Raw genomic sequence first — 288,358 nt, 5'->3', positions numbered from 1 at the left:
TAATTTTTAATCAGCCCTTAATATAAAAGTCACAGAGACCAGGTTTTTAAACAACCTAATCTCCATTTTCATATCTCATATGTCAAACACTTGACTTGCAACCCAATGTATTTGGCTCCAGATCTTTCAGGGGGGTTTTTTTTGTTTGTTTGTTTGTTTGTTTGGAGCAAGGTAGTATTTAAATGAATATCTGGGTGAAAAGTCACATGAACAACATGAAAACTACAAACAGGTCACATCTTAGATATTTTAGTTCTGGAAGTGAGGTCTGCAGAGCTACGCAGAGACTAGATGCTCCTTATAATTTTGATCAAAAGCGGTGTCATGGCTGCAGCACCAAGGGCCTGCATTCTAAATTCCCTCTCAAGCAGCGGTCAGGGTCAGGGTTCGTCTGCAGAAAACACAGTGGGTCATGCACTGCTGTTAGCACCTGATAATTGAAGGGCAATTGAAGAGTCTATCTCCATTGTCTTTTTAATAAGGAAATATTGTTATTATAAAGATTTAAATGGTGTTAAACCAATAGATATTTTTCTAATAGCATTTCCAATAGGCCTCAAATAAATCCAATGTATAAATTCATCAGTGAATTATTTTAATTTATATTTATTAAGAGCTGTATTTGATTCCCAGTCAGGGCACATGCCTGGATTGCAGGCCACGGCCCCCAGCAACCACACACTGATGTTTCTCTCTTTCTCTCTCTTTCTCCCTCCTTCCCTCTCTAAAAATAAATAAATAAAATGTTTTTAAAAAAGAGCTGTAAAGAAATTTAATCAAAGTGCAAAATTTTTAAAGGTGACTATTAAACACATTTTTGTGCCTTAAGGTAGCCTTTCTGTGCATAAGCACATACGTGCAGATTGGCAGAGGTGGTTTGACAGGGATTCTCTATGTGTTTTGCATTTTTGCCTATGACACACATGCATGTTTACTTTCAATAGAAGTTAATGATCAGTTTCACATATCTAATTAATACTTGGGTATTTGTCATTACATAAATCATAACTGTATCCTTCCTCTATACTTATTCAGTTTTAGGCACCTCACTTAAATGATGATCAATTAATATAAATCAATGAATAAAAATTGCTTGTTCCTTGATTTACATACTTCTGGCTTGTAGCTTCTATTCTTAAGGTTTTCTGCTTTTCTATTTCCTTAATATAGTTTCTCCTGAACAAAGAATAAAAATTTCCTCTGAGAAAAAAAATACAACATTAACCTTCACATTATTAGTAAGATGTCCCTAATTTCAGAAAGACTAGCATGTGAGAAAATGCACATCGCAGAATTGAGAAGAAAAGCAATACTGGCAACTCATTGGTTCACTTTCTTCTAAAGTTCAATGTCCTTATCTCCAGCACTCAGTGAAAGAGTTCTTCACCAGGTGATTTCTTCGCTACTGATAAATGCCCAAATTCAAACATGTAAATGAATCATATAAAAGAATCAAAACTGATTAAACACCTCACAAAATGTTTTACTTATTTTCTGGCATAGGATTGAGAGAAACTGGGAATGATTTTGAAATATATTGATTTTGAAATATATTGCATTTCTGTAACAACAAGGCCACAAGTACTTGCTATCTTAACAACAGAAAAACTTAATGTTACATCCTGAAAATAAAGCTTTCAATTTCCTGAGACTGAAAAGCTATCTTGGGATTCATCGCACCATTTTGGGGACTATAATCCTGGGATGCTGCTTCAAAGGCACTCTCTTCTATAAGAAATCTATTTAAAAGTATAAAGTCACTCCCTAATCAAAAGGGAGAAACATTTCTAAAATACTGCACAACTGTCATTGGGAATACAGTTTCTATAGTACATAAAAAGAAAATGTGTTGTTCTTAAATTTACAGAGCTGAATAAATTTGGTATATCTCTGAAAAATTCAAAACAAATATCTTTTGCTAGTAGAATAATTAATATGAGGCACTTTTTAATAACAGCTATTTAAAATATCATATGTAGATTTGGCCCCAAACAATTGAGAAAATTATTTGCATGAATGAGAAATAAGGAATGAGGTTCCTGTCTTCAGTTTTAAATATTGTGTAGAACGCTCTGGAATTCCTGGTGTGTCAGTAAACTTGGATTAATTTCCAGCCTCGTCAATACCAAGTGTAAAAGATCTTGGTAAAACTATCAATCAAACTACTTAATTGTATGGATTAGGAAATTGGAACCCGAAGATGGTAAATGAAGTCAAATCACTGTTTATTGTCAGAACGAGGGCAGTATTTTGCAGCTCCTGACTCAAATCTTCCCTGTTTCTACTGTATCACTTTCTCTCCAATAGGCTGCACTCAGAGAGTAGGAGACTGAGGCTAGTATGCCGAGAAGTTGGCTTATAAATGCAATAAGAGGCTTACATGTGTAAATGCAATGAGATGCCTTGAATCTTTCTGAGGAGAGCAGTATCACAGTCAGATCTTTGCTATTGAAAACAACTGTCACTGAAGAATATGATAGGATGAATGGGAAGGGCCCAAGACAGGAAAAGCAGACAAGAAGTTATCACAAAAGTGCAGATGGAAGGCAAGAATGGTTCCAACTAGAAAAATGACATTTAAGTTGTACACATTTAACTACCATTTTTGAGTCCATAACATGTGCCAGATGTTAAGTACAATCTCATGCAATCCTCACACCAACTCTCAGAGCTACATAGTATTATTATGGTCAACATTTTACAGGAGTCAAGTAACCTGCCTAAGATTACATGGCAAATAAATGGAAGACTCAGGATTCGAACCCCGGCCTGATGCTCTTATCCACTGTGCCAATGCTTCTCAGACTTTATAATGCATGCATATCACTTGGGGATATTGTTAAAATACAGATTTTTTCTAGTTTTGAAAGAGAATAATTTTATTCAGTTGTATTGACATATAAATGAAAAGCAGGAGTTATATATATTTAAGGTGTACAACTTGATGTTTTGATATATGTATGCATTGTGAAGTGATCACCATAATCAAGCTAATTAACACATTCATCCCTATAGTTACCATTTTATTTATTTATTTTACTTACTTTTTATGGCGAGAACACCAAAGATCTATCCTCTTAGCAAACCTCAAATATACAATACAGCACTGTAAACTGTAATTGCCATGTTGTGCATCAGATCTCCAGAACATTAGACCATGCATAACTGAAACTTTGTACCCTTTGACCCTCATCTCCCTATTGGTCCCTCCTTCTAGCCCCTGGCAACCACCATTGTACTCGCTGTTTCTATGCATTTGAGTATTTTAGATTCCACATCAATGAGATCATGCAGTATTTGTACTTTTGTTTCTCACTTGTTTCACTTGGCGTGATATCCTCCAGGTTTACCCATGCTGTCACAAATGGCAGGACTGACTTCCTTTTAAAGGCTGAATGACGTTTCTCTCCCCACCACCCAGCACTGTGTGTATGTCTCACATTTTCTTTATCCATTCATTTTTTGGACATTTAGAATTTTTCCAAATCTTGGCCATTGTGAATAATGCTGCAGTGAACACGAAAGTGTGTGCAAATATCTCTTCAAGATAGTAATTTCATTTCTTTTAGGTATATACTAAGAAATAAGATTGCTAGATGATATAGTAGTTCTATTTTTAATTGTTTGGTGAACCACCATTTTCCATAATGGCTGTACCAATTTACAGTTTCACCAACAATGTGCAAGGGGTCCCTTTTCTCACATCCTCACCAACATCTTTCTTTTGTTTGTTGATGATAGCCATTCTAACAGGTGTGAGTTGCTATCTCATTGTGGTTTGATTTGCATTTCTCTAATGATGAGTGATGTTGAGCAGAATTTCTTCTACTTGTTGGTCATTGGTACATTTTCTTTGGAGAAATGCCTATTCAGGTCCTTTGCCCATTTTTGTGTTTGTTTGTTTTTTATTTTAATTGTTGTTCAGGTATAGTTTTCTGCCTTTTCCCCAGACTCCAGCTCACCCCCCCCCAAGTCCTCCCACCTCCCTCCCATTTCCACACTCCCCCATTATTGTCCATGTGTCCTTTATACTTGTTCCTGCAAACCCTTTGCCCATTTTTAATTAGGGTTATTTGTTTTCTTGCTATTGAGTTGTTTGTGTTCTTTATATATTTTAGACGTTAACACCTTGTGAGGTACAAGGTTTGAAAACATTTTCTTCCATTCTACATGTTATTTCTTTACTCCATTGTTTGTTTCCTTTGCTGTTTAGAAGCATGTTAATTTGATGCAATCCTGCTTGTCTTGTCTGCTTTTGCTTTGGTTTCCTGTGCTTTTGGTATCAAATCCATGAAATAAGTGTCAAAACCAATGTCAACATCTTTCCCCATGTTTCCTTCTTGTAGTTGTATAGTTTCAGCTCTTACATTTAAATCTTTAATTTATTTTGAATTGATTTTTATATATGCTGTGAGATGAGTCCAATTTCATTTTCTTTTTTTTTTTTTAAGTAATTGTTTCACTGTGATGGGAGTTTTCCCTTCTGAGGATATACCTTGTGTTTTTTGTTTAAGTTTGTTTTTTTTAAAGATTTTACTTATTCATTTTTAGAGAGGGAAGGGAGGGAGAAGGAGAGAGAGAGAGAAACACCAATGTGCTGTTGCTGGGGGCCATGGCCTACAACCCAGGCATATGCCCTGCCTGGGAATCGAACCTGCAACATTTTGGTTCGCAGCCCACGCTCAATCCACTGAGCTATGCCAGCTAGGGCCAATTTCATTTTCTACATGTGGATATCCAGTTTTCCCAACACTATTTATTGAAGGGATTATCTTTTCCCCATAATGTGTTCTTCACACCCAAAGGTCATGTGACATGCATGGGTGTGAATGCATAGATTTGCTCCTGGGTTCTCTATTCTATTTCATTGGTCTATATGTCTGTCTTTGTGTAAGTATTGTATCATTTTGGTTGCTGTAGCTTTTTAATAGAGCTTTAAATCAGGAAATACAATGACTCTGGTTTTGTTCTTGTTCAAGATCACCTTGCTTTGGGGGGTCCTTTGTATTTCTATATATATTTTAGGATTTATTTCTATTCCTGTAAATAATGCCATGGGGATTTTGATAAGGATTACATTAAATATATAAATCCATTTGGGCAGTATGGACATTGTAACAATATTAATATTTCTAATCCATTTACACAGAATGTGTTTCTTTTTATCTGTTCTTCGGTATCCTTCATCCACTTTATGATTTACAGTGTACAAGCTTTTCACTTCTTTGCTTAAATTTATATCTATTTTATTCTTTCAATTGGTATTATTACTGGAATTATTTTCTTAATTTTTTCATAGTCTGTTTTTAGTATATAGAAATGCCACTGATTTTTGTATGTTGATTTTGTATCCTGCAACTTAACTGAATTCATTTAATTCTAATAGCTTTTTATTGTGTCCTTAAGGTTTTCTACATATATCATCTTGTCATCTGGAAACAGTGATAATTTTACTGCCTTTCTAATTTGGTTATTTTTTATTTCTTTTTCTTCCCTAATTGCTCAGGCTAGGACTTTCCATACTATGTTGAGTAGAAATAGAATGATAGGGTATTCTTGCTTTGTACTGAATCTTAGAGGAAAAACTTTCAATTTTTGTCATTCAAAATGATGTTAACTATGGGATTTTTATACATGACCTTTATTGTGTTGAGGTAAATTTATTCTATACCTCTTTTGTTGGGACTTTTTATTTTAAGTTTATATTGAATTTTTGTCAAATCCCTTTTCTGATGTTTATGTCTGTTTTTAATCTTTTATTCTGTTAACATAGTATATGTTATCAGTTGATTTGTGTATGTTCGACTACCCTTTCAACCCAGGGATAAATTCCACTTGTTCATGGTGTATGATCTATTTAATGTGCTGTTGAATTTAGCTTGTTAGTACTTTATTGAGGATTTTTACATCTAAGTTGACTAGAAATATTGGCCTGTGGTTTTCTTGTGGTGTCTTTGTTTGGTATCTGAGTGATGCTGGACTTACGAAATAAATTTGAAAGTGTTCCTTCCTTTTCTGTGTTTTGTAAGAGGTCAAAGGGGATTAATATTAACTCTTTGAATGTTTGGTGGAATTCATCCATGAACCCTTAAGCTATTTTTTGTTGGGAGGGTTTTTTTTTAATTATTACAAATTTAGGTTCCTCTTCATCATTGGTCTGCTAAGGTTCCTATTTCTTCTTGCTTAAGTTTAATAGATTATATATTTCTAAAAACTTATTCACTTCTTCTGTTCAATTTATTGGCACATGATTGTCCATAATTGTATTTCATGATCCTTTGTAGTTCTGTAGTATTAGTTGTAATGTTTATTTCTGAGTTATCTATCTTCTATTTTTTTAAGTGCAGATTCCGATTTAGTAGGTTTAGGTATAGTTTGAGATTCTGCATTTTTAACAAGCTCCTGGCTGATAGCAATGCTGCTGGTCCATAGACCGCACTTTGAACTGCAAGAAGGTATGTCCAAGGAAATGTGAAGGAGGAACAAAACCGGAGGAACACTCCAAAAACAAAGTTGCTTCTGCAGATTGAGGAAGAAGGAAGGAGAGGAAATGATTTTGAGATTTCTAGCCTATAGGAAAATTACTGATCGACATAGGAACCAAGGAGGAGAACCAGCTGCAGTCTGTATTCATTAAATCAAGTTTCTACCTGTTCTTAAATCAACTTTAAAAAGTGAAATAGCTGAACCCACTTTCCTAACAACGATCAAAATCAGGCTAACAGTAGTAGTTAACAGTGCATACACATCTACTTACTTATTTACCTCTATTGCTTATTAGCCACCCAGCCACAACAATAATCTCTGTTTTCATAAAATCATCAGTGTAGTAGTTTTGTGTCATTACTTACATCAGAATTGATACTGAGATGGAAAAGCATAATACAGACAGCAGGGATGAATTACTGCATAAAGAGTGTGGAGAAGGGAGGGAGAGGAAAACTACAGGCTATAAAATTAGTCAACCTGTGTTTGCATCACAAAACTGCTACTTACTGCAATTAGCTGCAAGACTTTGAGCAAGTTTTTTAACCATTTTAGCCCTTAGTTCCCATCTATAAGTTGAAGGTGATGATATTACCCACTTCATACTTTTTGTGTGCGATGTAAACACTTAAGGCCCTTAGAATACTGCTTTGCTGGTGTCATACTTAGTACTTTTAGTATCATCCCTAACATCTTCATTATTGTCACTTAAAAATATTTAATAGATTGAAAATCAGAGGGACAATATTTTGCAGTCCTTCCTGCTGAGAAGTAGAATTCATCTCCCTATCCCTGAATCTCAGCTGCCTTTGTGACTTCCTTTGACCATTATATTCTGGCAGAAGTGATATTGTATACATTCCACAAAGTCTAGACCTAAGAATCTCACAGCTTCTACCTTTACCCTCTTGGGATCCTGCACTGCGACACTATGTGAGGAAGCCAGTATAGCCTACTGGAGATTGACAGGCCACATGGAGAACTGAGGCATTCCAGCGAGCAGCCGACACCAACTGCCAAACATGTGCGTAAGACCATGTTGGATCTTTCAGTCCAGCTGACTGTCCAGCATCCACAGTCATGTGAGTGACCCAGATAAAAGCAACAGAGGAACCATCCAACCAATCCACAGACTTGTGAGCAATAATAAATTGTTGTTCTAGGCCGTAAGATTTGAGGCAATTCATTCCACATAAAAGAGCATCTATGAAAACAAAAATTAATAAAATGGTCCTCAGTGATAAAAATAAAAGGTTGTAAGCATCTAAAATATTATGGTTATTATAAATCTTGATTCCTTTCTTCCTTCATTCTATAAATATTTATTGAGCACCTAGCATACTCCAGATATAAATTGATGAAAACCTTTTTCTGCCCTTACAGAGTTTACAGTCCAGTTTGCATAAAAATGTGAACATATCAACAAATACATAATTATAAGTTATGATAGGTGACTAGAGAAGAGAATAACAGAGACATACCTTACTATACTGGACAGTTTTTTGTCAGTGATTAGACACAAAGCAGCTGTGTAATAAATTCTCTCCCATTGATTTCATTCTAAAAGAAATGGCAATTGCATCGAACTCAAAATATTTAAAGTATGAGGAAACTGTTGTTCCATCTCTATTTAAGAGAGTAGATATAAATAAACTATCTACAGATATGGAAAAACAGATGGATTTGAAATTCAAGTTCACACTGAATATAATTAACTTGGAAAGGGAGAGAAGCCAATGATGCCTGAGATCATAGCTGCCCAGGAGACAGGCAAAGGGCTAACTCAGTTTTAACACCACAGGAGTCTCAGCAGTAAGGAAAATTCAAACTCCATTAAAGTCTCTCAAGAGGTGAAAGAGCAAATGAAGAGAAAGAAAAAATGTGGCTATTGGAGAGCAATTAACATTTTGACCCTGTTGCCAGCTGAGTAGGTGTTCACTGCTTATTAACAGAGCTTGGGTTTGCCGGGTCATTGCCAATGAGGAGGTCTTGTGAAAGCACTCAGAGTGTTGTTGACTATTTAATCCTGAAAGAATCAAACACCTGAAGAGATAAGTGGGCTTCCAGGGGTGTCAGACTCATTTTCACCAGGGGCCACCTCAGACTTGCAGTTGCTTTCAAAGGGCCAAATGTAATTTTAGGACCGTATAAATGTAACTACTTCTTAACAGTTAACTCGGCACTGCTGCTGGGTAGAAACAAGGTGCTAGGGTGGAATAAAACAAGGTGAAGGGCCTTATTCAGCCCTCGGGCCTTGTGTTTGTCACCTGTGGCTTAGGCAAAGTGCTTCTTCAGAAGGAATGGAGGATTGCCTTCAGAGTTAGCCTTACTTGCATACCAAAACGGAAAGTCCTAGGATCACTGATCTGACAGGTAACCAAAGGACTCTTGGCCTTGAAGGGCTTGATAATAGCTATGCCTCAGACCCCTGTGACTGAGACTTAAATATAGCCTGGTGTACAAAGCCCTTCACAACTGAAACCCAGTGGCCATTCTCCTCTACCTACCCTACAATTTAGTCAGTCCTGCACTCAGGATATGCATTTACAAATCCATGCTTTTTTATTGTCATTCCTGCTACCTAGAAAACCCTTTTCCCCGCCACCTAACCCCTACTCTTTAGACCCAATTTGAATGTTATTTCTTCACACTTCTACCCCCAAGCAAATAAAAATTAATCATCCCCTTGTTGGTACTTATGTATGATTTTGTAGCTCTACCCATCATAGCATAACCAGTAATGGCATTTGTACACTGGTCTCACCCCTTACATTGTAAGCTCCTCAAACCAAGAGTGTATCTGGCTTGCCTTGGTACTGGTGGTGCTTAAGTATCTGTCACATAACCAGTATTCAGGGAGCATTAAATTGATGGAATCAATGAATTAATTGATGAGAAAGGGAAGGAGAGAGAGAATATTTGAAGGAATATTGGAGAGTGCATCTGTGTGCATGTGTCATGTATATATGTTCATATTTATAATCATACTCATAGTGGTACATGGGTGTAGAAAGATACATATCTAGATATTAACATATAGGAAGACTTTGTATATAATCTATGAAAAGACTTTTGTGATTGAGATGATTTATAGATCTCTTTAAGCCTCTTCACATATTTATTCTAAATGTAATAAAGCACTGGCATATCACTAGTGTATTAAAATACTTACAGACATTTCGCCCTTAGTTAAATTGTAGCTAGGGTTTTCTAAAAGGCAACTGACTGGCACTCCTGAACATTTAATGTGAAAAAACATAAACAAAGGAATCAAAAGATTTAATGTGGTTTCAAATGCCTTAATGCAAACCTATGAGAACAATATTTAATAAATAATACAAGTACTTAACCTAAAGCTTGCACCCTGTAAACCAGTTGCTAAACTTCAAAAATGCCTAGTGCATTTTAAGAACATTTGAAAGTCCAAAGAATAACCTTCTCAGAATTATATAATTACATTAAATAATGAGTGGAAAATACTCAGTTCAGTCTTTTTTTTTTTTGATGAATCAAAATCCCATGGATGTTATCAAGAGATAATGACAGGTTATAAAGACAACTCATTCCACCAGACGTCTTCTCTACATGGAAAAGTTTTCTTCTGCATCCATAGAATTGTTATAATTTGATGGGCATTTAAAAAATGATTTCAATATATTCTTGCAGTCAATATGTGTCTCTAAATACTGTTTTTTATCCTGTGCGTGTATAAAATATATAAAAATGCTCACTATGTAGAACTTGGAAACCAAATAAGTATTTTTTAGAAAAGAGTAAAAATCATCCCAAATTCAGCAGCCTGAGATAATTATTGCTAATACTGTATCATAACAGTTCATTAGAAAATATTAACAGAAAATTTAGAAATAAAGTGCAAAAAAATAAATAATCATAATGCTTTATTAGTTTTTTCAAGATACATATGCTATTTTAACACAATTTGGACCCTGATACATATTTTTTAATAGAATTTAGGTTATTCCCAGTTTTTTGAGGTTATAATTAACACTGCAATGGAGTTTGTATGTAACTGTTTGAATTTTTAGCTTCTTTTTGGAACAGATTCTTAGAAGAGAAACAGATCGAAGAGTACCCACTTTTGAAAACTCTTAATACATGTTGCAAAAATACTTTCTAAAAAGTTGCTACTGTGGAACCTTCTATCTGCAATAGATAAGAGCATCTGTTTCTTATCTCCTCCATAATGTTCAATATCACTTTTCATCTCTAGTAAAAAGATTGGTAAAAAGAATGACCAATGTTGTTTCTCAATGATTTTGTGTAATTCTTTGATTGTGGAGTGAAGTTAGGCAGTTTTCACATGTTAATTGGACATTTGCATTTCACTGATTGTCAGTTAAGCCCCTTGAAGACAGGGATGCTTGTGCCAAGACCACCCATGTCTGCCACATTGTAATCATTCAGTAACTGTTGTGGAAAGAACTGTATGTTCATATACTTTGGCCATCTGTTATGTTGGCTTGAGGTAGGATAGTAAGATGCTAGATAAACTCCTTGACAATCTGAGACAGATAGCTGATTCACACTGGCCTCATCCAGCACCCTGACTCACCTGCCTCCTCTCCCTTGCTCTACCACTCCCTTAAGCAAACTAGAGATAATATCTAGGCCTCCGCCATATTTCAGCTCCAGGCCCAGAAAGCAGCAAAACCACATGAAGCGACACCATGCCTGGCATCAGGACCAGATGCAATGACCCAAGTCCCCCTTACCCCAGAGCCAGCCAGTCAGTAAGGACCACAAGCCTACCCATTATGCTCATTTTGATTAATCAGCATATTAAAGGACACACCTGGGAAGCTAATGAATATTCTATTGAGATCCTCCTCAGAACCTTCCTTCCTTTAGAAAACAAATAAACTCCTAAAAGCAAAGGACCCAACACACACACTTTCTCTCTCTAGAGCATGCCTACACTTCCTTTCTTCAGACTTGCATCTTTGCTTTTTCTGTTAAGCTCTAACTGTCCCCACAAGACTTGCAGGAGGGTCAGCAGCAGGCAGGGCCAGCAGCAGGTAGCAGCAGCCCACCCCAGGTTAACCCCCTGAACCTCTCTCAAAGGCCTTCCTTTTGCCTTTGTAACTTGTTTCCTGAGTCCACGCAGCCCAGCTGGCTCACTTCTTATACCTCTGTGAAACTTTCTTTCTAAAAGGCCAAGGCAACTCTCTGAGCAGCCCACTGGAAACTTTTCTTCAAGTGTACTTTCACTTTGCATACTAAATAGACTTTCTTTTGTGCTAAAGTCCTTGGTTCTGAATTCTTCCTTTGCCAAATTCAAGAACCAAGAGCCAACATCACTAATAACAAGTTTTTAAGGTGTTTCTTGTTGGTTTCTAAAAGTTGTTTAAATACTAAAGGTTTGTTGCAATTATGCCCTGCCCTACTCTACCCAAGTTCTCATTTTCATTTGGTGTTCTTTGATGAACAGCCTTTCATTTTTATGTAGTCACCCACTGGCTTTTCTACTTTGTGATTTCTTCTGTTGCCTTTATGCTTTATAAACCTCATTTCAATTCTGAGCTGATTTTCAGTGGGAATACGATACACAAATATTTTGGGTGGGGAAGAGTATTACTTCTGTTAATATGCTTAACTTGTGCAAAGAGATTCAGTGTCTCATTAGACTAACTGGAGGATTAATTGGTATGACCTGGCAGTCCCTAAGATGTGAAAATGTTAGACTTTGGAGAGGAGATAGTTTTCCTTACAATAATTCTTAATCTGAGGTGAATCCTCTGAGCCTATAAAATTCAACCTGCACTTTTCTGGGTGGGGTCTGAAAAAATCTGTGATTTCAAAATGATGAAGAATTGCTACAAGTTCTTTGAAGAATTTTATGTCCAACACTATCTGGATTTCTCAAGCTTTAAATTTTAACAAACAAATTTCAAATCCAGAGTTTGATATCCCATAAAAAGCAAGAATAAGCTGAAGAATAGTGACTCAAGTTTTTAAGCTGAATAAAAAATTCAGTACAAGTTTTTTGAAGTTGCTGTTATGCTGACCCCAAACCATAATAGTGATAATGTTAAACACTGGATGTTAGTCTTCCATGGTGCCAACCCCAGTGTCATTAAAAATTGAGTAGATCCTAAGGCCTAATATGTCCATCTTTTTACATAATCTAACTCATAGAATCTCCCAAATGGATAAAACTGTATAAGCCTATAAGCCTTACAATCTTACATCACCAGCCCCTCCAAATGTCTCCAACGGCCATCACCGAGTCTATAATAAACACTTCAAGGGATGGGGAACTCTGCTTCTTAAGACAATTCATTGCAGAATTTCTCCCACCATCCCTTATTCAATGAAGACCTAAGTTTTCCATTTATCTTACTAAAACAATGAAGGCCAAGTAACTAGACACACCTGCAGGGTATCTGCTGAAAAAACTTTTCTGCTTCCTAAATGAATGAGCTGAGATATAATCAAAACAGCATGTCACTGCTCTGTACAGATTGTTGCTGAAAGGTTTATGAAACAGTGTGAGATTTTGAATACAGTGTGATTCTTAGAAATAAAGGCAGAATTTAAGTTATACAAAATACATAGTTAAGTATGAGCTATACTTACTATGGACCCAACACACAACTTGGGGAAATGAGGATAGCAATTAAATTCTGAATGGTGATCAGTAAGGTACAATGTCAGGCTATTTCCACATAACTGGCCAGTCATTTTGACTAAGCTAAGCAAATAGGCAGAGAGATGATCTGTTCTAACTTGGGAAACTGCCTCAATGCCTACACAGGCAAATATGTGAGGGCTCTCTGGGGTTTCCCAATACCAGATTATAACTGAGGAAAAAAGACCGTTGTCTCGATTCCTACAGAACAATGGAGGGGATGGAGAGCTGAGCACAGAGCTGCCCATGATCTTCTAGTACAAATGTGCATATGGATGCACAAACACATAGAAACGACTTCAATCTCTTTAAACGTGTACTTTTTAAATAATCTTACTGTTTGTCAAAAATAGCATATAGACTAACTATGGGAATTAGCCTGTCAATTTCTACATCAGTCACAGCAATAAAGAGAAGGAAGTTCAAAGAGAAAGCCCACGGGGGAGCCAGTGTTCAGTCAGGCTGAACTCAGAGGCAACCTGTTACAGACGCTAGGACCCTACAGAAAAGAACCCTGCTCTAATGAAACACTTCTGAGTCATGAGATCTGCTTTAAATTATTTTTATGAAGGGTTTCGGCATATACATTTCTTTATTGCTTATCTATTTGTTTAGGGTATGTTAGTAAAGTGTTTTTTCAAGCTACCAGTCACAACCAAAGAGGCAGACAGTCAGACTAGTGGCTCTCAACCATCTGTCTTGCCTCTTTTTTTTTTCCTTAATAGAACATAGAGGAGTTGTGGATACAGGTGTGTGCACATGCATGCACTAAAGTGTGATATGAAATGTGTCTCTCATTCTAGGCTGAAATCAAACATACTTGAAAGATATTCTTTTATAGATTACATATAGAAGACTGATAATGAGACTCTCATTTATTTAAGGAAAGATTATGACCCTGTTACTAAAATCCAGATATAATAATATTTTTCTTAAAAATATTTTCTACCATACACTAAAAAGGAAAATTTTTAAATGCCCTCATTGATCTTCACAACCCTCTCATGTGGAAGAACTGGAATGATGCTGTCAACTTCACCTGAAGAGAATGGATTTATATAGGTAGTAGTTGCCAATTTTTATTTGCCCAACCAAAGATTTTTCCAAGAACACAGAATAACATTTCAGAGTTGTGACTAAGAATGAAATGTCAGTGGGAATTTATTTCTGTAACAATTCAGATTAGGTTAAAGCACAGACTCAGAAAGCATAAAAATGTACATACCATGCCTTCTTAACTTTCTTCTCTCAACAGCTAAGTCTCAGTTATCTAGAAATGGACTACCTGTTGTATGAATTATTCATGTTAGCTCTCATAGATAACACCAGAGAATGCACATATAGTCTCCATTGCCATGCTTCTCTCACCTCTTTGGCTTGGACATAAGGTAACAGATAAACGTTTGCCTGAACCATAAGTGGGAATCCCAGCTCCTGGACAACCATAAGTGGGAATCCCAGCTTCGTTAAGCAGTTGCCTAACGAAGCCACCGATATTAGCTCACCTACTTCCTACCCTACCCGGTGCCTGTCCATCCCTACAAATTTCAAGGCCTGTACTACCGCCTTCCTGATTATCTTTTTTTATATTACACTGTGTCTCAATGCATCACCAACATGTATTTGATGGTGGAGTCCCATGACAAGTTACAAACGTCACAGAATAAACTGTGAAACGCATCACGTACAGTAAACTTCATCTTGTATACTGGTCCAAAAGCAGCTGAAATTTTTCCTCAGATTATGTAGACACTCTAACAATTTCTAAGATACTTAGGTGGGAAAAACAGTGCTATGTTCATTTGACTATATGGTGGCATGCTAAGAACAGAATGAAACACACCCAGAATTTTCTATTATTCCCCTAATAGCAAAGGACCCTCAAGGCCACAACCAACCTTGCTAACTGCACAAAAGAAAGAGCCTCTTAATTGGGAGTCACGACGAAAGTGATAGCTATTTTCCATAATGCTAGATCAAAGTGCTCCTCCCCTTCACCACAGTGACACAGAAGAGACCTAGGTGTCCCCGGACAGGCACCGCAAACACCCAGTGGAACTGGAGAGCCAGGCAGAAGTAGGGGAAAGACAAACACTGTGACTCCCTTCACCTGGCTCCGTTGTTCCATTGGGTGACTGCAGGGCCTGTCCGGGAACTCGGAGAATTCAGTAAGAATGAGAGACAAGTGAAGGGTGTAAAAAAAATACGTAGGTGCTAATGACTTACATTTCAAGTGAGCCCCAATGGCTTTGAGGAATCTTTGGAAAAATATTAAGCTCTGATAGTTATCCTGTCACACAAAACAAATTATTTACAAATCTGTTTTTGGCTATTTTCTCATTGCAATAAAAAAACTTTTCAAGTAACAAATAAGGGTAGAATAAAGGCATGTGCTGCTAAAGTGGGAATTTTTAATTTCATTAATTACTCAGTTCTGTTGAATATCTGATTAGTAAAGGGGGAAATAAGACAAGTATTTATTTGGCTTAACTAGTGCCATGAGTGTAGGTTCAATCTTTCCTATAAGTCAGCTGGGCAACTGCTTGGCTAGCTGCCTGCTGAGCAGCCTGGCACCGAGGAGAAGACAAGTCACACACAGTAACTATGCTATTCACTCAGCTTTTATTGGATGGAGGTTCACTCAAAGTAGAACATTGACATATATTAATATCCTACTCACACTCTAACAATCTAATAGAAATATAACACACACACAGCAATCAATGAGGGATAATGAATCCAAGTTCCAGAGTCCTGGTCTGCAGGTCTGGGAGACAGCACAGTTGGCAGGGGAGTCTTTGGCATCTTGCAAGGAAGGATTACCAGGGCCAGGTGGACAGCAGGGCAGACAAAGTCCTCAGTCCAGCAGGGCACAGCCTCCAGCAGCCGGTGCCAAGGGAGATCAGCATGATGTGGAGCAGCACTCTGGTGTGTGGAGCTCAGCTGTCTCAGCAGTGGTCTGCCCCTGCCTCAGTTACACCCTTAAGGGTGTTGTATTCCACCCTTTTGGGTCTTTTTGATAAATGTTTTGGCAGCCCAGATGCCAAGTGAGGAATTTGCCCAGGAGCCTACGGGCGGTACATGGCTGTTCTGCTTCACATCCCTATTGGCAAGTGGGGAGTTTCCCCAGGAACTTATCAGTGGGTGGTACTGCTCTGCAGATGTGGCTGCTCTGGCCATGTGTGGAGATATCTTAAGTGTGTCTCCTTGCCAGATGTGTCTGCTCTGACTCAGATAGTTTTCCTTTTGAACCAAATGGCTGACTGACAGCCATTTTGGTTGACATGAGTGACTCCACTTTGTTTTATATACTTTATGCTATCTTGATTGCACCAATGCCATTTTATTGGTCCTGCTCTCCACAGCTAGTCATGCTAGTTTCAATGGTTGATTCTTTTGTTCTACATAGAGCTACCTCTTAGCCACCTCCAAAAAAAATAAGAAAGCAGGAAATCAATTTCATAGCATTTGTTTCTGATGCCAATATATTAGGTACAGTGTAAGTAGGGATGTGTGGTGTACACCCCAGTTTTTCAGGACCAATATACGAGCTAAAACAGAAAAATCCAAGAAGGAGAGAGTTTCATAGAGGGGTTAATGGGGGCATAAGGGAGCAGCAGAGAGGAGTGCCCGGTCAGTTATATGGACTTCAGAGATGTTTTGGTCTCCAAAGATGTACTGAAGTTCCTTGTCTCCTGAACAGTTGCAATGGATAAATAACAAGGACCAATTCATAAAGCAATGAGTTATCCTTTGAATTATATAAAGACAGAAACCCCAAGAAAATATTAGACATCAGGCATTTGATAGGGCTTGCCTTTTGTAATCAAAGTTAAGTGCAAGTGAAGTGGAGTGTCCTGATTATAGTATCAAAGTCAATCAACTCCCGGAGTTATTAAGATGGGCTACACCATCCTTAATTCAACAATTTTCTGTAAAAGTGTGTTATGTCCCAGTCATCACTGAGTCTATACTTCTCATCTGCAAGAAATACAGAACGCTCACTTCCAAGTTAATCATCAGAGTACTCTTCTAAGTCCCTCTGCCCATATCTTACCTATGATCTTTGGCTACTCAACTAGAACGTCTCCTCCTCTCACCTCCTGGTAGTAGGTACTTCTGGAAGTGACAGCAGCAGTTCAGCAGCAGGATTCCAATAGCAGCAGCTGCAGTGACAGTAACAGGGGTGGCAGCTGATCTCTGGGTAACATGCCCTTTTCTAATTTGCTCCTCCATCCTTCTAAGCTATTCACCAACTCCTTTCATTAATTCCTCTCTGCTTGAAAGTGATTCCCATTTCCTGATCAGACCCTGACATACAGGCAGTATTTGCCCTCATTGTTCAGCTTCCCTCATTTATTTCTTACATTTCCTTAATTTGCAAATTAGATGTTTAGTTCAAATTTATAGGACTCCTACAAATTGAGAAAATCAGAAATGGGGACATTTCCTTTAGCCTGCTTTCATTATATCATTTCCCAATCTTTTCCCCAAAGAAGATTTGGAATCCAAGTGTTTATATTTCCCATTACATATGTAATAGTATGACTAGAAGAACTTGTTGGAGACAAATTAATGAGTTATTCTCTTTTTTAATTTTTTTTATTGTTTAAGCCATTACAGCTGTTCCAGAGGGGTGGGAGAAGTTAGGACTGGTGGAAATGAGTTATTCTTGATGCTGACTTCTTTTCACTAGAAGAAAAATATCCCAAGTCATTTCCAAGGGGCCAGTTGAACACAATTAAGATCTTGAACATCTTTTCAACAAGACATAGCATGGCAGTTCTGACTAAAGAAAGAAAAAAACAAAAGAATACCCATGCAGAATGCAGAATGCTCAGCATCCTACTTGTGAAGATTTGAAAGTATTCTTGCTCCAGCAGGCAAAACTTCATCTTTACAACCACATCTCATATCTACAAACATTATCATGATTACATAGCCTAACTCTTAAATACCATAATAAGAAACTATCATTTTTACAAACAAAGCAACTGCAACCAAACAAATTATTCCTTAGTTTTATAACTCTCAAGTAGCTATCATATTGCCCATTTATACCCAAAGAGATTCAACTGATGGGTCTGAAAATTGACTAGAGTCTGTTTTGATCTTCTGATGATAGGATAACCACTTAACAAAGTGAAACTTTTATTTTTACCAGCCCAATATCTTCTAAGGAAACTACAAAGAGGCCTGCTGGCAGAGGAGGCAAGAGTGTTGGAAGGTTATTTCTCCTGAATCACCTTGGAATGCTTGCTATCTTGGAAGTGTGGCAAAAGCAGACTGTGGAAGTGAACATTAAATGAAATATGGTATTAAATTATCTCTGAGACACAAGTGGACCCTGAAATTATTGAAACCAAGTATAAATGTGTTTGGACTTGAGCATGAAACACTCAGTTTGGTAAATATAATACCCCCCAAAATTGTTTTAATTTTGACAAAATAACAATACTACATTTTCCAAAGGCATCATTTTGCTTACCCTGATTTAAAATAACTAGCAACTAACAGTGTTGCTGCCTCAGGAGTCAGAAATCATGCTAAGAGTTTCAAGAACCCACTCTACTTCCTTTCTTTGAACTGCCATCAGCTCAGATCTACTTGGATGCCATCAGTCAGAGTTCTCATGGAGCTACAGTCTCATTTCTGTAAGCGCCAGTTAGTTCCACTCAGTTTCGTGGCACTGAGCTGCTCTCAAACCCCAGCCTACCGCCCTGCAAATACATTCTACTACCAGGCCCAAGAAAATGAAAGAATCAAAGAATTGTGGCATCTTAGGACTTCTTCAGATCTTAGAAATCTTTTCAAAATATTAAAAGATCTATCCAAAATTTTCCCCAACTAATCCAAATTTTTATCCACATTGGGCAGTTAGGCAGACAGGACAAGAATCCAAAAGTCCTGATTCAGTTTATTCTACCTCAGGTGTGTGGATGGAGATCTTGGGAACGGGTTCCCACCTGCAGGAACCTCTCTCCTGCTCCAGAGTCTGTCCTGCTCAGTCAGTCAATCACACACCCTACTCCTTCCCGCTTCCTAAATCTTTGTAACCCATTCCACCCTGACGACCAGTTCTGAGTTGTGGCTGAAAGTCAGTCTGGAAGATCCTGTATTTTACTTTTAAATTCACTTTCAAGGATGAAATAAACTTCCAGCCATCTGTCTATTTTTAAGAAAATTTGCACAGAGCTTTTATCCAGATTGTTTATCAGAGGTATTCATACCACAGTACACTAATATCAGAGTTAATGGGTAAAACAAAATATAGGTTACAACCTTAGGTGAACACAATTTTATATAACATTGTTGAAGCAAATTTAGTTGCTTAGACTAATTCTAGTCTAAATGTTATATATCAGCAGTTAAAAAAATCTTCTGTTGTTGTTGTTATAGGAAAGCTCTTTCTTCTAATTAGCAGAGAGACTTAGAGAAAAACAAAACTTTCTACTTATGGGATACAAATACATATTGATTAAACATTTTAGTGACGGGTATGTACATACTCACTGATATTGTTTTTACCAGCAATAAGTAATGGTTAGCAGAAGCTTGCCCTCCACAGCACCTGTGTCCACAGCCTCCACTTTCACAAGGTCCTTCTCTTATAGCCGCTAGGTAAGGACAGCAGTTCCTGCTTGGACATATTTCCTGGACAAAGCTGAGGTAAAGCATGCAAGGCTCATAAGTTTATGTTTCTTTTTTTGTTTCTGTTTTTTTAAGATTTTATTTATTTACTTTTTTAGAGAAGAAAGGGAGGGAGAAAGAGAGAGAAAGAGAAACATCAATGTGTGGTTACTGGGGGCCATGGCCTGCAACCCAGGCATGTGCCCTGACTGGGAATCAAACCTGCGATGCTTTGGTTAGCAGCCCAAGCTCAGTCCACTGAGCAACACCAGCCAGGGCTGTAAGTTTATGTTTCTACCACCTTTCTTCTATTTTCACTCCTTCAGGTCATCATCAGCCCATGAGGCAGACACAGGAAGAAGGCTCTAGGAAGGATCTGTCTCAGGCATCTCCTCACTCACCTGCTCCAAAAGGAGAAATCCATTCTCCTACTGAAGTCACGTGCATTCCCAAAAACAGCATCACAGCTCCACTCACACCTCTTGTCTCACTTGTTAAAATCTTGCCTTTTCCTACTGACTGGGTCAATGAAGTCTGTCACTTATTGTTTTTCCTGCTGTCACAGCATTTTTTATGTCACTTTGGGTTGTTATTTGTCACCACTCATACTCATATTCTCAGGATCTTTTTTTTCTCAGTCTTCACCCAAAGATATTTTTTTCATTGCTTTTGGAGAAAGATGAAGGGAGAGTGGGAGAGAGAGAGAGAGAGAGAGAAACATCAATGTAATAAAGAAACATTGATTGGTTGCCTTCTCATATGTGCCCCCAGCTGGGGACCAAGCCCACTCCCTGGGCATGTGCCCTGACCAGGAATCAAACCTGCAACCTTTTGGTCTGTGGGATGATGCTCCAACCAACTGAGCCACACCAGTCAGAACCCAGGATTTTATTTTTACTTTGACACCTGACATTGTACACTGCTCATAGTAAGCAATTAATAAATTTCTCTCTGATTTTGGCAGTCACTTGACAAAATATATGAGCTTCGGGGTCAGGCTGATGACTACACATCCTAGCTTTACTCTTCTGGGTCTTCGCTCTCCCCTATAAAATGGAAGGAATAATACCCATACTGACAGCTGCTGGGAAAAAAAAATACCTAAGTGACTGGGAAAATAACTGATATATACTTCATGCTCAATACTAGTAGCTCTTATCATTAATAAAATCATGAAAATATTATTAATGACCATATTGTTGTGAACAACATAATCTTTGTCTTTAATAATAATAAACCAAAGCTTGAATCTAAGTCTCTTTATTTCCACTATCCAATATTTATATTGTTTTTAAGACAAAATGTTGAGATTTTCAAATTTGAAGAGCCAATATCTGTATGTATGTACTGTATCTATGAAATTTAGAAAAAGAGGATTTTCTTCAATGTTTTTATTTACCAACTACATTTCTCTGATCCTTCCACTTACCACGAGCTTACTTTATTTTTCTGCAGCGAAGTGATATGTGACTATAGCTGACAATTGTCCTGCCTTCAATACACCAAGTTGTAGTGGGATATTTTTCACCTCCATCTTGGCACCTACATGACATTTCAGTGAGCCACAGAGAAAACCATTGATTTTTAATGCTTTCATTTCATTTTGCCTTCAAAAGTTGCTATAACAAGTAATCTATTGCCAATGACCTTTATAAATGAAAAATAAAAATTACCCAACTTCTGGAATGTTTTGATCCAGAAAAATGGCAAACAGACCTCATGACAGCTGAGGCATTCTAAAAAGCAGTTGGTCTATCAGCAGAAGCCTCCTTTTGTCTGTCCCAACCACAAGTTTCCTGTAGGGACAAAATGCATTTCAAGGCATTTCCATGCATCTTGTTCCAAACACTTCAAATCAGTCCCTGTGACTGTGGAAATGTTAGTACGCCCAATGGCTCACATGCAATATCTAACCACAGCGCTAATCACTCCCCATGACTGCCTTTCAAACCATTCACAGCAACCATATACCTCTACTCAGGATGTCCTTCCTGACCTTGCTGCCTTCTCTTAACACTCATCCCAAGTGAATCCATCCTTCAGTCTCCACTCTTCCGTAATCTGGTAGGCCTGCATTTGGTTACAGAACACTAAGCTCTACATTGTATTTCAGAGTGTCCCAGGATTTCCAATCATCAGTATCATCTGGGTAGCAGATAAAGAGTAGATAGGTAGATAGATAGATGATAGATAGAAAGATAGATAGATGATAGATAGATAGATAGATAGATAGATAGATAGACAGATAGACAAATTCCAAGGACCTTTTCCTGAAGATTCTTGAGATAGCCTGTTATTTTTGTTTTTCACCAGACCCAGGTAATATTTATGATCGTATGCCTGATTTGAAAGCATCATCTTAGTTCAGAAATGCCATCCCCCAGACTGTGGGCTAGAGCCCACAAGACATTTTTCAAAAGTTTGAGTTGTTTCAGTTGAACATAAACTCGCCAGTTCCCTCTAAGCCCATCTTTTGCTAGTAGTATTCCTTGGGGTCTCACACCTTTAAGTCACATATCTGTCACCTGAAAGTATCTGAGTTTGTGATTTCTGCTTTAGTTACTGGCTATATTCATGTTTCCTCTTTTGCATAAAACTTTAATCCTTTAAGAATAAGCAGAAATATAAAACAGAATCTTTTCTTCTTACAATACACTCAGCATTCAAGGAGAGGTTTGTGGGCATTTGGGGTTTTTTTGCTTTGTTTTGTTTTATTTGGGGGTTCTTGTTTGTTTATAAACAGTGGTCCTCTCTAAAGTATTCTCTGACAGAATGAGCCTTGGGAAAACTTGAAAGACAAGCCTGGCAGTCGCGAGACTCTGATTTCTCCATGACTCGGGTCTAGCACAGTTTGGGCTCTCCAAGCCCTCCTGGCTGGAACTCTCAGGCACTGTTCTCTGAAAGCAAAGATGACATCAGTCATACTGAAGCCATTAGCATCCTGCTGAGACAATGTCCCCTTGTACTCATAAAAGGTGTTATTCTCTATATAAGTGGAGATACTCTGTAATCCCTTTACTGCATAAAGCTCAGAGGAGTGGCCTGTGTTGCACAGCCATTTTTCCAACCAAAGAGCTAGATCTAGCTTATGCTTTTTATTTCTCACTTTAACAATGCTATTTCATAGGTTCAGGAAAGAAAAACAGCCCAGACCAGTGTGGTTCAGTTGGTTGAGTGTCGTCCCGCAAAGCAAAACATCTCTAGTTTGATTCCCAGTCAGGACACATGGCTAGGTTATGGTTTGGTCCCCAGACTAGACGGGGTGTCTATGAGAGGCAACTGATTAGTGTTTCTCTCTCTCTCTTCCTCTCTCTCTAAAATAAATAAATAAAATATTTTAAATAAAAAAAGAATAACAAAAGATAGAGGACTAGGAGGAGGAAGAGGAGAAAAAAGGGAGTCTAGCAGAAGGAGAAGAAAAGAAAATGTGCTCCCAGAGGAACATATTGGGTTATAATACACATCTATCCTTCTTTTAGAGGAAAGCAGCTTAAAGTGCTGCTTGAATTTTAGTTGATTAGGGAAAAGTCAGTTGCAAGAAATTATGACAGTCATAATTTGTTCTGTCCCATAACTTCTCAAAAGAAGTGCAAAGAGCCTGGGTTTTTGGATGTTTCACACTCTCCTCTACCCAAAAGTAGCAAAAGAGTGGAGAAAATACAGCCTGAGTACTTTCAGCAAATTATGTCTCAACTGCTAACTCGGTGGTGAGGGCAGTTCTAAGCACTAAGATCCAAAGATAAATAAGTCACTACCCTAAAAGTCAAAACAGACGAGTAAAAATTAATCAGTTAATCAACTGTTCAATCAATGCTATAAGTTGAAGATAAATGCAAGGTAGTTTGGGGCACAGAAAATACATTCTGCCTCTACCTAAGAATGAGAGCAAACAAGGCATCAGCAAAGACCGAAGAGAAGTGTAACCACTTGGTCTTGATACCAGAGTACACACTCCCCAGGTAAACTGAGTGGGGCAGACATGTAGACAGAGTCTCATGCACACAGAAGTTTTGGAAAAGTATCAGGTGCTTAGGTTTGCTAGGATGTGGGCCAGCAGGAGTGGGAGGGGTGGAGGGAACTCAGACAGGTGCCACACCAATAGGCAGATGTTGAATGATTCCAGGCCATTAGCTTCAGCAGGGTGGCCTTCCACACGGCCACGTCTGATTGTTAAGAGGAATGTACCTTCTGGCATCAGGATTTGTTCAATACCCAAGATTTATTGTGAGGATCAATAATAGGTGTGTCCTTAAGAAGCCACAAAGAAGATTGCCAGAAATGACATCTGGAACAAGAAATCCCACCTGAAAGCAAAAATGGTAACCTAAGTATTGTAAATAAAAGCAAACTTTGAGATAAATATAATTGATTAAACTCCTATTTTTATGATCTCTCTCTTCTGTGTGCTCACTAATCAATAAAGGAGGAAAAAGCATAAATTCACAAGGGCAAAGAGAACCAAAGGGAAGACAACAGCCAGCAAGCAATATGGGGGGAAAATGAAAATGGAAAACATAGAGGAATAGAAGAGGTTGCAACTTAAGTGCTTACAAATATATAGGAGAAAGGGAAACAAACCCACAGGACACAAGGAAGGACAGGTATTGGGGGTGATGGGGTGAGCATGAGACTGAGTAAGAGGGATGATGCAAGTCTTTATACTGAGTGATTACACAACCCTAAAATCCTTGGTCACCTTTGCAGCCAAGAGAACACACTTCACCCACTCCTCCCTACTCTTACTATCAAATGCTGAAAACCAGGTATATCCTCAGGCATGGAATTAGATGATTATTTTCTGGGAAAACTGAGCCTATATTAATCAGAAAAAGGTCAGGCCTTGCTGCAATAACTAAAAAATCCTCTAGAAAGTGTATTTCTTATTATCATCCCAGTTTGAAGCAGGTCAGGTTGTTTTCTCCATACTGGGTCTAAACATATAAAACAGGCGGTACCTGAGAACACTGCAGAAGAGAAAGAGAGAGCTCAAGGGTCATGTGAGGTGTGTACAAGCTAGCCTGCATCCCACTGTTTAGAATCAAGTCAAACAGCCTCAACCTAATCAAAAAGGGAGATGTGGAACGTAAATGAACTCATGGGTATCAGGTGGACATTAACGATCCTTGCCAAAGACAAAAACACTAATATTTTCAGTTTCCCCCCAAAAGCAATCACCCCATAATCACCCTTTATTTTTTTTCTTTTCATAATCATCCTTTAAATGAACTTCACTTAATAAATTCAATCCTTGCACACAGAGATCCAATTTAGATGTTTAGTGCCAAGGAGTATTAGATTATTATTACTACATTCTTAGATTAATATTACTGTATTTATCATGTTTTCTGCTCTATATTTTATGATGCTTTGACAGCTAAGTTACCTATTTTTTATTATGAATGTTTAACCTAGAAATAATCTTTCCTGAGCAACGTATGTAGTATGACCATAACACTGCACAAAAAAGACCCATTCAGAGGATGGGTGCTTTGCTGCACACCTGTTACAATCACCCTGCCATGTCCCAGACCTGGCAAATGGAATCAGGCAAATCCTGACTTCTGGGACAAGGTGACATTCAGCACATATCATTAGAATATTATAATATCGGGTACATTACACTTGTTCCCAATACATAAAAATATTAAATTATGATGAATTCCATCAAGAGTAAAAAAAAATTATCAGCACTTCTTCTGAATGGCCTGACTTGTCCATGTGAATGTTTCCTGATGTATAAACTTGGAAATAATAACCACAAGTTGTTTTAGTATGACCTTGGGGAAAAAATGAAGACTCTAAACAATTAAGAAGAGTTTCTGTTGCTTTCTGGCTTTATAGAATTTCTTGGTAATTGCCTGGTGAGAAATAATAGAATAATAATTATTGAATTACTTTGACCCACAGATCTTTGAAATTACAGGTTATAAATCGGTGTCAAGCTGTGAAGACTTTGCCATCTGTTCTAGTCATGGTAAAACAAAAAATGCAATTATAGAATTGTTACCTCAATGAATAGTTCAATCAGAAAGAAAAACAGGATTTTGGCTTAGGAAAGTCTCTTCTAACAAAACATGATTTGACATGTGATATCAACATCATAATTTTTCAAAATTTCTTTAAATACGCTTGAGGCTTTATTTGTAAATTAGGTTTTTATTTAGTAAGCAACAGAAAAAGAAACTTTCAGAAAAAAATTAAAATTAAAAAGTTAAAAAAGAGCTACAACTTTAACACAAAGTTCTGACAACATACTATAAGCTCTTCTTAAGCTGCTCCAATTATTGATCCGATCAAGGGTGAAACATAGTGACCCAACCCTGAAGAAGGCCCCTCCATGGAAGCTGACTCCAATCTGAAGAGGACTCCTTTGGGTAGAAAAGGAAGTCTTTCTTTCCCCAAGGAAATCTTTCCTTCTTAAGTCTTTCCCTGGAGAACAGAGTGACGAGCACGACCCTGAAGCTTCTTCTCAGCTGGGAGGGGAAGGATGCTATGACTAATTGTCACAGTCTTCCTAGGTCATGAAATGCCAAGAATGCCAAATATGAGCTCTGCCCTTATGTCATTTCTGGTCTTTTTGCAGAGTGGCTCTTCTGTCCTTCGGTGATTTAACCCTCAAATGCAGCACATTCTTATCTTAGCTGCTACTAATCACTTGTGAAAGAAGCTTTTCATTCCTTTGATCCTTATTCTTGAAATTTACTTCAGCATTCATAGAGAAACAACAAACTTTAAAAAACTTTTAATTGCTATAAACTTAAAAAGTGAGATAAAATCTACTAATATGTCTTAATTAGGAAAAACGTCACAAAAGCTAACAAACTCCATCAACTATTTGAAGAAAGAAGAGATTCATTATACATGAGATAATACTTATCTCAATTAATTTTCATAATATTCTTCAAAGAATTTATTATCCTTATTTTATACCTGTTTCAGGCTCAGAGATACTGAATAAATTCTCTCATGTCTCAAAGTATGAGCCTGTCCCCGAAGTACAGAAAGTTGAGTGAGTTACACACAAGATTTGGGGGATATTTTTGGCAAAACTATATAGCCCATGGAAGTGGTTTACACAGCAGTAGTGCAGTGTACAAGTTTTAGCAGTACTCCTTTTACTTCTCCAGGTAAATGAAATGTTTTCTCCTTTTGTCTTGTCAAATTCTTCTTTTCTCTCTTCACCTGGCTAATTTCTACTGGCTCTTTATGACTCAGCTTAAATAGCCCTTCCTCCAAAAGCCATTCCCAAGTTTCAAAAAATGCACCTTCTGGAATACAATAGTTACCTCTGTCACCATTGTGATAATTGCCCTTTTAAATCTTCTTAATGAGGCTGTAAACTTGAGGGCAGGTGTGCATCTTCTTCACCCCTGTGTTTCTAGTGCCTACACAATGCCTAGCCCAGAGGCACTCAGTATTTGTTTAAGGTAATTAAGAAAGCAGGTAAAGTGTTTTAATCTCAGTATTTGTATAAAATTGGCTCAACTTTTGCCAACTTAAGTAATAAAGTGACTAATGATTCCTGAAGACTAAAATGAAGGCTGCTGTCTGGTTAATAATGGAATGAGTCCCTCAAGCCTTTTTTTCATTGTATAGGGCCTTTGGGAGTCCTGTAGTTACTTAAAAGAAGGCCAATGATTGGTCAAGCTCACAGAACTCTAGGAGATTTAATTGGTACCATGAGCCCCACAACACAATGGGAGTTGGTATGAATATTATCTGCCTAACTCTAAAATGTTCTCTTTTTTCTTCTGCATTTTTTATTTTTTATTTTAATCATTGTTCAAGTACAGTTTTCTCCCTTTCACTCCTATTACAGCCCACCCACCCAACCCTCCCCACTTCCCTCCCATTACCACCCTCCCCCTAGTTTTTGTCCATGTGTCCTTTAAATTTGTTCCTGCAAACCCTTCCCATTCCCCCCTGAAATTCCCTCTTTTCTCCCCTCTGGTCACTGTCAGCCTGTCTAAAATATTCTTTTATGAGGAGAGAAAAGAAGAAAGACTTCTTTTTCTAGTTTCATATTTTAGCTTCCGTAAGCTCTTTCCCAAATAATTCAAGCTCTTTCCTAAAACAATACCCCAAATGCCTTCATACTGAGGGGCTGGGAGAAAGATACAATCACTGTGGTGGGACTGCAGATTCAGCCACAACAACCTGCTGGTCAGCAAAAACAGGGAATATATGGGTTCTGACTGATATGATCTCTCTCATTAGCTCCCATGTATGGGTAATAGCCTAATTTCATTAAACATATCAGCCAATCTAATAAATAAAGCAATCCTTTATTAGGTATCATTCATTTTTGGGTAAAAAAAATGCTCAATCTATCTTAATCTTGCCTTTCCTCTTACTTACATTACTCACTCCGAGTTGACTTCTGGATTCACAAGTAGATGTTGAATGAGTGGGTGAATGAACGACTTCATACAGACAGAGTGAAGAGGCTCTCATGTCCCTGACCACCCAACCCTTGCATGTCCCACAGTAGAATGGCTGGTCCAGCATACTTACGTGATGTGGCTGACCTATACCAAGTGTGAGCGGTCTGCTGGTATCCACTAGTGGTATTTGCAGTGGTAAACTTATGGGCCCCGTTCCTTGATTTGGCCATAGTACAGGGGAATACTACTGCTGACCCAGTGCATTAAACACATTTCTAACTTCTGTAAACTTTTGTTTTAATATCTGCCCTATATGCACATACCAAAACACCTTGCTCTGGACAATTCTATAACATATCTAAGTCACCTTGCCTTGTCTTCATGCCTCCTTTGTCACCTGTCTCCTCCTCAGTAGGAATTCTTCTAGGGGTAGAAATGGGAGGTGTTAAAATACAGATGAGCGAATCCAAAATCTTCACTCCCAACCACCTCCTTTACTGGGCTTTTTACACTTGGGCCACTATACACCTGCCCTATTCACCCCAGGGCCAGGACTGGACAACAAAGAATACCCCCTAACCCCCAGGGCCTGCTGAAAGTATCCAAACTAGCAAATCCTAAACCTATTTACCCCATTCTTTCCCATAGAAACCACAGTAAACATTCTTGCCCACAGTTCTCACCCGCTCTTCCTGCCAACCAGCCCTGCCGCTTTCCCATGTGGTCCCCCATGGTGTGGCACCCCCCCCATGGGAGTTGTGATTAACAAACAATCTTTTCAATGTCTATCCTCTCCTGACCTTTTAGCCTTACTATACCTCAAATTGTCTACCACTATGCTACAATTTAAAACACTCAGCTTCCTTGCTCTTGGCTTTCCTTAGCTATAGCTCATTCTAAGTCTGTAGTACATCCCCACATGGTCACCCATGCTCAGGTCTTCCACCCTCGGCTCTGACCTTAAGGTAACCTTGACCCTGCAATGGTGTGAGTTTGCTCAGGGCAGGCTTTCTCTGACTCTAACTCAATGCCTGTGCCACATGGGAACTGAGGGAGACTTGAGAGCCAAACTAGGCTGGCTATCTGGCCGCACTGTTGTGTCGGGCTGCCACAAATAGAGAATGGGTGCCCTTCATGGGGTCCCAAATAGGAAGGTGAGCATATTACCTCTAAATTTGGTATTCCCTCAGATTTCATAAACATCATCTGTGCTTTGGCTGAAAGCCTGGAGCAGACAGCCGTCTCCTTTTATTTACTTCTATTGTCTTTCTCACCACCCCTGGGTCCTAGGCTTTCCCACCCTCTCTCCCTGTTTACTCTTACACCACTGTTCTAAAACTCCGTGTTCAAGTTCACAAAGCCTGGCTCTTGGTATGTCAAAGAGGAGAGTCAAAATAAAGAAATTAAATATATCTTTTCCCCATTTCTTCTCTTTCCTCTCTCTCTCTCTCTCTTTCCCTCTCCCTCTCTCATTTTCCCCATCTCACTCTCAGTCAACCAGTATCTTGCTTTTATGTGTATTGTACCATCTTCTCCTGCCACAGAAGGGTAAGCTTTATAGCTTAGACTAAAAATGGCACAGAGCAAGAAGAGGAAAATTTAAGTAAAACTTTTAATCATTTTATATTTTCAAAATTATTATCTCATCATGTTAACTTGTGACTATAATCTTCCATCTTAACTTATAGGTATGTGTCTTAAAATTGAGATCCCCTTTGAATTTTTTCCTCAAGATCTTCAAGTACTAAGCATCACTCCCCAGAAATAAAATCCCTGTTCTATATCTATAAAAGATCATAAGACAAATGTCCCAACTAAAGTAAAAATGAAAAATATTTTATAAAACAAGAGTATATGTCACTAGCAAGTGGTTCTATTCATTTAAAAAAGTGCCAGACACATGGCTGTAATATTACATAATCCTAGAGAAACTCCAACTCAGGTCTCCATTTTTAAATTAAGTCTACAAATCTCATCTAATTCTCACTTATCCTCAGAAATAACATTAAAATTTTCTTCCACTTTACAGTTGAACCATTGCAATAGTTGTGGAAGATACTCTCAAATGCTGGTGTGTGACAGTTATTATTTAAGACACATCTTTAATTTTCTGGCAATCGAGGATCTCTAACCCCTCCCCAGAATATTCAGATCTGTGCTCAGAGCTTTTTCACACATTACCATCCAGCTATCACTTTCACATTTTTGCTGCTGAGAATTGCCTAGAAAATAGATTAGCCAGACTATAGGTGTGAAAACATAAGAGATGTGAGAAAAATGAGATTTAATATTAAAGTCAAGCAGTGAAATGTTTCTCCTCCATTCTGTGTGTGTGGAGGGTGTTCTTATTCTTGCTTGTGATGTGAGAAAAATAACAGGTTTTTTTGAAAAGGCCCACAATAAGAAGTTACTTTTGACATGCATGCCAATAAAGGCTGCAGTGAAACACCACAAAATGTCAACAAAGCACATGATGGGAGTCACAGATTGCACTTCTGTTGCCTCTATTTTTCTAATTTTTTGCCATGTTATACTAAAACATGTATGTCTTAAAATACTACCTTGAGAAATTCCAGAACAAAAGCACCCACTGAAGTTTTCAAATGCTGATTTAGGTTATGATTCAGGAGGACAATACAGGTAGAGTGACTTAAGTTTAGGACTGTTCCAGCTTTTTAGGATTAGTTTTTAAAAGGAGGATGTGGAATTTTATTCATGCCAAGTTAAAGCATGGGAGCTGATAATGTGCAATGTAGTTGTTGTGAAAATTCTTGAAAACAGAAATCTAGATCTTAGAATATTTTGAACTTCAGATAATGACTCATGAGGAGTTATAAAATCAAGTTCAAGGGTTAGAATTAGTATTTTTTAAATAAATAAAATAAAGGACTTCTGTAAAACTGGAGGTATAAAAACACTTTGCTTCCTCACACAACCAAAAGGACAACAACCAATTTAAAAACAAAAAAAAAACAGAAATTCCAGAAAATCAAATTGTATGGAAGTCTGACAACCAAGGAGTTAAAGAAGAAACATTCATCCAGATGGACAGGAGGGGCAGAGAGGGCAGCTGGGGCAGAGAAGACACATGGCAAGGTGGCAGCTGGCAGACCAGGTGGTCCCATATTTGCATGCAGATAAACCGGGAGGAACAACTGAGGAGCAAGGCAAACCACAAAACCCAGGGTTCCAGTGCAGAAAAAGAAAGCCTCAAAACCTCTGTCTGTGAAAAACTGTGAGGGTTGCAGCAGCGGGAAAAAATCCCAGTGTCATAGTAAAGTCCATTGGGGAAACCCATGGGGTCCTAGAATGTGCACAAACCCACCCACCCAGGAATCAGCACCAGAATGGCCCAATTTCACTTGTGGGAAGTAAGGGATGTGACTGAAAGTGGGACAAGAGCTGAGAAACCAGTTTGTTCCCTCTCTGACCCCTCCTCCACACACAGGGCCTCAATGCAGCAAAGTGGGTTGCCCCGCCCTGGCGAATATCTAAGCCACCCCTTACAATGTAACAGGTGTGCCCAGACAAAGATATATGGCCCAAATGAAAGAACAGATCAAAGCTCCAGAAAAAGAACTAAGCAATGAGGAGATAGCCAACCTATCAGATGCAGAGTTCAAAACACTGGTAATCAGGATTCTCACAGAAATGATTCAGTATGGTCACAAAATAAAGGAAGAAGTGAAGGCTATACAAAGTGAAATAAGAAAAATATACAGGGAACCATGAGTGAAGGGAAGGAAACAGGGACTCAAACCAACAATTTGGAACAAAAGGAAGGAATAAGCATTCAATTGGAACAGAATGAAGAAACAAGATTTCAAAAAAAAAAATGAGGAGAGGCTTAGGAACCTTGGGGACAACTTTAAACATTCCAATATCCAAATCATAGGGGTACCAGAAGAAGAAGAGAAAGAGAATTGAAAACTTATTTGGAAACATAATGAAGGAGAACGTCCCTAATCTGGCAAAGGAAATAGGCTCCCAGAAAGTCCAGGAAGCTCAGAGAGTCCCAAAGAAGTTGGAGCCAAGGAAGCACCCACCAAGGCACATCATAATTACATTAGCCAAGATTAAAGATAAGATGAGAATCTTAAAAGCAGCAAGAAAAAAGGAGACAGTTATCTAAAAAGGAGTTCCCATAAGACTATCAGGGGATTTCTCAAAAGAAATCTTACAAGAAAGAAGGGGCTAGAAATAAGTATTCAACGTCATGAAAGGCAAGGACCTACATCCAAATGATAGTTTTAGCCAGCAAAACTATCATTTAGAATGGAAGGACAGATAAAGTGCTTCCCAGATAAAGTCAAGTTAAAGGAGTTCATCATCACCAAGCCTTTATTATATGAAATGTTAAATGGACTTATTTAACAAAAAGATGATCAAAACTATGAACAGTAAAATGACAACAAACTCACAACTATCCACAACTGAACCTAAAAAAAAAAAAAAAACTAACAGAAACTAAGCAAACAACTAGAAAAGGAATAGAACCAGAGAAATGGAGATCACATGGAGGTTTAGCAGCAGGGAAAGTGTGGGATCTGGAAAACTGGAGAAAAGGTACCAAAAATTAGGAGCATACGTGGTAGGTTCAAAATAGACAGGGGGAGGTTAAGAATAATACAGGAAATGAAGAAGTGAAAGAACTTATATGTACAACCCATGGACATGAACTAAGGTGGGGGGGATGCTAGAAGGAGGGAAATTGCAGGGCAAAGGTGGATAAAGGGGAGAAAAAATGGGACAACTGTAATAACATTATCAATAAAATATACTTTAAAAATAAATAAAATAGAATATGAAATGCTTGAACGTGGTTATTTAAAGTGTTTATACTATATTAAGTATGTGTGTGTTTATAAATGTAGAATATATTCCTTACTATAGTTTTTACATATCTTTCCAAAAAGTTTAGAAAATTATTCCCTAAAATGCCTATCACAAGGCTTTGTCCATAGCAGGTGTAGCAGAGTGAAAACACAGATGCGCATGCACTCAACTAACTGCAACAACTTTTACCTCTCTACATTTTCTCTGTAGGGGAAATGGGTTTTTGTTTAACAAGGCACTTCACTGCACCATTTTCTCCAAGAAAGCCGACCTCCTGGAAAGGGCCATCTGGGAAAATGAAACTGCTCTGCATAATAGAAAGCATTTTGGAGTTCTAGGTCACAACTCAGAAATGGAAGGAGGGGCTCCAAAGAAAAGAGGAGAGAGTTGAGGGAAGAACGATAAATACAGTAGCAGGTGAGGGGCCTGTGGAGAAAGGCTACCAGGGGAAAACAAGTGAGCAGAAGACAGTGTAGTTAGTGTTCAATTTCAGAATTAACTTCTTTGTGGCTGCGTGCTCTGACACACTGTTCTGCAGCTCCAAAACCATCAGTAAAGTCGGCTCCAGACACAGCCTTGAGCAGGCTGTGTTTCCAAGTTTAAGGAACTGACGCAGAATGGGTATGAAACAGCCTATTCTCAATGTGACAGAAGGAGCTGGTTCTTGGATTTCATAATTATGCAAATATCTGTTGAATGGAAAAGAAACAGGACAGGCACTCATTGCCCAACATTCTGTGTCCTGGCTCCCCAATTACAATGGCCTGTGTCCAAGACTTCACCAGTGGTAAATCCACGAGGTGCCTTTCTGGACCTCTGACTGATACTTAACAGGAACCTTTACAACATAACTTGCTACACAGATTCAAAACACAGCAGCCATAATCTAATACCACACAGATGGCTTATGGCCTACTGATCCACTCTGAACAGCACAGATCACCCTGCCCACCCACTAAGAAGCAGGGTGCTCAGTGAGGCAAGTGTACATTCTAGGATATGGCCCAGAGTTTGGTCTCTTCTTTCAATGAAGAATGACAACAAAAGTGGGACACCTTTTGCATTTACATGGATAGGCCCTGATGTACCATGCAAAACAAGAGAATCATAAAATGCTAGCTCTATTTTTTAAAAATCCTTACTTATTCATCCAGCATAGAAAAGAACATGAATAACAAACCCAATTTTTTCAGGAACTTATTTTCACCAGCTGCTATCTCTACCTCCAACCTTCCCCTCTACATCAACCCTACAAGCTCCACCAGTTATAAGCAGCAAAATAAAAAGTGAATTGGCTTCATCCCCTTTATTTTCCAATTTATTCACGTGAAGAAAATTAGGGAAAGCTGAAAAATGTTTAAAAGGCAAAAAGTAAAAATTATGGAGAGAAAGAGTCAAGGAATTGAATATTCAAACTGAGATCAGTCTTAAAGTAATGGGGAATTTAAAGTGACTCTCACAGGTGGAAAACCATGCTAAAATAAACTGAGAGGCAAATAAATCCAAGTATGCTTGTTTTTTGAAACAAGCTGGAAATGAAATGCATTGCAGTGTGCAAAAACTGTACAGAATGGCACAGTAGACATAAACAAGATAGAGTTTCCATACCCAGGTGCACACCAAGTAGCTGGTGACATGAAACATGAAAAGACAATAAACAGTATTGTAAAAATTCTTAGTAATAATTTTTCAGATAAACATTACAGAAATTCAGAAAGTGAAATTTAGTCTGACCAGTGAAACATGTAGACAAGTTTTCAGATTTTTCAGGATGCTACCTAGCTTGCTCTGCGACACCGGTTACACCCCACATGGGCCCATGGTCCCCATGACACTACCAACATCCCACAGGAATCCTTCCGCCTCGTTTTAAACCTGCCATCTCTTAACTGGTGCTCCGTAATTTAACTTGTTAAGGCATTCCATATCAACAATGGTACAAATGAGAGAAGAAGAAAAGATCAAAGGGAGGAGCAATATTCAACAGAGGTAGCTGAACATTAAACCTGAGCTGTTCTATGACTGAGAGGGGCCTAGATGCTGGATGAGGGTTGACAGTAGACGATGGACCGGAGGAGGCGGTGGGAACTGAACTGCTGGGGTTCCAGGGGGAGTAGAGCTATTGACAGCTGGAAGCAGCACCTGTTGCCCCACTGTCCCCACTGCTCCTTAGTTCTCTTTACAAACCCGCATGACCTGGGGGTGGGGCCTTTCTGCTATAGTGGAAAGCCATGGGGGTTAGAGGCAGAAATGGTCTTGAATCTCTTTTCTACCACTCACTAAATAAACAAAGACATACCTACCTCTGCATCGGCCTAAAATTCAAGAGCCATCGCTGAGGCTTCTACTGCCTTCTCCTTTTCATTGGCTGCTTCCCCTTCCTCTCTCTCAATTGTTGCCTCTCTCTGTCATCAGGTCATCTGGCTCACTATCTTCTCTCTAACTCAGCTTTATTAAAGACACTTCTGTGGTGGCTTTTATGTCACCTCACCAGAAGAAAGATGAAAATTGGAAACAGAACCATAGGCTCACAGAATGTGCGCAAAGGAATGGATCTTGGTGATCATCTAGTCCAACAACCTTAGTCTACAGACCAGGAACCCGAGGCTGTAAGAGCTGAAACAACTTGCCACAGTCACCCAAGCACAGAACACTGCACTGGATCACACTCATGCCCAATTCCAGGTGATGCCTATTACAGAATTAGACCCCAAGATCCCACCCACAGTTGGAGAAGACAAAGACTAAATCCAAAATCCATTAGCGTCTGCGTTTCTAAAGGCAGGGGCTAATTATAAAAACGTGAAATGTTGACTTTGACACTGTGGAAAGCTCAAGAAGCAGAAAGCCTCATGCGTGGTGCTTCTCTACATAAAATGGGCGCAGAGCGCCATCTGCTGGTCACCTGGATGTCAAGCCACCTGCCACAATTCAGAAAGAGGGATAAACTTGAAGCAGATTATTTCTTGTTCGCCATATCCTAACCACAAACAAAAACTAGTTCCATATTTATCCCTTTTTTTATTTGCACCTCTTTATTTTTCACCCTTAATTTGTCATGGTAATTTTTCCTTATTAACATGAATTGAACTCATTTTATAAATCTAAGCTTCAAAAAATAGTATGAAAATTTATAATAATGCACCAAAAAGGGTATGATAAACCCCTATCCCCCTTTCCCTCATATTTATAAATTGTAAAAATTTTGTCATACTTGATTTTCTCTCTCTCTCTCTCCCCTGTTTTCTTTGCTGAAGAAATTAAGGCAAACCACAGTATAAATCTCCTTTTTAAATTAGACATTTTCATATGACATTATTATCATAGCTGAAAAAACTATTAATAATTATTTGTTATTATTTAACACTAAGTCTACAGTCAGGTTTCCCTGGTGGTTTAAAATAATTTTGTACCATTGGTTTGTTCAAATTAGAATCACGGCAAGTGTTCTATCTACCCTATCAATACATTTAAAATCCATGAGTTCATATGCATCTAAAAAAAAAAATCAAGTCTGTCACCAGAAAGAAGGACAAAAGAAAGGAAGGGAGGCAGGAAAGGAAACAGCCATTTCTAATCGGACAGCATTAAAGTAACTAGGCCACGTGGTCCCAGCACAAGAACAGACAGAGACCAGTGGAGCAGAACAGAGAGCCCAGAAATGAACCCACACCTTTGTGGTCAATTAATATTTGACAAAGGAGGCAAGAACATACAATGGAATAAAAGCAATCTCTTCAATAAATGATATTGGGAGAACAGGACTGGTACATGCAAAAAAATTAAAGTAGACCACAGCTTACACCATACACCAGAATAAATTCAAAATGGATAAAAGACTTAAATATAAGTCATAATACCATAAAATTTTAGAGGAGAACACAGGCCGTAAAATTTCAGATGTCTTATGGAGCAATATTTTTGCCAATATATCCCCTAGGACAAGGGAGACAAAAAGCAAAAATAAACAAATTAGACTACGTACATCAAATTAAGAAGTTTATGCACACCTAAAGAAACCATCATCAAAGTGAAAAGGGAACCCACTGTATGGGAGAACATACATTTGCCAACGATACATTTGTAAGAATTTAATTTCCAAAATATTAAGAACTCATACGACTCAACACCAGTAAAACAAACAATCCAATTAAAAAAATGTGCAAAGGACCTGAACTGACACTTTTCTAAGGAGGACATATAGAGGGCCCATCGACATATGAAAAAATGCTCAATATCACTAGCCATCAGAGAATGCAAATTAAAACCACAATGAGATGTCACCTCACACCTGTCAGAATGGCTATCATCAATAAATCAACAAACAAGTGTTGGTGTTGGTGGGAATGCAGACTGGTGCAGACATTGTGGAAAACAATATGGAGTTTCCTCAAAAAATTAAAAATGGAACTGCCTTTTGATCCAGTGATTCCACTTCTGGCAATACATCCTAAGAATCCTGAAACACCAATTCAGAAGAATATATGCACCCCTGTGTTCATAGCAGCATTATTCACAGTAGCCAAGATCTGAAAACAGCCTAAGTGCCCATCTGTAGATGAGTGGACAAAAAAGCTGTGGTTCATTTACACAGTGGAATGTTCCATGGCCATAATAAATAAGGAACTCTTAACTTTTGAGACAACATGGATGGACCTGGAAAGTATTATGCTAAATGAAATAAGCCAGTCAGTGATAGACAAATATTATATGATTTCACTCATATGTGGAATCTAGTGAACAAATTGAACTAATGAGCGAAATATAATCAGAGGCATAGAAACATGGAAGGGGAGAGGTGGGGACTGGTTGAAGGAAGGGGAAGGGACCAGTCAAAGAACATATGTGCCTGGCCCATAGACATGGACAACAGTATGGGGATGGACTTTGGGAACAGGGGCTGGACTGGGTGGAGGGGACAAAGGGGAAAAAATTGGGACAACTGTAATAGCATAAACAATAAAATATTTTTTAAACATTTGAGTTTCAAAATAAACAATATTTCTTACTACATAATGAAAATAAATAAATAAAGTAAGTCAGTAGCTCGGCCACAAACTCCTCATTCTGAAAATTGGCAACTAAAGGAAAGAATTAAATATATATACTGCCCTCATGAATGAACCGCATTTCAGTGTAAAAGTAGCTCTGTTTCATGAAGGGCATTTTTCTTTACGGAAGAATTCCATGTACTAAAAGAAAATCTCTATGCTGTATCTCCTACTGAGCTGACCGAGGCAATGACCTCGAATGGGCCCATGAGATAAAAGATGGCAGGTGGGGACCAGGAAGGGAGGGGCCAGGCTGCCAACCCTGCTCCTGCTCAGCAAAATTGGCATCACTCATTTGCCCGCCGGGTTTCCTTCTTAAGTTTATAATCTGTTTTTAACTTTGGGGGGGTTATTTCTTTATTTTCTATATTCAGACCTCCATTTCTTATTTTATAACATTGTACGGTATCCATCAACTTCTCATTGTAAATTATTTCTCTTCCAACCTTCTCTCCCCACTTCTATCTCCTGATTTGACTGTCATTTTCTTTCTTATAATGAATACCTTGGAAATTTTCAGTAAAAATGCTAAACTTTTTTTGTAGACATTACCAACTGAATTCGTCTAAGGCCAGGAAATTGGCCTACTTATACTTCCCCCACCTCTCTCCCAATGGATGCATTATTTTGCTGACTAATGTTTATACTACTGATAAACCATTACTTTTGTCATCATATCTCTCACAGTTGTTTGGTTCCTTCTAAACTTAAATGATTTCAACACATATGAACAATCCTTTTAACACACTCTCTTAATCTCTTGATTAGTAGGATTCTGTTGTTGAAATTTGTTTTTCTCCTTGGGCTCATACATCCTATAAACCCTGATCTTTTTTTCAATTTGGGGATTTCTATCCACTTATACTTATGTTAGTAAAATTTTTGGGAATTTTTTGGATATGATATTCTCAGTAATACCTTCTCTCCCTCAGAACTTTGTAGACATAGTTCCTTTTTTGATGGACATTTAAAATGTCTATGGACAACTCAGATCGACTGATTTTCACCTTGGTAAGTTAATTGCTTTATCCATTCTGGATGCCTAAATAATGCTTTCTTTATCCTCAAAATCCAATACCATAACAAGGATGTGTCTCCTTATTGATTCCTCTCAATGCCTTTTTCCCAGAACCGATTTACATTTTCCAGACTCAATTCTTCCTTTGTTCAGAAAAAGTACCCTTGAAAATACTGTCTTTGAGGATATTGTCTGTTGAATTTGTTAGGGTTTTTAATTCAGTATTGGCTTGGCTATTGTTATTATTAAATATAATTATTATTTTCACAATCAGTGTCTTAATCTCCTTGTCTTTTTATTTCTCTGCATTCACTGAGTCTCACACCTTTTCTCCTGGTCTCCTACTCAGTTCCTAGGTATGTGTGTTCTATTTCTTACTCTATTTCATTTTATGTATTAATTCTGCAATGGTATTGAATTTTTAGTACTTAGTTTATTTCCTTAGCTCAGCATTTTTTTCTCACAACTGCTGTTATTATCTCATTTTTAAGTCTTTAATTACATTTGTATTTAGTAAGTTCCTACATAAAATAAAACAACCTTAGGAATATTTCTTCTTCAGTTTTTACTTCTTCTGGAGAGATTTCTCATTTGTGTTTTGAATTTTATATTTCAATGCTTACATGGCGAGGTAGAGATATTGCTGCCATTGATGCATGATATTTTTATCATCTTGCATTTAAATGAGAAAAGCAGCCTAGACTTAGTGTGGGTAATTAATTCCTTTTCATTCTCCTCCACTTTTCTGCCATCTGTGTGTTTGCCTTATAAATATTCTAAGTTGGATTTTCGTGGACCAAGGGCAGAGATAAGCAGAATGAACCATGGCTGTGGGTAGCTTTATCACCACACTGGCTTTTGCCCCTTCCTCTGCACCCTTACCATTCATCCATCCCACCATACTACATCTTAGCATGAACCTGGACTTCAGATAGTTACCACAACCCAGGGTGAGGCCTGAAGCAGAGAGTATTTCATCCCTCCCACTCTGGGAGTTGCTTTGACTCCCCAAAGCAGGCAATGGATAAAGAACATAAAATGTAAGAGTTCCCAAAGTTGGAAGAAAGAAAAGCTTTGCCCAGGATTCTCAGTGGGGCTTTTCCCCACCTCCCACTTCCTCATAAACCTCATTATATCTTTAACTTCAGTCCTCTAGTTGGTTAAACTTTTATAAGGGAAATTTTAAAACACGTCCAAAAATAGAGAGGCCCATATAATGAACCCCACATACCCATCATCCATCTAACTGATGTTAACAAACACAGGGCTGCTCTTGTTTCATCCATGTTTCCACCTCCAACCCACTCACTCTCACCCTCCCTCCCCCTCCCCCTCCCCTCATACCAAGACTCTGGCTTTATCCCAAGTCTCAGACCATTTCATTTTTCTGAATTTTTACTTATTGATGTGCTAAAGAGAAAACCACAGGCATCACTTATGCTAAAGCTCATGACCTACTAATTGCATTTTCCACCTAATCAATGTTGCTACCTTCACCAGAAATCTAATCTTAATAAAATAGTCTGAAATTTTCTGGTCAACACCAATAAGGTCATCTATCACCTGAGCCCTCTCCCCAAAGAAAGAAGAGGCAATCTGCATGATTAAACCCTTGTGATTTCCTTCTCCAGACATCTTGGTTTAAAAATAATCCCTTCTTTTATTTTATTAATAGCTCTCTTGCCCCACTAACCCTTCTTCCTATAGACAACTTCCATCTGTACAATACCTGAGAGTTCCCTTCTAGTTGTTAGATGGGATCCTGCCCAATTCATGAATCACTTAATAAAGCCAATTAGATCTTCAAATTTTCTCAGTTGAGTTGTTCTTTAACAGATAGAGGGCCCACCTGCCCCGTGTTGGTGATCCAGGCATTCCTCTCCTCTCCTCTCCAGCCAGCGGGGGCTTCAACATGGTGAAGCCCAGTAATTATCCTTTCTGGTGGGTCCTGGAGACGGAACATGTGACTTTTTTTGCTTCATCTCCAAGGATGATGGTCTACACCCTCCCTTCTGCCTTTTCCCAAGCTGGAAATAATCATCTCTAGTGATTCTCTAGAATTTTGTTCATTATTAGGAGCTACATGGAAATTTGATAATTCTCAGAAACTTTGGTCTTAATTTTTCACAACCACATACCTGTTCCTCCCATTTAGTGCTATTGGTAAGGTTGCCAAACAAAATATAGGACACTCATGCAATATTTGGGATAAAATCACACTAAAAATTACTTGTCATTTATCTGAAATTCAAATTTAACTGGGTATCCTGTGTTTTTGTTTGCTAAATTTAGAAACCTTAGCTATTGAAGGATTTGCTGGCTTCATTTTCAATGTGCCTGCTTGGTTGGTGGGTTGATTTACCTACATAAGTAGGTAGCTCAACAGGCATGAACAGAGCAAGGACCATAGGCTGAGAGCCCCAGGTGCTTAGCAACTGGGAAAAAAAGGTATGGAGGATACTGGCCAGCAGTATCCATTCCTGCTGCAGATGCTCATCGAAACACGAGAGAAAAACACACACATGGACAATCAAGTCCTGTGGGGAAATAGGTACGAAATGGCCACTCCCTCTAGTGGAGAGCACCTCAAGTAGCTGCCTAAGTAGGCTTTTATTAAGAATGCAGATAGAGTTTGTGGATTACAGTCTGGCAGGGAAGATCAAAAGGAAAAAGTAGCTTTCAAAGGTGCTGGTAGATCTCCCACTGGGATTCTGGGCTGAGAGTTTGTGTTTTATCACTTAAAAAGACTACAGGACCTAAAAGGCTAGTTTCGTTTCCTGCCCGTGCCTTCATATTCTAATTCAAGAGCATCCTCCAGCAAACAGATCTCACAGGATCTTGCATATTCTATGTCCCAGGCCTGATTACCCCGGGGGTCCACCGACTCTGGTCTGGACTGCACCATCCCTGTTATTTCCACAGGCCTGAGTTGGGCAGAGGAGACAAAGGCAGCCAGGAGACTTGGATTTCTCACAACTAAGAACAAGGACTCAAGCCTTGACAAAGCCAACAGGGCAGGGGTCGATGTTGATCACCCCTCCATTTCCACAGCCCCCCAAGTCCTCCCCTGAGGCCCCCACATGATCATGCCTGTCTTAGATTATTTCCCCCATGGGAAATCTTACCTGTCACTGGCTAACTGATCAAGCTTAGGAGGTCAGGCACAGAACAGGCAGCATCCATGCCAGGGAAATAAGTTTGGTCTCCTTAGTGGTCCCTAGTTTGGAGGTCTTTCACTCAGCCTAAGTCTCGGGGAGAGACCAGGCAAGGCAGACCCCAACAGAAAGGAACTCATCCCCAGGGTGACCTTTCCTCTCCTAACATATTGTTGGTCACGAGGCTTAGACCCCCTGCCCTTTCATATTGCTGTTCAAGTGGTTCAGACCATCCCCTGACCTTCCCTCCCCTAAATGTCACCAGTTGTTTGGTAGATACCCTTAGTGGAGGAACAAGGGAGCCAGTGAATAGCCTCATATGACTCTTATATAAACCCTTGTAGGATCACTCCTTCCACTGTTAAGCCCTCAAGGCAATTTGATGATTCTCATCAAATTACCTTAGAAACAAAGACTCAGATCTGTTGACCACATCAGCAGATTTCTGTCTCTGACCACATAGACAGAGTTTCTGTCAAACTAGAGATAACATCTAGGCCTCAGTTGTGTTTCAGCTCCAGGTCCAGAAAAGCAGCAAAATCAGATGAAGCAAGATTATAGCTGACATCAGGACCAGATCCAATGACCAATAACCTCCTACCTAGTGCCAACCAATCAATGGAGACCATGACCGTGAAAGGACACACCTGGAGAAGCTGTTGGATATTCTGTTGAGATCCTTGCCTGGGATCTCCTCTTAGATTCCTTCCTTTAGAGAGGGGATAAAACCCTCAAGAAAAAAGACCCAGTGTCCTCTCTCTCTCTCTTTCTCTCTCTCTTTCTCACCCACCCATGCCTTTCCCCACCACCCTTCTCAGACATGCTCTTTCTGGAACTTGCAGGCACCTTTTCCTTTACTTCCTCCCCAGGTGCATTACCTTTGTCCTTCTTTCTCCTAAGTTCCAAGAGCCCTTCTTTTGTCTCTATAAATTGTTTTCAGAGCCCACACAGTCCAGCTGGCTCACTTCTTCCATGGCTCAATTCTTCTACCTCTGTCACTTTCCAAATAAACTTTTGCTTCTATTTGAGTCTTGGTTCTGAATTCTTCCTTAGCCAGAACTCAAGAACTGAGGTTGTTGAATCAAGGTCTAATCACCAATAACATTTTGGTGTCATTTGCCATTAACAATTATTTCAATTGCTGGGTTTGCTGGCAGGAAGATTTTCAGATCAAGCTTTACTTTCCATCTTAAACTAAAAAGTCTAACATTTTACTAAACATTAAAATGATTTATTCAATTTATACCTATGTTTAACTTCATTTCTTTTTTAATATGTCAGTATACTTTTGAGTTTGTTTTCCCCTTTGCTAGAAATTAAGTCAACATTTTAGTATATTTTGTAAAAAATCTAAATAGGCCCTGGCTGGCGTAGCTCAGTGGATTGAGGATGGCGTGCAAACCAAAGTGTTGCAGGTTCAATTCCCAGTCAGGGTACATGCCTGGGTTGCAGGCCATGACCCCCAGCAACCGCACATTGATGTTTCTCTTTCTCCCTCCCTTCCCTCTCTAAAAAATAAATAAATAAAATCTTTTTTTTTAATTCTTTTTTTAAAGATTTTATTTATTTATTTTTAGAGAGGGAAGGGAGGGAGAGAGAGAAAGAGAGAGAGAGAGAGAGAGAAACATCAATGTGCGGTTGCTGGGGGTTCTGGCCTGCAACCCAGGCATGTACCCTGGCTGGGAATCAAACCTGGGACACTTTGGTTCCCAGCCCGCACTCAATCCACATAAATAAAATCTTTTTAAAAAATCTAAATAAATATGTCCCGTCATGTTGTCAGTGCACCAGACACATTAGTGGATGGTATTTTTTAGGGACCTTGTTTCTATTTTTATTCATTTTGAACAAAGTATTCCTGAAGTCTTTTACTAACTTAAAGTCTCATATGGTCAAAAACTCCTTCTTGTAGGAAACTCCTACCTGAGTTCTGAAAATTTTTCCTGTCACAGAGAGTGAGATCATGGAAATAGTATTGACAAAACTCTCCTTTTGAGTTGTTTGTCTAACTGTGCAAGGACCACTAAAAAACAAACAACTCTCTTTCTGATGTAGTAAACACTCCCTGTTGCTCTAGGGTTGCACCTCAGATACACATGATAGAATCTGCTTTGTTTGCCCACCACGAGATTCATTACAATGATTAGTTGGTGACAGAATTTCAAAGAGGCTCAGGGAATTACATTTGAAGAAGAAATGCAGTCAGTCCCACATATGAGATGACTACAGCAGAAATCCCACTGCTCCCAGTACCTGCCTTGAGTCCCCCATGAAGTGCAGCACAGATACCTCCACTAGAGCATCTACAAAACACCAAAAGCTCCACGACTTTCTACTGGAGGAGGTCACCAAGAGCACATGACTGCTGGTTGTCTCTCAAGCTGGACCCGGGCAATCAAAGGCTCCAATTTCCTTCCCACTCCTTAGAATGTATGTTCCACCCACCATTCCCACATGAGAGAGCAAAGTGTTGTTGAAACCATCTGGCCAGTATATGTGATTGAACCCAGTCAAAGCCTCTGCATAAACTTAAAATTCTGGCGGGTGGGTACAGAAACCTGCTCATCTTGTAGCATCCAAGACAAGACTGATAAATTCCTTTGCTTATTAAAACTACCACCTACCAGTCTGGAGTGGTCTGACTCTTTCTTCAGTGTCTCTTTTCCCTCTGTGTATGGTGTCAATTTCAAATTTCAGCCAGGGAACTCCCAAGGTTTCAAACCAACACTATCTTTGCCAGGAAAGCTGCTATATGACCTCGGTCCTGCTTTTCAAAGTTTGCACAGGCACTTTAGCTTAGCAGAAGTTATATATGTAGATGCTAGGAAATATAGCTTTTCTACTTTGGCAAGCAGAAATTACACACAATGGAGAATCACCCAAATGGATAACACAGTCAAACTATTTGGGACAGCCACAAATGGCAAATGTTTACTACAGATGCTCATGCAGCTGTCATTTCCCTCTTCCTTTTCCCTCACAGAACCATGTGCTGTTCTAGTATACATTCTTCCCATGCAAACCTGCAATTCAGGAGGAGCAGAACACACCTTAGCTCCAAGAATGGATCAAGACACACCTGCCAATCATGGTGATACTAACCCTTTTGATAATTATTGATTCACAAACCCAAATTTAGTCCAAAAAGTCTGTGGTATTCTTTTGGAATTTGTTAGTAGTTCTGGGTACATTTTAATCTGAATTGGCCCAATTAGACCCATAAAAAGAACACCTTTAGACTGCATGTTAATTGTCTTCCTCTTTCCTTCTGTGCAAACTGGAAAGCCTCACTACTCATGAACTTCTCATAATCAAAGGAAAGCCATGCTGAGGACAAAGCCAGAGGACAAAGAGCAGAGCTGCCATGAGATATAGTCAGAGGTCTGGTGAGTCAGCATGTAGAGTCTGCCTCTGAATTTTCTGTCATGTACAATAAGAAGCATCCTTAGTATTTAATCTTGGTTTGCTTTAGGGTTTTTATTACCTTTAGGCAGACCATCCTACCTGATACAATTCTTTCTGAATTTTTCCTCGGAGTGTAACTCTGGGTGACCTCTACTTACTCAAGGGCCACCACCAAGAATTGTACTGGGGGTGGGTGCAGCCTAGGAAAGCTTGTCTGCACACTGCTCACAGTCTTAGGAAGCTTGTGTATCTCCCACCTTATACCTCACCACTTCGAACCTTCTGGACAAGAGACTAGCTAAGTCTACAGATGGCCATAAGCTGCCTCAGGCCCTTTGTTCTCTGTGTGAGCAAAACTTCCCTCACCATCTGGAAGAATGACAACTATACCTTGGAACATAATTTACCCATAACTCCTGAACTGAAGAGGCCTAAAAAGAGTCAGCCTGATAAAATTTAGCCTATATTTACATTAGTGCACTTAATATTTTGTAGCCATACTACCACTACTATTAGCAGTACTACTACCATTAGTAATCCCTGTAACATACACAGTTTATGATTACCTATGCAGTTATAAATAAGAGCTGAACAATACAGAACCACACAAATGGTTTTAAAAGGGAATCCCTCAGCCATGCCAAAGCAAAAGGTGAACAGTTTTATAACTAGTAGAGAGCATGGAGATGACTGACTGTCCCTCCCCTGGAGTGGTGATCTAACTACCCACCTGACTTGTCAAGCCCTAGGTCCATGTCTGATGCCAGTAAACAAGCTATCAGAGTAACTTCTTGTCTAACTAGAGGGTAAAAGTCCTTTTCTACAACTTTATAGAACCTGAAGGAACTTTCCAGTGTAACCCTTTTATTCATCCCAGGGTTAGAGCTGCCCAAAGCTTTACCCAGATCTCCTTGGACTGGCTAACTCTTTAGCTGTCCTCCAGTCTTCTCATCAGGTCCTCTGGAGCACTGGCATGTGCTCTGGAGCCAGTCCTGAGCTACTCCGAGAATCACATTCATCAGCCTCACTCACTGTCCTTGACTACAGAACCTTGTTTCAGTTCACCCTCTAAGAAGATCTTTCTAATAATTCAATCATTCAGCAAAAAATATTTTTTTGCCTTTCAAGTAATGTTTTTTTTATTTATTTAAGTCAACCACAGTTTACATTCAATACCATTCCATACAAGTTTCAGATATACACCAAAATGGCCAGAAAACCATGCACTCTGCAAAGGTGGTCTGCCAGCTGCCCCAAGCACCCACCTGGCCCCATAGCAAGTTATCTCAATATCACTGACTACATTCCTTGCGCCTCAATCTGCATCTCTGTGACTATTCTGCAACTAACAATATGCACTGCTTAATCCCTTCACCTTTTTCTCCCAGTGCCCCAAACCCCTTCCCTTCTGACAGCTAACAATCTATTCTCTGTTTGTAAAAGTCTGTATCTATCTTGTTTGTTTATTTTGTTCATTAGATTCCCCATATAAGTGAAATTATATGATATTTGTCTTTCTCTGACTGGCTTATTTCATTTAGCATAATACCCTCTAGGTCCTCTGATGCAGACACTGGCCCGCAGTGTCGTTATGGATGAGACACAAGACAAATTCACATGGATTACCGAGTCCTGTGGAGGAAAAGGGATGGCACAGCTACTCTCTCAAGGGGAGAGTGTCCCGACCCTTGTCTTGACAGGCTTTTATTGGGTTCATTTTGCACAAGAATACAGGTAAAGCTTATTAATCATTATTAGGCAGTAAGAATCAAACATACAAAAAACTCTGAGGGCCTATCTTGAGTCAGGGTCAGATAGCTAAAGAGCCATAAAACTCTGAGGAACAAACTGACTTCTTGCTTGGACCCTTATTTAATTGAGAGCATTCTAGACAAAGCAGGTTTCACAGGATTTTACATATTCTTTCTTAAGTCTGATAGCCCTAGGGAACCCACCCTTTCCAGCACAGGGCTACACTCACCACCAGCATTGTTTCAGGCTTAAGTCAGGCAGGGGAAGTAAGGCAGCCAAGAGATTAGAAGACTTCTCATAGAGAGAATGAGGACTCAGGCCAAGTCAAAGCTTCTCACCTCCTTTTTCTGTAGCCCCCCAAGTTCTTCCCTGGGGGCCCTTTGATCGTGCCTATCTTAGATCAACCCTCCCTTGAGGAATCTTACCCATCATTGGCTAACTAATCAAGCAATGGGGACCAGACAGGGTGAAGTAAAAGGAGCAGAATCGGAGCCCCTGCCATGGAGATAAGCTTTGTCTCCTCAGTGGCTTATGGTCCGATGGTTGCTCACTAAGCCTTAGCCATGGGGAGTTACAGCTCCTGAAACCAGGCAGGGCAGTTCATAACAGTCTTCTTGTTGCAAAAGATAAGATTTCCTCTTTTTTATGCTTGAGTTGTATTCCATTGGGTAAATGTACCACAGTTGATTTATCCACTCATCTACTGATGGGCCCTTGGGTTACTTCTAAATCATGACTCTTGTAAATAATGCTATATTGAGCATAGGAGTGAACATATATTTTTTTCAAATTAGTGTTTTGGGATTCTTCAGATATATTCCCAGAAGTGAGTTTGCTAGGTCAAAAGGCAATTCCATTTTTTATTTTTTTAGGGACCTCCACACTGTTTTCCATAGCAGTTGCACCAGTCTGCATTCCCACCACCAGTGCACTAGGCTTCCCTTTTCTCCACATCCTCACCAGCATTTGTTTGTTGATTTATTGATGACAGCCATTCTGAAAAGTATGAGGTGATATCTCTTTGTGGTTTCAATTTGCATTTTTCTTATCAGATGTATCACTGGCAAATATGTTCTCCATTCAGTAGGTTGTTTTTTTTTTTCATTTTGTTTGTGGTTTTCCCATTTAGCAAAATTTTTGAACAATTACTTTGTGCCTAGCAGTGTACCAGGTGCCTGAGTTACAATGTGAAACAAGGCTTAGAACCTGCCCTGATAGAGCATACACTCTAGAGAAGGCAGAGAGGTCATTGAAAGACAATCTCAATGCAAGCTACAAAGGACCTAACCTTGCCTAAAAATGCCTTTCTTTTATTTTTAGAATAAAGATACTATTGCTTAACCTAACCCATAAGACCTTACTTACTCAGGCCTCACTGCCTCTCCAGCTTCATTTCATACCTAGGCTACCCCACCTTGATATCTCCATTTAGGTCCCACATTGGTATTGCCCTCCCTCAACCACAGGAACTCTGCACATAGGCCTATAACCCTCCTGGTTCTTCTCTTTGCCCAGTAAACTCTCAGGCTTCCTTTAGAACTAAACAGAGAGAGGATTTCTTCCTTATAGAAGATCTTTGGCATCCACTTTATAACTTTATTTCAGCAAAACTTCTTTGAGTGGCTATGTGCCTCTTCCACTAAACTACAAGATCTAGGGGTTAAATTTGGTTATGTTGACATCATATTTCCTCTATTTAACACCATTGCCTTAGACAATTGATAAATATAGACAATTGATAAATATATCTTGAGTAGGTAAGTTAATGTCCAGGTTGAAATCTGAAAGACAATAAGATCTAGATTAGCAATGAAAGTTTGGGCAATTCTTCACTATTGCATTGACTTTTCTTTTCTTCTTTCTTTCTTTTCCTTCTTACTTTAACTGAGCAGAACTTAAAGAAGCAGCTTTCTTCAATTCAAACTTACAGAAGCCACCTGGAGAAAAATGTTGAAGTTTTATTGTCACAGGACCAACTGAGATATGATGACCAACAGCTACAAAGGTCAAGGGGAAGGGAAGATGAACCTTGGCCAATGGCTACGGCATTCCTTCCTGTGTTGGTAGCACGCCACAACACATCAAATCATTCTGACAGCGCCCAGTTTGCATTTTGCAAAGTAAAACCCTTAGCCACTTCTTAGGGTTTTTATCTCCAGTCTCTTTGGGATCAAAATTTGGTTTATAGACTGCATCAGCGATGATTTTTGTGTGGCACATCCTGGCTTGGGAGTTTATGAAAAGAGAAAGCATACTACTAAATGCTCCCCCCAAACTATACAACGTATTTAATCCCTCATGCAGCTGACCACTCCTCCCTAGTACAAGAAGGTGGATGGTCTCTCCCAGTGAAAAGCACTCAACATGCACAGAGACATCCTGCCTTGTCCTGCCCTGTCCTACCCGTAACTTTGCACATACAGTCACTTCTCTACAATCACATTTTCTTCCCGGACCAATACAAATACTATTCATCCAACGGACACAATTGTGAGAATGGATGAACTGCTACTTTAGGCCACTAAATTTGGGGGTGTTTGATTATGCAGCAATAAATGCCTGACACAAATATTTTTTGTAATTTCTCAAATCCCGTTGCATTGATTAGGACCTCCAGAGCACTGTGAGGGTGAGAGCAGACTAGTGCCCATATCTACCAAATTCTGAAGTCTACATACTCTCAGGCCTAGAAGTTTATGGTCTGTTTTATAAAAATGCTTACCCATAGGTATAAAGATATGAGCACAAACATTTATTCTTTATTATATGTGTTCATTAATAATCAGAAGCAACTTAAATGTTGAGGGAAATGGTTAAATTACACACATTAATACCATACTTTGTACTTAATGGTGAAATGTTAGGAGTATTATCATAAAGTCAAAGGAAGAAAAGGTGGCTGCTATCACCATTCAACATTGTTTTGAAGATTCTAACCAATGTAATAAGACTCTTAAAATAATATTTATAAACACTTAAAAGATGGGGCAAAACTCTCATCATTTGTAAATGACATGATTCAATACTTATAAAAGTCAACACAGTCAACTGAAAACTTATGGTTTTCCTTATAACAGTTTTCCCATACAACAAGAACAAATTAGAACATATTTTAAAGATCCTATTTACAATAGCAACAAGGAAGTCTGAGAAGATTTTTCTCAGACCAACACAATAGTTGCCCCTGAGGAGAGGGCACTTACAGGTAGAAGGATAAAGACGGAATGTCCCTTTAAAGTGTGGCAACCAGAAAGGTGCACAATAAGCTGATAACAGCCGAGCAGAAATGACTAAGACATTCAAACATAGCTTCAGAGTTCAATGATTTTTAGACAATTAGATCATAAACTGTTGGTGCACATTGAAGAATTAACAGATGTTTCTTTTTCAAAAATGCCACTGTTTGAGCTACCCTGCCCCTGTGCAGCTAGCTACTTAGACTAAGCCTAAGACCTTACAAATGTCATGTTAAATTTCTTTTTATTTGGATCAGCCTACTCTGCAAACTTGTTGAAATCCATTTTACTTCTATCCCTCAATATCCCACCCATTATTCCTTCACAACATCTAACTAAATCATCATAATGATACTGTTCTTTTAAAGAATGATATCTTTTAAAGTTCTTTAAAGTTCTTTTAAAATGCTGAATTACAATGGATAATATGAGGACAAATTTAAAAATTGGACGTTACACTCTTATTTTTTACCACTCTTAATATTATATTTTCCACCTCAAATAATGTAACTATCTCTTCTCTTTTGCTCAATTCTTCTTGTACATTTGGGTTCTCTCCTCCATACTCCCCCTTCCTTAGCTGTATACATATTCTCTAGTTTTCCTAATTAAAGTATTTTTTTTATTTTATAACCCAGTTTTCAGTTTTTGCATTGCCTTCCCTCCTAAGCTACATTCCTAATTTAGTCATTTATTTATTCATTTAAAATATATTCATTAATTACTATATGGTAAGCAATTTGGTAATTAAAGAGACCTCAAAGATTAAATGATACAATCTTTAAAATGTATTGTCTAATGCAAAAATAGACACATAAACAACTAAAACAAACTTAACTGTGTTTGATAAAGAGGAATATGCACAGTGCTGTGGAAGCAGAAGCAAACAAAGGCATGATTATGCTGATGGGCCTCCAAATTTAACCTAGGTAAGAGAGGCAGCATGGTCAAGGGGTCCCACAGAGGAGACAGACACTGAAAAGGTAATTGAGACATTTGCAGTAAAGTGCTGGGACACAGTCACACTAGCTCATGAAGGCCACATCTCTTCCCAGCTCTGTCTTTAGTGACTTCAGGTTGGGAGCTGAAATTGGCCTTGGTGAGAGTATTTACATGACAGAAGTGGGCACAAGCTACAAATCTGGACACTTCTATTTTAATCAAAAAGCTAGTTATTAAACAGTTACCAAGCATACCACAGAATCAACGGATTGGATGAGCCATTATAATGGAAAAAATGTTAGAGCTATAGAGGGAATGAGGCAGGAAGACAGAAAAGGGAGTCAGGACTGGAATGCTGAGGCTGAGCTTTAGCAACCTGTCCGGGGCCCCTGGACTTTCCTCCCCATGGCCTTCCCACAGCCACACCCACCCTGTCACGCTGTGAGGGGCCTGGCTGGCTCCTCTCCACCTGCTCCAAATCTTATATATCCCAGTTCTTCCAAGGAGTATTTTTTCTAATCTGCCCAAGAAACCAACTCAAATCAGAGCTAATAACCCCTATCATTTTTAATATATTGAAATTAATTTCTTCAGTTGGACAGAATTTCCCTGGCCACTTTTGCACAGATATCTGAGAAAACTCATTTGTAAAAAGGACTTTCTTCAGAACACCTTATTTGACAACTAATGGCTTCATTAATCCCAATACTACAGAGAGAGAGATGAAAGGAAAAGTGGATAGAGTAGCTTCCGAGTGATTACACCATGACCAGTCTGAAGAGTATATACACAATCAAAACTGGCATCTTGCCTCTGCTCATAATCTAAGTGAAAGTACTACCTTTGGAGCATGTTGTTGTTTTAAAATTACTGCATAACTGCAAACTATACTGTGTGTATATGAATAAGAATGCCAAATATAATGCCTTGCTTTACTCTTGCCCTGGTATCTAATATCACACCGATTTTCAGTTGCTCATTTGTGCCCCTGGGCATTCAGAAATATTTTCTTTCTGTTTATAAATGTATCAAAAATCCCCCTCTGTTGCTTTGATCATGTGCAGCTGCTGCGTTAGAGCTGGTTTCCGAAAAGGGCACTGCAGGGTGAAGAGGGCCGCAGTCAGACTTTATCAGCCATCTGGAGTGGGGAGCTGCACTGCTGCCCTCTCGTGTCTCTGATTGGATGTCTACAAAGTAGAGACATTTCTAGGAAAAAGTATGTTAGCAGAGATGTAATCGAGAGATGCTCACACCTTCAGAAACTTTTGTGCTTGCTAAAGAAAGCTCAGTCCTTGCTGCAGTTTATTTATAGGATGATCAAGTGAACCTCCTTCAGCCAGTTCAACAAGGATGTGCAGAAGTTGTTTTAGAGACACGATGTGAGGTCTCAGCTCCAGTTGATAGATTCTTGTTCACTCCACTCCAGTCTTTATTTCCTATCAGCTGGGAAACTCTATTGGAGATGTCCTAGTTTTCCACAACAAGACTGATACTACCTTTTGCCCAAGAGACCCTCATTGTATCTAACAGGAATGAAACCTGTGGTATAGTACTTTTAACTCAAGTAATGATAATGCCCCACTCCCCCAGACCACTTCCAGAGAGTATCAGAGGAACAAAGCAAGAATCGTGATACATAAGTGAATAGTTTCATTCCTTTTCCTTAACAATGCAAATGTATCTACAGAATTGCAATTTATTTCATATAAGTGGATGACATCATTAAAGTAAAATGCAATTAAAATAACTTGTTACATGTGATTTTAGAGAAGTAAAGATGCCAAATGCTATGCCTTCATTTATTCCTGGTTCTGATGTTCCAGTTTATCATCCTTACAAGGTGTTTACATACATTCCAAGCACTGTGATATAGATATTACAAGCATAAAAATATATAATTACCTGGAATAATATATTGTTTGGAATGTTTTCAGCTCATATAATAAGAATTCTGACTCAACTGGCTTATAAACTGACATATCTACGATCTCACGTGACAGGCAATGAAGCTGAACAGCTCCAGAACTGGCTGACCCAAGCGATGTCATAAAACACCCAAGTTCTTCCCCTCCTTCTGCTCTGCACCCTTTATATGACAGCTGTGTCTCTGCTACATTTACCCAGATCACACAATGGCTGTCAGTGTTCTGCTCCTTTCATCCACAAAGATCAAGGTCTAACAAAGACCTATTCTTTCCTTACATTTCTTTATAAGAATGAAAAAATTGTTTCCAGAAGATTCCATCCAACTACTCTTCATGTCTCATTGGTTCTACTCTAAAGCAGTCACTGCTACAGGGAATGGAACTACCAAGATATGTTTCAATTGTTCCAGATTTACCCTGGGTTCACAGGGGAAGGTTGCTCTGGGACACAAAATCGGAATCTCCCAGCAAGTAAAAAGCTTACACCGCATCAGGAAGGCTCTTCAATGATGGAGCCACCCAATATTCCAACCTGTTGCTTTCTGTCTTTGACTATATTCAGATCACAAGATTTTACATATTTTCCTACTACCTATTAAGCAATGCCTATCAAATTTATATCTGCAACCCATAATTTCAGCCCTAGCTTTAGACTCAAAATTCAAGCTGCCATGGCAGATCCTACAAAATTACCTTGTCTCCTATGTGTGGTGTATATCCAATACCCTTTATCACAACTAATAAATTAACTATTAATTTACCAAGCTAGGTAACTCAGTGTTATTCTTAATTTATCCCTCTATTTTTCTTTTACAATATATTCATTTATTTCCAAATTGTGCTGATTCAATTTCTAAATGCTTCCAAATAAGGTCTGTCCTACATAGCTTCCAATTTGCTGTGAATGACTCAAGTTGGTTCTTATCCATTTTTACTTCTCTTGTCACTAGAATGATCTCCTCGAACCCAAGGGAAATGTCAGGGCCCTTAAGTATTCTGTAAAACTCTCCATGGTTTACAGAGGGGAAAAAAAACAGCATCAACTAGAGGCCCTTTACAATCCATTCCTATCCCATCTGCTGTGACCTCCTCTTCCAGCTCTCCCAAGAACTTGGTTATATCAAGCCTTTTGTGAGGCCTGCTTTTATATACTATAGTTTCCACCACCTTGAATTCTCTCTCCTAATTTTCAGTTACAAAATTCTTGGTCTTTCTTTTATACTCAGTTCAAACTATTCTCTCCTCCAAACAACCAATTTTAAAGTACAAAAAGTAGTATTTTACTCCAAAAATATTTAAAGAAATAATCAATAACACAATATTGGCTCAAAAACATTATGTTAACAAAACAAGCATATTAAGCTGCATACGATATGACCCATGTATGTGAAAGGTTAAAATGGCAAAAATTACTGGGACAGAAAAGGACCAAGGGTTGCTGGGGACCAGGAGTAGAGAGAGGTCAGGTCGTCTGAAGGACAAAGAAATATGCAGCTGGGGTGGCAGGGGCGTAGCAGGACAAAAGGATAACAAAAATGTTTTGAGTCTGTATTTCATGTATTGTGGTAGTTACTTGACTGTATACAACTTCCTAAACTCACCAAACTGTGCATTCAAAATGAAAGGGTTTTATATGAAAATTAGACTTTAAAAAAAATATTAAAAAGATTCCTGCACCCAAACTTTAAAGAAATACTTTAAAAACAATATTTAACTAAAAGTTTTACTGAGGAGTAAACTAGAAAAGCTTAAAATTTTTACTACCCCATGTTGACAAGAATTTATTAAAATGTGTGTTCTCCTACATGGCTAGGTAGAAGTGGTAATCGATAGTAATTGCCTCTTGAAAAATAATTTGATACTGTGTATCAAGAGGCTTGATTTTTTTTCTTAAAGTGGTGATTTTACCTCTGAGGATATTTTTTAACAAAATACTTTGACGTATATAAAAAATGTTTATGCATAAGTGCTTATTGAAATATTTGTTATGTGAAACCTCAAAAGAAAACCCAAATGTGGCAACAGAAGAAAATAGTTAAGTCATTAGAACTTCATCTGTTTAGTATCATTTCCTCATGGACTTCACAGATGTCCCAGGCAGGCTCTCGGCCGCCACAGTTCCACAGCCCTGGGTCCCTGTCCCTGTGACCAGAATGCTCACAGCAACCAGAATGCTCATATTCAGCCAGCTTCCAGCTGTTGTTTGGCAGCTGAACATCAGCTCTGAATGTTAAAAGGAGAGAAAGTGCTCCCAGAACTCCATCGAGTTCATTGTAAATGACTTACCTGGTGACTATAAGTCAGGAATTAAATTATCCCAGGTCTCACCAGACACAGAGTAAAATATCTGAGGTCTAGGGCTATGTCTGCTCCTCGGAACCCCAACCACCTAATAACATGTTTTGCACTTTGACAGAGGTTAGTAAAATGCTGTTATTACCTGATTGACTCATAATTGTTAAATCTGGATAACATTTAAGGTAATTACAGATCATATTTGCATAGTACTTTATAGTTTACTAAGCACTTTCACATAAGTACAAAGAAATCAGAATAAATATTCCAACATTTCAGGTAAAATCTGGTAGATGTAAATGAAATGTTATATCCAATTTGGGTTAACTCCTTATTAAGATTTATAGCCTATTACATAAGGAAAAAGAAAGTGGAAATAAAAATGTTAAATCCCAAGAGTTCCAAAAAGAGAAGAAATGTCATTCCTTTCTCCTTTGTACAAAAGGCATCAAATTACAAAGGAAGCTGAAAATTATACCTTTGTGTTTCCATAGCACAAATAATGTTAAATGGCCCTACACAGCACAACAACAGACTTCATTCTGCCCAAACCCAAACTGATTACACCATGAACCAAGTTCTGTAATCTTCCCCACCAACCTCTGCTCAGCATCTCTGATGCATTTATGACAACCTCCACCTGGTCACCAAGCCAGGACCTGTTGATCCCCAGGGAATGGCACTGAGGTAAATGACTGACATTTCAGACAGCACGCACTTTCAAAATTCTGAAACAAATGCAAAACAGTCATTTGATTAAGACAGTTGACAAATCTGTGAGGTAAGAGACGTATTAACAATGTTACAGAACAAACAAGGGGGGGTCTGGTATGATATACTATTACTGAAAGTCCCCAGGTCCATTATGTCCACCGCCAGAAGAAAGACATCTCTCAATGCCAGAGATTTGTGAAAAAGAAAGGAAATGTTTATTTAATGCTACACAAACTTAAAGTAGTGACCTAATGTCTTCATCAAAAAAATCCTAAAGTCCCTTAAACACCCACAAACAGACACAGTCCTTCCTTCCTTCCCCCTTTGCCCAGTCCAGAGTACCGTATCTCAGGAAAGGAAATAGAAGTCCATGGATCAGGCAGTCCTCTGGTTATTCCCAGTTAGTACTCCATCTCGAGTAGGAGACCTCCCTGGGTTCCCAGCACCCTCAGCTGAGTCACCGGGATCTCTGCTAAAGCCAGTGGTGGTTCCCCCTTCTAAAGCTGCAGGGGTCCCCACTCTGCCAAAGCCGCATGGTTCTCCCTCCCTACAAAGCTGTGGGAAGGGGGAGTCCCCACTCTGCCAAAGCCGCGTGGTTCTCTCCTCAATGGCTGCCGTGTCTGGGTTTAAATCCCTGCACCAATCTTCCTCTGCAGCCCCATTTCCAACTCCTCCTACACTCAGGCACACTTGCCCTCAATCTGCTGTCTTCTCCAGCTTTTCTGGTCGCCATCATGGGTCTGGGCAGGTGTGACCCCATGTCATGGAGCCAATCTTCTCTGAGCTCCCACACAGGCGCTGTAACTCGGGGGACCTGCCCCCGAGTCCCATCTTAGGGGGGTGGTCCCTTTCCACCCTCCTGGCCTTGAGCATGGCCATAGCTATTTAGCATATCTAAGTGACCAGCCAAAGGCTATAGGTATGTTAAATGACCATGCCATGGATTAGCTGCAAAACTGTCCTGCATGTTCTTGCTCTGTGTGCGCCTTCCCCCAACTCACACTTGTGGGGGAAGGGATGGAGACAACTTAAAATCTCCTGGACACCTTGAGTTCTGGACCCCATTTCAAATGCCTATTTGGGGTCCCCCCTCTTGGCTTCACCCTGTAACAACAACAATGGACTGGATTAAAAATAAATTGAAATAAAATGATCCTTAGGTTTATGCAATCTTTGACATTCTTCCCCTGCCAATTAATCATATGGAGAAATGTCTTTTGATAGTCTAATTTTTAACATATTAATTTCAGTGGACTTGCTTTCAGCCAATTAACCTAGAGATGTAGGACTATTTCTACTCTGAACACCTGAATCTGAAAATTCACTTAATTCAGATTCCCTAACAACCTAAAAAATGATGCTTTAACTTGATACTATGTAAGGACAACAGGGGGTGCTCTAAAAATATGCATACTATGGAAGAGGTCAACACTGCAGTGTGCTAAAGAGTTGACTGCAACACAGTTATGCATGCAATAAGCCACACAACAGGAATTAGAAAAATTCTTAGCCAGATACCTGAGGATAATGTCTCTGCTCTGGTCTTAAGCAGATTTTCACTTCCTCTGTCTTTCTAATTCTGCGTTTTCCAATTATATTCCTCTGTGTTTGAAGGTGGTCCTCAGTACTCTAGTTTGCAATGCAATGAGGACTTCCTTATATGTGAGTATTTCTGCAATTATTTTGAATGAGAATTTGTATAATGTAATAATTCTCATCTCGTGTAAGAATTCATGTATAAGATACATGAGTTTCTACCTGCATTTGTTCGGAGTTTATACTTTAAGATCAGAATGATTCTGTAGCCCCGTAGTTTCTATTGCAGGGGTGTGTAGATGCCGGCTGCCCCTTCTGGTGCTCTAAGATCTGTCTCTGGGTGTGTTGTGCTGGATTTTGTAGCCCTGCTTTGTGAGTTTTGGTCTTAATTGTGTTTCAGTGGAAGTTCCACAAAACTCTGGATTTTGGAAGGAAAGGATAGCTTCTTGGCTGGCTTCTCTGCAGAAGATGAAACTTCTTTGTTGCTCTAGTGAACTTCAGGCCTGGTGAGAACACCCCCAGGTGTCCTAAGACCCTATGTCCAGGCTGCTTTGCATAACAATGTGAAGCTTTGCAGGTTTTCTTGAAATGGAATTTAGCTCTTCCCACCAAGAGTTATAAAGCATGTGGTGTCAGGTAGTAGCACCAAAGAGTTTGATTGCATATGTGGAAGAAAACAAACAAACAAACAAAAAAAATGCATAAGTATTCCGCCTAATATCAGCCTTGCTCAAAAAGCAGAATATTTGCAATTGTTATCCCCTGTGGCAGCATCTGGAATGTTGTAAGTCCAAATAGCATTATATTGAGAATGTTCTGGGGACTTCTTAGCTGGGAAGGCACTGCATAAAAAGCAGAGCTCATCTAAAGTGATTTCTCATCATAAGTTGGCCATTTTATTACAAGAATGCTTGAAATAAAAATGCTTGAGAAAATATTATAGATAACAGTAAATACTTCTTAACGTAGCCCACGGACAGCACCAAAACCTCAGCCAAAAAGAAGACTCCCAACAGCCAGGCATTTGGAAGGTCCATAACATTCCCACAGACATCCCTGGGTAAATTGATACTTGTGCTCTGAACATTTGCATGTAAAGCTTTTCCCAGCACGGCCCCTTACTGTGTCATTCCTGGCACTGGGTACGTTGTTATCAGTCCTTCCCTCTAACAAGGACCTTCTTGTTTATAACAGAGCATTGTGGAAGACCCTACCTGTTACAAGGCACTGTCTAGTGATGATAGCACAAAAATCACAAGTTTTAAAAGTGCCAATAAAAAAAAGCAAATCAAATTATTCAGAGGTGTGAGTGCATAATACCATGAACCATACAGACTTTCAGTAGAAACTAATCTCAAACGCCCTGGAAGATTAATCCATTTTTAATGAACTCAAAGCAATGGTGCTGATACAAGTCTATGAGCTCCACATGTGCACATTAATCCTAAATATCCTTTCCGTTTTGTTTGGGAAGCAATTTCCACCTTGCAACTTTGGAAAATGTATCAGGACCCAAGGAGATATTTGCATTTAAATTATAGTGCATGCTTTTCATATCAACTACTCTGGGGTGGGGGCATAAAGAAAAGACAATCCTGATGAGATGACCAAAATAACATTGACGCAGTATTATTTACTACAGTTTGCTTTCAACACTCATGGAGCAACAGACAAAAAGGCTGCCCAGACAGAAATTCACTTTGATCACACAGAGACTGTGCTATGGAAACAGGATGTTCTTTCAACCCATTTCCAGAACTTTATCTCTTGTTAACAAAAGATTCCCATGGGATGAGTAAGCAGTGTTGGCTACATCTTGTTAAAAAGTACAGCCTTCCCTCCTCACTTCACTTCATTCCAAAAAGAATAGCTCCACAACACAACCTAGATCCCTCACCTCAGGTGCGCCCCGCATAAGCAGCCCCCTCCGCCACCACTGCTTCCTGACAAGCTTGTTTTCGCATCAGGATCTTTATACCTGCTTAACTCTGCCTGGAACCTTTTCCATCAGATTTTGCATATCATGTCATTCAGGCCTCTGCTCAAATAGCAGAGAAAGGCCTCAGGAAGGCCTTTCTCAACTGCCCTACCTAAAATACCCCACAATAGCTTCCCTATCATTAACTGACCCTTCAGTCTGCTTTATTGTGTCTTCACAACCCTGGCACTATCGGCACTTACATTGTTTGTTTGGTAACTTGTTTATTTTCTGTCTGACCCCCAACTAGAATGGAGCTATGCAAGAGTGGAGACTTAGGGTTTTCATCACTGTTATCACCTACACCTTTTCCATCCTCCTTAAATATCATGGGGGAAGGATGGATGATACAGTGGAGAGAAGGATGAAAGGTGGGTGAAGGACAGGGAGAGAACAGAAGGAAGAATGGATTTCCTGTCCAAGCGACTACTCCCCCATAAACACATGTTGAAAAGTATAAAATTACCAACTTCCCTCAACTCTACCTTATTTCTTTCCTTCCCTTCATAACTAAGCTCTTATCAATAGCCTCCACTCACTTAAAGCCTATTAACTCTTTTTTCCTAATACTTTCATTTAGCAATGTGACTGTAAGAGTAACGAATGCTAACTGTAACAATACAGTGTGTATCTTCCCAAAGTCTTTGTTTATACAAATAAAAATACACAGAGTTGTTCTTTTAAAGGACCAGGCTATGCTTCTAATACTATAACTTTTATTTCTTTACTTAATAATGTGTTAAGAATATCCTCTGAGCCCAAATATATAAATTTACTCCTTTCTTTTTATTAGCTGCATAATATTCCATGGCATGGATGTACTATATTTTATTCAACCCTCTTGGTGGACATTCAGGTTGCTTCCAGATTTCCACTATTATGACCATGTTGCAATAAACTCACTGATACATATGTCTTCACATATGCACACTTTTATTTATGGCACATAAATTCCCTGTTCAGCCTTAAACTTGTTACAATTAATCTTCAGCATACTCTCCCAGCTCCAATCATACCACTGTGGCAGATGCCACTACTTAAAACCCTATCACTAACCCTTCATTCCCTGGAGTTCTACAGGAAAAGCACAGAAGTAGGAATGGTAGCAAATGAGAACTAAATTTGATTATTTCAATAGTTAGATAAACACTCAGGTCCTGGCCCTCTGATAGCAGTGAAGTTAATGAATTCGGCTTAAGCCAGGAGGCCTCAAGGAAGCTATTAAGAACTGTGACGGCTCTGAGTTTTTACCTGACCTGCAAGCTAATAAGTTGCCCTGCTATAGGGTCACAGATGCTGGCAGAATATACAAGACTCGTCAGAGACAAAAGACTTCACTGTATAACAAAGAGCACGAGTTACCTTTGCCCCCATGTCTCATGGGATAACATGAAAGCAAACTAGGCGGACACTGCTCACAGCAGCAGAAGCTCAATCTTACAGGACACCAATCTTTTATAATGGGCTGCAGATAAAATGCCTGAGCTTCACCTAAAGGGGGACTACCTTTATTATACTGGATAATAAATAAGCCTTCCCTCTGCTCCAGAGGAAGATATTATCTCTTTCTTTCAAGGCTTTTCACTATACAAATATACCTGAATGTACGGCCAATACCTCTTCTTGCAGAGATGCAGACACACAAGAGACTCAGGTAGAACTGTCTCCTAGCAGAGGTTAACTACTCTCTTCCTCCAGCTTTAAGATTGACAGTTCAGTGTTACTAAAGCTGACCTGGCTTCTCTCTGAAGAGTTAAGAATAAAGAAATAAAAACAAAGAAACTGAATTTACCACAAGAATGCAGACCCTGACCAGATGTGCTTACTACTCTAGGGAAAGGAACAACAAGAAGAAAAAGCCTACCCTTTAGACTGAGGAAGCACAAGCTCCCCCTCAGGCCCATTGCCATTTAAGTGGTGGCCCCCCAAAAGGACATGTCTACTTCCTAATCCCTGGGACCTGTGAATGTTAACTTATTTGGAAAGGGGGTCTTTGCAGATGTAATTAAGCTAAGGTCTGGCCTCCACAACCATGAGAATAAATTTCCGTTGTGCTAAGGCACCCAGCTTGCAGTCATTTGCATGGCAGCTACAGGAAACAACTATGGCACCAACATATCTCTGACCAACAACGTAACTATCATTGTTCCCATAGCCAGGGTTTCTAGGGCTCAGTAATGTCCAGGAGGACTTCCTATCATTTTCCAATATTCAAAGCCCAGAATCCCTCACTCTCTTTCACTGGCTACATTCGAATTGCCTTCCCCTGCTTCTTCCCTCTAGTGTCCCTCTTTCTTGTCAGAGTCTTTTCGGGCACACAGAGATGAATTTAAAAATTGTTTAAATTAGCTGTTGGCATTTTTCCTTGATTTATGTAGATCTGTCATTGTTTGTTGGATCAGAAAGCCTTTCTTTCCTCCTTTTCTGTAATCTTTGCTTTCTGACCCAGAAATCTTTTCTGTCCTAGCATCTATCTTCAGATTCTGCCTTTTCAATCCTTATAGAAAGTGATACGAGACAAATGGGTCCCGCATCTGCCAAACAAATCCTGTCCACCTCCCCTTGCCGTAGAATTGAACCATCCATCAGTTTCATCCCTAATCCATGTCTGAACTTGAAGTACTGGAACGCTGCGTGAATCCCATGAGATGTGTTATCCTGTTGCCTCTTCTTCCACGACTTCTATCACCATAAATTTCCCAAACATGTTCCTTCATGGCATGAGCCAAACTTGACTAACCACAGCAGCTTAAAAACCTTATTAATGACTGAAATATTCTTTGCTGGCTTTTCCAGCCTCAATATCAAATTTTCCAAATCATATACAACCTCTAGCAGCTGTCTCAGTCACCAAGGGCAGAGTCTCCCATTTTTCTTATTATTGATTCCCTGCCTGCAGCTTCCAAGGGCACTATTCAATAGTTTCCTGTGTTCTTGGCTCCCTCTAGGTAGCTGAGGGGGCCAGGGAGAAGTCCTCCTAATTAATTCTCTAAAATCTTGACTCTTCTGTCCTAGTTCTATCTTTAAGAGCACTTGCAGATGCATATGTTTTTCCCTTTCATCTGTGATTACTGTAGGCTCTAAAATTAAAATTTTTCCATGAGAAAGTGCTTCTCTTTTCATTGATTTTCAATCAATTCACCTTTCTCTGACATCTTCCACTTTTTTGGTCAGATCTAAGGCTATTGTTTCCTTACAAGTGTGCCATTTTCCACTGACTCTGAAAAAACTGACTCTTGCATACAATGTTTCAAGCATAGGCCTTTTAATTTTCCTCTTAACCCTTGGATTTGTAAAATTCTTTGACATTTTTGTCTATCACAGCCTAAGAAAATATCACCTTTGATCTATTATAAGGCTCTCCTTTCCTATTTATCTCTTCATTAGTAAGACCCCACCACCCCTCAATGATTAAATTTTTAATCTGAGTTCCTATAATCCACAACCCAATTCAGAGCCAATATGAGAAAATATGGAATCAGAGGGCAGGGAAGCTCCAGAAGCCTTTGCACAAATCAGAACCCAAGCCCCTTTTTGGCCTAGAATTTGCTTACACTAAGGTAAAGAGGTACAAATTGGGAAGTCTGTCTACCACTGCCTACCCACACCTCACTTTGCCTACCTACTATGCCAATGTCTAAAGGTGAACTATTAATATTTCACATAGTGGTACTCGTTCATGCACAAGATATTAGCTGTTTTACAGTATAAAGTCTTGATTTTTCATCCTAACTGAGAAAAAGGAAAACAGAGAAAATTTTGGTATCAAAATTTGTTCGATCCCCAAATGCCTTAAAAAAGAGAGAGAGAAAGGGCTTATCCACTGTTTGCATGATGCCTCTTCCCAATAATCTACACATCAGCAGCACTTACAACGCCCAGTGCCCCAGCTGTGACAAAAGCCCTGATCTTTCTGACTCTTTGATTCCAAATGCTCTTTCTAATGTCTAAGACCATTCGGTCTCACCCACGCTGGGCACCAATATAATTTGGATCCATTGACAAATCTTTGCCTATTTTACCTCTAAAACCCAATGGTGAGAGTTTACCTAATAAAGAAACAGATTAAAAACTATACAATTGCAAACTGAAAAAAAAATGTTATGAAAGCAATGAATAGAGAATTGTGGTGCAGAATACAGAAACAGACCTACTTCAGAGTCCCAGGCAAAGTCTTAGGAGGAAATAGTTAAGCTGAAAACTGAAGGTCAGGATGAATCTATAAACTGAGCCCATGTTTATCTCCTTTCCACTTTCATTAATATTTGCACAATATTTAAAAATATATTATAATAGAATATTGTGCCAGTTGTCTTGATCTTTTCCTCTTGGCAACTCAAATTATGCAGAATCGCAAATTTAATTTATGAATAAACTCACTTTGTATGTAAATTTTGTGGACTTTTTAACTATTAATTAATTTAATTACATGTCACTTACACTTAAATATTATCTTAAAATCCCCAAATGCAATTCCCTTTAGTTAAGAGGCATGTGCTTCACTATGTTAGCAACCTTGTTAAGTAGGCAGAATACATCAAAGTATCATTCTCTCTTGAATTATAGGCAAAGCCTGCGCTCTAACATTACTTAAGAGATTGAAGATATTTACTAAATATGCATTAGCCAAATCAATGTTAGAAATTCTGTACATCTTTGCTATGAAAAAGAACAGAACAGATTCACAAATATGTAAAAAATAATATGTCTAACATTTGGCTGGAAAGATTATGGTATTTAAAAGCCCAAACAACATATTTTTTTAAATTAGTAAAATAGCATGTGAAAGGTTTTCCTGATAAGTGGTAATTGGAATACTAATTATGTAAAAGATTCAAAAAGAAGAAAGATGTAGGAAAATTCCATGTAAGTAAGTAGAAAATGAATTTTTTTCTGTCAGGAGCTGCTGCATTCAGATCTCAAAAGGTTGGTAGCTGGAACTTGGCAGTTTACTCTTTTATCCCCATCAATCTAGTTGGTACTAACTAACAATACATTTCCATCAGTTAGCTAATTCCAACAACAGGATAAACTGCTATTCAAAGTGATTCTTTTAAATGTATTCCTCTTTGTTTAGAAATGCAGTGGAGCACAATAAAATAAAGAAAGAGAGCATATGTCCATCAAGGATTTATACACAGATACTGATAGCCACTTTATTTATAATAGTCAAAAAGTAAAAACAACCCAAATGATCAGCAACAAATAAGAGGATACACAAACAGTGATATATTCATGCAATGGAACACTATTAGAGCCATAAAAAGGAATCATCTACTAATACAGGCAACAGCTTGAATGAATCTCAAAATAAATATTCTGCATGAAAGAATATAGACCAAAAAAATAGTACATACCATATGATTCCATTTTTATAAAATCTAAAAAACACACACTAATCCCTACTGGCAGAACAGAAAGCAAATCAGTGATTGCCTGAGAGGTGGGGGCCCATGTGGGGGTGTGAGGACTGGGGAAGGCAGGAAGGAGGGATCAATTGCACGGCTGTGAGAAATCTTTGGGAAGGATGGATACATTGATTATCTTGATTGTAGTGATGGTTTTACTGATGTATGTCAAAACTCATCAAATCACACACCTCAAATATGTGTAGTTTGCCTCAGCCATAAAAAAAGATGAAATACTGTCCTTTTGCCACAATAGGGATGAATTCTGAGAAAACATGCTAAACTGAATAAGCCAGACAAAAAACGTAAGAACCATATGATTTCACTCATGTGTGGGATGTAAAACTGAAACTCATAGACACAGAAAATAGTATGGCGTTACCAGAGGGGAAGGGGTAGGGAGGTAGTAAAAGGGAAAGGGGGCAAAATATATGGTGATGGAAGAAGATTCAACTTTCGGTAGAGGGCACACAGTGCAATACATAGATGATATAACCTAAAAATGCAGACTTGAAACCTATATAATTTTATTAACCAATGTCATTCCAATAAATTTAATTAAAAATAAAAGTTAAAAATATGTGTAGTTATTGTACTTCAGTCACTTTCAATAAAACTATAAAACAAGAAAAATTATGTGAGTAATATTACAATGGATTGAACTGGGATGGGTAGAGTCAGATATGTTAGGAGAATATTCTAAGATTTTAGACAATACATTTTCTAGGATAGGATTTAAGTACTACAAGGGGTAATTGTAATTAACTAAAAAAGGTGCATGAAAAATTAAAACTCTGAGTTGTATTTTTTAAAATATCATTTGTGTACTTCAAATTATTACAGGTGTTCATCAGTTTAAAAAAAAATACTTTAATCCACCCTGACTGGTGTAGCTTAGTGGATTGAGCACAGGCTTGCAAGCCAAAGCATTGCTGATTTGATTCCCAGATAGGGCACATGCCTGGGTTGCAGGCCATATCCCCAGTATAGGGTGTGCTAGAGGCAACCATACATTGATGTTTCACTCCCACTCTTTCTCCCTCCCTTTCCCATCTCTCTAAAAATAAATAAATAAATAAAATCTTAAAAAAAAAAAAACTTTAATCCAAGGTGTTCCCTGATAGATGTCTGTTGAGACCTGTTTTATAGAAAGATATGCAATTTACCTATTAATCATTTATTTCTGATTTGCACATAGTTTACTTTCAATAATGACTTAAGAAGAAATACATCAATTATTAAAATGAAATACAGGTATGTACACCTTGAAGGTAATCAAGAACTTATTCTTTTAGTTTCAAAAAATCACCTACCACTTTTTTTTAACCTGAGCATAAACACTTTTATTAGCTGAGGTTTTTGTTTTGTTTCATTTTAAAATGAGCTTTCAAGAAAAGAAGAGGATTTGCTTGCCTTTCGGACCTTAATCTCCCTCAGCTGGAACTCCCTCCCCTTGCCTTCTAGCACACAGCCCCGTGCTCCGCCACCCCGGCCTGGCCTTGAAGCGATGCACTCAAGAAGCTTGCCTAGCTAGAACTGCTCCTCTAGAGGACTGCTGATTTGGGCATTTTTTTCCTCTCATCATTTCTTCTGAATTTTCTTTTATCATTTTTTGTTTAAAATCTCTTCCTCTCCAGGAGTCAACTTGGCCCCCCTCTTGCAGCCCTGAGGCAGTGCATACTGGGACTTGTTCCACTGCCAATGAGCACAACACAGCTCTTTCCTAGGGTCTTGAGGTGGACCAGGTCGTCACTGGATGCATTGTACACACCATCAATAACCCTTGTTTGGCCCGTACAACACTCTGAGCCCCAGGAGAGGTTGCCCACATCCAGCCTCAACGCTCAGTCCTTCTTGTTGGCTCCCCACACAAGAACTGTGTGTATGCAGCAGGGGTCAATCTTAGTCTTGGCAGCAGGATCTCCCAGCTCATATGTGGGATGCTTCTTGTGGTCGTGTTTCCTCTTGCCCTTGGGTCATGTGCACTTGTGCCACTTGCCCCAAGAGATGCCCATGGGTTGGCACCAGCTGGAAAGAGAGCTACCATTTTTAAAACTATGAGATTATATAGTATTTTACATGGCGATTTGCCCTGTCCTTGTCCAAGTCATCCCAAATTCCATATTAATAATCTCTTAAATATGAATATGTCATGGATAAGTTTGGCATGTACTGGGTGCAAGAATATTTTCTAAAATTTAATAACTTATCACTTTACAGCCTAAAATAGTATGGCTATATTCATCAGCACGATATTCTGGGACAAATCAAGTTTTCCTCCAAATAGATTCAAAGCTATTTCTTGAGAAGGAAATTAATCATGCTCACCAACTACCCTGTGGACCTTGTTTTGCAGAGATGGATTCATCCAGGTAAGAATGATGATCACTCAGTGGAATATGTTCTAATTATTTGGTCTACAAATATATGGGTCTTCTTCAATAGGCACCTCAGAACACCAGTGCTCCCAAATCAACCCAGGAAATGAGACTTTATTGGTTAATACCAGCTCCTGTCTAAAGTCAGCAATATTAAGGAAAAGAATAATAAAGGACTATACATCTATTTCTCTAGAACAATTTTCATACCAGGTAGATTACTATTAAATTCTACACATGAGAATCTCTAAGATTACCCCCCACAAGAAACATCTTCAATAAATTACATTTTAATGTTATGATTTCAGTTTTTGTCTGAGTACTACAAGAAATGCCCATGTGAAATAAGACTGAATTTTCTCTAATGCTATTTTTAAAAGATTTATATGGTTCACTGTATTTTAAAAATATTAATTTTACTGTCCCTGTGAAAGCATCCACTTCTTTCAAAGTATACTATAAGGGGAAAAAGCTTGTGTCTAGAAGAAATATGCAAGCTTTCATGGTGTTCTTTCTTCCTTGGCTGATAATTCTCCCCCACTTCCTGGCACTTCCTCATACCTCCAGGTCCACCCTGCTAGGACCCACCTGGCTGGGCACCTAGAACAGGTCTTAGATCTTTCACTCCTTGAAATACAACCAGTTCTAAAGTTCCTTTTTCCTTTGCCTCACATTTTTCTTCTTCTGATGCTCTACATTAATTACCTCAGAAAGTAGGCAGCACCAACAAATGAGGGAAAATAATTTAAGTGTATATTTAAAATTAAAAAGAAAAGCAGACCAGAATGAATCAGACTATTTCTATTGGGGACTTGTGTGCTATACTCAAAGAGTCATGATTCATTAAAAGTCAATATTCAGGTTAAAATTCCAAAACAAATACTGCATATTGTACCACTACTCACCAAAAACAGGAAACATTTTTTTATCTAAATTTGTATCTCTTTAATTTCATAAATCTAAATTTGCTTCCCCAAAAGTTTTCCTATTCACAAAGCTGCAGCAGAAAACTGGAAAGAGAAAAAAGAATAAAACATTTGACTGAATATTTTAACAATATTGACTCTGCTTTGGTCAGTGGAAGTAAATTAGTGACTGAGTCTGCTACTGACACATTTTTAAATAGAAAGTCTGCTTTTTTAAAATTCCCACTAAATGAATATGGGATGACATTTTAATTTATTTTTTATTGCTGTTCTATTACAGTTGTCTCAATTTTTCCTTCTTTGCCCTCCTCTGCACAGCCCACTCCCCACTCCCACAGTCCATCACCACACCATTGCCCATGTCCATGGGTCTGAATGACATTTTTAGATCTCAGTTTAAAAAACATCAAATTACTACCCTGCCCAGAAAGCTCAAATATCTCTGTCTAGCATTGATGGACCCATATTCTAACACCCAACCTTCAGATGTGGAATGAGACTGGGGAATCCTTCAGCAACCCTGAAGGTCAGAGTGTATCACTAGGAATCTTGTCATACTTAATGCAAGCCCTCATTCAAAGGGATGGTCCTGGTGAGAGGTGTGAACTTAGCTCTGTATTGGGCCTTATGACCTCATGGTGCTTCAAAAAGTATGAAGGGATGCCTAGACCTCCATTTGCTCCAAGCACACGGAAAAAATGAGCAGCACCAGCCCTTCCAATCTGTAGCTCCAGGAGAACAGTTGAAGGGGCACCTTCTGTAGACATGGGAAACTGGGCCTCAGCAGCCTAGGAAGAGCCTAAGGCCCTCCTCTGTCTCCCACCACATAAACATTTAGCCCCAAACATTTTAAAAGTGTATTACATTATCTGTTCAAGCTTCTGCCCAGAAAGACTCATCACTACACACACATATACATGCGCACACACACACCCATCGTTTCTTTTTTGAATGAAAGATGGTGAAGAAGAATGGATTCTGAAATAGGAGAAAACTGGTTCTTGTCTTGGTTCTGCCACTAATGAAGCCATTGAAATTTTATGAGTCTCAATATCCCCTCCTACATAAAAAAAATGACTTAGATTAAATAACCTCTAAGATCTCTTGAGAGCTAATAATCTAGAATCAGTATATAATGGCACTGCCTTTGAAAAGAACAGATGGAAAAGACAAAAAAGGGTAAAGAGCAGGACAGCACACCTAGCCTCCAGAACCTGAGCTCTTGACTGACTTCTGACCTTCAGCCACCCCCTACGGCTAAACCCAAAGGAAGGCCCATTCAGGACCTGCATGGGCCCTTAGAGCAACCACCAACGTCAGCAGTCATTTACATGTTCAGGTTCAAGCTTTCACTCTAAGGATTTCTTTTGATTTTTTGCTATCTCCGTCATGCATTCAAATTATATTTTTTATATTTTATCCACTGTTTACAATTTCTATAGTTAGAGTCTTCAGGTTATTTCATTATACTGCCAAAATTAGAAGTCTTGTTCACTTTTTAAAAACATTTTTCCACTAATTACAGGTAACAAAGCCATAGGAAACAATAGTATGGACAGCATCCAAGTCAATGCATCCCTGTAACGCAGCATCCCAGACATTTGCACCATCAAGGTTGGAGAAAATCATTGTCTAATGTCGAGGTATGAATCTGAGCATGCCTACCCTAGAACTTAAGCTCATATAGATTTGGTACTCAGTACTATTTAATATCTTTCTGAGATATTTAAGTTGCAACAATAATCAGAAGAAAAGAGCCAATCAGATTTTCCACCAAAAATGACACATAAAATTTAAATTTAACCAAATAACACTAATTTGCCCATCTGAAAGCACAAGTAAGGCTTCAACAGTGTTATCTACGAAGGGTGGTGGCCAAATCCTGCCTTGGCCAGGTCAACCCTTCTCGCTCTAGGTTCCTGAAAGAGCTACCACATAAGGTCATGACTCATGGAAAATGTAATTCCCACTGTCTTGTTAGCTGGGCACACAGAGCTTCCAGCACAGGATCTGCGATAAATCTCAACTGCAGCATCTGGCTTAGACCTTGAACCAAAGTAGGGCCTCTGTGTTCCTATTAAATCTCAATATTATCATCAACTACAGCCTGAAACAATAAGAATTTCCAGGCACCTAAGTGCTTTTGTGAGAGGGAAAAAACCCACAACAACTAGGCCCAAAGGAGTCCAAGGCTCATCTTTCATATCCTCAGAACCAATGGATGCAGCAGAAAGGGAAGGGAGGGCTGAATAGGAGGACATTCCTTTTCAATACTGCAGGTCTGGCTCAGCCCTGACTGAGAGAGGCCAACCAGAGTCCAGAAATCTGCACCTCTTTGGAGACATCAGAGGTATGGAGAAATTGAAAACAAGTCGTAGTAGAGGGAGAAAGGACTTCCTACCATTCACATATCCAAATAAACAGAAACTTATCGTTCTAACATCAGATAAAACATGCCATAGTGTTAACTACATACATACATTGTTTTAAATACATATAAACACTGCATGTAGAGAGATTATGAGTGTATATATGAAAAGATTTCTGACAAGGACAACATTTTGCTAAATGGATTGATTCCTAAAATAATAAGAATTTGTATGTACATCTCTCAAACAAGTTTTGGACTGGAAGCATTGTAGTCCTATGTCCACATAAACAAACCCTCATTGTAGCTAGAAATACAGAAATAGCCTCATTATACAGACTGGATAGTACATGAGACTCGCTGAGATACTACTTGTAAGCCACTTTGATTTTCTGTAAAAAGAAATATAACATTGAAATAAATAATATCAAAAATAACAAGATGAAAAATAATTAGAAAGTTGAGATGAGATTGTCAGATGAAAAAAGTGAATTTTCAAATAATCATGTTTAGTTGTTAAAATGAGTGTATTATATAGTAATTTGGAAAGTGTTTGTAACCAAATTAAATTCTATTTATAGGTAGTCAAGTTCATGTTCATGCATGTATTTCAATATTTTACAATAATATCAGAAATAAAAATCCCAAAATTAATCCATGAAACAGATGTTAGAACTTAACTTTGTAACAAACCACTAATTCATGAACTGGCACATTCAATTTATTTAGAAGAAGGATAACAATAATATCTACTACTTATTAATACCTAATCTGTCCCAAGCACTTGACATATATTTTTGAAAGAGCTCTATTTAGTGGCAGTCTCGTCCACATTTTGCAGATGAGGAAACAGAGGCTCAGAGAAGGAACTAATGCAGCACCTCTGGTTGGAGCTGAGATTTGAGCCAGTCTTTGTCATCACACTCACATGACAAATGTGTCCTCTCCACCAGTCATTTGTTATACTGTCTCATGGAGATACAGCATTTCTCCTGAGGCGCCTTAGTGGAAAAGATGATACAATAGTTGAGTAGGCCATTGTTGAGTCGGGTGCCCCACCTAACACCAACCCAAACAGCCTTCAGGAAACATTGAGCCCCACTGCTCTGCACACCCTACTCTGACCTGGAGCATTCCCAAACCCCAGGCCTGGCCTCACAGTCAGATGTGGCTGTGGCTCTTCCACCCATACTGCACGTCATCCATTTGTTCATTGAACACACATTTGTGAACGCCTGTGTGTGCCAGGGACTGCTAAGCAAGGGAATTTTTAAATAAATAAGACAGACAGCCCTTCAAACATTGCTATGCTCAGACCAGGAATCCCAAACTCGAGTGCCTTTGAAGTCCAGGTAGGTAATACAAATGATTGAAGCAAGCCAGATGTAAGTAACACAGAGTGCTGAAACATGGGATGGTGAGGCAAACCAGAAATTTAAAATCTTGTGCAAAGGTGCTACCCCTCCTCAGGCTGAGAGCAAAGGGAAAAAGTGTTACTGGAGCCCCAGAGCCTGGGCTCGGGGTGGGAGCTGGACTGCAGCCCAGGAACACCCGCAGAAGCTGGAATTACAAAGGAGACACACACTGGCTTTCCTGCTCCCCACTTCCTCCCCCCTCCCTCAGCTTCCTCCCATTGACCTAAATGCAAGCCAATGAATAAGGAAGACTGAGAAATGCGGTGCTGAGACGATTGTACACAGATAAGTCACTGTCACTGTACAGTCCAGTTTCCTTGCTATGGGATTCTTGATGCCCAGACCCCTTCTCCTGCCAGGGGATCAATCTCCCCACCTACAGCCCCAGCCCTGTTTTTACTGCCTTTGTTTGCTGCACACATTAGTGCTTAAGGACTGCCTGTCCCACTTTAAACCCTGCCCTTAACTCTGCTTAACTCCAAGGAACTCACAGGGCTCCAAACCTTGGTTCTACCTTGTCATCTACTCCCAGGAGGCTCTCCTACTCTGTAGGCCATGCTTATGAGTTTTTAATCAAGATTTAAATTGTTGCCCTGGCTGGTGTAGCTCAGTGGATTGAGCATGGGCTTGTGAACCAAAGGGTTGCCAGTTCGATCCCCAGTCAGGTCACATGCCTGGGTTGCAAGGCAGGCCCCCAGAAGGGGATGTGCGAGAGGCAACCATACATTGATGTTTCTCTTCCTCTCTTTCTCCTTCCCTTCCCCTCTCTCTAAAAATAAATAAATAAAATCTTTTTAAAAAAGATTTAAATTGTTAGGCATGGAGATTGTCACAGCTCCATGTAGCTGTCAGCATGCTGCCAATAGAATTTGCTCAGAGGCTGACATTTGGGTAATATTCATAAGTAACTAAAATAAAAACTAATGCTTCCTCTCCCTCACTAGGGCAAAGTAGGAAAAAAATGGCAAAATACAACCATTCACATTTAATGAATAATTTATTTACTTTTGAAACTGTATTAGAATCTGGACTGTGATAAATCCATTAATTACACATTAAAACAAGGCTCATTCACTCCTTCAAAATTGCTCCAAACTGCTTAGCACAACTTCCAGCTGAACTTTTTTTTACCTTTGGTCTTAATAGCACTGATGGGTTCTCCAAGCAAAAAATGTCACCTTAATTATTTTACCTTAGTGAAATACAGAACCAAGAGGAAGACTGGAATTATTTGTTCCAGTCTATTGAATCAGAAATCAAAAGCCTACTAGCAAGTAATTTTAAATTTCACACACGAGACTTAAATTGTCCAATATCTATTTTAATGATTTTAATTGTATATTTTCCATTATCATTTAGTTCCCTTATACCTAACTCTCCCCTGCAATTGCCACAGTTGTCCATGCCCATGAGTCCTTTTTCCCTTTTGTTTAATCCCTCAACACCCTACCCTCCCTGTCTTAGCTGTCAGCCTGCTCTCTATCTATGAGTCTGTCTCTATTTTGCTTGTTAGTTCAGTTTGTTCATTAGATTCCACATATGAGTGAAATCATATGGTATTTGTCTTTCTCTGACTAGCTTATTTCACTTAGCATAATATTCTCCAGGTCCATCTATACTGTTGCAAATGATAAATCTTTCTTCTTTTTTTACAGCCAAGTGGGAATGTGTCTGAAGGACCCAAAATACTAATTTGAAAGAACATGAGCACTCCAATGTTCACTGCAGCATTATTTACAATTGCCAAGATATGGAAGCAGCCCAAGTGCCCATGAGTAGATGAGTGGATAGAACAACTGTGGCATATTTACACAGTAGAATACTGTTCAGCCATAAAAATATACATTCACATTCCAGTCCACTCTTCTTGGCTGACAGGTTACACCAATGCCACACAAACTCATTATATTAACAATGGCTATTCTGTTTGTACTATGATTAATTCACTTAATTTTAAATACTTTCATTTACTAGTCATCAAATATTTCCTCACTATAAAAAATGTTTAAAAGGGCTCTTTGTAACCTTACATCTATCAGAATGGCTACCATGAATAAATCAATAAATGACAAGTGCTGATGAGGATGTGGAGAAAAGGGAACCCTAGTACACTGTTGGTGGGAATGCAATCTGGTGCAGCCACTGTGGAAAACAATACAGAATATCCTTTAAAAATTAAAAATGGAACTCCCTTTTGACCCAGTGATTCTACTTCTGAAATATACCCCAGGGATTCCTAAACACCAATGTAAAAAATATGTATGCACCCCTATGTTTATAGCAGCACTATTTATAGCAGCTATAAACAAGTAGCCAAGATTTGGAAACAGCCTAAGTGCCCATCAGTACATGAGTGGATCAAAAAGTGTGATACAGTTACACGACAAAATCCTACATAGCAGTAAAAAAGAAGAAACTCATATTTTGCAACAGCATGAATGGACCTGAAGAAAATTATGCTAAGTAAATTAAGCCAAGTCAGTGAAATGAAAATACCACACAATCCCACCCATCTGTGGAATCAAAGGAACATAAAAATTAACAAACAAAATAGTAACAGAAGCTTAGATACATAAAACAGACTGACAGTTGCTGGAAAGGGGTGGGGAATGGGATGAAAGATGGTGAAGGGATTAACCAAAGAACATTTATGCACAGCCCGTGGACACAGGCAACAATATGAGGATTGGCTTGGGGAGGAGAGAGGATGAGGCTGGGTAGAGGTGGGGAAAGGGAGAAAAAGTGGGAACAACTGTAACAGCATAAACAATAAAACTAAAATTTTAAAAAGAGGGTTTTTAATGAATTATGGAAGATTAAAATAAAATGGCACCTCTGAATAAAATGCACTTCACCTTCCTGTCTAAATTTAGGTTCCCAGGGCAAGACACCCTCAGACCTGAGCCATGTCTCTCCTCAGCTGGAAAAAAGCTGAGAGGTTGCCTTCAACCCCAAGACATCACCTGGCCATCAGTCTCCTTTAGTTTGAGAACTCAGTCCTTTTCCAGGGTTCCTTGCCCTCCCCCCGCAGGTGCAACTCTTCAAGCTCCACGTCGCAATGGAAGCTGACTTCGTATTGGTAGATTAATTTCTAAGAACCTCTCAGAAAAATAGGAGCTTGATTAATATTATTAGCTCAACTACTTCATTTTATTTAGGGAGACAATGTAAAATATTTTATGTGGCCAGGTTATGGTGACCTGTACAAAATTATCTCTGATTCATTTTTTCAGAAACCGCACCAAGCGGTTTCTAAACCAAGCAAATTCAGTGTGACTTTTAATTTTTATCCTAAAAAATAGAAGATAACCCTTTTAAGCAAATCTCTCCTCTATTATAATCAGACAGTTTTCCAGGAGTTGCTTTCTTTGCTTGCCTTGTATCATGAGCGCCTCCATTCTGAATGGATTGCCTTATATGTTCCAAAAATTCCCTCAACATGTCTTCTCTTCTGACATTACTTCTCTTCCTGTGGTCATTGCAGTAATGAGTTTGTTTTAGTTGTATATTTCTTAGTCATTTCAAAGGTAAATGGGGGAGAAAAGAGGCGAGTGCAGACACCATCTATTGACTGGAGAGTGCACACTGGGTTCTCATTTAGATAGAGAAGCCCAGCAGCAGTGAGGAGAATGAATGGCTAGAATATGAGATAGGAGGCTGGGAAATAGTGGCTTCTATGATAATTCAGATGAGAATAAAGAAAGCCAGAGTTAGAGACACATCCGAGGGATGGAAAGGAAAAAATTTAACGGCCCCCGTTTTCAGCAAAAATTTACTATGTTGGTGAGAAGACAAAACAACACGAAACTCAATCTGAGTTCTCAGGCTTTCGTCCTATGGGCCATATAAAGATCATGCAAAAGGTAATATCTCGAATTTCAACAGTTGTCCCACCTGCTCAAGCAAGACCTCTTGCCTGAGAAGAGTCTCCCTTTGTTACTTGAGGAGTTGCCAAGGAGTGGCTCACAAGTGCTCACAATCCCTGCTGGAATCCACTGCTCCAGTGAACACCAGAGATAACTGAAGTCCCCGTATAACCACAGGGTGGTCTAAAACAGCTGTAATCAAGCTGAAGCCATGGAGCTAGAGCTTCCTGCTGAGCTAAGGTCAATATGTCCTTTTTCTTAGAATGAGTTCTTGCCCAAGAAGAACTTCAGTCCTCATGTAAGTAGTCCTCTGGTGTGAACATACCCATCCCACAGTCCCCACTGGATATATATGGATATAACTGAATTCCATTTGAATGCAAACTGTGACTTCCCTCCTAACCACCCCCAATAAAACCAAAATAAACATTTAAAATAATACAAAGTAGCAATTTATTAAATTCTAAAACAATAATATAGACAACAATTAATATGCATACTCACAGATAAGATTACTGTAGTTAAAAAGTTGTCTGAAACAAAGGAGAATTGTACTTGAAGGTCTTTGAGATGCAGGTAGTTTTTGCCTCTTTTTCCCAAGCATTCTCTCTCAGTCTCTGAGTCCTTCCCTCTCTCTCTCCCCTCACTGCTTGCTTCTACAGCAAACATTTAAAAAGTCTGTTACCAGACCAAAGGGGTCCATTTCTCACCATGCATCAAAGCCCTATAAGATGTAAACAGGAGTTCACAGGTGAGAAAGTAAAGGTTTGTTTTAAGGAAATGGTGTCAAGCCCAGATTCACAGGTGAATCCCTGCTCAAAGACCTGGTTCCCATGGTTTGTGGGGAGGGAGGGTTATATAGGGGGGAAGTCATTAATCACTGGTTGCTAAAGGAGTTGAGGTCATCGGCTGTACTGATTGGTGGGGGCTGGGGTACAATATTTGACCAGTGTGTTAGGCCCTGAAGTCAGCCAAGGTTTCATTCTGTCTGGTCTCATGAGGGTGTGGTCAGAACAGTAGTTCAGCTTTCCTGGGCCTGAGGCTGAAACACAACTAAAGTCAAGATGTTATCTGTAGCTTAATCAAAACTCTGATTCTCTGGTAACAGACCTGAGGCTTTGCTCTTTAAGACAGTTTGATGCTGATTAGAATCTGATGTCATGAGGGCTTAATGATTAAGGAAGGGAGTGGACAGAGAGAAAGCAAGGGTCATGTTAAAGAAATGGAGTTTCTGCCAGGTCGCAAATCTATAGACTAAAAACGAAACAAGTTTGCCTTTCATTTAATACCAATTCTATTGGTAAATGTAGGTTCTGGCTGCAGCAGCTTGAAATGACTTCTGTGTCTCTGACCTTCTCTGGGAATTTCTGAAGTGTGCTCTGCTTCAGGTTCTGCATAAACTGGGTCTGTTGTTTCATGACAGCTGGATTGAAACTAGAGCTATTATGGATTGCCAGAGAGCGTGAACAATGGTGCTGATGAACACTGAGAAGAGAGAAACGAAGACTTAAGTGGATAAGAAGATAAGGCAGAGAGGGGAGGGGCAAAAGCCAGCATTTCCAACTTATCTCTTGGTGATTTTGAGCCATCCCCTCTTGCTGCTAATACTGACAGGGCAGATAGAGTTTCATCTTTAGCATCTGCCCTAGACTCTCCAGTTTAACTCTGCATCTAAGGTTTGTGAGAACCTACTATATTAGATTTTCATTAGCATATGGTTGTTTAGGAAATTGGCTTTTAAGGCACCAAAAAAAATTGGGGATTCTCAAGAATCACTGTCTCCACATATTTTTTGTAACTGTCTATTGATGGAAAGAAATAGATGCCATTGACTGGGCTGCAGTGGCAGTCCCTGCCAAGGATGCCTACGGGTACAACTTCTGTCACCCAAGAGGATGGAAATTCGAAATCCCTGACATGTTATCCCAAATTCATCTCAGAAAAACTTATAAATAAAACCTTTAAAAGAGCTTCCACTAATACCTAATGCTACCAGAAGATATTGCCAATATTTTGTTGAGTGAGAAGACAAAAATAACAGGTATAACACAATCTCAATTTTGTGTGTGTGTGAAAATATATATAGAAAAAAAAGCCCACAAGAAATTATATCAATGTTTTGGGGTTGTGTTAATTTATACTTTCATCTTTTATTTATATATTTAAAATAGCTATGTAATAATGTAGCTATTTTTTGTGGAAAGCATCCTATGTACCAGAACTAGTGCCAATACTGACACCTCTGAGGTCTCAGTAGTACCACTTAAACTTGAAAAACAACAAAAAGTTGGACCAGTAATTTGCCTTGATTCTGTCAGCTCGTGGGGACAGACAGGGATCCCAAAACCAGTCTCTCAGCCTCACGTGTCCTCGTACTTAATTACACATGTTACTTTGGAAAGGTAAAAGAAAGAGCTTTCTTTTTCAATGGACTGTGGTGAACAAATACAAAACTTCAGTTAAATGTAATAACTTATTACCTTTATTAACTTTGTTTAGTGAATATCCATTGATCTGGAATTATTACATGTCCTACTGATTTATCACGTATGGCTCCTGTGATCACCTTTATCCTAAAAGTTAAACGATGTTACATATATTTACTCTATGTTAAACTTATGATTGGAAGCTAATTTCAAAGCCAGCTAGTGCTACTAAGTAAGCTAATAGCTGTGGAGACCTTTGTTCTAACGGGAACGTCCTTGCTCCTACTGGTATGGTGAGCACAGCTGAAGGAACTGCTGGAGACAGCTAAGGATCAAAAGATCAACTTTTACAAACTAATCAATGGTAATTGACTTGTTCAGAAATTAGCTCCCAACCCAGGATATTTCATTGATTACAATAAATATCTACAATTTTCCCACCGCTTCTCCTCTCAATTCATCCATTTGTCTAAATTCTGTTGGGTTCATTAATTTTCATTTTACTCATACATGTACTAAGGACTTTAACTTAATCGTTAGCACATAAATTAGAATAAATCTGTTTTAAAAATACTGTCTTTTTTTTCCAGCTATCTTCATTAATTCCTGACCAATTCAACTTAGTAACATTAATGCAAAATACATCTTTAGTTCTTTGCAGACATCAAGTAGGTTGGAGAAAATAGCATTAAATTAGCATGCCTAAAGTAGCTCATACCAAACCATACAAAAATGAAGAGAAGCAGTTTGAAACTGAGAAGAAAGCAATAACTGGAAAATGCAACTGTGAACACTTCCTGTGTTCTCTCTCAATCAGAGTCAGTGGAAATGAATATTGTACTATATGTTAGTCCCAGCTAGCAGATGAACCTGTTTTTATCTCACTGTTGGAGGGACAGTGGCTTCTGTTTCTCATTCACTAGTGGTATGAAAATGTCTAATTGCATTTTACCCCTGTATCTTCTCAAGAGGTGACATAAAGTGTTCCATCCACTGGGGTCTCATTGCAACATAAGGTATATATTCTTTAAGGAACTATTTAACAAACTCTTCGAAAATCTTGGTTTACATTTGAACACAGAAGCTAAGCCATAGTAAGTCTTTTTACAGTAATCACTGGCCAGCTATTTGTGAGTGAGATATGGCCTAAGTCTTGTCAGTGATTCATTCCATCTCTGAGGCTGCACTGCTGCTGTCTTCTAGCTCACAGGCTGAGCTCTTACCCTTTTTGTAGATAGAAATGTGCTGAATCTCTATTATGCTGGTTCAGAAGGTTGATTAAATTAATTCTAAGCTTGACTCATATCATGGACTACACAATAAATGTACAACTTTTATTCTGCCACTGAGAATAAGTGGAAATTTTAATTCAACAAATATCACCAAATATCTATTTTGTGTAGAGACTTAGAAGGATTCCATGCGGTACTGTAAAGAGACATAAATCTTGCTCCCTGCCCTAAAGTTTTAGTTAGTAATTAATAATTCATAGCAAAATATGATGTATGAATGACTAACAGAAGGAAACATAAAGCCAGCTGAAGATATTCCTGCAGAGGAGGCATTTAAACTTTAGTAGAGAAGTCATAAAGTAGGGAAATTGAGTTTCGAAAAAGGAATTCAAAGCAGAAGGATCCAGAGCAAGGACAATGTAGCAAGAACATACTGGCAAGTTCAAGGACACGTGGGTAGTTCAGTTGAGTGTAGGAGGCTTCAAGAGATAGAAATGAAGGTAAAGACAGAACTTCAGCATGCAAGACATCTATTGAAGGCCTAAGAGCACAAGTTTCTGAGCCTTGGTTCCCTTGTTTTTTAAGTGAAGATAGTAATATTTACCAGATTGGCTTCTATTAAGGGTTAAAATAAGCAGTGTATGTGAAAGCACTTTACAGCACGGGTGATTACAATTACTCTACAGAAGACTTAAAAGTTATGCAAAGAGAGTTGCAAACTGATGGCCCATTGACTGTATTGTTGGTTGGGTTTTTTGTGGGGTTTTTTTTTTTTTGCTTTTTTTGTTTTTTGAGAGGATGACATGCAGATCGTTTTTAAAATAAGAACATTTCAAATAAAAAACCATATTTTCAGCTTCTCTTGAACAATACCAAGATCTCATTGCTGGCCCCACAAACTCACTTGGCAATGATGGGGTAAACTAATGTAGCAGCGGGCCTTTATAGAGATCATGCACTCTCTAGCTTGCAACACAACATCCATTGCCTGTTGTCTTAATCTACACCACTTCATTTACTTCACTGCCCCATCATGGGGTTTGGCCATCTCTGTGCTATAAGGGTTACCCCTTCAGCGATGGTCCTCTCTGCCTAGCCATCATCAGACACCATGGCCACTCCAGGCAGATCTTAAACCAGTGATAACCCAGCCTAACAGTTATTTCTCTCCACTAGTGGTTGAAGTATGATGAGTCTGTTTTCTGCCCAAACCTGAGTGGACAAATATTGTTGGAGATTCACATAATCATGCTGATTGGAGTCACCTCGGATTTCTCACCACAAATCTCAAAACAGTCTTGAAACTACTAGAATATTCCACTGTATTTTCCTGGTATTCACTCCTTTGCTTTCTAAGATTTTTCTATCTAGGCTTGTCTTTCTTTAAACTGCCAGCACTCCTCTAATCTCACCTCATCATCATCGTCACCAATTCCATTAGTCTTTCTGTAGATGAACCCACATGCTTTACTCCCCTCTGTTACAGTAGAAGTGTCCGTGATCCTAACCCAGCCACCCTTCCCCTGGAAGTACACAATCCCATCCCCTCCAGCATTTGCGAAGACAGTGCTTCTTCAGTGATTCCCTTGTTCCTGTATCATCAATGTTTCACTTTTGGATCATTCACATTCATGTAACGTCACTCTCTATTTTTTTAACTGATTATTTTTCCATGTCCTTGAATTCTTTTTTTCTCAATCTCTCCACCCACTAACCTCTTAAAAACTGTCTCACTGAATCCCATATACTCTTCAGCTACTGTCCAATTTCTCTAGTTTATTTAAAACAAAATTCCCACAAAGAAGTTCTTCTATTTTCTAAACCTCCTATTTTTTCCTCAGTCTACTTCATTCAGAAAATACAGCTGTTGTCTCCATCGCCGCAGTGAAATGGCTTTAGTTAACAACTACCCTGATAATCTCATCTTGTCAACATCAACGTTGAATTTCTAGTATTCAACTGACCTAACTTCTCAGTAAGTTAACGGACTGGACCACTCTCTCTCTCTAGATTTCTCTGCTACTTCACTGATTTGATATTCCTCTCATGGCTTCTATTTCTCATCTCTTTTGCTGGAGTACTCAACCTCTAAATGGTGGAGGGCATCAGGACTAGGTTGTCAGCCCACTTCTCTAAATATGCTTTTTCATTTAGTTTCATGGATTTAGATATCATTACATACTAATGACCCTCAAATTTATATCACCCTCCCCAGATATCTCTCCTGAACTCCAGACTAATATTCAACTGCTTACTCAACATATCCCTTTGGATATCTAACTGGTACTGAAAACTTAAAATTGATAAAATAGAAACATTGACTTTCCAACATCAAAATATAGATATAGGCCTAGATCAAGGTTCAAATCCAAACACAGATGTAATTAAAGAAGTAGACATAGATACAGGTATATCTACATACATCTTCCCATTATTGAGCCTTCCCCATTCATTTAGTAAACAAGTATTTATTGAGCACCAACCATTTTCTCTATGTGTTCTAGGTACTTGAGGTACAAAACAAGGAGAGTTTACACTACAGTAAATGGCACTAACATTCACCCAGTTGATTAGGCCAAAAACCAGGATGCCTCCTTGATTCTTCTCTCATACTCCATGCCCTTGTCAGCTCTAACCCCAAAACATCCCAAATCCAACCAAACCCGACCAGCTTGCTTCTGCAACCTAAAGCCAAGCCACTGGACTCTGCCATCTGGATTTCTGTCCTAACTGGTCTTCCTGAGTTCACTCTTCCCCTTACTCTTCACCATCTACACAAAAGCCCCAGTAACCTTTCTAAAGCATAAGTCAGATCACATTGCTTCCCTTTCTAAGCCTCCATAGGTCTTGCATTATTTCTATGGTAAAATACAAACTCCTGGTGATGCCTACAAAGTTCTGTATAACCTTGCCCCTCCTTCCTTAGATAAGGAAACGTAGAGAGAAATTGAACAAACTAAGATTACACTGTTGGTAAGTTGTAGAGCCAGGTAGTTTAACTCTAAATTTTATGCTCTTTCTTGATATAGTATCCTGTCTCCCCGAGTATCTTTTGTTTATTGCATGGCATCCAACCAATGTACAAACTCCATTGTGTGTGACCACTTGTCTTGGATAAATTTCTGTTGTGGTGCCTGGTTCTCCCTAGCCTGAACCACATCCTTTTAGAGTTCAACACTCACCCCTATCTCCAGTTTCAGCAGCTCTCTTTCCAAGGTTACATCTGGCTCTGGTAACTTTCATAGCTAACACAGAAAGACCCCAATCTTAGATTCCAAAGAGTAAGAATCCGATAGACCTGGTTCACATTTTCAGCAGGTCAAAACAGAGGTTGCTGACCAGCTGTGGGTTGGCTCTTGGATCACATGGAAATATATGGATGCAAGAGAGCCTGGAAAGTGTAATTCTAGAAAGGACAACTGTTTCCCAGAGAGCTGGCCATATCGGCCATGCCCTGCTGTTGGACATTTAGATTTCTTCCAGTTTCTACATTTATAGATTAAAAATGAACTAGAGTTATATATAATACTCTTTCCTTATTTTTATTCAAGGCAGTTTATTTATGACAAAATGATTTGAGGAATAAGATCACAGTTATTGAGTGCATTTATGATCTCACCATGGTAATTGTTAAAAATTTGAACAATTTGTCATGACTTTATAACTTTAATCACAATTTGTTTTCTATGGGGTCAATTTTCATTTAATAATCCAGACATTGCTCTTAAATAAAACATTTTTATTATCAACTAGTAAATGATAAATAGGAATTGCCATTCTATGGAACTTTAGATAATGAAACAGTAGTTCAAGGATCATTTGGCCCACTATTCCTAGTCAGATTTATCAATTTGCCGTTTTTAAAAACTGACCAAAAACTTGTCACATGATGTTTGTTTTTAACTTATTTTTATTATATAACACATAATCCCTGTAGCACTATCTAAATACTGTACTTACAAGGCAAAAAATCAGTTTACTTTCGTTATTGTTCTTGTCATTTATATCCGCATGTTGATTATAATGGTAGTAGAAGAAACTTAATTATATTACATTTCAATAAATAATTTTAAGACTTTGTAATTGCAATACTTTTTACTTAGGTAAATATTTACATCCTTGGAGACAATTTTCTGAAGAACAAGGAGACCATTTATCTAGGTGTGGTAACTCTGATCTTAAAGTTGCATTGGGTGTCCTGGCTAAAAAAAATTTTAAGTTTTATGTCCTGGAAGATATATTAGTTCTTAAACATCACTTTGCATTTAATTATGTCTACTTGTCAAAGAACATAAGAAAAGCACTTGATCTTTAAACTTCACAATTACATTTAAATTTATGCAATGCCTAACCCAGAAACTATGGTTAGAGTTTCCTTTAGAAAATAGATTGCTTTATCTCTTTATTCCAAAAAAAGTGAAAATTGTTTCTGGCTGATTTAAAAAATGCAATCAGAGTATTTCATGCTGAACTACCTGATTCAAATGCATGACTTGTAATCTGTATAAAGATGCACTAATTATTCTTGATATTTGGCCAAAAATCCTGCTTTTTGGCTTCAGCTTTGGCTTCTCTCTTTGGAAGTTTGAAGAACCAAATGCCTACTTGAGCACCATTTCAGTTATCCCTGAATTTGTGCCTGGTCAAGGATCACAAAATGACATATGTTAATACAGGTAGTCATCATGATAACAGTCATGGCTACAAGGTGTGTCATTCTGATTTATCATTATTATCTGTGCATTTGCTTTCAAATATAGATAAGACTTTTAGATATAAATTAAACTGAAAATATCTTTACATGCTTTATATTTGAAATTCTATCAGTTTGATTCAAAAATGGATTTAATTGCAAAAATAGAATTCTGCAATAATTAATAATTATTTAGGAGGCTATCAAGTTTATGTTTAAAAATAATTAAGAATGTTCAGAACAGAATAGAGATCCCAGAAATAAACCCAAGTCACCATGGTCAATTAATATTTGACAAAGGGGGCAGCAGCATAAAATGGACTAAAAATAGCCTCTTCAACAAATGGTATTGGGAAAGCTGGACAGCTACATGAAAAAAAATGAAACTTTATCAGCAACTTACACCATACACAAAAATAAATTCAAGGTGGAAAAAAGTCTTAAATATAAGCCATGACACCATGAAAATCCTGCAGGAAAACATAGGCAGGAAAATCTCAGCAATTCCATGTAACAATATTTTCACTGATATGTCCCCTGGAGCAACAGACATAAAGAATAAACAAATGGGATCTCATCAAAATACAAAGGTTCTGCACAGCTAACGAAAACAGCATTAAAATGAAAAGAGAACCAACATATGGGAAAACATATTTCCCAATGATACCGCAGAAAAGGGTTTGATCTCCAAAATATACAAAGAGCTCAAACGACTCCACTCTATTAAGACCAAAAAAAAAAAAAATTAAAAAATGGGCAAAGGACTTGAACAGACACTTCTCCAAGGAGGACACACAAAAGGTCCAGAGACATATGAAAAGATGCTCAGCATCGCTAGCCATCAGTGAGATGCAAATTAAAACCACTCTGAGATACCACTTCACACCAGTGAGAATGGTCATCATAAACAAATCAACAAACAAGTGTTGGAGAGGATGTGGAGAAAAGGGAACCCTAGTGCACTATTGGTGGGAATGCAGACTGGTGCAGCCACTATGGAAAACAGTATGGAATTTCCTCAGAAAACTAAAAATGGATCTGCCTTTTGATCCCACTGCTGGGACTATATCCTAAGAACTCTGAAACACCAATTCAAAAGAACCTATGCACCCCAATGTTCATAGCAGCACAATTTACAATAGCTAAGTGCTGGAAGCAACCTAAGTGACAATCAGCAAATGAGTGGATAAAAAAACTATGGTGCATTTACACAATGGAATTCTATGCAGCAGAGAGAAAGAAGGAGCTCCTACCCTTTGCAACAGCATGGATGCTAAGTGAAATAAGCCAGGCGGTGAAAGACAAATACCACATAATCTCACCTTTAAGTGGAACTTAATCAACAAAACAAACAAGCAGGCAAAATATAACCAAAGACACTGAAATTGAGAACAAATGGACAGTAACCAGAGGGGAGGTGAGAGGGGATAATGGGGGAAAGGGGGAAGGGTTTACAGGAACGACTATAAAGGACACATGGACAAAACCAAGGTGGGGTGGAGTCAGGGGAGGGAGATAGGGATGGCTAGGATGGGGAGGAGTGGCTGGGGGAAAAGGCAGGTAACTGTATTTCAACAACAATAAAATAAAAATAAAAATAAAAAACAATCAACTCTCATGCAAAAAAAAATAAAAATAAAAAATAAAAATGATTAAGATAAAAAAGAATGTTCAAATATCAAAATTGATAAATAAATTAATTTTTAATATTAATGTAAGTATTTTTAAAGCATGTTAACTAAATAATTTAGTAAAAATATTACATCTTTTTTGAGTCAACAAATATTCATTAAACTTAATAATAATGAATGACTGAAGAGTAGGTATAAAATGTAATATAATGGGTATATAAGCATCAATAACATGGGACATAAACTTTAAGAAAAATATTTGATTTATACTTCTTGAAGTACCATTTGGGTCATGAGTCTTTTAACAAAAAGTATGTTTTAGAATTGTGAATTCTTCACATCTTGTAAGAATAATAGAGGAAAGTTAGGTTATAAAATTATTTATTCTCTTCTACCAGCCTCATTTGAATAAGGAAGTCTATTTAATATTACAAAAACATATGCAAGAGTAATCTAGCAGTAGAGAAATTACTATTCTGCATATTAATATCAAAGATTTTCATTTTAATTACTAAAGTTTTACTAATAAAACTTTAATAGTGAGTACATTCATTATAAAATTCTAGAATTACTTTTGTATCCCACAAGTTCATTCTATTTGTCTTCAACCAAATATTAATTTTCACACTCAGCTATTGAACATTGTGAATCTTAGCAACTACTTGTGCCAATATTCTGTCATTTCCTTGAATAAGCTCTATTTCTGATTATGAAATCATGGTTACTGAGACCAGAGAGGGGAAAAGCTAAAGCTGAATTGGAAATTTTTAAGGTTCACATTCACTATCTGGAAGAAACAAAGTACAACTATTTCTATACTCTGAAGTGTCATCAGATGCAGAAATATAACAGATACTTTCAGAAATCTGTTGGTAATTAAGCATGCTTTGAAGAGACAAAATACAATAAATATTTCTTAAACTCTCATGTCCTAACCATCTGAAGACACAAACAATACAAAGCAATGGTTTTCATACATCGGGCAACAGCCAGCAAGAACAGCGATGCCAGGAAGAAGTGAGACAGGAGGTAACCAACACAATCGCCACAGCTCACAGCCTGGGGAGAGTGTTCAGATGGCAGCTCAGACACAGGCCTCCCAGACAGCCCAAAAATTTCCCTGAGTGGAGGAGACAGAGTTCAGAGTTCAGAGATGCTGAAGTAGCTCGAATTCCTAGAGTAATGTACCAGTGAGGGGAGAACTCCAGAGCTCTGCAGAGGCTCCTGGTGTCCAAGGCTGGGTACTGATCAGGAGTGCCTGTGTGAGGAAACTCCCAGAAGCCAGGAAACAACCGCTAGAGAGGAGGCAGAACAATTCCCTGAGCTTACAGGAGCCTGAAGTATATCATGTGCCCCCAGCCAGCATGAAAAAACCTCACTACCCATAGTATTGAGTGGAGTCCACCAACAGCTATTACCTCTCTAGTGGGGCCAAATTGGCACTTGATTAAAAGCTGCTCTACACCAGCCTAATGAACCTGGAATGTTCTAAAGGATGCAGCTATTTCTGAGTAAGTTAATTGAATCTCAGAACAAAGTCCAAAAACATTTAAAGTGATGCAAAAAACATCAGCATCCAAAAAAAATAATATTCACGATGGCCAATATGCCATCAAAATTGGCAATTTATTCTGTACACAAAATCACTTAGCTCTCATAAAATTGCAATGATATCAGTAGGTCCTACAGAAAAGCTGCCCAGAAAGTACTAAGAAAATTAGCCAAGAAAAAAAAGTGAAATCAAAATTACACTGCAGGAAAAGGCAAGTCATCAGGTGTAAACTATTCGTTCTTGGAACTTGTGGCTTGAGCATCTGACAGGAGAGAAGGGAGTAGGAGAGAAGATGCAGCTGTACCTTAGAAGAAGGGACAAAGACCAGCCTTCTCTGAATGAACCACGAAATTCCTAGATGGCATTAACCAAGAAATGATAATGGTAGTTTCATAGTTAACTCGCTGACAATCAACAGAAAGAGAGGGAAGAGAAACAGAAGTATTTCAGGGACAGGAAGTTAAATTTGAAAGGACTGTCTCTCCAAGTTCTCTCAGTCCCCTCAGAACGCACATCTGTTTTGAGGTTCTGCTCCTGATTTTTCTTGGTTTTACTGGAAAATGTCAGGGGGAGGTAGCTCAGGATTGCTGTTCCAGGAAGAGAATTTCAGCAGCTAATTTACAAGAAGAACCCTCAGAAGAGGAGTTAATGGGAAAGGGCTGGAGCGATCAGGACATAGCAGATACTTTATTCTCATGACAATTTTCCTCTTCCAGATATAGAAACTTCCAGACTCCAGAAGAGAGGATTCTTGCAGTACAGCAACAATTCAACAATGGATTCCTTGAATAGAATAATTTTATGTGTTGATAGAAGTTATCAGTGACTCATAGTGTCTCTGAGACTGACTGCCAAGAACATAAAATATTTAGCTTTCCTCCCTGTCTTTTTCATTTCATTTTTTTTTAAAAAAGTCTTCTAAAGGAAATAGCTTAAACTCTCTGTAAGACTTTGATTAAGAGGACTTTCCACTCACATTCAGCCTACCTCTACTTTCATGTACTACCAGTGTGACATGGGAGGGAAACTCATTATTAAATTCAAAAGGATATTGGATCTGTGAAATATTTTTAATAAGGATGCTGCTCAATCCAGAACATTTAGTATAGATAGTCATAACAAGTGAGCTGGATTCGTGAAACAAAATAGATTTGATTGAGACAATACTATTTAATAGTTTCAAAGTGTTTTTTAAAAGCCTCTTCAAAAATGGGCTAGTGAGGATAGATTAAAAGATGGATAAACTACAGCAGTGTGCTCTGCTGGGGGATTTTGTTAAGCAGATATGCCAACAGCCATTGGCCAAAGAATTGTATCACCCCAAAGAGTTTTTGAGGACAGAAAATTGTCCATCTGTCTTTATCTAACCCTGCTTTCTGTTTATGTTATATTAGCATCTAAAACTTCAATTTATGTTCCTTTTATGTCATCTGCAATTTTAAAATGAAAATAATTATCACTCCCTGAGGCCCAGGTATTTACTAACATTTCATAGTAGTTTTATATAGTTCAAGTAATAAATCCTACACTGAAATTATCAAGGCTTATCTCTCCAGCTATATGCAGTGATATCCCCCAAAATACATAATATTTAGCTATGACAACACCCATAAAATGGAACAAGAAAGGGCATGTTGTTGTGTCAGCAGCAGTATGATTGATTGAAGTGTATGAATTAGTCTATTATCCTGCTCCTTGTTCTTATATGAACAGTGACAGGGCAACTGAGAAACTGGCTTTGCACTTATGGGGGTTTACTGAGGACCTAAGCAGTACTCCGACACTATACAAGGAACAGCCCATGGATGTTTTATCTTATAAGGCTGGTGGTTCAGCTCAATTTTATATCTACTGAATGCCTGCACTGTGCCTGGTCCTGGGGAATCGAAAATGTGGGTGGACACAGTTCATGCCCTCAGGAGGTTGTCAGTCTCATGGGGTGGACACTCAGTAAGAAAATAATTATAATGCAATACACATAAAGTTATAATTTAATATTATAAATTTAAAAATTGAAACCAGCATAGATGAGAAGTATAGGACTCCACCTGAGAGAGGGAAAGCATCTCAGAGGAAGTTAAATTGAACTTTGAAAATTAAAAGAGAAGTTGCAAAATGAGTAAGCATGGAGGGGGCTAGAATTCTTGGCAAAGAGAACAGGGTACATAAAAGCCCCCAAAATGTGAAGAAGTTCAGCCTGTTCAGGGATCACAACTACACATTGAGGAGACTAAGAAAGGGGGGTGCCCAGAAGAGGGGAGAGTGAGGAGAGAAGGAGAGGACATTGGGGGCTTTGATGGAGGAGCTAATTACAAAGGCCTTGCCTACCCAGATGAAAAACTTGCCTTCATCAGAAAAGTTATGGGTCACCACTAAAGATTTTGTGCAAGGAAATAACGTAATTGGATTTGCATTTTACAGATTATTCCAACAACAGTGTGGAGGGAGAACTGGAGGGAGGGCCAGACCAGAGGCAGTTGGGGACTGAATGCAATAATTCACAAAAGAAGCTGATCCAAGGCAATGGCAGCTAGAAGAGAAGAGAAGGAGTGGATGGAGAGAACTCCAGGGATCAGAATCCAAAATATTTGGTGATTGGTTGTACTTTGGGGGTCAGAGAAGAGAATCAATGATGATGTCCAGGTTTCCAGCTCAGGTTGCTACAGTGGGATGATGGTGCCACCCAACAAGTGGAGAACAAACAGCACATACTGCATTCAGCTGCACACTGGGATAGCCAAAGGGGAATGCTCTTTTGGTGGTGGGAATAGGACTCTAAAGCTTAGAGAAGATATCAGGACAAGAAATGTAAATCTGGAAATCTATATTATAAGAGAGATTTAAAAGCATTGAGAGTAGATAAACGCATGTAGGGAGAGGGTTAGAATAAAACCAAAAGACAGTCAATGACAACTGCCTGAAAATCTCAACATTAGAAGATGTAAACAAATTAGCTAAGGCAGAGGTTCATACCCTTAGCTCCTAAGGATGGATTTCATTAGGCAGCATATAATAAAATTTAATGCAAAAGTATGTAGATTTATATGTATCTATGTATATTTGTAAAATCATACATGTAACCAAATTTTCAAAATAGGGTATTTGACTCCTCTACAAAAATTAAATGCTGCCCATCTAAGAAGATTAAGTCATAAGAGAAGAGCAGAAAGTGTCATGGTAGTCAATGAAATTCAACCTTTTTTCCTCTCAAAAAATAATTTTCTGGACATAATTAAACTATGATTCATCTGATGGAAAAACTTTAGGGCAAGATGATAACAAAGGAAGAGAGGAGGGGCACAGAAGCTTCCTACCATTGCAACCACTTTGTCTACCCTACTTCAAGTTCAGCTGTAATTAGAAATGGGAAATGTGATTGCCCAGTACACACTTAAACTTAGGGTTGTTTGTTTGTTTGTTTGTTTGTTTGTTTGTTTTGCCTTTGAACTGATTACATTTACTTGTGTGTTAGTAAGAAAGCCCCACCACTATCAATAGTACAATATTTAATAATTTTAAAAGTGTTTGTATCTCTAGACAGTGTATTTGTATCATTAGACTCTTTAGGTGGTTTAGGTTTTTCCTTCTTTTAAGTTAAAAAACATGCCTGTATGCTTTATAAAGTTCCCCTCAATCTCAAAAGCCAATTTAAATGAATGAATTTGTCATAAAATTTGCATAATTTCATTTGGGACTGTCAGTGCCTTAAAGTCTCCAATCGAGTCTTCAGCATAAACTGGGTCTTAACAAAATGGAAAATTCATGAATGCAGGTTGCGTTGCCTTTAAAAATGAAAAGTATGACAGCATGTGTTTTTAACTATAAAAATTTGCATCTGCTACAAAAGTGAATGAATTACACTTGCCAACCCCCCAATTCCATCCAATCCCTAAACTTCCTGAATAGTTAACTCCGGCCTACCTGGAGGTCCCTTATGTAGCATGAGTCATTTTACCTCCTGGTTTTCAGTCCTGCCAGCTTCTTCTTTATAACAGAGATCAAAAGACAAAGCACATTTTCTCCTTCAATTTCATTTCATCTTTATTTTATTTGTGTAAGAGAGTTTGATAAGAGAGAAAAATGATTGGTGTTGAGGATTTCAGGTGGAGAAGCAGCTGGAGTAGGACAGGATTCAGGAGTGCAAGGGCTCATGAATCTCCGCCATCAGTTCATCTCTCTCTAAGTACCTACCTTCCTATCCAGATTACTCTTGAAATGATTCTTTCCTCATAGCACTCCCCCTAGAATATAAACTCTATGAAGAGAGATTTGTGAGTGCTCTAGTAGTGTTCCCAGCTACTAAAAGAGTACCAGGCACATAGCAAATGCTCAATAATATACCCTGAATAAGTAAATGAATGATTTTAGGATGTTATCTGAAGGATTTTTATCCCCCTCCCAAAATTACTGCCATGGTAATGTCTCATAATCATGGATTTCTTTGTGTGTTTTGTGCTTTTGTCTTGTATAAGAATTTTTACCCCATTTAGGTCTTTTTCATAGACCTGAGGTTGCCTCAGCTTGGTCCATGGGGCTGCCCAGGCGCAGACCAAGTTAAAGCATTGGGCCAGTTGCCCATTATGAACAAAGTGATCTCAAAGGTTCTGCCCACAAGCAGTGCAGGCATCCTCCCCACTTTGACTCAGATGCCTCTCTTTCCTACTGGAGCTACAAGTCAGGGCCCATTTCTAGCTGCAACCAGGTGTTGTGGCGTAACTATTTCAGGTCCAGGTTTCCTGCTGGGATGAGGTCCAATTCACTGCCCTAATAGCCTGAGAATGCTTAGATTGTGTTCTTCTCTTGACCTCTTGTTCTTAAGTTTGTGTTTGTACTTTATAATCTTTAAAAGTAGGTACTTGAATTATTCCTATGTCTCTAGAATAGAATGGAGAAGATTGTGCAATATATCATCTTGACTGGAAGTGTGAATCTTTTTTCTCTTTGAAATTCCATAGTAAAAAATATCTATCAATATTAGTCTATATTAGTCCCCTTGCTAAGAAGTACATTTTTGTTCCACAAAATTATAATCAGTGGATTGTTCTCATAGTGAACTTTCTTTGCCTTCCTGGAATCAACTGTACTGATTACTTATTTATGTGTCAAGCATATATAACACTATATGCCAGCATTTTACAACAATGAACTCATATAATGATTCTGGTAGATTGTTTTCAAAGATGGCTACAACAATTCTTCCCATCATATATTTTAGATACCTTTGCAATATGATATTGTCATCCTCCCTCTCAAAAGGTAGTTTCTTCCTCCATCCCTTGAAACTGAGCTACCTTTGTGACTTTCTTTGACCAACAAAATGCAGCCAAACATTGTGTGACTTCCAAATTCAGGCCTCCAAAGGTCTTGAAGTTTCTGATCTCACCCTTTTTCTGCCCTCTTAAAGATTAGTAACCACATGAATTGAAAGACCAAGCAAACAGCCAGCACCAATGAAGACATGTGAAGAAGAAATTCTTGGGCAACCACAGTCAGGTGAGCCATCAGAAGCCTGCAGCCACACAAATGACCACAATCCAATTAGGAATAAAACTGCCTGACTGAGCCCACCACAAATGGCCAACCCACAAAATTATCAGCATATTAGTGATTGTTGATTTAAAACTCTAAAGTTTGGGGTGCTCACGGCTGACCTTCCATGGAGGATGGAGGTTGGTGATCAGTGGTCACAGCCAGTCCTTGCAGCTGACTGGCCTGGGTAAATCCCTCCCATTGACCTGCCAACAGCTATTAAGGCTCAACTACAAGAGGAGGTTGTACTCAGCTCACATAAAGGGCACACCTCGATCACGCAGCTTGGATGATAGGGGAGGCTGTGCCACTGGAACATACACAACACCTACTACATTAGGCCACACTACCACAACACTGAATCAAACCAGCTCTACCTAATGCATAGAAACAAACACAGGGAGGCTGCCAAAATGAGAAGACAAAGGAACATGGCCCAAATGAAAGAAAAGAACAAAAATCCTGAAAAAGAACTAAATAAAATGGAGATAAGTAATCTATTAGATGCAGAGTTCAAAACATTGTTTATAAGGATGTTCAAGGAACTTAGTGAGGACCTCAGCAACATAAAAAAGACAGAAACAAAGGAGACACTAATTGAAATAAAGAAGAAGTTATAGGGAAACAACAGTAGAATGGATGAAGCCAAGAATCAAATCAATGATTTGGAACATAAGGAAACAAAAAAACAGCCACACAGAAGAAGAAAAAAAAGTCCAAAACAATGAGGATAGTATAAATGCTTCTGGGACAACTTTAAGAGGTCCAACATTTGCCTCATAGGGGTGCCAGAAGGAGAAAACAAAGAGCAAGAAATTGGAAATTTATCTGAAAAAAAAATAGTGAAAGAAAACTTCCCTAATTGGTGAAGAAAATACACATGCAAGTCCAGGAAGTACAGAAAGTCCCAATTATGATGGATGCAAAGAGACCCACTCCAACACATATTAAAAGGCCAAAAGTTAAGATAAAGAGAGACTTTTAAAAGCAAGAGAAAAGAAGTTTGTTACTAGAAAGTTGCTAGATGCAAGGGGAAGGGAGAGAAGGGGTATCAGATGAGGGGATTAAGAAGTTCCAATAACTACAGACTAGCCATGAGGATGTAAAATACAGTATAGGAAATAGAGTAGTCAAAGAATTTATACACATGACCCATGGACATGAACAATGGTGGGAAGATTGCCTGAGAGAGTGAGTGCTGCTGGGGAGAAGGGGACATAGGGGGAAAAGTCAGGACAGCTGTAATAGCATAAGTGATAAGATATAATTTTTAAAAAAGAAAAATATAAAATAAAATTTGGGGTGGTATGTTATGAAATATTAGACAACTGATATAATTATTTATTATTATTTAAATACTACTGCATTTCAAATGCTAATACTTTATTTAAAATAGGACTATATTCCTAAATAAAGCTGGCTCAGAATTTTCTTTGTTGAGGTATGTCCTTGTTTAGTTTGATATTACAGTTTATTGGGTTCATAACACCAACAAGACATTATCCAACTTCTGTGCTATAAAATAGTTTAAATAACATAAAATGATCTATTTCTTCAAGGTTTGTTATAGCTCACCCATACAGTTATCTGATCCTGTGGATTCATTTACTTATACATTTTACTAGTTTTTTAATTTATTTTCAATGCATTCTTTGTTAGTCTATTTATTTTATATATTATATTAAATTAGGTTTTCTATTTTTTGCATCTTTAAATACCTAAAATATTGATATCTGCATTTAAAAAGAAGCTATAACATTTATCTTGTTATCAACTAACTGCTTTAACAGTGACTAAAAGAATTTAAGCAATAAGAACTATTCAAGAGGTCTGTGGTACTCGATTTTAAAATCCACCAGTAGATGGAGCTCTAATATTAAATCATATAATCTTAATAGTAGTGCCTCTTTTTGTTCCTTGCAATAATCTTAATTTGTATTTTACAAAGAACAAACTACATGTATTGTTAAATTGAAGTTGAAATCAAGGTGTAATTTTGTAATAATTTACTAAAGTATGCTATCCAGACAGACATTAAAATGTAGTATTTAGAAAAATAAATACATACCAAAGAGTCACCTACACGAATAAAAAGAAATCACCAAAAACCATTCACATATTTATGTACTTTAAAGGAAACAATTTAAGTGTCTAAGACTAGAAAAGTATTTAAATAAATTACAATATATCTATACAGCAGAATAATATGAAGCCATTAAAAATTATATATTTAAAGATTTTTTCATGATATGGGGAAATGCTCAAAGAAAAAAAAATATATAAAATTATTTTTACCTAGTGTTTATAAAAATTATACACACACACAATAAAAACCTGCAAAATTATCAACATGTTGACATTGTCTCTGACTGAAGAGGTTACAGTGGTTTATTCATCTTTTTCCACCTTTTTTATATATATACTTTCTACAAGGAAACAGATTTACTTTCACATTAAGAGGAAAAATTTTTTTTAGAATGTGCTTGACACCCTTGTTACAGAGTCATATCTCATTAATAATAAATAAATATCAAATCAATGATATAGGCAATGGCCTTCTTACTTAAAATCCTGCCTTGGGATCTGTTTTTCATGGCACTATAAAATTTCAACCTTCATCATCTCCCCATTTCACCTCAATTTCAGTTATCCAAGATGAATAAGTTTTGACAATCTAATGCACAGAAATTTGATTATAGTTAATGATGCTGGATTATATACTTAAAATTTGCTAAAAAGGTAGATCTCAAATATTATCAAAACACACACACAAAATGGTAATTCTCAGTTGATGGGTATGGTAATTAGTTTGATTGTGATTATTTTATAATGTATGCATTCATCAAAACATCAAGTGGCACATCTTAAATATATACAATTTTTATCTGTCATTAATACCTCACTAAAACTAGAAAAAAATCATACTTCAAAAGGGGGAGATAAAGACCCAAAAAGAAGGAAAAGAGGTTTTAAAAAGAGACAGACAGGGAAAATAATCTATTTGTCAGTGGATGAATGGATAAAAATGTGAGATACACCCACACACAGGAATATCATTCAGCCTTAAGAGAAAAGGGAAATCCTGGCATTTGCAACCACTTAGAGGAAACTCGAGGGCATGACACTAGGTGAAGTAAGTCAGAGAAAGACAAGTGCCATATGATCTCATTTTTATGTGGAATCCAAAAAACAAAACTGAACTCATAGAAAAAAAGGAATGGATCGGTGGTTGCCAGCGGGGGAAAGGGGTAAAGGTGTTTAAAGGGTACAAACTTCCAGTTATAAGATGAATAAATTCTTGGGATATAATGTCCAGTATGTTGATTATAGTTAACGATACTATATTATATACCTGTAAGTTGCTGAGAGAGATCTTAAAATTTCTCAACACACACACACACACACACGATGGTAACTATATAAGATGATGAACATGTTAACTAAACTTATTGAGTTAATCATTTAGTAATATATACCTATATTGAATCACCATGTTGTATGTGTTAAACTTACACAATGGTATGTGTCAGTTATATCTCAATAAAGCTGAAAAAACTAGATTTTAAAAAAGACACAAACATTCTTCGCTGTGGCCTAAGGTTCACTAATGGAAATCTGCTAAGTAATCTCTCCTTTCCTGTTTTAGTGTGGTTCACTTGTCCCTCAGAATGCATGAGTGAGTTTGTATGTACACACAACCTTTATGATAAGAGATGCTTCTCCAGGCTCCTCTCTGTGGGTGGGAAGAGACTTGAGTTGCCAGAGCTGTGATTGGCACCATGAGGGACCGAGCACCCCCAGATTGCAGAATCTGTCATTCCAACAGCTGGTCAAGATGGATTGAAATGACCAAGATTATTGAGGACACTTTTATCACTTTGTTGCTTCCGTTAAAGGATGTGTTATTAGTTATATCATGTCTTGGTCAGAAATCACTGCATTTATATTTTATCCTTTACCACGTTGATGCATATACTTTGGTTACATCCTACTCTTCTTTCGAGAGCAGGATGCACAGATGTTCTGGAGCCTGCTTTCAGGAATGATGGGAAAAAAGGAGGACAACACAGGTCCCACACCAGTTCTCTGAATGATGAAAAGCCTAGTGTGAAGGTGGCCATGACCAACAACATGATGTTTTTAGCTTTATATTTTTAGTCCCTTTTTTTGAAGTATTGTTGGCATAAAATAAAATTCATCAATTTTAAGGGTACATTTGATGAGTTTTGACAGATGTGTAGTTGTATGACCACTACCATAATCAGGTTTTGGAACATTTCCATCTTTTCTGAAGCTTCCTTATGATGCTTTATAGTCAATCCCCTTCTCCTGTGTTTTTACATTTCAGATGCATACAGTGACAATGTACCCAAACAAGAATTTGACTTCTGGTTGACTGGTACAAATGTGCTCAAGGGAATAATATGGTATTTGATCTCGAGATTGTCCCCAAAATCTGGGCCACCAGGTTATCATACATGTGGGGACTAGGTGATTTCAGTTTTTGAAACGTAGAGAAAAAGGGGACATCAGAATAGAGTGAAACGTGGGACAGCATAGAGGAGAAGGGAGCAGAGAAGGAGAGTGAATAGAAAAGAAACTGGAGAGTGATGTCAGCATCATGGCAACATGAGATGCTCCTTTGTCTCTCCCCTTCAGTCTACTACACCTAGTGGGACATCTGTAGCTCAACACACCAGGACACTGGAGAGATCCACACATCAGACCACCTGAAGGTAGATGGATTGGAACACAAAGAGCAGCAGAGCCAAGGAAACCCATGCCCCAGCAGCCGAGCCCGCAGCCCCAGCAAACCCAGTAACTGTGGCATAGGCACACATGACTCCAGCCTCCCCCAACACAGTGGTACCAACACCCTGAATGACCCTGGTATTCACATAGAAGCCAGCCTACCAGACACTGCCTCCCACCCCCTGCAGTGTTGCCCCCGACCCCAGCACCCCCACCCATAGAGTCAGTACAGCTGCTACGGGGACGAGGCAACTGAAACCCAGGCTCCTGCCCTACCCTCTCCCTGAGTTGGCAGCACCCACAACCCAGGACCCCCTTTGGAGCCCTTATCCCAGTGACTCTCATTCTCTGTTGTGTTTCTGGGTGTCCTTGGCAAACTTTCAAATACCAGGGTTGTAATCAACACACTTAAAAGGATGAATCTGCCTCAGCGTGTTCACTGCTGACTCAGTCCACCCACAGCAGGCAGAGGGAATTGTTGGAGTATGAAAGTCTGCTGCCTGACCTCACCTGGATCCTCAACTCCAACATCCTCCAGAGGCAAAGGAGCACTTGTCGACACACACACATTCTTTCTTTGGCACCTGTCTGACTCAAACTGTGTCTTCTGCCTCTTACTCAGAGCAAACTGCAGCCTTCTCCACCTACTCTGCTCTCTCTGCCTTCACCTGACAGACATCATCACAAACACATGTCTGCCTGTTTACAGCAAAATTAATTCACAGCTGACCGCCACCTGTTCTCTTCCCCTGGCATGCTGAACATCTATCTCCTCACTTCTGTTCATGCCACTCCCCACACTTTTGTCATCTCACTCCTGTCACTTTGGTACCACATAGAAGGTCTAAGCTGCACAGGATCCCTGACACTGTATTCCACCACTTTCCCCACCCTGGACATTTCTCCATGTCCTAAACTACTAGCTGATCAGCTTGGCTAACATCCCATTCCCAGCCCCACACTTGTGATAGAAAATCAGGCCGCTAATGGGTACAAAGGTGTCCTTCATTTGGAGTAGTGTTTTTTCCTACCAAGTAACATGTTTGCATTTTAACAGGAACTTTTTTTTGACTGCCTGAGATTCTCTTCAAGCAGTGGTTCTCAAACAGGGTGACTCTGCTGCCAGAGGACATTTACCAATGTCTGAAATGTGGTTGATCACACCACAGGATGGGGAGATGCTACTGGCATCTAGCAGGAAGAGGCCAAGGATCCTACTACACACCCTACAGTGCACAGAACCATCCCCACAGCAAAGAATTATCCAGCCCAGATAGTCCATAGTGCTGACACTAAGGACACCTGCCTTAAAGAAATGACTGAAACAGTGGAGATATAAGACCCTGCATCAGGCAGGCAAAAGGAAACATTTTGAGACAGTTGAGGTTTATGGCATTCTTTATTTCACACTAACATAGGCCTATTGTAACTCCTGACAATAATGGCACAGCCTTGAATTTGGCATTGTTGCTTTTTCGTACAAAAAACACAGCCTTTGAATTGCCTGAGCAAACCCCAGGTCCCACCCTCTCACTGAATGAAGGAGTCAGCCTAGACGTTAACAATACCACGGGCTGCTTCTAAAAATGTTTTCTTCAGAAACACAGTGACTCAAACCCTTTTGTAGCACCTGAGGTTCAAACACAGGACCAACACTGGCCTCTTGCTCCAGCCTATTATCAGGCTATTTTTCTGAGTTGCTATGTTCCTGAGCATGGGATTCAATTCACATTAAACCCATCTGTGTCGCAAGAGATATTATGATGCAGTTCTATTCAACAAACAGAAAAGGTATCATATTCCCAAGCCCTTAATAGATCTGGCCCCAAAACTGGAAAATGGCATATTTTGCAAATATATTCTCACTAAAACTAAGGACTGTAAATCATTTCTTAACCCTGAGCTGATAATGCACATTTACACTTCAAACCTGTGGTGAAAAACCTGACAGCACCATTTGATGTGTCCATGAAAATGGACTTCAAAGACCGCACTGTGTGTTCCTGTCCATTCTATGGGCACAGATTTCCAGCAGGACGTGATTATACCTTTGATTACCTATGCCTATTGTCATGGCAGTTTCGTCTAAAGCTTTTTAGAATTCAGTAATTGCCTTTTGTTGACCAGGATAATAGGACAGGGGGCTTGCAGCACACGTGAACCAACTGTGCACAATACCCGCAAGTGGCCATGGTAATTGAAAAACAGACTAAATCTGCTGTACTTTTGTAATGAAATAAACTATGAAAAGAGGAATGAAATATCATCAATGGCTGGATGTACATTGTTACTTTGAAGCTTTTCCCAGCTACCACCATCATCAGATCAGAGTGGAAGCTAACACCCACTACTTTAAATAATTATTGGATTATTTTTTTCTCATAATTTATCATTCAGACTGTTCTGAACACCACCCCACTTGATGTTATAATTAGTTCCCTGGTAAACCTTTTGCAAAGTAAATGGCTTCATTTTGGTAGTAAAACAGTTGTGAAAATAGGGTCCGCAAGGCAGGGGAAACATGCGTTCTCTATGCCATGTGCCAGAAACTGCAGCTGTGTTTGCACATGGGCCACGGACCCAATAAATCATGTTCCTCAAATTTGCTTAGAAATCACGAGATTAATAATAATATATACATGCATTATCACCAAACATACTTAGTACCATTTTAGATTTGGATTTCTATGAAGGATTTAGTTAATAAATATCACAAGTGCTAACTGAGAGAAGCACATACAAGCAAGTAAACCTACCTCCTTGTGGTTATAATGAGTAGATTTATTCTTTCCTTAGGAAATCATTTCTGAAGAAGAGATGAGAAGGAAAGCCAAGTCACTAGTTATCAATGTTACTGAATAAAATATTAACACTAGGAGAGGCTTTAAAAACAATATATTTTACCAGCTTATTTTATAGATGAGAAACCTAACCCTCAGAAATATTAAGCAATTTTTTTGAGGTCACACAGCTAGTTATGGGTGTAAATTTGTTTCCAAATACTTAGGAGGGATAACTTGAATTTTTAGCAATTTGGTGTTAAAAGACTTGGAACACATCAATGACGAAGATTATGAAGACAAACAAGACAAACATAGATTTATCAGTTATTTGGTCCCCAAGTTGTGTTTTTACTACTTCCAGGCCTTTTCAGGTATTGAAACTCCATCCTGCTTGCCCCCATTTTAACCACATTATTTTCCTAGTCAAAAAAATCTCAATGTCTCTGCATCACCTGCAGATAATGAATTAACTTCCTAACTTGGCTATCAAAGACTGCTTCCATCTGGCCCTGTCATGTCCCTGCTCTCTCAACATCAGCTACTCCACCCAGTAAATTCCTCTGTGGGATCCCGGGTACACCATACATATTCTGATCTGAGCACCTTTACTATTTCAATACCACCTACATGGAATACCTGCCTGTCACCTCTGCCTTTCTCAGGAACAGATATCAATGCACACCCTTGCCCTGTTCCTCTCCTTTCTCCTGTCCACTGAAGACATAACTAGTTCTCCATACAGCACTTTCCCCATTGAAACCAGACTCACCTCAGCATGTGTCTCAACAAAGGCTGCCATGCTGTTTGAAGCCAATGTGTTGTTCCTGGTTAGATCCTCCCTGGTCTTCCATGTCCATGTCAGTTTTTCTGAATATCCAAGCCCTTGAAACTCTTTATTCTCTCAATTCCTATTGTGAGAAATTTGTATTTAACATTATTTACTGCCTATCTTCTGGGTTGAAAGCTTCCTGAAAGTAAGGGTCATTTAATTTCATTTTTGGTAACTACATGGTAACATGCACATAACTAAAGAATAGAAACTGTACCATCAGCAATGTACAAGACAGAAAAAGTCCAGCCATTGGTAATATAATGAGAACAGTTTGCATGATATTGATGTAACCTGGAAGCCAAGAAGAGTGGACTGGGATATGCATGTGTGAACAATGATAACTTCATTACACTAGTCTGTGGAGGCAGTAAAGGCTGTTGGGTGAGCATGTGTACTGTGTGGCCCTCAAATTCAAGATGAAAGATTAATCTGCATCAAATTTTGCATTAAGATTGAACATTCCTCAGCAGACACTATTTGGATGATTTGGAAGGCCACAACTATGGGCAACTGGTGACTGACAGCTTCATCATGACAATGCACCTGCTCGTGCATCATGTCTCATGCAGAGCTTTTGGCAAAATATCAAATCACCCACGTGACTCAGCCTGCCTACAGCCCAGATTTGGCGCCCTGCAACTTCTGGCTTTTCCCAAAACTAAAATCACCTTTGAAAGGAAAGAGATTTCAGATTGTCAATGAGATGCAGGGAAATACGATGGGGCAGCTGATGGCAACTGGGAGAACTGTGTGAGGTCCCAAGACACCTACTTTGAAGGGGACTGATACGTCATTGTCTTATGTACAATATTTCTTGTATCTTGTGTCTTCTTCAATAAATGTCTCTATTTTTCATATTGCATAGCTGGATACCTTCTAGACAGATTTCATATGATGCATGGTATATGTGCATTCATGTATTCTGAATATTAATGTAATTATCTGGATTAGTTAGTATTTAGGTAAATACTGATTAAACAAAAATTTAATGTTTATTTGCGATTGGAAAAAGGAAGATTATCTTCTATTATTACATATGCATAATAGCCAGGTATCCTATTTTCTTTATTCTTCCTATGTAATCTATATGGTTTTCTGATGCACAAGTTGGGCAGACAGCCCTGGCTGGTGTGCCTAAATGGATCGAGTGTTGGCCTGTGAACTGAAAAGTTGCCAGTTCAATTCCCAGTCAGGACTCATGCCTGGTTGTGGGCCAAGTCCAATGTTTCTTCCCTCTTGTTCTCCTTCCCTTCCCCTCCTTCTAAATGTAAATAAATGAAATCTTTAAAAAAAAAGGAAAAACCAACTTACAGGGAAAAAACAGTACAGTGGATGAAGCTGAGAATCAAATCAATGATTTGAAACATAAGGTAGCAAAAAACAACTAATCAGAACAACGAGAAGAAAAATGAATTAAAAAAAAACAAGGATAGTGTAAGCAGCTTCTGGGACAACTTCAAGCTGTCCAATGTATACATCATAGTGGTGCCAAAAGGAGAAGAGAAAGAGCAAGAAATTATAAACTTACTTGAAAAAATAATGAAAGAAATCTTCCCTAATTTGGTGAAGAAAATAGATATGCAAGCCCAGGAAGCACAGAGTCCCAAACTGATGGATGCAAAGAGCCCCACTCCAAGACACATCATAATTAAAATGCCAAAGTTTAAATATAAACAGAAAATCTTAAAAGCAGCAAGAGAAAAGCAGATAATTACCTACAAAGGAGATCCCATAAGGCTGTCAGCTGATTTCTCAAAACAAACTTTGCAGGCTAAAAGAGATTGGTAAGAAATATTCAAAGTCATGAAAAGCAGGGACCTACAGCCAAGATTGCTCCACCCAGCAAAATATCATTTAGAATTGCAGGGAAGATAAAGAGCTTCCCAGATAAGAAAAAAACTAAAGGAGTTCATCATCACCAAACCATTACTATATGAATGTTAAAAAGACTTATTTAAGAAAAAGAAGATCAAAACTATGAATAATAAAATGGCAATAAATGCATGTTTATCAACAATCAAATCTAAAAAACAAACTAAGCAAACAGGAAAAACAGACACAGAATCATGGATATAGACAACATTTTGATTGTAGCCAAATGGGAGGGGGATATGGGGGAATGGGTGAAGAGGTGAGGGAATTAAGAAGTATAAATAGGGACCTGTCTGGTGTGGCTCAGTGGATTGAGTGCCAGCCTGAAAACCAAAGGGTCACCAGTTCGATTCCCAGTCAGAATATATGCCTGGGTTGTAGGCCAGGTCCCCAGTAGGGGGCGCTCAAGAGGCAACCACACGTTGATATATCTCTCCCTTTCTTTCTCCCTCCCTTCCCCTCTAAAACTAAATTTTAAAAACCTTTTTTTTCAGAAAGTTGGGCAGACAAAAATAACCTTTTTATACCAGTATAATTAAATTAACTTTGTTCTCAAGCCCTGGTTTCTACATCATTAACTGAAAAAATACAGACTAGCCAATTCAAATTAAACCAATATCTTCTAATTTAAACTAGACGTCTTAAATTCTTTCCACTTTCACCCAGCACCTGGCTCTTGCTCCTTCTTTTCAACTTGTTGGCATCTGGGTTGTAGAGTGGCTTTCATTGCATCACCATGTGGGAACTTAGAGGAGGAGTATCTGGTTCTATGCCAGCCTCTGTTTTATGTGGCCTCCATTCAGTGTCCTAATTAGATTTGGGCAACAGCATCTGTGTTCCTTGCATCTTTGTTAATGTCTTCAAATCAAATCTTGGCATATCCTTCGGGAACCAATCCACATAGCCTTCATTCAACTCCATCCAACCGCACTGCTCCTGATAGAGGGCACTGACTGTCTCAACCCATCACATAGCACTCTTTTGGGTTCCAGGAGAAGGCTGGAACACTCTGCTGCTTTCTACACACACCGATATTTGGGGGACTGGAACTTGTGTTTCTCTGGTCTATCTACCTATGCATATTCCCAAACATTACTACTCTTTTCTATGTTCCATCCTTTTGTCTTTTTATTTCTCTTACCAAGAGATACACTCAGTTTCATCACCCAACCCACCTACTGAAATTTTTATTTTTATATAATATTTTTAACTGGCAGGTATTCATTTTTATTCCTTGAATCTTCCTTTTTTAAAATTGCACCTTGTTCTTCTTTCAGTGACAAAGTATTATTCTTCTGAGAATGTTAATTTTAGGGATTTTTTTAGGTTTTCTTCTATTTCCTACATGATCTCTTTTTCCTCAGGGTTTCTTTCTTTTTTTTTTTTTTCATGTTTTGGTCACTGTCATGTCTGTTAGAGGCATTCTTCAAATGACTCTGATTCCTGAATGTCCATATTTAAGACAGAGGCACTTAAAACCTAAATAAAAAGCCATGTGTGGAGATAGGAATGGAAATAAATTAGGGTGTACAATATACCAGGTTTCCCCTTGGTGGTGTTAAAATGAAATAAAACAGGGAACAGCCTTTAAGATCCCCAAGCAGACAACCAGTAAAGTCATGTAAGCAAAACTAGCTTATCTCATGAACTGTGAGATAATAGAGGATATATATTGGTGTCTACCCCGAGTTTCTGGCACAGAGCTCCAAAATCCTTGTAACTTCTTAAGTGATAACAGCACTAGAAGGATCTTTTGTTCTATTGAAGTCTAAATGGGTTCACGTGTTGGGAACCACCCTGCCTGGTTTCAGAAGCCGTACCCCACCACGGCTAAGGCTGAGTAAAGACCTTGGGACTATAAGCCACTAAGGAGACAAAGCTTATCTTCCTGGCAGAGGCATCGGCCTCTGCCCCCTTTTCTTTACCCTGCTTGGCCCCAGGCAGATGACTGGATAGCCAATAACAGGTAAGATTCCTCAAAGGAGGGACAACCTATGACAAGCACAGTCAAGAGGGGGACCTCAGGGAAGGACTTGGGGGGCTATAGAAAAAGGGGGTGATGGGCCCTCACCCCTTGGCTTTGACATAGCCTGAGTCCTCATTTTGTCAGCAAGAAGTCTCCCAATCTCTCAGCTGCCTTACTTCCTCTGCCTGACTTAAGCCTGAAACAATGACAGAGGGCGGCACAACCCTAAGCAGGAATGGGCAGTTCACAGGGCAATCAAGCTTAAGAAAGCATAAAATCCTGTGAAACCTGCTTTGCTAATACCCTCAATTTAAATGATAAGGGTCCAAGCATGTAATAAGTTTCTTCCCCAAAGTTTTATGGCCCTTTAGCTATCTGACCCTGACTCAGAATAAGTCCTCCTAGTTTTTTTGTTACCTATTGTTTGATCATTACTGCCTGACAGTGATTGATGAGTTTTACCTGTATTCCTGAAAATTCCTGTATTTATTGAACCCAGTAAAAGCCTATTGAGGAACAGGTTCATGTCGCTTCTCCTTTGGGAGATTGGCCACCTTACCTCCCCAAGCAGATCATGTCTTGGTAGACTTATTCTCATCCGTAATGGCTGGGAGGGCCCTGTGGGTAGAGCCACCCCCTACATTCATGGATGGAGGCTGGCCACCAGAAAGACTAAGCCATGATTAGAACTTTGGGATTTTCAGCCACAACCCCATTATCTTGAAAAGGGAGAAGTGTTAAAAATAGAGTTAATGATTGATCACGCCTGCATGATGGAGCCTCCATAAAATTCCAATAATAGAGAGTTCAGAGAGCTTATAGGTGGGTGGACACATCAACACTGGAAGAGTGGTGCACTCCAACTCTACCTAGACAGACATTCCTGCACATGGGACCCTTTGAGACCTTACCTATGTGTCTCTTCATCTGGCTATTCATCTGTATCCTTTACCATATCCTTTCATAAACTGGTAAACATAAGTGTTTCCCTGAGTTCTATAAGCTGTTCTAAAAAATTAATCTAACCCAAGGAGGGGATTGTTGGAAGCTCTGATCTATAGCCAGTTGGTCAGAGGCACAGGTAATATGACCTGTGCTTACAAACTGGTATCTCAGAAGTGTGCTGAGGTGGTGGGAGCTGCAGTCTTATAGGAATGAATTCTTAACCTATATAATCTAACATTATCTTCCGGTAGATAATATTAGAATTGAGTTAAATTATAGGACACCCAGTGATGTCCTGGAGGACTGCTTGGTGTGAAGGGAAAATTTCCATATGTTTGGTGACCAGAAGTGTCAGTAGAGGGGAAAAAAACAATTTTCCTCTACATGGGGAGGGAAAAACTGTAAATTTTCTCTCTACATGAACATAAGCAAAATTTAGCATAGGTTATTTTTTTGCAAATTCCTCTGATAATCATAAACAAAATGTAAGCCATCTTCCTAAAGTTGGGTAAGATAACAACTAGAATGCCATGCCTCTAAGCTTCATGCCAGTTTCAAGTCTGAAGCTTCCTCATTCATGAACACTATCTTTCCCCCTCAAAAATTATTTTCATAGGAAGTAAAATTCTCTGAATTTTCTTTTGATATTGGCAATATTCCAGGTGGTCAGATAACTATCCCCATGACTAAGTGAGTTACTGCATTCCTCCTTCCTCCAAGCAGTGGAACCGGAGCTCTTCCCCTTTAGCATCCAATATCCATTCACAACCTCTGCCTCTATTAAAACAAACACCTTACACACTCACTAACAGGAAAAACTCATCTCTTTTGTGCCTAAAAGAATTTGCTCAACTTGAAAATTAAATTTTTTGAATTTGAGGACTTTTTCTTTTTCAGGAATCTGACTCCTGCAAAGCAATAGTACTTTAGCTTCCCATCTTTTTTGTCTCTGCTATGTGGATATAAAATCTTCTGGAAACTCAGAGTCAGAAAATACTACATACTTTGTTTGAAGCTGAGTCCACCCTCCATCTGAGACAATGAATGCTACTTTAATGATGACTGGAAATCCATAACATCATAAGTTAACATACAAAAAAGGAAATCAAAGTTAAAATTGCCAACTTCTATTACACTAAAGATAAATGCCACTAACTTGTATTGAGTATGAAGTTGGTTCCTGTAAAAGTCAGAAACATACATCATCAAGTATTCTAATCCAAAGTAACAACCAAAAGAAACCAAGGTAGGAAAAGTAGGGCTCCTGGGATAAGCCAGATAGAATAAAGTAGAGAACACTCTTCTGAACCAAAGTGTATAGGAGGCTTAATATATCTGATGAACCAGAGGTGTTTCCACTTCCTGGGATCTAGACAGGGAAGTTAACCCTGGGGCCCAGCAACCCACCAGAATCAGGTAAAACTGCCAAGAAATTGTTTGACCCTGTCAAGTTCACATCAGTAGTCTTGGACCTTCTCTGTGGTGCTTCCCTACCATCCATAAAGAAGTACTCAAGTTGGAATTCTCAGGGACACAAAAGGAGTGTGGAAACATGAAGATTTATAAACACACTCTCACACCAACTGAAAAATGGACACGGCTAAGATCTTTCACTAAGAGCAGCATTTAGCTTCATAGTGAGGAAGATCCAACCCAGAGCAAGTTCAGCTCAGTACAAAAAATGTATGATGAACTGTGCTAGAAACTAAAGATATAAAGATGAAGACAACTCTGTTTACCCTCAAAAATACACACACTGAAGAAATATCCACTTAAAGGAATAGTCCCATGAAGAATAATTCTTAAGCAGAACCCTGGCCAAATTTTTTGTATATTTTCTTGATTATGCTATTACAGTTATCCCATTTATCACTCCCTTTTAACCCATCCACACTGCACCCTCCCTCCCACCAGTATTCCCACCCATTAGTTCATGTCCATGGGTCATATATAAGTTCTTCAGCTTCTCCACTTCTTATACCATTCTAAACCTTCCCTTGTCTATTATGCATGTACCATTTATGCTTCTTATTCACTGCACCTTTTCCTTGTTCTTTCCCCTCCCCCTCCCTGCTGATAACCCTTCTTGTGATCTCCATTTCTGTGATTCTGTTCCTGTTCTAGTGATTTGCGTAGTTTGTTTTTGTTTTTGTTTTTTAGGTTCTGCCATTGATAGTTGTGCTTGTTGTCATTTTACTTTTCATAGTTTTGATCTTCTTGTTCTTAGATAAGTGCTTTTAACATTTCATATAATAAAAGCTTGGTGATGATGAACTCCTTTAACTTGACCTTATCTGGGAAGCACTTTATCTGCCCTTCCATTCTAAATGATTGCTTTGCTGGATAGAGTAACCTTGGATGTGGGTCCTTGCCTTTCATGGCTTGAATGCTGCTTTCCAGACCCTTCTTGCCTACAAGATCTCTTTTGAGAAATCAGTTGACAGTCTTATGAGCACTCCTTTGTAGGTAACTCTCTCCTTTCCTCTTGCTGGTTTTAAGATTCTTTCTTTATCTTTAACCTTGGGTAATTTATGATGTGTCTCGGTGTGTTCCTCCTGAGTCCAACTTCTTTGGGACTTTCTGAACTTCCTGGACTTCCTGGAAATTTATTTCCTTTGCCAGATTGGGGAAGTTGTCCTTCATGATTTGTTCAAATAAGTTTTCAATTTCTTGTTCTTCCTCTTCTCCTTCAAAGTTGTCCTGGAGGTTCTTAAGCCTCTCCTCATTGTTTTGAATTCTTTTTCTTCATTCTGTTCAGGCCAAATGTTTATTTCTTCCTTCTGTTCTGAATCGTTGATTTGAATCCTATTTCCTTCCCTTCACTGTTGATTCTTTGTATATTTTTCTTTATTTCACTTTTCATAGCCTTCACTTCTTCTTCTATTTGTGTCCATACTCAATCATTTCTGTGAGTATCCTGAGTACCAGTGTTTTGAACTCTGCACCTGATAGGTTGGCTTTCTTCTCATTGCTTAGTTCTTTTTCTGGAATTTTGATTGGTTCTTTTATTTGGGCCATATTTCTTTGTCTTGGCACACCTGTTATGTTGTAAGAGGCGGAGCCTTAGGTATTAGCTAGTGTTGGGCAACCCACTTTGCTGAGTTGTGGTGCTGTGTGTGGGGGAGGAGTCAGAGAGAGAACAATGCCACTTGCTCAGCTCTCACTGGTTTTCAGTCATTTCCCCCACTGCCCACAAGCAAATTGGGCCCCTCTGGTACTGATTCCCAGGTGGTTTGGTTTGTTACATTGTAGGACTCCATTGGCCCTTCCAATGAACTGTACTATAAGGCTGGGATTTTCTTCCACTGCTGGAACGCTCAAAAGTTTTTGCGGCCAGAGGTTTTGAGGCTTTCGTTTCTTATGCTGGAACCCTGGGTTGCAAGGTCTGTCACACCCCAGTTGTTCCTCCTGGCTTATCCTCACATGAATGTTGGACTCCCTGGTCTGCCAGCTGCCACCTCACCTTCCCAGTTCATCACCTTGCCACAAGCCCTCTCCACCCCAACTGCCTGTCTCTGCCCCTCCTACCAGTCTGGATAAATGTTTCTCCTTTAACTCATTGGTTGTCGAATGGGAGTTCTGGTTGTGTTTTGTTTTTAAATTTGTTGTCCTTCTTTTGGTTGTGTAAGGAAGCGAAGCATATGTACCTATACCTCCATCTTGGCCGGAAGTCCCCCTGGCTGAATATCTTTTACTGGCCTCTATCTACATAAACAATTTTATTTTAAGTATAATTAAATTAATGAGTTCATGTGAAGTGTGGTCTTTTATCAATGAGTATTTACAATAATGGATATTTGTTTATTGCCCATGTAGTACATGAAGATTCTTTACAATCTCTAGTCAACATCTCTTCTTATTTAGGTCCAGAAACCATCTCTTGGTGTTTCTGATTGTCAAATGCACCATTACTGTCTAATTTTATATCTCCCACTGAGAAAAAAGTAGCAGCGCTGTTATTACTCACAATAACTTGGATCTTCAGAACAAGTTTGCACTAAAAGAATATAAATCTTCTTGTCCCTTCAATTCTCTGATGCCATTAACTAATGCTAGTTACATGTGATGTTGCTTCATGCCACCTGTGAATACTGGTTTTCAAAGACTCTCTCAAAATTCTTTACTATGCTTCATTAATAATAACCACAAATGTAAATCTTACTCAGAACACACAAGAAAATTTATCTTCTGATTATGAAAAATGCACTGTTCAGAATTTTATAGAATAAATTTAAAACATGTCTTTCAGTCATGTCTTCTCTTAACTCCTTCAGCCATGATCACTGCATTGCTAGAGTATGATCTCTTTCGAACCGTACTCTTGCCTTCCACACATACCACCAGCCAGGAGGATGGGCAAGGGATACAGAGAGAGAGCAGAAAGAATGGCTCCATTTGCTCAAAACAAATCTGTTCATCATTTCATATGGCTTACAACAGCCTTGGAAGAATAACCCCACAAAATCAATCAGAGGCATAAGAGGATGTTGACTGAAGAGCCAGTTAGCATTGCAGAGTTACTATCTCAAAAGGAGGTAGGCAAGATCACCATGGCAGACTGCCTGACATGTAACATAAAGTCTACAGAAGAGGTAGGATCACCACCTAGGTGCCAGGCTCAGGCAACAGAGAAGGTACAGGATGCCTGCCACCACCCTCACTACTCTTACTCTCAGGTGATGTAGCCAGAGGCAGCACTGCAACCAAAATACAGGTGAGAACGAAACATGTACCTATACATGCCCAAGGGTTGGCAGTAGGCCATCAGTAACCCAGAGACTTGAACTTATTCTGTGTCCACATAGCACTATACTATGAAAGAAATACCAAACCAGTCAGAGGGAGAATGGAAATTCATTCCCTCTAGTCTGGCCTCTCTCTCCTGGAACAACGGCCCAACCTTAGGGCCTGAGGGCGATTCAGTGAGCTAAGTCCTAGAGGTTTTCTGGGCATCTAGTTATGCTCATAGGTAGAAGGTATAGGAAGAAGAAGCAGAGGGTTAGAGAGTGTCCTGAAGGGAGAAATGGGAGAAAAAATAAACATCATATTCTCATGATGTGTCATCTGGGGATCAGGGACACTAGCTCACCCAATAATATCTGGGTTCTTTAAAAAAGTATTTAGTCTCTTACGAGAATTCTTCTTTTTAAAAAATTTTGAGATGAGATTAATTTTTCCAATAAGATTAAAAAGGAAAATATTTACTGAGGTTACCTTAGAGCCAGAAGGATGGGTTGAAATCTTAGCTGTTTCATACAAGATAGAGCTTTGGGGTGTTTGATTCACTTCACTGAGTCTGTTCTCTTATCTGGAAAATGGGGATAACATGCCTCCTACACAAATCACAAGGATTAAATAATTGTCCACAAAAGCCCATTACACAGCCCCTGTCACATAAGGATTCAATCACTACCTAGTTCTGTTTTTTCTTCTGTTACAGAAGACATATTTTAATGAATAAAACAATACAAAGCATTCCCGTCACATTTGATTTTGTCCCTAGCATGTGTCCCCATTTGTTTTTCCATGTGGTCGTTCCTCACAACACTAATTAGGTCACATCAAATGCGCTATAATTGACCGTGGCACTAGTCCAGGTTTACATGTTCACACACAATACCTGAAAATAAATTAATAATCATAAATTTTGACAATTATGGCCAATTAATTTGTCAACATAACATTTGACATATATACTTTTGGTTGAAAAATAAGAACTGTATTAAAATGCAGATTAGCAGCCAACTATGAAGTTCTCATACTCTTCATATGAAAAGTAAACTAGAGATAAAAAGTGTATATATCTGCTGTGGTATTATCAAAATTTTTATGCCTCAATTTCCCCTCAGAAAAAAAATCCTATCAGTTCTCAATAAGGAATCAAATTGTGTATTTTATTTTATAATACACATTTTTATTTTATTGTGCATTTTAATTAAAATTATTTGTAATATGTTTTACTTTTAATAGACATTAAATGCAAGCAAATGCATAAAGAACAGGAATTGAGGGGAAGACACGTAGAACAAATATGACCTTGAAATATTTACCTTAAATCTAATAAGAAAAATATTAAAAATCCAATAGGAAAAAATAAACAAAGGGTACAGAGAGGTAATAACATAAACACATATATAGCTCCCTTAAAAACATTAAACTAGTTGATTTAGTCATCAAAGAATTATAAATTAAAACTAATGAATATTATTTCCAAACTATCACATTAACTAATTTTATTTAAATGTTTTGAGGATGTAGAGTATACAACAACTCTTTTGAAAATTGATTAAAAATATTTAAAATCACTTCAAGGGTATATAATCTTTGCCATAGTAATTCCATTTCTGAGAATGTATTCTAAGAAAATAACCCAAAATGTTGAAAAGGCTATTTACATGAAAATGAGATTCCCACTGTGTTTTTAAATAACATAAAATTAGAAAGAACCTAAATATTAAATAGTAGTAGCATATTTATACATATTATAGTACAATCATTCTATTGCATTACTAGCATTAATAATGCCTTATAAAGAGTAAGTAGTCCAGGCCAGGTGGCTCAGTTAGTTGGAGCATCATCCTGCACACCAAAAAAGTGGGGTTTTCGATCCCTGAGGTGCTTACGAGAGGCAACCAATCTATATTTCTCTCTCACATCAATTTTTCTCTCCCTCTCTCCCTGCCTCAGGGGAAGATTTTTTAAAAAGAGAAAGAAGTAACCTAGAAAGATTATTATCAAGAAATATTTGGTTTTTAAAAAGGTAATACAAAAGTGTATATTTACTTTCATTTCCATAAAAATCCATAAAAAATAATACACAGTGTAGAAATGACATAACACACAAAGTGAAAATAAAAACTGTTTATAGCCCCAGCCAGTTTGTTCATTTGTTTAGAGCATTGTCCCCATATGCCAAGATTGTGTGTGGGTTTGATCCCTGGTCAGGACACATACAGCAGTCAACCGAAGAATGCTTAAATAAGTGAAACAGCAAGTCAGTGTTTCTCTCTCTATCTCCCTTTCTCTCTCTCTCTCTAAAATCAATAAATAAATTTTAAAAGATAAGGCTATAAATTAGTATGTACAGATATCCTAATTTATACTACTTTCATTTGTGTAATATTTATTTGAGTGTTTATTTCCCAAGTTTTCTACAATGAATTGACAGTATTTTGAGATAAATAATAATAAATTATTAAAAACTTTGAATAGAAAAATATTAGAAAGAAATAGCCCCCAAATGCCAGTGGTTATTTTAAAGTAATTGGGTTAGATCTTTTAAATATAAATCAGTACATAGTGATGTGCTGAATTTCAACAGCAGATATAGGTCCCACTGAAGCCCAGGAGTCTTCTGAGAGATGCCAAGAAGCTCTGCCCTACCCATGCCAGTATGGACTCACTGCCCACCCCACACAGTGGGATGGCCTGTTTCCCATGCCCAGAAGGGAGAAGCAAATGCCTCTTGTCATGGCCACCCTACAGGCCAAGATGGAGACAGGCTGAGCATGTCTTTGAAAGTATTCAACCAAGTTAATAAGTGTATTTGATATTAGAGGCTGTTTTGAAATACAATGACGAGAGAATACAAGAAAATATTCATTAGGTAAAATAATCCAAAGAAAATCACCACATACACTAACTTTTGCATGCTTGGTCTAAATACACCTTCTTCTAACTTGTGGGATTTAATGATGTTGAAAATAAGCTCGGTTAATGAATTGCTAAAATAACTAATGCTTGATATAAAAATGAAATGAAAATGACAAACAGATGTTTGTTGGCCTTCTCGCTGATGTCCGTCACATACTTCAGTAGACAAAAGTAGCAACAACCAAACTTTTCTGTGAGTTATGATCAAGTCCCAGGAACAAATCTAACACTCTTATCACAGGTACTTTGAAAAGCATGCATTTAGCACCATGTAGCTGAGGCCATGCTTTCATAAGCAGAATTGTCATTAGTGCTACCATGCTATGATGAAAAAGTACTGTTATAAATAACATTTGGTGCAAGCTTGTGGAAAATCTATACACATGGTTACTTGCTGTGTACCAAGCTCTTCAATTGCATTATTTCATTTCATCTTCCAAAACCCTTGAGTGCATGACACTAATTTTGCAAGTAATAAAAAATGTGAGGCTTAGAGCAGGTTAACTAGAGTTCAGTTTATGAGCGTGGAGCCAGGATTTGAACTCAATCAAAGAATCCCAGCTCCAGAGCTCTCACTTTTCAGCCATAATGATATAATATTTTGATTGTTAAAAGAAAATAGCCCTCAGTGAGGATATTTTCCCTACACAGGGAGAATATGAAAGCCTGGTCTCAGCACTCACTGAAAAATGGTCTGATAAAGATTAGAACTTTTATTCCCTGATACGTATGAATACACACATTCTAGCCATGTTGGGCAATATACTATTTCCCCAAAATATGTCTGCTCATAATGTTTCCTCCACCTGGAGTACTTTTCCATTCTCAACAACATCTGACTAAATTCTGATCATCCTTCTGTCATTCTCAAATGTTTTCTCTCCATTAATCTCACCATAGTATCCTGTTTGTGCCATTTAACATCCCATAATTTCCCTGTAGCATTTGTCTTATTCTGTCTTATATTTTAGTTATGCTTCTCTTATTTACTCTTACTGTATTGTTAGGGCAAGAGCTTTACTTCATCTTTGTATCCTCAGAGCACCTGACAACTACTGTCGCTTCTCCATTGACAAGCAGGACCCAGGATCCCACCAAACAAAGGTTAAAGGCAAGATGCAAAAAGATCAAATGTTTCCAAATACATTAACTCTACTTAAGAGGATAACTCAGGAATATTTATGGGAATGCAAAAAATGTCCAGCATAACAAGATAAAGTCCAACAATGTATGGTACTCAGTTAAAAATTGTCATATATGCAAATGAAAGGAAAATCAACTCATTGAAACCAACCCAAAACTGGCAGAGATATTAAAATTAGCAGACAAAGACCTTAAATGAGGTATTATAACTCTATTCCATGCAGATCCAGCTTCATAAACTTAGACCTGTGAGTTACACAGAACCCCATGCCTAGAAAGATTCTGCCCTTGATTTAATGCTCTTCTGTCACCATCTTGAAATTTTTTAATTGTTGAACAGGGTCCCACATTTTCATTTTGCACTGGGTCCCAAAACTCATGTAGATTACTTGATTCTATGTATTCAAATATAATTTTGAGAAATTGAATATATTTTTTAAAGTCCCAAAATGAACTTCTAGAAATGAAAACTATGAGTGAGATGAAAAATACATTGGATGGGAATAATTGTAGATTAGATGTTGTGGAAGAAAAGACTAGAAAAGTTGAAAACAATAAAAACAATTAAAAATGAAAAAAGATAGAAAAGAGGACTTTAAAAAATTAACAGAGCATCAGTGAGCTGTGGAATAATCACAATAAGCCTAGCATATCTGCAATTTAGCTTGCCAAAGTGAAAGCCATAAAAATTATTTTAAAAGACTTCCAGCCAAGAGAGGCATAGGTAGATACATTTCACTTCCTCACAAAACCAAAAAAAGGACAAAAACAAATTTAAAAACAAAAAAAAATAACTGGAACTACCAGAAAATCAAACTGTATGGAAGTCCAACAACCAAGGAGTTAAAGAAGAAATATTCATCCAGACTCGTAGGAAGAGCAGAGACAGACAGCCGAGGTGGAGAGGACTCACAGTAAGGCCGTGGCTGGAGGACTGGGGCCAGCAAGGTGACAGCTGGTGGACTGGGCAGTCCCACATTTATTTGCAGATAAACTGGGAGGAACAACTGATTAGCAAGACAGATTGTGCAACCCAAATTTCCAACATGGGGAAATAAAGGCTCAAAACCTCTGGCTGTAAAAGGCTATGAGGGTTGCAACAGAAGGAGAAGCTCCCAGACTCACAGGAAAGATTGTTAGAGAGAACCACAGTGTCCTACAATGTACACAAGCCGACACACCTGGGAATCAGCACCAGAGGGGTCCAACATGCTTGTGAGTAGCAGGGGGAGTGACTGAAAGTCAGCTGAGAGCTGAGCAAGCGGCACTGTTCCCTCTCAGACCCTTCCCCCACATACAGTGCCACAGTGCAACAAGGTGGGTTGCCCCACCTGGGCAAATACCTAAGGCTCAGCCCCTTACTACGTGACAGGTGTGCCAAGACAAACAAAACATGGTCCAAATGAAAGAACAGATAAAAGCCCCCCAAATAGGACTAAGCAATAAAGAGAGAGCCAACCTATCAAAAGCAAAGTTCAAAACACTAATAATCAAGATGCTCACAGAAATGGTTGAATATGGTCACAAAATAGAGAAAAAAGTGAAGGCTATGAAAAGTGAAATAAAGGAAAATGTAAAAGGAACCAACAGTGACCAGAAGGAAACTGGGACTCAATCAATGATTTGGAACAGAAGGAAGAAATAAGCATTCAACCAGAACAGAGTGAAGAAACAAGAATTCAAAAAAAATGAAAAGAGGCTTAGAAACCTCTGGGACAACTTTGAAGGAGAAGAGGAAGAACAAGAAATTGAAAACTTATTTGAACAAATCATGAAGGACAACTTCCCCAATCTGGCAAAGGAAATAAACTTCCAGGAAATCCAGGAAGCTCAGAGAGTTGTAAAAAAGGTGGATCCAAAGAAGAACACACCAAGGCACATCATAATTACATTACCCAAGATTAAAGATAAGAAGAGAATCTTAAAAGCAGCAAGAGAAAAGGAGACAGTCACCTACAAAGCAGTTCCCATAAGACTATCAGCTAATTTCTCAAAAGAAACTTTGCAGCCAGAAGGGTCTGAAAAGAAGTATTCCAAGTCATGAAAGGCAAGGACCTACATTCAAGATTACTCTATCCAGCAAAGCTATCATTTAGAATGGAAGGGCAAATAAAGTGCTTCTCAGATAAGGTCAAGTTAAAGGAGTTTATCATCACCAAACTCTTATTATATGAAATGTTAAAGGGACTTATATAGGAAAAAGAAGATCAAAACTATGACAGTAAAATGACAACAAACTCACAACTATCAACAACTGAACCTGAAAAAAAAATAAGCTAAGCAAACAACTAGAACAGGAACAGAATCACAGAAATGGAGATCACATGGAGGGTTATCAGCAAGGAGGGAGAGGGGAAAGAACGGATGGAAAGCTACCAGGAAATAGCAGTATAAATGGAAGGTACAAAATAGACAGGGGAAGGTTAAGAATAGTATGAAAAATGGAGAAGCCAAAGAACTTACATGTACAACCCATGGACATGAACTAAGGGGAGGTGGGAATGTTGGTAAGTGGGGCAGTGCAGAGCTGAGGTGAATAAAGCAGAGGAAAAAAATGGGACAACTATAATTGCATAATCAATAACATATAGTTTAAGAAAATAAAAAATAAAGTAAAAAATAGAAATAAAAAAATAAAATTTGTGTAAGTCCTGGAAAAAAAAAGGAATGAAGAAGATGGAATGGAGTAAGGGAAGTGCATAGTATTAGGTTTAAATAGAAATTAAAAGAAAAAAATTGAGAGAGAAGGTAAAAGGAAGAAAAAAGTAAATAAATAATTAAAACATAAGAGCCAAATTGGATAGAATGCTCTACCATAGCACTATCAACAACAACTGACCTAAAATTAACATAAGTGGGATGGGAATAAAAAATAAAAAGAAAGAAAGAAATCTTAAGAAAAGGGAAGTGATTTTAAGATAATAGAGAAAGAGAGAATACTAAGAGTGAGGAATTAAAACCAGGCTAAGATGGGGAAAAATTAAAACTTGAGAGAAAAAAAAAAGTAAAAAAGGAGAATAAAGAAAAAAGGGCAGGATAAAAGAGAATAAGAAGAAAGAAAAAAACAGGCTAAGACAGGGAAAATTAAAATTTCAGACAAAAAAGAGTAAGAGAGGGCAACTGTAAAATTTGAGATTTGAAATACAAAATTAGTGAAGATCTAGAGATAAAATTGAAAAAATGCAACAAACACTACCCTATCCACAACCAATACTCAAAGATTGTTAAAGGTGGAGAGAGAACACAGATATTTTAAGAGCAGGAAAAAGGATGTGAGATGACCATTGACAAGAAAATTGGTTTTGAGATGCTGAACCAGGGAGAAATAGTAAGAGTGCTGAATGGAAACAAGAGAAAACAAAATTTAAAATGAATATAATAAAAGGAAAGAAGGTAAAATAGGGAAGAGAAGGGAAAGGCAAAATATATGAATTGAAATATAGTATAAAATCTAGTGACTTAATATGCATAAATTTGATGGGCAATAAATGAATGTTGAAAAGCTATGTAGGAAAGAAAATATCACAAATCATGGAGGACACCACAGTGGATTTTTTTCTCAGCCACAGTGGATTTCTTTCCCACTCTTTTTTCTTTCTGGATCTGCCTCTGATGTGTCAAATGGTAACCCCTTGTGAACTTAGGCAGCCTTTTTGAGACTTCCAGGGATCTACTGTCTGTTCACTCCTCCACAATCTTGGGAGTCTCAGCACAATTATTTTTATATGTTTATTTATAGCATTTGTTATGTCTCTCTCCCTCACTGTCTCATCCCACTAACTCCGTGAAAGTCAAAATCATGTCAATCTTATCTACTGATATATCCTAAAAAGTATCAGAGACCAAAATCCACTTGATAAAAATTAATGACTGGTGAATAAATAGGCAATTTAAAATGTAAAGAATTTGAGCTACATAAATATAGATATAGACAAACTGATGGGTGGATGGATGGATAGATGATAGATAGATAGATAGATAGATAGATAGATAGATAGATAGATGATAGATAGATAGATAGATGATAGACAGACACATGTATTTGAAGGTCATTGGCACATATGGGTTCTAACTAAAGTAATGAATGTGACCTACAACTCTCCATAAAAGAGCCTGAGTTGAGAAAAAATGTTAGAATTAAACCCCAGGAAATATCAACACTTTCTTCCTAGGAGCAGGAAGAAGGAAAGGAGCCAGTGAATACACATGGCATAGGGAAAAAACAATCAGAATGGTCAAAAAGAAACATTAGATGCATGTGTTCTAGAAATCTGAGTTTTAAGAATCAACAGGTGATAAAAAAAATGTCAAATGCTGTGGACCAGTCAAACAGACCTAGAGCATAAGCAGAGACCATCAGGTCTGACAGTTACATAGATATTGAAGAACTTTGGTGGGTGGTGGGACAAAAGTTAAACCCAGTGATTCAGGAAAGAAATGGGATGAGAAAGTGAAGGTAAAGCTACTCTTTAAAGACATTTAGGTTGTTGGATGTAGATACTGGAGCAGTTGGAAAGCAGTCAAGATGTGGGAGTCTGAGTAGTGGTCTGTATGGGTGGGGAAAGTAGGTGTTTGGCAAACAAGAAGGAGAAAAGTAATCTAAAAATTAACTGAGGCAGCATTCTGGTCTTTAGGAGCAAAAAAAAACATTTAAAAAATGATTTTTCAATGTTTCCAGTTCTTTGTCTTATATGACCTAATTATTGTTATTAATTTTCTCCTATAAGACATGTAGAGCATGAAGATCTCACAATGGCAGACAATCATCACAAACTTTCAGTGAGCTCATACACAATCAATTGATAAATACAAGGTAGCTTAGTTAGTCACTCTTTTGACTCTTACTGGGCTGTTGCAAGGTCAAAAAAGATAATGTGTATGAAAGAACATTGCCAGCTACAAAAAAAATACAAATAGAAGAATTATTTCAGCTCTACTTGGTTCAATGATTACTCCAGAGAATCAGAAGCCTGGGTGGTCCATGACCATCTTTACTGAATAAAGAGTCACTTAGCCACCAGAGTCCTGGCATTTAGAGCAAGCAGAAAGAGCATTACATTTCTTCCTGTCGATGCCATAAGAATAAGTCATGGTTTCCGGTGAAGAGTAAAAGACAGCAGTGCCTGCCAGTCCTGTCTCCTTTGCTGCCTCTCTTGAGATTTGGTGACAAAATTGCTCTGTCGGCCACAAGTTAGAGTGAAACAATCAGAAAAAAACAAGTCAAGGGAAAATTCAGCCATCAGTTAATTCCATTCATTTTTTCTGAGCACCAGTTATAGGTAAAGCCCTGATCTAGGCAAATTTCTGTGATGGAAAGAATGTGAAATTTGGTCAGATCAGATAGATTTGAGTTCAAATTATCTGAATCATTGATCAGCTATACAATCTTTAACAAAACATTTCACCCCTCCCTCACAGTGCTTACTCAAAGCAGGTGCTCAGTGAATTCACTCCTTCTCTGGGCAATGTGAGAGATAAGAGCAGGAAACAGCATGAAAAAGTCTATGTCTGTAACTGAAAGAGGATGTGATGGGTCGCTAACAGAAATAAAGATCAAGCACATGTATTGCTCACTTCATGTGTATTGCCTACATTCACATGAAGGCAAATTACATCACACCCATGGTCATGAAAAAATGGCATTCAAGACAGGCACTAAAAGGTGAAAATGAACTTGAAAGATGTAAATTGCTTTCTCATGAAGGGAATTCAAAGTCTTACACTTATGCTTCCTCAAGACGATCAGCTAGAAGGCAGACATGTGTAAATGGGGTGCAAAGCTCACTCAGAAGATTAGGAAAGTGAAAGATGATGTAGGCCCTTTTATTATATCTTTGGAAGAATGACGTCCAGACATTTGAGCAAAATTAATTATAAAATAAACACAATTTTAGAATCTGAGTTCCGCCAAGATGGAGGCATAGATAGAAACACTTCACTTGCTTGCACAACCAAAAAAATGATAAAAACCAATTTAAAAACAATAAACAACCAGAACTGCCAGAAAATCAAACTGCATGGAACTCTGACAACCAGGGAGTTAAAGAAACAGTCACCCAGACTGGCAGGAGGGGCAGAGATGGGAGATGGGCAGCAAGAGAAGAGAGGACCCGCAGCAAGGTGGCAGGCGGAATAGGCAATGCACGGCTGGCTGAACAGGAAACTAAAGACTCAAAACCTCCTGCTATAAAATATCACAGGGGTTACGATAGCAGGAGAAACTCCCAGTCTCACAGGAGGGTTTGTTGGAAAGTGGGGCTAGAGTGGAGCAAGTGACTGGCATTGTTTCCTCTCTGACCCCTCCCTCAGAGACAGCACCACAACACAGCCACCTGAGTTGCCCCACCTTGGTGAATACCTGAGGCTCTGCCCCCTTACAACATAACAAATGCACCTAGACAAAGAAATATGGCCCAAATGAAAGAGCAAATCAAAACTCCAGAAAAAGAGCTAAGCAATAAGGAGATAGGCAACATATCTGATGCAGAGTTCAAAACACTGGTAATGTATTACTCACAGAACTGATTGAGGTAGGTCGCAAAGTGAAGGAAGAAATGAAGGCTACACAAAATGAAATAAAGCAAAATAAACAGGGAACCAACAGTGAAAAGAAGGAAGCTGGGACTCAAATCAATGATGTGGAGCTTAAGGAAGAAATAAATATTCAACCAAACAACCCAGAAGAGAATAAAGAAACAAGAATTCAAAACAATGAGGAGAGGCTCAGGAACCTCTGGGACAACTTAAATATTCCAACACCCAAATCATAGGGATGCTGGAAGGAGGAGAGGAAGAGCAAAAAATTGAAAACTTATTTGAACAAATAATGAAGGAAAACTTCCCCAATCTGGTGAGGAAACAGACTTCTAGAAAGTCCAGGAAGCTCAGAGAGTCCCAAAGAAGTTAGACCCAAAGAGAAACACATCAAGGCACATCATCATTAAGTTTCCAAGATGAAAGATAAAGAGAGAATCTTAAAAGCAACAGGAGGAAAGGAGAAAGTTACCTACAAAGGAGTGCCTGTAAGACTGTTAGCTGATTTCTCAAAAGAAACTGTACAGGCAAGAAGGGACTGGAAAGAAGTACTCAAAGTCATGAAAGGCAAGGGTCTACATCCAAGATTACTCTATCCAGCAAAGCTATCATTAGAATGAAAGGGCAGATAAGTGCTTCCCAGATAAGGTCAAGTTAAAGGAGTCCATCTTTACCAAGCTTTTATTATAAGAAACATTAAAGGGACTTATCTAAGAAATAGAAGAAGATCAAAAATTATGAACAGTAAAATGGCAACAAAGTCATAACTATCAACAACTGAACATAAAAAAAAACAAGAACAAAAACTAAGCAAACAACTAGAACAGGAACAGAATCACAGAAATGGAGATCACATGGAGGGTTATTAGCAGGGAGGGAGAGGGGGAGAATGGAAGAAAAGGTACAGAGAATAAGGAGCATAATTGGTAGGCATAAAATAGACAGGGGGAGGTTAAGAATAGTATGAGAGTCAGAAAAGCCAAAGAACTTATATGTACAACTCATGGACATGAACTAAGGGGGTAGGGGAAATGCTGGAGGGTAGGGGGTGCAGGGCAGAGGGGGGATAAAGTGGAGAAAAAAATTGGGAAAACTGTAATAGCATAATCAATAAAATGTACTTAAAAGAAAATGAAATGAAAAAAGAAAATATCTTCAAAAAGAATAAATAAATAAAATAAATGCAATTTCATCCTTATGTTTGACAGTTTCTTTTTTGCATGCATTAGTGGAAGTAAAAATAGCATTTTAAACAGTATAATAAAGACATTATACTTGACTATTTGAACCAAAATCAGAATGAAAACTACCATGAATGTTAGCATGTTTTTAAAATTTTATGTGGAATGGATACATCGTGCTCCAGTGGAATTCTGAAAGGAGGTCAGCTTCTGGCAGGTCACACGACTAGCTCTATGAAGCCACTGTTCTGTGATCAGCTCCATATGCATGACCCTTCTGCTGCACTCAGTCTAAAGATGTGAAAATAGCAAAATTTTGGTATATTGTCAAAGGCCGCACAGTACTATAAGAATCAAGGTACAAATATATAATTGGTTCAAAATCTGAGAACAAAATATCACTTCACTTGAGTTTATCATAAAATTATTCCAGTTCTTCCAATAGAAATAACTTAGGAAAAAACATATCATTTCAATACATGAGTCTTGATTGTATTTTGGATCAGGAAAAAAATAAAATCGCTGTGAGATATTTTGGAGTTAATTGGGAAACTTTAAATGAAGATTATTTTATGGAATGCTGTTCATTTCTTAAGTATGATAATGGTTTTGAAGTTACTCAGTAGAAATTCCTTATTCTGAGAAGATGCAAATGCCATCATATCTGCAACTAACTTTAAATGCTTCCAAAAAATACATCCAGGGGTGGGCAAGAGTAGGCATGCAATTGTTCGTATGGAAAATAAAAAAGAAAATAATACAATTAGTAAATAATAATACAGGAATAAACCTTATTTCACATACAACTACTTTTGCCTACCCCGTGTGTGTGTGTGTGTGTGTGTGTGTGTGTGTGTGTATAGTACATATATATATGAGAGACAAAGAGAGAAAAGACAGAGAGTTTATTCAAATATTAATAATTGTTGAATTTACATGAATATGGGTATTCATTCTTCTATTTTTCAACTATTCCTCACATTTAAAATTTTTCAAAATAAAAAGTTGGGGAAATAAGAATATCTATCCCTTATTGAGCCTAATTTTAATGCAAATGAATGGTAAAAATTCCCCCCAAACCCTCTTTTTAATGACAAATAGAAGGGATTCATTAACACTGTTTGCATGCTTTCTAGATAAGTACTAGATGTGCCCGGTGAAAAAAAATCTGAAGTTGAAAATGTTGCACCCTTTTTGTCTTTCCTATGCCACGTTGGTGTCACGCCACTATGTACATATCCACTGACAGGTTTTGATAAAGAATCCCAAGTTTGGTATAATCGTTTATCTCTGTGCCATGTGTGCAAAGCTTATATTGATAATAGTTTTATCTGTGCTGTGAAATCACCCTATATATACTCACGTACCACAAAAATTAATCCAACAGAGGTTAAGTCTTTCTAAGAGAAACCAGTATTGCCCACATGCAGATGTTCTTCAACAAAGAAACTGAAAATTAGGATTAGGTTAAACTATGAAATGAAGGAATTTATACAACAAATGTACAGGGGAGGGGAGAGAGAAAATAAAGAACAATGTTCAAATCATATACCTTTGTTATGCCACAGAGCAGTTGCATGATATAGTGATGCAACAGCCGATGTGTAGACACAGATGCATTAGTGCGTGCATGTATTCCTCTTGTGCACAGTAATCGATGCTGCTGGTAAACAGTACATACTGATATATTTATTTTGCATTTACAGTTTCACCCACAAAATTGCATCTCAATTTACTCCAGTTTATTTTAGAATGCAGGGATCAAATCTCTAAATTCTTTTTACTATAGACAATAAATTTCAATTAAGGGAGTAGACATACATTAGCATGAAATGGTCTTCTGGGACAAGGACATAAAGGTCAGAGAAGACCTCACCAACAGTATTCCAAAATCATCTACACTCCCTTTGCAGTGTATAAATGTAAAAATTTGTACAGTAGTCTCATGTAAATTATTAGATTAATGTTCAATGAATTTAAATTTTGTTTGAAATATCTAAATATACAATGAATGAGCAAACATTTCATGCTGTTTATACATTATAATGATGTAATTCTCTACAAATTAATGTTCACAACCTTTTATTAAATTGTCAAAGATAACTCATATAAGAGTAGAACAATGGAGTTCACAAAAGCACTATGCCATTTCTACCCCTTGGTTCAGAAAAATAACCCAGTCTACACAGAAATCTTTCATGGAGCTCCTGGAAGTGGAATTCATGATGGCGGCCTGATTGCCTGTTGTTTGCATTCCTGCACTCAGGACCTCTTTTGCCTAGGAATGTCAGAGTCTTGAGAGTACATGCTTAAAATTTCAATAATATCTAATTTAGTTGGAAAAATCTCAGTGAAGAGAAGTGCCCTAAATAGAATGACATGCTTCAGGGAGTTGTGAATTCCCTTCCACTGACAGTGATCAAAGACTGGATGACCTTTCAGCTGTAGGTCGTGGTAGGGATGTACAAGCCAGATGGGGTTTGGGTCAGGGCCCTTGAAATGCTAAGCTGTTGTCCTGTGACTCTTACAAGTTTAAAGATACAAAGAGATGCATTCTTATGGTTTTGAAAATCTAGATTTTTTCATTTTTAGGAAATGCAGAAGTTAACTCATTTTTCTAACGTGTGTTTCTTTTCTAGGAAGAAGATATATCTTAAAACGGTCTTCTCTTGTATACCTTGATGTTAATTATACACTTTGGAAAATAATAAATATATTTTCTTATTTCACAATGATAGCATATAGTGATGATGTGAGAAATACACTGATACACTGTGAGAGCAGACTTCTGACCTGCAGAAAGCAACCTAAATGAATTTACACGTGAATGAGACCAATGGTCTCCTATCACAGAAGGAGCAAGCGCAGGCCACCTCCTCTACCAATGTTGGAAAATGACTGTTAGTTCATCAATGGAGCTTGAAAAGGAGAACTGGAATTCACATGTCATGTTTCCTTACAAACATCCTCATCAATCTCCAATATGCCATTTTAAGAGTTTTCTCCAAAATTGTTTTTTATTATTTAGTATCATCAGAGTTCATATAATATTAATGTTTCTATGATTCCACAAATACCTCCTATATTTTCCAAACTCAAACTTGCACCAGAAAAAAAGAGTAAGTAAGTTGTGATGGATAATCAAAATAAGAGATACTTGTGTCCACACTAATGATCCAATTCCCTATTAATCTAGAAGGAAAGCATGTTGAGGTAAAGTGAAAAATGTGATCACTCTGGATTCTGACTCTTAAGATCTCAGTTGCTTGAAAATAATTATGATGGAATTTTTCACCTTTCATCTTGCTTATTACAGTCAGGGACAATATAAACCACCAAAGGAACCCAGGTTACTGGCCCAACTAAGGAATTCAACTACCTGTCCAGAGAGATTTAATTCTATTTCTAGCTGGTCTTTGAACATAGGCAACTTCAGCAATTTCTCTGCATGTGAATAATGATTTGGGGATTTTGTTTTTAATATTTCATCTTGTAGCTTGTTAGTTTTCTCTCATACTTCCCTCTCAATTTATTTTTCTAGAATCATCTTACACACCAAAGTCAAAACTGCTAAGTTAATGCTAATGTGCCATTTTTAATATCTGATATTCCCATGGAAGGGTTAAAACCACCTGAGATTTAAGAAAACGTGTCAAAAATATCTTTAGCTCGGTTTTCTATATACTTACAGGTAGTTTCATTTTAAAACTTATTTATTCATTGATTTTTACGTCAAAGACAATTTTCATGAAAATTTTTATTATATCTTATTTTACTTCAAACATCTATTAAATGCCAAGAACTTCTACATATCACTATAGATATTAGAAAAACAAATATGCATGTGTAGTTCAACATCATAAAATATTCACTGCACTATTTTTATGTAAAAAATGTTTATTCCATGTCTCTTTTATACCCATTATTTCTTTGTTAAGAATTTTTAAAATGTTTTATTTTATTTTATTTTTTAGAAAGAGGGGAAAGGAGGGAGAAAGAAAAGGAGAGAAACATCACTGTGTGAGAGAAACATCAATTGGTTGCCTTCCATATGCACCCCAAGTGACTGAATCTGCAACCCAGTCATGTGCCCTGACCAGGAATCAAACCAGTGACCTCTCAGTTCACCAGATGGTGCCTAAGCAACTGAGCCACACCAGACAGGGCTGTTAAGAATTCTTAATAACTACATGTGGTACAATTTAAAGCTATTCATTTAGATAATCTGAGACATAACATACTATACACTAAAGGGAAATCAGTCACACTCAGAACTTAAAAATCTTTTACTATTTTTTAAATCTTAGATATAAAGCCAAGACAAACTGACAATATACTTAAGAGCAACATATTCATGTATATAATATATTCAGATACTAATCTTATGTTATTTTTAAATGATTCAATTCCCTGCTAATACTATAATAGAATTTTTTTCTCTCTAGAAATTTTTAAAGAAACTCAGTGACTAGTAATTCAAGGCCAAAGCTCACTGATGAAAAGTGAAAAATTTAGTCACATTTGGTACCAATGGACAATTCAAATTATGTAATAATTTGATACTCCTTAGATCCTGATTTATACAGCAGCAGGTGTGAAACTTTTGATTTATTTCCTTGAATATTTGTACACCAGTATATGCAATCATATCTGATAATTTTAGAAATTAATAACATTTCTGTAATAAATAAAATAATGTTATATATAAGAAACATTATTCAAGTTACCAATAAACATTAGGATATAAATCAAATTAATTTTAAAGCTTTCTTTTATTTTCATTTGTTTCTCAAGTATTCCATAAAAAGTATTTTGAGTACATGTCTTAATATACTATTTAAGAAGTAGAATACAAGAAACTTGAAACTGAGATTGTCCCCATGAAAAATGTTCTAAGATTGTAGATTTTTTGAGATCACGCCAATTAAATTTTTATTTCCAAGATCATTATATATGTTAGATTCAGACACAGTTTGTAAATTTATTTTTTTAAAAACATACATCTGAATAGCAGTTTAAAACAACACAAAATGTGTTAGCATAAAATAGAATACATGCAAAAATGTAGATAACCTTATGTATTTGTATAACAAATATTTGAACATATAAAAAGTACAAAATTAAATTAGACTTTCAAAAATCAGTCACACTCAGAATTCTGTCAGAATTAACAGCATCTTTGACACAAAGTTCTCTGAGGGGGCTGCACTCACTGCGATGATTGGTCACTGCATAAAGTATTTAGAAACAACCATTTGGAGCATTCTTTCCCCTCCCCAATAGTGGCAAATCTCAGTCTTTTAAAGAGAATTTGACTTCAAGAAAATTGTACATCTTTGACAACCAAAATTGATGAAACAAGTTGTCAGATCAGTACCAATTTTTATAATAAAAAAGTATATAATTGATTGTTTTGTGCTTCCCAAAGTTGTTTAAGACAGTTCTAAAAATATTTGGAGATATTTCCATCTCTTGAATGTGTTTTTAGCTTCCTATATTGGTCACCTTGAAATGAATATTCATCTGGAATATTTGTTTGAAACTTCATCACTTTTAACCCCAAACAAATGCATAATAGTTTTTATTTACATATTAAGAAAGAAAGAGAAGAAAATAAAAATCCACTGGTGTTTTCTATAATGCGACTTGTTGATTTTCTAAGTATTAAAGCTGATTTTTACACAAGAAAGGTGAGCTACTTAAGAGATAAGTAGCTAGACTAGGTTAGAGTTTCTCAACCCTGACGCTATTGACATTTGGTCAGGTCACTGTTGTGGGGACAGTCCTGTGGACTGTGTGTTGTTCAGCAGCATCCTTGACATCTACTTACTAGATACCAGTAGCACCCCCTCAGCCGCGACCATCAAAAGTATGTCCAGACATTACCAAAAGTGATTCTGAATGCCCCTAAATGGATTAGATGATTGGAAATGTCCTCCCAACTCCAAGAGCCCATGGCCCATAAAACAATATAAAATACACATTACAAAATTGCTACAAATTCTAAATATCCAAAATTAAGTATAAAGAATGAACATTATTATAATTTTTCTAGTTATATCTTCAAAGACAACTTTGTGATAAGATGATATGATCATGTTTAAAATTTGTTGTCATAAGGCACAACCAAATAATGTATTTAAAATATTAAGGTACTTATTATACACACACATATAGAGATATTGATATGAAAGTTTGTATAAATCTGTAAATCTATGCATACTCTTAGCAAAGAGTACCTTAAAACAAAATCACATTTCATTCCTATTTAACAACCTGCAGATGCTAGAATAGTATATACGCTTTGTTATGACCCATACATAAATTTTTAAATGATCTCTTGTAAGGGAAAACCAAATAAAACAAAGGTGGTGGCCATTCATACAGAACCCTCCTGTGACTGTTGACAAATAGCATCTCATGTTTCTTTCTCTCTCTGTAACATCCAAATTTCTGTGTAAGTGCTCTCTTTTTATACCTGCCACTACAGTCACTATGTCAGAAAGTAGGCTTCAACCAGGAAGCAAGATATTTCCTAAGATTTAAAATTTCTTTGCAGTTACTAGTTTTTAAAACATTACATAGTTAACATAAAAATCACTTATGGCAAATAGACATGAAAGCACTATTAAATACCCAACTGCAATAATATTTTAGTGAAATGAAAAATAAAAAAAAATCAGTACAAATACTAATAGCCCAACATTTTCTTCCTCTTCAAATCAACTTACCTCATTTCTGATTTAGCCAATATGATATGTCCATGGATTACCTTGCAGTACATTTCTACTGAGCTAATATCAGCTACAAAGCTCAGTGTAGCTCTACTGATTATTGAGAAAATATTACTACTAAAAACTCTTATCAGAAATGGATAAAAGATTCCCAGTGGCTAGAATTTTCTGTGTCCTGGGGATCACCATAAAGCATAAGTTATTAAGAGTATAATATTACAGATTGTGACTGTCCCCAGATAAAATATGAAAGCTTGTCATAGAGTTGAAGTGATATTCTGGTAAATTGACAAAATTAATATAAAAATTTAAGTCACAACTGTTTAACCATAAAGAGGCCTCATGGGTGCACTGCCTTTCTTTTAATTAAATTTAAAAAGTCTCCTCTGTAGTTATTGATGTGTGAGCACATTTCCATACAGAATTATTTAAACCAAGAGCAAAGCATTCAAGTACAGTCAAATATAATGGTTTAAAGCTACTATACATTCAATCATTAGCAGAGTATTCTAATATAAAATCAAAACTAAAGCATGCCATAGGTAATTATTACTGGTTTAGCTGTCAGTTAGTCAAATCAACTAAGAGGCCAATTATTCTGAGGATACCCAAGATCTAAAGCTCACTGCTGGCATTAGGTCATTTTGAGATAGTTATGTTTCCTTTTTGTAGTAAATTAATTTCACAGTGAGAATATTTGGCATATAACTTCATATGCTATATTCATCTCCCAATATTAGTTCATCAACATTTGGAGAAAAAAATACAATATTATCTGAATAAAATAATCAAATTAAGTTAAAAAATTTCCTTTTTTCTAGTTTTATCACCAATATAACTGAAGAAACTCTGCATCAAATAATACATTTTTATACAACTTAATAATCATTTCTATGGCTGGCTCCTCAACATGGAATTGAACTTGTGGATAGATGTTAGAATAATACATTAAGAATACTAAACATTTTAGAATGTGTTTTCAAGTTTGAGAAAGCACTAAAGTACATGTAGAAAGCTTAGGGTAAGTATCAGGAGTAGAAAATGTCCTAAGTGTCTAAATAGAGAAAATATACTTGTAAATATAGTCTTCCTTCATCTGAGAATTAAAATTGTGCAGTGGCCCTGGTGTATTAAATTTCTTCCCGAGGCTCTGTCTGTATGCAACATCAGAGAGAAATCATTTTTGACAGCCACTCTTTCTACCTCTCATTTCTACCTGTGGTCCCTATTCGCCCTATGCCAGGCACCTCTCACCGGATTGTCTCCAGTTGCTTTCCTATCAGTCTTCCCTGTGGACTGTGTCCCAGTCAGCAGCAACTGGCGTATTCATTGCTCTAGCCTCAGCTCTCCAGCTCTTAATATGTGTGAATTGGGTTAAATCAAGTAAAGACCTAAAATACAGGATAGTCGATGGTTCTTGCATCTACAATAGCCACGCTGTGGAATTGCCTGGAGAGCTTTTAAAACATTTACACCCACACCACTTAAATCAGAATCTCTGGGGCGGGAGGCTCTGGGATCTGTTTTGTTTAAACATCTTCCTCGACAGCAGGGCTGGGGAGAGTAGGAAAAGGGAGATGTTGAATGGATACAGTTTCAATTCTGCAAGATAAAGAACTTCTGGAGACCTGTTTCACAACAGTAGTGTAGTAGTCTTAACACTACTGAACTATACACTTAAAAATGGTTAAGATGGTAAATTTTTGGCATGCATTTTTTACCACAATAAAAAAAATTTTTATCTTCCCAGGTGGTTCCGCTGTGCAGCCAGAGTTGAGAGCCACCGTGAACATGGAGAATGTGAAGGTTTTCCCCACAAGCAATTTTGTTTATTGAGTGTGAGGGAAGGGAGAGGGGACACATCAGTCTTTTCCAACCAGTTTCCCAAATCGCAGACCAAAAACTGCTCGTTCCAAAAGGAGTCTGGAGCTAAGTAAGTTTTGGAAAACCTAGGTACCTTACCCAGGGTTAAAATGCACATTGGAATATTTTAAAAGTTAAGAAATTTTGCAATCAAGAAACCTGTTGACTTACTTGTTTCCAAGACTTACTTGAGTACATTATTGTAAAAGAGTACCTTCTTTTCAAAATGGCTCTAATACTTGAAAATGCAGTGCATCACAGAGCAATGTGTCTTGGCCTTTTGATGCCCACAGCACACTTCTGATCACTGGAATCGCTAACAGCAGGCTTAAAATGAATAACTGACTCAAAGAACAGAAAATGAGACAGCTATGATTACAAACCAGCACTAAGGCAACATATCTACTCATATAATATCTAAATATGCAGTTAAGGTTATTGCATTATATTCCTTTCTTCCCCTTGGATGCTGTTGTTTGGTGATGGAGCAACCAGCTGCTCTGACTTCTCTCTCCTATGACTGCAAGGCGAAGTTCTCACATATCTCAATGAACATGCACCGCCTTGACCCTGAACAATGCCTCTTAGCCTTACTCACAGTAAGCTGCACTCCATCCCATTACAGTTCAGTGTTTCTTCTTACATACATCACAGGAGAGCATTTTACATGCTGTCTGTTAAACAATACATTCTACATGTTAATCCAAATTTGGTTTGAAGGTACAGGAATGTACAGTGAGACACAGCTTGATAACTTTAGCCAGAGAAGCCTGGACCTGCTTTAGATACAGGTATATCCCCACATGAGTATTTCTGTAATACACACTGTGGGTGGTTTTAGAAAGTACAGGCCTTGCACTATCTATCCTTGCTACCTCTACACCAGCACTTTTCTGAGGGGTGAGTCTGCAACAATTTGGTTGACTCTATGTAGATCTTTCAGTAACAGATATAATCATTTATATCCTAAAACCAAAAGCAGTATAGATATGAAAAGAAATGTATTTTGATGGTTTACATAGAAATTTTATTCCCTTTGAATACAGAAAGGATACAGACATTTTTCAAATTTTATTTGGTCAAGGCCTAAATTTGATGAAAACTCCAGAGCACAATGATGCTATTATGAAATCTGTGCAGTGCTAAATTCTGTGGTGTATTCGAGAGGCACATAATTGGGTTCCTTTAATCCAGGCTGCAAGCCATTGTGTTCTTTCTTTCACAGTGAATTGCTGTCAGAATACCCCACCCCCAAAACCATCGTGATAACCTTGTTTCCCCCTATTATTTTGAAATGTACTTGATAGCACAGTCAACTTTGCAATGAGGTCATGTAGTAGAAGTGAAATTATAACACAACATTATAACATAAAAGAGCTCTCACTTTCACTTAAATTGACTAGCATCAGGAAAATCAGTGCCCAAGCTTAAATCACTTAATATTAAAGATTGAATTTTGGTAACTTTAATGGTATATGATATTCTGAAGCCTGACTGAGATAAAATTCAGCTACAGCGCTCCTTTCGTTTGGCCACATCTAGATCAATAAACAGGTTTACATTTTCACTGGGTTAAACAGTGGAATTAGCAGAAAGAGAAAGAAAGAGAGAGAGAAAGTTTATACTCACACAAAGATAGATTTTGAGCTAATTATTTATCTTTGTAACTTTTAGAAATTTTTTCAGTTATTGAAACACATCAATTGAGGTTAATGTAGTTTTACTATGTCTTAGTACTGTTTGTGTTTATAATGTTGACACCTTTCTTTTTTAACATGTTATACAAATTATAAGTAATAATTAAAATACAACTAATTGAAAAATGATAGATAATATTAAAAACCCAATCATAGTTCATTTCATATTATTGACAACTAAAACTCAGTGACTTTGTACTGTGAGCTTTGGCCCATGTTATAAATTTTGTAAATCATCTCTCATTTTAAAAAAATACATATTAGAAATTCAACTAAATGAAGACTCAGCGGCTTGTGTACCCTAACATGTATGACCGCCTACTTGAGGAGTTTGGTTACATCAGTATCCTGACTACTGAGGCCAGATTAGGATGAGAAGCTATTATTCTCAACTGTTAAAAATATAAAAATCAAGCAAGGGCTTGTCCTCTTAAGCAGTGAGTTTGTTCTTCTTACATTATGTTGCTATATTAAGCTATATTGTCTCTACATGAAAATATAAAGGGAGAAACACATTGTTTTCCTCAAAATATTTTATACCTCCCCCCACCCAAAGAAAACCTAGTAAGTAGAAATTTCAAAAAGAAAAGAATAGTAATGGATTCATGAATTAAATATTCTTTAAACACATTCACTTACTTGCATTATAAACATTACGCTAGTAAACTAGATCTAATTGACTGAAATCACTGCCCCATCATTACCATGGTAAAGGGCGTTTTTCTTACAGCAATGTGCAAAGTAAAGCTTTTATACAATAACTTTAACAAATTCCATATGCATAATTCCAAAATCTAGTATCCAATAAGAGGAAAAAATATTTTTTCTTTCTTGGGGCAGTACAGGTTCCACTTTGAGACAGGTCAATAATATCTGGCTCCAGATACTAAGACACACTGAGATTTGTGCCCCAAAAGGCTGTGTCATTCTTGGACAACTTAATCAGCAGCTACACAGAGGAGAGCAGCACTGCGATCTTTCTGATCATTTTAATGAGGACCCCTGGCTGTTCAGTCATTGAAATAATTGACTTGCTCTCCTCTTATTTTCATAATAGACACTCCAACCTAGACCACGTTTATTTAGCTATAAGAAATGTCAGGAAGAATTGGAACTTTTCTGAGTGTCCCCATTAAAACTGAAAACATGCCACCCTGTCTTTTACATGAGCTACAATCATTTTGCGTTGGTCTCATTATGCAACATTATGCAATACAAGATGCAAATGTTCCAGTCGCCCTTCTCACCAAACTGCAGGACCAAAAAAATAAGCACACCAAAACGTTTGGTTTATCTGTATCTTCTTCTTGCAATTTAGTACTAGTTGTCCAATGCTTTAGAAAACAGGCAATAGAAATAAGAATAAATGTTGTTGATTTTTAAGAGAATTGCAAATAGGACTGATGTCTTTTTATTAATAATCTATTTTTATAAAAATGCAAATTTTTCCTCTAGGAAATTGTATAGCCTGTTTAAGGCTTAAGTAAATATCATTTGCTAAATAACACTTATGCTGAGGGGTTTGAGTTTGCAAAATTGATGTGTAAAATTAATTACTTTATTCTTTGAAACAATGTGTCAGTCCTGTGAATTATTACTTTAAAGTTATGAGCTTTAAAATTTACATTAATCAAAGCTTAAACAATCAAAACTATTTGATAATGTGGAACTTCAGTTGCAAACTAAATTTAAAAGTGAGTACACTATGAAAATAGTGATAATTTCATAAACCTCTATGTAGGAGGCTATGCATTTTGTTACCAGAAATTTTTTTCTTACCATGAAATAGTCAAAGTTGAAATGTCATTCCTCAGATTAAGTAATAATTATTCCACTTAATTCTATTTGTGTTAAGATAAATTTCTACTCACTATTGGCAAAAGTGTTGGGGAAAAGAAATTCCCATATTACTAGCTAATTTTGGAGGGAAGTTTAGCAATATTTAGCAAGGTTATTTTAATGGTCATTCCTTCTGACTCAGGAATTCCACTCCCATGACTATATTTTCTAGTTGAACAATTGTGCACACTCGACACAGATAGCAAATTACACCCAATCACAACCAGAAAGGCCTAACAGCTGGAAACAAAATACAATAAGGAGGAGAAAGCCAACAAATTCTAAATATCTACCAAGGAATCTCATAATATAATATGATGGCCCATTGACAGTGAGACTAATCAATGTGAATAAAAATGATTATATACTTTAAACATCTACTTGGAAATGGATTCATTTGAATGAGAGATGAATTGCCTAGTTTATAACTCCCTGAGATTCAAGTTCTGTACTTATGTTACAGCTAGCTGTACTTAAAAGAACTGTCACTAGATGGCAGTGTGGGTCAAATAGCCAAACGTTTACAAGTTTTCTTTTTCCAATTTGGTACCAAGACTCAGACATTACAGCACTAGACTTCTTAGCATCAAATTACATCTCTTTGTGAATAAAAAAACACACACCCAAAACAAAAGAAAGAGTATGTAAAGGAGCACTATTTTAAGCAAAAAATACTTAAGCAAATTTGTTGTTCTGTTTACTTTTCTTAATGTCTCAAACTTGAGTTCTTATGACATCTATGAGAATCTTGTTTAAAATTTGTACTTCCAGACCCCACCTCCACTCTTAAGACTCTTAAACAGAGGTCTTCGATGGAAGAGAGACTCCGTTTTTTAAGAAATATCTAAAGCAATTCTAATACAGCTAATACAGAAGAAAACACTCCTCTAAAATTGGAATGTCAGCACGGTAAAGAAATCAGAACAATGGTAGAAACTCTTCATGACCTTAGTTACAGCTTATTCAAACACTATTCCCTTTAAAAGTAAATGGCCAAGAAGGAAGCCCTAGACTGTCAACATTGTAGTTCATTGTAGAACTATTTGTGAAGGAGTTTGTCAGTTTGCTCCTGAAGCAAGAATAGTTGTACTGACCACCTTTTGCCATCCACCCTCCATTCTGACTTCTAAAAATTCTGGCTGTGATATATTCACTTGTAATTGGCTAACCTTGAGAAAATAGAGTGGGTGGCAGTTTTAAAGAATAAAGGAATTTTGAGTTGATGATAATAGGGTATCTGTAAGCAAGAGGAAAGCAAAAGGGGAAGGGCAGCCAGCATGGGAGTTAAAACACAAACAGAATGGGAAGAGCATCCTCACAAAAGAGAACCTGGCACGTGATGTCACAGCCAAATTCAGGTGAGAAAGACAACCATGTGGGGTGTGACCTGGTGTGGGGGTGAGATCCCACCCAGGGTGCAAAGGGTCTCTATGAATGAGAAGGATTCATGGCAGAGATAGAAAATCAGTTACATATGGGAGGGGGGTGGTTGATCAAATAAGTAAATATAATAAGAGTAAAAGCAAGCCAGGTTTCTCACCGTCAGAGATGGGAGTTACAAATGTGGAAAGGGAGAAAACCGGTATGAACTCTGTGGTAGTTGATTGAATTTGATGTATTGGTATGAACTATGGTTTTTGATATGCATCACACACAAATAAATGTAAATGTTAACATTTTGTGTGTATATGTGAGTGTATATATACAAACATATATGTATACATGTACACACACACACACACACTCACTCACTCATATATACACCCTAGCTCTTTTCACACGGAGCAGCAACACCCCAATGCCAGTACACAAACTTATTCCTCAGACATTGGTTTCTAAGTACCGTTTCCCACTAAGAAGAACCAAAAATCCTTTGAAAAGTGGTCAGTTCCAAGACTAAGGCAGTGAAAGTACAAGGTAAGCCTGAAATACCTCATTGTGAAAGAAAATAAGAAAGTACTCAACGAATGAGGGGCACTTGTCAAAGATCAGAGAAAGCAGCTAAGGGATTTCTCACCCACCAAATCAGGGATAATTTGAACATTAAAATGAGTCATAGTAGTGTGGGATTTTAGCCATAAAGACATCACAAATCCCTACATAGATAAATAAATTAAAGAATACATTAGAAGTTTGGAGAAGAACAGGATGTTTACCTTGTTTCAAACTACCTCCACCCAAATATTTATCAGTTGCAGGGGGGGAGAGAGCATGTTCATGCTGGACAGACCTGGCAAACACCGCCTTAATCAAGGGACCACAGGGAACATCACCAGTGGTGGGACAATCAAAACTGTGTCACCCAGCAATGTGCAATGAGAACAGCATCACATCTTTGATTTTCCTGCTAAAAAGGTACAACCTGAATCAAATCATGGGGAGACATCAGACACATCCAGACGGAAGGACATTCTACAAAATAACTGTCCTGTAATCCTCAAAAATTTCAGGTCACAAACAGAAGGACAGAGGAACTGTTACAGACTGAACAAGACTAAAGATACATGGTTTTAAATGCAACATATGATCCTGAACTAAATCTTGTTGCTGCTGTCTACAACATTACTGAGACCATTGGTAAAACTTGAATGGGATATCACCAGTCTATGGAGTAATCTACCAGTGTTAATCTCCTGGCCTGAACGGTTATATTGCAGTGCTCTGGGGTGCAGCCAGGGCAGTATGGTGGACTGCTCCCTCCTCCCACTTTCTGGGAGTAACTGGATTCCTATTGCCATTAATGCAGTTTTCTGCTACTTTTGCTTTTTTTCTGATCTATATCACTCTGCAAATTCAAAATATACTGATTTCACTAAAGTGCTCACTTTTTGTAATGCATGCTACACTGAACCACAGTACTCAACTCCCATCCTCCAAGTGTGGTTGGTGATAAGAGCTGTATTTTGTCCCCATTACACTCTTTTGGTGTTCTGATTTTGTTATCCAGTCTTACATCATCTCTGACTTTAATCAGCATGACTTCATCCATACACTAATAGAACTACTGAACAGGCAGGTCTGAGGACAGGATCCCCAGGCTGGCCCCTGGAAACCTCCCTTTAGTGGGCAGGTACAGCCATCCAACCAGGAGAAAGTCCATTTAAGGAAAATGCCCTTCAACCATCTTTCTATATTTTGATGGCAAGAATTTTTTAAAAGACTATTAATGTCAAAATGCCAACCTAGAAAACAGTCATAGTATAACTGTCATATTTTTCTGATCCATTTGTCTACTAACCCCAACAAAAAGTTAAATGGAATGGTCTGTCTCAGCTTATCATTAGTGCAATGCATTCTTACTGGTGCCTGGTAAACCTTCACTCTACATGCAACTATGTCAATTTTACATGGTCTGCTATAAATCTTACCCAGTCTCCTTAGTAATCAAAGAAATGCACATTAGAAAAGAGATAATAATGCATCTTTATCAAATGTTCAGAGTTTGTGGTAATCTCTAGTGTTTCTGAAACTACAGGGACATCAGACTTTCATGTAACTGAAGGTTTCCTTTCCTGATGGCAATCTGACAAGTAGCTAAAGTCTTGAAAAGGTAGATTCACTTTATCCCAATAGTTCATCTTCTGGGAATTTATCTTAAGGTCATCAGGGATGTGCACACAGATATGGCTACTAGTATGTTTACTCAACATGTTAATAACAGGGGGGAAAGTAATGTGCTAAAAGTCCAAAAATAGAAAATTCATTGAACATATATCTATACAATGCAATATTATGCAACCACTTCAAATGGCAAAATTTGACCCCCCCCAAAATGGCAGGTTACAACACAGATAGATTATCTAGTGGGTTTCTATTGTGTGCGTGATGTGCACATATAAACGGTTAAAATGTATATATCAAAATAGGCAGAATGGTTGCCTAGAGATGATGAAGTATTTCTTATTTGATTACCTATATTTTCTAAAATACTTTTCAATACACATGTGTTTTATAAGAAGCAGTAGTATAACAGCCACTGTCTTGTTGTAAAACTGCCCATGGCCACAGCCATGACTGAAGCTATTAAAGAGTTCAAGTGACTTCTTTCCTCTTTCTCTCTTCGTTCTCCCCTGGCATTATGTTTTAACTTTGCTGTAGCCCTTTTACATCCTGCTTCATATATCTCTCGGGATGACTTTACTTCCTTACTAAATGGAAGCACCCATGAATTTGGAGACTGGACTTTAACTCTACATATCTCCATACCATGAAGCATACTATTTTACAATATGAGAGGAGATACATAAATAATTTCTGGAAAAATGAAGAAATACATGATTGTCTACTGAAGATTACATGGAGATAAACATTGTTCAAAAGAAAAGCCCGTTGGTAGCATCCACAATTTCATGGGTGTTTGATATCCAAAAAGGTTGCATTGTATCAGACTTTCGGGAAAGAAGAAGGTTAGACAGCTATGAACTTGGGTGCTTCTACATTGCTGGATGGCCAAAGAAAGGGAAGGGGCTCTGGTGATCGGGATTCACTGCTGGGGCCTCAGTGAGACTCACAGCCCAGCTGCCTGCTACTCTGTTTCCAGACAGATGAGTCATGAGCATCAGCCTCCTCCTGCCTCAAGTGTTTCCAGGATTATCCCATTGATACGGTTGTGGACCTGGGATACAACTTCTGTACACGTATAGTGAATATCCACACTGTCTTGATTCATAGCAAGCTACTGTCAACCTGGGGTGGGGAGGGGGGGGAGTGCTCCACAATGAGTGTCTTAAGACCAAGCACTTTAACTCTCAAAAAAGGTCTCTTTGATCATAGCTCACTTCTCTTCTAAGTTCCCAGCTCAAATAAAAAATTCATTGTTCTTGTTAATTTTTCCAGGCATTTGTTTTATTACAGGCATCCTTATAAAAATAAGACTCCAATTCTAAGGGTGGGCATTTGGACCTTTCTGGCAGGGACTCTTGCCCTGGGCAAGTGCACTTGATGATCACAGGGTACACGGTGCCTTCTCTCCTGACCATCTGCTAGACTGGCACTCAGCCTACTCTCAAGCTCACTGAACTGTTTCACTGGGGCACGGGTGCCAGGGTATCATGGGTCTAAATGAGCAGCCCATGTAGTCCAGCAAAATGTTCCTCTGGCCTTCAGAAAGATCTTTCTTCATGACAGCCTTTAAGTAGTGTCACTAAATGGCTTCTGAAGCTTGATTAAAGCCAGAGACATGAACAAGTCAAAGAAAATATTCTAAGACTCCAACCCTGAGAACTGAGGGGTTGTAGAACAGAGGTCAGGCTAGCTGTAGTGCAGGGGTGGGGGTGGACAAGAATCCCAGGAGTCAGGAAGTCTAGAAAGCAAGTGCCAGTTGTGCGTGTGACTGTGCTTTAACCTACAGCAAAGACAAGAACACAGTAACGTGGAAATTAGAGCCAAAGACTTAAGTTGGGTGTGACCCAGCTCTGCCATGTGAGGAGACCTTCAGCCAGCCTCCAAATTTCAATGTTCTTAACAGTTGAAAGGGATAACTGTTGGGAACTGCCCTGCCTGGTATCAGAAGCTGGAACCCCCACCAAGGCTAAGGCTGAGGGAGTGGCCTTGGACTAGAAGCCAGCAAGGAGACAAAAACTTATCTCCCTGGCAGGAGCGCTGCTTTTGCTGCTTCATTCATAACTGAACCCCAATGCTAGGTCGGTTAGCCAATGACAGGTAAGATTCCCCAAGGGGGGAATGACTTAAGACAGGCACGATCACGTGGGAGGCCCCCAAGAAAGGACTGGGGGCTACAGCAAAAGGGGGTGATGGACCCTCGCTCCTCGGCTGTGCTATAGCCTTAGTCCTCATGTCTGGGAGAAAATCTCCTTATCTCTTGGCTGCCTTAGTTCCCGTGCTCCACCTAAGCCTGAAACAATGACAGGGTGGTGCAGCTCTGTGCTGAAAAGGGCGGGTTCCCCGGGTGATCAGGCCTAAGAAAGAATATGTAAGATCCTGTGAAACCTGCTTTGTTTAGAATGCTCTCAGTTGAATGATAAGGGTCTAAGGAAGAAGTAAGTTTGTTCTTTGAAGTTTTACACTCTTTGACCCTGACTCAAAATAGGCCCTCAGACTTCCTTGTTATCTATTGTTTGATCCTTACTCCCTAGCAATGAGTAATGAGCTTTTATCTGAATTCTTATGTAAATGAAACCAATAAAAAGCCTCTCCAGAGGGGGAACAAGGAGCTCTCCCCACCAGAGAAAGGGTGGCCAAGAGGCACCCTCCAGGAAAGAGAGTGGCCAAGGCACTCCCATGTGAGGAGTGGCCCTTCTGGTTGTCTCGGTGTATGTTTTTAGCATGTTTTGACGAACATCCGCAGCCGAGATGGATACCACTGGCCAATATCCTCCAACAGATAACAACAATACCATATGTATTGTCACCGATTATATGACAATCACTCCAAAACTTAGTGGTTTAAAACAACATTATTATCTACCTGTGGGTCAAAAATCTGGGAGCAGCTCAGCTAAGTAGTTCTAACTCAGGGTCCCTCATAAGGTTGCAGTCTAGGAGTGGCAGCTCCTAGAATCATCTCAAAGGCTCTTGTCTTCATATATTCCTTAATCACATGTCTCTGGGTCTGGAAGACAGGAGGACCTGGGAGCTGGAGCCTCTAGGATGTGCCAGTCATTTTCGTGTCTCTATACATTCCATGTTATCTCCCCAGAGCGGCATCTTCAAGGTAGCCAGACTTTCCACATGGTGCCTCTGAAGGAGCATGTCCTGAGAGAGAGCCAGGAGAAAGCTGCACTGCCTTTTATGATCCAGCCTCAGGAGTAACATAGTAATCTATGATGTTACTTCCACGTAATCTACTGGGAGAGGAATTATAATGTTCTGTTCCACCACCCCACGAAGTTTCTCAGGAAGCTACTGAAAGATGTGCTCCTCCAACCTGAAGGAGTGGAACTGGAAGACATACACTCCAGGAAGTCGAGAGCCAATCTGCCAGGTGGTGGCGAAGGAAGTGGCGCAGCCTGAGGGCCAGACTGCAGCAGTGCAGAAGCCCAAGGAGAGATGTCTTCAGGGAGAGAAAACACATGATGCATTTGAAAGTACTGAAAGAAACTTTCCTGTTATGGTGACGAGGTTAGGGATACATTAGTGAAGAGTATATAAACAAAGAGTGAAGGAAATGAAAGGACAGAACAATGAGTAACTCCAAGAAAAACAAAGAGTATTACCAAAAAGGAAACACAATCGTGGTACGTGTCATGGTTCTGCTGTGAGAAGGGCTTGTTCCCAGGGTCCTGAGAGTACAGACAGTGAACGTCACACAGCCCAAAACCTTGTAATAACTCTGCTGGAGGCCAGAGGGAATCGTACGTGACTGAAGGGGGGGCCATTCACAAAAATCAATCAATCACTTAATTAAAAGGCCAGATTCTTGTATTCCTCCAGGATAAGACTATATATCATACTTAAAACTGAAATAGTAAACAGTTAAAATATAAGCATAATCAGATATGGAGGTAAATATCAAAAGCAAAGCAGCATCCAGAGAACAGGACAGTAAACGGGAGAGGGGAGGATTGAAGGAAACTGTTATTTTATTCAGTATACTTTGCAGATCTTTCTGCATTTAGACCTATTCATAATTCAAACTCTGATATACATTACTTTTTAAAAGTTAAAAGAAAGAATCTATATATTACATAATTCCTTAACTCAAATAGCACTATTATTATATTTATATACTTCTGTCCAGACTTTTTATATTATTCTCATATTTTTTCACATTTCACATGCACATGAATTGTGTTTTATGACTTTAACTTAAGATATTTTGAGAAATATTTTTTCATTTTTTCCATTATTTTAACAATAATTTTTCCAAGTTATAAGACAAATGAAGCAATAACCAGGTGATAATTACAAACTTAATTTGCTTAGGATAGTACTGTAGACTGAATATGTCCTCCCAAAATTCACCACTAATGGCGAGGCAGGACTTTGGGGAGGTGACCAGGTCGTGGAGGCAGAGCCCTCGTGGCTGGAATAAGCGCTCTTATAAGGAGGCCTGGAGGGCTTCATTGCCCCTCCACCATGTGAGGGTACAGTGACAAACGTCTGTCGGTGAGGAAGCAGGACCCACCAGACACCAAATCTGCCAGTGCCCAGACCTTAGATTTCCCAGCCTCTGGAACTGTGAGAAATTTCTGTTGTTTAAAAGCAACTCAGTATCTGGTGTTTTGTTACAACAGCCCAAATGATCAAGACAGACAGATTTTCAGAGATGAGACTTTCTGAATAAAAAGGATTTATCATTTTTATGGTTATTACACACTGTTTTTGCATCAATTTTTTGAAAGGAAAACATTTAATATCTAGATTAAGACTATAGCAATACTTTAGCTCATTGAAAGCCACCTCTATTCAAATTTCAATCATTTTGTAGTTAAGATGCTCAAAAACACAGCCACACAGCAGTTTCAAGAAAGTAAACCATGAAACCTAATCAGAGAAAAGCAATAAAATCAATTATGTATGTGGTTATTATAGAAAAGATGGTATTTTTGCAAAAGAGTAAGATATTTGGAAGTATCAAAATAGTTTTTTTTTTTCACTGAAATCTCCTTGATTCTTATATTTCTGTTATTAATTTCAGTAGTAATCAGGGCATGGGAGGAGTGAATTAGTTTTCTATCAATAACATATACAGAAGTCTCTTAAGTATTTTGATAAATATAACCTCACAATTACTTCCAATCTTTACAATTATCTTTACCTTTAAATCTGCAAAAGAAACTAAATTCTGAAATAATCTATTTTGCCAATTTAATTAAATAAAAATTTTCATTATGATATGTAAATTGAAAGGAAAACTAATATTTGCTCAATAAACAATGTTTTTAATTTTTCAATAAAATGTGACTCATTCCAAAAAAAATCAATACCTAAAACATTAATCTAAATAATTTCTCCAGTAAAACAATGATTTGAGAGCCTGTGGGTATGCATCAAATGAGCAAAGGTGACAGTGAATACTGTTGCGAAAGTCCTAGTAACCTGAGGTTTTGAGTATTATGCAGTTCTAGATGCTTCCACCTGTAGTCACATAGCATCTAATTTACAAACAAAGACCGGTTGTTTAAAACTGAAGCATGAGAGTTACTGCCATCGAGTACAACAAGTTGATGTAAGGAGCATAAAAAGAATGAAATTGTACAAAGATGATTTTACCCAATTAGTAATTTGCAACCATGTCTTCATGATTCTCAAAAAGCACATCAAGACATTTCTAAAAGTTAATTTCAAAAAGATAAATTATAGTAACTATCAATTTGTCTTTGCATTTGTTGGAAATAAAGACTAACCACACTATGCATGTGCTCTTTGAATTGGAAAGCTTGAAGGAACCATCCTAAAGAAGTCTCTAATTTTATCTCTTAGGGGAAAAAAACTATAAAAAATAATTTTAAGTCCAAAAATACAAGAAGTATAACAGTCATAAAAGCAGTTTTATTTATCTTAATGCTTTAAGATAAAATTAGACTTTTATATCCAAGGGAACATATATTAGGTGACTTAAGGCAAAAGTAATCTATCATTTACCAATTTTTCAATAACTTATTTTGGTTACATAATTAATTTAAAGTAAATGTATCCACAGGTACTCATTAAAAGAACAAGAAGGTCAAGTTTTTCCTTTACAGAAATAAAGTCACTAGGATTGAATTTTAAATAATCTTATCTTAAATAACATTCTTCTAAATTAAAACATATTTACATAAAATCATTTCTGTAACATATGCATGAAAAATAACCAAAAAATTTGAAGTTTTTAAGGGGATTTGCAATATTATAGACTGTGAAAGATTCATAAACCAAATGACTTATAGGGTTAACATCAGGACTTCCAGAAACCCCAGCACTACCTACTGAAAGTCCTTTAACAGGGACAAGCTCTTTCTGTCCACCATCAACATCCTACACAGTCAGGCAGAACTGGCTTCTGATTAAACTATAAATTTCAGTTTCTACCTTTAGAAAATGAGGGTAACAGCATCTCCTTCCCAAGAGTGTTATACCCGCTAAGTGAGGTGGCAAATGGAAGTAGCCAGTACAGTGATTAAGCATGTGGTCAACATTCAATAACTTGCAGCTGTGTGTGTATAACATTTGTATATGTAGATAAAGATCCCCAGGATAAGAAACACACTGATTCAGATTCTCACTATGATCTAATTAACCAGTATCAGTGACTTGAATGAGAAGAGAGGAAAGCAGAAAATTAAAAGAGGAAAGAAGATCTTACTCATAGGAAGGAAAAGGCACAGAATATGAAGACAAAATAAGCCAAAAACATATTTTTGCCTAAAGTATGTTTAGGATAAACAAAATATCTGCAAGTAACATCAACGCACTTGTTCCCTCTGAACTAGCATTACCTGGGGGCAGTGAGGACTAGCTGGCACCCAGGAAGTAGCCTAATGAAACAAAACATAGGAAGGACTGAGTCAGAACCAACTTCCAGAAAGCTGCTGCTATGTAACACAATCACCAACCAAATACAAATAACTAAATACAATCACAGAGCAGCCAAAAGGGACCTAAAATACCACCTCACCAGCTCCAGCATTTTGCAAAAGATAAAACAAAGAGCTTAAGTGACCAAGTAACCTGTCAAAAGTCACACCCAATTAAAGGTAGACACCAAACTTGAATCACGATTTCCAGTTCAGTGTTCTTTCTTGTTTGGGGGTGGTGGGGAGGGGACTTGCATGTGTAGGTCTGGAAAGAAGGGGAATGACAGGGGACAGTTTCAGAAGTGGACAAGGCAAAGGTTTTTAACACTACAACAGTCTATGCTTGGCTAACAATACATCCCTAAACTATCAAAGCTGGAAGACCTCCTTTTAAGGACAGAAAGCATACTACATTCTTCCTCCTACAGAAGGCAGAGCAAGACATCCCTGCTGTCAAAATGACCACTGCTTTCAGATATGTTTATCACCTACCCTTCAGAATGAAAATGAGCCCAGATTCCTTCCTCGGAAGAGTTAAGCACAGAATCATCACTCAAATGGAGCAAGCAGCTTGCAGAATGGTTGCAATGAGTTGGTCCCCTAGTAAATAGATTGAACATTATCACTCTACTTCATATCCTCAATAGAACTCCGTCCCCTGAATGGAATGGTATATTATGACTGGCATAAAATAGGCCACCACTTTAGTTACAACACAGGATTGTCCAAATAAACAAGCATTAATCATGCACATTATGTAGAGCATAATGCTTCAGAGAGCTTCTGCAAGCAGCTCCAAATGAACTCGACCAAATTATACCATCTGACAGCTGTTCCGTGACCTGTGGGAATGAGTTGGTGGTCTCAGTCCAGTTCCTAGTGGACAGGTGTCCAAAGCACAAAAACTACCCTCACAATTGGGCCTAATTAGCAACCTGGTTCTTGCAGCCGAGTAAAACCTGGAGTCCAAGTCACCGCCATGCTGTTGGATGCATGTCTCGACATCAGGTGGCATGCGCTGAAGGCTTAGTGCAGAAACGCTCACAATGGTGCCTGCACAAAATGTCGTTGCTTCAGGAGAAACAGTACTGTGTCCAGGAATGGCTCTCTGCCTCTCACCTGACTCCCCCCCCCCCCCCCGCCCCGCCACCCAAGCCAAAGATGTCAGAGACATGGATGGAGTCCTGGGCTCTGTTTTAATCCACAGAATTAATGTGTGTAATGCTTTAAGTACTATAAATACCCACCTCTCATCTAAGCAATAGACTTATCTGTGACACAAAAACTTAGATTTCTCTGACTTCCCAACCCTTTCTCAAAATCTTTCCCTTCACCTTTTTGCCTTAACTGAAACCTGCCTGTCTTTGAGGATGCTGCATCCCCGGCAGCCCAGCCAAGTGTGCAGTTGTTGTTCTTCAAGACTCTACAAACCCCAGCACCAGAGATGGGGAAGGATTCTCCTTGTTTCTAAATGTCGTTTCAGGCCATTCCTTCCCTGCCCTTGCAAACTCCTTCTTCTCCGACACCCAAAGCATTCAGTTCTGCACATGTCTGTTGACCTTTCATTCAATTCTCTGGTTTAGAAAAGATATTAACTCCGGGCTTACAGCCTTCCTCTCTTCTCCTCTCTTCCTGTGTCATCAGTGACTGCAGCATCCACTTGGGTGAACCACAAACACCCTGGCTTCTCAGTTTCTCACCTTCCGCACCCTAGTGATGGTTCCCTCCTCAGCACCAGAGCCAGCCACTCACACAGCTACTCTCCACACATTGTCAGTACCAGAAACTGCACACCCTCCAAAAGTGTCCATGCAAAGCAAATATCACCCTCTTGGATTGCAACTAGTCGTTCCCAGCTCATTTTGTTTCTGAGCCCTTTTTATAACCCTCCTGCCACACGCAGACCAATCCACTGGCCCACAGCTTTCTCACTTTTTACTGACTCCCTTTCTCTCTTCTCATGTTATTATTAGCACCTCACTTTCCCTCACCTTCAGTTTTAACATCCAAACATCAAGTCCTGCCAACTTTATCTCCAAATTATATTCACTTATTTCTTATTTGCCCTTATATTCCCAGTTTCTGGCTCACAATATAAACTCAATAATATTTTCTGGGTGAGTAAAGCATTAAAAATAAACGCTGAGGAGCTTTACTTCAATGTTTAGAATGTAGAAACACAAGACAAGGTCACTCCCACACTGATGAACAAAAAAATGAATTATCTATGAAATCATGTTTTATTCCCCCAGTAGAGAGCTCAAGTTGCAAACAAGCAAAGTAAACTGAATTCCAAAGAGAAACAAAACCAACAAAAAAAAATAGAATATGTACCCTTTCACCTTCAGCAGAACATAGCAGTGAGAAATGGCTGCCACAGAGGTAGATAAGAAGAAGTCCGCTAAAATGTTTATTTATGGACTGAGGAGCAAAATAGAAACAAGCATGGAGACATGGAACAGACTGACAGCTGTCGGAAGGGAGGTGGGTGGAGGGGCTAGATGAAAGAAGATGAAGAGATTACCAAAAAACATATATGCATAACACATAGACACAGGCAAGAGTATGGTGATAGCCAGAAGGAATAGGTGGTAGGGACAGGTAGAGGTGGGCAAAGGAAGGGAAGTGGGGACAGAAAGAGACTTTGTGTGGGGCAATGGGTGCATGATGTAGCATGCAGATGATGTTTTACTGAGCTGTACACCTGAACCTGTATGGTTTTGCAAAGCAATGTCACCCCAATAAATTCCATTTAAAAAATAAATAAATAAAATCAATTTTAAAATAAAATGAAGTATTTATTTATAATGGCCAAGTGGGAGCTAGCATGATAATGTGGTATGGGGAGCAGGTCCAGATACAATTGAAATTTGTCATTATTCATAAGATTTTTTCAACAGGCTTCTACCAGCTGATTATAAGAAAGCATAAGGTTGGGGTAGGAAATGAGACAGCCCTGCTCAGTGGGGCAGGTTTAAAGGAGATGCTCACCAGGAAACTGCCTTTCATCCAGGACAAGAGATACAGGCAGAGTTTGGCTTCCTCCTATGGGAGGAAGGCCGTGAACATGGGAAAACACCAACTCTATGGCTGAGCACACAGAGCCTGCTAAGACTAAGGCTAGGCTAGGACAACAGAGAACACTCCAGTAACCCCAGCACAAGTATGACACTAAGTAACAACAACATCAGTCTACACTTAAGGAAGGGGCAGAAGCTGGGAGAGAGTTCCCTCTGTGATGCAGAGTGGTAGAAAGCTAAAGAATAAAGAAGAAACACTGATTAAAAAAAAAAAAACTGAACCAGTCCCCAATCTGGGCACAAAGAAGCAGCTGCCAAACACTGGAGGAATTTAAGTTTGTGGTACACTGAAGGAGAATGTAGCCACAACAAAACCCAAACCCATCTCAACTCCAGACTAGAGTAATTCAACCCCATACTAACAGCTTGACAGAATAGACGTGTCCACTTTTTGGCAAAATGCCATTTACTAGCATAAATGCATGTTCATACACAATGTTTAGCAATCATACACCAAAACAAATATAAAATCAAGGAAAAACCATGTATTGTCAGAAACAAAGCAATCAACAGCATCAGACTCAAGGATGATCCCGAGGTTGAAATACTTTCAAATAATAATAAATAATATGTTAAAGGCTCTAGTGGAAAAAGTGAATACATGCATAAAGAGATGGAAATTTTAGCAGAGAGGTGAAAGCAATAAGAAAAAATCAAATGGGAAGGATAGAAATAAAAACATGGCATCCAAGATAAAAAAATACTCTTTAATAAACTAATCACCAAAAGAAACTAAGCAAACAACTAGAACAGGAACAGAACCACAGAAATGGAGATCACATGGAGGGTTAGCAACAGGGGAGTGGGCGGAGGACAGAGGGGGAAGAGGTACAGAGAATAAGTAGCATAGATTGTAGGTTGAAAATAGATAGGGGGAGGGTAAGAATAGTATGGGAAATGTAGAAGCTAAAGAACTCATAAGTATGACACATGGACGTGAACTAAAGGGGAGGATATGGGTGGGAGAGGGTGTACAGGGTGGAGGGGAGTGAAGGGGGGAAATGGGACAACTGTAATAGCATAATCAATAAAATATATTTAAAAAAAAAACTAATCACCAAACCAAATAGCTAAAGGAACAAAAGAATTGGTCAATTGAAATATAGAGTAACAGAAATTATTCAAACTGGAGAGAGAGAAAGAAGCAACAAAATACTATGGGACAATATTAAATGCCCTGACATACATTACTGAGGATCACAAAAGGAGAAGAGAAAAAATAGGGAAGAAAAAATATGTGAGAAGATAATGGCTGAAAGGGTAGCATGATGGATTTTCTATTTGGTGATGAAATAGTTCCACCTCCTGATTGTGATGTCGATTACACAAATCTACATATGTCATTAAATGTCCTAGAAATATACATCAAAAAATGTTAAACTGTCAGAATCCAAATAAAATCTGTAGCTTATTTAAGAGTATTACACTAATGTCAATTTCCTGGTTTTCATAGTACTGACTATTCAGGATGCTATCATTGGAGGAAGCTGTGTGACTGATACGTGGAAAAGCACCAATATTTTGCAACTCCTTGTGAGTCTAAAATTATTTCAAAATAAAAATTTCTTTAAATAGAATGGCCAAATTTTTCCAAAAATAATGAAGGAAAGCAAATGGCCAATACAATAAACCCAGAGAACTTCAGACACGATGAATAACAACTACACTCACACACACCCCTAGATCCATCATAATCAAACTGCTGAAAACAAAAGATAGCTCTGGCCAGGTGGCTCATTTGGTTGGAGCATCATTCCACACACCAAAATGTTGCGGGTTTGATCCCCAGTCAGGACACATTGCCTAGGTTGTAGCTTTGATCCCTGGTTGGGGCACGTACAGGAGGCAACAGATCAATGTTTCTGTCTCATATGGATGTTTCTCCTTCTCTCTCTCCCTTCCTTTGTTTAAAATTAATAAATATATCCTCTGGTGAGGATTAAAAATTTTTTAAAAAGATAAAAAGAAAAATATGTTCAACGAATGGAACAACAAATCAATGTTTCTCTCTCTCTTTGTCTCTCCCTCCCTCTCTCTCTAAAATCAATAAATTAAAAAAAAATTTAAATAAAATAACATAAAAATAAGGACACCAAGTACTGACAAGAATGTTGAAGAACTAGAACACTCATACACTTTTGGTGGAAATACAAAATCATACAGCCACTTTAGAAAATATTTTGATAAAGTTAAACATACACTTACCATATGACCCAATAACAATATGAACCCAAAATATGTACCTAAGATAAATAAAAACATACATTCACACAAGCACCATATACAAATTTCTATAGGAGCTTCATAACTGCCAGAACCTGGACACAATCCAAATGTCCATCAACTACCTGATGGATAAATAAATTATACTATATCCATGAAATAAAATACTTCTCAAAATTAATAATCAACTTCTGATACATGAGTGATTCTCAAAAGTATTATGCTAAATGAACAAAGCCAGGCTCAAAACATTTAATCCTATTTACGAGGCCTGTCCAGAAAAAGTCCAGCCATTGATAATATAATAACAGTTTGTGTGACATCTATGTAACCTGGCAGCCAAGGAGAGTAGGCTGGAATGAGCGTGCATGAATAATTACAATGTCACTGTACTAGTCAGTGGGGGCATTAGACACCACTGAATGAGCATGTGTACTGTGTGGCCATCATACTAAAAATGACTAAGCAAGTAGAGTAACAAAACTACATCAAATTTTGCCTTAAGCTAGAACATTCCTCTGCAGAAACTATTCATACAATTCAGAAGGCCACAGGTATTGGCAACTGGTGACTGGCACTTTCATTACAACAATGTGCCTGCTCATGCGTCATGCTCATGCAGAGTTCTTTAGTGAAACATCAAATCATCCAGATGACTCAGTCCCCCTACAGCCCACATTTGGTGCCCTGAGACTTCTGGCTTTTCCCAAAACTAAAATCACCTTTGAAAGAGAGGAGATTTCAGACCATTGATGAGATTCAGGAAAATACAATGGGGCAGTTGATGGTGACTGGGAGAACTGAGTGAGGTCCCCATGTGCCTACTTTGAAAGGCACTGAGGCACCATTGTCCTATGTACAATGTTTCATGTATCTCCTATCTTCTTCAATAAATGTCCCAATTTGTCTTATTACATGGCTGGATACTTTCTGGACAGGCCTCATATGTAACATCCTTGAAAAAGCAAAATCACAGGACAGAGATCAGTTGCCAGAGCCCAGGGGGAATTGGAAGAGGACTGACTACAAAAAGGCACAAAGAAACTTTAAAGAATGATGGAAATATTCCATATTTTTAAATACATTATATGACTGTTAAAACTCATCAAACTGTACATCTAAGTGTGAATTTTACTGTATTCTCTCTAAATTCATAGGTATGTTTACATTTCCATAACAAAAAAATGTAAATGAAATCAATATTTTGCAAATGCTTTTCGCTTTTATTTGTAACAAGCCATTACTTAGATTGAAAATGGAAGAAGACAATGCAAAACAAGGCACAGACTGGAAGCCGATGTCTGCAGAACACATTCTGATAAAGGACTTGTGCCAAAATATATGAAAAAGTTTCCTATTCTACTATACTTATCAGGGTGATCACTTCATAAATTATATAAATGGCAAATCACTATGTTGTGCAACTGAAACTAATACTATATGTTGACGGTAATTTTAATTTTTTTTAAATTTAATGCAACATCTGTGAAATGCAATAAAGTGCAATAAAATGAAAAATACTTACCACTTAGTTATGACATCTTTATATATATATATATATGTATATATATATATATATATATGTTTTGTGTATATATGTGTGTGTGTGCGTGTGTGTATCTTGGATGTAGGAAAATTTTGCCCTACTGAAGTTTCATGGAGTAAGAAGTCTAGCAGAAAGCTTTTGCTATACTGAGAATATTTTAGTATCAATATCTTTCCCACTAACAATAATTTATGATATCCCAAGTAATTTTAAGAGCTATTAGAAAGATAAAGATTTTTAAATTTTATAAAATTAATTGGAATACCAAGGCATCTTGAATGATGGTGAATAATTAGGGAAATTTATGATACAAAGTTCATGAATTCCCATCTTCCCGCAACTTTCCACATCTAGTACAATTCTTTACATACAAGAGCTACTTGAGGATTACCTGAACTATTTTAAAAACATGAATATTATTTATAAAGAGCAGGTCTTAAGACAAATCTGAGAAATTAGACACTGTTATTCTTGTGCTTTAAAGAATGAAGTCTCTTTTTTTTAAATGCATCTATTGAGTGCCATTGGTTAATAAAATTAGATAGGTTTCAGGTATATAATTTTATAATACATCAACTGTACATTGTATTGTGTGTTCACCACCCCAAGTCAAGTCAAGTCAAGTCAAGTCTCTTTCCATCACCATTTTATCTCTCATTTAGCCCCTTCTATATCCCCCAAACCCTTTCCTTCTGGTAATCACCATGCTGTTGTCTGTGTCTATGAGGGTGTTTTGTTTTGTTTTGTTTTTTACTTAATCCCTTCATCTTTTCACCCAGACCCTCAACCCCCTTCCCTTCTGACAGCTGTCGGTCTGTTCTCTGAGTCTGCTTCTACTTTATTTGCTAGTTTATTTTGTTCATCAGATTTCACATATGAGTGAAGTCATATGGTACTTGTCTTTCTCTAACTTATTTCACTTAGCATAATGCTCTCTGGGTCTATTCGTACTATTGCAAAGGGTGAGATTTCCTTCTTTTTTTATCACCAAGTAGTATTTATTGTGTAATGCATGCTTACACCAAAAGGTGCCCACTTTCTTGAAGACTTGCAGTACCTATAATGTTATCTCAGTGTAAAATCATATAACTGTTTCAGTAAAAACAAAACCATGCCCTCTTGTAATCTTATTGAGTTGTCTGCAGGATTACCAGGGCCATCAGGTATGGTCCTCTCTTCAACAAAGGCATGTAGCCCGGGTGGTTTGGATGTGCTTGGAAATCCAGCCCTCACTCTGTGGCAAACCTTGTGTCATGGCTGATGGGAAGTGCCACCTTTTTTTCTAATGATTCTACTAAACAAGGACCTTCATGTAATTTGTGACCTCAGAGGTTGCACCTTTTTTTAACACACACAGATAATCTGAATGCTACAAGTGGCCTGAAGTATCATTACTCCTTCTTTAAAAAACAATCTCAGAATAACCACCAATGTTAGGAATGAATTACTCCAAGTTTTTCTCCATTCTTTGAATATATCACATACAGTGTATCTCTAATAAATACAGGTGGAAGAGAAGTGGGGTCAGTACTGACATGGCTGTCCCACCACCTGTTTGGGAATGGATTGTAACTCCCTCCTCATCTCCTTTCGGAAGCAGCTCCTTGTCCTGTGACTGCTTCTTGACCTTTTCTTTCTGCACATACACACTGAGGTATTGTAGTTTAGAGTCACCCATAGAACACGTGCCTCTTTTGTCTGGGATCCCTTATAATGAGCCTCAGACAGGAGAAGGTACGGTCTCTCTCGCACCAACCTGCTGCCGCCATTGGTGCCCTCCCCTATAAGTGAGAAATAAACAGCATGTCAACATCGGCTAGTCCTCTGGGTGTTTTTTTTCCAGAATATCATGAACACTTAAGCAGCTCCCTAGTTTTGAGCTCCTGCATAACAAGAGAATATTAATTTTGCATAAGAAACCATTGACTTGATCTTTAAATTTCAATATAATCTGTATCATCCCCATCATTATTTAACAAACAAATAAAAACCTTTCCATATGCATACAAAATTCACTCCAGAGAAACCTGATGTAAGATTTTCCCATCATCCTGAAGGATGGTCAAGTTCTCATTGCTTTCACTGAGCTGTGAAAAGTAGCTCATCCTGTGTATATAGCAAAGAAATGTCTGAAAATTGTAGCAAAATGAGATTGTATAGAGAATTTGCAATCAATTGTAATTGACAGTATACCAAGCTTACGAATACCAGATAAAAGCATACACTTGGTATGCCACCACTCTCATCCAGCCGTCAGCAACCACAACAATAACTTCCAAAATCTTCTTTTCCTGTTGCATCCATAAACAATTAACACCTCTTTGTTAAAGTCTAATTGCTCTGCTTACACAGCTGTGCCACTGCACAGCCCAAGAAAGAGGGCCCAAGTGTGAAGACAGTTATTAATAAAGTGATGCCATAACAAACTGAAAGGGCTTGGAGAGTTCAAGAAAAACCAGTTTCCCCCATAGCCTTTCCGAAAACCATACCATGGACTGTATTGCAAATGCTGATACTTGTACATATAAATTCATTTTGGGAGGCCCAAGTATATAGAGTTTGAGAACATGGCCTCTTGAGCTATACTGAATGGGTTTGAATTCCAGCTTTTCCACCAAAAGCTGGGCAACTGAGGAATGTTACCCAAACTCTCTATGATTCACGTTTCCTCATCTATAAAATAGGGCTAATAAAAATTCATAGTTCTGTGAGGATTACACTTACAATGTTCTGAGGCTCAACACTTATAAAGAGCTTAGAAAAGTACCTTATATGTATTAAATGCTCAATATGTATTAGAAAAACAATATGCATTGCTTATTTATTTTGTATCCTTTTTTTTACCAGTTTGTTCACTTTGTTTTTACAATTTTTACCTCACACCTGTAATCTACCCACATCTTCAGTAGCTGGCAAAGCTGAGGAGTAGTATTCAACTCTGCACAAACTATCCACTAGAACTCCAACATCACTATGGCTAAAGCACCAAAAAAAAAAGGAAAGAAAAGATTTTATTTTCTGGGAAATAGTTGCAAAGTGCTGGCAATATTCATTGAAAATTTCAAGCCATTTCTAAATCTTAGAGTTTTTCACTCTTTGAAGTGATACAATATAGAATGACAACATTCCTATCGCTTTCTACTTGAGAAACTCCAAAAACTGTTTGTCCCAGAAAGATCTTGACATGTTGGAAGTTTTCAGCTTCAGGAAATAAAATGTTCTGCAGGGGAAAAATGAGATATCTACAAATTTGACATGAAATTACTTCACTTCATATGGAAGAGAAATACCCTTCAAGAAAAAAAGCCTTAGATAAAAGAGGCCCTATATATTTTAACCCAGATTTGGTCTCTATCTGTATGCCACACATACAACATATTTAGCAAATCCAGTAATCAACAATATGGTTTCCACACTGAATTGTTAAGCTACCTCTGTGTGCTAGTAATTGAATCCTTGAAAGACAGTGGATTAACAATAAACACATTTCATTTTTCACAAAAAGAGTGTGATTAGGTGGCTTACTCCTTCTTCACTGTCTGTGATCCTCAGCAGGCATTTCTGACCTCATGGCCACAAGATGGCTGCCTCAGCTCCAAATTATGAACTCATAGCATATTCCAAACAAGGAGGGAAGGGGAGGAGTCAAACTGGAAAACTCTTGATTAACCTTTAAGACACAGCAGATCTGTTATTCCCTTGGCAAACTCCCCTGGCCCGGCCCGAGGCAGTGTTGGGTATTCACATTCCTTAGTGATCTGACATTTCTGTGTGCACATGCACATGAATGTGTCCCATTTTGCACAGCAATTGTCATTAATATTCGTCTCCCCACTACAGAGTGAACCTCTGAAATAGGAAACATCCATCTTAACCGCTATAACCCAAATGTCTATAGCAATACGGTTGGAAAAATCATTAGACCCAATTGTCTAAGCTATGATGATAAAACTATTCCCAGTTGATCACATATATTGTGCTAGATTAAACAGCCTATAAATCACCAAATAATTCTCTGAAAGAAATGAAGTACACTAGATGTAAGGGTAAATTAATTGTGTTGATGATCACCCAAGTAACTGGAGTCATTCTTTTTCAACAGTATTGTTTCTGGAATAACAGATGAAACAGAACATCTAGCACCAGCCCTAACTCTACCACAGAAACAGGGCTCTCAGGTTGTGGCCTGCATTACCTTCAGAATGCCTGGATACATAATACAAGTTTCTGTCACTGATGTCTTGGAGAGGGAATACTAAACACCCCTAGAGCCCTAAAAACAATGATCAACCCAGTACCACAAAGAATCCAGATTCAGGGCAGGAAAAAAGCAAAGAAAAGCCTGGGACCTCTTGGCCTACTAGATAGAGCACAAGCTACCAAAGATTACTAGGGTCTTGTCCGAAGAACTCAGGATGCAATTTGAAATGACTCACAGTCCAAAGATGGGTCAATTTCAACATGAATAAGAATAATAATTACAATGGACTTCCGGCAAGATGGAGGAATAGGTGGACGCACCGTACCTCCTCATACAACCAAGATTAGAAAACCAATAATTTACTATCAGAATAACACTCAGATCTGGCAGAGGATTTATCTGAATGGAAGTTGGGCAGCCAAGAAGTTGAAGCAGACGCGTTCATCCGGACTGGTAGGAGAAGACGAGCCGGGCGAGCGCGGGGCTGGCTCGGGTCGGCGGCGTGCGGAGGTCAGGGGAAGGTTTGGCACGAAATCGGCGCAAAAACCATCGGGGGTGCAAGAAAGCAGCGGTGATCCCTGAGTACGCAAGCTGCGGCTGGCAGACCCAGAGGGGTAGCGATTGTGGACCAGGGCAGAACTCGCGGCCCAGAAGCCCAGACAAGGGTCTGAGTCCAGGGGAACGGAACTACCGCCATTGTTTTCTCCCACCCCACTCCCGCCCCGCCCCCACATATAACGTCACAATCTAGCGACTGGGGTGCCCAGCCCCGGTGAGCACCTAAGGCTCTGCCCCCCACCATAACAAGAGCAACCAGACCAGAAAAAAAAAAAAAGGAGAGACAGGGGGGAAAAAAAATATGTTTTCAACAGAGCAGATCAGTCCCCCAGGACTCATCCTTTTGAGCGACCAAGAACTAGCCAATCTATCAGATGCGCAGTTCAAAACACTGGTGATCAGAAAGCTCACGGAACTGGTTGATTTTGGACGAAATTTAGATGAAAGAATGAAGATTACCATAAAACAGATGCAGGAAGACACGCGGAGGAGAGCCAATAGTGAAAGGAAGGAATATGAGTCTCAAAACAATACAGTGGACCAGAAGGAAGATAGAATCAACCAAGCAGGAAAGCATGATGAAATAAGAATTCAAAAAATTGAGGAAAAGATTAAGAGCATCCAAGACACCTTTAAACGTTCCAATATCCGAATTATAGGGGTACCAGAATCAGAAGGGGAAAAGCAACAGATTGAGCACATATTTGAACAAATAATAAAGGAGAACTTCCCCAATCTGGCAAAGGGAACAGTCTTCCAAGAAATCCAAGAAGCTCAGAGAGCCCCAAAGAAGTTGGACCCAAGAAGAAACACACCAAGGCACATCATCATTACATTAGCCAAGGTAAAAACGAAGGAGAGAATCCTAGAAGCAGCAAGAGGTAAGGGGACAGTCACCTACAAAGGAGTTCCCATCAGACTGTCAGCTGATTTCTCCAAAGAGACCTTACAGGCAAGAAGGGGCTGGAAAGAAATATTCCAAGTCATGAAAGACAAGGACCTACATCCCAGATTGCTCTATCCAGCAAAGCTCTCATTTAGAATGGAAGGGCAGATAAAGTGCTTCTCAGATAAGGTCAAGTTATAGGAGTTCATCATCACCAAGCCCTTACTTTATGAAATGCTAAAGGGACTTATCTAAGAAAAGAAGATAAAGAAAAGACATGTATAGTAAAAGGACAGCAAACTCACAAATATTAACAACCACACCTAAAGCAAAACCAAAAGAAACTAAGCAAACAATTAGAACAGGAACAGAACCACAGAAATGGAGGGCACATGGAGGGTTAGCAGCAGGGGGGTGGGAGGAGGAAAGAGGGGGAAAAGGTATAGAGAATAAGTAGCATAGAATGTAGGTTGAAAATAGATAGGGGGAGGGTAAGAATAGTACGGGAAATGTAGAAACTAAAGAACTCATAAGTATGACACATGGACATGAACTAAAGGGGGAAATGTGGGTGGGAGGGGGGCACAGGGTGGAGGGGAGAGAAGGGGGGAAATGGGACAACTGTAATAGCATAATCAATAAAATATATTTTTAAAAAAAGAATAATAATTACAATGGATTGAAACATATCAAATGCGTTTAAAATCATAAATTCTTAATAATTATTTAAATAGGTTATCTGCTTGGGATACTAGGGTATCGCTTTATTATTGGGAAACCTGATTGGAAAAGAATCAAGTATTTATCCTGCCCTTCTTATGATAACTTCTTGACCACTAAGTACCAAATAGTAGATGAAGAGATGTTTCTCTTTATAGGAATATTCTAGTTAATTAGTAAAAAAGAACGGATAAGATTGGAATATCACCACTTTGCAATCCCAAATTAATTAATTGTCTAAGTATCAATCACCCATATCTGTTAACATTAAAAAAGGAAAATTAAACATTAAGTACATTCTAATGAAAGAACACCTCTATAAAGTAGTCTTGTCAAAAAGAAAAAAAAAGTGAAAATGAATCTGATCAAACCTCTAGATATATCTACAAAATTTACAAGAAATAATGGAAATAGACAAGATATTTAACACCTTTAGACACAACCAGCAAAATACAGACCATGGGAAACTCTGTAGGAGAAACAGTTCAGGTTTTTTCAACCAATAAATTAAAGGAAAAAAAAGATTAAAGAGAAAACCTCTAGGTTAAAAATGGATTAAAAGATATATCTACAGGTTTTCTGGCTAAGATGGGGGCACAGTTGGATAAACTTTGCCTCCTTGCACAACCAAAAGAAAGATAACAACAAATTAAAAAATAAATAAATAACCAGAAGTGCCAGAAAATCTAACTGTATGGAAGTACAATAACCAAGGTGTTAAAGAAGAAACTTCTGCCTCTCCTACTGGTAGTCATCCATACTGGTAGAGGGGCAGAAATGGGCAGCCAGGGCAGAGAGGACTCCTGGCCCAGCAGTAGCTGGAGGACCAGAGCAGGCAAGGCAGCAGTTGGCGGAGCAGGTGGTCCCACACTTGTGCGCAGATAAACAGGGAGGAACAACTGGTGAGTGAGACAGGCCTCGCAACCCAGGGTTCCAGTGCAGGGAAATAAAACCTTAAAACCTCAGACTAAAAAATCTGTGGGAGTTGAAACAGCAGGAGAAACTCCTGGCATCACAGGAGAGTTTACTGGAGAGACCCACAAGGTCCTAGAACTTACACAAACCCACCACCCAGGAATCAGCAGCAGAAGGGCCCAATTTGCTTTTGGGTAGCAGAGGAAGTAACTGAAAGATAGCCGAGAGGTGAGGAAGCAACATTGTTCCCTCTTGGACCCCTCCCCCACAGACAGTATCACAGCAAAGCCCTGTGGGTTGCCCCACCCTGGCGAATAGCTAAGGCTCCTCCCCTTACTACCTAACAGTCACACCAAGACAAAAAAAATATGGCCCAAATGAAAGAACAGATCAAAGCTCCTGAAAAAATACAGCTAAGTGATGAAGAGATGGCCAACCTATCAGATGCAGAGATCAAAATACTGGTAATCAGGGTGCTCACAGAAATGGTTGAGTATCATCACAAAATAGAGGAAGAAGTGAAAGCTATGAAAAGTGAAATAAAGGGAAATGCACAGGGAACCAATAGTGAAGTGAAGGAAACCGGGATTTAAATCAACAGTTTGGGGCAGAAGGAAGAAATAATCATTCAACCAGAACAGAATGAAGAAACAAGAATCCAAAAAAATGAGGAGAGGCTTATGAACCTCCGGGACAACTTTAAATGTTCCAACGTCCAAATCATAGGGGTGCCAGAAGGAGAAGAAGAGCAAGAAATGGAAAACTTATTTGAAAACATAATGAAAGAGAACTTCCCCAGTCTGGCAAAGGAAATAGACTTCCAGAAAGTCCAGGAAGGCCAGAGAGTCCCAAAAAAGTTGGACCCGAAGAAGCATACACCAAAGCACATCATAATTACATTACCCAAGATTAAAGATAAGGAGAGAATCTTAAAAAGCAGCAAGAGAAAAGGAGGGAGTTACCTACAAAGGAGTTCCCATAAGACGGTCGGCTGATTTCTCAAAAGAAGCCTTGTAGGCAAGAAGGGGCTGGAAAGAATTATTCCACATCATGAAAGGCAAGGATCTACATCCAAGATTACTCTCTCCAGCAAAGCTATCATTTAGAATGGAAGGGCAAATAAAGTGCTTCCCAGATAAGGTCAAGTTAAAGGAGTTCATCATCACCAAGCCCTTGTTATATGAAATGTTAAAGGGACTTATCTAAGCAAAAGAAGAAGATCAAAAACTATAAACAGTAAAATGACAACAAACTCACAACTTTCAACAGCCGAACCTAAAAAAAAACAAAACCAAAAATGAACTAAGCAAAGAACTTAGGAGGGTTATCAGCAGGGAGACTGAAGGTAGCGAATGGGGGAATAGGCACAAGGATAAGAAGCATAATTGGTAGGCATAAAATAGATAGGGGGAGGTTAAGAATAGTATGGGGAAATTGAGAAGCCAAAGAATTTATATGTACAACCCATGGACATGAACTAAGGTGGGGGAATAATGGTGGAAGGTGGTGTTCAGGGCAGAGGGGAATAAAGGGGAGAAAAAATGGGAACTCTGTAATTTAATAGCATAATCAATAAAATGTATTTTTTAAAAAGATACATGTACAAATTGCAATGTGTGAGTCTTATGTAGATGCTGGTTCAAAGAAACGAAGTCTTCTTTAATGATTACATTTATGAGACAGTTGAAATACATTTTAAATACTAACTAGATGTTTCTCGTATTGCAGAGTTGTTTTTAAAATGTTAGATGTTGATAATAGTATTTTTTTAAAGTTCTTGTCTTTCACAGATACATACTGAGATGTCTGCTAATGAGGAGGTATCATGTTTGGGATTTGCTTTAGGGTGATCTGAAGAGGAGAGATGCATGGGTGGATGGAGGAGATTGGCTGTGATGTGTGGGTTGTTGGGGCTGAGTAGTGAACACAGAGGATTCATGATGTTAAAATCAAAAATGGAGACCAACCTTGAAAATTTCCTGAGCAGACAAAACCAGTTCAGTCATACAAAGCTTAATTTAGCTTATTTTATGAGATTAACTTGACCTGGGTCATTTCTTGCTTATGCCTCTGAAAGTCATAAGCAAAACTGAACTGTTTCCAAGGTTGATATGAGGTAACCACTGAAAATGCTAATGTTATAAGCAATCGCTGTCAAGAATAAATAGTCACTGCTTTCTCACCAATATACCCCTGAGCCTCATTCCATGTTTTGGCTGAAGTGCTCCTTGCAAACTGTCTCTTTGGTGTATGCACAATAAACGGTTACTAATTGTTTCTGTTATTTCTGAATTTTTGACAGTTACAATGTTCTATCTTCTTTTGTACATGTTTGAAATTTTCTACAATGAGACATTTTCTTTTTTATTGATTTGAGAGCAAGAGAGAGGAAGGGGAGGAGAGAGGGAAATAATTTGTTGTTCCACATAATTTACACACTCATTGGTTATTCTTGCATGTTAGCTGACTGGAGATCAAACCCACAGTCTTGGTAAACCAGGACGATGCTCTAACGAAATGAGCTACTCAGGGCTTAAATGTTTTGCTAACTCAAAATATCAGTAAACTGAAAAATAATTTAACTAGCTGCTTTAGTTCACCAAGGTAACAGGAATGAACAAAATTGGTTAGTCAAGGTGTTAAAATGGAATTTGGCCAACAGCTTATAAGGACATGACTCCTCTTTAAAGGTGGGAAAGAATCAATATAAGTTATTTGTTAAGGCTGCCACAGCAAAGTATCACAGACTGGATGGCTTAAACAACAGAAATGTATTTCATTATGGTACCAGGGGTAGGACTCCAAGATCAAATTATCAGCTAGTTTGACTTCTCCTGAGGCCTCTCTCCATGGCTCGCATGATGGCCCCCTTCTTGCTGTATCCCAACATGGTCTTTCCTCTGCACACACATTCCCAGTGACCTTTCATGTGACCAAATCTCATCATTTTACAAGGACAATAGTCAGATTTAAATAAGGCCCACCCTAATGACCTCATTTTAACTTAATCACATCTTTGAAGACCCTATATCTTCAATGTTTGCATTTGAAGAGGACACAATTCAGCCCATAACAGCTGCCATACTTAGCAATCTGATGTTGTAAGCGATAACATTCTGGGAATTCAGACAAGTCAATCTCCCTCCACAAACCTGAAAAAAAAAAGCCAGGAAATAGGTCAAAGGTGGTTGGGGTGCATTATTTCATTTAGCTCCCAATGGATTCTGGGGTTCCAAGGAGTTAAAGCAGGCCTAAAAATTATTCTGCTTTGAAGAAAATAAGAATTTTATATAGAGAAAGATTTTAAAAAGTCTCACAAAGTGGGGTGTCCCATTTCCCATCTAAACCGATTGAACCTGTCAAAGCTTAGATAACCAATGTCTTTCTGACTTTGCTTGAGGCACCTTATCCCATGCAGAGAATAGATGTGTGCAGAAAAAACGTCTCTTTGCCTGCACAAAGGCTGCAAAGAGTCGGCACGAACCCCTCTGTGTACCATCTGCATTAACAGGGAGAGACACAGGAAACACACTGCCATGAGCAACAACAGAGCTTACCCTCCAGCCCCTACAATCCCTCAAATGGTCCGCCCACATGTTCTCTCTACCTGGATTCCCTGCCAACATCTTGTTCAACGGTTCAGCCAGAACAAGCAGGGCATTCTCTTCACAGGTGGTTTGGTTTTTCCTGTTCCAAATTTTCCAGGCACCTAAACAAATCACAGCAATCTTTCCTCCCTTACCCTCTCTCTCCCATCAGTCTGCCAATGAGATACAAAATTGTGGTGGTTTAATTAGGCATTGTTTTTCCATCTTAAATGAGGTTACATTTCCCGCGATGCACAGCTCCCCCAACTGCCTCCCTTCCCCATCCTTGATGAAAGCTTCCTTTACTCCAAGGTCTTATTTAATCAAATATGTTGGCTAAGCCAGCATCTCTGTCAGCCCCACACCAACCACTGAAGCCTGTGAGACCCACCTGCACTGTACTGTACATTCTCACATCCGCTGATGTGAGAAGGAAGATTACTTTCCAAAACAGCTGTGCACAAGTTTGTATATTTATGTAAGAACTTGAGCAACGTTGTATGAACCCTGCTTTCAGATACACTAATTTCTAGATCTTATCATCACTTATTGATACAAAAGAGTCCTTAGTCCTTAACTGATCAGACATAATGAGTAACATAAGTTAGACATTCTCATTTTATAAGTCCACTGGCATTCCTGCAGCCAACAATCCTGTATTCCTGAATTCCCCCAAATTTCTAGTCTAAAACAACCCCACAAAGTAATATACACCAGAAAGGGGATACGGTAGGGTCTTATGGACCAAGCCACAGGAAAAGGGAAAAGAACTGAAGACTGCAGTATTGGAGAGAGCCACACATAGCCCAGTAGTAGCGATGGAGTGAGCAAAGGAAGGGGTTGTACAGGAGAGAACGGGGGGTGGGGGTGGGCAGTGAAAAGCCTGGGGACCCTCCCAAAATGTGTGGTATCAGAAGGTGTCCTTGTCTCCACCTTCCCCAGCCATGCTCTGTGCTAGAGACCTTTCCCCTCATGCTGTCCAGATTGTGAGCATGAAATCTTAAAAATCAGTTATCTGGGCTTTGTTTGGAGCACCCATCAGCTACAGCAAAGGACACTGCGGGAGACCCTTATAAACTTTCCTGCTGAGTATAGCAAAAGCACGGGAAAAAATCTGCATTCTGGGGTCAGGCAGGCTTGGTTTCCAACCCAGACTCTTCTATTTGCTATCTTTATAACTTTGGGCAAATTACCTAACTTTTCCAACCCTCATGTTCTTAAATGTAAAATGTGATAATGCCATCAAAAAATTATTTAGAAGGTTATACAAGATATTGTAGGTAAAGTATCTGTCACTTTGTTTGGCTCAATAAATGTTTCTCCTTCCAGAAGAACTCCTGACAGCCAAGACGGAAGGGAACCAGGACCCGCACCTTTTCCGCTAACAACAGGAACTCATCAACAACTCAGAGACAAACTTTTCCTGAGATAAACAATCAGGCAAAATGGGTTAAATTACATTGAAACATGGATTTTACATTTAGATCTTCCATCTGCCACATTCCAATGGAAAGATTTTCTGTAATTGTGGAATGTAACCGAAAGCTCCTCGTTTGGGGAAAATACAACCATTTACCTTGTGCAGCCTGTTGAGATTCTAAATTGTGGCTCTGAACCATAGCTCCACACCCCACCCCAGATCAAATAAATCAGAATTTCTGGGGTTAGAACCTAAGCATTAGTCTATTTTAAATCTCCCTAGATAATTATAATGTGCTGCCAGACTTGAGACCATCTGGTGTACAGTATCTGCAAAAAGGTGGTCCTGAGAGACCCTGGAGAGCAAAGACTGGCCGTCTTCTTTGGTGCTGACAATGTTACCAGGTTCACATCAGAAGTCTCCAGATGACCTGAGCAAGCAAAAGGAGGTTTACTGTGAAGTCGACTTATCTGCAAAAACGCCTTCTTAGTTTAATAAGGCACTCTGTTTAATGCTAAAAGGCATAGCAATTTAGCTAGTGAGAAAGTCGAACAATCTAAACATCTTTCAATAAAGAAATTGATAAATAAATTGTGGTGTTCTATGGCAGTTAAAAATGAATTAGATCTACATGTGGTAAGATGGATAGACCTTGAAAATATATGCTGAGTTAAAAAAAAAATTAAATGATACATATAGTACAATACCACTTAACTAAAATTTTAAGCACAAAACAATATTTTATAATATTTTAGATATGTAACATATGTAGCAAAAGCATAAAAATATAGATCCAATAGGTTTAAAAAAATAGGATAATGATTGCTTATAGGGTGGAAAAAGAAAAGATAGATACAATAATTAATTGTAATGCATTAGTGGGAAAATTTTAATATGAACTAGAAATCAGATAATTTTATCAAGTTACTGTTAAGTTTTTAGAGATGTCATTACAATTTATGTAGAAAATAAATGATATCTTAGTTAAAAATAAACCTTATTCTTAGAAGAGACATACTAAAGTCTAATGATGTCTACAACTTACATTCAAATGGTAAAACAAAATATACCTGTTGTATGTAAACACACACACTCCAAACACATGAAATCACCCTAGGGCTGGGTAAACCAGAAAGAGTAGAGGAGTCCCTCAGTAGTGCCTGAGGTAACTACCACCATGATTGTTTTCAGAACTGCAAGTGAAGGTTGATGTTTCCAAGCCCAAAATACTCAGCAGGAGAGTGAAAGCCAGAAACCCCAGGCTATTTCCTCTGGTCTAGCCTACGCATGGATGGTTTCTGCTACCTGCAGGACCAATCTGTCCTCTCAGTGCACTCTGCTGTCTGCCATAGCTCCAATTAACACACAGAGCAATTTTCTGTGTATCTGTCTCCATCCCTCACCAGTCCATGAGTTTCATAAGGACAGGAACTATGCCCTTTTGCTGTTGCCCTTCCAGTGCCTAATCTAATACCTGACACAAAGCAGGTACTTAACAAATATTTGTTTAAATGATTGCCATGGCCATATTCCAAGAGCAAGACCACTCTCCTCTTCTCATCCACCCATCCACGCCACAAGACACAACAGACTCCCATAAACATGCACCTTAGAGTTCACTTCTGATGAACATATTGTTTAAGTGCTGGGTACACTGAAGTCAGAGTTGAAGCTGCTGCAATCCCTGTGCCTGCCCAACAGTTACTTTATTTTTTTAAAGCTTTTATGTATTTGTTTGTAGAGAGAGGAGACGGTAGGGAGAAAGAGAGGGAGAGAAACATTGATGTGAGAGAAAAACATCAGTGGGTTTCCTCTCACACACACCCAGCCCACTGAGCCACACCAGCCAGGGCCCAAAAGTTATTTTAAAAAGTGTTTGTTTGCAGCTATAGAAAAGATTTGCATGCTATGATTTGATTAACCTAAATATTCTTTATGTTCCTGCTCATGAGAAAGCATTTACTATCTCTCTGAAGCTCTAAGGACAATGCTAGGCAGATACACTCACCATCCTCTGTGCACTGGCACAGGTAAATTATTAACTAGAACTCTTTATTCCACAGTCAGATTCTTATCAATTTATTTTGTTGGAAATCCAGAACATCTGTAATTTCACTATTCCTTCTGAATTTGTTACCAAAATATCAAAATCCTCATCCCAGAAATCCTGACATTTTATTTTGTTTACTTGGCATAAAGAAACTGACACTATTTAATTCATTTCTTAAACCACTAAATTGCAAATGAATCCTCTTAAAAGTTAGATATACATAATTTTTTCATTTAAAAATATAAATAATACTGCCCAGTTAACATAAATAGTAAATATAACCTATAATATCCAATAAATATTCATGGAAATACCTTTCCTGTATGTTTATTAGTATTATCTCCTGAAAATAGTCCTTTATTCCAAATGTTTTTAAGTAGTATTATGTTCTACTTCCCTTAGAAAATAACTTTTAAAATATAAAAAGAATTATATCCACTAGATTAAAACAAGAATGTATATTTTTTATTTTAAAATCAAGCTTTTGAGTATGAGCTACAACAGCAGTAATCTTTGTCAAAAAAAAAATCCTCATAAATATTAGCCTTCAGGAAAGTTCCTCTATAACAACCTGTGGCCTGCCCACAAACCTTAATTAGTTTGAGGATCATGATATAGAACCTCTTCAAACTGGATAGGAGTGGTTGCTCTCTGTGGAGAAATAGAGCAAGCTTTTGTACCAGGTAATTTAAGGAGCAGCAACAGGCTAATATGCAGACAAGAGAGGGTGTAGCATGTGGTGTGGTTCTCAGCGGAGCAGCAGGCCTCTAATGAGGCCCAGTAGTGGATAGCAGCTGGTAAACTTGGGGATCAAAATAGGAGGCTCCGAGGGCCTTTATTTGCTAACAAAAGACTGCAAATTGCTCAAAGGCCTGAGTAGGCAATGAGAACATGTTCATATGGTGAGCCAGTACATAAATTTTCAAAACAAATATTACAATATATGAATTTACATTGCAATGAGAATCAGAAGAGTTCCATGATTGTAGGCATTTTGGTAAGAATAGGTACAAAAATTGATGATTAAATTTTGTGTAAGAAAATCACCACCTGCTCCTCTGTTTGCTCTGGAACACCCAGACTACACTGCATACAGTGTGTGTGGTAACTATTTGTGTGACCATGCTGTTCACTCTGTCTGCAACCCCAGACAAATGATGGCAAAAAGCATGATATGTTTTATAGCATATTACAAAATTAATAGAATTCATCATGATGGAATTAACGCCCAGTTACCCAATAATAAATTAATATCATAACGAATCATATAAACTGCAAGAAAAAGATCAAATCTCTTGTGATAAGAACCAGATCTTAAGGATTGACCCTAAAGAGTCTCTTGTATGTCATTTGCACCGTTTGTTTTTGAATAGCAATCATTAATTTCAGTAGTTCCGCTGCCTAGGAGGTACGACCAGGGATTCCCAAAGGAAAACCAGCTGTATGAATACTAAATATACTATTGGATTAAATACTGAACTTTTTCACTGATCATTTTCTGGCACTCTGAGAAATCCCAGAAGTTTGTTTCTACAATTCTATATCTCTGGAGAAAACATTTTTAAATTACAAAGAAAAGCAACAGTTTAAGTAGTAATTATCTTGTGTGTGCTCTTTTAAATAAAAGGAGAATACTTCTCGGATTCATTATAGATCCAAAGTTAAAAATAAACACTCAGACATAAAAACACATATTGCAGCACAAGTTTCTCCCATTTTTTTAATAACCTGAATCACTATTTAATTGCCAAGAAATCCCCTTACCAATTCCAAATACAGGTCCTAATTGAAAGAATGTATTATTCTGTTGACTTTTTTGGACTACTATAATTGTAACTCCATGATTTATGACTGGAGGTTATTTTTGACTCACATTTTTCCCACCCTCTGCACATCTAATTCTTCACTGCATTTTTCCTGCCCTTCATCTAAAGCTGAGACAACAAGCTATACCCCACCTGGTGTTCCCATTTTGTCAATGCCTTTCAGTCCTCAAATGCCTCAAACTGTGGGCTCTCTACTACGTCTCTCCTTGACTGAAAGCATGCAGTATCTCCTCATTTCCTCATTTGCTGAAGGATCTGTCTAACGTTCAAGCCTTCCGCCTACTGTCTGCAAGCTGGCACCTGCCATTTCCTGGCAAGCACTACTTCCCCTAACAACCATCTGCTTCCTTTGGTTCACCCCTACCTCATCCCATCCCCACACCCTGACTCATCCCATCTCCATGGGTCTTCTCATACATACATCTTGGTCCTCATACTAGATTATAATTTTTTGCTGGTGCTCAAGTAATTTAACAATCAAGTGTGCTGTTAGCTCCCAGTTATCCAGATGTGCACATTTGAAATGCAAGTTACAAACCACATCCTATATCAAATATAATTTTTAAAGTTTCTTCCTCCCTTTGAGATGATGTAGGCCACATCCACTGACCAAACTGCCAGACTCTTTCACCTCATACAATACACATGTATTTGTTCAATTGCTCTGTTTCCCTTCCCCCTCAATTCTGCAATTTACTAAACCTTATTCATTGTTTGAAATACTGTATGTAACAGCCTCATTGGAAACTGTCTCATCATTCATCGATGAATAGAGTAAGTATTCAGTCAGTAGAAAATATAATAAATAATTAGCTTAGGAAAGAGAATAAAGATGCGTAGTTCACCCTTTTCCTGCTCACACCCTACCCAGACTGAGACTGGCTCCATTTCAGACAGATCTCCATGCCCAGAACAGACCATGAGAAAGAGTCCTGAGATGCAAGGACAGTATACTACTATAAGAGTAGACACAGCAAGCTGGTTTTTCCACCAAGGCATTTGTTCCTATTCTCATTCAGCATTGGTACTACAGACACAAATTTTTGTTCCTATTTCAAGCCATAGTGAACTGATAAGACCCCTTGTTTCTGATTTGCTTCAGCAAATGGCTGCAGAAGCCAAGCAGAGTAGCAAGCAAGCGTGTCCCTTGGCTGCCATCTCAGACCCAGGCCCCCACCATCCCCTCTCTCTCACATAGTCCTCTTCAAAGCCTGATGAGCTGAGCCCATCAAACGTCTCCAATGTATGGTGCTCATTCAGTTACAACGTCCTTTCAATGTTATTATAGATCATAATGAAAATACCTACCTCAGGCTAGAGGAGTGGTCCAGTTGGAAGTGAGAGAATAGGAGCCACTCGGCAGGGGCCAAGCAGAGCACCAGACAGCCAGGGTTGGTGGCCCTAAGGGTCAGTCATTTGTTACAAGCCACAGTCAGTGAGCTCCTGGTGACATTACCTAACCTCCTAGATGCCACACTGAAGACCCTGCTGACAGATGGAGCCTTTGGTTAAACTATTCCCAGACTTTTGGTAAAAGAGAGTTATATTTGGTTTTCAAATTAGCAACTTGCTGTAACCATAAAATGATCATTTCTAAGGCTGATTTTGATCAACAATAGTCTTCCTTTATATGCCAAATTTTACTAGGGAATCCCAACACTAATGAGTGTGACCACAGAGTTATCAGCTCTTACTCCAGTGGTAAGAGTCACACTCTTTACAGACTTCTTCTCTGGTGTGCATGAATGCTCAGACCACCATTCACATTCGATGAGCATTGCTGAGCATACTCTTAACTCATATACTAGTTAGAATTCCCCATTGTGCACAACACAGTTATAATTACTTTTTAAACTTCTTTCTTCCTTACTGGATAAGGAGCTTCAAGGGGGAAGGGGATAAGAATCTTCTCTGTTTTATTCATCAACATATGCCCAGCCCCTAACAATGCCTATTCATGAAAAAGGATATTTGTTGAATGATGTATATGTGTAAATGACATAGTAACTTCAATCTTAATTGGTATCATCAGGATATCTATGTCCAGAGTTTGGATATGAGACAATGCCTTCCAGGTGTTCCTCAGCTTAGTATCTGGTATGACCAATTATCACTGAGAAATATACCCTCTTCAAATATAGAGTAGAGAAAGTCAGGAAAAACCCAAAAGAATGGAGAATCTCACCCATACCTCCTCAGCTTTCTGTGCTGGAACTTTTTTGAAGTTCCAGGATCATTTGACAGGATCATTTTCTTCCTTGCTACCCTTGCATAAATTGTTCATTGCTCCGGTCACCCTTCAGGAAATCATCCAGCCTGAGTTGAGTTTCCTCTACTAGAAAAACTCACTCAATACCCTGACCTCTTCATCTACTTATTCTACTTGTCTTTTAAATCTCAGTTCAGTTCACTTCCTCCAGGAAGCCTTCTCTGATTGCTTTAGGCTGAGTATGACAACCCTCCCTGTACCTCCAATAGAATACTCTGCTATCTCCATAATCACACATCACATTATATTAAAATGCTCCTTTTTTTCTTTTTTCTTTTTTTTTTTTGCTGGTGTCTCCTTAGATTTTTCACTCTGAAACTGCAGGAGTCATGCCTTATGCTTCTTAGTTTCTCTATCTCCTAACACAATGCTGGACAAAGAGTGAATGTTTGAGAAATGTGTAATAAGCTGATCAGAACCAACAGCCCTTGCTTAGAAAGGGACAGAGATGATAAGGCAGGGGCACAGCCACAGACAGTCACGCACTGGAGAAGCAGCAGGGCATGAGGAACAGTGAAACTGTGGTAAGGCAGGGCAAGACCAGCAGGTCCTGCAGGCCCCACACAGGCAGTGAGATTCTGAAGAAGGCGGGGTAGAGAAACAGAGGAAAACGGCCTAACTGTCATCCACTGAAGGTATGAGTTTAGCACAGCATGTTAAGAAATTAAACGACTGAAAATATAAACCAATTCAGAGAAATGCATGAATAATAAGAGGTTACTAAGGGACAAAGTTGTCACTCAGATTATGTAACGAACTGAACTTGTCAAAAAGCACATTTAGTCTTGCCCAGAAGGGTCGCTGGGCTAGATGGACCACAACAAAGTACTGTGGGATCTGAATCCTGAAGCAGCTTTTTGTTACTAACTGGGTAACTTATCCTTTGAAAGGCCTGGCTTAGCAGAAGAGGTAGAGAATATCTCATTTGCAGCTTATCCACCAATAAATACCTTTATTTGCTGCCGTAGTCACATTCTTACTTCTATCTAAGAGGGGCAGAAAAAATTTGAAAAGGGCTCAAAGCATTGAGCATCAAGATCTCTACTGAGACAACCTCAAAAGAAATAGTATAAAATTTACACTTCTCTTGAACCTCCACAACTATGAAATTCTGTTTACTGATTATTAGTACCGAGTACATGAGGTTCATCATAATAGTAGAGAGAAATTTACTTTTCAAAATGTATCCTAAAGTCATTTTTAAATGTCATGAAAAGAACTAGCCTAAATAAGAATTCCTCCTCCCAACATGTATTCTTTTGAATATAAATTCCATAAGATGTTCATTAATAAGGGTGACTTGTAAGATTGTGAAGTCAAAAAATTCAGAAATACTGAATAAAATACAGATGGACTTATTGACTACAGGACTTCTCGGAGCCTTTATTATATAAATATGCATTCTAAATCTCTAAGAGGATACTATCTTATGCAGCGTATTTGAAAGCCCTTATTCCATGGCACATACCTGGGGAAGCCTCGGTTAAGTCTCTTGAAGCGTGACTGGATATTCCTGAATTAGCTGGTTGCTAGCTAGCAGCTCATGACACAATAGGTAAGTCCTACTCCCTGAAACCATAAACGAGCTCCATAGCTATCCATCCCCTAACCATATACAATAACCCTGGACATGATCTGCTCCCAACCTCCCAGAAGCCCCACAGAGAAGAGTTAGATGCCAAAATGAATCAGTTATAAACAAACAACCTGCATACCTGGGCAGCAAAAATTGGAAAGTAAGTAGTTCAAGTCAAACACCGATGTGTCAGAAAATGCCAAGGAAATCATAACAAATGCCTATTATTTGGTCACCCATCTTTTGACAAGATTGAAGTCGCAAAAGAAAGCAAACTGCACCAGAATTTTAAATAGTTCATCTAGCTTTAATCCAAGCTGAATTAAATTGAAATTCTGAATCAAAAATGCCCTAAGGAGAACCTTCTGAAAATTATGGGCATAAAAATTAATATGGAAGAAAAGGAAAAATAAAGAAAAAGCAGCAGCACAATCTGTGGAAATCTGTGGAAAAATCACAACAAATTGCAGCGTAGTCTGGAAAGTGGGCAGAGAGGTACTGAAAGTAAAAGTGTGAGAGACAAAAGACAGTGCACTCTCTGTGATGTTCCAGCTCCTGCCTCACACAGAGGTCCCCTGTAAGAAAAGCAGCTACTGGTGACTGATTGCTCAGAAGTAACTTCACACTACAGGACAAGTGACCTACCACACAGGTCACAGCTAAATGGACTGGGGACAAAGCTAAACTCAAAGGAGCCTTCTATAGGTCAGACACAGTGAAGAGGCTTATTCCCCTTGCATTCTCACCTTTCCAGTGGGAAATTCCACTTGCCTAGGGAAATGCCTCTGACTGTAAGAAGCTACAGTCAGTGTGAATGTACAGAGATTTACCTACTTATTCTATCCCAGTCTATTTCTCTTCAAAGTCTAAAATTCTCAATCACATCTATTTATTTCCTCTATTCAAAACGTTGGCAAAATTCCAGCAATGCTATTTTTAACCACTAAATTCCCAGTTATCCCATTTTCCCTAATGAGGGCTTAGTATCTTAAAAATGGGAGTTTTGTGGAAAGAGATACATTTAACAGCTATTTAACAGCTATTATTCATCAGGGAGGGGGACATTCTTACATCATATTATTTCTTATTTATTCTAAAAACAAATAAATTTTTCTACCTCAATTTTTTCAAAATTTCAGATCCAACCATCATTTTCAATCTCCCTCTATTTTTTACCTAGCTTAAAAGCAGAACCTGTTCTGCCCAGCCTTTGTTTAGGTGAAAAATGGGTAGACAAAAGAAATTGCAGCCATGGTAACCCAGAGTTATAGGTATCCTCTCCTTTTCCTAAAACTTGAATTGTTCTTGAAGCCATGCTCCAGGCTAATCTGACCACTGACACATGAGGTGAGATGGGTACAATACTGCATCAGTAGAAGCCAAAATTAAACTCCACATAATTTAAAATAGAACATTGTTTGTAAGACATTAACCTATATATTTTTTTTACATTTCATCAGTAGTATGATAATATATAAGACAATACTCATTTTGTTAAGTGCCTTTTCCAAATTTTTGAAACTATTCATTTGCAAATCACATTTTTAACTAGGCCTTCATTTAAAAATCAGCCATTATCCTCAAGGAGACTTTGTCTTTATTGCTAATTTATTTCAAAAGACTACGTAAAAATGGATATATTACCCAAAAATACTGCAAAATATTGGCAATTTCGATGTGTAAACAGCACACACTTGCAGTTCTACTATGCCTCCTCCTGTTCTGGCCATGGACCTGTTTCTAGTGTTGGAAGTCAGCCCCAAGCAGCCTTTGTTTATTTGCTTGCATCTGCCAGAGGCAAGGCCAGTGGGCCTGGATATATAAAAGTATCTCACACTCAGAAGGAGGCCCTCAGGCCTTTGAGCTAGTAGATGTGCAAAGAAGCTTAAGTAAGTGTGGGAAAACAGCACCTGTGGATCAGAATTTGCCATAAGGCAAGACCTAACATGGTTTTTTTCTGGTTTGCCACAGACAGATGGAATAAGAGCATAAAAGGCTTGGGCAAAGGGTCTCCTGAGCTATTTTCCCCACTGTACACACACAACAGTGACAGTAATGACACAAAGAGACAGTACTTAGGGTGGAAGTGTACCCTTAAGAGCAAAGCCCTCTACTGTTATTATTTTCAACAAAGAAACGGGAAAGAGGATGGATAGAAAACACTCCTACGCTTCCTCTTCACAGATCAGTACATTTGTTTCTCAGGGTCAGACTTGCCGCACGGGTGTCAGACTTCATTCTTCCAGCAAAGACAGTCAGCTTCAGGAGAGGGCAGCGGGAACGGTTGTAATGACAGTGTCACCTAAAGACCAAAATCACACCCTTTGAAAAAGAGCTAGCTGCGAGCCACTGGTCATCACCAAAGCAAAGGACAACCAAAAGGGCCACGGGAATCATTTCAGCCACACCCAGGCAGCTGAGCCATTATCTTTACAAGACACAAAACTGAACTGTCACCTGAAATAAATGAGAACAAGAAGGGCAGAAATGTTTCTAAATATTCTCTATCACTGCCTCACCAATCACATTATTTAAAACCACTGTTAAATTGTGACTGGTGAACAACTAAAGAAAAAAAGATTGCATAGCAGAAAAAGGTGACTGTTCTCAAAATGATTTAAGTGAATGAATGTCATTATTGAAGCCAGGAGAGGGGTACATGGGGCTTCATTATTCTATTCTGTCCAGTTTCTTGTATATGTTTGAAATTTTCTATAATAAAAAGTTTTGAATTACTTTATATCTATACAATTTTTAGTGTTTCAAACAAAATATAGATTATATTATAAATAGTATAATGCTAGTGGAAAATTTTTTATCTGAGATTAAGACTATGATCTCACCTTTAACAGGAACCTAAACAACAAAACAAAGAAACAAGCAAAATATAACCAAAGACACTGAAATTGAGAACAGGCTGACGGTGACCAGAGGGGAGAGGGGAGGGAATTTCAGGGGAAAAGGGGAAGGGTTTGCAGGAACAAGTATAAAGGACACATGGACAACAACAAGGCAGGAGTGGAAACGGGAGGGAGGTGGGGAGGGCTGGGGGATGGGCTGGAATGGGGGGTAAAAGGCAGAAAACTGTACTTGAACAATTAAAAATAAAACTTATTAAAATTAAAAAAAAGAATATAGCCTGATTAAAATAAGAATCTGCTCTCATAAAATAAGACGCCTGCAGACATGTAAGAGGGAATAATGTAACTATACTATCCTTTCAGAGAAGTTTAAAGGGGATTTTGAAAAAAAATTCCAAAACTTTTCTAAGTTCATCTAAGGAATATGACCTTGAATTGAAATTTGTGAAATGGAGACTAAAAATCACTATATGCTCCTCTCCCCTAAGAAGCTCTACCCAAAACCAAATGTCTCTTAAAAAGTCACCCTACTCTCTAGTGCCTACTAATGTACATTGATTAGTACATTTATGCTGACACATTTCAGCATAATTTCAATCTGTGCTCAGCATATATTTAAGTTCAACAAGGGAAAACATTTTTTATAACCTACCTCTTATGTACATAATGTGAGTATTGCATATGTGAAACTTCTTTGAAATTAGATTTTTTTTCTAGCTTTATTGAGGTATAATTGACAAGAAAATTTCACATTTTTGCCCTGACCATGTGGCTCAGTTAGTTGAGCATCATCCCACAAAGTGAAATGTTGTCAGTTCCCGGTCAGGGAAGTTGCAGGTTCAGTCCCTGGTCGGGGCACATAAGAGAGGCGACTGATCAGTGTTCCTCTGTCACATCAACGTTTCTCTCCACCTCTTCCTCCCTCCCTTCCCCTCTCTCTAAAAACAAATAAATAAAGTCTTTCAAAATTGAATTTTTATTATATATGTCTCGGGTTTTTTATCTGTATACACTATAATATAATCACAATCAAGCTCATTTTGAAGGTTATATATACAGCAGTAATATTTGAGCACGAAAGATCTATTTTAAAGACTTTGAGTGGGTTTTCAAACAGGTTCCATTTATGTTATTCAACAAAAGAAAAGTTTTATGATTTAATACTACCAACATATGGTAATTTCTTTGAGCCAAGAACCAAAATAACATGACTTAAACAGAACTAATGAGACAAGACTTCCAGTTAAGACTAAATTTGATATTTGGAAATAAATACTAATAGTTCAGAATAACAGCTGGATCACTTTTGTCTATGTAATTTAAGGTAATGAAATAAAATATTTTCAGGAACTGACTATGGCAAATTTTATTACATCAACTTAAAACATAATTAAGAGATATCTAACAGTTCACTCTGTTAAGAAAAAGAGGTAAGCCCTGGCTGGTATAGCTCAGTGGATTGAGTGCCAGACTGCGAGTCAAAGGGTTCCCAGTTCGATTCCCAGTCAGGGCACATGCCTGGGTTGCAGGCCAGATCCCCAGTAGGGGGTGAGTGAAAGGCAACCACACATTGATGTTTCTCTCCCTTTCTCCCTCACTTCCCCTCTCTCTAAAAATAAATAAGTAAAATCTTTTTTAAAAATAAGAGGAAGTGAAAGTAAAAACTGTTATTAGAAATCTCATCAAATACATTACAGAAAATGAAAACTGTTACTATTTACTATCATCAATACAACAAACACAATGTTTCTAGCAGGGTGCTAGGTACCAAGTATATAGAAATCAGAAAGATACAATCCTTGTTCTCTGGGCAAGTACATTTGACAGTGAGTCATATGTAGACAGACGCTAGTAATCAGTGCTCTTTTCATTCAAGATAAAAAGGTGGGAGAAGATTGGAATATAGTTTCCCTGACAAGCTCTCTATTCATTAATATTAATTCTTCTTGCATTTTTTGCTACAAAATTGATTCTCAACTTCTCTAGTCTAACTATAGATTATTAAAGTATAATGTGTATATTGTTTAATACAAAGGTTATTTTCATAAAACGAGCTTAATTTGATTTCTTAATTGCAATTGTATTTACACAGGACTAGGTTTTTATTCTTTTCCTGTAAAACCTAATATGACCACACAGTACTATTACCCAACATTTATTATTATTCTTTAAAGAAACATTCCAAACTGAAATGGGTGTTATACGGATCATTAATATTCCCTAAACTGTAAGAGACATTCTGGAAAAAAATGGCTTCATGCCCCCCAAAATGGAAAATGCTTCTTTTCCAGCCTTCTTCTCAGAAAGTCAAATTTCAGTTAAGATATCTATGTAACTATGCTTAATTCAATGTTTCCCAAATGTGACCATGGAAACATTTTTTCAAACAATATCTCTTAATAACCCATGGAACCTTGGACAATAAGGGCTAAAACAACCCCTACTCTCCTTTACTAAGCAACAAAGGTCATTCAGAACACCCAAATTAAGTTTGTGAGGCATAATTGAAGTCAAGTGCCATGAGTAAATGATTGAGTTACCAGAGCCAAGGGGAAAAAAACTATAGACCTAACTCAAAATCTATAAACCAGGTCCAGGCACCCAGAGAAATCAGCGTAGCTACTGGATAGGCCAGTGAAGCACCGTGTCTAATTCTGAGAGGTAGAAGGTGATCTAGACCCCAAGTAACACTGTGAAAAGAGAAATGGACAGCTAACACCTCAGCGGACTCTTCTTGCACACGGGACAACAATAATTAGCTTAGGATACCAAGGAAGGATTTAGGCCTGAAGAACAACAGGACAAGGCAAAGAACAACAGGTTCCCTGTCACCAGGCTAAGGTTTAGGGCTGAGGTCCAGTTCTACAAGGAAAGCCATGACACTCATCAGAGAATACAACCAAAACTGGGTAGGAAACAACTTCATCTAAAAAAGGCACAATTTGCTCTCAAAGGTTGTGCCTGAGACACCAAGTTCTTGGCAAGATTAGCTAAAGTAACTCTGGAATTGGTAAAGATGGTCAGCAAAGAAGTCACGGAATCCAAAATCCAAGAAAGCAGCTAGATTCTAAGCTGCATGAAATGGCAGAGTCCACACTGTTGACAGACACTCCTTGTCTCTGGAAGAACAGGTTCATGTGCTTAAGGCTCAGCATAAGAGCTTGAGGCATCAGTGATTCTACCTCTGAGAATAGCAAAAGGCAGAGGCAGGAAAAGTAAAGTAGAGGCTGACATTTTGATATTGCAAACATTTCTCAGAAAAGAAATGGAAAAAAAAGTTGTTACGATACAGAAAAGACTGGCAGCCTTTTTCATTTTTTCTTTCCAAGCCTTTTCAACTCTCCCATCTCTATTGTTCCCATTCTGCTTTTAAAAGACAATGGAAAAAAGAGAATTAAAACATAGCCTTCTCCAAAATTATTTATACAAAGGAAGGGGACATCTAAAAAGCAGCCTGGTACATGCCATCCCAGCAGAAAGCCCTCTTCTGTGGAATCACTGGAGTGTTGTGCTTAGCAGGCCACCTGCTTCTGCCGTCCTTCATTTAATTTAGCATTCATTTATTGCCTGCCTACTCTGACCCCAGCACTGTAAAGGCACAAAAGGAGAACCAAAGCAAACGCATGGTTCCAGGAAACTTAAGAGTCTAGTTAAAGAGGCAAGAACCTACGAAAGAACTTAAAATTCTGGGGCATGGGTTGGGGGAGGTGGAGGAGGGTATAGAAGGGATAAATGGTGATGGACAGAGACTTGCTTTGGCATGGTGAACAAAGAAAATGTTTTTTAATTTTTTTTTAAAAATTACAATTAAGTGCTAAATAGTTCCATCGGTATTAATTGTAAAGAGGTGAGGGACTCCTTCATAAGAAGTAAATATAGAAATCATAGCAGTTACAGTAGAAATCCACTTATCCTCTGCAAGTACCTCTACTTTTATGAAAACATTGAAATGTTTCCCCATGTTCTATAATTCAGATTACAAATGTGGAAGAAATAAGAAAATGAAACAATCAGTTTAGGCCAGAACAGTAGGAAAGAGCTTCATGAAGAGTAATATTGGAGGATAATGTTGCCTTGTAGGATGAGCAGGAGACATTCCAGGAGCAGGAGGCCGAAAGAGCATGGTTATGGGCAAGGGACAGGCAGATATTAACAGATGTTTCATTTGCGGGATTATGGAGACAGCAACAGATGAAACCAAATCAGGGAGAACTATACATAGAAGAATAGGGAGTTGGGGATTGAAAAATGACACAACTGTAAATTCTTAAGGATAAACTCACAGAACCATTGAATCAGAGAACCTCGGGGTTATAAAGGAACTCAGAAATTATCTAACACGATTTTCAACTCAGTGAAATAATAATAATATCCACATGTGGTTATACAGCCACTGCCAGAAAATTTCTGATGAGAAAGAGAAGTTGTCATCTCTCAAGAGAAAGAGAGCTCAAACTGTTAGAAACGTCTTCTTTGCAGAGTTACCATTGTCCTCCTAAATTGATCTATGGAGATATAGAAATATTTTTAAATGTGTCATTCCATTTCACATGTAAGTGCCAAGAAATAATAATAATAAGTGTGTGTTTTGGCACTGCTTAGCAAAATATATTGCAATGGTGACTCTCAATTCAAAGAAAATCCTAACCCACAGCTCCAGATCCACTTCAGTCCAAAAGCCCCCTAGGGACTGAGTCTATTCAAACAAGCTCTTTACTGTCATGAGATAAATTCATATCCAAACATCTCCAAATTGCTCAGATTAAACTGGGTTTGTAATCATATGAGACTACATCATTAGGGTTTCCCCAAATGGAGCCTAATCTCAAGAAGTGAAAGAAACAAGCTCCCTTTGGCCAAAACATTTCTGGTTACAATATTCATGGACCTTGAAATTTCTCTCTGCTAGTGAAAGAATGTGGTTCTGCTAAGGAATCTGCTGGTGACTCTGAAGCATGTCAGAGTTTAGCATATGGCTTCTATTATACTTCTTTACCAGTAGAGAAAAACAAATTTCTACTTTGATTAAAAGAAGGGGTTTTTTCCCATTTTTATTTCTTATCTCTTGTCCATAAAAAGTCCCCATGACATGGCATAGAAAATTCACTCATTTGCAATTCCAATTTTCTTACTGAATCAGGTGTTCCCCAAACCATGTAAATAACTGACCCTTGAGGAGGAAGAGTACCAAATACGCCACAGCGGTCCCTTCGTAATCATATAAAGCAGGGCTTCTCAACCTTGGCACTGATGACATTTGGGGCCAGATAATTCTTTATTGCAAGGGCTGTCCTGTACATCGTGGGATGTTTAGCAGCACCCCTGACCTCTACCTACTGGATGCCAATAGCAACTTCCTATCTAGTCATGAAAATCACAAATATCACCAGACATTTCTAATCCCAATTCCTGGTTGAGAACCACCTATATAAAGGTAGAGTCTTGTTTAAAACCCACTCTGGGCTCTGCATTCCAGGTGCATTTCTAAAGTGGTGATGGCTACCATTTCTGGCTTACACCCACATAAAACCTGCTGTTTAGTCCAATCTCTTCAGAGAAAAGTGGGAACACCCTATTTCTTGACAAATGACTTTGATTATTAGATTGTACCACAATATGCATCAAAGTACAAGGACAGAGCTTTAGTTCTGCTGTCAAGACAACCGCTGCCTTTTCAAGCAAAAGGAAAATCAAAGATTTGTAGGATGCCAGTTGAGTCGGAACCTTAAGCTAAAGGCAAGTGCTGTGGCCACGACTGAGCACCTGGCACTTCCCTGTGAGAGCTGGATACTCAAGAAAATTGAGACTTCAAATGAGCTTCCACCTAACAAGCTGCAATTTTGTTTCATTGGGGGTAGAGTAGGGGATGAGTTACAGGAAGAAACCAGAGGAAAATTCAGCATGACAATCTATTTGCTAATTCAGTGAGGAGAATTTCAAGACAGTCTTCAGAATGCGGCAAGACAAAGGCATCATTATCTATAATTACTGCTTACCAGTAGCACGGATTGATAACAAGCTTTCTCCGCCAATCTTACCCTGCCATTATGAGAAGAGGCGATTAAACTAATTAACAAATCAACTTTTCTGTGCAACATTGAATTCAATAGCAGAAAATAATGAGAAAAAGCTAGTTATTTGAAAGGATGAAATGAAACAGAAATCTGAAGTTAACAACAATATGGGTAGGAAGCTAGAATAATCAACAAATGTATATACATTTTGACATAAGAATATCTGATTGCACATTGACAAATACTGGGCTGTTTGTTTAAAACTACAGTTTAAATAGAAGTTGCTTTATTTCATTTATGAAAAGCATATGCAAGTATAACAGGCATGCACAACCCTGTATATGTGACACATACAAATATAAAATAATGCCTCATTATCGAGAAGTCAGACTATCACAAACCTCGATGATCTCAGTAATGGATACTAACTCAAAAGGAATCAGAAAACGTCCTTTGACCCATAAAGTCACATTCAATAGGAAAAAGCAAAGAATTACTCTCAAAACACTGCTGTATTTTGTACTTCTTTCAACTCCCCTACTTTGGGGCTGGGGACAGTGGGTCAGAGGACAGCACCATATCTTACAAGCTGCCTCTAACCTGGCACATTTCATTCATCACAGGTGCCCAGTGACCTCGAGTTCAGTGCTGACCCATGTAGTGCTGATGGCCACATGGGGTTATTGAGCATTTGGCTAGTGCAACTGAGGTACCAAATTTTCTATTTTATTTAATTATAACTAATTTTAATTTTAAAACTGATATTCAGTTGCTCATTGGGGAACTTTTAAGTATGTTTAGAACAACTTGCACATGTAAATCTACTCTTTCCACTGTAAATCTTATGAAATCTAAATAAAGAACAAGTATCTAATAAAATGTAGCAATGGAATTGAGATGTGCTAAGAGAGTAAAAGAAGTATACCATGTTTCAAATATTTGGTATAAAAATTAATGTAAATATATCACAATATTTGTACATTGGTTACATGTTGAAATAATAATTTTGACATATTGGGTTAAATAAAATAAATCACTAAAGATCATGTCACCTGATTCTCTTTGTTGAATGTGACTACTAGAAAACTTTAAATAATGCATTTGGTTATTAGATCAAACTGGTCTATAAAGTGAATGAATGACTGCAACATACAGCAGCAAATCAGAAGCAACAAGAGATACTGACAGCAACCAAAAATGGCATCTACAACTAAACTCAACAAAGCACAATTACCTGGAGACATTTAAAGTAGTGTGAATATACATGTCTACCTATTTCAGAGGTGTGAAGGGTATCATGGTTATTATGTATTATAACTCTTTACCAAAAAAAGGGGGAGAATCTTTTCTGCCTACCCTGTTTAAGAAGATATGATGGTGAGTCTTAGGTTTTAATAGTTAATAAGTTCCATTCATTGAAATGTTTTGCTAATATTTAAAGATATTTAACTTCCACAACTATATGAGATAGATATTATTATCTATCACTATTTTGAGGTAAGGAAACTCAGGCTTATAGAAGTTAAGTAATTTGTTAGGGCTACACATATTTACTACAGTATTCTATTACCTCTGTCAAAATTATTTTCCAATAGTCATATATATGTGTGCTTGACTAAAGTGTTGCTCTCCTCCATTTTGGAATATTGTCCTTAATGGAGCTGTTGCCCTGGAGAGGTTAAGCCACATTAACCCTGGGGATGAAAGTTCTGTGAGATATCACATAAAGAGCTCCATCACATTCTTGAACTTTAGTAAATAAAGTTCTGCTGGTGGAAGGTCTATGAAAAAGCTGGTTTATAAAGTCTCTCTCTTAATTTCTGGTTAAGAGTTGTTATAATGTCTAAAATTCTCTATGGTTCTGGAACATGGTGAATAATATCCTAGCAAGGACTTAATAATAATACATGAAACAGTGAACAAGACAATGTTTGCATGGTATTACACATGGTGATATACCAAGAGGAAAGGTAAATATTGTGATATTTTTAGGTAAATAGAAATTATCCTTAATCTCTGTGGTTTCATTCAGTATGTAAAAGGTTTCATGCAAGGTCAGGATGGCAGTATAGGTAAACACAGCTTGCCTCCTTGCACAACCACATCAAAATTACAACTAAACTACAGAGCAGCCATCATTCAGAACCATCATAAATTGAGCTGAATTGAAGTCATACAACTATGGAATTAAAGAAACTGAGACTACATTGAGACTGGTAGGAGGGGTGGAGATGTAAAACAGGCTGATACCACACCCACATGTGATAGATAAAAATTGGGAGGGATATCTCAAGATCAAAGAGTCCCTGGCCCACACCAGCCCCCTCAGGCCAGGTTCCAGTCCCAGAAAAATAAGTTGCCATAACTTCTGGCTATAAACGCCAGTGCAGATTGAGGCTGTAGAAGACAGAAGCTGCTGGACTCCCTGGCAGTGCCTCTTAAAAGGCCTGAACACAGACACTCAGACTCACTCCCTGAAAGCTCCAGCATGGGGGCAGCAGATTGAAAAGCACCAGAGCCATATGAGTAGGGAGTGAATTGTCTGGCACCAGGGCAAGAGCTGGGGCCAGCTTTCTCCCAGACAGAAGTACAGCAGGGGCTGCTATTCTTTTTCTGAGCCCTCCCTCCACAGAACCACAGAGTTAGCAGATGGGCACCGTATCTGAGATTCCATCAACCTGGCTCACACTGTTTGCTTCACCTTGGTGATTCCCTGAAGCCCCACCTCACCCAACTTTCAGGTCAGACTCACCCAAGCTGTTTCCAGTGGCTTTTTCATACAAATGACTTGTCTTGGCCCATACTTCAGATTTTTCTAAATTATCTCAAATAAGCAACATCTGACTTCAGTGAGCCTCACCTCTTACTAAGTTGCCCCAAGCCAGGCACCAGTAGCAGCAAGCCTTGGTTCATAGCATGGCCTCACTTGGGCACCTCCAAGCCCAGTACAGGTAGCAGCCATCAGCAGATCACTTTGTAGCTTATGCTGTGTGACCCTGGAAAGAATACAGGCAGTAGCTGACCTTGCGTATGCCAATAGCAATCAAGGCTCAACTACAACAAGAGATGTACAGAGCCACACAGTGGGTATACCTCAAGTACCCAGGCTGAGTGATAGGGGAGGCTGTGCCACTGGACTCTACAGGACACCTATTACATTAGGCCATGCTACCAAGTCTGGGAGATGTAAAAGTTCTATCTAATACATAGAAACAAACACAGGGGGGCTGACAAAATGAGCAGACAAATAAACATAACCCAAATGAAAGAACAGAACAAAACTCCAGGAAAAGAACTAAACAAAATGGACAAAGCCAGCTACTAACTTCAGAGTTCAAAACACTGATTATAAAGATGCTCAAGGAACTTAGTAAGAACCTCAACAGCATAAAAACAATCCAGTCAGAAACAAAGGATACACTAATTAAAATAAAGAACAATTTACAGGGAATCAACAGTAGAGTGGATGAAACTAAGAATCAAATCAGCAATTTGGAATGTAAGTAACAAACAACCAATCAGAACAGCGAGAAGAAAAAAGAATTCAAAAACTCGAGGATAGTGTAAGGAGCCTCTGGGACAACTTCAAGCATATCAACATTTGCATCATGGGGGTGCCAAAAAGAGAGAGAGAGCAAGAGATTGGAAACCTATTTAAAAAAATAATGACAGAAAACTTCCCTAACTTGGTGAAGAAATAGCCATACAAGTCCAGGAAGCACAGACTCCCAAACAAGATGAACCTAAAGAGACCCACACCAAGACACATAATAATTAAAATTCAAAAGGTTAAAGATAAAAAGAGAATCTTAAAAGTGGCAAAAGAAAACCAGTTAGTTACCTACAAGGGAGCTCGCATAAGACTTCCAGCTGATTTTTCAAAAGAAACTTTGCAAGCTAGAAGGGACTGACAAGAAATATTAAAAGTGATGAACAACAAGGACCTAAAACCAAGACCACTCTACCCAGCAGAGCTATCATTTACAATAGAAGGACATATAAAGAGCTTCCCAGAAAAGAAAAAGCTAAAGGAGTTCATCACCACCAATTACACGAAATGTTAAAGGGTCTTCTTTAAGATGATAAAAAATATGAATAAATTTTATTTATTGCCAATAAAATGGCAATAAATACACATCTATTAGCAAATGAATCTAAAAAAAAAACAAAATAAACAAACAAGCAGAACAGAAAAAGAATCAAAGATACAAAGAACGTTTTGATGGTTGCCAGGTAGAAGGAGGGGCCAAAGAGATGGGTGAAAAAGTTAAAGGGATTAAGAAGTATAAGTTGGTAGTTACAGAATAGTCATGGGGATTTAAAGTACAGCATAAGAAATAGAGTACCCAAAGAACATATATGCATGACCCATGGACATGGACAATGATGTGGGTAATGCCTGAGGGATAGGGAAGAAGGTTGGTTGGAGGAGGGGAAAGGGGGGGAAATTCAGACAACATAATAGCATAACCAATAAAATATAATTTTTTAAAAAACTAGTGTCGCAGGTTCGATTCCCAGACAGGGTACATCCCTAGGTTGCAGGCCACGGCCCCCAGCAACCAAACATTGATGTTTCTCTCTCTATCTCTCTTTCTCCCTCCCTTCCCTCTCTAAAAAATAAAAAAGAAAAGAAAAGAAAGAAAGAAAAGAAAAACTGTGCCCACCACACAGTTCCAGAAAAAAAAGAAAAAAAAATAGGTTTCATGCAATGAACGTTTAGGGAAAAGAATAAGGTGTGCTAGGATATTTAACAAGAGGTTGCAAATTAAGAAAGCTAAATAATGAAGCAAACAGTTTGAAGAGAGGTAAGAGATCAGAAGGCAAAAAGCTATAGAAAGATTAAAAGACTTAACCCCCATGTGAAATATAAGGGAAGTAAAATGAGCAGTTTAATAAGAAATTCATTGAGAGGAGTAATAGCTGCATGCATTTGAGAAAGTGAGCCACTTTTTTAGTATAAACATTAACCAACATAACTTAATAGCACAGAATGTTTCATGTGCTATGTATCAAGCTATTCAAGTTTCTCTATTTTCTATTCATTGCCTTGGTTTTTTGGGGGGGTTTTTTTGTTTTTTACTTTTGGTGATTGTCTTCTCTTTCTAAACAAAAATTAATATACTCAGTCTAGGCATTATTATTTCAAGACATGGAAAATTAAGCATATAGAATTAAGATTCTTAGTTTTCTTAAAAGGAAAAATCAGAGCATTATCTCTTATTCAACCATCAGTTTTTAACCTATTTGGTAATAGGAATGAGGATACTAAAAAGTTTTGTGAACTACAGAATGCCCAAGATGATGTAAAGGTGACCACTGTTCTACCTTTTTCTGTGAGTGCCTTGGGAAACATCACCCTACATGCCTATAATTTTCTTCTGGTACCTTCAGGATCTGTTCTGCCTTGTCAGGAAGGAGAAAGGAATCAAGTTTTTCTTTAATCTCATTAGGGCTCCACTGTGCAGGCAGACTATTTCAGAAGGTGTGTAGTGATTTTTATTTGCTGCATTTTCTTCAAACAGGAGGTGCAAAGGAAAGAAGCACTGGTGGCCTGTCAATTCTGGACACTCCGTGAAAAGACTTGGCTGTCATCATGAAGTTTACCCAACTTGCTTTGCAGGGCTCCTATCCTGACCACAGTCACTCAGTTACCAATTCCTGGGAACCTGGCAAACCTGGGCAAGAGTTGATACGGTCAACAGCACATGTGGTCACTGGAGCCTTTAACAGAAAAGGCTGGAATGAGAAAGGATTACTTTATGGAAAATTTAACATAAAGAACATTTAAATCTTTAACAGAAATTTTCTTACCTTGATATGGTATCTTTCACAAGATTATTTTTATCACATAACTTCCACAAATCTCCTTATGTTTTAGTCCCTTGGGAAACAATGTGTACTGTGTCTCTATATTATTTTTTAAATCCATTGCATTTAAATCCTAAGAACAAGTTATTAAAAAGTCATGATAGTAACTGCCATTCAAAACAACCTTAACAAAAAGAATTCACATGTAGAGACATGTTTGTATTTATTTTTTAGTGTTTATAAATGCTCTAACTCCTTTTCATCTTATTTCTTTTAAATAAGCTTTTGAACCTTTGAAAAGAATATACATTTTTTTTGCATTCATTTGAATGTCTTTTCTGGTTTAGAACTTGTCTCAAGGGAAAACCTTGAAAGAAAATTAAAACTTCTTTTTAAAGCCCACAGCAATTTATTAATATTTTAAAGCTTTTCAATACAGTTGTACTGACAAATTGAATTTTCACTGTTCGATATAAAACAATTGTTTTATTCCTACTTCAAGTGCTTCACTGTTTTCAAGCTTGTTAATTAAATGTTTTATTTTTAAAAATACTGCCCAAGTTTCTCAAAACTTCATCTGCACCTGCTCCATAAATGAAAAGATGTCCTTGAAACAACTCCAGTTTATTCAGTGGAAAGCCATTTATTTCACATGAGAATTCAGTCTTTTACCTGTAAGCTTTAACATGAGTTATGATGCATTGTATTCTTTCACCTTTTATCTGCTGTCAATTAATACAAGCACTTTTAGTGTGCACAAGGGGAAAAAAGACGTTGTTTGGAATGTCACTTCCATTGTCTAATGCTCCCGTATGTGTGCTCAACTGACATCTCTGTAAAGCTATTTGGTGGTTTTATCTTTCAGTCTAGACCTTTCAGTCTTTCCCCATCATCTATATTCCCTACTAGTTTGTGTAGTGTGATCTGATGAGATATAGGGATTGTGTGGAACAGTAAAACTACTACAACTTCTCAGAAATTTCCATAGCAACTTAGTAAAATGCTTTCTGGCATGGAAATGAGACACACCAAATCTTTTTGGACTGCAGAGACCTTATTCGTTCTTGCCAGAAGCATTTGAAATTAGTAAGATTAAACACCTGGGGACAGGTCTTCAGTGAATGAATTTTAGTCACAGATTAATTTAAGGTGTTCAAATATCAAAATGACAGTGCCCATTATCCTTACTTAGCTAACAAAGCTCATAACTTCTGCTAAAAGAACCTCTGAGACTCAAAATTGTCAATGGTATTTTAAGTTTTTCAAAAGCAGATTGCAAAATCATGTGAGGTACATTTTCATACATGTAAAACCCACATATGCCATATATAGACATGACAGAAGAGGGTCTGGAGGTGACAGACCAAGACATTAATGCTGTTTTTTTACCAGGTAGGGGATACTGTGAACATATTTAAATTGTCTTGGTTAGTTTGGAATTTCTGGGATTTTTGCAATACATATGTTCTTGTTTTCTGATTTAAAAGGATGAGTTTTATAAAATTATTTTCAAAAGATGTGTTGGGCTGCATTATATCAAATACAAGAAGTGACAGTAGACTTGAATCACCAACTGAATCACTGAAATAAATCAAAATTTCATTTGGGAAAGAGATGAAGTTATTTAACAACTTTAAAGATATTTTGAAAATTATAAGAAATTTTTTTGTTGAAAAAACTATAAAATAAAATTGTCTATATAACCAGCTTTTACTGAACCATTCAGTAGGGTTAAGTATGTCCTCATTGTTATGCAATAGATCTCCAGGACTTTTCCATCTTGCAAAACAGAACCCTACAGAGAAACTCTCTGTTTTTTCTCCCCCCAGCCATTGGTAACCACCATTCATTCTACCTTTTCTTCCTGATTTTGATTATTTTACATAAGAAACTTAAGTGGAATCATAAATAATTTTCCTTTTGTGACTGGCTTATTTTACTTAGCATATTGTCCTCAACATTCACCCATGTTGTTGCACAGGACAGTACTCCCTTCCTTTGAAAAGTGAATAATACCCCATTATGTATACATACTGTATTTTGTTTATTCATTCATCAGAAAATCAACATTTATGTTGCTTCCATCTCTTTGGTATTGTGAGTAAGATTGCTATAACCATGGGTTTGTAAATATCTATTTTAGACTCTGCTTTCTTTACCTTGAATGCACCTAGAATTTGGTTTACTAGATCATATGATAGTTCTATTTTCAATTTTTTGCAGAACTGCTCCATGGATTTCCATAGCAGTTGCTCCATTACATAACCTCAGCAACCGTGCACAAGGGTTTGAATTTCTCCACGTCCCCACCCACAGTTACTTTCAGGGCAGGGAGTGGTAGTGGCTATCAGAATGTATGCAAGGTAATATCTCATTTTGGTTTTGATTTGCATTTCCCTAAAGATTAGTGATGTTGAGTATCTTTTCATATATTTATTGGCCATTTCTATGCTACCTTTAGAAAAATACCTATTCAAGTCTTTGTTGATTTCCTGATCAAGTTATTTGTTTTTCTGTTGTTAAACTGTAGCAGTTACTCATATATTTTAGATATTAACATCTTGTCAGATAATATAATTTGCAAATGTTTTCCCCTATTTTGTAAGTTATCTTTTCACAACTGTTGATTGCATCCTTTGACACACAACAATGTTTATGTTTGATTTGTCCATTTTTATTTTTGTTGTCTATGCTTTTCATGTCATATCCAAGAAATCATTGTCAAATCCAAACTCAAGATTTTTTCACCTGTGTTTTCCTCAAGGAGTTTTATAGTTTGAGTCTTATTTTTAATATGTTTTGAGAAAATTGTCATACATGCTGTAACATGTCTGATTTTTTTCCCTTTGTATGCGGATATCCAGTTGGCCTAATGCTATTTGTTGAAGAGACGGTCTGTCACTATTGAGAAGTCTTGATACTCCTGTTGAAAATCATTTGATCATATACATGATGGTTTATTTATGGGCTCTCTATTCTTCTCCATTAGTCTATATGTCTGTCTTTATGCCAGTACCACACTGTTTTGATTAGAATAATAATTTTTGTAGTAAATTTTGAAATCATGAAGTGGAATACCTCCAACTTTGTTCTTTTTTTTCCAAGGTTATTTTGAGTATTTAGGTGTCCCTTGAAATTCCTTATGAATTTTAGGAAGGCTTTTCTATTTCTGAAAAAAGTGTATCATCAGGGCTTCTTAAAACATTTTTTTAATGGTTTTCATCAATGTTTTCTAATTCTCAATGCACAAATCTTTCACTTGCTTGATTAGGTTTATTTCTCTGTATTTTTATGATATTATAAAGACCATGTTAGTTTCCTTTATAAATTTTTTATTTAACCTAAGTTTTTTTAACTTAAGCTTTTATTTCTTTAAAAAGCTTTATTGTCTCATCAATTTGTAAAAGGCATTCTCATTTCAAATCCTCCTACTTCAGCAATAGTTCTGGAGGCTGGGAAGTCCAGGATTCTATCACCAGCAGATTTGGTGTTTGATAAAGGCCCTCTTCCTCATTCATAGATGGTACATTCTCATATCTTTACATGGAAGAACAGAGAGAGAGATTTTAAGACGCTTTTTATACTAACCCCAATTCCACTCTCCCTTTAGCCACAACTTACACCAACTCACTCTGGAACACTCTCTCCTCTTGTTAAGAGCAGAAGCAGAGCATACATTTTGTGAATTAGTGGTATTCCACTTGGCAAGGATGGCAGGAAGTGAGGGGCCAGGATAATGTATCTCATGGCATTAATCCCACCACATTGCCTGTGGACTCCTATCCAAGAGATACCATGAGTAGTAGAGGTGTATGGAAAGAAAGAAAAATGTCCATTTAAAGAAGCTCTCATTTTCATTCCCAGTGAAGTATTTTGAAATGACCAATTAACACTGATTTACCCAAATAGCAAAATATCTTTTCTTCAGAGCCTTTGTGGATGACTTCCAGGATGTAAAGCAAGGCATGTTGTGTCATTAAATTGGTCATAATGACTGGTTATTGATCTAACCATAGACTGTACTAACCCTCAGAGACTGATATTGTTCTATAGTTGGTTTTAATATCATTCTTAAAATAATTTTTATTTAAATATTATTTAGCAATTCTTTTTATTTAATGTAATTCTTGAGATGTTTTTCACTGATCACATATTAAAGTTCAATCTATAAACTGAAAGCATTTGCTTTATCTGTCTATTTTAAGATTTGTTTTCTCTAAATATAAAGATATAAAGATAGGTATTAATATGTTATATAGAGATATAAAATATAGATATTGCAGGCATATATATATTGCTAAACCATTTGAGAGTCAACTGCATACAACACTTCACCTCTAAACACTTTAGTATACATCTCCTAAGAAAAGGACATTCTCCTTTATAATCTTAATGCAATTAACACACTTAGATAATTAAACATTAATCTAACACTACTGTCTTATATATAATTCATATTCAGATTTCCCTAATTGTCCCAATGATGTCCCTTAGAACTAGATTTGGGGGATTTTTGGTGTATGTGTGTTCGTTTCCAACTCAGGATCCAATCAAAGGTCACACATTGCATTTAATTGTTTAATCATTTAGTATTTTTAATGCCCTTTAATCTAAAACAGTTCTTCAGCTTTTTAGTGCTTTTTAGTCCTTCACAACATTAACATTTGGGAAAAATTTAAACCAGTTGTTTTTGAAAAATGCCCATCAGTTTTAACTGGCCAGTTCCTCAAGATTAGATTCAGGTTAAACATTTTAGGCAGGAGTACTACATGGTTGCTATTAGGTCATTTTAAGTGCATTTCATCGAGGAACACAAGTCACTTTGTCCCATTACTGGCATCTTAAATTGGGTATGTAGGTTACCAGGTTTCTGATAGATTGGAAAGGGTACCTTAATAAGTAATCTGTGGTGCCAAGTTGTAAGAAACAACTTTGCTTCAAAGTTGTATAGTCTTGTGCAGAAATGGTATTACTGTTACAACGGAAAGTCTCTCTCTGGCAGTCTACCCTCTCCCCACCCCATTCTGAGCCTCTTCCTACAGCCTTTTTTCCACCCTTCCAATCCTATCTCACAGCTTATTCCTCTTCTACCTGCTCACATCTCAGGCTTTCAGCCCACATTCCCTCATCAGCAAGTCCTCCTGCACCCTGAACCTGTCACAAACTGTTCCCTGTACCTCTAGAGTTAACTGAAACTTAGGCTTCCCACCATTCCAGGACCCAGCACCCTGAGGGCTCTCTTTTTTGAAGAAGTATCCCTTGGCACTTCCAAAGGATCTGAGGATGGCATTCTCCTACCCTCTCCAGCATCCAGACAACTCCACTTCCACACAAGTCTTTGAAAGCCATGCCATGCCTCTGTACCACCATCTAAATATCCTTATAAGTGTCATCTGCCAACCTTCAGATTTTTCCTCCCCTAATATTGGCACCTAGTTACTTTCTTTCCTCTGCCTTGGCTCCTTTCATCATTCTTTGGGACTTTAACACCATTTTTTAAAACTTTCCCAATAGTACCACATAACCTTAACATTTTAAACTCTAAAGATGTTACCTCCACTGTACTTCACAAGTCCATATCCATGGCCGTATCTTGGATCTTATCATCACCCATAAAAGTTTTACACCTAAAATCTCAAACTCCAAAATCCCCTCACCCTGCAAGCTTCACCTGACCTAAGTGCACATTGCCATCTTGGTTGCATCATGCTGAGACACCTCAGCTCTTTTTTCTTCTCCAAGAGCATGACCTCTAAGAACCCCTTCCCCATGCAAATCCTCAACTCCCTTTGCAAAGACCAAACTAGTAAGATCCACTCATTCATATTCTCTTAATCTTGTACTGTTGCTAAACCCTTCAGGAAAAAAATCATAATCACCAAGAACACCTTCTTTCCTATTTTCCCCAGCTGCTTCTCCCCAAGCCTTGTCCATTTCAGTCACAGCACCAACCACCCTAGGTTGCACACTTAAAATCTAAAAGTTAACATTGATTCATCTTCTTCCTTCACCTTCAACATGAAATCCATCTGCACATGCTTTGACCCTGTTTCCAAAACATACACCAACATCCAACTAGTTATCACCACCTTGTAAGGTAAACAGAGTCAGTCTGGCTCCCTCACCCAGCCGTCTGGGGAACTAAGATAAGCTGTGTTCTTATAGCCTTGAGACTGGGTCTGATAAACGGTTCCCATAGCCTAGAGTGGGCCCACATGCACAGAATTCACTGTGTTATACAATATCCTGGCACCCTGCCAGCTTTGTGCGCATGTAGTATAGTATATATAAAGGAGTTAGGACTTCCCACTGAAGGACAGGTGACATGTAGAGACACACAGGGACATGCAGTGCAACAAGCAGGGGGACAGGCAGCTTGCAGCGTGTATGCATCACCACCCTTGAATAAAAGCATGTCAAGCATCCCCATGGCTCCATGCATTTTCTTCTGTCTGCCTGCATCCTGGAACCTGTCTAGCCTTGAAACACACACAACCACTTCTAAACTAGAGGCTAAGCCAGCAGCATCTCTCCCTTGAAATGCTCCCATCACTTCCCAGATAGCCTTTCTGATTCCATTCTTGCCTCGCTCTGCAATACCTTCTCCACCCAGCAGCCAACAGGATCTTTTTAAATCACTGCCCTACCTAAAACATTCAAATGGCTCCCCACCACAGTCAGAACTAAAATTGCTGTCCTTGCTTTGACTTATACAGCCCTAACTGACCTCACCTCTGCCTACATTAGGTGTCTCAGCTCCTCCCAGCCTTCCCTTCATCACACTGGCCTTTCTATCTGGAGAGTGCCAGACTCATTGCCGACATAACACACTTGCATTAGTTTTGCCCTTTGCCCCAAAGGATTTTCCCTTGATATGTGCTGTCTAGCTCCTCTGGTCATTCAGGGGATAAATGTTACTTCCTCAGAAAGGCCCCTCTGACCATCTGATACATAGAAGTTCCCCAGTCTCTCCAGGTCACATTGTCTAATTTCACCTGCATAGCACTTGGCCAGTATGTCTTGTTTATTTACTTATTTGTTCCTGTTTTTCTTCTGCCACTAGAATTTAACCTTCATGAGAATAAGGATTTTGTTCACCACTGTACTTACTAGCACCTAAAATGTTGCCTGGCAAAAAGTAGGCACTCAAAAACCATTTTGTGAATGAATGCCAACTGGAAACAAATATAAATTTATGACTTACAATTTTTTATCATCAGTAAAGTGGAGAATAATAATATTATCTAACTCATAGGATAATTATAAAGATAAAAGTAGTTAATATGTATTAAGGGCTTAGGGCAGCATCTGGCACACTGCTTGCTATTATGATTACTATTATTAGTAGTAGTAGTAGTAAAATGAATGAAATAACAAAAACAAAATGGGTTGCTATCCAGTAGAAGAAAATCTTGCCAGCCTAATCATATACTGACTCATTAATTTCATTTCTTTTAAGATTTTTATTTTTATTTTTTGAGAAATGGGGAGGGAAGGAGAAAAGGAGAGAAACATTGATGTGTGAGAGGAACATTGATTAGTTGCCTCTCGCACATCCCCAAGTGGGGACCTGACCTGCAACCCAGGCATGTGCCCTGACCTAGGAATTGAATCAGCAAACTGTCCATTGCAGTCTGGCGTTCAATCCACTGAGCCATACCAGCCAGGGCTAATTTCATTTTTTAAATATGTATTAATTGTTTACTGTCTTCCTGTTATTATAAGTAGCACTATAGAGAGAAAAAAATGATATATAGTTTCAGTCCTAGCAAAACTCACATTTTAGTAAAGAGGACAGATTCATAAGCAAAGATTTAAGATGAGTTATAAATATGATAATATTACATATACAAAATGCCTTGAGAACAATAACTACTACTGCTAAAAAAATCCAGGAAGGCTTTGCCAAACGTAACATTTGAGCTGGTCCTCTCCACCACACCAAGAGAAAAAAAGCATTCTAAACAGAGGTTACAGCATAGTAAACATTAGTCCATGCCTCAGTTCTCCTGTACCCCCATCAGCCCTATTCATCTTCTCACCTTTAAATATAGTCCTACCCCTGCTCCAGTGATGAGGTGGCTCAATGACATCATAATGTGTTCAAGGTCACAAGAGACCAAGTGAAGCTAAGGCTCCTCTCTCTGAGTCACCTACTCATTTCATGCTGAATCAGATGTATGAGGCCTATCTTAAAAAGTCCAACCACTATTAATATAAAAAGAACTGTTTGCACAATATTGATGTAACACAGCAGCAAAGGAGAGTGGACCGGAATGCACATGCATGAACAATGATGACTTCACTATACTAGTCAGTGGGGGTGATAGATGCCATTGAGTGAACATGTGTACTGTGTGGCCATGGCATTCAAAATGACTGAGAAGAGCAATAAATCTGCATCAAATTTTGCATTGAGCTTGAACATTCCTCTGCAGAAACTATTCAGATGATTCAGAAGGCCACAGTTTTGGGCAACTCGTGACTGGCAGCTTCATCATGACAATGCACTTGCTAATACATCATGTCTCATGCAGAATTTTTTTGCAAAACATCAAATCACCCAGGTGACTCAGCCTCCCTACAGCCCAGATTTGGCACCCTGTGACATCTGGCTTTTCCTAAAACTAAAATCACCTTTGAAAGGGAAGAGATTTCAGGCCATTGATGAGATTCAGGAAAATCTGATGGGGCAGCTGACAGCCACTGAGAACTGTGAGGACCCAAAGTACCTACTTCGAAAGGGACTGAGGCGTCATAGTCCTATGTACAATGTTTCTTATATCTTATATCTTCTTCAATAAATGTCTCTTTTTCATAGTACATGGCCAATACCTCTGGACAGGTCTTGCAGGTATGCCTATCCTGGCTCCCAAGCACTGCCTACACAAGCATGCTGAACTACTGAGATCCATCTGTCCTGCCATCTCACACATGTGGGGCAAATGAAAATCTCCCTCATCACTGAGTTGTAAATTGGTTAGTCACTCCTTCTTTTGCACTTCAATGTGATTTTGAAATCCTTGTTTACCTGCCAGGGTCTTCTCCAAACTGTGTAGCCCTTAACAACTCCAAGATAGCCTTTCTCATCCCTCTCTTGCCTTACTCCACAATACCTTCTCCACTCAGCAGCCAATGTAGTCTGTTGACCACCCATCTTTGTAGCTTTTATAACTGCACAGTGCCTGGTGCTCAACACATTTCACAAACAATTGAGTGAATGAACAAAAGAACGCACAAATGAATGAATGTAAGACTTCATATGTTCACATCCTTTGTATTATTGTAAGTATCACTGCATATACATAAGCAAAAATATTGTAGTTTATATTATTCCACATATCAATATTTTTCATGCGAAAGGTTAGGAAATATTAGAAAGAATTTTATGGTATAATATATTTTTAATTTATCCATTTATTTATTTTTAGACAGAGGGAAAGGGAGAAAGACAGGGAGAGAGACCTCAGTGTGTGGTTGCCTCTCACATGTCCCCCACTGGGGACCTGGCCTACAACCTAGGCATGTGCCCTGACTGGGAATCAAACCAGTGACCCTTTGATTCATAGGCCAGCACTCAATCCATTGAGCCACACCAGCCAGAGCCAGAATGAATTTTAAAAAGACACTATGGTATATGATACTTGTGCCTAATAAATATAAAAAACAAAATGGTAGCTATATGGCTACAGAAAGGAAATAAATTCTAAAAATAGAAAAAAACAAAAATTTATTTATAATTAAAAGAAAATTTATTCTATCATTGCTCTTGCCATGCATAAATAGCAGACATATGATCACTGACGCTATCACTAAAAAGGAAAAGAAAGCTGTTTTATTTTGTTCTCTTCAATTCCCTTCCTTTGTTAAAAAGATGGCTCATAAAAGAGGAAATAACTAATAAAGCCAAAGTTAATGGGAAAAAAACATACATGTTTATATATAGTATGTGTTATTATCTACCAATCAGAATAGTTGCAGGTAATTAGAAACTGTTGGCTTAAAGTGACCATGTTTTCTGATCAAGAGCCACTTCTCCCTGTACTGGCAGATTTCCACTGGTTTGTCTGAATTCTGTTTGCGCGCACTGGGTCTGACAGGTGATGAACACGGCCAGCTGGTTTCCAGAGCAATACTCTCCCTGGTCTGAGGAAGGCCTGTGAGACATGCCCTAAAACAGCTGCCTCTGTCTCCCCAACCAGCCAGAAATAAGCTGAGCAGAACAAAACCTTGAATAAAAAACCTCGACTTTTCATGCAAGGACAAAAGGTAGTTATTAGGCATACCAGGAAGGTTCTTTTATAGCTGGTAATTACATATAAATTGGGGACATATAATAAGAAAAAATCATTTCCCTCTTCATTTACTTAAAAATGTGACTTCCACAGTCATTATATAATTACTAGTATTTTTCAGTAACACTATTAGGAATAAATGGGCTACTGTTTCTGAAATTATCAAAGATAAAAATACTGAAACTTCCTTATTAGAATGGGCTGTTGAGTAGGTAGAAAGGGAAAAAGCCCCGTTTCTCTAAAACGCCAAACTGAACTTTCTTCTATGGCCAAAGAGATCAATCTGGCATTTTTTTTTACCTTTAAAAAAATGATTCCTCCCATTTCTCACATATTCTTTCAAACTCTCCATCATGCTTAAATTCCACTTCCCAACTTCTTGTTCTTTATTAATGCTGACCTGTTTGGAAAACTCCCCTAGAACCTACCTTCCCACTGTTTCAGGCTTCCCAGCCAACATGAGAGTAAAAGAAAAGAGTAAGAAACAGAGTCCTGTTTTCACTTTCTAGGCTACTTAGAGGGCTTAGTAGAGTCACCCTCAACAAAAGTACAAAACACTAATTTGCTTTCCAACCACTTTCAACATTTTTCTTCCTCTCAACAGCCCCCTCCACAGCCTTTATTCTTAGAGATCCCCACAGAAAAACCTGAACCAAGTCCCAGGTATGCACATCACCTGGACCCATGGAAATCTCCTTCCCTCATCCAAGCTAATAATCCCATGTTCCATTCCCAGCTACCTGTTCCAGAGACAGCAATGAAGACAATGGGTGAGAAGCAGCTAACAATAATATAAAAATTCCTAGCCCTGGCTGGCATAGCTCAGTGGATTGAGCACGGGCTGCGAACCAAAGTGTCGCATGTTCGATTCCCAGTCAGGGTACATGCATGGGTTGCAGGCCATGACCCCCAGCAACCGCATGTTGATGTTTCTCTCTCTCTCTCTTTCTCCCTCCATTCCCTCTCTAAAAAAAATAAATAAAATCTTAAAAAATATATATATATAAATTCCTGCTAATATGTTCATTAATGTACTGGTTGGTCTTGGCTCCTCTCATTTTTGCACCCAGATAACATCATGTCTTAGCCTGGTTACAAGTCTCCAGTCTACACAAGGCCCTTAAGGGAGAATACCACTGTTAGGGTGTCAAACACTATAGCAGGAGAGGAGGAAAATATTCTCATCAGGCCGACATTTCAGCTCCCCTCAAATCATACCACACAAATATCAAAACTATACATAAAGCTGACACTATTTATAATTGTCATTACCTCAAAAGTTTATGGCTTAGGAGGGAGAAATCTCCCTCTGAAATTCTGGTTCCAGGCTATTTCTCAAAGCAGCATCAGAATCAGAGCAGGCAAGTCACAACAGTGCCAAGAATTTAGCCATAGCTCACTCGTAGGGAAAGTGTAAGTGAACTAGCTAAGGCAACCATCTACAGACACCTAATGTTTAAAAGGTAATGAAAGAAATAACAAATGCAGAGCAATGGCAGAATTTGAAAAAATACTATTTTCCACACCTAATGAAAGAATGGATCTAAGCAAGTTTCATCGATAACTGCCAAAAAACACAGTTTGGCAAGATAATGACTATACCTGAATTCAATAATCAACCTTAACATAACTAAAAGTAGGGCATGCACACCTTACAAGCCTCCTGATGTGATAGAATAAGAAGTACATAGCATCACCTATGGAGTATTCTTTTCCCCTCTCCCAAATAAAAACACTGAACCCTGATCTAATCAACCCTGTAGATATGATTACTAGTTTCCAGAAAATATGGCAGGGGATTAGAGGAAATGTGTTAAACAACACAATGGAAACACAATCAGGCAAAAGGCAGATTCAGAATGCAAGAAATTATAAAGAATAAATGACCTATTTTCTTCAAGAAATAAAAGTAATGAAGGGTGGAGAGGGTGGAAGGAGGAAAACCACTATAAATGTGAAAGGACTTTAGAAATACCTATCAAAGGTCCACATGGGTGGACCATGTTTAGATCCCAATTCAAACAAATTTAACTGTGAAAAGATATTTTTAAGACAACTGGAGAAATTTCAAAATGGAATGGGCATTAGAGGATGTTAGAGAATAACTCTCTATTCTTTTGGGTATAAAGTATTAACATGAGAATTGACACAATGCTTAAAACTTAAAATACTTAAGCAAAAGCAAATGACATAAGATTGGTAAAACATCAGGAGGCTCATTTTACCATACTCTGTACTTTGGGGAATTTTAGAAAACTACCATAGTAAACATTCTTCGATGATTTGGTTTGGTTTTTACAGAAGTTGCAGGACAGCCTTGATAACTTCATGAGGAAGTCATATCCCTCACCACCAATTTGTTTAAGGCCTGGTTTAATTGAGAAGATCCAGCTAACCAAAGGAAGAGACAGTTCTTTGCACAAACGGTAGAGAAGGGGAATTGGCAGCTCTGTCAGGTGTTTAGGAGCTGGCAGCACCAAACAGAGTAGGGAGGGTTGTGTGAAATCTAGAGACCTTCCACAGCTGGCCTGACAAAGACAACGAGCCAAAGTCCCTCACCCAGAGCACAGACCTGCTGGCTGGTTTCCCACTCCTCCTTGCCAGCTGACTCCAAGGGTCTAAGAGCCTATGCCCCCAGCTCTCAGGAGCAGAGGGCAGGAGAAAAGAGGCAGCTCCACTTGCAGATGGAGCCAACCATCTCTGGGCCAGCTGTCCTCCCTCTCCTAGGGCTCCACGCAAGAGGCCCAGAGGGCTGACAGCACATCACATGCAGGCCAGCCTGGGAACATTCCCAGGCACGGCACCAGTTACTCTCCACCCAGCAATGAACAATCACACTGGAGTGGGCAGATTTATCAAATTTTTTCATTTTTGAAAAGACCATGTAAATTGGGAAAATATAAATGTGGGGTGGGTACTAGATATTAAGAAATTGTTAACTATGTGTGATATAATTATGACACTATGGTTGTGGAGGAAAATATTCTTGATTTTAAACTATTAAGGGGTAACATGTCATGATAACTGTAATGTACTTTAAAATACTTCAGCAATGAAAATAGCAAAATGTTGGCAATTACTAAATAATGTCGGAATTAGACTTGCTTAATTAAATTTTTTAAAAACAATGTAGTGCACATGAGAATATGCATAAGTCCTGCACAACTACTTCCATGTTTTGCATATGACTTTCTAGTCTTTATCTAAGCGAACACATATTCTTAAGAAACTGCAGTCGTAATGGATAATTATTTTTTTCAGCTGTTCTCATTTAATATTTTCATAAAGTGTTTTCTACTGTTTTATCTTAATAATACTTTATAATATACTATACTTTATAATAAACTTTATCTTATAATATACTTTATAATACTTTATAATGTACCATAACATTGATGCTCCCTAAATAATAACCATAATTTTGATATTTAAGTTGCTTTTTTCTTTTTTCTTTTGCTATAGGATTTAATGCTGTGGTGAAAAACAATGTACTTATAGGTTTATGCTTTTGTTAAACTGCTAAATTGTTTCTCTAGAATAAATCCTCAGAAATATGACATCTGTGCACAGATATATCAATTTCAGAACATTACTAGCATTTTTCTAAATGTTTATCTAATTTTTATATTTAAGAGTATTTTAATGTTAAAATACCCTCTCATTATATTTTGCTTGCTTGTTTGTTTTGTTGACTAGGTTCCACTTATTGGTGAGATCATATGGTATCTGTCTTTCACTGCCTAGCTTATTTCAATTGCCATAATGCTCTCCAGTTTCACCCATACTGTCACAAAGGGTAGGAACTCCTTCTTTCTTTCTGCTGTGTAGTATTCCATTGTGTAATTGTACCATATTTTTTTTTTTTATCTACTCATTTACTGGTAGGCACTTAGGTTGCTTCCAGTACTTGGTTATTGTAAATTGTGCTGCTATGAACATTGGGGTGCATAGGTTATTTTGAATTAGCATTTCAGGGTTCTTAGACAAGATATAACCAGAGACACTGAAATAAAGAACAAACTGACAGTAACCAGAGGGAAGTGGGAAGGGGGATAACAGGGAAAAGAAGGGGAAGGGTTGTCAAGAAAAATTTATAAAGGATCTATAAACAAAGCCAAAGGGAGGAAGAATTGAGGGTGGGAGGTGAGGGTGGGTCGGGAAGGGAAAAGTGGTGGTGGGAAAATGGAGACAACTGTATTTGAACAACAATAAAAAATTAAAATTATAAAAAGAATATTTTAATATACATATCTTCTATTTCTATGAAAAAGAACATGTTTGCACATCTTTGTTTACCAGCAAATTAAGTAATTCTTATTATTTGCCATTTAATTACTGCAATCACAAAGCTTTTCTTTGATTTTAATAAGCTATCTGTGTACTGCTCTTACTTTCTGTCATATGATTGTTATTTTTTAGTTTACCTGAGTTTTGTTTCTGGGAAGGGATAACATAGTTTTTGCTATGAATATGTTCAAATGTATCAGGGTTTTTTTCCTTTTTTAGGCTGTATTTCTCAATGAAACAGAACACCTCTAAGAACATCTTGACTGAAAGTGCATTTGCAAATAACCCATGGACACAGTGTAATACTACTTAACACTTTGTAACTATCCTATCATTAATTCACTTGACTCCTTACTCTCAGTTACAAAATCCTATCAAAGTTACTTCACAGATATTTAACTCTATCCTCCCCTCTCCATCCCTATTATCACTGTCCCTCATCATCTTTCAACTGAAATGTTGAATGCAACTGCCTCCTAAGAGATCTCCCTGCCTCCAAAACACAGTCCTCTGGCCAGGCAGACTGCCTAGCAATGCCAGCTTACACCTTCCAGAGGCCCCCCTCTTAAGGCCCCTGCACAGCTTTCCAGTCTCTCAAAAACAATCAGCCAAGATGCTCTGTATGTTTGTGCTAAGCACTTTGCAAATATTACTTAAATTAACACCCATAAGAACCCTTTAAACACAATGCTATTGTTTCCATTTTGCAGATAAGGAGACTGAGACATATAGAGGTTAAGCTATTTGACCAAGTTCCTATAGCTAGGAAAATGCAGAGCCAGGACGCAAACTTAGCTCTGCCTAACTTCAAAGCCCCCTTAACCACTGCATAACTCTTCCTCAGAGATGGACCCTCATCTCTCAGCAATACCTCCTGCCTACCACTCTGTCCCCCACCCCACCCTCAGCAAGGCTGTACTGCCTGGAATTTCTCACATCCATCCATACTGCTTCTCCACTCAGTCTCTTCACTCATACTATCCTGCCTCTTGGAAATGTCCTTTCATCTCTCTTTACCCTAGACCCAGGTGATTCCTACCTATTTTTTAAGACTCAGCACAACTGTCACCTCCTCTGGGAAGTCTTTTTCTATTTAACTCCTTCGCCCCACACTCACTCTCTTCTCTCTCTGACTGAGCAGGTGCCCTTCTTCTATACTTATCCCCATCACTATTCCTAGCACACTGTGTTATCCATTTTGGTCCTCTGTTTGCCTTTTCCACTGGGCCATGAGTAGCTTGAGGCAATCTTAACCAACCTGTGTTCCCAGCCACTGCAGTGGCAGGCTCTTGGTGCTTCATAGATTTCAGAGGAATGGAAAACTCAAAAAGTGCTTAATTGATTGATTAATTCTGGAATACTTGTTGAATATCTATATCTAAAATATTATGCCAGGGATATTTTTTAAAGCTTGGACTGGGACACTCAGAGAAGGCTACAGAGAAGAGGGGAAATCTTAAATGGGGGTTGAAAGATGAATAAGGCTCAGAAATCTCAATGTTTGGGACTTCCGGCAAGATGGAGGCATAGGTGGATGCACCATACCTCCACGCACAACCAAGATTGGAACAACAACAATTTAGAGGCAGAGTGACACCCAGAACTGATAGAGAATTTATCTGAATGGAAGTCAGACAGCCAAGAAGTTGAAGCAGACTCGTTCATCCAGACCAGTAGGAGGGGCGGAGACGAGCAGCCGGGTGCTCAGAGTACAGGGAGAACTGGGTGCTTAAGGCAACCAGGAGTGTGTAAGCCATCCGGGGCACACAAGATCGCAGCGGGTGGACCCTGAGTACACAAGTGGCAACTGGCGGACCCAGTGAGGCTGTGATTGTGAATCAGGGCAGAGCGCGAGGCCCAGGATCCCAGGGAAGGGACTGAGATCCCAGGAGAACGGAGCTACCACCATTGATCCCTCCTGCCTCTGCCCCCACATACAATGTCACAATCTAGCGACTGGGGTGCCCAGCCCAAGTGAACACCTAAGGCTCTGCCCCTCACCGTAACAGGAGCGACCAGACCAAAAACAAAAGAGAGAGACATGTCTCAAACAGAAAAACAGATCAATGCCCCAGGGCTCATCCTTTTGAGTGACCAAGAGATTGCCAATCTATCAGATGCACAGTTCAAAACACTGGTGATCAGGAAGCTCACAGAATTGGTGACTTTGGACCCAAATTACATGAAAAAATGCAGATTACCATAAAAGAGATGAAGGAAGATGCATGGAGAACCAATAGGGATGGAAAGGAAACTGGGACTCAAAACAATAGAGTGGACCAGAAGGAAGAAAAAATAAACAAACAGGAAAGAATGAAGAAATAAGAATTCAAAAAAATGAGAAGAAGCTTAGGAATCTCCAGGACATCTTTAAACGTTCCAACATCTGAATTATAGGGATACCAGAAGGGGAAGAGGAAAAGCAACAGATTGAGCATGTATTTGAACAAATAATAAAGGAGAACTTCCCCATTCTGGCAAAGGAAATAGACTTCCAGGAAATCCAGGAAGCTCAGAGAGCCCCAAAGAAGTTGGACTCAAGAACAAACACACCAAGGCACATCATAATTACATTAGCCAAGGTAAAAATCAAGGAGAGAATCCTAGAAGCAGCAAGAGATATGGGGACAGTCACCTACAAAGGAGTTCCCATCAGACTGTCAGCTGATTTCTCCAAAGAGACCTTACAGGCAAGAAGGGGCTGGAAAGAAACATTCCAAGTCATGAAAGACAAGGACCTATATCCCAGATTACTCTATCCAGCAAAGCTCTCATTTAGAATGGAAGGGCAGATAAAGTGCTTCTCAGATAAGGTCAAGTTAAAGGAGTTCATCATCACCAAGCCCTTATTTTATGAAATGTTAAAGGAACTTATCTAAGAAAAGAAGATAAAGAAAAAACATGTATAGTAAACGGACAGCAAACTCACAATTATTAACAATCACACCTAAAGCAAAACCAAAAGAAACTAAGCAAACTAGAACAGGAACAGAACCACAGAAATGGAGACCACATGGAGGGCTAGCAGCAGGGGGGTGGGAGGAGGAGAGAGGGGGAAAAGGTACAGAGAATAAGTAGCATAGATTGTAGGTTGAAAATAGATAGGGGGAGGGTAAGAATAGTATGGGAAATGTAGAAGCTAAAGAGCTTATAAGTATGACACATGGGCATGACTAAAGGGGGACATATGGATGGGAGAGGGTGTACAGGGTGGAGGGGAGTGAAGGAGGGAAAATAGGACAACTATAATAGCATAATCAATAAAATATATTTTAAAAAAAGAAATCTCAATGTTTGAGCAAATATCTAGGCTGGGGACAGTGGCTAGCAGTAAAAGGCAAAGTTGAGAAGTTAATCTCCTTCCTCATGATCCTGAGCTCTATCTGATCAGCTGTTTCCTTATCTGAGTACAAGGTGCCAAATTCAAGTTTTATTCCAGGGCATTTAATCTTTCAGTGGAGCATCTTATCTTAACTCTCAGACCATCTCTAGGGTAGAAAATCATGGAAATACTTCTAAATCAGTTAAAAACCTACAGATTGTTAGATCATGAGATATACTAATAATGACAAAATGTCAGAAACATGTGCAGCCCCATGTAATGAATTCAACAAATCTCCTAAGGTCATAGAGGTCATCCCACAAAATACATGTCATTCTGTTTACATCAAACACAGAAAACTCATTTACAAGTGAATGTCATTTTCATCTTTGTTCCACGGCCAAGTGCATCTCATTTGCATTCGTTTGTTCCCCTATTGGAGTGCTTGCCACTCTTCTACAGCTGGTATGGGTTATGCTCGGTACCTGCTATTCACCATAGGCCCACACTCCACTCATCCAGTTACAAGCTGAATCATAATCCCAAAGATGGATTTAGGTAGGTACTTTTAACACATCATAAGAAAATCAAAATTTGATGCTAGTGTTAATAGGAGAGAACTTTAAAAGTTCAAATGTCTACACACACAAACACATGTTTTCCATGTTAGGCTAACATTAGGATTTTCATGTTGCTTGGCCTGGAGAAGTACAGGTCTATAGCTAAGGTCTCCCATGGATTCTTCGCCAAATTCCCAAAAGAACAAAAAGAATGGGTTGGAGATTCCATTTTTGTCTCCCTATTGTAGAATATGTTCAAGAGCTAATGACCTGACTCTGAGACTTCCAGCCACAGAGAGAAAGAGCAGACAGTCAATTTTCCATCTTTTAGAGGTTGGTCTGGTTCTGACACTATCGTGGCCAGTTTAGAGTTTTCACTAACCACCTTCCCACTATAATCAGAACAATGACACTTTTGAAAATATCTGCATCCCACCTACAAAATCACTTTGCACAAGTTACTCATTGCAATATTCTTTAGAGAAAACAACACAAATATCCACCAATAGAAAAAATTGGTTAAATAATCTGTGAATGTCTGCACAGTAGAATATACTATGCAGCAGTACAAGAAAATAAAAATAAGGAAGCTCTCTTTGGACTGTTTGAAAAGACTCAGGAAACATGATTGATTATATATATATATATATATATATATATAATCTGCTATATATATATAATTTCCATTCTTGGGTGTTTATCCTTACAAAAAGAGACACAAGAAAATAAAACAAGTGGATACCAAGTACAGATCCAGATTTTGTAGGTTCTGACACTCACAGAATATGAGAAGACCATTTTAAGAAAAAGAAGGCAAAATTAGGTACAAGTTTTGGAACAAACTCATGCCAGTGAGCATAATAATAAATCTATCTCTGGTAATTACCTCTGGCTGGACTGGAGTGTACAAAAATGAAATTGATTCAATACTCCTAAGTATAAACTTTATATAGTTATCTTTGAACATGTGATCATATTACCTACTTAAAAAGCAAAATTAACTTTCCTGAAAAATGCCAGGCTCTAGCTGTTCAAGATGTCTCCACCTCCTTTCGTTCTATCCCAACTTTCTTGTTCTAGTTTGGTTTCATTCTGCTGCCTGGTATGTACTGGGATTCTGCCTCAGCCTGGCTCTTTCCACGTGATAATGTGCCTGGCATTCTGTTTTGATTTTGCTTCTGTATTTCTCTCATTCTTATCACCCTCAGCTCTATCATAAGCAGAGCAGCTTTAGGCCAACCCAGCCCCACCCCTGTACCTTGCCAGGCCCAGACTCCCAGGAATCCAGCCAGCTACATGTAGAAAAAAGTTTGAAAATTGACTGAAGACTGGGAAATTTTTTAGGTCCTAATTTGGGAATTTGAGGATTCTCTGTCAGGGCATAGTTTAGTCTTGAAATTCTCAACAGAATCTTGCTATCATCCTTTTCTTTCTAGGATCATTAGGACCACAGGTGAGCCACTCTGTACTCACCCTTATACACACATCTTTGCGTTTATTAAGACCAAGCCAGGCTAGACTGAACTGGCCAACTTAGCCTTATAGGGATTTACCAGAATTCAAATAATTTCAAGTACATAACAAGCCAAAATGATCATTAATTTAAATCTAGTTCAACTGAAAAAGCCTTGGAACCTACTGGTCTTTCAGCTCACCTTATCTTTATCCTTTAAAACAGTCACTGGATCTAGTTATAAAAGATGCAAACTAAATTTCTGAACATTTCTAACATTAGATGACAGTGTTTTAAAGAGGACATATAGCAGCATTTTGAGAGTGAGGCTGTGAAGTGGACAGGGCTAGGGATAAATCTTGGGGACGTTTCTAGCTGTTTGTGCAACGTAAACCTCATTTCCTTTACCTATAAAATAGGTTGTTATACAGACTGAACAGATAATAGAGATTTAATTAAATGAGTGCTGCCAAGAAAACCTCAAGGCAAAGCTATTTTTTCTCACTTTATGAGGAGAATATTGGCCAATATGAGTATCATGAAGTCTAAAACTACCAATTTAGGACAATAATAAACAAATTGATTTTGGAAATAACATCAGTGCACAATATATGTACAAACACCTATAAATGGCAAGGCCAGTACTCTGAGATCACATATCAGCATGTTAGCTTTAAATAATTCAGAAAGTGTGTATATGTGTGTATGCATGCATATATAATATCTTAATGTATTTTCTTTTCTCTACATCTTCTTGATTGCTAAGGCATTTATTTCTCCAGCCTTCTGAAAATTACAAATAGACTTATAAAATGTGACACCCTACATAAATTCATTTCTCATTGAATTGACTTTTTGCATACCTGAAAGCATCTTGTTCCTCACAGATGTATTCTGCTACAGTTCAATGCACTCAAGTGAGCTTAAACCTGACCAGGTCGTATCTCCATTTACCTTAAGGTGATAATTCAAAAATCAACTGCTCAGTATCAAGTATAAAAGCTTATCTTTCTGCCAGTTGTCATGGATTTTTTTTTAAAGATTAAAACTGTCTTTGACCTTCACTATGTTCTTATGCAAAGCCGTCTGCCATTGCATCTCTCTTCACTGTATCTCCTGTCATATTAGACATTTCCACCTATGGCTTTCTACAAAAATCACTGGAATTGAGTGCCTCCTGTTCAAATACAGCTTGTCATGGAACATTGTAATTTAAATCATTCTCTGCTTAAAGTAGCTTCTGAGAGCATTACTATACTGCTAACATTAAGAACAGGAAATGCATGTTTGCAGCCATTTCCCATGATACTGAATTATGCAAAAGCATATGTGGATAGGAGAAAAGTAGAGAATACTCATGAATTTGGATATCTAATATATTTTTTAATAAAGGTTCCTGACTCTACATGAAAACGGCCCTGTTAATCTCTTTGTGACTACCAGAAATCTGTCTTTATACTATCACTTTTATATTCTTTAATAACTTGCACTTTAGTTTTTATCAACTTACATAAAAGCTTAAATTTAAACAATTAAAACAAATTGTACTTGAAATAAAATCAATGTCTCCAAAGGGTTCACACCCACATATACAAGTCCACCCAATCTCCATCCCTTTTTGAAGGGAATGGGGATAGTTTGCAAGCCAAAAGCATTAACAAGTTGTCTATCCCCAACCAGTTACACCCAATTTGAATTAAACTACAGTCGCAGATGACAGAAGCACTCCTTTCATCTTTTGTAGGAAGGTCACCCACCCCAGAGCGAGCGCCACGCTCCTTCTGGAACTAAATACCGTGGCCGCCGCCGTCTGTTGAGTACTCCCCTTCACAACTCACACCTGGGTGGCCAAGGGTCAAGTCTGACCCATCGATAGCGCCAGTGCCTCTGTCCCTTTCCCTTTGGGGAAACAGCAGATGGTGAGGGCGCTCTGCACTGGTGCCGCAGCTCCTCGCCAGAGCCGGGCAAAGGCACTTAAACAAGGACTAGCTGGGCGCGCTGCCGTAGGGGTTGGGGGGGCGGGGAGTAGTTCCCGGTTCCCGGCTTCCGCCTTTCTGGGTCTTCTGACTGTACACCTCAACGTGGCGAGACTCCCAAATCTCTGCCCCAACCCGGAACCCGAAAACTCTTGTTGCCAAGGAGAGCAAAGCTGTGAGCCACAACAGCGCTACACGCACTGGCTGACACTGTAGCACCTACCCAAGCGGCGACACCGCCACTGGGCTAGGGGTTCCCAGGAGGCAGCGCTTGTCCAGACCTTCGCGCTCCGCCAGCTCGCTATCACCCGCAATCCTAGGTCCAAAAGATGAGCCAATTAGCTCGCTCAGACTAAAGAATCTCGGCCAATCACCGCCCACTCTGGTCTGGAACCCCAGCATCAGCACCACGACTGCAACTGACTGGAGTCGCGTTTCTAACCTGGAGCTCCACCTCTACTCACCTCCTTGCCTCAGGAGTCTAGACAGTCAATAAACTTTCCCTAGAGTAGAACCTTGAGGAATTGCAGCACTTGCGATCTGCTCCTCTCTGTCAGTCTTAGAAGAGGAGATGTACCTCCGCTGCATTCTTCTGCTGAAATCTCACAGCAGACCATTCCAAAAATTAGTGGAAACAGACAAAGAGTATTCTTCCTATTCATTTAACCTCTGTGAACCATTCGAACCCGTGTCTGTGTTCAAAACAGGAAGATGGCTTGACAGGGGAGTCTGAAAAAGTTACTCTTTAGTGATAATGTGAAAGAGCTTTATTTAATGGAACTTGAGCTTACTGGGGACTAAAAGGGAACCAAGAAGACAGGGATCCATCGAGTGCCCTTGTAAGAAGATGCTAATGCTTATATAAAAGAGCAGCAGCCTTTATCTGGTCCCTTGACGTCTTCAAGATGAAATCACAGAGTTGGTAGAGTTTTTTTAATACAGTTATGCAGGCATAAAGGGTTTCCATGATTGACAGACTGAATATAGTGTTTGGCTTGTGGGTCTATAAGATTATAATGGATTATAATCAAAAAGTTTGTTTAAATGTTGAAGGGAGGGGAAAGGCTGGACCCTGCCAGATGTTGAATTAACTGCAAGCTCTGAGTGGTTTAAACAGGGAGGAAAGAAGCCAAAGAGACCACCCCTTATACACAAACACACATACACCCAACTCCTGTATACAAACTCACTTCTCTTCCTTACATTTCTCCTCTCTTCTCTTCTCTTCTCTTCTCCTCTCTTCTCTTCTCTTCTCTTCTCTTCTCTTCTCTTCTCTTCTCTTCTCTTTTTCTCTTCCCTTCCCTTCCCTTCCCTTCCCTTCCCTTCCCTTCCTTTCCTTTCCTTTCCCTTCCTTCTCTCCTTCTCCTCTCTCTCTCCTCCTCCCTCTTCGTTTTATAAAGTTTATCTCTGGGTCTCTTTCTATCGCTGCTCTCTCTTTCTCACCTCTTCTCTTCCTTCCTTCTCTCCTTTCTCCCCTTCCTCCTCCTGCAGTCTACTCTCACAGCATTGTTTGAGAACTTAATATTCATCGTGTTTGATTCTAAGCAGTTTACCTGCTTAGAATCTTTACAACTTTACAATCTTTAAAACTACCTTGTTGTTTATTTCACCCTGTTTTACAGGTTAGGAACTTAAGGCAATGAAGAAATTGGCCTGAGATGTCAAATGAGTAAGTAATGGAGGCAAGCCTGTAACTCACCTCTATCTGGTTTATTTAGGTTAGCAAAGCATTTTAATATCCAAATTAACTAGGCACAAACTATCTAGTGTCTTTCACTTCTAAAAGGCATGAATCCTCCTTTTAAAAAATCCTCTGGCACAAAATATTCAGTTAAAATCTCAGAAACTTCCAGAGGCTTTAGCACAACCCTCAAAGTTAGTTGTGGTCATCAGGATGAGAAGGATTGAGGGTTGAGAGTGAGGGTGGGGGAAAGAAGATAGGAGATTGAAAGAAATAATCTGAGAAACACTAATTCAACTGTTCAACTGAGCCACTTGAAATAAGTGATATTGTTGCTGATTGTATATCACTGATTTGACTTTGCCATTGAAATAAATAATTGTATTAATTAAGTATGAGCGTGTGCACATCGATGGACATGTACACATGTTATATGATGCAACCTGTGGGGAACCACAAATGACCTGCAATTAAGAGTCTTTTAGACCTGTGTTCAATTTTCATTTTTTATATCATACAGGTATCAATTTACAAAGGGGAAAACAGAAGACTGGGGGCTGTTGTTTTTGTTCGTTTGTTTTATAAAGTCTTTGTCAGTTTTAAGTGTATTTCCTTTTACTAAACTATTTTTAACTTATTTCTTTAGAGTCTATTTTCACACAACAACAAGAGTTAGAGGACTTAGTGCTGAGGTAGGAAATGGGAGACAAAAATATGACTTTTAAACAAAAACTTCCACTGTGCTCACTTCAGCAGTGCGTATACTAAAATTGGAACAGTACAGGGAAGATTAGCATGGCCTCTGCACAAGGATGACACGCAAACTCGTGAAGCATTAAAAAATAAAATAAAATATTTTAATTTTTCCCACGTTTCAAATGTGGACAGCCCTTCCCACTTTCCTTGTGTTTTACACTATCTGATTCCAGAAAAAGTTTTCCAATCTGTAAGAATAGATTTGATTTTAAGCAATAATTGCTTCAAATGGCAGTAACTGCTGTTACTAAGCAGTTAGTGAGGACCCCTGGGCCCCTGAAGGCCAGGCTGAACTGGCAGATGCTTGGGTTCACTTCCAGTTCTGTGTGGCAAAGCTATCTGAACCTGATGGGGCAAGCCCACAATCATCTGTAGAGAAGAAAAGAATCACAAATAGCATAAGGATCTGGAACAAAGTAGGTCCTCAATAAATGTATTATTAGCCCTGGCTCAGTGGATTGAGTGCTGGCCTGTGAAACAAAAGGTTGAGGGTTGGATTCTCAGTCAGGGCACATGCGTGGAATGCAGACCAGGTCCCCAGTTGGGAGTGTGTGAGAGGCAACCAACCAATGTTTCCCTCACACATCAATTTTTCTCTCCCTTTCTCCCTCCCTTCCCTTCTCTCTAAAAATAAGTGAGGTCTTTAAAAATAAAAAATAAATGTAGTATTATTGTCACCATATGTACATGTTAATCCACATATTTTTAATTCTCTTTAGGCTTCCTTTTGCAAAGCAAAACATCTTCTGGTCAATTAACATTTAAAATAACTAAATATAAATAAGAAACCAATTACTCCCAGCAAAAGTTTTCACATAGAAGAAATCATTTTACTGATCGCCACTAAATCAGATGCCTTCCCTCCCAATCATGCCTCCTGCCATGATGAGTCAGAAAGACCCCTGCCAGCCACCCAGTGATTGAGGCCATGTTCCCAACTGGGAGCCAGCATGGTGAAGATGGCTGCAGTGCTCAGAGAGTCCAAAAATGCAGGGCATTTAACTGACGAAATCATCAGAAGCATATCCAGAACCTTCACTGACTTATTAGAATCTCCCCACCATCTTCTGGGAAGAGCACTGCAGCCAGGGCTCTTACGGCACCTGTCCTTAGCTGAGGAAATGACTACTATTCCGTTTTCAGTAAAACTGCAGAGTAATCCTCCCCAAAGTGTGTGTGGGGGGAGATGGGTGGTGGGGGAGAGAGGAGAAAGGGGAAAGAGTACTTTCCAATTTTAACCCACAAAATTATATCCTCTGTTAGCTAGCATTAATTTTAATATCCTTAGATAAAGTCACTGCTTCTAATATTGCTGTTCTAATTATGGGCCTTTCAGTGACCTTGAAGAGTATATTTATTTTCTTCCGTAAAATAGGACTCATACCACAGCATGAGGTTGTTCTTCCAAGAAGGAGAAAAAGCCTATGTAGAGTGAATAGATCAGCACCTCCAATAAAAATAGGTCCTCGTTTAGTATTTGTTGTATGAATGTTAAAAAGTGTGTGCATCACAAAAGGTACTGAGCAAGTTTCCCTGGTTTTTCAGTTCTGTCAAACGGGCACGTAACAAGAAATAGTGATTCTACAGTTCCATAATTCTTTTTGACAAGAAATGTGTGATTTTTCTTGAAGGTCATTAGCTTATTTCCAGAAACATGAAGACACTTAGTATGATTAACAATGGTTTCAGAAAATAATTTTCCTGCCGGCTATCTGGGAGCCCATGAAATGCACATATTGAAAATGGTATATTTCTTTATCACAACACTACTTAACATTTATTTTATGAAAAATCAAATAATTCAAGTGTCCTATGATTTATGGCATCTCCTCTCACACTGTGTTCATACTAAACTATTTCTGTAAAGAATCTGTTTAAATCATTAAGTAAACAAGTCTCATTTGTATCTTTATCTTTATTAAAGATTGCACAAACTGGAAGCAAGACCAAAATACTGAATCCACTGTACATCATTATTATAAAACAACAGACATCACATTTGTACTCTACCAAATAGGACATTTTCTTTAAAATTATATATTGTGTGTTCTTAAATTCATGCTTTAGATATTTTACAGTTGTCATTATTCTCTTATAAATAATTGCAACTTGACCAATTTGTACACCTGCTACCACTATATATTCAATGCGGCAAGGCGCAGTCTTTGAACAGATGAAACGGAGACAAGTGTGTGGATGCCACATCTACCCAATTGTGACTACTGTTTTGCCTACGCAGTGAAATGCTAATGTAAAAGACACCCACAAAACATCGTTTCAAAAGGCACAATTTCCTCCACAGAAAAGAACAATTTTAAAATACGTGACAGTCAAAGTGGACACCCTCGAGGGCGCCGGCAACGTTCACGTTAATGTGATCCTAACCTCGAGAGCACACGGCCTGGGCGTTCGTGGGGGAGCCTATCCGCAGCGTCCTTGAGCGCGCCGGGACCCAGGCCCGCAGGCTCCCCGGCACGCCAGGTTTCTTTAAGCCACCTCTGAACCTTTGCTCTGCGTCTCAGCACCGGTCCCGGCACCTTTCACTGTCGCGCAGTCTGGCGCCCCACCAAAATAAAAACGACTTTGTCAACAGGGTCCTTCTCACCACCAAGAGCTTCTCTACTTCCAGTACAGAACCCCCAGTTCTCTGTCCACGCGCCCCACACACACCCCTTCTCGGCAAGAATGGTTAGGAGATGCGCTCTCCTCCACCCCCGGCTTCAGGGCCGCTCTGGTCGTCGGTGAAGCAGACGTCCACGTCACTGTCGTTGTCGCTCTTGGGCTCCCCGGGGTCCCGGGGGTAGTCAGGCTCTGCGCCTGGACCGTTGCCTGCCTTGGCGAGCAGGTTCTGGCCTGGGTGGCGGGACTTAACGTGGCGCTCCAGGTCTCGGCGCCGCACCAGCACCTTGCCGCAGTACTCGCAGCGGTAGGGCGTGTTGCCCTCTGCGTGCAGCCGGATGTGCTTGTTGAGATTGCTGGGGTCGCCAAAGGGCCGCAGGCACACTTTGCACTTGAGCGGCTTGTAGCCCGTGTGCGTCCGCATGTGGATCTTGAGCCCGTACTTGCGTGAGTACAGCTTGCCGCAGTAGAGGCACAGGTGGCCGGTCTTGGGCTTGCCCGCGCTGCCGCCCCCGCTGCCGCCACTCCCCGCGCCACCCGAAGCCACGACGGCGGGTGGCAGTGTCCCTGCGTCCAGGCGGCCGCGGCCCTTCCCAGCCGCCATCTCGGAGAGCTGCTGAGTGTGCATGGCAATCTCCCGGTCGATGCTGGTCAGGGAGCCTAGCTCCACGGGGCTCAGCGTGGCCGCCGCCGCCGCAGCCGCCGCGGACCCGCTGAAATAGGAGATGGACTCCGGATATTTGAGCAGCCCGCCGAAGTGCAGTTTGAGCGGGTAATAAGCGGCGGCGGCCGTTGAGCCATACAGTAGCTCCCCGTTATAGACAGTAAAGGCCGGCATCACGGCGGGCAAGTGGCTGCACTCGCTACCCGGATAGGCTTTGAGCCCACTCGCGTCGAGGCCCGGCAGCGCGCATCGCTCGAGGTGCAGGCCAGTCGCCGGAGGCAGCTGTGCGAAACGCGCTCCAGGCGGTGTGGCAGCGGCGGGCGGGGCGCGTTCCACGTGCTTGAAGGCAGACGCCTCTTCCGGGGGGCCAGGGAGCAGAGGGAAGCCGCGCAGAGCCCCAGAGCAGGGCAAAACAGGCGGAGGAGGCAGAGGCGGATTCCCCGCGAGCAGGCACTTCGGGTGGTGGTGGTGGTGGTGGTGGTGGTGAGCGTGGTGGTGCTGGTGTTGGCCTGCGCCTCCCGCCGCCGCGTTCTCCCTGCTTCCGGGGCGCCCTCCCGCCCGACCCCCTCCCAGTAGGCCGGTCCCCGATTTGCCACCGCCCTCCTCCCGGTAGGCGTCGCCCTGCGCTGTCGCTGCCGTCCTAGCCAAACCCGCGGGCTTGAAAGCCGAGCGCACACCGGGATATAAGGCCAGGCCGCCTCCCCCTGCTGGGGAGCCACCTACGATGCCCAGAAAGTGGCCGTTCCCCCGGGCGGCCCCGCTCACGTCCAGGGCGCGGTCAAGATGTTCCTTGTTCTTCTTGGACAGCCCCCACTTGGAGAAGGGCGGCGAGGTGGCCGAGGGCGCAGAAGAGGCCTCGCGCTTGATGCTCTCCCTGGATCCGCAGGCCTGGACAGGCAGTGGGGCCTGCAGGTGGGGCCGCAGAGTGCCCGCCGGGGTGGCCGCGGCGAAGTCCGGCACCTGGGGTTTCGGAGAAAGGCCAAGGCCATCCGCGGCAGCCGCAGCGCCTTGGCGAGACCCGTGCTCTTGTTGCAGGTAGGCGCGCCCCGCGCCGCTGCTGAGCACGCAGTGGAAACGTAGATGCGCCTTAAGGCTGTTGGGGTATCTAAACGTCCTCCAGCAGTACCAGCAAATGTAGCGCTCCTCCCCTGGGCGAGAAAAGAGTAGAAAAGCGACCCCGTGAAAGGTGAACATGCAAGAAAGAAAGCGACAGTGCCACTAAGGCAAAACACAGGTTTTGACCAGAGGTATGGGAAGAAGCAGTATTCTTGGTTCCTGGGAATAACTGAGTTCGGTAGCCTCACTATAGCAAGAACCCGGAGAAGTCCCTAAATGATCTACTTTATCACCATCTGCATCATCTGGGGTTACTTAGAAGCTAAGAGGTGTGATCTGGCCTTTCCAACGAAGACTTCCTCCGGGCCTTCGGGCCTTCGGAGCAGATCTTCGCTGGGAGAGCAGAGCTCAAGCAGGCTGGCCAGGGAAGAGACAGAGCAGAGAGCAGCTGTTGCTTTAAATCAAGTGTTGAGCCTGTGCTGGGCCTGGGCCCATCTGTTGGCGTTTGCAGAATAAGTGGCTGGCGTATGTCAAGGAGTTTGGATAAACTGAACAAAGGCCAATCTAATAGTCGTGAGCTCCTCATTACCAGGCGAGACAATATCCTGTATGTATGGGCCATATGTAATCATTCCTTTTCATAGAACAATGTCTTTTATGTCCCCTATCCACCCTTCCCACCCCCTCCCAGCCTTGAACACTTTGCCTGAGGTTTTTCTGGAGTGTGACCAACTGAAGGACCACATAGGGACTATGATTTGGTATTCTTCAGAATTATTTGTATCTTTATTTCCTCTTTAACCCTATTTAATTTGATCGGAGGAAATAAAAATGCCTGTGTCCTGATATTCTAAAAACTAAAGAATGATATTGCATTATGTTGTCAGTTTTTAATTAATTAATTATTAGATAGCTACACAAATCCAACCTTAGTAAAGTCTTTGGGAAAGATATATAGTTTATTTTTATTACACAAATATATTGAAGTGATGTAGATATAGATAATCAACTTGTAATAAGTGAACAATTCTCTACCAGAATCTGTATAAGTATTGTGTATGTCAAATATTTTTTGTTTGTGTGTAATATTATTAACATTAGTTGTTTCTCATTTTGCCAGGGTCTGTGAACTCAATCAAGAGAAATGTGTATGAAACAGATTCACATTGTGGAAGTTAATATTCACTCAAAAAGGTTGTATTACAGAGAACAAAGGTTGTATTGCAATTGGGTGTTTTTTTTTTTTTAATGTTGTGGTTTGTTGATAATAGTGAAGGGAAGGATTTCTGTAAAAAAAAAAAAGAAAACAAGTTAGTTGAGCCATAATGAAGTATCCAAAGTAAGTGTCAGTCTCATTAAATTTAATGGAAAAGCTAAATTTTCCCTCCATGCACACAAGCAGCTCAAACTTCTAAACATTACTACAGAGCAACAGTGGGAAAAAATTTCAGCTCTTCCTCCCTTTGTGTATTCTACTTCTAGCTTTGCATAAAGCAAGTAGTAGCCCCCAGGTAACTAAAGTGAAAATTCAAGTAGGAAGTAGTTTATTCCAGCTGAAGCCACAGGGAAAGCAGACAGAAAAAAAGGAGGGGAAGGTTTTGCCTATTAGGTCCCATCCTAATTGTTTATAGAAGACTTGGATAAAATTATTTCAATATTTCTGTTACCTTGTATTGAACATTTATGTAAAATAAATCTTAAAGAAAAGAGAGAAGAGGCCTGGATTCTCTTGGTGAGTATACTGATTTAATATTTTAAATAATAACCTCCCTTCTCCTAAGTTCAGCGCCCCTTCTCGTCACCACTTTTTAAAAAGGAAGTTTTCAGAGGCTGCTCCAGAATGACTCAGCTCAGTGCAAAGCCAGGTAGGCTTTGTTCCTAAAACAATGGGTCAGTACTTTCTTCAGTCTCACTCTGGAATTGAAATCCACTGAAATTAGTGAATACTGGAAGAATAGCAATCATCCCTACTTATTTCTTCTTCTTTTTAAGATTTAAGCAGATGTGTGTTTTCAGTTTCAATGTGTCTTTTTCAGTTTATCCTAACCAACTGACATGTTCTCTGGACTGAAATCCAACCAATGCCCAAATTCTCAAACACATGTCCTAAGTGACCTCACCTCCTTTCCTTTAAGTAACCCTAAGGTTGTCAAGATTTCAAGCATCTCAAATGTGGGGAAGTCAGGGTTCAAAATAACCCATATGTTTCACAAAAGGAAAATGGTGTCAATTTTGACATCTGTTACCATATGATGTTTTAAGTTCAGTTGACTGAAATGAAAACATGAGGGCTACCACTCAAACAAGTTGCCTGTATACTAGTTGAGAGTGCCTAAGGGAGAGTGTTCTGTGCGGAGATGACTGGCCCCTTAAAGGCCAGTAGTTCTAAGAATCGTTCTTCACTATGGGGCTTTTGGCATGTTTCTCTTTTGCTAGAAAAAATTGACACAAGTATTTACTATAATGTGATGCAAATAACAAATTACTTTAGGATACTTTTTATAAATACTGTACATATAAATCTACCCAAAAAGTCAATAAAATTAATTTACAGAAGACAGTGGTACTTTGCAGTGATTCATTGTTCTAAATAAACTTATTCTGCCTTGTTCATGAAGTGTTTCTTAATTCCCACATTTGTATTACTTTCTTTAACCCTATTTGTAAAGCGATGACACTGAGCAGGCAATTCAGGAGGAAAGCATGCTAAAATATTTCACAGCACTTATAATATTGACTTTAAATATTAACTATCTTTAGGGGAAATTACAGATAAACAAGCAATTGGCAAGGCAAAAAGTCATGGAGGCATTAAATGGGAGTCTCAGGATCTCAACTACTTTAGCACTTCCCAGCTTTATTCCACAGGAAGTGTTCTTCAGTGTTTTGGGAAGGTTTTGAAAATGTTTTTCTCTTTAGTTACTGCACCTTAATTTGCATAAATCCGCTCTTGGCTTTGGAAGGGATCAAATAAATCTGAGAAGAAACTGGGATACATACCAAATTCAATTTAAGTAGGGAAGAGGAAGTGCATAAATACCACTTAAATGGAAGGGGCTCAGGACTTGCCAACTGACCAGCTGTAAGTACCGTAATGCTTCTAAAATGTTGTAGAAGTACATTACTCTCCTTCCAACTAGCTCAGAAGAGATGCCCCCCCACCATCTGAAAGCATTCCAAGTTTGTTATGCTTCCTGGAGCTCATGACGTGATTACTCTAATAATAAGTCACGGCTTCTTTATTGATTCTTAATTGGCTATGCAATAGGAAAGGATGACTCCCATGAAGTTCATAAAGAGTATTTTCCTCCTGCCATAGACAGCCTGATTATTATTGTTGCTGTTATCATTTACTGTTGACTTTAAGGACGTAGTGGTGACATCGCCTCTCTGCCCACACAGGCGGGAACTGTGAATTCAATTTTACACAGAGCAACAGAAAGGCTTTTTAAGTCTGGGGCCCTAAAAGAGTAGAGGTGAGCTGCAGCCTTGCCCACCCACTGTGGTCCAGAGGCCCTCTAAGTGGGGATACCTTTCTCGTCGTGCGTCGGAGTTGCAATTGTGGGGATGTCAAACCACTGAGCCAAGGAGTTGGAATACCATACAGTCAGCTCCTCCCCTGGCTGGACATCTCTCAGTGCTCTGTAGAAGATCTGGGACGCAAGAAACAGGACAGCTTGCTGTCATTCCCTGGGTAATTGATCAAAAAAAAAAAAAAACTAAGAGGGAAAGTTTCGAATCCCTGCACTGATGCTGTGTGACCTTGGAAAAGCTATTGGACTTCTCTGAGCCTCACTTCCCTCATTATCCAGGCAGGGGAAATAATGATATGTACACTATAGGGTTGCTGGGACATTTAAGTGAGAGTTGGAACTAAAGCGCTTTGCTTTTCGTATTGGTGGTCACCTCGGTGAAGGTCAGGTAGATGGAACTGGCAGCGGGAAACCCATAGTACCTGTCCTCCAGGTAAGTCTGCAATAGCTTCCAGAGTCTGTTCCTGGGGGTTCCTGGCTGCCCGGATTAACCCTATCCACTCCAGAGGGGAGCCCCCCGACTCGTCCACAAGCTCCCCTCTCACCATGCGCACCTGCAACACAAGCAGTGGTCGTTCTTCCCTGCGCCACAGCCAGCCCCACAACCCAGAGGAAAAGTTTACCCCCCACCCGACCGTCTCAAGAAAATGGTTGTGTTAGCTTTGACCAGACCGCTGCGGGCTGCTGGGAGCAGGGTAATTACTTGAAACCCTTTCTTGGGAGGGGAAGGAAGAGGAGAGGCTGTCTAACATAACAGTACCCCAGCTCGCCCCACCTGGCAACAGGAGGGGTGGGAGCACCTCCCACCCCCACTCATCTGGGCGCACCTTGTACCAACCCATCCCCTACCCCCACTCCAGTTCTCTCTCTTGCGGATCTGAGAGCAGCACAGTTACCAAGGTAGTGACGTTTTGAAGTCAGTGCCAGAACCCAAAGTGTCCCCCAACCCCTCTCGTGTCCCCCACCCCCAATCTCCCTACACCGCATGGAGGTGCTGAAGACCCCGGCAGCGAAAACGTTTGAACAAAGCGGCCGCAAGATGACCATTTTAAAGCAATTAAAGCGCATTGAAAGGAGTAGTGCGCGGCGAACCCGAGTTTTAAACCGCAGATGAGATGACGCTTGCGTGAGCAGCCGGATGCCGATACCCCTGGCTGAGCACCGGAACAATTCCTTACAAGAAAGGTCTAGCCAACGGCAAGCCAAAACTAGGGTCCTTTCCCATCCTACACCCCCACACCACCTTTATTTCCCTGTGGCTGTTCGCCGAACTATGCGAGTTGGGGAGCTTGAGGGCGGGCGGGAACCTTGAAAACCCTCTCGGGTCTGGTGTCACAAAGCTGTTTGGGTTGTTAGAGCTGGCGGGTTTGCCGCTGACGTCCCCCAGGTGCGACCCTGGGCACTCAGAGCCCTGCTGCAGGAGCCCGGATCCTCGCCCACGGAGCCCACGTCCAAGTCACTACCTGTCTCACCACCCTCTATCCATTTACCCCAAACCCACAAGCAGACATCCGCGGAAAGAGAAATCTGGGAAGGTTCTAGGAACTGAGAGTTTCCCAAGGGTTATTTATTTCGGAGGTGATATTAAATTATGTTAAGGTAATTTAAGCCTCAAATTAGCATATTGAAAAAAGAAAATAAGAAAAGCCCTCAACGGCTTGACCATTGTAAAACAGTGGAAAGCAGTTTTTGCAGAGGCCAGAGCCAGGCGCGCTTCTGCTGAGACCTCAGAGCTGCGGGGAAACCGCGAGTTCCGAGTGGTCACGGCACGCAAAGAGCCCCGTGCACCCCAACTGGGTGATGTCCCCTCTCAGCTGCGTCCTCTTCCCTTAGCCCGGTCCACGTTCAGCTCTCAATTAATGAGACTTGTGGGAAATAATCAGAGTCCCCTTCCACCTGGCACAGTCAGCAGGTAACGAAAGACTCAATCACACCTCTCCTGTCTACCCTATCTAACCCTTTCCTGAGCCAGGTAACAGGGAAGCGAACGACCGGGGTCGAAGGTCGGGATGGCTAATACCTTTTTCTTGGGCCCGGGTTCCCTGCGGTCTGACAGGTACTTGCCCAGCCTGAAGGTTCCGGGCACCGGCCCGAGGCGCAGGCCTGCCGGGATGCAGCAATCGGCACTCACGCTGGTGGCCGGAGCGCGGGAGGCTCCATTCATTGCTGCCGCGGTGCCTGGCAGGCGCTTGGACGCGCAGGGTCCTCTGCAGCGCGCAAGCGACAGAGCTCTAGTCGCGCGCGAGCCAGGGAGCAGTGCCCCGACGTGCGTCCTCCGCCCGCGGAGTGACGCGGCCGGGCATGCAGTGCGCCTTTTCAATCGGGGCGGGCGCCTTTTGGCACCGCCAGCGCAAGGGCGCAGAGTTTGGTGAGAGAGTTGTGCTGCGAAGCAGCTGCAGAGTCCCACCCGAGAGGGTCACATGGAGTGGTTCCCTCAGCCCCCTGCATAATCGAGGCCTCTGAATGGCTGGCGCACAATGGTCCAGGCGACCTTCCCATTCCTAAAAATCCAATTTGTCAAGGGCGAAGAAAAGGCGCTGCTGAATCAAAGGTCCGGCGGGACCATTAATCCTCAGCATGGGGTATTGTCCTCGAGACAGTTACGATATTTTAAGTGACAAATCCACTGTATAATTTCTCCATAAATTTTACTTCCTTTTATTGTTAGCCGACAAACCAGTTTTGGGAAATAAGTGACTACTTTAAGTCTACTTGGCTGATTCCTTTGAGCTTTGGTCTACTTCAAAGATTTTTAATTCTCTCCCCTTGGCTTTATTGTAAAGGAGATTAAACAAAGAGATGGAGACTGTTTGGAGGACTTGTTAACTTCTATTGATTTCTGGCGTGTGCCATACAGAAATTAGGCAGGTACTTGATGGGAAAACACCAGAAAATACCTACACTTTTTAAATAACGACCATATTACCATTTCAGGGGATTGGGTTCAGGCCAGTCGTCTATTTAGAACAGCTTTATCGTTCCCTCTGTCCAGTTTCGCCCTGAAATATGAAGCGTTCTGGACCACTTTTGGGAGACGAGGTCAGCTGTGTATAAGTGGTCTTGGATACTCCCGGGCCACACTACTCTGCAGAATGGGAAGCAGCTGCAGGTTCCCGGCTTTGCCGGGTATGCCACACCCTGACCACACCCAAGGGAGAAGAGGGGTTCTGCCCACTGGGTTTTTAATCAAATCTCCCACACATGCCAACCAATTGCCCCTAACCCTGATTTGCGTTTAAGTTTAAAACGGTGAAGCAATCCTTGGGGCTAATTTCCTGAGAACCAATAAGCTAGCCTAAAAAAAGGAAACAAACAAACAAAAAAATCCTCAACAACAACAAAAACCCTTTACCAAAGATGGGGGAAATGAGGTCGAGGTGGGCGTTGGAAATCCCCTGCCTTTTAGCCCAGTTTACGAACTAGGAGAAGGATACTTCAGAGTTAAATCAGAGTGCTTCTCGTTTTCTTTGGGGGAAGTCTCCAATTTGTGTAGGGACATTTATTTTCATAATGTATAGCCAAGTAATCTAGTTAATCAGATATGTGTGACAGTTCTGTTCACACCTGCCTCGCACTGCTAATCTCGGATACTGCTCCCCAAATCCTATGTATCTGGGCGCGAGCCCAAGGCGGAATTACAGGCGAGGCCTGAGTGACTCTGAGTTTCGGGCCTGGTGTCTGTGGCCCAACCGCTGTACAAATGGGAGGAGGGCTCCCAGCAGCCCCCAAGTCAAATTCTCCACTCGGCTCTGTTCTGCCCTAGGAAGGTGCCGTTCTTAGGCTACTCATAGGGTGACTCTGACTAACAACAGCGGCAGGACGCAAGGTGGCGACACCTTTAACTCAGCAGTTTGTCTCACAAGGCCCTCAAAATATTTCCGTGTGGCATGGCTGGATTGAGACCTGAGTTCGCCTTACTAGACACGGTCAGCAGACTCGGGGTCATTCAGTTTGTACTGTCACTCAAGACCCAAAGGCCCTTCTGTGAATAGCTTCAGAGCCTCAGTCTCCAAATCCTTACAAAGGGAATAATGCAGACACTTGGCTTCCACCCAACGGTTGCGAAGGTCAGCCGCAATGATCTATAGAATGATTGGGTTTGCGGTGCTCCAAAACTCGTGGTTTGCTTACTGGGGCAATCCAAGCAGGTCTACATGACACATGGATGGCCGGCCTCTGTGCTAACTCTAGCTCCAAGGTCTGTGCAGACGCGGCTGCTGGGGCAGAGAACAGAGGCGCTCGGAGGGTCTGAGCGGCCACATGCTGCAGTTCCTCTGACCCTGCAGCCACGCCATGCCCAGGGCCACTTTCCGAGGGAGCTGCCACTGATTTTTCCCCTTATTCCTCCACATGCCCCTCCACGGGCCACGAAAGCTGCCCGCGACGGAGAGAAGGGAGCCTTTGATCCGGTGGCCCATGAATGGCAAAAGCCCGGGGAGGGGAGGAGGAGAGGAAACCATTCCGAAGAGTAGAGGGCAATAAATTTAAGCCATGAACATGTCCCTCTAACCTCTGGCCTGGCGACTCGGGGATGACACCCAGTTTAAATTACCAGGACTATGAGCGGGAAGGGGCGAGCGCGGGGCCTGGTTTCGGGGGCTCCTCCCTGGCCCTCCTTAATGAGTGAAAAAGCGTGAACGACACGCGAACAATTTTATCAATAGGACCATGTAAAGGCCGACTGTGAGGAAAGTTATTTATTAATATAGCCAATTGTGGCTGGTTCCCAGCCCCACGAGAAGAAAGGGACTGCGCCAGAGGCATTCACACCAGCTCGCTGAGTTTTATTCTGTCCTGTGGCTCAGAGTTGAAGTTCCCCAAGTGAAATAAATTGTCCACAAAGGAGGAAAGGAACACATTTTCTTTTATTTTTCCTCCCCTAAAAAGCAAGGGTGAAACCAATCTAATGTGCCCAGTGGAGCAAGATGGGCCGTGAAAAGCTGGGTGTTAAAAGTAAAAGCGGGCTATGCAGCAAATGGGATGGAAAATTAAATGAAATTAAATAGCTTGAACGGCCGTATTGTCCCTTATTAAAAAGACACATTAATTACATGGTCTCAGCCTTATTCAAAGACAATGTTGAGACTCAATCAAAACATTCCACTCGGCTTTTTTATGAACTTAAAATGGGCGTCCAGAGGCCCCGTTAAAGCGTAATCCCTTCTGCATCGCGGTGCGGGGAGAGGCGGTTTCGGGCGGCCCCGCTCTCTGCCCACCAGGGACTGCGCGGGCAGGACTCCCGCCCCGTAACAGGTTGCCCCTAACGAAACCGGATTCCCGAAGCAGCAGCCAGCGGAGGGGCCGGCCGCCGGAACTGGCTCTCGCCGCCGCATTTCTCCAGGCCGACTGCGTTGGGGGCGAACCCCGCCCGCGCAGGATTGCGTCCCAGCTCCGGGCTCCAAAAGCTGCGAGCGACGCGCCCGGGTAACTTACGGCGACTCCGCCACGAGGAAAAGAGCCCCCGCGCGACTTCGAGGCTGCGATCAGCGCCTCCTTTCGGAACACCCTCTTCCAGAGCTGCGGGCGTCCGGGGCGCAAAGCTCCTGGGCTTCAGGTGCCGGGGGCCAGGGGTGGGCAGTTGGCTGCCCACCTGTGTCGCTAGATCTTAAGGACCGGGGTGTTTGGGAGTCACCAAAACCCTCCACCCCCACCACCCCGGCGGTACGCAGGGTCCCGAACCCCGGGATGGAGGGAGCCGCTGGAGTCGGGGGGCTGCAGGCGAAGCCGCAAGGGAAACGTGGGGACTCCGCGGAATTGGGGTCTGAGGTGGCCCGAGCCGCGCCTCCCGAGGGTGTCCGCGCCCGCGAGGCCGCGGGGTCAGCACGGACCAGCTGCGCAGCCCCCGAGGCGCGGGTGGGACATTAAGGCCGGGCTTGAATAGGGCGGCGGCGACGGGCTCTGGGAACGCCAACAGATGACTCGCCGGCAACGAGGCCATTTTCCCCTTAATTGCGAGGCCGGTGGGTGCACCGCGGCCGGGGAGGCTCCAATCGCGGGGCTAGGATGCAGCCCGGACGCCGCTGGTGGGTTTTGTGGTGCCTTTTATGTTGTTTTTTAAGTCCTTCATTGGAAGAGGCTCAATAAAAGTATTCAGAGTCCCTCTCAAGTTGCCTTTTAACCGGAGTTTCCCAACTTATTTCTTGGTTCTTTCGGTTGACATGGTGCAAAGAAAAGTCAGCGAGCATGTTGCTGAATTGCAATGTCTCGGGGCACCTCCACATTCAACGCTCCTCTGCCGGCCGCTGCCGAATGAGCCCGCACTCAATTCGATTTTCCTTGCTGTTGGGCACATTTAGGAGCGCCTCTATTTGTGAAGTTCATTTCTAGGCAAATGTATTCAAGAGCTGATGGGAATGAATAGGACCGTGTGTCAGCCGCCCCTAATTGGGATTAAAGCACTCAGGAGCATATGCGGAGAGTGACAAATTCTCAGGTTGCATTGTGTTTAGACTTCCACCCGTTTGAACACTCCTCCTCCAAGGGAAATTTATAAAGCTTGCAGGGAGAAACTGAAGGGGAGAAAAGCGAAACGGAAAAGAACAGGGCTAATGGCTCACGGTGGGGCTGCCGTTTAGCAAGTGGTGGTGACAGATTCAGAGAAAAGATGCTGAGGGATAATTGAACGCGGGCGGGGGAACGGGGCTGAACCCTTTAATCAGAAAGGCGGAGAGTTAAAAGGGGAAATAAAGATGTTCTTGAGATTCCCAGACGGTCCCCCCTCCTTCCCCTTGAAGAGCTGGCTTTCATTCTTTCTTTATCTCTGCCCCTCATCCCCAACCCCAAGAACGTACCCTGTCTTGGGGCAATAATAACAATTTGGAATTTGAATTAGGGTGGGGAAGTCAAAAGAAACAATAGTGTCTTCTTTTGTATGTTAAAGAGAACTTCACAACCAAATAAGTCAATGAAAATATTTCTTGCTTTGTGTTTGTGTGTATGTGTAAAATATATTCACACTACGTTAAAACACAAGCATAAGGATAAGGGTTCATATACATTCAGACTGTGTTTGTAAGATAGATAGTTCCTTGTAAATCTCCACCTCAACATGACAGGTGAAGGTGAGAAGGTCTTTTAAAGGCTGAAAAGTCAGCTTGAAGCTGAGGCTGGGACAGTTGTCTAAGCAGGGGGCAGTGACAGCTTCTTTTAGCCCCTGAGGAGCAGAGAAGCCAGAAATGACAGATGAACACTGAACAAAAGAACAGTGAGGGCGACAGCAGATAGTTCCAAAATTATCTGGATTTCCTTTCGTGTTTCTTAATTTGTTTAAATCCACCTGGAAACAGCCATTCCCTGAAGGATAGGAGACCTGGCTGTCTAAGCTTGGGATAAGCCCCAGTGGTGAGCCAGGAGTCAAACGTTTTTTCTATATTTTAATTCCTCATCAGACCTCAGACCCTCCTTTCTCCCCAGGCTGGCCCACATCGTAAAAGAAGTTGTAAATCTATGTTTAGAAGGCACAGAATTTTCCTTTAACCCATGATCCATTTTTCAACTCTTCAGAAAGTGGTACCTCACAGGAGGAAACTGTCCTGGCAGGTACCTGTATGGCCCTTAGGACAATCTGTGAGTAGCACAGTTCATTAAGTGATAGCAATTGGGGGGGGAACAATAAAAATGTTTAGCTTATGTCACAACTAAAAACTGAATTCAGGTTCATGACTAGCATCTCTGAATAACAAGGAGCAGGTTCACTAGTAGGATCCTGTATATTCTCCTAATGACACTGCTAATTGTGTGTCTGTCTGTTTTAAAATGCAATGCCATCACTCATGTTATTCCTGTCCATGATCAAATGATGATCCACTTTAGCTTCCTGAGAGCATGTCTGAATTTCATGTATCTTTTATTTTACAGTAAGGATTCACGTTCAGATAACCCTTCCAATATATATTTAATTCCAACACAAAAATTAGGTAAGGTTACAAAAGATGAATTCTTATGCCCATAGACAAAAATACTGCTGCTTGCTAAACAGCTTTATTGAGATATAATTCACATGCTATACATTTAAATGTACATACACAGTACATTTAAAGTGTACAATTCAATGTTTGTGGTGGTTATTTTCTTTAGTGTATGTTCAGGATTGTGCAATCATCACACAAGCTGATTTTAGAATACTTGTATTTGCCCCTCCCAAAGAAAGCCCACACACATCACTATGACTCCCCATTCATTCCCAAACTCCCCAGTTATAGGCAACTACCAATATATTTTCTGTCTACAAAGATTTGCTTATTCTTTATATTTCACATAAGTGGACCCATACAACATGTGGTCTTTTGTGACTGTATTTTTTTTACTTGGCGTAATTCCTCAAGTTTCATCCATGTTGTGGCATGTATTAGGATGTCATTCCTTTTTATGAATGGATAGTATTCCATTATACAGATATATCACATTTTATTTATCTATTCATTAGTTGATAGAGCTTTGGGTTCTTTGTACTTTTTTGCTATTATATATAAAGTCACTATGAACATTTGTACACAGGTTTTTGTGTGTATATACATGTTTTCATTTCTTTTGGATAAATGTATACCTATGAATGATTTGCTGGGTCTATATTTAACTCTTTGAATACTTTTCATGCTATTTGCACCATTATACATTTTCACAGCAGTGTAGGAAGATTCCAGTTTTTTCATACCCTCCAGTACTGGTTTTTATCTGTCTTTTTTATTATACTATCATAGATGTTAAGTAGTATCTCATTGCATTTTCAATTTGCATCTCACTAATGACTAAAAAACCTAACACTTAGGCATTTTTATGTGCTTCTTGCATTTGTACATCTTCTTTGGGTAAATGTTTATTCAAATCCTTTTCCCATTTTTAGTTGGGTTATTTGTCTTTTTATTATTGAGCATGCATACATTTTTATAATTTTTTAAAGATCCAACACAAGACAGCCTGTTAAGTTTAACCACCATAACAACACTATGAGGCAGATTTCATTATCTTTTACCAATGAGAAAAGTTCAGAGGTAAAAAGATTGTCTAGGGTCACACAGTAAATAATAGAAACAGAATTCCTCCCACATCCTTTAAAGTTAAATGTTCAGGCTATTTTCAATTGACCACATACTTCCAGAAGGTTAATTGGCTTCACATATCTGCTCTTTTCTGTGAGGATCATTAAGTTATTATGTGATATCCTTGTGGTTGAGAGAGCGGACTCCAGGGTCAGGCTGACTGGATTCAAATCCTGCCTCTGCCAAGTACTAAACATGTGTTAGGATAATCTTTCTGTTCTTCAGTTTCTTCATTTGTGAAATATGAGTAATAAGATGTACCTCATAGACTTGTTGAGATTATGAGATGTTGATGGAAAGTGCTTAGCACAGCATTCAGGACATAGGATGTACTCAGAAATGTTGGTTATTCATATTTTAATTGCTTTTAGAGAGATAGAGAAGAAGGGAGAGGGAGAGAGACAGGAGGGAGGATTCACTTTGTTGTTCCACTTATTTGTTCATTCATTGGTTGCTTTTTGTATGTGCCCTGACCAGGGACAACCTTGGTTATGGGGATGACATTTCAACCAGCTAAGCTAGCTGACCAGGACTCGTATCTTTATAACGATACCTATGCTTACCATTTGCTGAGCCCTATGCCAAGCTTCTGTACTCTTAGGCTGGAAATTGTACATGATAAAGTAAATGGAATAGGACTTCCAACACCAGGGCCCACTTAGGCAGTCATATAAGATGGTCATATATACTTCAGGGCAACAAACAATTGATGAAGGGAAGCCTTGCTTCATAGACATATTCCAGATAATAGATGCAAAAGGAGTTTGAAAATTTAAGTATGAATGTTTTGGAACCCTTGGTGAAATAATGGGTACAGGAAATGATCATCAATGATAGCTAGCATCATAAAGAGCAAACCACTTATACCATATTTTGCCCAGTATAAAGCATTCTTTGTGCCCAAATTTTTCAGGGAAAAATGAGGATACGTATTATACATGGGTAGTACCTGAAATACCTTGTATCTGCTCTTGTGTTTTGTAATTATTTGTTACAAAAATTTCTTGTACCATAACATTGTCAAAAATAAATGCTAAAATTCTAAAATTCCTTTAGAATACAAAAACCAGGTGTCTAAATATAAATAAATAAATGTTGAATTTAAAACTTAAAATGAAAGGTTTTTTCCTGAAAGATTGGGCCAAAAATGTGGGTGCATATTATACATGGCAAAATACTGCCCTAGCTGGTGTGAATCAGTGGACTGAACACCAGCCTGTGAACCAAAGGGTTGCTGGTTCAATTCCCAGTCAGGGCACATGCCAGGGCATGGCCAGGTTCCCCCATGTGGGGTGCACAAGAGGCAACCACACATTATTGTTTCTCTCTCTTTCTCTTCTCTCCCTCTCTGTCTAAAAATAAAAAATAAATAAAATCTAAAAAAAAAAAAAAAAAAACAGAAAAAAATCTCCAAGAAAAGAAACCACAGTACCTTTAAAAAAAAATAAATACGAGGCCCTGGCTGGTGTAGCTCGGTGGATTGAGGGCGGGCTGTGAACCAAAGCATCGCAGGTTCGATTCCCAGTCAGGGCACATACCTGGGTTGCAGGCCACAGCCCCCAGCAACCGCACATTGATGTTTCTCTCCCTCTTTCTCCCTCCCTTCCCTCTCTAAAAATAAATAAATAAAATCTTTTTTAAAGGACATGTGAACTTTTAAAGATTTTATTTATTTATTTTTTAGAGAGGGAAGGGAGGGAGAAAGAGAGAGAAGTATCAATGTGTGGTTGCTGGGGCTGTGGCCTGCAATCCAGGCATGTGCCCTGACTGGCAATCGAACCTGCAATGCTTTGGTTTTCAGCCCGCGCTCAATCCACTGAGCTACGCCAGCCAGGGCAAAATCTTTAAAAAAATAAATATGAGTATACAGGGCTGGGAAAAAGTAGATTTATGGTACAGCAGGCAAGATCTGAGGCAGGCAGTAAGTGTGTGTATGCTGCCAATATTTCATTGAAATATGTGAAAAATAGATTCTTTTGTTCTGTGCTTTTTTAACGAGTTATACCAAGGAGATACAACTCAGAGTGAATGTACTGAGTTGCAGCCTGTGGTCTAAATGGCCATCTGGAATCCTTATAGTTACAGTGGTGCCCCATCAGGCCTCAGGAACCCACAGGCACAGTGTCCAAAGCTGTCACAATCAAAAATGCTAGACCTGTGGCATTGAACAAAATTCTTTCCTCTTCTCAGCTGAAACAGAAGCCACCAAATGTAGACCATGCTTAAGTCAATTATAAACAGCCTAAATTCAGTGAATTTGTACAAAGACCTTTCCTTTTAAAAATCAGTAAATTTATTTTACATTATCCTTGACTTTTGGAACCCTGTTGTTTTGCTTTTTGAAACCAATAGGAAAGAGGGAAGGCAGTGGGGAGGAGGATAGTCTTCTGTATTATTACTGAGACTGGGGTTAGTTTGTCCCTAATTTTGTGTACCAAGGTGTAACTGAATCAGTGAGGGTCTTTACATATTGTTATGGGTTAAGTTGTGTCCCCTCCAAATTTATATGTTAAAATCTTAACCCCTAGGACTTCAGAATGTAACCTTATTTGGAGATAGTGACTTCACAGAAGTAAGCAAATTACAATGAGGTAATTGGGCAGGGTCCTAACCCAATATGGTGTCCTTCTAAGAAGGGACAATCTGGACACAAACATGAATGTAGGAAGAACATCATATGAACATGAAGATGGTCATCTACACGCCAAAAACTGGGGTCTGGAATAGACCCTTTTCTCACAGCCAGGGTAGTTCAGAAGGAACCAACTCTGCCAACACTTTGATTTTGGATTTCTGGCCTCAGTAACTGTGAGACAATAAATTTATGTTGTTTAATCCACATAGTTTGTGGTACTTTGTTACAGAAACCCTAGCAAACTAGCCAGATACAAAACATCAGAAATCCTTTCTTAATAGTTGAAGTAGAAATGGATATGATGTAGTCTTAGTTCTAAGCCAATGCCAGAAATCAGAGGCTACTTGGAGGCTATTCCCCCAGGAAAACTGCTCAAGTTAGACCACAGCATGACTCCACTGACTCACCACAGCCACTGCCCAGGACATAGACACACAAACTGAGCTGACAAATCTGAGCATGGACCTCTGCCACTAATGCCTCAGGAAGGGTGATGTCTCTGCTGCTACCCTCACAAAAATGGATTCCACACAGGTATTGCCCTTTTCACATTATCTCCAAACCAAGGCCCTGGGGGGTTAGCATCTGACTTAGATCCCAAACTGCATTCCTATGCCCTAGAAACAAAAAGAAGGCTGAGAAAATGAGCTTTTGCCCTAATAAATAGGGGAAGGATGGAGATATCCACAAAGAGGATATTCCCAGTCATAATTGAAGAGTCTTCATAGATTCTGGCAGGGGAAAAAATGCACATTTTCACTACATTGTCTTAGTCATTATAGCAAAGTCTTTTTCCTCCCAAGTACCCATTTTCCCCATCATCTAAGAGAACCCTGATTGCACTGCATTACAGCTAAGTACATTGCTGTCTGGAACAAAGACTGTGTGTTCCCCAACCTCTTTGTAGCTAGATATCATTCTGTAAGTTCTGGTTAATGTGATGGAAGCAGAGAGTTGTCTGTGACTAAGAAGATGACTCAGACTCCTTTTGCCTTTTCTGATACCTGCATGCAGACACATGGCTAGGACTATAGAAGCCATCTTAGTCTATGAAATGACCCTGTGTACGGAAGCCATGTGTTGAGAATGCCCAAACAGAAGACAAAAGATGCAGGATCCCAGATGACTTAATGGAACCACCAACTCTGGATTACCTATGTGTTGATTCCTTTTGTATGAAAATGGCCCTGGCCAGTGTGGCTCAGTTAGCTGGGCATCCTCCCACAAACCTAAAGGTCACAGTTCACTGATTTGATTCCAGATCAGGCCACATGCCTGGGTTGCAGGCCTTGAGGCAGCTAACTGGATTCTCTCCCTCTATTTCTCCTTCCTTTTCCCTTTCTCTATAATCAATAAAAAATTGTTTTAATTAAAAAAATAGAGTTGACAAATTGAAAACAATTTTGGGGTTCTGTTTTAATAACGACTTTGGTTTTCACAACACAATGATGCTGGGTAAAATAAAACCAATAAACAGAAAGAAAACAATAGACAGAGACTAAATTGAGATAAAGCTTGGTTGCTTTTGTACACTAAATAAAATATCTAGAAAGATATTTCATTTTTAATCCTGTACCTGATTCTGTTGTCTTCACCCAAACTTGAATTTAGTTTTAGATAATTAATGTATAATTTTTAAAATATATAATAAATCATACATAGCAGAGGTTTTATTCCATAAACTTGTTACTCTCATTTTTACATTTACTTCAGTCACAGCTTATAGAAGTTGTACAGTATTCCCAAAAGAATGGCTCTTTGATTTTCATGATTCTTCCAGTGATTTTCTTTTCTCTTCCATGGTTAATCTCTTGTGGTAAACTGTTACATAAGCATCCTCAGTGACTCAAATGTTGTGGTATCTGTGCTCGTGTATAATGTCCTCTCACAAAGACTCTGGGTTTGGCTATGTGACTTGCTCTGCTCAATGTGACACCAGCAGAAACTTGATCAATGTTTGCACATTGGAGCTTTTCTTTTAGTACACTGTTGATTACTGTGTGAAAAAGCCTGATCTAGCCCTCACTGGTGTGGTTTAATGGATTGAGTGCAGGCCTGCGAATGGAGAGGTCCAGGGTTTGGTTTGATTCCTGGTTTGGACATATGCCTGAGTTGTGGCCCAGTCCTAGTGGGGATGCATGAGAGACAACCATGCATTGATGTTTTCTCCCTCTTTTTCTCCCTTCTCTCTCTCTAATAATAAATAAAAGCTTAAAGAAAATAAATTTTAAAAATTCATTTCTTAAAAGCCTGATCTAGTCTCCTTAAAAGTAAAAGATCATATGGAGAAAGAGAAACCTGGCCTCCAGCTGCCCACCAAATGACTACAACCCCTTGAATAAGTCCAGGTTATACCAGCAAAAGTTCCATCTAGTTAATTTTGGCCCAAATTGCAGAATTGTGAATAAGTAAATAGTTTTTCTCTTTTTTTGTCTTTTAAAAATTTTATTGTATTTTTTCCATTTCCGTTTAACCCCCTCATTACCCACCCACACAATCACCACACTGTTGTCCATGTCCATGAGTCCTTTTTTCCTTTCTGCTCAATCCCTCCACCCTTAACCTCCCCTGCCCCTGCCCCATTGCAGTCATCCTGCTATCTATCTATAAGTCTGTCTCTATTTTGCTTGTTAGTTCAATTGGTTCATTAGATTCCACATATGAGTGAAACATATAGTATTTGTCTTTCTCTGACTGCCTTATTTCACTCAGCATAAGTGTCTCTAGGCCATCCACACTGTCACAAAGGGTAAAATTTCTTTCTTTTTTATGGCCAAGTAGCTTTCTATTGTATAAGTGTCTCATATTTGTTTTATTCACTCATCTACTGATGGACACTTGAGCTACTTCCATATCTCAGTGATTGTAAATATTGCTGCAATGAACATAGGGGTGCTTTTGTTCTTTTGAATTAGAGTTTTGGGTTCCTTTGGATATATTCCCAGAAGTAGCATTGCTGGGTCAAAAGGCCCTTTAACATTTCATAAAATAAGGGCTTGGTGATGACGAACTCCTTTAACTTGACCTTATCTGGGAAGCACTTTATCTGCCCTTCCATTCTAAATGAAAGCTTTGCTGGATAGAGCAATCTGGGATGTAGATTGCCTCTCATACTTGGAATACTTCTTTCTAGCCCTTTCTTGCCTGCAAGGTTTCTTTTGAGAAATCAGCTGACAGTCTGATGGGAACTCCTTTGTAGGTGACTGTCCCCTTATCTCTTGCTGCTTCTAGGATTCTCTCCTTCATTTTTACTTTGGCTAATGTAATTATGATGTGCCTTGGTGTGTTCCTCCTTGGGTCCAACTTCTGTGAGACTCTCTGAGCTTCCTGGACTTCCTGTAAGTCTATTTCCTTTGCCAAATTGGGAAAGTTCTCCTTTATTATTTGTTCAAATAACTTCTCCACTTGTTGCTCTTCCTCTTCCCCTTCTGGTACCCCTATAATTCGGATGTTGGAACATTTAAAGATGTCCTGGAGGTTCCTAAGCTTCTCCTCATTTTTTTGAATTCTTATTTCTCCATTCTTTTCTGTTTGGTTGTTCCTTTCTTCCTTCTGGTCCACTCTATTGATTTGAGTCCCAGTGTCCTTTCCATCACTGTTGGTTCCTTGTGCATTTTCCTTCATTTCTCTTATCGTAGCCTTCATTTTTTCATCTAATTTGCGACCAAATTCAACCAACTCTTTGAGCATCCTGATCACCAGTGCTTTGAACTGTGCATCTGATAGGTTGGCTATCTCTTGGTCACTTAAAAGTATTGACTCTGAGGCTTTGATTTGTACCTCTGCTTGAGCCTTTTTTTTTTTTTGATCTGTTCACACCTGTTATGTATGAGGGGCAGAGCCTTAAGTGTTCTCCAGGGCAGGGCAACCCAGTCACTGGGTTGTGACATTGTATGTGGGAGTGGGGTCTGAGAGGAAACAATGACACTTGCTCCTCTCTCTGTCAGATTTCAGTCCCTTCCCCCAAGCTAACTGGGCCTTTCTGGTGCTAATTCCTGTGTGGGTAGGCTTGTGTACATCCTAGGACCCCATGGGTCTCTCCAATGCACTTTCCTGTGAGGCTGGAAGTCTCTCCCTGTGCCTCAACTCCCACAGGTGTTTTCAATCAGTGTTTCAAGGTTCTATTTCCCAGTGCTGGGACCCTGGGTTGCACGATCTGTCTTACTGCCCAATTTTGCCTGCTTTATCTGTGAGCGAATGTGGCCCAGACAGCCAGGAGCCTTGCTCGCAGTCCCTTGCTTCACAGTCACCACCTCACAGTCTGCCAGCTTCCTGTGCGCCCAGGGTCCACCTGCTGTGGTCTTGTGCTTGGGATGCCTTACATACTCAGGATGTGTTTACACATCCGGTGCTTTTTATGCCATGACCCCTCTCCACCTGGCTGCCTGACTCCACCCCTTCTACCGGTCTGGATGAATGTGTCTATTTTAACTCCTTGGTTGTCCGACTTCCATACAGTTCAATTTTCTGTCAGATCTGGTCGTTATCTTGTTTCTAAATTGTTGCTGACCTTATTTTGGTTGTGTGAGGAGGCACAGTGTGTCTACCTATGCCTCCATCTTGGCCAGAAGTCTCTTTGCCCTCTCTTTTTCCCAATCTTAAAAAGAATGCTTGCAATTTTTCCCTGTTGAGTATGATGCCGGCAGTGGATTTGTCATATATGGCCTTTATTATGTCTAGGTATGTTCCCCCATTCCAACTCTGCTGAAAGATTTTTATCATAAATGGGAGCTGGATTTTATCAACTGCTTTTTCATGTGGTTCTTATCCTTCATTTTGTTTATGTGATGAATCACATTTATTGATTTGTGAATGTTATACCAACCTTGGATTCCTAGAATAAATCTCATTTGATCATGATGTATGAAATTGGTTTTCTATGTCACTAAGTTTCAAGGTTGTTAGGTATTCAGTATCAAATAATACATTTCTTATGAGTGAATACAGTTAAATACAAGAGAGAGAAATGGGGAGACTGACTTGATTCAAATGATCAACTGTAGAAATATGTGAGAGGCCAACTTCTTTAGAAAAGAAGTAGCCAACAAAAGTGGGGTTTTGATTAATCATGAGTGTAGAAAACATTATTAACATGTCTCCACTTCTTTCTTGCTAACATAACCTTGTTTATTTGTGCATGAAAGCAGTGAAGGACCTTGGCAGGGTGGTCCAGTTGGTTGGAGTGTGGTCCCATACACCAAATGGTTGCGGGTAAAATTCTAAGTCTGGGCACATACAGGAGGCAACCTATCAATGTTTCTACCTCATATAGATCTCTTTTTCTCCACCTCCACACCTTTTTCTCTCTAAAATCAGTCAATATATCATCCAGGGAGGATTATTTTTAAAACTAAGGGTGAGCCCTGGCTGGTGTGGCTCAGTGGATTGAGCATAGGCTTCAAACCAAAGGGTCAGTGGTTCCATTCTCAGTGGGGGCACATTCCTGGGTTGCGGGCCAGGTCCCAGTAAGGGGAATGCTAGAGGCAATCACACATTGATGTTTCTCTCTTTTTCCCCTTCCCTTCCCCTTTCTAAAAATAAATAAATAAAATATTTTTAAAAATAAAGTAAGAAAAAAACTTTATCAAGTTTTTAAAATTTCATTTAAAGAAAGTTGTGAAGGGTTTCAGAAAGAGTGCTAAATAACTCCAAATCCCAGGGAATAAATCTTGATTCATTTACATCAATTATGACAGTTCCCTTTCTCTTGCTTTTGAGTGGTTAGGAATTGGCAAGTGAGACAATTCTGGCCAAGAAAGACATAAGGAAATGTCTTCTGGAGATACATGGGAAAGGTTTATCTTGATATTAAAAAGGATGTCTGGAGGATAGAGGTCCCATTACTTCTCTTTGAATGTGTGTAAGAATGAATGTTGTGTTTCCTAGAATAATAGCAATCAGTTGTGAGAGAAAAAACATGAGGACAGAAACCAACATGCTAAGGAGGCCAGAGGCCTGTCATTGTGAGCCATTGAATTAGCCAATTCAATGAACCAATCTTAGAGCAGTTCTGCATTTAGATAATTAAGTAATATCTGAGATGATAAGTGATATGAAAAAGAATAAAGCAGGGTAAATGGTGAAAGACTGATGGAGGAAGGTGCTATTTTATATGGATGGCTAGGAAAGGTCTCTCTGATAAGATGATGTTTGATACTCAAAGAAAATAAGGGGGAAGGCTATGTAGGTAGAAGTTTGCCTAGTAAATTCCAGGTATATCAATAAGGCCAATGTGACTGGAACAGAGTATGTGAGGGGAAGAGTGGTAGGAAGTGAGATTAGAGAGAAAAATAACAGGGCCTATTGAAGCAGGGCTCTTTGAGTCATGTTAAAGACTGTGGATTTTATTCCGGTGATATGGGTAATCTTTATAAGGTTTTGAACGGGGTGTAACACAATTGGAATTTTACTTTAGAAAGATCACACTGACTGCTACAGGACACACAGGTGAAAGCAGAGATTAACTAGGAGACTATAACAACATCCAGGGAAGAGGTGGTGGTGGCTTGGGCCAGGGTGGCAGTTGTGATAAGAAGAGACCAACTTCTGGATATGTTTCTAAGGCAGAGCCACCAAGACTTCCTGATGAATTGAGCTACAATGTTAATAAAAAAGAGGAATCAACTCTTCCCTGAAGCAGCCAGAGGTGACCTCTGAAAATTGTTTGCTATCCACTTGGCACAGAAAACCCCACAAACTCATGCAAATAAAGAGGTTCGAGTCTTTGTGTTCACTCTAAGAACACTCATGAAACTACCCAGGCCCTCAAGGGTATGCATATTAGAAAAGCCACCAAGTATCTGAAGGATGTCACTTTACAGAAGCAACGTGTGACATTCTGTTGTTATAATGGTGGAGTTGGTAGGTGTGCTCAGGCCAAACAGTGGAGCTGGACACAAGCATTGGTAGCCCAAAAAGAGTGTTAAATTTTTGGTGCACATGCTTAAAAATGCAGACAGGAATGCTAGATATAAGGTTTTAGATGTAGTTTCTTTAGTCATTGAGCACATCCAAGTGAACAAAGCTCCCAAGATGTGGCATTTATAGAACTCATGGGCAGATTAACCCATACATGAGCTCTCTTTGCAACATTGAGATGATCCTTCCTGAAAAAGAGCAGATTGTTCTTAAACCAGAAGAGGAGACTGCATAGAAGAAAAAGATAGCTCAGAAGAAATCAAAGAAACAAAAACTTATGGCCCAGGAGTAAATAATTAAAAGTAAAAGCAAAAAAGAAAAGAAAAAAATAGGAATCAGAAGTGAATCCTAGGTTTTGACATAAGCAAATTGTTAGTGTGGATTTGTTATTTACAAGGATGGAAAGGACTGAAGGAGCAGCAAATTTGACAAGAAACACAACTTCATATTAAATGTGAGATGGCTGCTATTATCAGAAGTAGTGAAGTAGGAAGTTGAAATGTATACATTTAGATTTTAGAGGAGTGTTCAGTCTAGAGATGTAAATTGGGAAGTCATCACTATAGAGTACATATTTAAAGTCATGATAATGGGTGAGATTATTAAAGGACTAAGTGCATACAGAGATAAAAAAAATCTACAGACTGAGACCTGGGGCACTTCAACTTTTAGAAGTAAGGTGAGGAGGAACCAGCAGAGAAGACAGAAGGAGCAACCAGTGAAGTAGAACTAAAGGAGTTGTGTCCTTGAAGTGAAGTGAAGTTTATAAAAAACAAAAGAATGATGATCTCTGTTAAATACTGCTGAAAAGTCAAGTAAAATAAAGACATTAGAAGTTAACCATTAGATGGGGCAACATAGCAATCAATACTGACTTTACCAAGAGAAGTTGCTATTGGATTGATGGGAAAAGAAGAAGCAGGGACAGTGACTATAAGCTACTTGGAGTTTTGCTATAAAGGGAACCAGAGAAATAGGATATTAATTTGAGGAGGAAATGGGATCACTCAAGTTCTTCTTAAAAACTGGTACATATTCCTGGCTGGCATAGCTCAGTGGATTGAGCGTGGGCTGGGAACCAAAGTGTCCCAGGTTCGATTCCCAGCCAGGGTACATTCCTGGGTTGCAGGCCATAACCCCCAGCAACCGCACACTGATGTTTCTCTCTCTCTCTCTCTCTATCTCCCTCCCTTCCCTCCCTAAAAATAAATAAATAAAATCTTTTTAAAAAAAACTGGTGCATATTTACCAACAGACTTTTATGATGATAGTCATGATTCTCAAAAGAGGAAAATATTGATAGTGCATGAAAGGGGAGAGGACAACTGCTGAGTTAAGTGAGAGTTCAATCGGGAGGGTTGATAACATCTTTGAAAACTTCTAGTACATTGAGAGAGAGGCTCCACAGTTCAGTCCCTAATACTATTCCTCCTCCTTTCTCATCAAATCACAAAACTGAAGACCTTAATGATAGTCTAGTCCAAACCTCTTCCTTTTGTAAAAGAAAACTGAGGCATAGAAGGTAGTCACACTTGGCCAAAAGCCATAAAACCTATGAAGGGTGGAGCCCGCCCTTTCCACCTCACCGTGCTTCCTCTAATGTAGTTTAAAGGGAGGAAGTGAAAAAAGCAATGTCTGCTTTTCATCTTGGTCCTCTTCTGCCTCCTCTTGGAAGTCAGAGGGATTGACTCTGTCCTTTGTACTCTGCTACTACAGGCAGAAGGCTGACCTGCGCCACCAGCACTGACACCAGCTCTCCTGCAAGAAACTGTGGCCCAAGTCAATTGGGTGGCCAGGATCTAAACAAGCTTTTAGCTCTGTTTATCTAAAGAGTTTTGATTCTGAAATCAAGATAGTTTATAGTCTAGTTTAAATTGACCATTTCCTCAGGGCAACCATTATTTCTTCTCGTAAGCCTGGCTGAACTCCTATCCTTTTACACAGCCCTACTAAACACTACCATAGACTAGTTACTAGGCAGCTACAAAAAGCCATTTGTATTATACCTTGTGGAGCCAAGTATCTCAGAACCAGTGGGACATCTAAAGGATTCAGGTCCCAAACTTCAGATAATTTTTAAAAATCCAACTATATATAGGTATACGTCAAATAAAATAAATAGAACTCTTCTAGGTTGCTCAATTAAAATAAATCCCATGAGACATTTTAACTTGATTCTTACTGGAACAGGTGACCACCTGAGAACTATAGGTTCTTAGTCCTATTCCCCTGTTTATTGCTCTACTGTACTTCCATTTGAGTTTCTTTGGCCTCAATATTTATGACAACAAAAGAGAGATACTTCCTTCCTCATTACAACAAATAAATTATACTCCAAAATGGGAAGAAACTCCCCACAAATTCTCTGTAAAGTGATTAAAGAGCAGGCACAAGTTTGGGGCAGTTTATTCTTTCTAATAATGTTCCTCTGTAGAAACACCTCATGATTTTTATGTGTTTAAGGGTAAAACAATTTAAAGACTTCACTTGAGAACAACTGAAATAGCTAAAAAGTTATGATAAGTGACAAAATGTTTATTTAGTAATGAGGATACTAAAGATAAGGACTTCATTTTCTTGAATTTTATTCCATTTTAAGGAAACATAGCTACTCAGTCAGGGCTAAATTGCCCATATATCCAATGAAGCAATTCCTAAAATGACTGATATTATTTCAATGCTGGATAGCATTACCCTTAACATTCTAATTTTGATTATTTTAGGTATGATGATAATGACAATGGAGAAAAACTAGACTCCACATATTTACAAGGAAAATAAATTCAGTATGTTTTGACCACTGAAACCATTCCTACTTTCTTCATATTGCCTATATAATAAAGAACAGATTTGCAAGGCTTCCTGTTATTAAAATGGGAAGTCAATGAAATAATATATGAGAAAGAAAAATAAATGTTGTTTAATCTCAGGAAGAATATTATTCCCTGTTTCAAGTAGAAAAGAATTTGTGAATTAAGGATGGTTGTGATTTATTCAAAGCCATACCTACAGTTTTTCATTCTTGGTAACAAATGTCATAATAAGCATGTGAGAGAAATTAAAATAAGAATATCACCAAGTTTATTAATAAATGTGTTTATTACCATATAAGTGTAAGACTCAAGATATTTATTAGATCTGACTAGCTGAAATATTCATTTTAAAAGAAAATACTTGTATAGAAATGATGTTACCTAAAAGAGGAAAGAAGGCCTCTTACTCTCAACATCATATGTTCCAAAACACATATATTCCTTCCAAAACACATTCTGAATTAAGCAGTACTTTGTCATTTTCTTTGTAGGACTGTTCAATCTGAGGAGATCAAGCAAAAATTGACTTGTTTTTATTTATTTATGTATGTATTTATTTGTTTATTAACGTTATTGGGGGTGATATTGGTTAATACAATTACATAGATTTCAGGCTTGAATCTATAAATTGGAAAGAACCAGTACTTCAACTATGAAAAATTCTGTCCTAAAGAAATTTTCTGCCCAACTCTTTAAGCCTAGGCAGACCTGCACATGAAAGAATAAAGAAATTTTGAGTGTTTGAAGAATTGGACAATATCTATAATCTAAGTGTGAGATGCGGTATTTGCTTTGCTTCTTTCTCTTGCAAATTGGGATTGAAATAAGGAAAAGAAAGTTACTGAGAGAGAATAAAAAAATGGGGAGTTTTAAGTGTTTCAATGAATTTTTAGGTATTATTTTCCCTCCTGTGCTTGCTAACATTACATTTGTTTGTTCTTTTAAAAACTGGTTAGAACTTTGTAACATTTTTAGAGGATAAATTCGAACAATCGGTTTTACATTCTGGAGATACCAAGGATTACAACGAGCACTGAGATCTCCAAAAGATTCCTCTTTCTGGAGCAATGCAATCAGCCGGTTTTTCCAATGATTAAATGGGTCATCTCAGACAAGAAATGATTGTTCAGGGCAAACGTTTCACTCCGCTCCAAATTGATGCTCAGGTGCGGAAAGTTCCACACAAAGAGCTCTTCGACAAAAACAGAAGTGAGACAGTATTGCAGTGTGAGACTCCACCAGGTTCCTCATTTGGTTCTTCAGGCCCCGCGGCAAAACTCTCCGACCTTGGGCTCGGTAGAAACACAGTTGCTGGGGAAGCCCAGGCGAAGAGCGAACGCCAGGAATCTCTGCGGGTCCAGCCGAAGCCCCGCCACCTGCTGCGGAAGAGGGACGCTGGGGACTGAGACTGCACGATACTCGGCGCCGGGACCCGCAGAGATTCCTCTGCAGGACGGCAGAGTTCGGGAGCAGGCCTCCTCCCCTAAGCCCCGCGCCCCGAGAAAGAGGAGAGTTTGGGCCTTCTCTGGAGCTTCAAAACACCGGGCGCGGGGGCCATTCTGCTCTGCTCCTGGGGTTGGACTCCCAGACGATCAGACTGTTTTCCTGGGAAGGTGGAGGCCCCCGAGATCTCCGCGCGGACCTTTCTCTCTTCCTGTGGCAGTCTCCCCGACGCCCCACGCCGCGATAATGCCTTAAGTGGTTGGCTGGCGTCGGGGTGGCACTGGGACTACGCGCTGGTGGAAAACCGCGCGCTGTGTTCGAAGTGCTCTCGGAAGTAGGTGTCACAGCGCGTGCAAGGGCCGGTTTCAGGGGCGGCCCCCAGAGGGCGGGCGGAGACTAGCGGCTCCCCTGCGCACCTCGCCCGCCCCCTGCCTCGGTCTACCACCTGGCACTTGCTCTCCACACCCTGCTTGGCTTTCCGCATCGCCAGACCCCTACCTTACTTGCGAAGGCAAAACGCAGGGAGGTGGGATGAGGGACAAGGCCCGCAGTGACTGTACCAAGCTGGTGTTGCACTCTCAAGACGGGAAGCCTTTTAAAGTAATTTCATTAAATGCTTTCTACTGATAAAGACAAGCGATAATAAAAGAGAAGCAGGATCTCACATTTGTCGGTAAAATTTGAGTAATGGGCCACTTGCCGTTAGGCCCGCTACTATGTTAATTTACACATCATCGTGGTTTCCACGAACATGCAATGAGCACTCATTATGCAGCAGCTCTACTCGTGCCTGACAACCATCATCTTAGGCTCTCCCAGGCACTTCAAATGTGATCTTCCCCACGTTTTCAGAAGCACTGCAAGGCAACTATTACATAGTTTTCAAAAGGTCTGCACAGCTTGGTGGCCCTTGTAAAGAAAGGTACGATGACCCATGGGAAAGGTTGTCCAATTCACTTGCATGGTCCTAGGGTCAAATATGGGAGTCGAGCCCAGGTTTTGATGCTTGGGAGAAAACAGACCAACGTCAAGACCAGGAAGATTCTCAAGCTGATTGTTATCATGATAATTTTTTACTTCTTTTTTTTAAAGGTTTGAATGTGTAAATCTATTCTACTTAGCCAAAAAGTTATAAATACAGCTGAATAAACCTATAGTCAATGTAAGTCTTCGTTTCCTAAGGAAAAACACAGAGAAGCGATGACTGTCTTTGTAAAAGGTAGTGACTGGTTTCCTGTGTCCATAGTGGGCTATTTAATTCTGTATATCATGAAATCAAAACGAGAAAACATGCTTATCGAGGAGGAGGACTTTATTTTTCTTCTAAATAGAAAACTTTGTACATGAAATGTTGATATTCTCAGTTGAAATATCCGGTGAAGTCTAACATTATTTTTAAATATAACACGAGTGACAGGCGAGCACAGCTGTGATGTTCCTCTGGGAGATTAATTCTTCCCCTGCTAGTCCTCCCTCCACCGCCGAGTTCACCACACAGCAGTGGCAGGGCTGACAGTGTTTGCGGATGTCAGGCTCCTTGCCTAAGTAAAAGATGGTTAGTAGGGTCCCCGGGTGCCCGGTGGAGCAGGCCGGCAAGGTTGACTCCGGAAGCAGAATGAGGCGCACACATCGCCCTGCTTGTAGCTTTGGCTGCTGCTACTGCTGCTTCCCTCGCATCCCACGTCCCCAGCTTCAACGCGCAGCGACAGTCCTTCCTCTGGGTCTCTTGTACCTGCTTAGGGTTAAGAGAAGAGAGGAATTTCAAGATAACTCTGGAATTGCCCCCATGAGACTGGCTCCTGGACACGGTGGGTTTCTCCGGCTCCAGCTAAACCTGAAGCTTGGAGAGGTCCCACAGCCGCGATTTGACCCTGCCCGACCTAGGTGCAAGCACCTCGCCAAGGACGTGAGGACACTTGGAGCGGGCATGAGAGTGAAGAAGGGCAGGGCGGTGCTCAGCCGTTCTCTCAGCTGAGCTCCTCGCACTTCTCCGGGCTACGAACCAAAGTCCACGCCTCAGCCGCAGAGCCGAGTGACTGAAATCCCTGGGAAGAATTACGAGGGCTTTGTTGTTGTTGTCCTTGGCTCCGCGGCTGTTTAAGCTTTAAGCTCGCAGCAGGGTATGGGGTGGGGGTGGGGCACGTCGCTCCCAGGAGTCCAGCAGGCCTGAGCCTCAGCTGCGAGGACAAGGTCGACAGGTGTGTGCTGTCGAACTCGGAGCTCCAGGAGGCGTCTGGGGATGAGAGCGGAATGCCTGGGGCGAGTCCGCTGGGAGGAATCATCTGGCGTTCAAGCCGCTCCAGGGTCTGTTGCTGGAGCTGCAGATCGGTCCGCGCCGCAGGGGCCAGAGAAGCATTAACCCGGCCAGAACAGACCGGGCAGACCCGCACCCCACCCAGCGCGCCTTGCGCTGGTCTCTGGCCGGAGCTCCCTCTGTTAGGCAGGGTACTTAACGCGGAAGTTTTAGCTCTCTAGAACTACAGGACGCGCCGTTTGGTTGTTACTTCCCTGTTTTCAGCTCTCAGAGTGGTACCCAGCACAGAGCAGAGCTCAGAAAAGTAATGGTTCATTCATTTAACGTGTTTGTTGAGCGCCCAGTATGTGCCGGGCACTGGCACAGTCGTGGACAACACAGAGAAGGTATCTGGCCTCAGCAAGTTTACATGTCCCATTAGTTAAATAAGTGAAAAAGACTCAGCTATCAAGAAAGGCTGTAGAAAACAAAGTGTCACCTCTAGGCCACCTTCCCATTAGTAACCTCCAAAAGGACAGGAAGGGGAAACAGCCGGAAAGATAGAATTAGAACCACCCTTGTCCTCTTCCATATGTCTCTAGGGAGAGGGAATAAAGTAAAGGGTGATTGGAGGGATCTCCTGTAGTATTAGCTCTGTGTTCTACGGGCATAAGAAAATATTACCTACTTTCCTTACCTACCTATGTTCAGCGTTATGGTCTGAATGTGTCCTCAAAATTTATGTTGAATCCTAATGCCCAATGAGAAGGTAATAGGAGGTGCGGCCTTTAGGAGGTGCTTAGGCCATAAGGGTAGAGTCCTCATGAATGGGGTTAGTGCTCTTACAAAAGAGACACCAGAGAGATCCCTTCTTTGGGGGGCTTGGGAGGGCTGCCATCGGTGAACCTGGAGTGAGCTATCTGCTGGGGGTCCTGATCTTACACTTCTTAGCCTCCAGAATGGGAAGAAATAAGTGTTTGTTGTTATTAAGTCACTTATTTTATGGGGTTTTTTTTAATAGCAGCCTGAATGGACTAAGATATTCAGTGCATTTTATATGCTAGGGAAAGAGATCTATCTTTAAGGTCTATACATAACCTGCCCGTCTAGACTCATGGAAGAGCACCCAAAGAGAACAAAAGCTGAATAAGTAAGGTAAAAAAAAAAAAAATAAGAACCAGGAAGAAGTACACAGGCAGTTTTACCATTAAAAACAAAAAATGATGGTGCCCATTTTCCCTTTTCACAAAGAAACATTGTGTGTCACAGCAACTCTTCACTGGTTTTAACTTAGATCAAGGATTGCCAATTAAAGAAATTAGAATCATTAAATGAGTACATCTTGACAACCTTGCCCTGAAATAGAAATCTTGATACCAGTGACTCCACTTCCCCTTAAGCTACTTTGGCTTCTGGCTTTGAAAAGACCTAGCTGGGCCTGTATTCTGTGCCTAGATCTTAATTTATAAAGGTGACTGAGCAAAAACACAGAAAGGTCAATGCCATTGAAAGAAATGTTTAATGATACAGCTCTCTAGAAACAAGAGGCAAGAATCACCACAGAAGGACAAGGTTGGAACACTAGGTTTTGATAGGAAGCAAAGGCAGGAACAAGCAATAGGTTTAGGCCAGAGTATTGAGGCTTCTGTAGGAAAGGTAAGACAGAAAAGGGTGAACAGTTTAGGCTGGGCTATTATGAATAATTTCTTTGGATTTGGATATGGGATGTTTCCTAGTTGCCTAGCATCTGGCCCTGTAATGATTAAGGCAGAAGAATATTGTCTCCTGGGATGTATGGGCCAGAGACAGGAGGTATGGCTCTGGATTGGTTAGTTTGCATATCAAAGACATGCGTTAGGCTGGGCCTTTTGTAATCTCTAAGAATTGTCTATCCCTGGAAAGGTCAGTCTCTCCCCAGCCAGAAACTTTTTTAAGAGTCAAAACATCATAATATACAAAAAACTTTAAATATGATTAATAAAGCTTGGGGTAAGAAAAAGGGGCCATAAGATTCCTGTGTTCTTTGAATACAACGCCCCGAGAGTCTAAGCTCTGGACAGCATACTTTCTTTTCTTCAGCTATAGAAAATGATTTTGGAAATGAAGCTGATTAGTTCCAGTAGACGGGTGATGACATCAAATGAAGAAGTCAGAAAGGTTCAGAGAAGTAGAATCCAATAAAAGATTCCAGAGTTCTTAGCTAGATTTATGGTAAGATACTGAGATAGGTTTATATCATAATCAGGTCTGTGTGGAGGAGGTTGAACTGGTTTTTGCAAAGGAGTTATCCCCTATCTAATGGGCTTCTTTGAATTTAGAACTTGAGATTGTAAAGCCTTTCACTTGTTCAACAGATCATATATTCATATATGGTCTCAAATTTGGGGAGCAGGCCCAGCAGGCATTGTTATTCTGATTTTAAAAAGAGCCTCAGGCCTTGACTGGTGTGGCTCAGTTGCTTGGGTGCCATCCAGGTCAGAGGTTCAATCCCTCATCTTGATGAGGACACATGCCTGGGTTGCGGTCCCAGGACAGGACACACATGAGAGGCAACAAATGCATGAGGCAACCCAACTGATGTTTCTCTCACATTTATGTTTCTCTCTCTCTTTAAAAAAATAAAATGAAGGCTTAGATAAGTAATTTGTCCAAAGCCACATGGTTAGTTAATAGAAGAGTCCCTGATAGTATCTGGGTTTTATGCTTAGCTCGGCGCTCTGCCCACCATTCCTAAATAGTAGTTATATTTCAGCAAGGACATTTAAAATTTTTTTCATCAACAAGCATTTATTGAGGAACCACACTAATAACTAAGTGCTCGGGACTGTGAGAGAGCCTGTGGGAGTATATACGCTACTCCTTAATATGTTTAATGTTCTCACATAGCTGGTTTGTTCCTCCTTGGCACCATGAGTAAAATATGAAGTTATACACACCCCAGACACATAGACTGTTACTGCATTTGGCTTCACCATACTACATATGTAACCTGGGCTCATTATTTAACCTTTGAGCCTAAGTCTTTTTATCCATAAAAGCATAATTATAATGTCTACTTAAGAAACTGGAAAAGCTGTCATTCGTGCTTCCTGTCACTACCAGCCCAATAAGCAGAGACAGGGATTGAATCTTTAAGGGCGCTTTATTCAGATGGCTTGTGATCTGAAAAGATGGCAGGTTATATATGCTAACAAACTGTCTTATATTCCATTTTAATTCGACCCTTTTCATAAGAAGAAGAAAGTGTAGGTGAGGGGTTTGGAATTCAAGCAAAAAAGTTAATCAGATAAAGATAATCAGATGATCAGTTAAGCAGCATTCTTTCATCTGTTGACCAGTGATTCTTTATCTGTGTCCTCAGTGGTGGATACCTCGCTCTGGAGTGCAATGGCTCAGATATCATCTTGATTGCATGCAGTCCTCTGGGGCACAAAGGTGGTGCTGCTTGTGGCCTTCTGGAGTCAGGGTGGATCATACCCTCAGTTTCTGAAATAATAGCTTTTTACATGCATTAGTTATTAAGCTTATTGACTATTGCCTAAAACTAAATTTCTCCTACTCTTGAATTCCCCATCACTTATTAGGCTTGTTAAAGACTAAATAAAATGTGTACATGTAACTATTATTAACCATGGTTACATTTCAGGTAGCTAATAGATTTCACACATAAAGAAAATAGAAAACTGATTACCTGGTAGTTGAGTAAAGATTTCTGTATTCAATGACGTGAATTAAAACAACTACTCCTATTTTTTATAATTTTTTTTACTGATTAGGCTATTACAGTTGTTCCAATTTCTCCCCCTTTGCCCCACTCCACCCAGAACCTCCACTCACTCAGAAATCCCTACACTATTGTTCATGTCCATGGGTCATGCATAGGTTCTTTGGCTACTCCATTTCATATACTGTACTTTACATTCCCATGGCTATTCTATAGCTACCTATTTGTACTTCTTTTCTTTTTTTTTTTTAAGATTTTATTTATTGCCCTGGCTGGTGTTGTTCAGTGGATTGAGCGCCAGCCTGCGAACCAAAGGATCACCAGTTTGATTCCCAGTTAGGGCACATGCCTGGGTTGCAGGCCAGATCCAGCCCCCAGTAGTGGATGAGCAAGAGACAAACACACATTAATGATTCTCTCCCTCTTTCTCCTTTCCTTCCCCTCTCTCTAAAAGTAAATAAGTAAAATATTTTTAAATATTTTATTTATTTATTTTTAGAGGGAAGGAAGGAAGAAAGAGAGGGAGAGAAACATCACTGTGTGGTTGCCTCTCAAGTGTCCACCTTTGAGAGACTTGGCCCGAAACCCAGGCATATGCCCTGACTGGGAATCAAACCAACAACCCTTTGGTTTGCAGGCCCGCACTCAATCCACTGAGCTACACCAACCTGGTCCCTATTTGTACTTCTTAATCCCCTCACCTCTTCACCCATTTCCCCATCTCCCACTCTATATCTGGCAACCATCAAAATGCTCTGGCAACCACCAAAATGCTCTCTATATTCATGATTTAATCTCTGTTCTTTCAGTTTGCTTAGTTTGTTTTTTAGATTTGATTGACATGAATTTATTGCCATTTTATTGTTCATAGTTTTGATCTTTTTTTTTCTTAAATAAGTCCTTTTATCATTTCATATAATAATGGGTTGGTGATGATGAGCACTTAGTTTTTTTCTTAAGTGGGAAGCTCTTTATCTGCCCTTCAATTCCAAATGATATCTTTGCTAGATGGAGCAATCTTGGCTGTAGGTCCTTGCTTTTCATGACTTTGAATATTTCTTGCCAGCCCCTTCTAGCCTACAGTTTCTTTTGAGAAATCAACTGACAGTCTTATGGGATCTCTTTTGTAGGTAACCACCTACTTTTCTCTTGCTGCTTTTAAGCTTCTCTGTTTATCTTTAACCTTTGGCATTTTAATTATAATGTGTCTTGGTGTGGGCCTCTTTGCATCCATTGGTTTGGGACTCTCTATGCTTCCTGGACTTGAATGTCTAGTTCCTTCACCAAATTAGGAAAGATTTCTTTATTTTTTCAAGTAAGTTGCCAATTTCTTGTTCTTTCTCTTGTCCTTCTGGCACCCCTGTGATGTATATGTTGGACTGCTTGAAGTTGTCCTAGAGGTTGCTTACACTATCCTCATTTTATTGGATTCTTTTTTTCTTCTTGTTGCTCTGATTAGTTGTTTTTTGCTTCCTTACATTCCAAATCATTGATTTGTTTCTTGGCTTCATCCACTCTACTGTTGTTTCCCTGTAAGGTTTTTTTTCTGTTTTTTTAAAATGATTTTATTTATTTACTTTTAGAGAGAGGGGAAGGGAGGGAGGAAGAGAGGGAGAGAAACTTTGGACCTGGCCCACAAACCAGGCATGTGCCCTGACTGGGAATTGAACTGGCAACCTTTTAGTTCACAGGCTGGCACTCAATCCACTGAGCCACACCAGCCAGTGCTGTTTTTTTTTTGTTTTGTTTTTTTGAATTTCAAGCAGTGTATCCTTCATTCCTGACTGGATCTTTTTTTTATGCTGTTGAGGTCCTCATTAAGTTCTCTGAGCATCCTTATAACCCATGTTTTGAACTCTATCTGATAGATTGATTATTTCCATTTTGTTTAGTTCTTTTTCTGGAGTTTCAATCTGTTCTTTCATTTGGGCCATGTTTCTTTACTTCCTCATTCTGGCAGCCTCCTTGTGTTTGTTTCTAATTATTAGGTAGAGTTGCTATGATTCCCTGTCTTGGTAGCATGGCCTAATACAGTAGGTATCCTGTAGGGTCCAGTGGCACAACCACCCCTATCACTCAAGGTGGGTACTCAAAGTGAACCCTTCATGTGGGCTGAGTACACTCTCCTGTTTTAGTTGAGCTTTGATTGCTGTTGGCGGGCCAATGGGAGGGACTTACCCAGGCCAGTCAACTGCAAGGATTGACTGTAGCCACTGATCACCAACCTCTACCCTCTGTGGAGGATGAGCTGTGGGAAAGCAGAGTGGTTGCACTCCAATGTGGTCTGTAGCTGTCCACTGAGTGTGCACGCTCTGGAGTGTCCTGAGTGGTACAGGCCCAGGTCAATCCCCACCTGTGTTTTGCCCATGGCCATCCTGTCAGAGCTATAAAGCAATCTGAGATGGCTGCTACTTGTGCCGGGCTTAAGAGATTCCCAGGCAAAGCCAAGCTGTGAACCTAGGCTGGTTGTTGCTGGTGCTGGGCCTGGGGACTTTGCAAGAGGTACAGAGGCTGGTTGTTGCTTATTAGAGAGGATTTAAGAAGTTGTGAAGCATGAGTCAAGGTCAGTCATTCATATGGAAAAGCAGCTTAGGTAGGCCCATAAGTAGGGTGGGCCACAGTCTCTGGAGATCTCCAGGGCAGGGCAGTGTTAGCCAGGTTGATGGAGCCTCAGATATGGCACCAGCCTACCTGCTCTGTGGCTCTGTAGGGGGAGGGTTCAGAAATGGCCTCTACCTACCTTTAGTCTGGGAGAAAGCTGTCGCCCAACTCTCACCTTGATGTGACACTTCAGTTCCTCCCTGTATGCCACTGGTGCCTTTCAAGCTGCTACCCCAGTGTTGGAGCTCAGAGTGAGTGAGTCTGATTAAGTCCATGTGTGGGTTCTGTAAAAGGCACTGCTTGGCATTCCAGAAGTTTCTTCTACCAACTGAATCCCTGCTGGTTTTTGTAGCCAGAAATTATAGGGACTTACTTTCCTGGCATTGGAACCCTGGGCTGGGAGTCTGGTATGGGGGTGTGACTCTTTGCTCCCAAGATATTCCTCCTGAATTTTAATCTACCACATGTGGATGTGGGACCAGCCCGTTCTGTGTCTCTGTCCCTCCTCCCAGTCCAGATGGATGTAGTTTCTTTAATTCTGTGGTCGTCTGACTTCCATTCCACTTGATTTCTGATGGTTCTGAGTGGTGGTTGTTCTATATTTCAGCTGTAATTTTGATGTGGTTGTGCAGGAGACAAACTGTGTTTATCTGTTAAAGACTACTCATATTAAATATTTTCTAATTATTAAATTTACTATGTGTAAGGAGAAATACGAGTAGAGTCAAACTAAGATAAAATCCCAGATAAAAGGTTGTGTCATTAGCTCATCAAATTCTGGTATTTTCTATAAGAACTTGACCGAACCATGACTTTCAAATTAAAGAAAGCTTTTAAATCAGCTTATCCAAGGCACTTTTCTTACTGGCCACTGGTGCCTGATTCTCTTGCCTCCAGTGTTACCACCAATCATCTCTTGTCAACTAGTTCCTATAAGCCCATCTAAAGCCTTGCACTATGCTCTGTATTCCTTGGTTTCTCCCCTCCTATCATATCAGAGAGGAAAAAAGAAGAGAGGATATTCTCATTTACCCAGTTTTAACAGTCACATGAAAAATTATTTTCCAAGTGCAGTTCCAAAACCTTTTTTAAAGTTGTGGACTGAAAGAGATCATGCTATTTTTCCTTTCCAGCATTTTAAATGCCTTTGAACAGAAAAGTTTTAGAGTTTTTTTCTCCAAGAATATATAAAAAGTGTAACATATACTTTGTGAACTAGACTAACAAATTAAATCAGTGCAGTTTGATGTAATGGAAGTGTCCAGCTGAGCATCTCAACAGAAAATTACTGTGTGGGTATTCAAGAGCATGTGGGATTTCAGACAGACCTGGTAATTCAGGTGACAGAGTTAATTCAGTGATTTTAGACTCTGCTCCATTACCATAGAAAAAATTCTAGCTTTCCTCCTTTGATGACTTATAACTTCTTTCTCGACAGTGAGAAACCTGGATCTCACTATCTACAATCCATTTACTTATTTGTTCAGGCTCAGCATTCATGTAAAGCAGGTTCAGAATTGTTCATCTACACTCCTATAAGGAGAAAATTTATAAACCACAGTGCAATGTTTATGCATATTTCTTTCTGTCTTTAGCCTTAGAGGTTCCAGTGGAATACAATTTTTAATCAGAATGTTTATGTAGAAAGAGACCCCACAAAAATTTTTTCCCAAAGCCCCACACCCTAGCAGTTGCCCAGTTCAATCTAACTAATCCCATTATTACTTTAATGTTAATGCATATTTATCTACATTTTTTTCCTTGCTCATACATAAACAAGAACACAGGCATATAAATATCTGTATATGTGTATTTGTTCTACAGAAGACATTTGGTCTGGGAGTAGAGTTTGTGAAACAGAATTTTGAAGAATCAACCCAAGTAATTCTAAAGTAGAGTCAAGATTAAGGACCATGACTCTAAGCCAATCATGTTAATTCTAATCAGAGCTGTGTTTAGGTGTGCAGAGTCCTAGACAAATATTTTGTATGTGTGATCCTGTCTACATAAAGAAAACAAGCAAACAAAAGAAATAAATAGAGAATATAGTACAATGGAAGTGAAACTGAAAGTTCACGATGTACAGAAAAGCTGAAGAGCATACAAATTAAATTAAACTAAGCAGACACTAAGAAGTAAACAGAGTGCGGAGATAATATGAAGTAGCTGGGAACAAGAAAATAAGAGAAAACACAGAGAGAAATATGCCTCAATTCTGGACAGTTTTCTAGTTATAATTCTGGTGCTAATCCATGTTTCTTCTTATAGTGAATTGTACATTGCTGAAAGTTACTTAAGCAACCAAAAGAGTCTAATTAAAAAACAGGCTCAGAGATATTACCGGTTCAGTTCCAGATCACCAAAATAAAGTAGGTATTGCAATAAAGTGAGTCATGATTTTTTGCTGGTGGAGGGTTCTTGCCTTCTATTAGTAAAAACTGAAACACCTACCCTGATCAGTTTGGCTTGGTTGGTTGAACACTGTCCCGCAAGGCAAAAGGTTGCAGTTTGATCTCTGGTCAAGGCACATGCCTGGGCTCCGATTCAGTTCCCAGTTGGGGCACATACAAGTAGCAAACGATCAAGGTTTCTCTCTCACATCAACATTTCTTTCCCTCTCTTTCTCCCTCCCTCCCCCTCTTCCTAAAAATAAATTAATTAAATCTTTAGGAAAAAATAAAAACATCTGTGAAGTACAATAAAGTGAAGTGCAATAAAAGGAGATATCCCTGTGTTCAGAATTGAAGTAAGTAAAAATAAGAAAGAGAACTGGTCAATATGGATGTCATGGAAGAAATTAGGAGAGCATTCAGTCCATAGTCATATCGTGAAATCCATTCCTTTTCTGTTTGAAGAGAAAAGTATGTCCAAGTCAGCTTTTAGCCCTGACTGGTGTGGTTCAGTGAATTGAGCGCCAGACTGCAAAACAAAGGGTTGCTAGTTTGATTCCCAGTCATGGCACATGCCTGGGTTGCAGGCCAGGTCCCCAGTAGAGGGTGCACGAGAGGCAGCCACACATTAATGTTTCTCTACCCCTCTTTCTCCCTCCCTTCCTCTCTCTAAAAATATATACATAAAATCTTTTTTTTTAAAGTCAGCTTTTAATCTTTTTGGAAGACCACTGAACAGATGGACTTCATCAGGGTCCTCATATCTTGTTTTCACTTTTGCAGCCTCAGAAACTTGAGCTGCCAGCTTACTGAGTCTGCACCATCTCTTAGGTCTAGACACACAATAATCAAGCCCACAGAAATTCGTATATTAAAAACCCAGTAGCCTTAGCTGGTGTAGCTCAGTGTATTGAGAGCTGGCCTGTAAACTAAAGGGTCCACTGTCTGACTCACAGTTAGACCACAGGCCTGGGTTGTGGGCCAGGTTCCAAGTAGGGGGCATACAAGAGGCAACCCCACATTGATGTTTCTCTCCCTCTTTCTCCTTCCCTTCTACTCTTCCCTAAAAATAATAATAAAAAACCAATATAAATTAATTGATTTAACCCTAGCTCGTGTGGCTCAGTCACCCTGGCTGAATGAGCACCAGCCTGTGAACCAAAGGGTCACCAGTTCAATTTCCAGTCAGGGCACATGCCTGGGTTGCAGGTCAGGTTCCCAGTAGAGGGCGCACAAGAGGCAACCAAACATTGATGTTTCTCTCCCTTTCTTTCTCCCTCCCTTCCATTCTCTCTAAAAATAAATAAATAAAATATTTTAAAAAATAAAAAATTATTTAAAAAATAATCCATTAATTTAAATAATAATAATGGCCACATTGATCAGATACTTTTATTCATTGCTCAGAGCATTGTATTTCTATAGACAAATCCATGTGGAAAAATGAATTGTTATTGGAAGATTTCTTGGTAAGTATACAATTTAGATAAAAAGCAGTTAGACAGACAGAAAAGCAAGCATCAGAATGATGCTATGTCATAGTCAGTTGGCCATTATTGGCTTTTAAAATGAAAGGGGGCATGAGCCAAGGTGTGTAGGCAGCCTCTACAAGTTGGAAAAGGCAAGAAACACAGATTCTCCTTTAGATCCTTTAGGAAGGACCACCTTAATTTTTAGCCCAGTAAGACACACCTATTTAGGACTTCTGACCTCCAGTACTGCATAATAAATTGTGTTAAGACACTAAGTTTATGGTAATTTGTTACAGCAGCAATAGAAACCTCATATAGACACCTTGCCAAATTTGACCTTTCTGACTTCTTTTTATGTACTCCATACATTTCTACATTTCACTTCCTTAAATACCTTCTCTTTATTGCAAAATAATACAATAACTTGGTGTAAAGTTTTAGTTGCAATCCAGACAGTCTTCCCAGCTGGATCACCTTGACTGGACTTAAAGTTTTTCCTAATTTTTTGACCTTTTTGTTGTTGTTGTTGTTGTTGTTATAGGGAATCTTTTTGGAAATGGGACATTTCTTGGTCTTTGGAATCTTTAGACAATAATAATACTGGGCTTTAGCTCTGAAGTTTCTTATTGATACATTGTATTCTCTCAAAGGTCATTCCAGACTAACTGAAATCAGAAAGTGAATTCCAGAATCCCCCAAACTGGAGATTCCAGATCTAAAAGTGTACAGGGAAAAACAATACCCAATGGCATGAGTATAGTAGCACACTGTAAATCAATATATTTGAGTATTGTTCCCTGTGGAGTACAAATGCATTGAAGTATCAAGGGCTAGTGCTAAGTGATGGAGTGCATCTTTCTTTGTATCAAGGTGGCACTATTTTCCTTTTTTGTGAAGACAGAACTCTTGTCCAGGTTGTAGAATCTAAACTTGTGAAAATAATGACTTCCACTCTTAAATAATGGAAGCTAAAATAAAGGAGTTATTGAGCTCCTGCCATGTATATGGTACTATTCTAACTTCATTTGAGGTTTATTTAAACCTCACCAGAACCCTGTGACTTAGGAACTATGATTATCCCTGTTTTACAGTTGAAGAAACTGAGGTTTAAAGTGGCTAAGTAGTGCTTTACTGGACGGTTTAGAGGTTTAGTCATATTCAACAACCTTAAGTATCTAGGAACTGAAATAAAGGAGGCACAATAAATGGCTAGAAAGAGGAGAGGATATTTTCATAATAATGATTGCTAGTACCAAAGCGAAGTCATATGACAATTTAATTAAAAGTGAGGATATGATCTTCAATAATAGTGTTTGGGAGGAGAAACTTTTACCACAAACCTGGAATAATGAGTTTACAGTAGTTAGTTTTATTGAAGCTGTATAGTTGGGTGAAAATCTTATTGCATTGGGAATCAGAAGAATTGGATTCTAGCTGTTCTTGCCACTAACTAGCTAAGTGGGCTTGATAAAGCCACTAAATTTCCAGCCTTTAGTTTCTGAGAAATGGTATTCATGTTGCTGTGGAAAGCCTTGTAGGAATAGGGATAAATGCTCTTTTTGCCACAAGAGAACCAACATTAGTAACAAGAATTTATTGATCACATCCCTATTTGAAAAGCACAAGGTAAACGGAAGGGACAAGATTGATTCCATTAAGTTTAAATTAAATAGGTAGTGAGGACTGAGAAACAATATTCCTAGAACTACTTATTTACTTATTTTTGAAGTTATTGTTGTTTTCCTTAAGATTTTATTTATTTATTTTTTTAGAGAGAAGGGAAGAGAGAGAGAAAGAGAGGGAAAGAAACATCAATGTGTGGTTGCCTCTCATGCATCCCCTACCGCAGACCTGGCCTGCAACCCAGGCATGTGCCCTGACTGGGAATCAAACCAGCGACCCTTTGGCCCACAGGCCTGAGCTCAATCCACTGAGCTACACCAGCCAGGGAACATTATTCTTAGAACTATTTAAAGAAAGCTTAAAAAAAAAAAACCCTAGCAGCAATCTACATGGTCCATCATCTTTTGCATCCAGGTAAGCTGAGCTACCTAGGCATTTTAACAGCTTTTGTAAATTACTCTGTTCCATCAGATGTCTTCAAATGAAGTTAGCTTTCAGCTCACATCATTCAATTTAACCTACCTTTACAGAGCACCCTCAGAGATAATTTACTCTGGAATTAATGAAGCCTAGCTTCAGGCCCCTCCTTCTTGGTCACTGGAAGCATGGAGAGCCCCTGGGCATTTGGAGTTCTGGATGAGAAGCAGAAACCGGGTTGTACACGCAAAGCATTTCTATGTAGTATTTCTGGTAAATTGCTTAGAAGAGTTCACAGAAGGAAGGGACCTAAATCTTCAAGACTCTAATAATTTATGATTTCTTTTTGCTTTCTAAATACTTTTCAGCCTAATTTTTCATTCACAACATCATACTGCTCTTCATTAAACACCTTGCCCCACAAATACCAGTTCCTGCTATGCCTATGTGTTAAGGCCCTGAACTACTAGTAAAAAAAGTTCAAGGAGCTCAGTTTTGTGGAAAGAAGAATGCAGAATTAAGTATGAAACAATGCTGGCCTAGTGGTAGAAAGAGTGTAGTGGGGGCACACAGAACAAAACATTTATCAATACCAATTTATCACAGTATCTTTATCTTCAGGATATTGTCAAACTGGCAACCTCTGAGAGTTGAAGAAATTCCCAACCAATGTGAAGTAGCCTTGGGCCTGGAATTTCTTAAGCTACTGCCTTTCAAACTTTTTTGACTATAATTTGCAGTGTAGCAGACAATAGTTCATCAAATATACTATAGACTCCCGAACATTTCTCAGCCCCTTTGCAGTTAAATCAGAAGCATGTGTTTATTTTGGTCAATGGGAAGAGAGGAAGTGACAGTGTTGTTTCTGGTTCAAGTCTCTCACCACTGATTAAGAGCCTGTGAAAGTCCTGAGCATTCTACCTGGAAAGATTTGAAGCCTGGAGGCAAAGAACCAAGATGGAGTAGTTGAAAGATGAAAACATACTAGATTCTCAAAGACCTAGAGAACAACGATCAAGGAAAGCAACTTTATGGGACTTTATGGGAGTAACATGTGATATAAAATACTTTATGTTAGGCTACTAAGATGCATTTCACATCTTTTTTGAAATTTAAATTTTATCTTTCAATTACAGTTTAATTCAATATTATTTTGTATCAGTTTCAGGTATACTGCACAATGATTAGACAATCATATAATTTACAAAGCATTCCCCTCTGTACCCACCTAGCACCACACAGTTATTACAATATTATTTACTGTATTTCCTATGTCCTTTCTTAATCCCTTCACCTTTTTCACCCAACCCCCTTCATGGCAACCATCCAACTGTTCTCTGTATCTAGGACTGTTCTATTGTTGGTTTGTTTATTTTGGTCTTTAGATTTCACATGTAAGTGAAATCATATGGCATTTCAAATCTGGACGTACATACATCCATATATAACTGCATCAGATATTTTAAGTAACATCCTTGTTTTTCTAATATACCTAATTTTTTTTAAGATTTTATATATTTATTTTTAGGGAGGGAAGGAAGGGGGAGAGAGAGAGATAAAGAGAGAGAAACATCAATGTGCGGTTGCTGGGGGTCATGGCCTGCAACCCAGGAATGTACCCTGGCTGGGAATCGAACCTGGGACACTTTGGTTCCCAGCCCGCACTCAATCCACTGAGCTACGCCAGCCAGGGCCTTTTTTTTAAGAGTTTATTTAATAATATACCTAATTTTTTAAAAATTTCACTTAGCCCTGGCTGGTGTAGCTCAGTGGATTGAGCACGGGCTGCGAACCAAAGTGTCGCAGGTTCGATTCCCAGTCAGGGTACATGCCTGGGTTGCAGGCCATGACCCCCAGCAACCGCACATTGATGTTTATCTCTCTCTCTCCCCCTCCATTCCCTCTCTAAAAATAAATAAATAAAATCTTTTTTTAAAAATTCACTTAGGAAAATGCTTTCTTTTTCTTTGGGGTGGGGGGGGGATGCCTATTATACTCAGTTTCAACCACACCCTAACTGGTCTCCACCCACACTATGAAAAATACTTCGTCAAACTACCTGAGAACACTGGTGGTCTATGAAGAACTTCCAATTGTGTCCAATTGCTGGAAAACTAATGAGAAGTTTTACAATAACTACAGTATCAATAATAGAAATGAAAACTACAGATTACTTCATCTTGTAAAATTAAAGTATTGCATTTTTGGACGTATGTTTCTATTTAGTACATATATGTGAAACTAGTGATTTGCTGGCATTAAAACAGTATCGCTCTAAAGGTTTCCGCTTCACTGCAAAAGAACTCTATTTAGAAAGCGTACCGCCTGGTGCCAGTAGGTTCTGGTAGGTAGGTCCTCGAGGCCAAAATCTCTATTTCTCTTCCCAATTTGCAGGAGAAAGAATCAAAGGCAGAAAACCTTTAATACAATCCCACCGCGCTGCTTCGGAGGCCTGTAAACTGTACAACGGAATAACAAAACTCGGAGTGACATCTCCACTCGGAGAATGATTACCGAACCCAGAAGACTAAGCAGTGCAAGCTTTACGCCGAACTGGCAAGAAGCTCTCGCGAGAGCCCCTAGACCGCCGCGAGCACCAGTTCCCATTAACTATTTCTGTGCGTGCACAGCCTGTCTCCTCCCAGCTGGCTTCCTCGCTAACACGGGGCGGGTCGGAACTTTTATCCATAGGAACTGGTTTACACAGCAGAGTGTTGCCGGCCGGCGTCAAAAAGAATAGGGTGCCATCCTCTTCCTCTCACCGTCGCCGCCGCCGAGCGGAGCCGGGTAGATCAGATAGAGGAGCGCGGTTACCAGGCGGGCTGGGTCTATGGTCGCTCCGAGAGCCGCTCCGCCGGCTGGTGCTTTTGTATCAGGGCAAGCTGTGTTCCATGGCAGGGAACTTTTGGCAGAGCTCCCATTAGTAAGTTACCTTCTGTCTTCTCTCAGGGCCTGGCTCTAGGGGGGCGATGAGAACGGGGCCTGCGACTCCCCTTGGCCTGGATCCTAGCCCCTGTCCCTGGATCCCAGCCCCTGTCCGGAACACCACGGAGTCTCCCGCGTTGCGGCTGTGGCCGGAAGCGGGATGCGTCTCTCTCTGGCAACTCCCCTCTCCCCGCCCTATGGCCGGTTTCGGGCTCGGGGGGAGGGAATGATAAGTGAGCGGGAAGCTTGGGGGAAGGGGAGTCAGTCTGTGAGGTCGGAAGGTTCCAGAGTTTAAAATTCTTGGATTAGCTAGGCCTGGGAGGAGGTTGGGGTGGGATGAGATGGGAAGGGCAAAGGTGTGGGAAGTGTGACAAGGTTCAGGACTATGACGCTGGCTATTCAGGACTGTTGTGGTTCACTTTTCGTTTAGGGTCTCGTCAGTGGGTCGGTATCGTAGTGTTTTGTTACTCACCTCCTGTCTTGAGTGGGTTTAATATTCCGAGGAGAGGGGGGAGTCAGTCATGTTTCACTAACTGCTTCCTGCCAGTACTTCACGTCTGCGTGGGGTTTTATGCTGGTAAGATATAGGGCAGGTGCTCTCAAAATTTATCCATTTCATTAGCCTGTGTCTTAAGTTTTAAGAGTGTATTTTTTTCAATAACGTTGCTGATTTCTTTAACCTTTTTCATGATTAAGTTTTTGTTTCTGTCAGTGACCATGGAAGAGCCTGAGTAATATTAAAAACATTTTCCCCTGAATACATTTGTTTAAGCAGTCAGGAAGGTGGTTTGACTAGACTGCGCAGTTGAAAGATAAACACAGCCTGACAAAGGTTATATTTTAGTGTAAGTAATTTTTAATGCCGAGAGCGTCAGTAACTGTAATTTAAATTTTGATTCTGTGAAAAAGGTGGATTCCATTGTTCGTTCTTTTTTTTGGCCCTTTGCAGGAAAAAAGAAACGGTGGTTTTCGAAACCTATTTTCAGAAATGCAGATTCTTCTCTTGCTGTGGAGTAATTCTGTGGAGATGAAATGCTATAGAAGTTTTACTTCTGATATTTTTATTTTACACTGACTCATTGAAATACTTGCTTGGGCAAAATTAAAATAGAAAATTTGGGTATTCTGATAAGTTTGAAGGAAGGTGAGAGAATTGACAGCTAGCTAAATGTTTGTCAGAATTTATAGACTTTTTCAACTTAAAGATCATGCCTCTCTTTTGATCAGCATTATGCCATAGTGAGAATGGTTATCAAAACAGGGGCAGGATCGCTTTTATAAAAACAATTGTTTTTTCACTTTTCAAATATAAAATTATTATAATAACATCAAATGTGTTTTTTGAAACTACCCTTGCCTCCCAATTGAAGTGGTCCTGGTAGAAAGGGCACACTTGGCTTTCCTCTGATTCCTTGAGAATCATGGAGTCCCTGATCTGCAAAAGATAACAATTATGAAAGAGAAGACAGTTCTAAAAAGACACACAAAATAATTACAAAAACCATTGTTTTTAGGTGATTTTGGTGAAAAGGAAAGTTGACATGAAATATGCTGTATTTCATGGCTTTAAGGTGCACATTTTAACATTTCAGGATAGCATTTTTTCTTCTTAGTACATGAAATAATGGTGAATCTTAAAAGCAATGTCATCTTAAATTTCATGAAATGTATTTATATCTTCTGAGTTTATACTATGTATTTGTGAGGAAAAACTTAAATATTTGTGAAGTTTATTTTTTAAAGATAAAATGACGAGATGAAAATAATGATAATCCTGGAACAGAGCAAATTACAGCATTTTTTCAGAAAATTGTATTAGAACACATTCTTTGATCATGATGCAGTCATACTAGAAGGTCACTAAATACTGACTGGTAGGCTGAATGAATTAATGAACAGGTAATAAAAATTAAAAGGATAGTCCTGGTGTGGCTCAGTGGACTGAGTACTAGCCTGTGAGCCAAAGGGTCGATGGTTGGATTCCAGTCAGAGCACATGCCTCAGTTGCAGTGCAGGTCCCCAGTAGGGAGCATTCGGGGGGCAACCACATATTGATGTTTCTCTCCCTTTCTCCTTCGTTTCCCTTTTCTAAAAAGAAATAAATTTTTTTTTTAATTAAAAGTGTAAAACCAGCTCTGGATGCTTTATTGTATCAAAGGGGAAATTGAAAATTATGTAATATTGAGGAAATAATGAGATCAATATATATCCATATATTGTAGCTAAAGCCAAATTTATAAGAAAAATCAATATCCTGAATAATTGAGAGAGATACAAATAAAATATTCTCCATAAGAATACTAAAAAGGAAATGCACCGCAGGAAACAAAAGAATGAAAGTAACACTCATATTGCCCAAGCTGATGTGACTCAGTGGATTGAATGCTGGGCTGTGAACCAAAGGGTTGCTGGTTTGATTCCCAGTCAGGGCAAATGTCTGCGTTGTGGGCCAGGCCTTCAGTAGAGGGCACTCAAGAGACAACTACACATTGATGTTTCTCCCTTTCTTCCTCCTTTCCCCTCTCTCTAACAGTAAATAAAATCTTTTTTAAAAAAGGAAAAAAAACAACACTGATACTTATTAGAAGGAAAAAATAAATTGTTGGAAATTATAAGCGTTGATTCTTTGGAAGGTAAAATGAAAACAGGCTGAACTGGTGCTAGTTGAATCAAGGTAAAAGGATAATGCAATACTACAAAATTAGGAATAAGATAAGTAAATAAACTTAGTACACATTTGGGTTATCTCCCAAATGTATAAATGTATTTCCATAGTAATAAATTTGAAAGCCAAAACAAATTTTAAAAGTTACCAAAGAACTCCTTAAAAAATGCTCCAGGCCCAAACTATTTTATGGCTAATTTTTTTCTCAGTTTTCAAGAGAATCTGTTACTGAAATTATTTCTGTTCACACTCAAAGAAAGCAAGCTTTTCAGTTTTCTTTATGAAGCTGCAATAACAATGGTAAAATCTGGCAAAAAATAGCACTAAAAAGTCACTTTTGAGTATTGATGCAAGCATCATAGAGGATTAACAATGGAGTCCAACATTACCTTAAAAATTTTTTAAATGACAGCATTTTTGTTATAGAATACAGTTAATATTAGGAACTCTGTTAAACAATGAAGGCATCAAAAAGACCTAATAAAAGTTCAACACCTATTCTTTATTAATGCTCATACTAGAACAAATAGGATATGTCTTTTTTAAAAAAATATATTTATTTTTAGAGAGAAAGGGAGGGAGAAAAAGGGGGAGAGAAACATCAATGTGTGGTTGCCTCTCGAGTACCCTCTACTGGGGACCTAGCCTGCAACCCAGGCATGTGCTCTGGGACTGGAACCAGAGACCCTCTGCTTTGCAGGTTGGCACTCAGTCCACTGAGCCACACCAGTAAAGGCAGTTAGGATGTTTTCTTAACATGATAAAAACATCAAAACATCACAAGAGATACTTAATAGTAAAACATTAGGAAAATTACTGTGCCTGTTTAACATTGTTCTGAATCTACTACTCAATGCGGTTGATAGAATGTGATCTAAAAAGAAGGATAAAATTATCAGTATGTGGAGATAAAATTAGAAAATTGAGTTAATTGAAAAATTAGAAATAACAAAGGTTTAATAACATCACCAGTTACAAATATAAACATAGAAAGCTTTCTATTAAATGAACAATAGAAATATGATTTACAATAGCAACAGAAGATACAAGATACTCAAAAATAAATTTAAGAAACGTACAGGACCTACACAGGAAGCAATTTTTTAAAGGACTTTATTTATTGTTAGGGGAAGGGAGGAAGAAAGACGGGGAGAAAAACATCAACGTGTAGTTGTGTGTCGTGCACACCCAACTGGGGACTTGGCCTGCAACACCAGGCATGTGCTCTGGCTGGGAATCAAACCGGAGACCCTTTGGTTCGCAGGCCCACGCTCAATCTTCTGAGCTACACAAGCCAGGGTAGGAAGAAAAAACTTTTTTAAAGATTTTAATAAGTACAGTGTGAATTCTCACATTGTAAAGGTATCATTTCTCCCTATTTTGATCTTTAAATTTAATGCAAATCCAGACAAAATTTTGAGTGGATTTCCTTTCTTGGGATTTGATATTCAGGTCTTAGAATAATAATTGTAGTAGAGTAGCCAGAAATTTTCTGAATAGTAGCAAGAAAGGGGGTATTTTCCATACTAGATTGTAATTATTTAATTTTATATGTTTTAAAATAGTATGGCATAGAAAAAATAAAAATTAAAAATGGGAAATTATAAAGAAGATTCAAAAACAGTGATAAAATTAAACATTAGGAAATACTTTGGTGACATTTGGATGACCATTTGACAAACATTTAGTTGGAGCTCTGCACTATCTGTACCAAAATAAATTGTAGATGGATCACAAATTGAAAGAAAAAAGCCTTAAGGGTATTAGAAAGTGTAAGTAAATGTGTGTGTAATACATATTAAAAATTTTGTGTCAGGGCAGGCCTTCTCATGCATGACAAGCATAAAGTCAAAATAAAATATGGGTAGATTTCAATATATAAGTGATTGAGATTTCTGTATTACAAATAACTAAATACTGAGAGATCATGCTAAACTTGAGAAATGTTTGCAGTGTATTTGACAAATATTTATTATCCATAATATAGAAACTTTAGATCAGAAGAATCTCTTAAACACAAAAAATATGACTATCATTAGAAAAATGATCTAATATTAGAATTATAATGTAGAAAAGAACTGTATTTGGCCAATAAAGACATGGAAAATGTTTAACCTCAGATGTACACTTAAAAAAATGATAAGATACTAATTTGTCTTTAAATTGTAAATTATTTAAAAGATTGGCAATAACCCATAGGGTTAGATATTTTAAGACATACCCATGTATTCTTAATAGAAATGGAAATTGGTATAACTTTTAATGGAACTTAAATGACCATTTATATCAAAGATACAAGCAAAACTGACCCATCTGATCTAGGAAATTATTCTAAATATGTTATTAATCAAATATATAAGGATAAATGACAAAGATATTTGTTGAAGTATTACTTGTAATGGTAAAAAAATAACCTACATACCTATCAATAGGGATTAACTAAATAATTCATCCATAATGCTATGCAGCAATTTAAAAGGATGCTGAATAATACATTCATTGATAAAAGAATTTCCATTACATACTGAGTGACAGAAGAAAGTTGCAGAATAGTTTTTTGAAGGATCATGTCAATTTCATATCTTTGATTAAAAATAGTAGATGACTAGGCAGGAGGAAGGAGGCTATCAGTGAATAAATTCTGAAGCAGCTTTTAACATGATTGGAATTGTGAGGTAGGGAAATTAAGTGCTTTAGTTACCCATGAACAACTGAGAAAGATATATCTCAAATTCAGGGCACCATCAATTGGTGCCAAATAATTTCACCGTTATTTTATATATCACTAAGCAAGAAAAAACATGCTGCCAGTTAAAAGGCTAAGGCATCACCGGTTGTAAGATGCATGTTGATATCAGAATCTTAGAATCAATGAAATACAGTAAAGCTAGTGACAGACTGAGAATGAAGATAGAAATTGTAGTAGATTTTTTTTTCAGGGCAACTTACACTTACTAGTGAGATATTTCTCAGTGTTGGAGTTTCAATAAATGTGGAAAATACTGTCTTTCAGGGTTATGTGTACTTTGTATTTCTCAGAATGTTAATAACTTGGTTAATATTAGAATGCTTTCTATAACTTTGTTATTTGATTTTCTATAACATGTTTTGACATCTTTGCTTCTTCCAGTTTGCAATGGATTTTGGATAAACAAGATCTGTTGAAGGAACGCCAAAAGGATTTAAAGTTTCTCTCAGAAGAAGAATATTGGAAATTACAAATATTTTTTACAAATGGTAAACTTTTTAAAAAATTGGTTGAAATGGTAGTGTTGATTAACTCTGAACTAAAATGTTTTTGTTTGGTAATTTGTGATAAGCTGTTTTAGCCCCTACTTAACATTTTAATTTTTATTATTTTCTTTTAAATTCAAGAACTTTGTTTTAAAATAAACATTGAAGATCCCCTCCTTCCCCAACACCTACAAAACTTTTGAATATGAAATGTTCAAAAGCCTATCCATTTTACCTACTTAACATTTTTATTTACACATGTAATCTTTTTACAACTCATATTCATTTAATCTTTTTAAGTGATCTAAATAAAGTTATTTTTAAATCTTAATGTCAGAGACATTCAAGACAGTTTCAAAATACTCATTAATATTTCTAAGTATCATGCATTATTAAATTCAATTTAAGATTGGCTAAAGATTACTTTGAGGATAAATGACTCTTTGGCTTGACATGCTATATTGAGCAGTGCTGTCTTACAAGTTTGCTTTGAGGGAAAGGGGTTTAGAGGCAGGAGATCCTTGCCCTGCCACATGGTGGCTTTGTCACGTGGTCTTTCTAACCTTCAGTTTACTCTTCTGCAAACCTACCTCTCTGTTGTTGTGAGAATTCATTATGGATTTTTAAATAACTTTATAAATCAATCAAGTGAGTTTGATAGATGTTAAATATTTTCTTTTTATATTCTAAAGATAATATGAAAGGCATTGAAAATTCTTAGAAGGTAGAGGAGAAATGCCTATCATTCACCCTCCTTAATACAACAGTAGTGTTTGTTATGGGGCAATTTCTATTTTTTGTTGTTGTTTATGCATATCTATATTTTAAAACAAATTTGTAAATTCTAGTATTAGTACTGTGATCCAACTAGAGGTCTCTAACATATGTAGGTTTTTATCTGTGTTAAAAATAAATGTAATTATGATTTAGCCACATGGAACTTACTGTTCAGTGTTAATATTATAATGATACCAAGAGATACATTTAAAACTTTATTTTTCTTTTAGTTATCCAAGCATTAGGTGAACATCTTAAATTAAGACAACAAGTTATTGCCACTGCTACAGTCTATTTCAAGAGATTCTATGCCAGGTAGGACTGTTTTATTTTGGGCACGCTATACTTATTTGAAACTCTTATCTAATTTTGATGAACCTTAGTATAGTTGAATCATGTGCTTGCCATAGAGTTATCTTGATTTTTTTTCCAGTGTGTGTTTTCTACATTTAACTTGTTTTATTGTTTCTTAGGTATTCTCTGAAAAGTATAGATCCTGTATTAATGGCTCCTACATGTGTGTTTTTGGCATCCAAAGTAGAGGTATGCAATAATTTTCTGTTTTTCATTAAAGTATAGTCAATGTGAGTTGGCAAATTTGCCCCAGTTTTCAGATTACCTGTGTAAAAATAATAACAGATGGTGATTTATGCAAAATACTGAAATTTGCATGAAATTAAAGAAGTATTCACATATCTTTTATTCATTTAACAAACACACAGCCCTTACTATGTATAAAGTGCTATTTTAAGTACTTTTACAACTATAACTGGCCCTGGCTGGTGTGGCTCAGTGGATTGAGCCCTGGCCTACAAACCAAAAGGTCGAGGGTTCAATTCCCAGTCAGGGCATATGCCTGGGTTGCAAGCCAATGTTTCTCTCCCTCTTTCTCCCTCCTTTCCCTTCTCTCTAAAAATAAATAAATAAGTAATCTTTAAAAAAACTATAACTGACTTAATTTTCATAACAAAGAGACATATAGATATATAAATGAGGAAAGTGAGCCACAGAGGTTGAGAAACTTCCCTAAGATCATGGAGCTGGTAAGCATCAAATTCAGTATTTGAACCCTATGGGTCTAGCTCCTAATCCCATGCACTTAACTGCTTTGCTGTATTCCTTCTAAGATACTTATTATTTTGGCACTAAGTAGTAGGCTGTAACTGCTACAGATTCTTGCTATAACTGGACAATGACCCTCCTCCTCCATTTGCTGTCTATGTCCTATCTTCCCTCCCTACCTCCTGATGATTGGCTGCCTACCCAGCCATAGGGAAAGCAAGAGGGAAGTCAAGGGTTGGGGGTGGCCCTAACTATGTAGATTCTAATGAGGAATCATTTTGGCAATAAGAATATAGAAATTAGGTGAGGGAGAGAGAAGAGAGATGGCAATTTGCAGCTAAAACCAAATCTCTGCTCACCTTTACCTTTTCAGTATTTTTGAGAGGGCTCAGGTAAAATCCAGGCAATAGTAGCTATATTGACTGGGTTACATAATAATCCACGCAGCCCTGGCTGGTGTGGCTCAGCAGATTGAGCTCTGGCCTGCAAACCCAAGTGTTGCTGGTTCAGTTCCCAGTCAGGGTACATGCCTGGGTTGCAGGTCAGGTCCCCAGTAGGGGGTGCGTGAGAGGCAACCATACATTGCTGTTGCTCTGCCTCTTCTCCCTCCCTTCCCCTCTGTCTGAAAATAAATGAATGAAAATCTTTACAAAAAATAATCCATGCAGTTTTAGCATTATGATATTTATGTTTCTATTTTTAGCTTGTCTTTAGAATAATAATTTGTATTCTTAAAAATTGAAGGTAATTTTAATCTAGTAAGTTTACATTCTTTTTGATACTCATTTTGAATTTTGTTTTAGCCATTATCTAGGATTATTTACAACATTTTTCTTACCTATTACCAAAAATAATGAGAGATGACTCTAGAAATTAAGACAAGCTTTCTAGAGGTTTTGGGGGTTTTAATTGTAAGTGACAGTTTAAGGAGACAGAACCAGCTTTGCTGTTAAGTTCTTTAATAGAAACAAAATGTTTGTAAAGGTCTTGTATTATGGAGGTGGTTTTTCCAGATATTACCATGTAATTTTATGTATCTGAAGCACAGCCAGTATGGGAACCTAGACAAAATTTTTATAAACTGTTTTAATTATTAAATTTATTGGGGTGACATTTGGTTCATAGGGTTATATAGGTTTCAGGTGCACATTTCTATGATACATAATTTGTATATTGCATTGTGTGCTCACCACCCAAAGTCACATCTTCTTCCATCACCGTATAATTGGTTCCTTTTCTTTTTTTTTAATATTTTATTTATTTATTTTTAGAGAGGGAAGGGAGGGAGAGGGAGAGAGAGAGAGAGAGAGAGAGTGAGAAACATCAATGTGCGGTTGCTGGGGGTTATGGCCTGCAACCCGAGAATGTACCCTGGCTGGGAATCGAACCTGGGACACTTTGGTTCCCAGCCCGCGCTCAATCCACTGAGCTACACCAGCCAGGGCTTAATTGGTTCCTTTTCCAGTTCATATACTTCTCTTACAGATTAACTTGGGGATTTTATTTTATTTTTTAGATTATTTATTTATCTATTTAATTTTAGAGAGAGGGGAAGGAAAGGAGAAGGAGAGGGAGGGAAACATCGATATGTGGTGACCTTTTGCACACTCCCTACTGGGAACTTGGCCCGCAGCCCAGGCATGTGCCCTGACTAGGAATCAAACGTTTGCTTCATAGGCCCATGCTCAGTCCACTGAGCTATACCAGCTAGGGCAAACTTGGGGATTTTAATTTGTCTAATTTTTTAGTATTTTTTTGTTGCATGATTTTCTAAATAGAATCCTGTTTTACGTTATCATTTATTGGGTGAAAGTTTTCACTTTAAGAATTTTGGATTAAAAATTCTTCCTAGAAAAAAATGTATATTTTCATAGTTGGTTATAGTACTACTTTTTTTTAACTCTAACTATGACCAAATCTTTCCATTTTATCCAGTGGTATAGGAATTATGTTTATGGAAATAGTGCTATGTCTCAGGTGTTTACTTTTTTTTTTTTAAGATTTTATTTATTTATTTTGGACAGAAGGCAAGGGAGGGAGAAAGAGAGGGAGAGAAACATCAATGTGTGGATGCTCACACACCACCCGACTGGGGACCTGACCTGGCCTGCAACCCAGGCATGCGCCTTGAATGGGAATTGAACCAGCAACTCTTTGGTTCACAGGCCAGCACTTAATCCACTGGGTCACACCAGCTTGGGCATCAGGTGTTTACTTTTTAGTTTTAGTTTTCACAGTTTGAGGTTTAAATGTGAATATAGATATACAGGATCTGGCAGAACTAAGGCCTGCTTGAGTGTAGTTGGTAGGGTAATAATATGGCTGTAATAATTTATAGTTTTAATTTAAACATTTCACCTAAAATATCATATGGTATGCTTGAGTGTAATGTTACGTTACAGAATTACATGCTTATGATTTTGTAATAAAAAGAGGGGTGTTATTTGTGCCGGATTCTGTGTATACACACATATGTGCCCCTGCCACCCCTTTCCCCAAGGATAAGGATAGAGGTTGAAGGTATTTGAGTAGATTATATTTAGCTTAGTTTCTTTTATAGAATAAGGAATGAATTCTTAATTTTTCTGTTTTAAAATGAAATGAAGGCTTTAGTAATCTTGGTAGGTTAATCAGACTAAAAGGAAATTTATGTAAGGTGGATCACCTCGTAAATTTTAGTCATTTTTACACTGGTGGCATATTAAGTTCAAAGAGGAAATGGGAACTGACATTGAAAATTTTATACTATTCTCTCTTCCTGTTCTGAGAAGAATAATTGTGCAGTATTTTTTAGTTCTTTTGCTAATATTAAAGTTTATCTTCTTTGGAAATTCAGTTGTTTTATTAAATGACATGAGTTATTTCTGTTAGTGTGGGTCCAATTGAACAGAAAGCATACTTAATATTCTTGCAGTTAAGTGTAGAATCTAAAAAAATCTCCTAGGAAACTAATTTGAGTGCAGAAAACTATAATGTCACTTTAAGGCTTGGTTTCTAATTTGGTACCTGTCAGTGATGTTAAATTATAACATTATTTAAACACCTGTCTTAATTTGTAGCAGTTTTAAGGAAAAGTAATACATTTAGAGGTTTAAGTATATCATACCTCAAACAGGTAGAAGACTATATAATCATGGGGGGAAATTCAGGAAATTCTGTTTTGAATAGACCTCAGATACCTTTAGGTTCATTGGGTTTCTGTGTACCCGGTCTTACCCAATTTTCTTTCTCTAGGAGTTTGGAGTAGTCTCAAATACAAGATTGATTTCTGCTGCTACTTCTGTATGTAAGTGCAAAAAGTATATCCTACTTAACAGATGTAATTCAAAGGAAAACTCCATGCGGCATAAATGTTTTCCAGTTTATAAGACCTGCGACAGATTAGTTGGGTTTATTAAATTTCCTGAGGTCAACAGAAGCATAAATACATGGAATAGACTGATAGCTGTCGGGTTCGGGGCTAAAACTGGATGAAAGAGGTTAAAGGGATTCTCAAAGAACATTTATGCATGGCCCATGGATATGGACAACAACACAGGGATTGACTGAGGTAGGAGAGAGGTGGGAAAAGGGAGAAAAAGCGGGGAAAACTAATAGTGCAAGCAATAAGAAAATAAATAAAAAATAAATCTCCTGAGGTCACCTTTATGGCTATGAATTTGACTAAAAAATAAAATACAGAGTTTTTAAAACTACTTATAGTATTAAGACTAAGACATTACTTTTAATGTTAAAAAATGGGTAGTAACTAATGGTCCAAAAATATTGACTCAGTGGTTCTTAATTTTGTAAGAGTAAATTAAAATTATTTCCCAATTTTATTGTATTTTATTGCTTCCTAACGACTAGCCTTTGTGTCATTCTTCTGGGTGGAGTAAACTATTTCTTTAGCTACTGTAATGTATATCTTTAATGAGAATGATGTATTTTTCCTCCATATTCAAAAACATGGTGCAGGGAAAAAATACTGACTTTAGTCAAGACAGCTAATTGTTCTGTCACTAAACAGCAGGTACATAACCTTGAACAAGTTGCTTTACATTTTGGCCTTAGTTCTTTTGTAAAAAGATGTGGTTTAGTTGCCTGTGAGTTATGACAGTAAAGGAAATAACATTGTAAAGTAACAGTTGTAAAGTATTATATACAAAGTTATTAACATTATATTATGCCCCATCTTCATAGGTTAAACAAAAAGGCATCACTTACCAAAAGCAAATTAGATAATTTATTTATTTGTTTTTATTTCTGTGGTCTTACATAGAAGAGGCAGAAGAATGCTTTTGTGTTTTAAGTTTGTGAGCCAGGATAATTTTATATTTTGGGGCCATTACCCTTTCTGAGAAGAGTGTAAAATCTAATTTAATCTTTACTGTGCCATATCTTATTTTTTTTGAGGACGGAAGAGTAGTTTTGCCAGAGTGTAATATACTAATGCCCCAGAACGTAATATAGACATTGATGAAGCATTGAACTCCTCTGGAGAATCAAATTATTTTTTAAGGGCCTTATTTTCTTCTTACATTATTAGTCTCTGCTTTCCAACTTTTTTAGAAGTATGTAAGATACCTATTACCAAGATTTGTTTGTTTGTTTCTCATGCAAAAACTTAAAGATATATTCACAAGAGTGTTTGGTTTTCAATGAATAGAGATTGTTATAGTAAACTATTTTCTTTATTTCATAAATTTTATAGTGTATTATATAGGCCCTGACAACTTAGGTTTTAAATTTCAGCTCTAGTGCTATGTGACAAGTGAGCAAAATATAATCTCTTCGTGTCCCAGTTTCCTCATCTTCCAGATGAGGATGTTAATAATATCTATGTCACAGGGCTTTTGAGAGGATCAAATGAGTGAATAATGATAAAGCTCTTCAAACAGTGCCTTGTTCAGTGAATTAATTTGCTGGGGCGACCATAACAAAATGTCAAAGACTGAGTGGTTTAAACAACAGAAATTTATTTACTCACAGTTCTGGACACTGGAAGTCCAAGATCAAGATATCAAAAAATAGGTTTCTCCTGAAGCCTCTCTCCCTGGCTTGCAGATGGCCACTTTCTTGCTGTGTTTTCACATGGCCCTTTTTCTGTGCACCTGTACCTGTAGTGTCTCTTCTCTTAAAAGGACACCAGTACTATTGAATTAGGGCCTCAACCTTATGGCCTCACTTATGCTTAATTACCTCTTTAAAGGCCCTATCCAAATACAATCACATAGCGGTTTAGGGCTTCAATATATAGACTTGTGGGGAGGGGGGACACACAATTCAGCCCATAATACTCATTGAACTTTAGTGACTGCTGTATCATGAACAGCAGCATCATGGTCACTGGAAAATACCATACTGCATGCAGGGGTGGACACAAAGATAAATACATGGAACTAGAAGGCAAGAGAGTAAGACATGCTATGTAAATATTAATACAGAAGAAAATAATTGGCACAAGAGACTTACAGAGAATTCAGTGAATGATTTGATTTTGAAAAGATCGTTTTTTAAATGAATCCAAAAAGGCTTAAGTAGAATTTGGTAAAGAAAGATAAAATTTGAACCTGGAGAAATACAGGGGAAAAACAGCCTAGAGACACTGAACAGTTTGGTCAAAAATAGAGAAAGCTAATAATTTTCATTCAGTGAATGTTGAATAAGGAAGTAGTAGGGAATGTCCTATCTGGCTAATGCCAGGTAATGGAATACCTTGTTAAGGAATCTGCATTTCATTGTTAGCAGTGGTGGTACCTTTGAAAGCTTTATTTTCCACATGAGGGTGATTGTAGAATTGTGCATCAGGATTGTGAATCTGGCAGAATTATGTCAGATGAATTGAGGGAGAGCAAGAATTGAACTAGACACATAATTGAGGCTTTTTACATGTTACAATGTGGCTTAACTTTGTGGACATTATAAGAGAAATAAGCTAATCACAAAAAGATAAAAATTGTATGAGTCCCCTTTTATAAGGTGCCTAGAATAATCAAATTAGTAGAGATAGAAAGTAGAAGGGTGGCTGCCAGAGGCCAGAGGGAGGGTAAAAGGGTAGTAATTGTTTAATGAGTGTAGAGTTGCAGTGTTGCCAGATGAAAAGGGTTCTGGAGATGGACTGTGGTTATGGTTGCACAACAGTGTGAATGTACTTAATACTCTTGAACTGTATACTTAAAAATGGTTAAAGATGGTAAATGCTATGTAAGATGCATTTTACCATGAATATATATAAAACTGCAAACTAGTGAATGCTGTTTCTGCCAGGTGCTATGAGAAATAAAAGCTAACAGTTTTAAGGTGGAAAAAGATTATTTTAAGTTATTGAAGTAATCCAGGTGAGCACTAATAAAGGCTTAAAATAACATTTTGACAGTCAGCAAGAACAAGCAAGCTAGACTTGAAGGATAGAGTCAGTAGGACTTTTGAAAAGAAAGGATTTAAGGGCAGCGAGAGGAAAACAGAATTACCTACAAAGGAGTTCCCATAAGACTGTCAGCTGATTTCTCAAAGGAAACTTTGCAGGCAAAAAGACACTGGCAAGAAGTATTCAAAGTGATGAAAAGCAAGGACCTACAACCAACATTACACTATCCAGCAGAGCTATCATTTAGAATGGAAGGGCAGGCAGATAAAAGTGCTTTCTAGACAAGGTAAAGCTAGAGGAGTTCATCATCACCAAGCCATTATTACATGAAATGTTAAAGGGACTTATTTAACAAAAAGGTCAAAACCATGAACATTAAAAAAGGCAACAAATTAACTATCAACAACTGAATCTAAAAAAACAAAACAAAATAAACTAAGCAAGCAACCAGAACAGCAACAGAATTATAGGTATGGAGGTCATTTGGAGGGTTGGGAGAGGAAGGGGAAGAATGGGGGGAAAAGTACAGGGATTAAGCAGCATAAATGGTAGGTACAAAATAGACAGGGCGAGATTAAGAATAGTGTAGGAAATGGAGAAGCCAAAGAACTTACACTCATGACCAATGGACAGGAACTGAGGGGTTCTGCTGGAGAGAAGAGGGGTAGTGTGTGGAGGGGAGTGAAGGGGAAAGTGGGACAGCTGTAATAGCATAATCGATAAAATATATTTAAAAAATAAAGAAGAGTAAAAAATGATTTTTGAGGCTTCATGCCTGAGCATTCAGAAGGTAAAGGTAGTGCCAGGAGAAGAGAATAAGTGGGTTCTGAAAAGAAGTAAATTTAATCTTAGACATACCAGGTATAAATGTATCAGTACAACATACTCTTAGAAATGTGAAGCCAATGATAGAAATTTAGGAATTGATAAATTTTAAGAAAGAGATAGAGTTGCATAGTGTCTTGTGCTGCATAGATGTGTTCCAAAGAAAAAAGCCAGACCTTTGGATTTGTGATGTTTGGGGGAGAACATGATGTCATTAGACACTATGGGGTGGGGGTAGAAACCAGTTAACAAAAAATTAAGAGGTGAGTTGATTTTGAGAAAAGGAGAATCTAACTATATTATAAATATATGTAAGGACCTCAGTGAAGAGGGTTGGAGAGGGGAGTTGCTTACCTAACTAACTTGGGAAATGAGTCTCTAGTCTGTAAGACTAAACGCAAAAAGGAAGTGTACGTAAGCATTGTAACCTGTTAACAGTTCTGATACTGCTACAAATGTATGGTGAAGTTAACAATTCCACTACATGGATATATTCATGGCAAATAGATAGCAGATGTTAAGAGCTAGGTTTCCCATTTCTAGAATGGGAATTTACAGATAAGCAAGGAGAGACCAGAATGATCAATGTGGTCATCAATTAGGGCTAGAGATATCAGTATGAACTGCATTTACCTTTACATAGATACTTGTAAAACATATAGATACATGGATTTATGTGTTTGTGAATGAGTGGGGGGGGGCGCTTTGTCAGTTAAGAGGTTCTATAAGCAATGAGTTCACTTAGTACTCCAATCTTTGTGTTTAATAACATTCTCTAATAAAAGGAGCTAGAGATCCTTGAAGAGATGGCTGATTCTAGGACTGAGGCAGGAAAAATACAAGATAGACCTAGAGTATCTTATAGTGTCAGTAAGTAAGGAAGTATTTAAAACCAAAACTAAAAGCCTGCATTAATTGGGATATGTTAAAGAGACACACAATCCAACTGAAAGAGCTCTCAGTGGCCAAAGCTGGAAGAATTTCAGCAACAAAATAAAAAAACTTAATTTTGGATTATAACCCAAAGTGCAAAATAAATCCCCGTGAGTTTGTACTGATATAAATGATTAAATAAATGGGGGAGAAGAGAAATTCCCCCCACATAGAATTTAAAATACTTTATGTAGCTAAGTCCACCCTTAAATATAGGAAGCATAAATATCCATTCCTTAGGTGTTGGCTGTGCATATAGTGACTTCCTTCTGATGCATACATTATGAAAAGTGGGCAGGGCAGGTAATTTTACAATGGAGAAACCTGACAGACACTACCCCAGCTGGATGATTAAAGTCAATATCAATAGTGATAAATCACATTAATGGTGTGTACATTTGATGTATTCTGATGAAATGGCACTTTACCTCTGTGGTCTTCCCTCCAAAAACCCAAAACCCCAGTCTAACCATTAGATAAACATCAGACAGATTCTAGTGGAGGGTAAACCTACAAAATACTTGACCAATATTCTAAAAACTATCAAAGTCATCAAAAACAAGGAAAGTCTGGAAAACTGTCACAGCCAAGTGGAATCTAAGGAGGTATGGAGGTATGGAATGTTGTGTTCTGGATGAGAGCCTGGAACAGAAAAAGGACAGTAGGTTAAAACTAAGTAGATCTGAATAAACTATGGACTTCTGTTAATAATAATGTATATATAGGTTCATTAATGATAACAAATGTATCATACTAATGTAAGATGTTAATAACTGGTGAAACTGGGTGATGGGGTGTCTTAGTCTACTTGAGCTGCTATAACAATATATCATAGACTATTTCTTACAGTTCTGGAGGCTGGAAAGTTCAAGATCAAAGTGCCTACCTTGGTCAGTTCTTTGTTCAGACATAATTTGTTTCTTGGCTTGCAGACAGCTGCTTCCCATAGTGTTCTTACATGGCAAAGAGAGGAGAAAGCACTGATTTCTTTTCCTCTTCTTATGAGAAGAATCCCATCGTGGGAGTCCCCCCTCATGACTTCACCTCCAAATAACATCACATGGGGTTTAGGGCTTCACATTCCAACTTTTGGGGGACATAGACATTCATTCCTTAACAGGGAGTGTATGGGAACTCATATCTTCTGTTTTTTTGTATAAATTTAAAACTGTTCTAAAAAAACAAAGTCCACTTAAAAAAACCAACAGGAGTATAATTTGGTAGGGGTTTTATGTGTCTTTGTTTTTAAGGGAAATTTGAGCATATTTAGTAAGTGATGGGACAGATTTACTGGTGCAGAAATGGTTAGAGGTGCTAAAGGAAAGTAGTGACTATCAATTGAGTAGATAAAAGTAAATTCACAAATGGCATAGGTAGCAAAAGAGAGGAGGATACATTTTCCTCCAGGTCAGAAGAAAATCAAAAGCGTCATGTAAATTTAATCTCAGTAAGTCAGGTGTCAAAGTCCAGGGGTGAGAGGTGTAAATTTGTTTTATTTATAGAGATCATTTTACCTCATTGATTAGGTACCACTATGTAAGTACCTGTTTTACTTGTACACTTTACATCTTATTTACATCAAAGAATTTGTAAGTCAGAAACCTTAATGGAGATGTTTTCAAATTAACTAAGGGAGGAGAGGAAAAGAAAGATTAAGTATAAATTCCCTACTGTCGAGTTCAAATGGTTTAGGTTTCAAATTTTGGCAGATGTTACCTATCTAAATTAGTGGTTAGGATACTCAATTTACAAAATACAGCACATAAAATAAATGAAAATTTTTTTGTCTCTATGAGGTCACTTAAGCTGTACAAATGGAAGGGATCACAAACCATCCTCTAAAACCTGTGAATAGTCACTTGGTTGAATAAAATGGTGTATCTGATGATTTGAGTACAATTATGTCAAATAGTACTTAAAGGTATATACCCATAGCATTTCAAGGAGATGGAAGGTTGAGAACTAATAGCTTTCTCATTTGTATTTTGTTATTAAGAATAGTAGTAACTGTGTATGGGTTTATGTGTGATAAGAAAAAAGTCCTAGAGACCTTTGTACATTTATTCATGCTTTTATTAAAATGTGTCTTTTGATAAACACCTATTTATTATAAAAAGTTTAGAAAGTACAGATTAGTAAAACTCCCTAAATCACAGAGATAAACAAACATTTTTTGGTTTTATTATCCTTTTAATTATATTTATATATATATATAGTTCACAAATATATGCATATGTATGTATATACATATATATTTGTGAACATATTCCTTCTAAGCTAAATTACCAGGTGCAAGTTATTGCTTTAAAAATTTTGTATAAAGAATTATTCCTAAAAAAATTATATGTTTTATCTTTATGACCAACACTTTTTGTGTTTTGTCCAGTTGTGTGGAAATTGTATGGAAATTGCGATAAAGAAGAGACTGTTCTAGAGCTGGGAAGATGTTAGAGATAATAAAACCCAGTGATATTTTTCTAATTCTTTTATTTTTTTAAGTTGCAGAATCTTAATATATTAAACATGTAATTAAGGCTCTGTATTGTATGTAAATGGGGGTGTGGGGTTCCAGCCACTCATTCTCTTCACCTGCAAACAAAATAATCTGGATTTCTAAGCATCTCCAGGCACCTTACTAAAAATAAAAATGATTTAGCACTACCTCTAATATTCTACACAGTATTAAAGAAATTTGGGGTTAATTCACTTTCTCATTTTCTCAGTTTAAGTTGTTTTTTGTTTTCTGCAGTAAAAACTAGATTTTCATATGCCTTTCCAAAGGAATTTCCTTATAGGATGAACCATGTAAGTATATTGTATAAAGTAAAACTATTTATGAAAGTTGCACATAGATTAGTTCTGTTTTATATTAAATTGACTAGTCTAGAAATGGCAGTTTTGAATATTACAATATAGACTTTAAAGAAATCACAGTTAATTGCTTCTCCTATTTTTAAAGATAACAGTGGTTATACAACTTTGGGTGCTCATTAAATCACTTTTGGAACTTGATGATACCGTGTCAGGGCCTCTACAGACCAACTAAATGAGAATTTTTAGGCTTGAGGCCTGGGGACTGGTAGTTTCTAAAAGCTCCCAGGTGATACTAATGTGCAGCTGAAGCTGCTATAATGGAATAGTATGAAAACCATATTTGAAATTTTATATTGTTTTAGAAGATCATCTCTATTGACATTTCATTTTTTTAAGGTTTTATTTATTGAGTTTTAGAGAGAGAAAGGAGGGAGAAAGGGAGGGAGAGAAATATTAGTGTGTGCTTGCCTCTTGTGCACCCCCAACTGGGGACCTGACCTGCAACCCAGGCCTGTGCCCTGACTGGGATTTGAACCAGCAACCTTTCAGTTTGCGGGCTGGCACTCGATCCACTGAGCCACACCAGCCAGGGCTCCATTGACATTTTAATAGACATGTTCTTCCACCTTGTAAGGGATTTCTTCATTCCATTTAACTTGTATTTTTTGGTTTCATTTTTTAGTATTCTTTCCTTTTACTGATTTATAATATAATAAGAATAACATTTAAGATAATTGCATTTTTGCATTTGTTGAATGGAAAGTATATTGGAAAATCTGAAGTTTATACAGGATGTTTTAAATAAAAATAAGTATGCTTTATATGAACATTTTTATTGTGAGCAGCCTTATATATGAGCAGCCTTTAAAAAAGGCTGGCCTTTTTAAGGATTAAAATGCTTTATAATCACAATTTCAATCATTATAGTAATAAAAAAAGTAATTTTATTGTATATGTTAATTCTGTTATAAATTACTATGTTTATTTTCTTCATTTTTAAAAGTTTTTAGTAAAAATTTGTGATAAATTACTATGTCTGTAAATTGTTAGACTAGACTCATCTAATTTGGTTTCATATTGACATTTATAATCTTTTTAAACAGATATTAGAATGTGAATTCTATCTTTTAGAACTAATGGTAAGTATACGTCTTCTCTGTGACTAATAGAGTAAAACTTATTTTCAAATTTAGTGAAGTCAGAGTTTTTTCAAGAAATTATTTGTAGGGAGGTACATTTTAAAACCATACAAGTGATACATGGTGGTGAAATCATAGTACCTCGTAGCATCATCATGTGTATCCTCTTGAAAGCCTGTAAAATAATTTGTATATCCTACTTAGGATGGAAATATTTTTCTGTTCTATAGTAACTATAATAAAAGGATTACAAGCAAACTAGTCAGGGCATTGAACCACTGTCAATTATTTGCACAATTTGTGTATGTGTGTGGTGTTATTTAAAGGTAGATTATGTCTTTGGCAGAATTCTGCTCCTCCAGTTGGGAATTATGGATTTATAGGCTAATAAGAGGTTTCAGTGTGTTGCAGATGTGACACTTTGAGTCTCTAAGGGAATGGATGCTGACTGACTGCCAACCGATTTACCAAGGTATATTCCCGAGAGAGCACTGCCTTCACTATCATAGTAGAGTTTAGGGCTGCCATACTGCTTTCTTAAGAAAATAAGAGGGAAGCGAGCATGAGTTAGAGAAATACATATGAATATACAATTACAAATCAGTTGGGTAATGATAAGTTTTCTTTGTGTTGTAATAAATCTGTTTTTATACATACACATTTTTTAAACTGTTTCTAGGATTGTTGCTTGATAGTGTATCATCCCTATAGACCTTTGCTCCAGTATGTGCAGGACATGGGCCAAGAAGACATGTTGCTTCCCCTTGCATGGTAATTAGAACAGAAGTTATTCATAGTGTAACTTGTTATTAGCTAGGAAGATTGGCAAGTAAATATTAAGTTTAGTATTTTTAAAGTAATTAAAGTAGTGCCCCAAGATACTTGATATTGAACAAAATATCCACTTGTTGAATTTTAATAACTATATTGGTACAAATGCTAAAATGATAAGGATTTTTAAATTATCTATTTGATGAATATTTCCATTCAAGTTGATTATTATGAAAAACAGACTGTTTACATAAGGAGACAATTTATCTTTAAAATTATCAGAATACTTTTTGGTATTCAACATACATATTAATCCATTGTATGATTTCTGGTTTCCTATATAATTTGCTAATTTTTGACAAATTAGAAAAAATCTGTTTAAAATTTATTATTAGGTTTTAAATATTAAAACATTTAGCTGTAATTTTATTCATTAAAATATGCTTATTTATTGAATCATTCATGTATCCATCTTTTTCCCTTGATGTTTTCACCTTTATATCTGTGCTTCAGTAATATAAGAGAAATGATATGTACAAAGATGGGAAATACGGCCCCCTCTGGAGCAAAATGTACAATCAGATGAGGTAGTTCTGCTTTCAGTAATAATATGATTTACATTTCTATAGGAGGATAGTGAATGATACCTACAGAACGGACCTTTGCCTACTGTATCCTCCTTTCATGATAGCTTTAGGTATGTAAGTGTGACTTATCTTTACTAGTGAAATTGTGATAAACCTGTTTAGGTCATCCTAAAAAGGAATTTCACCCTGTTGTACTTTATGTTTTTATGTTTCGTAAAATAATAGACTAATCCTTGCATGTGAGCTTTCAATAATATGAACTGCAACTGTCACAAGTCAGAATTATCATACCCCTATTCCCCTTTTTTGGTAAGTTTTTAAAAATTTGTTTAAAATAATTTGAACCAGTGTTTGTCTAGAGGAAGAAGTTTCAGAATTAAGCCTGCTAGTATTGTAACTTATATGAAATAACTGGGCCCTTCCTTCATGAGTCTAATAAAAGTCCTTAGAGGTTGAGTAAAGGAGCCTCTGAGGTCCTTATTGCCCTTTTTGGGGGAGAGGTTAGCTGCCATTCTGTTATCTGTGGAAAGCAGTACTATAATGGGTTAGAACACAGTCTTTGGAATCAGATGATCCTAGGTTTAAACTTTTCTTCCTTTATAATTGTGGGGAAGTTATCTAAACGTCCTGAATTTGTTTTCTTGATTCTAAAATGTGGGGGATACTAGCAACTCCATACAGAGTTGTTACAAAAATTAAATGAGATACCTTATAGAGCACCAAATATTTTCTGCCATTTATTAGGCACTTAATACTTTGGGGTGGAGGCGCACTTAATACTTTTCATTCCTGTTCTTTTTTTCTATTGGTATCCATGATTCTATCCTCTTGATCCCTCTCCCCCATACTTTACCAGTCCAAACTTACAGTTTTCTCTTTTTTCAATTAGCCCTTAAATGTTCATATTTCTTATCCTTACATTAGGGGTGGTGCATGAGTTATAATTTTGCAGTACTGGAGGCTCCATGAAAGCACTATATTTGGAAGGATTCTAAAGTGGCATCTAGGTTCAGTGGGAAGGAAAGCTGGGATCTGCATGGATAGGAAAGAGGGAATATCAGGCCATGTGCCACATCTTTGCCATTTCTCCTGTCTTCATTCTTCCTGGGTAATCTCACTGAGGCCTGTGGCTTCTATTTCTTAGGTTTTGAGACATTTAAATATCTTCATTTAACCAAGATCTTGCTCCTGAGCAGTTCTATATGTCACTCTGCCTTGGCATCTCACTGGCACCTCAGACTCATGAACAGGACTGGGCACACTATTTTGCCCCCAAATGTGCTCCTTTTAATGTCCATACTAGCTTGATGCATAGCAGTAGTTAGTTACTTTATTTGGAAACAGAGCAGTTAGCCTCTTTCATCTCCCTCGGTTCCTCCATCTAGGTAGTAACCAATACCTATTGTTGAGTATTGGTAACCAATACCTTTAGTAATCTTATAGCCATCATCCCGTTTCTGTTCAGGTTACCACAATAGTCTACTTCCTGACCAATAGGCTTCCAGTGTCCCTGTTCTTGGAGAGCCAACCTATCCTTCACACTTGAGCTAGGCTACTGGTTCTCAAGTAGAGATAATTGTTCCTTGGGATATATGGCAGCGGTTTTGGTTGTCAAAGCAATGATGGATGCCACTGGCAGCTAGTGGGTAGAAGCCAGGGATGCTACTAAGTATCCTATAGTATACTACCCAGTCTCAAAGAGTTGCCCAGCCCACAATGTCGGCAGTGCCAAGGTAGAGAAACTGTGATCCATGATTTGTCCCCCAATTAAAACTTTTAAGTGCTTCTGTTAATTTTTGGATAAAGTCTGTAGCTTCTTTTTACCAGTTATGTGCCTACCACTCTCTGTTCCCACTTTCTCTCTTTTTTTTTTTTATCTTTTAAGACTTGGCCCGGATTTCACCTTTCTAGGAACAGCGTCACCTCAGCAAAACTCCCAATATCATCTCATGCTGGGTTTAGGATGTCTCTTCTATCTCTAATGTACCCTACATAACCCATATCATGGTGTTTTCCACTGTGTTTTAATTACCTATTATTATAATTTCAGTCTTTTTGCCTCTAAATCCCTCCTAGACATAGGCTGTACTTTATAGCTTTGTTTGACTTGGGGCAGCCACTGGGTCAGTTCACATTTGAATCACTGTTTGCCTAGAATGTCATCCTAAGCGAAGTCATATATGTATGACCACATCAGGAAGCATAACTGAACAAGCTGGTGTGGGATCAGGATAGTCAGGCTGCTCAGTAGGAATTATATTGGGCAAAATTATGACGCAGATTATTGTCTTTGAACATTTTTACTATCTTTGTGAGTTGTATATAGTTACATACGATGTATTACATTTTTTAAGCTCTATTACAACACAGTACTGGTGTGCCCAGTTTTCACATAATTTGATATGCTAATAACTATTTTTTTAAAAGATTTTATTTATTTATTTTTAGACAGAGGGGGAAGGGAGGGACAGAGGGAAACATCAATGTGTGGTTGCCTCTCGTGCACTCACTACTGAAGACCTGGCCCACAACCCAGGCATGTGCCCTGACTGGGAATCGAACTGGCGACCTTTTGGTTTGCAGGCTGGCACTCAGTGCTATGAGCCACACCAGCCAGGGCTGACATACTTTAAAAAGCAGAGGAAATTAACACTACTTTTAGTTGAAATATCAAAACATAGTCTGTACTGTTGAAATTTATCAGTATATCGATTGGCTGGGGTTTTTGTTTTGTTTTTAGTTTTTCCCATTACACTGACTTCTGGTTACTTTTTTTTTTAATCCTTGCCTAAGGACATTTTTTCATTGTTGAGAGAGAGAGGGAGAGAGAGAGAGAAAAACATGGATGTGAGAGAGAAACATTGATTGGTTGTCTTCTCATGTGGGCCCCCCCAACCCCTAACCAGGGATGGAACCCGCTACCTGGGTATGTGCTCTGACTGGGAATTAAACCTGTGATATTTTGGTCTCTGGGACAATGCTCCAACCAACTGAGCCACACCAGCCCGGGCTCTGGTTATTCCATCTGGTTATATTTTAACCACTATCTTGTATCACTGTTGAAAGATCACTTCTCAGCTTCCTTATCCTCATTGGATTTTATTTCTTCTCTAACGTGTCCTGATTCTCAAGGCAACTGCATTGTGCCTAGCACACATTGAGGAGCTGGAGATGTAAAAAATTTTAATATAATCTAGTAATTTTTTCTCTGTATATGATGGAATAGACAGTGGTAACTATTATATGAACCTATACAGTTTTTAAAAAGAATATTGGAAAATACACATGAAAATTTTCAGTGAAAATTTTATCTTTGGTTTGAGTCCACACATTACATGTTTGTAATTAAATGTGGGCCTTTGTCTCTTTTCTTTCCAGCTTGCCTACATGTAGCCTGTGTTGTACAGCAGAAAGATGCCAGACAGTGGTTTGCTGAGCTTTCTGTGGATATGGAGAAGGTATTCTTTAAAATTCCCTTAGTGGAATATAAACTTGAACATTTAAAAGTTAATGCCATATTATTTATCATGAGCCTAAAATCTTAAGATGTCTACCAGGCTAAAAAGATTTTTGGTAAAAAATAATAATAAAGAAATATGTTTGACAAGAAGAGTTGATGTTGGCTGTTTAGGTACTATTTCTCCTTTTGGTTTAGCTTAAACAGAATGGTAAAATTTTAGTGTGATCAGTTGAAGAGCAGCCTCAAATTTTCAGGGTTATTTTAACACATTGTTTGCGGGTAGTTTTTATCGCGCACTCTACTACCAGTCAACGTAAAACGTATAAATACGTTTCCCTCATACAATGTGTTAAAAGCTACCTAGTGATCACTAAATACTACCATAAACTTCTGAGACTCAGCCTGTCTCCTGGCAAAGTGGTTTTTGCCCTTTTTTCTGTCTTTTCTGCTGAAATGTTCTTGATAGCATTAAACTCAATCCAAGGTTAGGTATATTCACATGAGGAAGAAAGGGCTAATTTGGAAACTGGATATGACATTTGTAGCTATAAATTTTTTAGCTCCTTAACCTGTTTACAGTAGTTACCAGAATTAAAACATCTTTTGTGTACTACCTCCCATTAAATTGTTTGAAACAATTGGTTTTAGACGCGCATACTGTATAGTGGTGAACTGCATGATTTAGACCTCTGTTCCTAGAACCTCATTATTTTGCTTTGGTTTAGCTATCAGCAGATAGAAGGAAACCAGCAGCAGAGAGATGAATAAGGATGGACAGGGCATACATGTTAACACAGGAGAGGCTAGAAGGAAAAGCCTAAATAGCAGTGTGGTGAAAAGACTACTTGCACATTTATTAGGATTGTTGAGCCTGAATACTTAAGGACAGAAACTCTGCCTTTTCACTGTTTTCTGAGGAATGCCTAATATATGATGTGTATCTTTATATACTAAATGCTGCTTGATATTGCCATTGAGAACTTTTCACATATTTTCTTCTAGATTTTGGAAATAATCAGGGTTATTTTAAAACTATATGAACAGTGGAAGAATTTTGATGAGAGAAAAGAGATGGCAACTATTCTTAGTAAGATGCCAAAACCAAAACCTCCTCCAAACAGGTACTTTGTGGACTTTAATTTTCTATTCCATTTAATTATATGTCTCATATGCATTATCACATTTTTCATAGATTACATTATTTGGGGGGTTTTGTACTTAAAATTTCTTCCAGAACCTCATAATACTTACTAACTTTCTTAAATTTGTGACTTGATAGATTGAAAATATCTCATTTAAAAAAATTAACTGGATTATCTGTATAGTAACTTTTCCTAATGCAGTGGCAGGTCTATTACAGGTATCCCTCAACATATGACTATATAGTATACATAAATTTAAACAGAGCAGAATTAGGCCAGTTTATTGGAAATTCAGAGATAAAGAATTCTGTAGTATTCCTGTCACTTGGACTCTGCCATCTTCCAACCCTCACCCACTACTGGCTATTATCCTGTTTTATAATTCCAGTAGCAGTTTTCAAAAACTTAGATTATTCATTTGATATTGTAAGGATAAAGAATTTTGCTTTTTGAGTGACCCATATGGTCCATGGCACCCAATAATATAATTTTGCTAAATATGCATCACTTGTGCTCAGGGAGTTTTTGTTTTTTTAGTAGGATCTGTTCGTGTAGTTCAGTGGTTAGCTTCCACTGTGCATCAGATCATTTCGGGTAGGGAAACAAGGTCAAAAGGAAAATAAAGAAATATGGCCTATCTTAATTAACTTTACCTTAAGTTATAAAACATTGAGATAGATTTGTAGATCTGATACATTAATGTCACTGTTAGAAAAAATAAATACTTACACAAGGAGCTGTTTTAAAGCAGTCATTCAAACAGCTACCTTTGGATGCATTTTTTGCAGAAATTCCCTGAGTGATTCTCCACTAGTGGCAGGGCCTGAAGCTGCAAGATGATGATGGACAAGATAAGGCAATAATCCTATTGCCACAGTCACTGGTATTTTCAGTTTTAGTTACTTTTATTTTAAATATTCAGCATTTTCCAGGAAATTACCATATTTCTGATTTATAAAGTTTTGCTATATTTACATAAGATTTTAGTATGCCTCCAAACAATAATTTTTTTTGGAAGAACACTTCTTGATTTTTATAACTGATTAATAGGAATACAATTTTATATGTAAGATTTAATTTTATAGGAAATTTGTTCAGAAGCTCTGATCTATATGTTGAGTGATACCTGTAATGACAATGAAATCCCATACCCTAATTTAAATTTTTTTAGTGTATATGGATACTAACTTTCAAAAAGCTTGTTATGTATGCAGATACTAAGTTACATAAGAATAAAAATATAAAACCAAATATTAGTCTTCTGGATTTTAATTTTTCCATATCTGTGTCTTAAAATTGTGAGTGTCTTTGTTTTGTAAATTTGTACCACAGAAAAACTAACTTTAAAAACTAGTAGGCTTATCAGGGTTTTGAAAATGAATCTTTTAATTGGTATAAAATCTTTTTCTTTCCCACTTACACAGTGAAGGAGAGCAGGGTCCAAATGGAAGTCAGAATTCTAGCTACAGCCAATCTTAAAACATTCCGAAGAATTCCGTAGTGGACCAGTTGGAAATAAACCATTGGACAGATTTCAGTAATGTCTTCAATGGAACACAAATGAAAACGAATAGCTTGTTTCTGTCAAGCATATTGGGAAGTGATTTTATTTTTGCAAAATAAGTTTTTCCTTACCTAATTTGATTCTAGTACATAATTGATTAAAGTATCTTGATTATAAAAGTTTGGAAAGGTTCTAAGGGGACCTATAGACATTTCAAAATTAATAGTTTTTGATTAGTATCATTTTTCTTAATTTGGATAGTAGAAATTGTAGCTTTTTATTAAGCCAGGAAACATGAAGCATAATTTGTTTAAAATTATCTTTGGTCATTGAAGGACCAAAAAAAGACATAAAAAGTGAAATATATGAGGGTTTTTTTTCCCCCTCCTTAAGTTAAACTTTAAAACTGTATTTAAGGAATCAAATCTTACAAAATCCTGGAAGATTTTGGTAATGATGTTGATAATTTCAGGGAAATTAATCAAGTACCTATTGATTTTAAAGTGTATTTTATTCAGTAGTTTTAGTATCTTGCCATGGAAGATACTAGCCCAGCCTAGCAGAAAAGTGCAATATGTATAGCATACTTTGACATTTAAAAAGTTATATTAATTCTGTAACCATTTTGAAATGCTGGGCAAATTTTTTTTAAAAACTTACATGAAGTCATTTGCATTTGATTGACAGTTAAATCAGGCATTTAGAAAGCTAATTGGATAAAATATAGTATGATTGAAATTTGGTAACATTTTAATGTTAATTTTTACTCTACTGTGAAAAGTTTTTTATATGACATACACACACTAGTTTATTTTTGTGTCTTAGTGTGGATTTACAAATTTATTACAGGTATCCTGAGCCAGGAACACAATCAGGTTTCAGGCCAGTTTGATACTGGCTACTCTTAATTCTCATGAGCGTAGGACTTAAGACTAAATGTTAATGTCAGTGGGACTGTGCTGTCTGTGGAACTTAATAAATTAATCATTTTCTTCAGACTTGAAGGAGAGTGATAAATAAAATTTGGAGTCATAGGATATTGATGTACAATTTAAGGATTAAAAATTTTACAAGTCATTTGTGAACAATGAATTATAAAATTAAATGTTGATTTCCTAGTATAAAATTGCAAGAATAAAAGTACATTCTCCAGCCGTATTGACCAGTGTCTTGATTATTTATCTTATTAAATCTGCCTTATTTTTTTTGAGAGTCCATCTTCCTTTTGACTAGTATTAAAGACTTCTACAGTTTGTCAAGTGGGTAATTTCAAATGGTTTAAAAGCAGACTTAGAGATCTGCTACCTTGTGGAAAGCAGCAGAGAAACTGGGGAAAGAGATTATGTATAAAGTCAGTACCAATGACAAATATTGGCTCCTAGGCTCAGAGTGTCAGGATAAGAAATGAGAAAAAAACTTACTTCAGGTCTGAAGGAAGTAAGATTGGGC

At 38.7% G+C, this 288,358-nt stretch overlaps 2 protein-coding genes, 1 non-coding gene and 2 pseudogenes across 6 annotated transcripts; 3 read left to right on the top strand and 2 right to left on the bottom strand.

The window, feature by feature from the left end:
- Positions 1–63,955: 63,955 nt before the first annotated feature.
- On the bottom strand, positions 63,956–209,508 carry LOC114495059 (annotated as a pseudogene).
- A 2,019-nt stretch (positions 209,509–211,527) lies between these two features.
- Positions 211,528–211,634, top strand: LOC114495770. The gene has a single exon (XR_003684447.1). It is a non-coding gene; the product is annotated as a U6 spliceosomal RNA (small nuclear RNA).
- Positions 211,635–213,438: 1,804 nt separating this feature from the next.
- PRDM13 (PR/SET domain 13) lies at positions 213,439–221,776 on the bottom strand. Of its 2 annotated transcripts, XM_028510230.2 has the most exons (4): positions 221,436–221,776; positions 219,838–219,969; positions 219,415–219,535; positions 213,439–215,974 (listed from the first exon to the last, which is right to left on the bottom strand). In XM_028510230.2, the coding sequence occupies exons 1-4, from the start codon at positions 221,577–221,579 to the stop codon at positions 214,233–214,235; spliced, it is 2,139 nt and encodes a 712-aa protein (XP_028366031.1). In that variant the 5' UTR covers positions 221,580–221,776; the 3' UTR covers positions 213,439–214,232. The 2 variants fall into 2 exon arrangements, with proteins under 2 accessions (XP_028366031.1, XP_035880410.1); XM_036024517.1 differs by lacking the exon at positions 219,838–219,969.
- A 15,967-nt stretch (positions 221,777–237,743) lies between these two features.
- LOC114495230 lies at positions 237,744–238,298 on the top strand (annotated as a pseudogene).
- A 21,059-nt stretch (positions 238,299–259,357) lies between these two features.
- On the top strand, positions 259,358–288,064 carry CCNC (cyclin C). Of its 3 annotated transcripts, none has more exons than XM_028508754.2 (12): positions 259,358–259,645; positions 265,443–265,549; positions 266,554–266,638; positions 266,797–266,866; positions 270,620–270,671; positions 278,242–278,297; positions 279,410–279,445; positions 280,125–280,216; positions 280,846–280,913; positions 284,182–284,261; positions 285,266–285,384; positions 286,194–286,656. In XM_028508754.2, the coding sequence occupies exons 1-12, from the start codon at positions 259,614–259,616 to the stop codon at positions 286,243–286,245; spliced, it is 849 nt and encodes a 282-aa protein (XP_028364555.1). In that variant the 5' UTR covers positions 259,358–259,613; the 3' UTR covers positions 286,246–286,656. The 3 variants fall into 3 exon arrangements, with proteins under 3 accessions (XP_028364555.1, XP_028364554.1, XP_035880408.1); XM_028508753.2 differs by lacking the exon at positions 286,194–286,656 and adding an exon at positions 286,830–288,064 and having other exon boundaries at positions 259,361–259,645; XM_036024515.1 differs by lacking the exons at positions 259,358–259,645; positions 286,194–286,656 and adding exons at positions 260,182–260,224; positions 286,830–288,064.
- Positions 288,065–288,358: the final 294 nt, after the last annotated feature.

Source organism: Phyllostomus discolor, chromosome 4 (assembly GCF_004126475.2).
Source record: "Phyllostomus discolor isolate MPI-MPIP mPhyDis1 chromosome 4, mPhyDis1.pri.v3, whole genome shotgun sequence".
NCBI lineage: Eukaryota > Metazoa > Chordata > Mammalia > Chiroptera > Phyllostomidae > Phyllostomus > Phyllostomus discolor.
The sequence above is the reverse complement of the archived record's forward strand: the minus strand, read 5'-3'. Positions and strand labels throughout refer to the sequence as shown.

Coding starts and splice junctions, on each gene's coding strand:
- CCNC (XM_028508753.2), top strand. CDS start 259,614: ATGGCAGGGAACTTTTGGCAGAGCTCCCATTA. Junction 279,446..280,124: donor TCTATCTTTTAGAACTAATG/GTAAGTATACGT, acceptor AACTGTTTCTAG/GATTGTTGCTTGATAGTGTA. Junction 285,385..286,829: donor CCAAAACCTCCTCCAAACAG/GTACTTTGTGGA, acceptor CCACTTACACAG/TGAAGGAGAGCAGGGTCCAA.
- PRDM13 (XM_028510230.2), bottom strand. CDS start 221,579: ATGAATGGAGCCTCCCGCGCTCCGGCCACCAGCGTGAGTGCCGATTGC. Junction 219,970..221,435: donor AACCCGGGCCCAAGAAAAAG/GTATTAGCCATC, acceptor CTTGTGTTGCAG/GTGCGCATGGTGAGAGGGGA. Junction 219,536..219,837: donor CAGACTTACCTGGAGGACAG/GTACTATGGGTT, acceptor CTTGCGTCCCAG/ATCTTCTACAGAGCACTGAG.